Source organism: Paralichthys olivaceus, chromosome 4 (genome assembly GCF_024713975.1).
Source record: "Paralichthys olivaceus isolate ysfri-2021 chromosome 4, ASM2471397v2, whole genome shotgun sequence".
NCBI classification, from domain to species: domain Eukaryota; kingdom Metazoa; phylum Chordata; class Actinopteri; order Pleuronectiformes; family Paralichthyidae; genus Paralichthys; species Paralichthys olivaceus.
Genome location: NC_091096.1, coordinates 9029766 through 9235735, shown reverse-complemented (window position 1 = coordinate 9235735; position 205970 = coordinate 9029766). Strand labels below are relative to the sequence as shown.

General features: G+C 40.2%; 4 protein-coding genes and 1 long non-coding RNA gene across 19 annotated transcripts; all 5 read right to left on the bottom strand.

Annotated features, from left to right (window-relative positions):
- Positions 1-690: 690 nt before the first annotated feature.
- On the bottom strand, positions 691-24078 carry LOC138407411 (uncharacterized). The gene is made up of 2 exons (XR_011240818.1): positions 23887-24078; positions 691-1829 (listed from the first exon to the last, which is right to left on the bottom strand). It is a non-coding gene; the product is annotated as an uncharacterized lncRNA (long non-coding RNA).
- Positions 24079-25370: 1292 nt separating this feature from the next.
- Positions 25371-139252, bottom strand: ccser1 (coiled-coil serine-rich protein 1). Its single transcript, XM_069523615.1, has 11 exons — positions 139036-139252; positions 131002-132025; positions 129940-130378; positions 128160-128344; positions 122621-122711; positions 119354-119459; positions 104148-104322; positions 99625-99702; positions 90873-90950; positions 84890-84970; positions 25371-31075 (listed from the first exon to the last, which is right to left on the bottom strand). Exons 2-11 carry the CDS (start codon positions 131998-132000, stop codon positions 30266-30268), a joined length of 3042 nt encoding a protein of 1013 aa, XP_069379716.1. The 5' UTR covers positions 132001-132025; positions 139036-139252; the 3' UTR covers positions 25371-30265.
- Positions 139253-140695: 1443 nt separating this feature from the next.
- On the bottom strand, positions 140696-174953 carry trim36 (tripartite motif containing 36). Of its 13 annotated transcripts, none has more exons than XM_069523597.1 (15): positions 174454-174953; positions 167981-168227; positions 163347-163409; positions 160824-160904; positions 159464-159810; positions 158147-158293; positions 156025-156120; positions 154546-154683; positions 154295-154410; positions 153064-153185; positions 148512-148629; positions 147685-147890; positions 145408-145591; positions 144722-144835; positions 140696-143775 (listed from the first exon to the last, which is right to left on the bottom strand). In XM_069523597.1, exons 1-15 carry the CDS (start codon positions 174514-174516, stop codon positions 143406-143408), a joined length of 2412 nt encoding a protein of 803 aa, XP_069379698.1. In that variant the 5' UTR covers positions 174517-174953; the 3' UTR covers positions 140696-143405. The 13 variants fall into 13 exon arrangements, with proteins under 13 accessions (XP_069379698.1, XP_069379699.1, XP_069379701.1 ...); XM_069523598.1 differs by having other exon boundaries at positions 167993-168227; XM_069523600.1 differs by having other exon boundaries at positions 163380-163409; positions 174454-174952.
- Positions 174954-178467: 3514 nt separating this feature from the next.
- On the bottom strand, positions 178468-193301 carry pggt1b (protein geranylgeranyltransferase type I, beta subunit). 2 transcript variants are annotated; one of them, XM_020103490.2, is made up of 10 exons: positions 193138-193301; positions 192489-192607; positions 190224-190288; positions 189894-190045; positions 189456-189588; positions 187824-187869; positions 185207-185391; positions 184408-184516; positions 182192-182401; positions 178468-180089 (listed from the first exon to the last, which is right to left on the bottom strand). In XM_020103490.2, exons 1-9 carry the CDS (start codon positions 193263-193265, stop codon positions 182235-182237), a joined length of 1104 nt encoding a protein of 367 aa, XP_019959049.1. In that variant the 5' UTR covers positions 193266-193301; the 3' UTR covers positions 178468-180089; positions 182192-182234. The 2 variants fall into 2 exon arrangements, with proteins under 2 accessions (XP_019959049.1, XP_069379711.1); XM_069523610.1 differs by having other exon boundaries at positions 178468-182401.
- A 206-nt stretch (positions 193302-193507) lies between these two features.
- On the bottom strand, positions 193508-198389 carry LOC109639809 (coiled-coil domain-containing protein 112). 2 transcript variants are annotated; one of them, XM_069523596.1, is made up of 14 exons: positions 198264-198323; positions 197474-197598; positions 197148-197269; positions 196876-196965; positions 196688-196763; positions 196197-196323; positions 195950-196066; positions 195625-195762; positions 195303-195424; positions 195081-195207; positions 194785-194952; positions 194492-194590; positions 194259-194377; positions 193508-194096 (listed from the first exon to the last, which is right to left on the bottom strand). In XM_069523596.1, the coding sequence occupies exons 1-14, from the start codon at positions 198306-198308 to the stop codon at positions 194066-194068; spliced, it is 1506 nt and encodes a 501-aa protein (XP_069379697.1). In that variant the 5' UTR covers positions 198309-198323; the 3' UTR covers positions 193508-194065. The 2 variants fall into 2 exon arrangements, with proteins under 2 accessions (XP_069379697.1, XP_019959023.2); XM_020103464.2 differs by having other exon boundaries at positions 193509-194096; positions 197474-197595; positions 198264-198389.
- Positions 198390-205970: the final 7581 nt, after the last annotated feature.

Below are 205970 nucleotides of genomic sequence, written 5' to 3'. Positions count from 1 at the left end.
AGGGAGTTTTAATGCTTCCGAGTGTAGGAGTGCTGATATAAAATGGTTTATCAGACAGCATGTCTGAGTAACAAAGACACAAATCAGTTTCATTGTGGAACTCTTGTTTGCGGATGCTGTAGTTAATGCATGCAGCATGAGCCAAAGCAACAGTCATGTGCTGTTTGAACCGGTTTTGGCTGCAAATTGAAGATACAAGAACTACAAAGAAGTTATGGTAATTTTTTATTTTATTTTTTTTTTTAAACCAGCTAGATTTAAATAAATTGTACTTTTATGGATGCAGGATTGGTGGTAATTGTACTAGGTATTTCAAAGCCAGGATAAGAAAGTAAACATTATAATGTGGTTGCATGGATCAAAGTGCTAAAAATATAATCACTGTTTGAACTCTTTTCTGATCCGCCACAACATTTAAACCAGATGCAAGTTTTAATGTTGTGAGTGATCGTATGTTGAAATCCGCCATTTGGTCAAAGGTTTATTGTACTTGGACAACATGCTGATTAGAAGTATTGATTCAATCTGGACAGCCTGCTATTTCACCTTTCAGTGCACTCACATTGTTACTTAAATGCCACTGGTTTCTCTACATATAAACCTCAGCCAATGAAACACTAAACAAAACAAAGCTGTCTTCCTGACTCCATAGAAATACTGGGCTATAAGTCAAAACAGCACAAGGTGACTCTTTGTGAAACACTGTATTTGGTCAATAATGAAAGTCTACACATCTTCCGCGCAGACTAAAGACACATCTCTTCTGACTACACCTTGGTTAAGAAGGTGATGTCTAATAGCCATCGTCAACTCTGGTGTTTATATTAAAAAAAGGATTAAGTTTAGTTGCACTTACATGTAGCACTTGTGGTTTGGCTTTTTGAAGCTAATGTACTTACATGATTCTTGCTGTTCTGGGTTTGAACCCTCATGGTTGAATGCATTTATTTTAAGTGGCTTTGGATAAAAAGCATCAGCTAAAAGATGGAATTATGGTATTTATTGTAATAATGTAGAACTGTTAATAGTTATTCAAGTAAAGCCTTTGTGACCCCCGATAGAAAATGTAGTTATAACGTCATCATCATTCAACTAATTGTTCTATTATCCATGTCAACTGGCTTCTGAGAATCTATTGCAATATTTCATCATCCTGCATCGTTAAATGTCTCACTGGAAGGGATTTCATCTAGAACACAGCTTGAGATAAACACTAAAGACCTCATCCTGAGAAAAAACTTTACAAGCTTGCCTCTTCTTCATCACATCTCCCTTGCCATCAATTCTCTACTGATGCAATAATAAAGCCTTAAGTTCTCCAACTCAATATATATTTGATATTTAGAACTCCCTCAAACTAAAAAAATGAAATTCATCCCTATGATCACAATAAATGCTCCTCTTTAGGTAAAACCTTATTGCATTAAGAAGAAAATATTACTTTAGAAATCTGATCCATGTAAAGTAACACCAGGCGTTTGTGTTGTGACAGCAGAGATATCGTGATGTATGTAGGGAATGATGAACACAGGTTGGCTCAAACCAGGACACACAGATTGAAGCGTACTTCTCTGTCCCTGCTCCACAGCGTTGCACTCTGTTAATGGCAGGCTGCCCCAGCTTTAGGCCAGCTGCGACGGACTTCTACTTTCATGTTGCTCAGATACACAGTCCCACATCTTTGCATCTCTCGTCCATCCCTCCCCCTTTTCTCTCATCTTTCATTCGTCTTTCCCCAGCTCGCCCCATCGACTCCTTCTCCTTCTCCATTGACCAGAGAGCCATTAGTTGATCTCTGGGTGTTTATGAGACAAGGTTGGCAGAAGGAGCTACAGAAGAAGAAGAAAAAAAAAATTCACTGTATTGGAAATAGCTAATATGGCTGATATAACGATGCTACAGAGACACATGAACATAGATTTTGAACCCTGCTGCACAAATGTGAAACAGCAGACTGGAACAAATCCTCATCCTTTGCTGTCGTTGCTTTATTACAAATGGCTTGGCCTGAACTCGCTGATGTGATAGTGACCCACACAAAAGGAAATCATGCCTGTAATGACAATGTGCTGCTACACAAAACTGAACATGATATGAGATGATAAATGATTATCCTTTTATTATTACACATGTCAGGGTAGAGCAAGCTGATATTAAACTGATATCAACAGAGAAATGCAGGTTACTTTTTTGAAATACATACAAATCTCATATACACACATACACATATATATAATTTTTTTATGGGGCTAAAAATAAAGCTATATTGACTAGAGACTTTCTTATTCAATTTATACTCTTCCTGATACCTATTGCAATACCTGATTTGTATTGGCTGATACAGACCCAGTGCCAGTGATTAGTAGTAGTAACAGATTTGTTTTTTAACCGCTGTATGCTAACTAGCCCTGTAAAGTGAAGTGAAAGTAAAGTGCTATCATTGTCGAATGGCCTGGCTCAGATTAGCCCCTTTGAAAAACAATTACATACAGGGAGTAAATGTCATAGAACTTCATTAATCATCTAGTTTGACATTCATAATTAAAAAAAACACAAATAAACACATCTAGGAAAACAAAACACCCCTTGAAAGTTAAATCTAATGGATGTGTGACTGTATCTGTGGCATTTCAGAAGCTGTAATTTGTAATGGGATATTTTTTAATTTGACAAGGATAACTGTTAACAATAAGAATCAAAATACACATGATATATATACGTTAATTAAAAATGACCCATGTTCCAACCTTTTAGACTGAGGTGGAAAACAGAGGAGGAAGCAAAAACAGCTCCCTGACTCATTGTGTTCCATCACGGCTGCCAAGAAAAGAGGTGGGATGGAGGGAATAAATGATCAAAGACCCCGTATATTCACCTGCATTCACAGCACAGTTTGTTCACATTTAAATACATGAGCTGGTGGGATGGTGTTGAAATGATCTATTCTAGATTTTTCATCCAACACATTCATATAAAGTATCTTAGAGCCGATAAAAATAAGAACTGATTGTACTTACATAGATTTAGATTTACTGATTTGATTTTTATTTTTTTTATAAACTTTAATTGATTTTACAAAATCGCAAAATGTCCTAGGCTTGAAATGATGGCTGAATATCCTCCAAGACTATAGTGGTGGAACAGGTGAATACATAATATAGCCACTTTTATTTTCAAGCATTGTTGACAAACCTTCAACACATGACTATTAATTCTTGGAAGTGATTCGAAAGCAAAGCTGATGACTTCTGCACATGAGTGAATAGGATGTATTCAGACCTCTGCCCTGCATTATCTTACAAGGATTTGTTATAATCATTGGAAAATGTCCAAGGACCTGTTCTTACAAAACAAACCTGCAAGAACATGTGACTGTCTCACGACTCTGCCGTCTCTTTGTGATCGTGTCACAGCCTCCCTGTTTCTGAGAAGCTGAGGTTTCTCTCTCTGACATACAGCAGCCATCAGTCGCAGTGTTTTTTGTTTTGACCCATTTTCAAGTGAATTAAACTACTGAAAAATACGACTGATGTTTTTTTTTTTTTGCCCAGGTGTTACGTATTTGATTGGCAGTTTGAACTTTGAATTGCTCTGAACATTTTGGTTTTAGTCTCATGCTCCACCTTGTTAAAAAGGGAAACCAACATGAAGACCATAGACCGCTATGTATGGGAACAAATCCAGCCATTTTGAAGCTGACAAAAAAGGGAAAATCAATCAGAGCCAACCACAAACATTGGCCATAGCCAATACCACAATTTGAAAAGTCCAAAAAAATGAAAAGACACCACTGGTGCATTGAGCGACAAACATCGAAGAGGTCGGACAAGGACATCAGCAGCAGTTAATGACAGAGACGCTGTGAGAGCTTGGATGAAAACAGGCGCTCTGATATAAAAAGATGTGTTTTCATCATATATCCAGATATGATGTAAATATCAGGATACAAGGGCAGACACTCTTGACGACTTAAGCTTGAATGTCTTCAGGCTATAACAACAGTAAAGGAAGTGGCCTTGCAGCAGTTTGAGGTATATGCAGATATTTGTGTCAATGGTGTTGCTGCCTGTTGCTCTGTCTCAACATGCATATGTTCTGCTGTAGCCTGTAGTACATTCAGCCAACAGCAGAGGACTCTGCTCCTGCTGTGTCCCTGACTTACAGTATATCCTTGGTTCTGGTCATAAACACTATTGTAGTGTTGATGCATGCAGATGAGGAAGGGGGGGGGGCAGCTATGTAAAAATCTGTGAAGGACATTTCTTATGGCTTTCACCTCAACACAACCTGAAAATGTATTTTTCCCTTTTCTGTCTTACCTGAAGACATCTCGAAGAAAAAATATACTTTCTACATTTATTTTAAAAAAATGACAAATTACCACCTGAATACTTTTATGAAAAGGGTTTGGGGCAGAAAAAACATAACAGACCCTAACCACAGGAGTATAAATAGGCTTTGTGATATTATCTAAACCTCTGGCCTGTCTGTAAGCACTTCAGATGAATTTAGCTGACAAAAGAGGGTGCCAAATGGCGCACCCTAAGGAGAGCAGGAAGTGTTAAGCTGCTTCAAAGCCAATATAAAGCCTACATGACAGTATTGTGCCCCCCCATCCATTCTTTCTTTGGGGTTGTGAGGATTACAGACATCTAACGATTTTTTTTTTTTTTTTCTAAAGGCCAGCAAGTCTTGACTTTCAGTTTACAAGACTCGCATACAGAGTCTTATAACACAAGAATAGAGAACACCAGGAATCAAAGATAGAAATAAAACCTTTATAACAAATAAAATGCTTTATCCTGAAAGCTGTGGCGCAAACAGCAATAGCTCTGTTGTGTTAAATCTGGCACTAAAACTATTTAAATACAATATACAATGTGTTCCTTGATCATAAATCCAATATAATCAATTTATGAAGACACAGCATCACATTTCGTATCAGTGTTTCCATAACAGAACGGATATTCTGAGAATATAAAAAATGTAAGGCATCTTTGTATCGCAACCATTTTTCTTTTCAAAAAAAAATTCATGGCAATATGTGGCAGAGCTTGGCTGGAAGGCTCTTATGTATGGGCTCCAATGTCTTGGCCACAAAGGTGAAAGAAGAAAAGGTATTGACGCACTGTGATGATGTAACATAACGGTCACAGTGGAGAAATAATATCACATCTGTGCACCCTGGTTTTGTGCAATATCGCCTGTTCGAACAAACTGCTTTACATGAAGATGAGTTGGATTTAAATCGTTGTTGATACTTGCTAATATGGGATGGAATCCTGTGCTACTTTTATTTATTTTTAACTGTGCACTACATGCACACTGCTCAGAGAGAAACGAGGTCACATAATGTTTGGTTGCAGCCACACAGTGACTGTAATTACTGAATATAATTGAATTGGTCCAGTGCACCATGAGGATGTTAAGCTGAATGGAAACAATTGCACGCACGGAAAATATTCTGCAAATGTGTTGTGTCATGAACTGTATGTGAAGCTCCCTTGATTGTTTACATACCTCAGCCTAAGTAGGAAAAAAAAAAACTACAGCTGAAATTCAGTTCAAATCAATCGTGACAAAAGCAAGAAGTGCAAATTATTTTTGTTGGTCAGGAGTCCAGACATTCTGAGGATTGAAAGGCAGTTTTGAGCAGGATGGAAATGTGAGGCTGAGGCTTTTGAGAGGATGAATAAGAGAAGATGATTTGTCTTAGTGAGGTGATGTGAGCTGAATGTTTTCAACACAGATGGTTTCTTTGATAATATACAGAGATTTAGTTCAATGGGTCAATGTGAAAGTTTGATATGGGGGCAAATTCAAAAGTGATGGCTTCATTCATTCAACAGGACAATTTCAATTGTTTTTATTGAAAACACGTTTTTTGGGAGGTTAGAATTCATAACATTGTTATTGTTGAACTGAATATTTATTAAATAATTGTTTTAATTCCTGAAGATAATTATTACGTATTATTATTATTATAAACTAGTGTTGCCATCGTCAATAACATCATCCACTAGTATATTTGTTATGATAAGAACCAGTCTAAACGAGCTGACTCATTCTTTTATCTCCCCGCATTTTCCACCCAGCTCTCATCTCTCTCCCATTTCTCTCTGCTCAGCTCAGCCGGTCGAGGCAGATGGTCGCCTACTGCTGCTACATGTTTCTTCTCTCTACAGTCACCAAGTGCTTGCTAATTGAGGGAACTGTTGGATTCTTCTAATATTGTAATCCATTTTATACTGTGTGTGTGCTGTGTTTTGCACATGTTGTGCTTACACAGTGCATTGTGTTTTGTGTGTTTGTGTGTCATAAGTGCACAAAAAAGGGGCAGAAGTACACAATTGTTTAAGGAAAAGTAGTATTGACAGTTATTACATGGATTCTATCCAAAATCAATGGGAAGCAAATGCCAATTCTTCTTGACAGGAAGATATGGTAAAAAAAAAGAAAAAAAGAAATTGATGTTGCTCCACCATCTGTGCACCCCCCTCCGACCTCGTCCGGCCTACACACCAATTTCAAGGCAGGAGGCTCAGCTGTCCCATCTCCTTACTGCTGCTGAAACTGATGTCGCGTTGGAAAAGAAACTGGGTATGATATGAAATATAGGTGCAAGTGCAGGATTGGAATGGTGAGCAGCAGGTATAGTGTGAGAGATGGTCGTTATGTAATATGGGTAAGTATGGAGGGTGGTTGTTTGTGGGAGGACAGAGCGATATTTATATACTAGCTACTGTGTTGTTACTATAAGAAGCATCATTGCATTATAAGGGGAGCAATTAAACTACATAAAGTATGATGGGTGTCAGACTGTCATCATGGAAAATGTGACTGATGTTATACAACCTGTCCACCTGTCCATATTTTACCTGTCCAACCTGTCCACCTGTCCATATCTGGGATGTTTTGGCTTCATTTATGAAAGTGGACACATCCAGTACAAATCTATGGTGGGACTCAAGTAAAACAGCAAAATACACAGAGTTCTGAATATGAATGGTAAATCAACTGCATCCTGTTATTGCAGCAGTCTAGATGAGTTTAATCAAATCTGACTCATTTTAATTTCAGGAGTATTGGAATCTTACATGGGGAAAACAATCCAAACACTTTTAGAAGCTTTCACAGGATTTGGCAAAACATATGGACATCCAACTGCTTGATGACAACGGCACTGTCGTCGGCTTCTACTCTCATGTAGCAGCATAAAAAGATCATCTCTAATTAGTATGTTTGCCAAATCTTCAGAGACAGTGAAAAGATACTTTAGTAGAACATGATAAACTGTGAGGCTGGATGACAAACATTACACAGAAAGAAGATCCTTAATAAAGTCAATTAACTGATCAATAATCTATAGCATATAAACAATAAATAATGAAGCAGCTTTTGGGATAACCATGTCTTATTCAAAATGCAATCCAGTCCTTGTAATAGTTTTTCCATTTCAAAATCATTATCTTATTTCTGTTGACATACAGAGGAAGCCCTCATTAGCTAAGAGACATTTTTCACTGCTGACCTCTTCAGAAACACCTTGTATTTTACATCTGAGACTATCCAGGATGACAAAAATGAAAAGTGCAAAAGTTCAACAATGAGTTCCCCGAATGAGTTTGAAAAAAGATTAAATCTCTGCCAATATTTTCAAGTGCACATTTACTTCCTAACTTGGGTTTCTCCATTAAAATTTCCCTCCACTAATATTTAGTGCACCATTATTTCAGGGGAATACACATCTAGGATGGCTACTTACTTTGTAAGTGCTGATACATCAGGGGCTGCCTCTCAAAGGAGCTCACTTTCAGCCGGCGTGCATACAGGCAAACACACTCAATCATACTCACTAACGTAATTGTCTGACCAAGCCAGGGGAAGAAACCTACTTCCTATTTAATATGTTTCTGTGCTTTCTGTCTCTTCATTGGCTTGACATGATTAATGAGGCTTCCCTACCTCACAATCATGCAGGTGACTGTGGAATGACTGTGCGTGTGTGCGTGTTTGTGCGTGTTCGTGTGCATTTCTGTTATGTTCTTCCTCACACGGATTCTCTGCAGCATTAACAGTAGACTGAGATTTAAGAAAACTTATTAGCTACATTATTATTTAATATCAATCATCTTCCTGTCTCTTAGTCTTTCTACTCTCCCAATTCATTTCTCTTTTGTTTTTGATGAATACTATTCTTTGCCAGCTTTTCCTACTTTACATATTAAATCTCCTGAGACTCCTGAGAGTTGTACACTCTACGGGTTCATGGAAACTGAATCAAATGTATTTTCCCCCTGACATACCAAACCTGCTTTTATGCAAAAGTTTAGACAATTTACAGCCTCTTCTACTCATAACAACTCATTTTCATCGAGTTTCATGCCACGCTCATTCTCTGGTTGTTCCTCCTCCCCAGTCTTCTTCCTTACCCCCTACGTCTTTTTGCCCCAGGTCAGAGTTGGCTCGGGTATTTGGCCCACTTTATTGATTGCAGAGAGGAAATGCAAGTCAGCCAAAAACAGACCAAATCACCAGCTACTGGCAGTAGAGAAGAAATTGTGTACCCTTAATTTGCTTATGGTTTGCAAATGAAGGGCTGGATTTGCTCCTAGCTCCATTTTGCATCATCAACCCCCTGCACCACCTCCTCCCCCTTGATGCCTTTCTCCCTTTCTTCCTGTGTTATCTTTAAGAATTGTGAGGAAAGTAGGCTATTAAACATTTGGATATATTAGGCAGAGAGCGTATCAAGCTCTCATGTAAATTATCCCAATATTTGCATCTGGCTTTTACTGTTAAAAGGGTCCCCACCACTTCTGCAACCCAATTCCAATTTTCATCTAGTGGATAATTCTCAATTCAGCCAGGAGTGAAAATTCTAGCAATGCCTCTCATCAATCCTCCCTCTCACATATTCGCTAATATTCTCTCCCCCTCGTATGTTTGCCTCAGTGACTTGTTTCAGAAGAGGAGGAGGGAGGTGATACTTCTTCAGAATTTACTATTCTCACTGCTGCCCCTGATATTGTTCCCTCTCCTTACTTACTGATCAGATGAGCTTTGTTCCTCTGAGTTGATAGTTGAGGGGAGGAGAAAAAGAGAATGTGCTGGGAAATCTGTGCTGCTGCATAAATGTGTGCATTGGGTTCATAAAACAACACAGTATCAAAAGGATGTGCAGCATATTAATAAGCTACAATCAAGCTTTTCATCCCTTCCACCTCCTCTAGTTGATAAAACTGCTTAAAGCTTACAGACATACAGCTTCATCGATATAAGCCTGAAACAAATATCCCATTGTGTCTGCTGCCTCAGTCACACTGAGGATGACTTACATGCCCACACAGGTATATATAAACAGGGCTGGTACTCCTCAGGTGATAGAGCGATGGCCTAATTGTTGGTGGAGCCAGCTGACCCTGAAGGCTGAGGGGAAAGCGTGTGATGAGTGGCAGGAGATGGAGTGAGGAGAGCAGAGAGATAAATTGAAGTCAACTATCTGGAGCGGCAGGTCTCTGTCACATGGACACACTGGAATATGCAAAGGTCACAGTCCCCACCACCATCCAAGGCTGTGTCTGTTGTGGATATTGAGATTATGTGGCTGAAGGTAAAGTGGGGGGGTGAAATGGCACTTTGTGGGTTTGACAATTGTGCTACAGTATCGGGTGAAACTACAAATCGGTTCTAAAATCATTGCCCTCCACAGGAAGATTACAGTGCTGTTGCAAAAATGCAGCAGATGAAGAAGCTAAAATTAATACAGGACAAATGCTTGAGAGCTTTCTACATTTTTGTTGTTGGTGCTTGAACCTTGATATGTTGATGCCGTTACATACTGAAGAGAGATACGGACAAGGTAAACATGGTGGTTTCAAAGTAAAGGGATGGTACAGTAAACTCAAGGTACACAGCCTGGTAATGCACGTGTTACAAGTATGAACACCAACTGGCGGTAGCCATGGGATTAACATCGGGACCTTTGGCACATGATGACCAAGATGGCACCTCAAATTTAAGGAGAAAGAAATTTTACTCCTGTGTAAAACATGGATCATCTCGGGTGATGAAAGTTTGGTCTACGACTGCTACGACCAGGGGACAGAACAGCAGTCTTCATTTCCCAGTTTGACAGTCTCCAAGATCTAAGAAGGATGTCAGGTCAGGAGTGTAACCACAAGAATGCTCGTAGTTTTCCTCGACACTCACAGGTTGTGCATGATGAATTCTCGTCTTGTAGAGCAACACATCCTAGAATACAGAGCAGGTCTTCCAGGGAGGATTCCAAGCGAGGGAGGAGAACTGGGAGCAGTGCAATGCTGTGAACTACTTTGAAGACGTGGTGGCCATATTTGAAAGGTTTCTGCTCGTGGATTGTCCCCTCACTTTGTATTAATGCAGCAAAAGACCTTGTTTATTGTATATTATGTATTTATATTGTTTATTTCAGTGATTAGTTCCTTCATCTGCTTGGGTAAAAATCTTCTTGGTTTGTGGTGATATCTGAACAGATCTGGTAAAACGATAACTCTTACATATAAAGATGTTTTTAAGATTAAAAACAATGAATTAAAAGTCACAATGTGTTTTATTTAACTGTTCTAAAGAATTGTAATAAATATTTAAAATACTTATGCTTTTGTTTTGCTCTGGATTAAATAATGATAAACTGAGTCAAAGTGACTCTACACTGTATATTTACACCATATCACATTTCATCAATCAAACAATTCTTTGGTGTTCCATGAACATTAGCCCAAGCATGAATACAAACCTTGTTCCTGAACAAAATAGTAAAGTGAGGAATAAAGAATCACCGAAAGATTTGTTTGGCGGTCAATGAAAGACAACTTAAACAAAAAAAAAAGGTAATAAACCTGCAAAGTGCAAATATAGTCCATCAGCAGCAGGGCCTTTTGCACACATGCACACACAGTCACCCTCGCACACAGAGATACACACACACACACAAACACTAATTCACTCACATACATCAGAATTCTGGAGCCACAGGCTGTTAAGCCACAAGCAGCAGGAACTTAATTGAAGCAGGCAGGAACCAAAGAATGTCCTGGGTGTGTCAAATGTTTTCCTTCGCCACAGAGACTGTGACACTCACCTCTGAACCATTTGGTCATCATTATTAAATAGATACATGACTCATTTTCTCTCTCACCCTCACATACACACACACACCCTCTTAATAACCCTCTCCATCCCTCTCTCCCTTTGTTTCCCCGTTCTTTCATTATCAACGAGACACATGACTGCTCACAGCTGCAATGCATTGAGGGAGTCATATAACAGGTCAAAATAAATATTCTCCAGACGAACGCTGTCGACTCAGAACAGGAGTGAGTGAGTGAAGTGAGGGAGTACGAGTGTGAGAGAGTGAGGGAGTGAGAGAGTGTGTGCGTCTTATGCTGACAATCACTGTCAGCAGCAGGAAAGTGATGTGACGACTCACTCTGCCCAGGTGCATACAAAGCACACATCATGCACAGTGTTCACAGTGTTATCTCAGTCTACACTCATTTACTATTGTTGCTTCATAACGAAGATTCATTGTGGAATAATTACAGTAAGAGGTAACAACAGTCAGAAATACAGGTGTGTATACAAATCTTTTGGTTTTAATTATTTCATCATTGGACAATAATATTATTATTATAATATTATAACAAAGTCTGACCAACTAGGTGTGGCATGGTAGACTAAAATAAATTGTGCCGTGTGGACACTTTATTAATTTATTAAGCACTTGCATGATATTACACTGTTCTTTTGACTACTGCCACAGATCTGCAACACTGCTACTGGATAGAACTGTTGCTGTCATACTGTCATGTCAGTGAATCATTAATGTGCTGTTGTCACCAGAGTCCTCTTAATTATAACAATTATGTCTTTTGATTTGTTTGACTCACACAAGTTTCAACTTGATTCGTCAGTCCGTGTCCCAGCAGATGACGACAACACCAAACAGTTCCTTGTTTATGAACTGAGTGCTCAGTTTTAACTGAGTAAAAGCTAGACCCAGCTGAACATACTGAAATAAACTGAGGGGGAAAAAACCGAGCCAGTTTATTTCTGGATGTCAAGTGATCAGTGAACAAAACAAGTGTGGCTTTACTTTATGAATTAGTGAATGAGAACAAGTTAATAAGAAATAACAGAATGAGGTCTAATTTTCCTCACAATTCAGCCACTTTAACACACAAGTGAATCAGACTGTATTGACTGCCCCACCATTAACAAGCAGCAGATTTATGAATCATCATAAAGTAATTATGGTTACTTTAGTTTAAGCATTGGAGTGATCATAACAGAGGCAGTAGCACAGTAACATGAAGTCATCATTTGGCAGCAAGTGAGCCTTCACTCGGGGTAGGGCCAATTTCAGGTCGTTAGAAAAGTGGCAGGGTCCTTACCAGAGCTACCTTAAATTACAGAGCTGATTGCAGCCAGTGGGGTAGTTGGGTAGATGAAGCAAATGAAGGAAGGTGGGCAGTAGTAAAGAATGTGTGGCACTGTGCACATTTTTCTAACGGCTCAGCAGGGATTTTCACAGCAGCACTTCTCACAGAACTCTACTAAATCCACAAAAACACTGCTCTGTCCTCTCAGAAGTTCAAAACTCTAGAATAGCAGAAACTAGAATGGCACTCACTAAAGCATATGCCTCCACCAGACAGTCCCCTTATGAAACCAGATTTAAATCCATAAACTCTTTTTTTTTTTTTTTTTTTTTTTTTTTGGAGCTGCACCAAATTGCACACTCTGATAGATGTAAGAGTCCTAAATGTGCCTTAATTATTTCATTAAGATCCACGCATGCCTCTTTGTTCTGAACCATGCCAAAATGTAATGGGTTCTCTCTTGGCCCATGTCCCATCCTTCCACTAGGTTTAGTGGAAATTTGTTCAGTAGTTTTTGCATGACAAACAAACACATGGACAGGGGTAGTGCTGCACCTCAGCCATACAGGTTTGTTTTGATGAATTCTACAAGCTGCTCATTTTGGGGTTTTGGCCAAAGACAAGAAGCAGATACATGTCTGTAATTCAACCGTAAACTTTGTGTGGATTAAAGTGGCAGTGATTGATTTAGTCTCTTTCTCCAGGACAGTGGCTGCCTTTATCAGGGATATTTTAGAAGGAATAAATGAAAATATGAAAAGTAAATAATGAAAATCAATTTGATAACCTAAAGAAAGCAAAAAGAATATATCTAAAATCAGTGAACAAATAATGAAGGAAGAGATATAACAGACCCAATATCCTATAACTAAATTGATTTATGAGTCGGATGGTCGACAGAAAAACATATAAAATAAGTCCGGTCAGCATAACAGAAATTATTGCTGATCTAGTTTGGACAATATCCCATATACAAAATTAAAAATGTTATTTAGGTGACAAGGTGAAGCTACCGCAGTGCACAAGTTCGGTGAAGACAGAAGCGTGGGTCCTCCTGTTTATTTTTACTTTCTTATGTAACATTTTGGCTCGCAGAACCAAGCTAAGTGGGAAGGCATACATGAGACTGCACTGTATCCAGCCAATAGTGCATCTTAACAAGCCTGCGTACTACTCAGCTTAAATTTGTCTTCAGCAACTTCAGCCATGCATAGAATAAGCTGTAACGTTATTCTAATATTATCATCTCTTTTACTTGCAAACACTTCACATATTCATAAATCACATCAGTTCAGTGTGCGCACGACATTCCCGCGTTATGTTTTTCGTGCTGCAGTGAAATAGTGTGTCTGTGTGTGCCTGTGTGTAGAGGGGACTTGCTTGTATGATCTTGCCTGGAGCGCAAACATTACTGGGACCACAGCATGGAAGGTGGAACAGGTATCCTGTTTTTGTGGCAGTGTCTGCTGAGGTTTCATCGTGCTCCAGTTTTCAGAAATTCTGACTCCGACTGCAGACTCTCCCAAAAATCTACTGTATATCAGATCTGTTCAGATTCAAAATCTGTCATATTTCTTTGTATTGTGATGCTTTCAAACTTGGGTGTAATGTCACTGGCCATGTTTTATGAATACATTAAGATAGCAAACTAAGGGCGCTTTCACACCTACACTGTTTGTGTCAGACCTTCAGACTTTAAGTTTAGTCTGAACCGAAATAACAGACATGAAAGATGCCCTAGTTTGCATCATTATCTGTGTGGAAAGGTTTTCTTTGGATAGTTCGGACTTTGCAACAAGTTGACACAGCATTAAAACTATAAAGAGGAGAAAAAGATGCAGAAGCAGCTTGCAGGATAGCTTGCAGTCTGGTTTGTAATCCTCCATATCCATTTTTGGATAATGTGGACATTTATTTTAATGGTATTAATACCATAATATTACAGTGGCAAAGCACACATTAGCATTACCCTGTGCTACCCTGTGGCACTCTGGAGAAACACTGGCTCATACTCTGATCCAGATAAAGGCCCATAATCATCATCCAAAATCACACAGACATCTGAACCAATGTTACACTGTGTTGAGCAACAATTTAGCAGCTGAGCAATTGCTTCACGGGCTTGATTTCCCTTGTTGTACAGGTTTCCCTTGGTTGCCAGATCAGTTGGTTGTCACAGTGGTTACGTTTTCCAAACCAGGGGAACAGTATGACGTTACAGTGCGTTTGGATTAGTCAAACCCATTCATGTTTTCACATTTGCTTATGTTACAGCCTTATTCTTAAATGAGCACACCTCTATGATACTGAATGGGTATGATTCATTGACCCAAGTCTTATGAGCCCGGGGTTTATGACGTTAATGTGGAATTTAAGGAGAATTTTGCAATAAAACTAGGTGGTTCTAAGTTACCTTTTTAGAATTACCTTTCAATTCCTAATATTTATGGAATGATAAAATAGAATAATAGCATTAATTGTGATAGTATTCAGTTGTATAGAACTCCACATTTAAAAACATCCTGTGGAAACAGGTCATTGCATTTAAAACCTTAATGTCCATCATCTGTTGCTAATTATCTTCATGCTTTACTTTCTGATGCAAGACTGTGTGACCACATACACACATGCATGCACAGAAGAACATTCCTGTTTTTTTGCACTTGAAATCCGACACATCTTAAGCTTTGTGTGTGCGTCTGTGTGTGTGTGTGTGTGTGTGTGTGTGTGTGTGTGTGTGTGTGTGTGTGTGTGTGTAGCAGCATGTGTCAGGGACTGTCTCATCTAAGTTTTCATCTAAAGCTGGAGGCTGGTTACTCTTTTCAGCACTTAAAAAAAAAATAGAAATAAAAATGTGGGCAGTCCATCAGTTTTGGAAATATCATGGTTTATCCTCAGAGTTACAGGAATATATGAATTAATTCTAGAGCACACAAGAACAAATAATGCCTCATCATGTTATTCAAATAGAAATGGATGTGACGTGATTTGAATATATTTGATTTGGTCAAACAATGACATAAAGACAGTCTATATTATTTCTTTTTTAAAACAGCTCAATTAACACTTCAAAAGACTTTCAGTCAATTTTCTTTTTTGCATAAACTCTTGATGCATTCACAATTGTCAGATCTCCTTGACAATAAATCACAAATCTTAATTAAATGTGACACACTGTGACTTTGCATCAACACTGATCTTTCCATTCCATTAATCCATAATGAATTAAAGTAGTGGTGGTATTGATATCGTTACCCTCGACTCAAAGCACCTTATTCTGCTCAGGACCACCTCTTCACTGTATGAGCAACATTAAAAATCATGAAATAGAAATTTACAGAACATGACTCATGAAAACATTTCTTTGATCCATCCTGAACATGTTGCTCAGACAGTTGCCTCCACAGTGCTGGTCTGTTTGAACTGGTTAACATTCTCTTTCTTTGTCGTTTCCTTTGTGGCCTCAGGGTTGAACTGTCTTTGTGTTATAATGACACCATCCATCCACAAAAACACACACACACTACACAAATACAAATTCCGAACTAGCAGAAGCCATATGGCAGGTTACTGGCCTGCATAATTGGCTCAAACAAGAAACCGTGTGTGTAGTGTCTATGTGTGCGTGTCATTGTGTGTGAGGGAAAGTGTATGACTGTGTACGTAGGCGGCCTTTCCTCTCAGTCGCAACAACCCCGTCGATAATCATGCAGCAAATGAGCCTGCTGTCACTGCTGTGGTCCCGTGTCAGAACTGCTGCAGCCGCAGAGCACGCGGCACAGGCACAAACACACACACACGCACAACACAGACAGCACACACACACACACTCTTCGTCAAGGAGGAAGCTGCACTGCGGTAGACACACACCAAAAGAGACCATGCAGTACTGACAGAATCTCCTTGTGTGAGTGGATCTAATTTCTCTCAGTAACCTTTGTCGTCCAAATACAATTAATCTCTAAAGTCATTACACATAATCATTCCAATCTTACTGTTAATATCCCTCAAAGTTATTTACTGGGGTAACTACCTTGTTTTCCTTCCTGTTGTACCTTTCCTTGCTCAAATCTCCCTCCAATCCCATCCTAACATCTCTAATTATTAGGTTCAACCAAACCACCATCTCTCCGTGGTGTCTCTCCGTCTCTTTCTCTGATCATAATATCCGGTGGGAATAAACCAAAAGCCACAGTAGAAATGATTTAAGAAAGTTATTTTAAGAAAGCCCCTGCAGATTAAAACTGCCCAACCATGGGAGCAAAAGCAATTCTGGTCTCTTGCTCTCTACATTGATGGGTTCATATTTACCAACTTGAGATACGAAAGAGAGCTGAGGGGGGCTGAAGGAGGAGAGGGTGGGAAGGAAGTGATGAAAAATGAATGGTAGCAAAATTAAGCTCTTCAGTTTGCCAGATTCCTCTTATGAGCCAAAAATGGTCCATTATGTTTAATATTTTGAGTCTCAGTGGAGGAGGAAAAAGGCAGAGATGCTGAGTGGGCCGACTAAAGAGTCAATAGTGGATAACAGCATCGTCCACATAATACCCTACAATCTGCTTTCTGTAAAAGCTGAAGCTAAATTTGTCTTGTGTTGTACACATGGTAGTCCAGTGGCAAAGAGCAGAAAGACACTGAGTGGGCAACATGAGCACTGCAGAGTACGTTCACATAAAACTATGCCAACTGTTACGCCGACTGCCGGATTCAAGCACAAAAAAAACATTCTAAAAATGTCAGGCGAAATCTGTTCCCGTGTATTTGGGAGGACAGCGGTGCAGCGGAGAGTCACACAACGCCTCTGTGTTAAGGAGTCGAGCCGTATCGGGAAAATCTGTGGCTTCACACACTGGGGTATAGAGGGAGAGTGCAGGAGTGAAAAAATACACTGTGGGCTGACAGGGCCAACAAATGTGAATCACCATTATGAGGATGATGCAAACAAGCACATTGAACTGAGTGCTGAGGGTGGAGGAGGGTAGGTGAGGAAGCCACACTGCTGGAGAGCCTTTTTGAGCAAGGCATAAAACCTCCAGCAGTATCCTTTTGTGGAAGGCACTTAAATCTCTTATGCACATTTACAGTTGTAACATCAATAGCATATATGTTATTATGGTCATTAACGTGCCGCCAATATCAATAAAATATCTCTGTGGGAAGTTCAGGAGCTCAGTGGCCCAGGAGCAAAGCACTGACACAAAATGCAGACACCAGGCTCCAGCTCCCAGCAGCCTGGTCATATGTTCCAGTAAACCGAAGTGGCAGCGTCCATGAGTACAAAACCGATGAGGGATCATGTCCCTATCACTTCACTGCTGTCTCCTCCTGGTTGGTTGGGGCTTCTGTACAAATGACTATTTGATGTTTGATATTTGATGATTGCATGCACCTCAGCATGCGGCGTACCCTCAAAGTGAAGTGGCCCATTGCACGGTGAAAAGAAGCGGCTGGCGACTCTATGTGCTTCCTTCCCCAGGCCAACAGTGATGTGACTGGATAATTGGTTGTAATTAGCTATTAAAAATTAGGGGGAAGGGAGCAGAGAAACAAACATGAAACAGTTGTTATGGTTTGTGCAGTTGAGCGTTCTTACATTTGTGTGCTCATTTATACACAATGTTAGACACATGTACAGAAATATCTGTCTTTACTCTGTCGTCATTTTTTCCATATCAGAAAGCTTATGAATACAGACAAAACCAAGTGGTACCATCGGAAACTGGGAGGGCAGTGTAACCAATAGTTCACGAGAGACGATCAGAGGAATACCAGGAAGAAATTTCAACAATGGCGGAACCTTTTGACACAATCCTTTGCAATTTATTTTGAAAGTACAAGCATCTTTATGATGATACTTTATCAAGGCAAAGGGGCAAACTCATTAGATGCACATTATCATAACTTTATGTCGTGAATTCTGTTTTTTTGTTTGTCGTTTGACAGTGCACTGCCCTCTAGTGGATGTATTGCTAAAGCAAAGAACGCATGCAAGTATAGGAGCAGTGATGGTTACATCATTTGAAATGGTGTTATCTCTTTTCTTAGGCAAAGGCAGAATAAATGATTCTTTAGATTAAAGCTCCATGGATTGAGTGGGCTAGATGCTTCAGCATTCAACTGGTAAAAAAAAGAAAATCAAAGCAGACACTAAAATGTGTGTGCAGCTAACGTAGGTAGATTAGATAGTAGATAGTAAAAGGCTAAAAGTAATTTTAACAGAGTGGAGGTGGAAAGCTTTCTACTGGACTGTCTCTTCTTCAGTATCTGCAAAAGCACCTACACAGACGGCGGCTCCGCAGAGCAGGCTAGGCCAGCGGAGCTGCGTTGGTCGTATTGTGTGCTATTTCATACACGCATGAGCACTAACAAAACTCCATCTGTGCTTGACAGATGAGGAGTTGAGGAGATGAATCATAAGCTGGCCCTTTTTTTCCTCCATACTGTTCCTCTTTTTGAAAATTTTGGATATAGTTTGATTTTTGGTTCAGTTTTTATGAGTTGTTTTGTGACTTGCAACATCATCTCTGTTGTAAATTTACCACAGGTTTGCATCGTGTGGTGAATGCTCTGAGGTCGTGGTCATGTTATCCTTTGATTGTTGACAGGGGAAGGGAGCTCTTGACTTCTTGAAGAGTAAAAATGGTTTATCTTATAAATGACTTTCCACATATTCACAACACCTTGGTCTACCAGGTCTGGTCTCAGTGAGTGAGAAATTTGGTGCAGCTTTATTAAAGATTAAAATTTTGCAACTCCTCTGTATCTAATTCACTTCACTTAAAACAGAATTACTTTTACAGGATATGACATGTTAGGGCTGCGTGTCAAAGGAATATTGCAAATGAAGATGCAGACTTCATCCTTGCCCACTAAAGCTACCTCTTGCATCATCTAGCCAGCAGTGATGCATCTTTGTTGTTTAGTAATGTGTAGCGACTAATACACTGAGGCCTGCTGAGAGTTACAAAGTTATATGAGAGCAAAATACTGAACTACAAAGAAAGCCAGTGAATGATATAGTTCCTGTGAAGCCACAGGTGGTAAATTAGAAGCTTGCTACTAGCATTACTTGGTGGTCAACTCAAATACCTACTGATCAACACAATGTATCTTCATTTGACTTTGTCTCTCAATAGTTTGGTGTCTCCTCCAGAAGGAAAGTCTATTCGATGCTGGCAGAATTGGGCAAAAATGTAGTTTAGATGAATCTGATTTTCATTTCTCCTTTTAAGAACTGATTTTGTTTATTGAGCTTAGACAAGCTACTCTGTTGTTGCTTCTCGCAGTCTATTAAAAACTAATCTGCTAATGTTGTCCATATATATATATATCTCAGCAATGTAAAATAGTTTTCCTTTGAGAAATGTTACTTGGACCCATCTTATAATCAAAATGAAAAGGAGACAGTTCCAATAATCACCTTTATATTTAGATAGCTGTCTTGTGCGTATCACATGAACATAAGTGGGATCTTGGCTTAGTGTAGTACACATCCATCCTTCAAAATTGATTTACTGTTTTGGGTTCCACGTGTGAAACAGCCAAGATTACTCACGTGGTCTGCAATCATATTACAGTCAACCTAAACATGTTGTGGGAAAATTATCTTTCTTGCTTTTTCACATCTTTCAACTTGGCAAGAGCATTCAGACAGAGCTCTCTCTCTGTCAGTCACTGTTAGACCACTTCTGACAACCACGCCTCATGAAAAAAAAAAATGAAGAAGAGGAAATTACATTTGACATGTTTTGTATCTGAGACTGAAAAGAGCAGATTTCATTACAGTCCCTTTGTAAACTATTAGAATGGCAGAGCCGGTTCCTTTCTTTGTTAACTGAAGACATTCTGTTTAAAGATCACAGGAGGAACATGAGACAAGAACCAAGAACATGTATCCATTTCCTTCAATTACATCTAGATCTGTTTAACAACATATAAGCATCAGAGCTCCACATGTTCAGATGAATGAAATTAAAGTAACAGGCTGTTTTTATGTTAAATTAAATATAACATATTATTTGGTTACACAAAGTGCATCAAGTGTGTAACTAGCTGACTTGTCCTAACTGTTGCATTCTTCCTCAGGATTCTCTTCCAGCTTTGAACCTCTTTCAGTCCTTGTTTGTTTCAGGCAGTTTCTCCCTTCGGTCTCCTCCTCAGGACGTGAATTGTTGCACTCTTGGGTTGAGGTCCAGTGTTTGACTTTGTCAGTCTAAACCTTTTTGTTTGTTGCGTTGGCAGTTTAGATTGGGTCACTGTCTCGCTGCATGATGACTTTCTTCTCGATAAGATCTTAGTCCATCACACATCTGCACCTCATCTTCTCCTTCTTTAGTCTTCTTCCAACAGTGTATTGTGGTACCTTGTGGAGGTTGGTGGTGCTGATTGTTATTTTGGAGATTTCCTCTCCTGGTGTTTCTGTCAACATCTTCTGCCGTCCTGTCTGACCAGTTTGATGCTTTCTGTCTGTTACTTAGTGCATCAGTTGCTCCTTTATTGTCCAGGACCTAATCGTTATTAGGACGAATTGGCAATCCTCAATATTTGTGCAATGGCTCTCATTGATTTTCACTTCAGCTTCTCTGCTTTAAATTGGTTGAATTTTGTACCATAGACAGAACTATTTTTGCTCATTGGAAAAATGGGAGGGTTAAAACTGAAAGTGATTTGCCTTAAGTCATTTAACATATCTAGAAGCAATTACCAGAAAAAAGATAAAATTGTCCTGTCTAATATTCTTTCTGTTTTTCATTACCACAAATATCTTCAGTGTAAAACAAAAACAAAGGAATTAGCTGAACCAACAGTTAGAGGATGTACGACAGAGATCTTACCCACCAAGTCTCTAGTCCCACTGGGTTACAGCCAAGTTCACTTGATATTAACATCTGTCCTGAGAGATCTGATCCCAAGGGGACTGAGTTGAATTCACCTTTTCACATCTGCTATTAAAATGCGTCCGTAATGTGTTTCCTGTGACCACTTGAGATCTAATCTCACTTCACTTCTCTACAAGCAAATAATCATACACATCTGTGCATGCAAAAATCAAATTATGTTATTTTGACCCAGTCTGGGAGGTGTTCAATTTCATTGTTTGTGTGAGTCTGTTTGTCATGATAGAGACACGTGCAACCAGCAGAACAAATCTCACTGTGGTATAGAGAAAGATTTGATCCATTTCAGAAAAGTATCAAACATCATTATCAGTGTTGATATTGTGATGGTGCCTAAAAACAAACCAGCGTATGGCCACTGTGTGTAAAAATAATTTCTATTAATTATGAAACAGGTCAGAGGACGTCAGCTGAGTAGGTCGGCCCAGGACACATTTGCATTCAGCGAAAAGAATTTGATCCACAGCTACGACTGGGTTTGAGTGATCCGACCTCAGGACACTTTCAAGTGCATTCAGACCTGAACTTAGCACCGACCTCTTGTGACTGGATCACTCAGGACAGATGTTACAGTAACACCAGGTCTGAATGGAGTCACAGTAACCGAGCTGAACTTTGTCCAGCTACAAACCAAAACAAGCCAAGTTCCGAATGCAGATTGGATCCAGCATGATGCCCCATTCCACCTTCTCTGCAGCTCAGCCACTCTTAACTAATTATCAGTGTTTTCACATGCCAGCACATCTGCTCCAGATTCTCTCAGTGACAATATTACCAAGTCAATGACAGTCAAAATATTATCAGCTCCATCAAAAGAAAGAGCAACACTTATGCATGTTGCTTATGTTCAATGAAAGGTTTTGCTGTTGGTTCTTTTAAAAGTCCCAGAGGATGTTGAGCATCTCCATTAGCTTGACTTGTGTCTCATTTTTGATCTCTTGTTTCGGGGCTGTGAATTATACCACACACAGAAATGAGCCTGATCTCAGTGAGCTGGCAGCAAGTGTTTGTGGGTGTAATCTCAGTAACTTCAGTGGAGAGAGAATTTTGCAGCTGTGTACCAAAAGTGAGCGACTGCCTGCTGCGCTGGGTGAAAATGTGTCTGCCTTGAGCTATTTAATAGACTTTTGGTAATGCATTATAATAATAAGGTTCTCTTTGTGAGGTTGGGGGGAGAGGGCAAGGATGATTTGCTCCGAGAGAGGGGGAGGGAGGGAGTGAGAGAGAGAGAGAGAGACAATGGCAAAGAGACAGATGTGATGGGAGCAAGAGGAGAGGAGTGAGCAAGAGACAGATAAGGGATAAAGCTAAATGGATCCAACACAATCACACTGATTTACAGAGAGAGATGACTATGACACACACACACTCACACAGACACACAAACAGGCAGACACACACACACACACTTCTTTCACCTCTTCACTCAAGGCTTGCAGACATAAGGGAAGCGTGCCTGTCACAGCACACTAAGCCAACAGCCAGCAGCGACAGTCTGACTGAGTGGTCTGGTAGCACTTCAAAATCTGTTATTGATTTGTCTAGAAGTCAACTTATAGTGAGAAAAGTACAGGACTCAACTAGTTAACGTCTAACGCTACTGCTAATCCACCGTGGCCCTGTATGAACACTTGAAACATTAACATATGGAGACAAATACTAAATATACAAGGTTATTTATTTATTTGTTGAAGGCAGTGATCACGCTTCAGGGTCCAGGTCTGTCCTAAAACAATGTATCTCACAATAAATGAAATGTCGTCTTGGCCTGGACAGGTTCTACATAGAAGACAAATTATGAGTATATATAAAAAAGGAAGTTAAAGTACATTTTGTATTTCAAATTCTTCACCTTTGGGGCACAGATCTTAATGAAATCTGCCATGCTGATTTGGTCATATGAAAAGCCTATGGAAACCAAATGTAATGCGGATGCTAATTAAATGACCTCTGCATCTTTGACTGGTCACATCTCCCTTGATGTGAGCCACAGATAAATGGTTCTCATAACGTTTCGAAGCTTTTGCCAGCTCCATTTGAACCAAATGACCACCAGTGCTTTGTTGATGCAGATGCAGATACAGAGAAATGTTGAATTCAGAAAACAACCATATTAAATACATGATTTATTCCGGTTTTAGTAGATCCACACTATAGAAACATTTGCCTGTTGATTCATAAATTACGTGGCCTAACACAACCTCAGAGCAAATGAGAAGGATGAGCAACTTCCACCAAAACAACCACCAGTGACCGGTCTCAGCAGACATCTTGACTCAAACAGGAGAAGCAAGAGTAGTTCATGACAAGACGCTGGAGCTGTGGTTGTTCTAACTAAAAAGGAGCCATCATTAATCTAAATAACCACATTTATTTTCCTGCAGTGACAAGTGAATGTATCTGCAGTGTAAACAAAAAAGCTGTGAGATGACCACATTTAAAACCTGCGACACTTCAATATTAGAAACAGTAAAACACATCAACAGCGTCACAGTGACTTTATATTCAGAGTTGGTGAAGGTTTCACCTGCAGGGACACAACCACACAGGACAAGTGTTTGTCTTACCTGGAGTCCAGTGTCTTCTCACTTCTTCACACGTCCAACTTTTAAATCCTCTTTCTTCTGCCCACAGTTTTTCAGTCGCTCATTCACCGTCTGTTGTTCAGACTTCATGTGCAGCAACAGGAAACACGCATAACACGCTGTTTGAGTGGAGACACGTGGCTCGTTTCTGTGTAGTTTAATTAACGTCAAGGTAAAAAAAAAAAAACGCGCAGTCCTGAAGACGTCACTTCCTGGAGTTCATTAAGATCTGATCAACACCTGCGCTGCAAGAAGGCTGCTTTAAATGAGCCTGGGACAAAACAAACACACTAACTAACTAACCAACCAAATAAATAACTAACCGACAAAATAACTAATCAACTAACTAACTACTCAACTAACCAAATCACGAGCTGACTGACTGATTGAATTTACTTTATTTGACACATAAGCTAACTAAAGACAAACAAAAACAAGAAAATAAATAAACATTTCCAATTCATTATAATCTTATGGACAAATAACAAAAACAAAGACAAATGAAAATATGAGAATACAAATAAGAGACAAATAATAAAGGAAAATTAAAACATGCCAGGGATTTACATAAAAACAATCAGACATTACCTTTGAGGGTGTACAAAAATCTATCAAGAAATTAGCAACTACAAGTACAACAATGTGCCTGTGCATGATTAACTCACACATAAAACACAAACAAAAAAAACTTAAAAATAGCAATAATATAAATAAATAGATTTATCAATATTGACTCCAGAGCTGCACATGAGCAGATAGGTAATGGATGGATAAATATATAAATAGAAAAAAAGTCTGTCATAACATCATCAACACTAATTGAGTGAGTGTGCACAGGTCCTCCCCAAGGGGTAAACAGTCAAGTCTACATCCTTCACACACACACACACACACACACACACACACACACACTCTCACACACACACACACTCTCACACACACTCTCACACACACACACACACACACACACACACACATTTGTCCGCACTAACTCATTTGAACCTAATTGATTTTCTAAACACTTCCATACTTTATGGCCTCTGCCACATGAAAACTCACTCCAACACTGTCGGTTGGAGGCTAAATGTCAAACGAGGTGAAAATCACTTGTCTGTACTCTCTGCTGTGTACAACCTTTTAAAGTCCACTTGAATGTCGAAGCTGAACGAAAAGTTTTCTCTTTTCAAGCGATGGCTCCAAAGATTCTTTATTCTGTGCTTTATTCTAATCTTCTTTCGCTCTTTGATTCCGTTCATGCTTTTCTTTACAGATTTGTGAAGCCAAATCTACGCAGCCTGAGAGATGGAGCCAACGTTATATTCAGCATCGCAGGGTCTTTTTTAAAAAGTGACAGAAGAATCCATCTTTCTTTCTTGGCTTCAATACGTCCCAGTTATCTCATAGACACACCTTATTTAAAGATGAAAACTCTGACGTTAGTAATGGAAAGTCACAATCTCCACAAGAAATTTTCATCTATTTTATTTGTATTAAATATTAACAATAAGCAGACAGTGGACAGAAATCTTTTGATAGGACATTTCTCATGTGAACAAACAACTGTGAGTGACAAAAACTATCTCAGACAGAAACTGAAGAGAAATACTTTGGGTTAACACACACTGAAAGTCTTTTTTTGACCGTAAATAAGCCCATCAGACATTTCTTTGTTTGGGATGGATTATCCCTAATGAATGTGTGAGCTGGTTATGAGCTTATCGCTGGTCAGAGGCTCAGTATGAATCCATACCCAACAGTTTCATATACTTAGACGCAGAAGAAAAAGAACAGCTTTATAGATTATCATCAATCATCATTTTTCTGGCACAGTTCGGCAAAAGTTTGGAAAGTCAAGTCTTTCAAAGTCATAGTGCAAAGGCTGGATTTTAAGGGGGACGGGCACAGTGGGATAAAATCAGGGACTCGGAGTCAACTGGCCTTTACATGTAAATTTAGCATGGGAACTGAGGTTAACATTAGATTCCTTCAGTTTGTCACATTTGTTTTGTGATGTGTAACTACAGCCTGAGACGCTTTGGTAATACCTCAGACCTCCGACTGCATTTGACATTTATCAATGGAAAAAAAATCTTAAACATTTTTGTCAACTTTTAATCTCTTAAGTGCCAAACAAGCAACATACTGAATGTCAACCCTAATTACTCAGTGTCAACATCAACATTTTCAATAACTTATGTACAATTATACAATCATTCTTTACAGAAAAAAAAGAATCCTAGTTACAGTAAGCACATAAAAAAACTAGACAGTACAGTATCAGTGATTCATTAAAATCATAATAATATAATAATAATTTTCAATAATAGCATTTCCATCATGATTATTATCATGACAACTAGCTTCATTAGTTAGTGTCAAGATGCTTTTAGGAAACGTGTCTATGTCAAAAATATAAATAAGGCAGAAAAAATAAATAACAGTGAATGTACAACATGTGGCTAAGTAAACACAAGAAGTGAGGTTTGTTGACCCTTGTTTCCCACCAGTGAAATTCAATATCGTTCCACTGCAACGATTGCAAAGGTAAACACGTCTCAGAAAGACGACAGCTCCCACATTGGAACTGCCATTTCAGAAGTGGCCTTTTCCTCTCATGATATCTGACAGTAGCTGAAGCAAACATGGCGAAGAAATAAAGTGTGAGCGAACAGTGCAAACAGAGCCAAACGCTTCCTCATGACATTTAACCTGCGACACAGGCATCGATGAAGGATGGAAATAGATTTTCTTTAGAGGTTAGCCAGCAGAACGAGAACTGTTACCCTTCACCTGTAAACAAACCTAACAGGGGGTATTTAGTTCACATTAAAGCGGCTGCTCTGAGTTCAGGTCCTCAGGAGCCACATCGCTGCTGGCCGTCTATTCGACCAGGTAGTTCATTGCATTCAGCAGGTGTAAAATTACTCTCTAATTAGAAAACTGGAATGAGAATCAGCAGCGCTGCAGGTCCCAGCGCCCAGGACAGAGAGCTGCTCCAGCAGCATCTGTGACTGACACCGTATATGTGAGAATACAGGCTCTGGGTATAAGCAGGCTAAGCAGGAGAGAGAGGTGGAGGAAAGGAGAGACCTGGGACACAATGGAGGGGGAAGGAGGATGACAGGTTGAAAAGGAGGATAAGAACAAAAGTGAAGTGAATGCAGCAAAGAAGGATGCTGGGGAGACGGAGGGAAATAAACAGGGAGAGACTGAGGGAGAATAGAGATGGAATAAAATCGAGTGGGTGGAGAAAAAGTAAGGACAAAAAGAGAAGGGGTGATAAAAAGGGGGATAACATAGAGGAAGTATTGTGCAAATGAAGCAGACCAGATGGAGACTGGGTAGCTTTCACTAGTCGGATCAGGGCTGTCTTCCTCAGGGCTTTTCTTCACCTCTACCAGCTCCTCGCCTCATGAGATGTGCATTACAACACACACACACACACACACACACACACACACACACACACACACACACACACACACACACACACACACACACACACACACACACACACCACCACTCACAGTTCACACAACTCCCCCACAGCCAGGTACTTCTTAGAGACAGACAAGGTCAACAGCTTCTCCCAAACTTAACATTTTGTGTAGATGCTGAAAGCAGCTAACGTCCGGCCTGCACTCAGCAGCAGGGCAGGACCCCACCTCCTGTTCGAAATTATACGATTTGACCAAAATCCAGTGGGTGAAAGAACAGACTTTTTGATGGTTTTGTCAGCTCAGCAGCATATGTACACTCACCAATCACTTTATCAGAAACACCTCATGCAATTATGCAATCAGCCAATCGTGTGGCACCATAAAGTCTAATGTGTTAGATTAGGTCAGATGGAAAATATATATACTTTGACCGGGTCATGAATTGTTGGAATCAGGCGTGTTTAAGTATTTCTAAAACTGTTGAGTTAATTTGAAACAGTGTGAAGTACAGAAGTTCCTTGTTAATGCGGGGTTGGTAGAAAAAGGCCAGACTGGTCGGAGCTGGCAGGACGGCTGCAGTTCCTCAGAGAATCATCTCAGAATGAACAACATGTGAAACCTTAAGGTGGATGGGCCACAACACTATGTTGGGTTCCACTGCCCTCAGCCAAGAAATCTGCACTGGGCACCGTCTCACTAACACTGCTGAGCTGAAGACCAGAAAATGTTGCCTCTTCTGATAAATCTCAATTTCTGCCGAGCCACGCAGATGGAAGGTCAGAATTTGGCGTGAAGAGCATGAATCCGTGGACCCAGCCTGCCTCATATCAAAAGTCGGGCTGGTGGTGAGGGCAGTGCAGAAATGGTGAGGGGAATATTTTCTTGGCACACTCTGAGAATCTTAATACCAATAAATCATAGTTTGAAAGCCACAGCCTGACATCTGAGTGTTGTTGCTGACCACAAGCATTCATTTATGACCACAATATAGCCTCTTCTAATGGCTACTCCCAGCTTGTTGATGCTCCCTTTAACAAAGCAGGTTGTCTCAAACTCTTTTCACGATCCTGACAATGAGGTTCAGGTACTTTAATCACCTCAGAATCAATATGTCTGGGTTTAGCAGGACACCGTTGGGATGTGGTTAAGCAGGAGATTGGCAGCACAAATGTGCAGTTGGCAAATCTGCAGGAATGACGTGATGCAACATGAACCTGGATCTCAAAGGAAAGTTTCCGACATTTCCTGGAATCCAAGTCGTTAAAAACCTGACGGCAATATCCAACATTAGCATGGGGCTCCTTATGAAGTGATTGGTGAGTGTATAATCATTGTTCACACTGAGCACGTACTGGTGTATTTTCTCACTTATGAAATTGTGAAACGTCTAATGTGAATAAAGTTGTACGACTCAGCAGGTCATGGCAGTCACAGCGTTAATCTTACTCAAAAGATATTTGTCCCACTGTTCAAAACAAGATAACGGCTTGCCTAATTATACCAAACGCCATCTCGTTAGGTCAGTTTTTAAAAGGATAACCAACACATCTGAGATCAGGAAGATAAAAGAAGATCATACAGGGACTGGGTATCAGTGAAAAACGAAGTGCTGGTGCTTTTTTAAATGGGATATCTTATAAAATCGTGTTTGCAGTATATTTTCTTTCGAGCATTCGATCAAGTAAAAGAGTTTTCTGTCATTTTTCCTCACCAAACAGAATCCGATACTTCGCAATTAATTCCAATAATAAATTGATCGCGGAAAATCTGTGAGGTAACTATAACACCACGATTTGACACATTTGTTCCCTTTGGATTTCTAAGAATGGGTATTGACATTTAACAAAGCACCAGTATGTATCCCTGTTCAATACCCAGCCCTTAAAGAGGAGTTGAAGAGCTTCATTCCAAAACCTGATATACACGCACGCACGCACGCACGTACATTTTGGAAAAACATACACAATGCTGGTTGTTCTAAATCTGAAATAATTTTTCTCTTCACACACGTGTTCTGATCTTTTTCGCCAAGTGAATAATAATTCACTATAATGTTGATCAAATGACAATTTCTCACAATGGAACTCTTCATTTTGTATGGTCCTATTCTAACATTTCAAACACACATTGATTCTTGTATATAACGGGGGTAATATTGCAACGCTGTATTCCTATAAAAACAGTGGTCCAGTTACCCAGAGAGCGGATGTGATGTCTTAGTTATGTGGGATCGACAAGTTCTCAAAACACACATCTTCGAGGTCGTAGCATGTTCGATTCCCTTCTTGAAACACTGAGGTACTGAAACATTATCAAAAGACCCCCGCCCCCCTGTTGTTGCAGTAGAAAAGGCCCACTTGTATTTTCCTTACATTTTAAAAAGCATGCAGTAAAAGGGTAGTGGATGCAGATGTTCACCTAAACAAGTCTCCTAAGTGGACATCAAGGAATGTGGAGTGGATCTGACGTAGGGTTTTGGCAATGTGAGAATGAGTCCTTACAAGCACACTGGTAAAAATTATTAACATCAATGAATAAAAAATAAATCTCATCAACAAAGCACAAACAAATAGAAACCTCACGTCTTTGTCCTGGTGGAAAACCCTGTTATTTGTACAGATTGTGAAGCAGAGACATCAGTGGATGATGTCTCTGCCTGAGAATGTAAGTGTGTGTCTCTGTGGAAGGTTTGTGAGTCTCTGTGCTGCACTTTGTGTGTCTGTGGGCGTAAGCACATCTAAATTGTCAGCATGACACAACGTGGGAGTTCTGATAGACGGGTGAGTGCCTTTTTCATACTTGCAGCCTGTGTGCACCTGTGAATGATCGTGTGTTTAAGCGAGCAAACCTACGAACGAAATGTCAGCGAAGGGTTGGTGAGCACGGTGAAGGGGGGGGGGGGCGTTGATGTTCGCACGCTCTCAACTGTCTCGCTGTGTCAGAGCTTGCAATTCGGCAGTATGCAGGGAATGCTGGAGGAAGACATTTTTACGACTGTAGCTATGCAGGGACAGAGGACCTCGGGGTGGTTGTCCTAAACGACCTGTAAATATGGTGGATGAGGAGGAAGAAGAGGAGGCGGAGGAAGGTGTGGGGGGCGGAGGGGAGGCTTGGTCAGAGGATGAAACGCTTGGAGAGGGGCTTCCCCTGCTTGCGGGGCTGTGGAGGCTCGAGGAGGCACTGGCCCCGACCGCGCGGGGAATATGGCTGGGGGGGTAGTGCTCTCCTCCTGCTCTCCTTACTCCACCTGACAAACTACCTCCTCCTCCTCCTCCCACAGTTAATGACTCAGAAGAGGAGGACACCCCCTCTGGCTGCCTGGAGGACAGACATGGAATCACGGTGAGATTAGCGGCCGCCGAACCAGAGCCCGGGCATTGATTTGGATTGGGCCCCGGGTGTGACACTTGAAGCTGAGCTGGAGTACAAGGTGAGGCTGGGGCTGACGCAGTGGAGACAACAAGGGACAGGTTGGAGGAGCCTGTAGCCAGATTTGATGCTGGGTTACGGGCTGAAGACTGTGCCAGTGCCCCCTGGCAGTGGCGCTCTTCCCTGGCAGTGTGTCGCTCACAGGCAGGAGGGTGGCCGTGCTGAGGTGGATGGTGATGGAGGACGTGCTGGTTACAGAGGTCCCCTGCGAGTGCTGCCCCCACACCCCGCACTACCCTTCTGTCCCTTGGGGCCAGACTGCTGCTGCTGCCTAGTCCTGACCACCGGCCTGGATGATTGGTCTAAGAGGGAGAGAGAGAGAGAGAGAGAGAGAGATAAAGACAGATGTTAAAGAGACTTTGCTGTTTTCTCTGCACTTCTGCTGGTGTCTCTGTGAGTGTGTGACGTGTACCTGCTGTTTTTCAAGAATAAATCACTAAACATGTCCTGAGGGAAACACCGGGGACAGAGACAGGAGGACACAGACAGGCAGAAAGAAATAGAGAGACGGGCAGCATGAGCCCAGTTGTGTGTTCACTATAGATTGTTAATTGGGTGACATTTGGAGAATGATCCCTCTGGGCTCCTGCAGCTTGTTCTAATTGATTCTAAACCAACCGGAACCCAGCTCACTAAAGAACACACACACACACATGCACACCAATTAGGAGTCAAACAGGACAAGGTAACATCTGCATGTATGGAGGTAAGCACGATATGCAAAATCCCCCTCAAAAAGCAATAGGATCTCACTCTCTCTATCTCTTCTCTCCCTCCCACACACACACACACACACACACACACACACACACACACACACACACACACACACACACCCTATGGGGAGGATGGCACATAAAGCTCAATGGCAGAAACAAGAGCCACCTGTTCTCTTTCACACTCCACTGCACCCCCTTATGCAACATATCTCATCACTGTCCCCCTTCGCTCTCTCTCTCTCCCCATCTCCTCCTCTAACTGTCTTTCTCTCACTCACTCACACACTCATACATACACACACACACACACACACACACACACACACACACACACACACACACACACACACAAAGTCACACACACACACACACACACACACAGTCACACGTTGGGACACTAAAGTAACACAATCTCATCTGACACTGAAGAACCTCATGGGAGAAAAAGCCGAGTTGTCATTTGCCGACACAATGGCTGTGTGTTTCCCTGTGTGTGGCATGCATACGGATAAGCATGTGCGTGTGTAATTGAATGTGCACACATACCTTTTTATGTGTGCATCATTTGTGTTAATACGTTTATGTGCAAATACATGCATGCATTTATTTAGACTCCAGGGTGCTTCCGTGTATCGGGTGAATGTGATCATGTTTCCATGTGTTTTTGTGTGGAAATCAATAATACACGTAATGTAATTACTGTGTTGAGGCCATTGACGACAGTTTCATGCAAGAGGTAGAAATGTAATTAACCAGAACACAGTTGACTGAATGGATACAGTACAACAGTGCAAATGCAAATACAATGAAACTGTTTCTTTTCATGAGTGAATACTGTCAACCTGAAATCAAATTAAAGTGGGGAAGGAGAAAGTGGGGGATGACAAACTGGGAGTGAGACAGTGTGTGTTACAAATGATGCTTATTGGACAGAGAAACTTAAGATGTGTTGTATAATTAGCCTCAGGGTCAATAGCACATCAAGATATGTGGGGCTGAGGTATTGGATGATTGCCAGAATATTGCTGATCCTTTTGAATAGAAGTCAATATAACACATCAGTATTGTAAGGAGTGCATATATGGTATTTATTTTATATACTTTTATATATTATTTATATATAAGCTCATGTTTTCACATATTATTGTAAATAGGGGTCAGTTGTGTTAACGTATACCAGAAAATATATATTTTATCGTATTCTCTTTTCAAACAGTCCTATCATGGCTACTGTAATCTCACTACGTCTTCTGACTGTTTAACAAGTCTAGTGTGTGCTACGGCTGCTGATTTACATTCAAATGATGCAATGTAGCCGGTGAGTGTTGCACTTATAACACTTTTATTTTGTGGATCCTTTTTTATTGCCTCCACACTAGCAATAATAAGTATTCAGCACTGTGACTCTCAAACAGAAAGACAGATTGTGACCGTATTTCACATTTGGTTGGATATTGAATTTGTGATTCCCACCTTGAAGTTGTGGTAATTGTTATTTTTTGTAATACTGGATCATCCACATATTAGAAATTCTACAGCTTCTTTACAGCAACATCTATGTTGACTATCGTGGCTACAGGTCTTTCAGAATTAGCTTTATTGGCCAGGCATGTGAACGCATACAAATCATTTGGCTTGATTTGTGTTGCTTTTCTTTCCATGTAATAATTGGCAATTTGATTTTATATCTTTTAATTAAATTCCTTAAAGAGGCGGCTAGTTGTATTTGTAGCGTGCATTGTGGTGGACATACGCATGTACTCCGCGATTTACTGGTAATCTGGATCAATATTTATATTGTCTATAATATTTTAGTATCAGTTGTTTTTTAAGCATATGTTGGGTCAGCAGATAAAAAATCCAAACCCTTTTTGCACATTGGTCACACATTCAATAGACTATGCAGTCAGAAGTAATTATAGTACATATGGTTTTTTACCCCAAAAATGTTTTTCTTGCATTAAAAACAAAGAAGTGCTAATTATTTGATGTGGTTAGAAACTCTGTCTGGTTTGTGGAAATGTCCAGCCCCTGAACACCACCACACTTTTTATATCCTACAGTGAGGTGCTATTTATAACTTTTTTTGCATTCAAAGTATCCAGAGATTCTATGAGAATGTATCTGTCTGTGAGACTGTGCTGGGCTTTAAATGAGTCTAGTGCTACAGGGTGGGGTAAGAAACATAAATAAACAAGGTCCTGAGTGGGATAAAAACTGAAGAGGGTAGACCTTTCTCAGAACCTGTCACATGATATTTCTGATGACAGGTCTGTGAGAGCAGACACAGAGTCTGGGTTGGTAAAAAACAAAATGATGTCATCTGCATACACCAAATACTTTGACCCAAGCGATGCAAGAATGTGAACTTATTCCAATTACAAGTGGGTTAAATTATCAATGCAAGAAGGAAGAGGGGGGGAAACCAGTACACCAATCAGATCTCACTACATTGTCTAATAAAGAGTCTGGGGCCCAATTGAGGAGTGAAGGAATTTCTCAACCCAAGTAGCTGATACTAGCCACTAAGGCCAATAATTAATGGATCTTGATAAAGAAACATTCTGGTATATTTAGGGGGCTGATATCTATAAGTGTGTGAAATCAGGTGCAGCTTGATTGAATTTAAGGAGACTGTCATCTGCCTTTGTAATTATTATTGAGATTTGTCAATGGACAGTTTAGGATCCTTCCCTGATTTTAGTAAGACTTTAGTAATTACCTGCTCCAGGGATTTAGGTTAATAGTGACTTCCAATGGAATAAATGAGCATGAGCAGAAGAGGGTCTATTAAATTATCAGCAATTGTTTTAAAATTTATTAAAAAACAATCAGGCCCTGAAGCCTTTCCCAACCGCTCTGTTCTTCATACTGATCGCCATGACTAGACTTTACTGCTTTCCTTAATTGTGTGAAAATAATAATAAAGCAATACAAAAGACATTTGCAAACAAAGTCTTAATCTGTTTCCATGCTGCATGTCTCTGGTTGTGTAACCCTTCACTGACACTACACAGAAACATAGCACCAGCTTCTGACATGTTCATTTGATATGGCTTTTAAAAGATCTGGATTGTAGTCAAACAAGCCTCCACTCTAAGAGACCAGTCTTTTTGTCCTTTCATGTCCAAATGGAACAAAAAAAAGCAAAAAAGCCAAATACAACAACTCTCTGCCAACAAACAGTGTGTCGTCTTTGCAGTTTACGTAAAGAGCTGAGGGAGTGTGTCTCTGCAGTCTAATGGGCTCTAATGTGTGGATAAACACTACAAGACTTCTTGCAGATTCCTTGATCTAATTAAGAGGAGAGAGAATTTCCATTTGAGCCAAATTTTGTACATAAAGGCTCCATGAAAAAGGATGAGGAAATTACCACTGTGTGGAATATCCACTATGGAAGTGCTGGTTTATGTGGGAGGCCATAATTAGAGCTAAATTGCTAATCATACAATAAAATCAGTGATGTTTTTCCACCTTGAGATAATCGGAAAAAAAACAACAGAAGGTAAGGCGAGAACAGCAACGTACAAATTGGCTGACAAGTCTGAAAGGAAATGATTACCAGGCACAGTACAAAGAGTTGGTTGAAGAGACATATGCTCTGTTTTAAAAAGGGACAGCTTGGACCAAAGTTTTTGAAGGAACCAAAAATTAACACAGAGAATCAAATGCAACTAAAAAAAGGTCAAGCATGATGAAGGTGAGGAGTCAACAAATAGAGGAGAAGAGGTGAGAAGACAGGAGTAAATGAACGAGAGACTAGTGTGGATGTGATCAAAAAACAGAGATAAACCAAAATGACAACAACAGAAGAACAGCGGGACTGATTTACAAACTCAGGCGTCCTTTCTCAAGTACACGCTCTGCGGCAAGTGGGCTGCCTCATTGCACTGACAGAACGGCCTGTGTGTGCGAGCACTCTGGAGAGTCCCTCTCACATAGTCCTATAAATACACAGACACACACACATCTAGGTAAGTCAGAATGATTTAAGAAGGCCCTTGCCTGCAGCCATAGTTTTTATTGGGCAGTGAAGAAAACAGTAATGTGGTAATGGCCAAGTTTGCATAAAAGAGATCTTTAAAACCCTAAAACATCCTTATACAAGTTGGCTGTTTACCTGTCTCAGTCCTTCTTATACAGGAAAGAAGAAGGTGGCAGATGACGTTTGTTCCATTAAAATAAAATAATCATAGGAAACACCACCAGCCTGATGTAAAGAACTCCAACTGCCCTCATCACACAGCATGGCTCTGTATTCATGCTCATACACGAATGATTCTAATGGAGGCCATGAGGTATTGAACCCCAAAAGTGTCCTGTTTCTTCACAGTAGCAATCACAGAGGTAAAAGTTTGTAAATGTCTTTATATTTTGTGACTCCCACATAGTCCGTGAAAATCATATGGTTATTATAATTATCCTGTGAAGTGTGAAATGCTGAATTGCTAAAATGTATTTCCTGAAACTTCCTTTTCTGTTTCTAAAAACTGTAAACGCAAAGCCCAAAATTCAAGCAAGCTTTGACTTGTCTCGCAAAAATAAAATAAAAAGATATAAGACAATTTCATTTTTACTAAAAGCAAAACGCTGCTGTCATACTAAGCCAGCCCGTATATTTAATGTGAATGAGAATGGGTTTATATTTCTGTAAAATGGGGGATTCAGATTTGTGTCTAGTGTCTAACCAGATGAACAGTGATTTAAGTTTTGCCAACTGTGTGATTGATTCGATAAAACAGTTTTTCCAGTTGACAGTTTTTAGAGAATGGGGTTTAGTGTTTTGGCAATTGAGAAAAACTGTAATACAGATACAATAAGAGGAGAGTAAACCCTCCCACATGGTTCCCTAAATCCTATTTGAATGACAACTGAATACATTTTCACTCCATGATGCGTGAGCCCAAACGTCCAATATAATATATAAATATTTTTTTCTCAAAGATGGTTTCTGACATTATAGGTTTTCTTATCACACGGATTTATGAGTGAATGCTCTTTTTTCCAGGAAGTTTGGTTTTAATTAGTTATTTGCTGTTATAAAAATGTGGGGGAAACAGCATGATTGACAGCTGAGACAGTGTAAGCTTGTGTATAGGCAGGACCTCGCTGCTGCAACTCCATCCCCTGATCTCTACTGCGCAGACTCCAATCGACATCAACAACGCGAGGTGGCAGCGTACCTATCCAGGATATTTTGGCTCGATTCCTGGATAGAGGGAGGAAGTGGAGATGCATCGTCCATCTTCATATACAGTCTGCGATTTACGCCCGATGTGAAAGAAAGTTGTGACGGAGCAATAACCCACTAAAAATCTGATCTCACCTCTTCATAATACCTTCATAATTAACAAAGCTGTTTCCATGTCGACACTGAGCTCTGAGGCAGTATTGGCAATACATCATGACTGTAGATCACAGCTATACGCTGGTTTGCATTTGAAGATGTGATAAAAAGACTCAAAAACACCCAGAGAAACATGATGCTCACACTCAGAAATCTCACAAAGTTTGATCTATCGTTTCCTGTGCGCTTGCCCAGAAAGCATCATTGAATATTTACAGACGAAGTGTGCGCTGCTATGTCTCCCACGTCAACAAAAGGCACTTTGCTGGATAAATCGCCAACAAACAATCAAACAAGGGGTGAAACTGCAGTCTGGGCCTGGTGTCTCAAAAGCCATAACATACTGTATCCTGACTTGGAACTTGCTGGTTTTCATCAATACACAATCCCCTCAGGAAGTGAGTTTCTTGTACAGCCTGCAGCTACATCCTCGCTTCCCACTTTCTCTCTTCATCACTTTTGTTGTAGTCTTCCATCTTCATCTCGCCTCTCTTCCCCTGCCTCTCCTTTTCCCCACACAACTCTCCCAATTTCTAACTGCTGTCTCACTCCGCATCTCACATTCTTCCCTTGGTTTTTATGAGAACTGGAACCTACAATATATGGTACAGGAAGGACATTAAAATGCAAAAGAATACAGTTGCAGTAAATCTCATATAAATCAGGAGAGTTATTTTGCCAAAGAAAGAACAGTAGAGGACAGGAAAAGGTAAAAAAAGAAGAAAAAAAAAGGTAAACAATGTCTGAGGTGGAAATGAATACTGTGAGTTGACAGTGTAGGAAAGACCACAAAAACTTAACTGAGACATTAAACAGCATTGTGCATTGTTTACAGTAGTCATGGTGAAATACTTTCTGTGTAAAGACAGTTGTTGTTACAGTAACTGAATCATATGAGCTACTGTATATCAAGGGACAGGCAAAAAACGGGTCAGGCTTTATTTATAAAATGGGCATTGTCTTGTTTATGTAAATTCAGTTGATTTAGCCAATCTTTGAGTGCGTGTTTAGTCTTGACAATTCAGAATGTTTTACTTTTAATGCATGCTGGATAAACTGCTTTTAACTGTGAGGGTAATGGAATTTAATAGTAGGCAAGTTGAAATCTAGGCAAAAAGAGGAAAGTGTAGTCAGTGTAGTCACTAAGCTTGGTTCTCTCCTTGCATCGCACCCTCTTGACCTCCCCTCTCTCATCCCTCACCTTATCATCCACTCTGTCCTTGCTTTTGTCCCTGCCGCTCTCTTCTTTAGTTATGTAACTTGGTGCTTAAGAATGCCAGCAGCAAGCAGGGCTGAATAGACCCTGACAGCCAGAGGATTGATGGTACGCTACTGCAGTCTGGAGACCACACAAAGAGATGGAGGGGGAGAGAGAGAGAGAGGATTTTTTTTTTCTGTTTTCACTGGAGACAGTTATGGTGGGGTTGTGCCTGAGATGATGAAAATAGATGGAGATGGAAAAAGAGAAAACCACAGTTGTTACATCGCTAAAGCTGTCAATCCATGCCACACTGCAGCAAACTGCCAACCAGCTGGCTGGGTGTCACATCCCGGACCTGTTCACTGGAGGCACACGCCACCAGGCAGGACACTAATGTGATGCACTGCACAGCTAATCTGCTCACTGTGCTACCAATCTTCAGCCATGTCACTGAACTACTGGAAAATTATCTACATTAGGCCGACATTATGTTGAGTAACAGCAGCCGAACACAGTAACCTGCTGCAACCCACAAGTATTAAGTAGGGTTGTGTGCGTCTGTAGCTCTATAAATATTTAGACTTACAATATCTCAGTCAATGCATATCAATGTGGCTGAAGGCATGAATACATTACAATGTCTGAGACTGAGTCGTCTCTTGCCTTTTTCACTATAAAGAAAAGTCCCAAAAGAAAACAAACTTATTTACAGCAAACGCCTTCAGGAATAGTTGCAAACCTTAAAATCAAATTGACAGCGGATAAACCAGCACATGCTCAAAGGCACACTTGGGTTCAGCACGGAGACTCAGATCTGGTGACTACTTGAGAGACACATTGACATTAACTTGACGCCACTGTCATGTTCCAGATCTTTCTACAGCTTTGGTGTGTAAGAACAGACAAACATAATTTTTTGCCTCCTGTCCTATCTAAAGGATTCAGATTCACAGCACTTCAATAAGGTAGCTCCAACCTCTGCTAAGCACCTGTGGAGAGCACGACCAGTGTGGCAGATACTGTATAATCATAATGCAAATGAGTCCACGAAGTCCTCCATTGACTTCCAGTGACTTTCTGAGCAGCAGGTAACTACTGTTCCTCTAAGGACGACGAAAGACACTGATACCAAAGTCAACAGGGATACGCTGATATTTTTTTCTTTTCTTTTCAGCAAAGGACTGGAGGTATATAACCTTTAGTTAAATTTGTACATTTACTGTTGATGACTGTGTGAATTAAACAACAGTCTGGAGTATGTCTTATAGACTGAACAACTAATTGGCAGCTGATTACATGCTTCCTAGCAACAGCACGATGCCTTCCACTGATAAAACACCTCAGTGAGATGCGGATCACAGCTGCAGGCGACAGAAGCACCAGGTTTCACCTTAAATTTTGAGGCCTCCAATGAGATCACGTCTTCAGACAGCAGTTGCTAAATGTCTGTGTCCTTGTTGGTTCATAGGTACTACTTCTGATTGTCGATGTTGAGCAGTGAATTGCCCCGGGACTTCAAATTCTTCCCAGAGAGAAAAAAGGCAGGCTGGTAAGTATTGAAGCCATTGCCATGCTGTGGCCAGGAGGCCTAATGAGGTTTCTTGAGCAGCTCAGCTGGGCATGTATGCTGAGAGCCTGCAATGCTCATCAACCGCCATCCCCAACAGGTTTGTGTGTGCACACGTGTATGTATTTGTGTGTGTGTATGAGTGTGCACGTGTGTAATCATCGTGAAACTCATCGACCACCAGCCTGAGCCAATATGCTTGGTGAACATTGCCCAGAAGCACAAGCAAAGGGAATGGGAAGGCGGAAAAAAGCAAGACGAGTGACTGAGTAAAGAAGATGGAAAGAAATGAGAGCAACTGAAGGAGAGGAGAGTTGTGTGAAAATAGGAGAGGAGGAGAATTACAGTAGAACAAAGATGTTACAGGAGAAGAACAGATGAAAGACTAAGAGAAAAGACAAATAGCATAACAAGGAAAAAAGATTGGTTCAAAGAAAAAAGGTGAGAGAATGACCCACAGGTAACAGGAGAAGTAAAACAACAAAGAAAGAGAAGAGGGAAGGAGAGGATAGCAAGAGGGTGGAAGCATGGCTGTATGGGGACAGATTTAGTAAAAGGTGACAAAACAGACCTGAAGTTACAGCAGATGAAAGAAAGAGATAATTACACAGCTAGAGTTGAAGATATAAAGAAAGAGAGGTAGCATCAATATAAGGCAGGTGAGAAAGACACTTTGTTGGATGGTGCAGAGAAAGGGCCACATAAGCTACTGCGGGAGCCACTAATGTGCCAAGAACATCAAATTAAAGTGTTGCAGTGGCATCCAAAAGAAACAACTATGTTCCTTTCCAAAAGAGACTCTGAGCGCCCTTAGCATTGGTTATAATTTTACAGTTTCATCAGTCAGACTGAAAAAAAGGTTTGCGAGGGACCCATACAAGCTAGAAAAAATCTGCCAAAAGCTATTAAATATCTACCTTTACAATTGAACCCATCAATAACAAGAGACACATCCATACTATAGTAGTTCAATTTTAATTGGCACTATACTTTTGCAGTTAGAATATTGAATTCTGGCTTTCTTCTTTAGAGGAGTGCTGCCATGCTGATTTTGTCTAATCTGATTTCCTACCTTAAGACATGCAGGTCAGGTGAATTGGAGGTGAAACAGAGACTCTACATGGCCTGCAGGTGTGGACGTGTTTGCCTGTCAATTTGTATTAGCCCTGTGATAGACAGCTTTACAGTCCAGGTGTAACCTTCATCTAACCCTCAGTGTGCTAGGAGATGATCTCAACCCTGAACATGTGTCTCGTTAATGAATGTTTTGCCTGTTTTGCAACAAACAAACACAAATTTGTGTCCACATTGACATGTGAAACTATCTTTCTTTGTGCTTCAACTGGAACTGGAGTGACTCCTGCACATGGCTGCTCCCACAGGTGTCAACATATTCCCTGCTGGTGCTGTTTAATTATTGCAGAAGCTGTGATCTATGCTCAGCATTGCTCTCTGCCTGATGTGTTCCTATAAGCTGTCACTACCACTCATCAGCCATTCCTCTGGATTACAAAATGCTGCTCCATCAGGGCTGCATTACTCCACCACTCCCACACTGTGCTTGTCACCAAAGCTCAAACTGATACTAAATAATCTGTTTGGTACTTGACTTGTGTTGACAGAATTGCTTTACCAAGGGTTATCCTCACAATGAAAAACCGTGGCCATACCTAGGTGGACTCTTGTAAGCACCATTCCCTTGGCTTGGCATTTCTTGTCCAGATGGCAGTAGACCTTGGATCGTACCACCTTTATCAGGCTACTTCTGTTGGCTTCTCTGTCTTCCAACAGTCTCACCTTCCAAGCTGCAGGGGCAGGGAAGCTATACTGTCCAACTCTATGCACAAGGCTTTCACTGTCACCTCAGATTGCTTGCATGCATGCCCATTAATCACTAACTACTTCCCTCCTCTGCAACTTCTCTCAACTTTTAAACTCTGGCAATACCACGAGTGTCCTTCTGTGTGCACTTTGTGGTTATACTGTAAACTGGTCTTGTTTTGGCTCCCTGTCAAACCATGGTGGAGAAATCTAAAGACATTAATCTATTTAGTGCTCCACATAAGAAGCATCCAAGCACTGCAACCATATACCCTCACAACATCTTCCTGCTAGAATACTTGCCAGAGCATTCTCTTTGGATTTCTGGCAAAACTCAAAAAGAAATGTGCAACTCACCCAAAACCTGACTTTCATTTCCAATGGACACAGCACCCATCTCCTCCCCCATTCGACAAGGATACAAAAGCATGAAAGGTTTGGGATTCTATATTGTCGTACACTTCACATTAACTGAACCCCTGTGCTTTAATCCTCCATGGCTACAACCCTGTGAATTATTTAGCAAGAGTAACACTATTACAGTTTGCAAAAAACTAAATGATTTGCCCAATATAACATGTATTTTTTCTCTTGTAATATAAATTATGGATTCTAAATCAACTGTGACTTTTAACAGTGCTTGAGGTTTTGTTTAACAAGGAGTTTTTTGATTTATGTATATATTCCTTAATCCAATTTTCTAAGGACAACCATATATTAATATAGGGATAGGTTTGAGACCTGTTGTAGCTTTAAAATTCCTGATTGTGCAACAACAGGCTCATCGGGACGTAAAGCAGATTTGAAGACTGACCAGTCAGCTGTGTGAGATATTTGTAAGCGGTGTGTGTGTTTTTTTTCAGCAGTTTGTAGTATTTTTTGTGCAATAAACAACATTGTTTTATGTATGGGGTTAATGCAGATAATAATAAGTCTAAAAGACAACAATAAATTATAGGGGCTCGGCAGCTTGAGTTTGATAAGACAGCTTGACAGACTGACAGTGAGGAAAACAAAAAAGAATTGTCGCTATGACAGTATTAGCGTGATACATCATGTGGCAGGGATCAGGAAGTGTTGCAGGAGTGGTGCCTGAGTATGATGAAAACATTTTTTATGATGATGTGTACATTTACATGCAGTGGCAGCGTGTGTGTGCGCATGCATGTATGTGTGTGTCTTGTGTGTGTATGAGTATGAGAGAGACAGAGCAATCAGGCATATGACACAATTGTGAGCACTGATGAAGCAGCAGGAAGCTGATGGAAGTCAAAACTCTTTTTCGCTGTCTGGGTATGTAAAAGTCTTCCTCACCATCATCAGTGCACCGACAACAATTACACACACTCATGCAGTTATGTGCTCACACTGAAGCAAGTGCACGCACATACACATGTGCACAGGAGTATGCACCAAGCCCTATTACCAATATACAGTCTCACTAAAAAACGCACACACATCTACCCTCCTGTCAGTTTGCGCTGATGATAAGCTACTTTCCCTGGTTTCTCATCTTGTTCTGTGCATCAGCCCAGGAGAGCTAAATAAATTCAGAAGAAAAGAGAAGAGAAGAGAAGAGAAGAGAAGAGACATCTGATGGAATAAGATTGTTTCCATCAGATGTCTTGGAGGCCTGTTGGTAATGCTGCTGTTGCCACCTGTGTCATCACACTGAAAATAACCAACTGCCCTGTTGCACCTACTCCCCACTAAACAAGACTAAGAGAAAATGGGCGGGAAGAAAGTTATCCCATGATGCATCTATCAAGATAATTAACACCATCTGCTCTGATGGATCAACTCAGTGCTATGGAGATGTTGCTGAAAATGTGCACAGAATCACAGTACTTCCTTCTCATCTTTCTTCTTTTGAGCTAAATGACAGAACTGTGTTGCTGCACCTGCTGTGTTTTAGAGGTAGTGATTTTTTTAAGGCATCTCTGTGAACCCTGTTTGGTGTCACCTTCGTTTCCTTGTTCCTTTCTTTGTGTGTGCGATGACAGGAAACACTATGCCGCTGCTTTTACAGAGTGACATTAGCTGATTTGTGAGTGAGCCTGTCCAGTGGGCTCGCATTGTGCAACAGCAGGGGCCTGCACCTTGCTTCATAGAACATAACAAGCCCCATTTGGTCAGTTAGCTCCAGACAAGTGACTTTTTGCAGAGGCAATAAATACAGAGGACAATGTCAACAGTTTTAAAGGGACCATTTTACCTGGGAGACAGTAGCTTCTATTAAACCTGGTCGCTAATATCCCTGGAAATCATGTTGTAAATTTTAACATGCTGTGGGAACTCAACACAATTCCATTCACTTCCATTATAACTGAGTGGCAGCTGAAACAGAAGTCACAAAACCTTTTCAAAACCAAAACCCGGAATATCTGTGTAGATGCCAATAAAGGAAAGAGACAGGGAAATAAATGTTTTCGTGATAGACTGCAAATAAAGATGGACGACATGAAAACTCCTCACAAGCCAAACCAGCTTGATCACCACCTGGTGGCTACCTGCAGTATTGGTCATAAATTCTGTCTCATGTTGATCGATTTAACATGAGCCAAATTAAAAGGTAACAGTGAGTCAAGACATTTTTAGGAAGTTCTCAGGTAGTTCTTATCATGCAGATGTTTGTCCATGTTCATTTTTTCTCTAAATTTTTTAAAGTAATTGACATGATCCACAACTGAAACGGACTCATGGTCGGTCAACTGTGTGTATTGGCGGGACAATACCAGTTAACGTGGCTCCAATCACTGGATCGTTGTTGTGCAAACTCCAAATGACATCATCGACACAATACGGCAGTGTTCATAAGTAAGATGTCTCGGATTCATTTCTGGATAGTGGCAGAAAGTGGAGATGTGGCGTTCATCTTAATGTTTAGTAATACACTTTTAGATGAGAGAACAGGCTTTAGTTATTTGCATTTAATCATAACTAACTTTTGTCCAATACAGCCTACTGTATATTCTCACTTTGAAATTGAAATAGTTTGGTTGATAAATTCTTACCTCATCCTTTTCAGATGAGAAACGAGTATGTTTTTTATTTCTCTGCATCGATATATCTCACAGTCCTGAGCTCTCCAAACAAAGACACTGACAGTTTTACTGCGTTGCAATCAGGCAATTGCAAATATTTATTGATGCACGGCAGTGAAACACAGTATAACTGCCTGAACATACAGTTTGAAACACAATTACTTATTTAACTACTGATTGACACAGTCTATACACAGGTCTGCTCATGTGTGGATGCTTGTCAAACTATTTCCTTTAAGAAACAAAATGTTTGGGCTAATATTCCCTTCTCTGCTTCTTTGCGTGGGTGAACAAAAAATACAGTACTAAAAGTGCAGCCTCATTATTTAGGCAGTCCATCACACTATCTGTGTAACAGAATCACCACAGCAGTTACAGCAGCTGACAGGCAAACCAGCTGTGCAGCTGTCATCACTAACTGTTGTTGGTTCAGATGATGCTTGGCTGGGAGGAATGTCTCAATTTGCGAAAATAGGTGTATACACAGTTTCTCTCTCCTTAAATTGTCCTCCCATAAGTGTAAAGGGAAGGAGAAAATGAAGACGGGGGGGGGGGTTTATTACTCTGAACCTAACCCATACACACGTACCCATGTCTCAGAATATAGAGCAGCTCAACAGTGGCACACAACCAACAATCATTTCATCGAAGGAAGAAAGAGCACAGCTGCAGCATCATAAGAAGAAATTAAAACGCCACCATCTTTTAGAGCAAATATTCATGGTAGAATTTTGTGTCTATAAAAACAAACTCTGAGCTGAGGAAGTAGCTGTTGCGCTGATCCTGGAAGGAACCCAGAAAGACATAATTTTTTTCCAAATGAGACATATTTTCCAAATGAGGTTGGACACGGAAAATGAGTATGGGAAAGTTAGTTTGTTCTAATTATGTTTTAATGAACTATTTTACTTGTGAATAATTGAATCTTTTCTCACAGAAAAAAGCCACAGAGATCATTAGCCTACATTCTACATTGGTATTGTCACTGTTGCTGCACTGTGTCCTATTTTTAGCCTTGTTATCGGCAGATACATTGAAAGGCAGTATTTAAATCATTACATTGTGTAGCAGTGACCACAGACTAAGCAACCACTGAGTAGATTATCTGCGGAGAGCCACACCACAGTGAAACACATCTGAGCAAAACAAGAGTTTATTAATATTTCTCAACGTCTCAAAAACAGTTTATCCAAATGTGAAAGTAAGTGGGTAAAATCTAGACAGGATATCTGCTGTGTCCAGGCAAATGTCTGGCTCAGAAATATAACACAACTTCATTTGAGCAGAAATCAGAAGAGAGTATTTAACTAATATCTGTGATGGCATCAACTGCCCTCCTGGTAGTCCTGCCAATATGCTGCATGTGTGTTCACATGGGTTTGTGTGTGTGCGCGTGTGTGTGTGTGTGTGGGTGTGTGTTATCAGTGATTGTAAGTGCATCCACCAGAAAGTGTACTGTCTCATATCTCAGAGTACCTGAAGGCGCTTTCTGTCCGTCTGTTTCCCCCATTCCAAACATGAGGAGAAACAGCAGAGAGAACACAGGGAGAGGAAAGAGGCAGACGGACAACACAAAGAAAGAAAACAGTAAAAGAACATGAAAGAGAACAGATGTGCTTCTATGAAAGAGAAACAACCAGAAAAGGATGGAAAGACAAGTACAAAAAAAAAGATTAATTCTGTGATTCATTTTCTTCATTGTATTCTATAAAAAGTGCTGAGGAAACAGAACCGTAGCAAGCGGAGGATTACAAAAGGACCCTGATTCACATTCATTCATTCATACACATACACACACACACACACACACACACACACACACACACATACATACATACATACATACATACACAATCAAGCAAAGCCACAAAAGGTTTATGAAAGTTTGAGCAGCAGCGAATCTGAGAGTTCATTAAATTCCATGGAAGTTACGAGGACAGGGAAGGAATAACAGACGAATCACAGCCAGCATTTCTACAGAGGTCGACCGCCTCTCAGGTCACAAGGTCACTCAATATACATTGTGTGTTCAAACACTTTCACTTGGCACAGTGTGAGGTTTTTCTCTTTTTTATCTTTCATGAAAACAAATTATGCTCACATTTGATTTTAGATGAGACTGCCCTGGAGTTCATAAAAACTTTACAAATTTGGTCTGTGAAGGGAAAAAATAGCCCCTAGCACAGTAAAACAATTTCCTATACTGACAACCGTGCTCAAACAAAACACACACAAACACATAAAACGCTCAGACACACGTGCACGTTTCTCTAATAAACAGTGTGAGTGCCAGTGTATTACCAAATTAATTATGGAAAACTGTTCATCACCACGTAGGGTCACATGTCCACATGCACAAAGACACGTAAGACGGGTGCAATGGGATGGACACACAGGCGATAAGAAGAAAAGCAAAATTATTAAAGGAACAGTTCAAAACTTGGGGGAATTATGATTATTTGAATTTGATAACAAGATAGAAGAGATGTCTAATGGTTGCCTGGCAACCTAATGCATGGATGACAGCTAAAAACAACATCAATTTAAGACTTTCTATGACCTTTTTAATACTTGAAATCAAAGACCAAACCTATGACGGAAATACACACAGAAAGTGAAAATATACTTCACCGACTTGATCCCCATTGTCCCCCAAGTTTGAAGGAGACTGAACACACAGCACTGTTTGCTTCATGAGCACTTCCAGGCAACAACTTTAAACAAAATCAATTCTTGTAACTTCTAAGCCACTTATTGTTAAACTTGCTTTTGCTTTTTGTTCCAATTAAGCACGTGGCTCTGGAAGGCAGGTTTACCTTTTTATAAAGTTGAGTCCCTGTGCTAAGCTAAACTGCTGCTGGGAGTAACTTCATGGTCAGCATTAAAGTTGTATAGATCTTTGCATCTAACTCAAAGCAAGAAACAAGAGAGAGAGAGACACACACACACACACACACACACACACACATTTGAAGAGATTTATCCACACATGATAAATAGGATTCTTCATAAAAAATGTTTTCAGTTTCTGTTCCACAAGTGAGAACAAATCAAAGAAACAAACACAACCAAAGTGTATGTATGTGTGTGTATGTGTGTGTGTGTCTTGCTTGGAGGAGGAAAATGAGAGAAACCCTAACAATATCAGATTTTATGTTGTCACTAAATATTCATCTGCAATATCTGTCCATGAAATATTCCATCTCAGTGTTGGGTGTGTGCATGAGTGTGTGCGCATGCATGCATGTGTCTTACTATTTTGCCTCTAGGCCAAACCGGAATCTGCAGATTCCAAAAGAATAGCTCATCAATATTCATACAAGTTTATGCTTTCATTAATGTTGCAGCAAATTGTCTCAGATCAAACTCACAGCTTGTATCTGCGTCCACGCTGGTGTATCACTCAGACAGAGAGAGGAAGAGGAAAAGTGAGCAAGAGAGGAGAAGGAGGGAGAATTATCAGAAGAGGATAGAGAGAACAAAGGGAGGGCTAGAACTGCTACAGATGGCCCTATGTTTCCAGCAGATGAAAAGGAGACTTTGAAAAAAAAAGAAAGATGAGAAAAGATCATACAGATGAGGGGAGGAGACGAATAAAGGAGGAGGTCAAGAGACAAAAGAGAAAAGGGAGAGTGGGATAAACAGAGAGACTGAGCAGGGATGGAGAAGAGACGAGTATAGAGAGTTAAGTTCTAAAGGTATCTGTCCTACTTTGGTTTGACTAATGAACCCAAAATGTCCTGAATCTGTCCTGAATCACCGGAGGCCCAGTTAGACCACCCTCTGCTCAGTGTGTGTGTGTGTGTGTGTGTGTGTGTGTGTTTCCTCTGGCATGTGTGTTAGAGTGTTTGTACTGAAAGCGTGATTGATTTAATATGCTGTCTGTTGTATATTGAAGTTGTGTGCATGTGATCTCAATGCCCTGCAAGTGTGTCTAATGAAACCCTTCAAGACATTTAGCAGCATACCAACATGTGTTAGACAGCAACACACACACACACACACACACACACACACACACACACACACACACACACACACACACACACACACACACACACACACTTGCATGCAACATAAATAAGGAGTTAGGTTATTTTTCTTGCATAATAGTGATAATACAACCACAGCTACCAGCTTCCCATTCAAATCAGCATTTATATGTCCAAGCTCTGAATCCTCAAAATAAACCATCCCCAGTGCCTTGACATGTTTCTGTATGTGTGTGTTCATGCTTCCTAATCTCTATCCTCCTGGCACTCCAAGCATGATTAGCCATGTTCAAAGGGGATGACTATGAGTTAATGAGAGTCATGTAATTGGCCTCCATGTGCGAGATGAGGATGCGTAGCTCAGAGACAGAGGCAAGTTTTGCATCTCATTTGAAAAAAGATGCCCAACTAAGACTATGGTGGAAGAAGCTCATGTTATTGGCCTGGTTTCCACAGTTAATGCTGTGAACGAAGTCAACATAATAAACTGGTATCCTCTCTGACATGCTGTTTGCTATATTTTCTTCCAGCTCTGGTCCTTCTTTGTTGGGAAAATGGTCAATTCTGTGTGTGGTTTGTAGAAAATCAGTTTTTCTGTGCTGTGCACTGTGATGACGTTTGGCTGCAGACAAGGAAAAACTCATTAAAAGAAATCCAATAACGGAACAAGGTGTAAGCCCCTGTATGATATTTACTCTTCAAAAAAACTGTTTGTTATTTGCTGGTCTAATTAGGGAAGTGTTTTCAGAAAAAGAGTATTTAGGTTTTTCCGTAATAAGGATTAAATTACTTCTGGGAAAAAAATCCATGTGTACCAGCTCTAAAATAAATTCCAGGCCGTAATAATGGATTTCATTTTATACCCATCCGCATTTCAGCTGTACAAGGAGAGGTAGATGAGCAGACAGATAACTAATTATTTAGTATTTACTAATTTACCATTCAAATTGCTAAATATTAAATTAACTGAAGTTAATGTTTTGAAGTCTCTGAAGTTGACATACATTTCAACTTTCTATCAAGCACAATTTTTAACATTTAGGCCTTGTGTATGTTTTTTTATGTACAGTATATTTCTCCTCCATTTTTAAAGAAATCTCTGTCCACAACAAGCATCGTTTTACAAAATATCTCCATCCAGATAAGAACACAAAAACAACAAAAAACGCTCAAACGAGCATGTACAAAGTAAGCTGTGACATCATAGTTGCATCAATGCTCCGTTTAACATGTACACTCTGATACACAGAAAGATGAGTTTTTGAAAACCTGCACTTCAGTGACTCAGAACATCATTTGTGTGTGGACAAGAGGCTCGAACACCGAGGTAAAGGTTTGTTTTGCTGAGTATCCAGATTAGTGTGGACAAGACGTCGAGCATCTCTAAATGGAACCTCAGGCACCAAAATTTAACAAAGGAAAGAACTACAAACTCTATTATATCAGCCATCTAATTAACGAAGCAACATTGAGAAAGAATAATGTTTCTTTTGTCTTATTCAAATGCTGGGAGGAAAACATGCTTTAGCTGGTATTAGCAATACTAGTCAATTTGTCTCCTTCGTGTGTTCGCTCTGCTGGCATTCCACCACGTCTCTCCTCTGACTCAACACACCTGTTTTTATCAGCTCCCCTCTTGCTTTACACACAAACACACGCATACACATACAGATGTAACAGCAATTCAAAAGCACCAAGTCTGTTTTTTTTCCACTCCTCTCCTCCATTCTTCTCTCTCCAATGCTAATATGTAACTCCCATGGCCTTTTCTCCAACTCGCAAAGATGAAGCTCAAGCTAATTGCTTTTTTAATAGCTTGGAACATGGTTTATTGTGAGTGTGTCCCCTCATGTGTATTTGGTTGTATGTGTGTGCAAAATGTGAAGCTATAGACTGATATGATTACAGTGACTTGTGATAAAGGATATTGGAGTTGGATGTTTCTCATTTAGTTGTTTTTTTATTTTGTCAACATGCTATTTGATGTTGCTGTAAAGCTTCATTGATATATTTACTAGATTTATTTATTGAAATGCTTGCCACAGAGTGAAGGAGGGGGAAATATCATTTTTGTTTCCCACTTTGTTTGTAATTGTTGAATATAACTCTTGGGGATTTCTTTGTGGGAGAGCAGAATGAAGAAAATAATAATGTGAATGGTTTTTCGGGTTCTTACAACTCTTTAGGGCAATATAAAGTCAGTTAGTAGTCTTAATAGACCTGCCTACAGAAAGGGAAATAATAGGCAAACTCGAAAAACTCAAACCATAGCAAGACATTTCAGAGTAAAGCATAAAGTATTGATGTGAAAAAATATAATTTCAAGATTCAAGATAAAAATTTAAAACGACAAAAAAAATACTGGTTTGTAGCAGCATGTAGTGCAATGCAGAGCTCTGATACAGGCCTCTCTTCAAAGACAAATGGCCTTTCATCTCAGCACACTGAATCTCACAAGCACTTGTTCACATGCCTGTGCAGTGCCTATAAAAAGTATTCATCCCCCTTCTGACTTTTTTTCCCTGTTGTTCACAAAACTTAAATCACAGAAGATGTAATTAGGCCTTTTCTTTAAGACTTCTTTTACCAAATGGTGTTTTCATGCACTGAAAGCTAATACATACAAATTATTCTAATTTCAGAACTTAATAAATCAAGTCACAGAAGTAATTTCTCAATTTACCACAGTTCAAGTTGATAATGGAGCTATGCTGGAAATTCTGTGTGGCCATGACTTTTTGTCCAGGTACAAATAATGGAGGGGCTGTTTCAAAACCTAATAGGTATAACACAACTAAAAGAAGAATGTGTAATATGAATATGTGAGTTAACTTCAGTATAAACACCCACCACATCCTAATAAGCACATTTACATTTGCATAAAAAAATTGATATAACCTCAGTGTGTGGGTGCTGCGAATGTGCAACACATTCAAATATAATATATCCAGTTACAGAGACGACAACTAAATTTACTGCATCACACGACCTGATTTCTATCAGTTATTTCTGATAGTTGTTATTCCATCTGTTGCTACCTTTCCGTCACTCTATCCCAATCTTCTATGACGAGCGATCTACAACCAGACTGGCTGCTTTAATCATTTTGGAAAGTGATGACATTAAATTCAATTTTTAGCGATACACAGTAACATGACACACAGTAACACACTTATAGGCATAGATGTGCAAATGTAGACAAACATTCAACATTCAAAGCAAACGGCTACTTGAAGCAGGAGTGTCCTCATCAAGACTTTCACCATGATCTAAGTGAACATGGGTTAACTGCTGATAAAGCCTGCACAGGATTTACATTAAAATGAGAAAGCCAATTCAGATGCTTGACAGCTGAGTAGCTCAGCATTAAGAAAATGAAGCCCAGATCACGGTTTTCATTGAATAGTTTCTAGCTGCTTTCAGTTTCCTCCAGAGTCCTGTATAGTGTCCCTACTGAGAAAAGTTTTGGTTTAACTGTTGCTTAAATTGCTTTGGCCTCTCTTCAGTCGCAACATGAATAGATGTAGCACAAAATAAATGTTTGTTAGCCAACAGCAGTTCATCAGAGGCGTGGTAATGACTCAAAATCTTCAAGGTGCTGAGGAACTCAAGCTCCATAATTGTGGGTAAACGGTCATATTTGTGTGTTTGTGTTTTTCTGCCGTATTTGCAAATATGTGATACAGCCAACAGTAATCAATGAAAACATGCCTGTGCTGCCTCTGACATCATTATCGGCATGGACTGAGAGAATATTACATTTTCTGGACATGTCATTTTACAATCTTCGAACCATGAGAGGAAACCTACAAAGCACCAGAGCCAATCTTTGATAAACACATCCAATTAACACAGAATTCTTTAGGGATCTGTCAAGTAATATAATAGCACATCCCATCAGTTCTGCCACTATGTGTTTCACTGTAAACATGCACAAAAATAGCACCTTCCAGTGCCTGTTGGAGAATGTCTTTCTCTGGGCCTTCAGATTAAATGCCTCAGAGTATTTTACAAGCAGCGTGTGCTCTTACTAAAGACACTCCACTTTCCTTTCTGCTGGTGCCCATGGCAACTCTGAGATTTTCAGACTTTGTCCCAATTCTCCTGCTCTTTCTAAATACGTGTCCTAAATTCTCTTCCTTCCAGACAAACCATGTGTCCTAAATTACCTGCGTCGCACTTAGGTAATATCTAATTAGAATGACCGCCTCATTGTGTGTATGCCTTCACAAACCAGTCAAGTAAATTATGTAGTCGCAGAAATGCAACAGTTATATAGATTGATTAGTTACTTGTATTTTGGTCTAAAAAATATCAGATCACCATCATGACAAAACTAAATTAAAAAAGCTGAAAGAAGCTGAAAGAAGAGGATCTTAGGCATCACTCGCCTTAAATAACTACTCCTGGCAATTTCATGTCCATCCAATAATCAATTTATCGAGTAGTTAACGGGACGAAGCATGGCTGTTTAGCCTCAAGTCAGTATTTATGCAAATGGAATAGATTTATGCAAATAGAGATAATCATCACTTAATGCAAAATCATAAAAGCCAATTTGGTATTACACGCACACTGGACCAAAAAAGAGAAACACCTGGATGTTTAACACAACACAACAGGCTCTTGCAGATTGACAGCTCAAAGGTATGTAACCTGTCTGCGTCTCATACCCACACCTCTGTCCCTCCTCTCACCATGACCTTGCTAATAAACGCTTGCCTGTCTATCTTGTTCTCGTCTGCTCTCACTCTAATCCATCTATCATTCCCTTTAGCCTCACCCTAATTAATACCCTCTTCCTACCTGCTTCGTTTCTCGCTCTCTCTTCACCCTCATCCGTCCATCCATCACCCACGCCGGCCTGCCCAGGTCATTACCCACTGTGATGATGGTTTTGTTACTCTAATTAGCCTAATTATAGCTGCCAGTTATAACCTGCTCCTCTGCGGGGACCCTGTGATCCTACTGTGACACTACCTGACCTTGGCCATGGAGTGTGTGCACATGGGTGACCTCAACACAGCATTACGCTCACATGGTTCCTTTCTTCACTTGAGTATTACTTTATTTGTTAAGTCTTTTGTTTTTTTTCTCCCCTTAGAAACTAAACTATTCTTAACTCTCATCCTTTTCTATTCTTGTTTCTTGTTTTTTCCCATCACACCTGTCGACCTTTAAATCATCCATATGTGGGTGAAATAGTACAATTTTACTACTCGTCCACTAAGTTTGTCGTTCTTTTCACATTTTAAACGCTTTCTAGCCTAATTAGTTTCATTCTTTCCATTTCTATGACTTTAGTGGTGTGAATTATCCACTTAATATCCTTTCATTCACTTTATAAAACTCTATGAGGAAACATAACAAACCCTCTGCAGCTGCAGAAGAGGCCATTGACTTCTCAGTGACAATGGGTGTGAGCAACTTATCGAATTTTGCTTTATCGAAAAAAGTGATGTGGGTAGTTTCTATTGTTCTATTCCTGTTGTCTTTGTTGTATTTTTAGACATACTGGTAAATGTGTCAGGCTGTACTTTTTATTTAAACTGCTGGCAAGGTGAAAATAGCAATAACAATATTCAAACCTAATCTCATTCGGTAAAAACAAGACAGGTCAGTGTGTTAAACTATCATCAGATACTATTTTCATGCCTGATAAATGCTCATGGGTTTGTTTGTTTTAAAATGAAAGAAGAGGTGGGCTGTTGGTAATTTGGTGAAAATTGGGTCTTTGACTGCTAACTGCAGCTGGTCAGTTCTATGACACAAATGTGCAGCGATTATATATAAAGCTGAATGAGAGTAAATACTTTGATTAAACATTCTCTAACTAGCCACTGTAATTATATCACACTAAAGTGTAATGCAATTATCGCAGGAATGAAGGTAATTCAGTATTTTAGACTGAATGAAAGCCTCATCTTTCAGTCTAACAGCCATGGTGTAAGTAGACCAGAAATGTGAGTTGCATACACAGACTCATAATTATCTTTTGGCTGCACATGAATTTACAATATACAACACTACACTTCTCACACTTGAATATTAGTTTGTTTTGCAGGAACACTGTCATTTGCTGAGCTGTGTTATACCTCTGCATCAGTGGTTTCGGTAGCTATTTAAAATGTATTAGAGGAGTAATGTGACTGGCTGAAAGGCTAATAACTAATCAACTCAGCCTGTATTTACAGTAAATCTACGAGATGCACAAAGCACAAGGCTCTACATCAAGAAGTACACTTAGAAACACCTCCATTGTCCTTGTGCATATGACCGGGAGCTTCAGCTGTTCTTTGTGATTGAGAGCCGTGAATATATTTATCACTCAAACAGGGTTTTAAGACATGTCTATATTATACTGCCTGGATGTTTAAGCCTGTAATTCTAATTTCTGAACAGCCAGTTGAATAAAGTGGTCTTCCACGATTGTCTATTGTATCTCTATTCATTTGCCGGCTGTTTTCTCTTTAATCCTTTGTGTTATATGCTATAATTATGATTGATTAAATGTTATTACCTAACACTGGCTCAGATTTGTGAGTTTGTGAGGTAATTCTTTCTGTATTAGTATATTATGATGATATATATGTGTGATTTGTTTGTCTCACTGTATGCATGTGAGACCTGGGCCCATCTCTCCACTGTATCAGTCTTTATCAAGGAGCTCTCTTTGTAAATGTCCGTCATCTGTCCCCCTTTCACTTCAAACCGATGGTTAACACCCACAGACTCTCTGGCCCTTCTTCCTTCTTGCTCTTCGCATGTGCCTCTTAAGACTCCCCCTCCGTCCATCCCTTTCTCCCAGGCATCTTTCTGCTTTAATGAAACAGATGTCCCTTCATTAATAAAGACCTGGTCGAGCACAGTAACGGAGTAATGAACAAGCCTGCATGAGTGAGATAATATGTGATGTGTAGAGTGTGTGTGTGTGATATGAAACCAACCAGAACATATTGCACTATATCACCAATCCATCCCCCCACCTTTTCCCCCCGAAAGCAAACACACCAACATGACTAGTGAGATAGAAACAAATCGCTTCATTACCCGAATGTTCAAACTCAACTCTATTGTCTTTTAAATAAAGTGTCTGGCTTTTAGTAAATATTGTCAAAACATTTCCAAGAACCTGTAAATCAAACAGGTCGACATGGTGGTCCAGTGGTTTGCACTGGTGTCTTGCCGAAATAGGGTTCTGGGTTCAAGCCATCAGTTTGCATGTTCTGCCCATGCCAGCGTGGGTTTTCTCAGGGTACTCCAGCTCCCTCCCACAGTCCAAAGGTTAATTGGCAACTCTAAATTGCTCGAAGGTTCAAATCCAAGTGTGAATATATATCTATATAATATAAATCTATATGTCAGCCTTGAAGACTTGAGCCAACTTTGTCTTTCACATGTGAGGAATGCAGCAGGAGATTGTCTGGGTCATATTGTTTACAACAATTGGTTCCAGCCAATCCTGTGACCCTCTAAGTTAAAGCAACATAGCTAATGGATGGATGTGAGTCACACAAAAAATAAACAGGGGAATATTATAAATATATAAGTATTAAAAGGGAAATGCTGCTATGGATGTCAAATGAAATGGCTGAAAAGATTTTTTGCTGCACAGCTATACAACAATGTCCACAACTGGAGCAAGTAAACAAATAGAGCGTGTACCTGAGGCTGAAGCACGGCTTGAATCCCTTGTGCCCAGGAAAGTGTACTGTAACTAAAGGAAGTGCTTGGTTAGTTTCAAAAGAGTTTAAGTGGCTTCCTGATGTGCTCTAAAGATAATCTCATTTCTTTTCCCCTTGAGACCCCCACACGCTGAGTGCTACCAGCTGTTTTCTCACACACCAACACAAGTTCTTCTTAAGTATGGACACCAATACAAACCTGCAAAGAAAATGATAGCACAAGCACACACAATTTTAAATAACTGAGCATGAAATGATCTGCTTAGAGCTTCATGTTTCTCCACTTTTACCAATCAATATTTCTACAACAGTGACTGATCTTCATGTGGTCAGATCGAATTAATCATGCAATGATGGGGGTGGGGGTTTGGCTATGTAGACAATGTGTCTCCACTCCCTCCCTCTACCCAGAAATGAAAATATCCTTGATACACCATTTTGCGTATTTTGAGCCAAGGTCTACATAGTAAATGATCGGGGGTTGGATCCCTGGTAGCGACTTCCCATAGATACACCCGCTTGACCAACTGTGAGTCGTTCTCAGCTGTCATTTAAGGCGTATCACCCTGTTTTAAGGCATCAAATCAATAATTCACACCAACCTACATCACTGGGATAAGGAAGTATCTAAAATGACAGAAACATCTTTAAGACAGATGTATCTAACTTTATTTTGACTTTTGAACTAAACATGTAGGAGGACTTCTTCAATTTATGACTTATACTTCAGGCAGCTACCTGTTGGCAATGGAGACACTTTGGATTCACTTCTGGGTCAGCAGCAATGTTGTTATATATCGTCTATGGTTGAAGGTGGGGAATCAGAGGACTTTGGAGGCCATTGCACACTAAACTTAATAGTTTGAGCCGAGGACACCTCGGTACCTCACCTGGTGGAGCATGTGCAATGTGTCACAACTGAGTCTTGACTGCAGCAGCCTGTGTGATAATCCAGCCCAGGCCCTCTGCTGCATATCCTACAGTAAGTCTCTCTGCAGTGTCCCAATACATAATAATAAAGGCAAATCCTCAATTTTCTACTCCCACTCAAAATTCAAAAAGTGACTTACTGGCTTTGTTGTTGTCTGAACATTGACTACCATTGTCTGTGTGATCGGTGCATCCCATTGTTCTGTTGTGTTTTTTTTTTTTAGATTTGCCACATCAGTCAGCAGAACATCTTTTATCTAATCACCAGAAGTGCAAAAACGTCACATCATTAGCTGGGTGCAATTGAGGCTTTTTTTTTCTTTGTTAACATCCATCCTGCCAAACACAGTGGTGACAAACTGGGTGACATGGCCTTCCTTTAAATGGTGAAATATTTCTATCAGAGGCAGATTCATGCAGCTCCCAGCCGATTACTCTAAAAATCCCCCACACTCTCTCTTCATTAGATCCTTCGCCCGGCATTTTTCTGTGTCTTGACTGGCCAATTTAAATAAAACAAAATCAGACAATTTACTCCAATGTAGGCTAATACACAGAGAGGATTCTGTGATCTGACCAAGCTCGTTGTCAAACGCTGCCTCATTCAGCTGATAAAAATGTCATTAGATATATGGCATGTGGCAAACAGATGCTGACCTACAGTAACTGTTTAGTGAGTTGAAATTGCTACTTGAAATGCACGTCACACAATGACCTTTGCACCTCTGTTACATTCATTACAAACAGAACATCTTAAAGTGACTTCAGCCCAAACAGCAGTAAGTACAGTAGAGGGTACAACAGCTGAGTCACGCTGGAAGGGAAAACAAAGCTATCCGTGTCCACTCCTCTGGGAGCAAAACATATTTCTCTCCATTAATTCTTGTCTTAAGTTACATCTGATAAACACATTAAAGCTGCGTGACGTGTTAAGTGTACTTCAGCAACAGATTTAGATTTAGATACACTGACAAATTTGGCTTGAAATGAGATATGACACCCAGCTCTGCCAGCAGGGCAATGTAATCACAGCTATGCAAATCCGCTACCATCACTCAAAATGGCCAACCTGTGGCTTCACTCAGTATGAATCACCTGTAGACGGGAAGTTAGGGCATGCAAATCACCGCTGAGCAAAACAAATTGATTTTTATAAATCAAAAGAGAAGCATGCACAACAGACAACAAATCCTGATTAGACTTGAACAAGACATGATGAATGCTGATTATTTGGGTTATTTTGAGGACATCTATCCAAACATATTAAGATGACCAAAATTATGTTTTCATTATGAGAGACAGACGATGAAGCTGGAGTCAAAGTAAATATTTTAAGCCAGAAAAGAGCATTTTAAAATAGACATGCATTGGTATAGAGGATGGCAGACAAGAAATGAGCATCTGAAATTAAATCAGCTACTTCTTTTATTCTGTTAGGTTTGAAACCACCCACTTAAATTAATCGCTTGAGTCAATGAATACTGAAAATAGTGTCTCAATAGTCTTAAGTGGCTGTCTTGCTCTAATCCATCACTGTCTCCTTTCTTTTTCTCTTCCTTACCCATGTTGTTACACTTCGAAGATGGAATTTGATTTTCATCTTTGGGAGGGGAGGGGAGGGGAGGGGAGGAGAGGAGAGGAGAGGAGAGGAGAGGAGAGGAGAGGAGAGGAGAGGAGAGGGGAGGAGAGGAGTGGAGTGGAAAGGAGAGCTGGCAGGGATAAGAGAGCCACTTGAGAGCGCTGAGACCTACATAGAATGAGATTGCTTTGGAATGCACCCATGAGGTCACATTTACCATAATGAAGGTAAATCAAATGTTCAGCTGTCTTGATTGGAGAGAGAAACAGGCTTAGCAAAGACCGGTTAGATAAATGACAGATAGATGGCAGATGGCACATACAAACCTGGGCCAGTTGTCAGCTTATCCCTGCCTAGAGGGCAAACAGACTATTATATATTCTATGGCAGGGGTGGGGGAGGTCCAGCCTCTGGGCTGTATGCTGCACACAAGACAGTATCATCAGGGCCGCAAAGAAATTAATATATAAAAAAAATACCAATCTGAAAAAAATATTCTTATGACAGAAATTACGTTTTTCCGCGATATAACATGATGGGTGGTGCTTTCCAGCTGTCAGATCACGCCAGGCTGAACACAACACACACAAATCTGTTACATGTCAGTGTTAAAAGCATCTTGGTGACATTTATGATAAGCAAGTGTTCTTCTAATTTACAGGGAGGCACTTGTGGTGATGAAAGAGTCCAATCTGTGATCTAGTAATAATGGATCCAAAGTGGACCATACCAAAGTGTATGGCATGGTTCATGCACTTTGGACCATGTACTTAGATCATATAGCTCTGAACTTTGAGCATACAGGTTTTGTGGTGAACGAGCTAATAGCTAATAAACTGAAACCTAATTCAGGAGTTGAAGTAGGAGCTGCTGGAACTGGGAGAAGTAGTGATTTAAAGTAACTGACACAACTTGTCGTTTTTGTGCATGGAGTCACTTCAGATTTTGATATGAAAATTGTTGAATAATTCAGTGTGGACCTGGGTTCCCCTCCCCTCGTCTAAGGCTTGCCAAAGTAGATAAATCAATTAAAAAATAATGGAAAACTGAAGAAATTGAGCAAGACAATTATATGGATTTGATAGTTTCTTGTTTCTTTGATGGTTACCTTAATAATAGAGCTGATATAAAATATTGAATAAGTGGCTGGAATGCAATAACAACAAGTAGCATTGGCCGAAAGCAATTTTCCGGCCCAGGTTTGTAGTATGACCCAACCTAGGTATGGGCGTCCATACCTGTTCCACTCCTCGGTCATACCATGCTGGTTACTGCTTCCGGACAAATGGAGGTCAACATGTATGGATGGAAACAATATGAGAGAAGACACAAAAGAGATGAGTACAGTGGCGAATGGTGGAACATGAGCATGGAATACACACAAATGAATAATAACCACAATGATGAACAGAGATGAGGAGGCACACAAGGAGCATGGAGATGTGTCGGAGTGGAAAGGAAACAAAACAGGTATCTATGAACACATGCACAAAATTGAGCACCACAATATGTGCATGGACCGAAGCATGACATAAAATGAACCAATAGGACAGGAAGGAGGGGAATGTGTTTGTCAGTTAACTCTATGAGGGATGTGTAAAAGCAGAAATATGTGAGACCTAAATATGAGAAGTTGTAACAATACATTTTGATAGAAGTCATTTTAGTTAAATATTTGGTACCAGAACAAAATGACACACACACACACAGTATAAAAATAAAATCAGCTGTATACACACTACCATTTACAAACAAGCACACATAATAGACACACAAAGAAGCGATTTTTATCATTACAGCTCCACAAACTGTGGTAATTCTCGAAGGGGTGCTCAAGAGACTAAGTGTCCTTTAACTTGTTTACGATGTGTAGAGTCAACATCATGAAGAGATTGCATGTGACAGTAAGAGAGTCATTAGCGATCTGCGTGGTTGAGCTTATGTGCGTACAAGCTTATGCCCTATGTGAACAGAGATGTATAGAAAATGTCTTGTTTGAGGGAGATATGCACTGTTGTTTTTCAGTCCCAATACCAATATTGATACACAGGCTGTGGATATTGGCTGATAACAAGTCAAATACCTTAATTGATAAACTGTATGCTCATGTGGATAGGACTGAGACCATTCTTTTATATGCAATGCATAATCAGGTATAGGTTCAATGTTGCTGCTCCTTTAAATTTGCAAAATTTATGGGAAATACAATTCAAAAGTAAAGCTTTTTAGCGTCTTCCTTGATACAGTACAGTTTTGCCATTCACTCTTTCTGACACACATTCAAACGGTGTTCAGTATCTTGCCCAAGGACACTTTGGCATGCGGACAGGAGGAGCCAAAGATCAAACCACCGACCTTCTGGTTAGTGGACGAACTGCTCTATCTCCTAAACCACAGCCACGTTTGCTCACCAAGTATCAAAATCCACAGATCATACACATTAAGTGACATAGATTTGAAATGAATAGATTTGCCCCATTGTCAATAATATCTGAATAAGCAATTTTAACAGCTACGTTATCAGTGGCGGATTACATCCCTATAGTTCAAGGGCTTACATCAGATATGTGTCTGCAACAGTGTTTCAGTCTTCTTGATCATTAAAGTAAAGGTTATCTAAAAAAGGTGTTGAAGGAGAGGTAAGACAGAGAGACATAGGGAAAAAGAGAGAGCGAGTGGAGACATGGAGTCAGCACTTGGAAAAGGTTCCAATACAGTGGGGGGGTCTGGAAAAGGGACAGTGGAGAACGGAGGCAGATGAGAGGAGGATCAAAGACTGGGACAACAGGATAAGAAGAGAAGACGCCAGTTTAATTTAGACAAGATCAAGATGTCCTCAAACTCTTTCTATAGTTGATGAGACAAAGTCATTGTTTAAAACCAAGTGTGATGCTTACAAGAAATGAAGCACACAAACTACTGCATGTCTGCCTAAGTTGGTTGCCAACAACAAAAGCAAACAGATTTTTTTTTACAAAACACAGAACTCCGAGCAGAACTCTATCACCATTTGCAAGTTTTTTTGAGTTGCCCTGGGTCTCCAGGTGCAGAATATACAATTTTTCAATCCATCATTCAAGGTGAACACAAGGAGGGTTGCACAAATAGCAGCATAGTAAAAAGCAAAATGGTAATATTCAGAGTTTGAATATTCCATGTACTATTCTTTGTTATGCTTTAACCATCTGTCTGTGTCTAGACAGTTTCATCTGCAAAGCTTGGCGGTTTCCAGCAGTGAAGGAGAGCCCATGACCTTCACCCAGTGAACAGAGACTCACCTGGTAGAGAGCAAACTCTACCAGATCATCCACTATCACAGCTATTTCTTTTGTTATTTGTCTATTTTGTTTCTCATCAGCAAGTATCTTCTCTTGCATCTCCATCAAATAATTCTGCTCCTTGATTTGGTGTCGCAGAATAAACAAGCTGTGCCTGCAGAGATATGTTTTTTTTTCCCTTTATTCTCTGATAGCCCTTGCCATGAACAACTTTAATTGGCAGAATTAAGGCTGTGATATGTGCCATGTATGGATATTGTTTTATAGGTTAACTTCTTTTAAACTGTATACTTGAATTTTGAAAAGATAACACAAATAAGACACCCATAAGAAGGGGGATAATTATTATAAGGGCTGTGGCATTGGGCAAGATACGAAACCCAACATTGCCCTCTCATAGAGAAAGTTCAGTACATAGATGTTGACTGTAAAAGCATTTTCAGTGGTCATCAAGACTAGAAAAGAACATATAATCAAAGATCATGTGCCACTGAACTAAAAAAAAGAACTGGAGGAGACACAAAGACAGAGGTAATTTGAGGCCTACATATCCTCCATTTCTTGTTAAAACACATTTGTAGCCGATAATTTATAAGAGTATATCATTGTCAAAAATATATTACACAATACATTTGTACAAATAAATATTTGTATGGAAATAAATCAGAGGAAAACAAAGCAGTAAAAATTCAAATGCAAACTTCCTTTCTGAGTAAATAAACAAACGCACATGACATAAATCACAGATTTTCTAAAGCATAATGCAACCCTGGATTAGCATGCAAGTACTGACAAAGCTAATGAGCAGATATCAGAATATGCAGCAAGATTTTATAAGTACTGGAAAGAACAAGCCAAGGTTCTTGTTTTTGACACAGATGATCCTCTCTCCGTCTCTCTGTTCATTAACGGCTTAGAAACACAATCTGCTTCCACATTGAAACGTTCTGCACCTGATGTGTATTCTCTCAGCCCAGCAGGTTTGTAGAAGGAAATGAGGGAGTTTGGACTATTTACAAAACCTACGATACAAACTGTCCAAGTAATGAGTGAAGCTGGATCCAAATCAATGGCTTTTCAGGAAATTCCACATGGAGGTATTAGAGGCAGAGCCAGAGGGAGGGGACAACTCCCCTCTCTGTTTAGAGGCGTTAACCGGCTCCCACAAAGAGGGAGATGAGGAGTAATATCAGATCGAGTATACAAACAGATGTTTGACATTACTGCTTGCTATTGGGAAATTCGGCAAGAGACTGCTGGCTATTCAAGGATAAGTGTCAAAATGTATCAAACCCATCTCACGGATATGCAGTCATCTCCACAATCCTTCACTGATACTGCTTTACAAACAAACCCCATTCTTAGAGCCTCCCAACAACTGTGGATGAGAAGCTCCCTTAGCAACTGCAATTCAACCATCCAACTTTCCATGGAGAAAACAACAGAACAAGAAACAGAGGGACTCTAACAATTCCTTGACCTTTATAATTAATCTTCCACTATGTCACACATCTGCCACTCTGTGAGAATTACCACAACTAAGTAGTAGAATCACATCTTTGGTACAAACTGGAGAAATGATTGATAAAGCTGAGAGATTTAATATGGCCTTTAAATACAGGGACTGTCTATCTTGGTGGCTGTCGCTCAGCAGGTCGAGCGGGTCATCGATCAACCAAAAGGTCAAGGCAGAAGTGTTCCTGGGAAATATTCTGAGGGTGTGTAACAAAAAAAGCTCTGCATATAGTATTACTGTATGAATGTGTGTGTAAATGGATAATTGTGACTTGTATTGAAAAGCACTTTGGGTTGTCGATGAGACTAAACTACCTTAACTTAAAGTTCACATAACAGTAAACAGAACACATCACTTATTTTGAGACTTTTTTATAATAAATAGGAATCAATAAGATAGCTACCTGCCAAGCAGTAGTAGCAGCAAAGCTTTTGAGACCTGCGGATGCATAATTTACAGACATGCTGACAGATCCAGAAAAACTGAAAGAAACAGGACGGTGTTCATATGCATCACTTCCTGGGCTCCAACTCTAATGGAAAATATTTTGATGAAACTAAACCTTATGTGCACAGTAAAGACAGACTATACTGAAGTTAATGTCTTACTGGAGTCCCCTTACCAACATTTTGATATACCCCCAAATAATGAAGATCACCATAAAAGTTATATCGTTTGGTCATGTGGAAATGAGCCAACACATTTCATGATTAAAGACTTTCAGAATGATTTCAAACCACAATTTAATATAGAGGAAGTCAGTGAAGTCTAATTAAAGTCTTCTTTAGTATTAGCTTCAGTCCCTTCAGAGCTATGAACACTACATGCTAATCATGCAGGATTATTAGTTGTACCACCATATCAGTCTAGGAGTAAAACTCTGTTGTATGTTAAACAGTTGTCACGTTTTAAAGAGAAAGAGGAATCGTAGGAGTTATTGATAGTGTGGGCCAAGTCGAGAAGGGATGTCCAAGCAAGATGCGACAAGTGACCATTTTCAACTTACCTTTTTTACTCGTCTGTTTGTTGATTTGTATGTTTGTTGAGAAAGAATATGCAAAAACTACTGGATGGATAACCACAAAACCTGGTTGAAAGATTCCTTTTCTTTAAATAAGCGCTATAGGACTCTTTTTTTTTTTTTTCACTGATTTCTCGGAAAAAAATGTATGGATCTCAATGAAAAAAAAATTGCATAAAGCATATTTACGGGACTGATTACTAAGTGTTTGCAATTTGGTGCTGCTTGATTGAATTTAAGGGGGCTGCTCGGTCTTGGTGGAGGTATGCGCTCTACTGAGCACCATTCTCGTAATAATAGCCAGTATTTCTGCATGTGTTATGATGGTGCTTTTTCATGCTTCTGCCTTATGACTCTGATGTTATACCACTTGGAGGAGAAGGTTATGCCCCTAAAATGATGTTCAGATTAAATTGAAAGACAGAGTAATTAATCAGACTGTGATTAAACACATAAACAGACTCATTATGTTCACCCCTGCAGTCTGCATATACTAACGTATGGCAAACTGTTACCTCTATAGAGGGGTGAAATGTCTTCCTGTGGAAAAAAACAGCAGGGAGTAGAAATGAGAGAAGAATGAAGAAGTGAGGGAAGGGGAGGCAGAGATGCTTCCTGACGCCTGAGTTAAAATGTTAATCTGGTCTCGACCTTTTAGAGCATACTGTATCTGAAGAGGCTGAGCACCAGCAGGCACAGGCGTAGACATACACACACTCGCCTGCTGCAGTCAAACTCTGGGCCTCTAATTATGATAACCAGCTACTCAAAGAAATTAATATGTGACCACAGACATGGTGCTTGGTTCTGAAATATTGGGTGCTGGGAGGAGCAAGAGGGAGAGAGAAAGTGATAGAGGGAGAGGAAACTGAAAACAGGTGGCAGATTTAAAGATGAACAGGGGGCGAAGATAGAGAGTTTGAGAGGGAGAGGCAAGGGAGCCAAGAGGCAGAGAGGACCTCTCCTCATTCATTACCGATAAGAGCAGTTATAGGTCAGCAACATGGCAAACATTTGTGCAGGAATGCATGGAGGCACAGTTGGAAAGAAACACGTGCGTATGCACGCACACACGGTACCTCATACACCTAAAGCCTTCAAACTTTATCATTGAACCGAGTACTGCTTTCATCTGCCTTTCAGCTCAGTCACTGAACTTCCTCATCTCTCCTTCGTCATGGTTTCCTGAATTTTGACTCCCACCTCATCTTTACCCCCTCCTCTGTATTAGTGAATTTATATCCTTCACCTTGTCTCTTTTATTCTGAACTTGAGTCTCTTTCCTCCCGCTTTCTTTACCCTTTATTTTCTTTTCATACTTTCCCTTTGATCTCTTCTGGGGCTTTTTCTCACTGTAACACTGTCCAGTCCTTTAACTAAAAAAAAACCAAAGAGCTCATGTGTTTGAGGTTGTGGTTAAAACTTTGGTCCCAACTGCTATAGGGCCCAATATCTGTGGACAATTTAAAACAGCAGCTCAACATCCAAGCCTTTGTTTGGTTTTAATATTCTTTTTGTAATATCAGCAGCTGTTAATGTTTACAGGAGCTCGTAGCCCTTCACTTTATTCTCTCCACAGACTGGACTTCATTAATTCATCCTTTATTTTCTTTGTCCTTGACTGTTTCGCCAACTTTCTTAAGTTAATATTTCCTCTCACATCCCCCCCTCCCATCCTCCCATTCTGTCCCATTCCTTTACCCTCTCTGTCACTCTCTATATCCCGGCCTTCTCAAACCTTGTCCTCATCTTTCCGTTTCTCCCCCGATGCTCTCCCTTGCGGCCGCTGCCCCCCCGGTGTGATCGGTGTCATTGTTCAGATAATTATTTATTAACGTGGTTATGTCACCAATGTCTCTGTCTGTCTGTCGCTGCCATCTGTACACGGTTAGGTGCCTGCCTCCCCGTGCCGTTCTGCCCTGCCCGCGGGGGAGAGAGCCATACATGGGGGCACAGATCAGAGACTCGGACACAAACACCATACACTCTTCTTCCTCTGTTCTTCTTTCTTGGACACACAAACCCACATATGCACACACACACCGTCTGCTGACAGGCCCCCTCTCTCCCCTGCTCTGCCCCTGGGGCTAGGTGGGGTTAGCCGGGATGAGAGGCACGCAGCAGTAGCCACCACAGTCCCTTCTGTCCTGTCCTGTTTGCTTTGTTCTTTTCTGTCAGCACTACGTATGGAGGAAGGTGGTGCTAGCAGGAGTGGTGTTACCTTGGTAAAGTTACTTAGAGGACAAAATAAGTATTGGAGTAGTTAGGGCACATAAGATGGGGAATACAAATACTTCATCAAGCTTTGAGGATTGTTAAAGAAAACCTACTGCACTAAATTGTTGTTTCTGAGACTCATGTTTCCTTTTTTGAGCATTTGAAAATAGACTTTCTCTCCTCTGTGCCAAACTGATCCATTGACCTCACAGCTGTTCAAGAGAAGATGCACTGTGAAGCTGTTAATAGTTTGTAAATGCATGAACTACGTGCTAACATGAGAAGAAATGTTGTCTTCATTTAAACAAATTCAGATTTGAGCTTTAAGCAGGAAGTTATTGGCAATTAAGTAAGTGTTATTAGAAGGGATGTTTTCATTGGATAGTATTGCAACACAACATATAACATGCTAATTAAACCTGAAGCTAATCCTAAAGGAATTAAGCACTTGACTGAGTGCCATCCTCACCGTGTTGTGATATGACAGAGGGAGGGTGACGCAGTGGGAGGGCAAGCATGAGGAAAAGAAATAGAAAGATAAAGGAGGGAACAAGGAGGGTGAGGTATACAGGAAGATAGAGGCAGGCAGAGAAAACCTGTGGGACAGCAAGGGGTGTGGGTTGTTATGATCATGCGTCCTACATCCTGATAAGTAAACAAAACAATTATTCGCCATCTCCTCCCTCTCAAGAGCCACTTCAAGTCCCCTGCCATCCATTCCCTCATCGTGATCTCTATCTGTTGGCATCTTCACTTCTTGGCAGTCCGTTGCTCTCATCTCTTCCGCTCCCCACAGCAGCTTTCTTTAATCCCCTCTTTGTTATGGTTAGGCAGCTTCCACCTCCTATTCCTCCCTCTGTTGTTGCTTTTTTCTACCCTCCCGGGTGTATCTTGTTTGTCCCCAGGTTGTCTCTCTCCCTGTCTGTGTGTGTTTGTCCTGCTCGGATGTGGCAGCCTGGTTGCATCTCCCGCCAATTCACTAGCATCTCATTACCTCATCAACTCCACAAGCTGCTGTGGTATTTTGATCGTTCAGTCTCCTCCTGTGGTACAACACTGTAGCCAAACTCTTTCTTACGCTCCAGTCATTGCAGTCATTTACTACATCCAGCTACGTTCCCCTTGTGTGGCCTGTTTGGTTTTCTGTTTGCCTGCCATGTCTGGCCCTGTCTGGCCATCCTTGCCTGTCCCTCACAAGTGGCAACCCACCGAAACATCAACATTTTTTTCTTGAACTGCAGTTTTGAACCCTCAAGTTTGGCATTTTGGGCAGCACCATCATGGTATTTTGAAAGCAGGAGTTGGGGGGCCTGACAGAGAGCTCAAGCATATTGCACAGCTACCAACACCTCCAACCTGCTCATTGAACTGTAGTAGCTCTCAATCCCACAGTATCCATGCCCCAAATACATGCTGGGCTTTATTATCTATTTAACTCTAACTGGAGCCATTATTTACAAAATGAACATCTTAGTAAATTGAAGAAGACTTGGAACTAGCGATTGAGACCATAAACTCTGTATGAATATATTAATTGACATTAACATTGACATTAAGTGCAAATCTTCTATAGAAACCTTTTTATCGCTGCTGGCTACTTACAGTACATGACCCAGCCCTGGCCTTTAAGTTAAGTTGTAATAAAATACCATAACTGCTTAAAGCTTGATACTTCTACCCTTTTTTGGTCGATGTGTCTGTTCCTGCACAGTGAATGTAATTTTCATTCTCTGAGGAGAAGTCTAGGATGAAGACTGGCAGAGGAGGTGGTCCTGGTGGCCTCCATCTAGGAGTGGAGAGAAGTGTGGATACTTCCATGGGGAGAGTGCCTCATTAGTGTGAATAGTACACAAGAGAGCATGTAAAGAATGTGTGTATGAATATGTGTCTGTTTGAGTGGCTCTGACTATAATTAGGAGTCACAACAAGTAACACTTTGGATCAGAGTTGGATAAGTGCTCTGGCAGCTAGCCAGTGTTGGCGGTAGCCTCATGCACACACAGACACAGACAGACGGACACACACACACAGCTCCTACCTCTGTGGTTCCTGCAGATGGCAGGGGACAGTTGGATGTATCCAATTTTACCATGACAATATCTGTCTCTAGCTGGAGACCACAGACACACACACACCCACCCACACACCTGTACTTTCTCATCTGCCTGTCTCAGGCAGGCAACAAGAACCACAATGGCAACCCAAAATAGCGGATCAAACACATGACATGGCTACACATGCGTACACGCACACCGAAACACTCAAAGTAGGGAAATCGGTTTTGGCCTCATTCGATCCTAAAAAGGGACGACTCACACACATTAGCAAAACACACAAACACTCTCACTCACACACACGCACCTCCACCTGGGTAAAGGAAGCTTTCATCTCAGCGTGACTGCCATTGGACAGGCTTGCAAACCCATGCACACTCATGCACACTCTCTCCCTCTCTCTCCACCTGCTTCCTCTTCCCAGTAAGTCGATATCAGGGGACCGTTCCTCACCACACACAAGTACTGACTTTGCTTGTCAACCAACAAATGCAGATGTGTGTTTACAAGGTACTTAATCACAAAGAGTCAATGTATTTACAATTCAAATGAATTCATAAAACTTCAGAAGCCTCTGGTCCACCTGGAGCCTCGTCTGTCAGCACTCGAAAGGGCACTGTACAAGGCTTCCCCCTAACATAACTGTTTACGACAGATGTCCTGTCTGTGGCCATAATCCGTATCACTACAATGCCTAGACTTTAGATTTACAACACAATAGCATATTGTTGTGGGTTAGTGTGTGTTGTTTTACTTGGAAAATAAACTATATTTGCTGAAGCCTGAATTGACATTAGCTTGGGTGAAGCAGCAGAAACCACCAAAAAGATACCCTTTGGCAAACATGGCTTCAAGCACGCACCTCTTTAAGCCTAAAGATTTCTTAATGGAGCTACAATTTACAAAATTACCACTAAGATGCACATACACATTGCTATGAGAAAAAAAAATCATCAAGGTCCTTTACATTTCCATACATGTCGCTTTTCAGACATTAGCATCTAGTGGACATCATGAAAACTGCATCTTCGTGCTTCAGTCATCATGGTTGCTACTTGGTTTCACGTGGTCCAATATATGATGTTTAGCTCATCACTGTTGTTTAATCTGCAACAGGTCCAGAGGTGACAATTAATGAGTGAGAAGAATCACCAACACACACACACACACACACACACACACACACACACACACACACACACACACACACACACACACACACACACACACACACACACACACACACACAGGTGATGAGGGTTTACTTGCCGCAAATTGGGATGTTTGTATAAAAAACTCAACTGAAAGCGTGTGTAGGTGCCCTTGTGCAAATGGAGCAAACAAATTAAGCCCTAATGGTTTGTATTGTCTCTTTACGCTTTAACCTTCACAAGGTTGTTTCCCCCAAGAAGCACATATGGGAGAAAACACACACATACACACACACCAAAGAAATAGGTCCTTTGTACGTCAGGGCTAACATTGGAGGTGTCCATTTCAAGAGTGGAGTCAGTTCTTTGTGTGCATGTACTGTATGATTGCCTGTGTCTATGAATGTGAGTGGTTGAGTGGAGGGTGGAAAGGAGGTCGAGCCTGTCTGGATGAGGTCACAGGTCACACCGGTGAGTAAAAAGTTCTATAGAGTAGTGACAGGTGGGGTGACAGTTCATAGTGCAATGACAGGCAGGTTCAAAGTTGACACATTAACAGAAAGAGGAGTATGGCTGGGACACTGCATTCACACGTTGATGCTCCAACTCCTAAAGCATGCTCGACTGCAATACAGTCCAGTAGAGGGGGGGTAGGTAGGCAGGGAATGCACATGGAAAAAGTACACTTTGTTTAGTTTTCCTCCTGTAGGCGTTTTCACTTTGGGAAATTCCTAAACTCTCCTTTATTCTCGTAACATTACGACATTATTCTCAAAGTGTTAGATTTCCTTGTCTTCGTATGGCCCTAATACTCCATTGAGTATTTGAGAGTTTTCTTTTGATGCTTTATTTTTTTTTTTTTTTGGGGGGGGGGGGGGGGGGAATTGATTAATTTTCAAGAGTGAAAACAATTCAGGAAACGGAGGGTAAAATAAAGTGCACCTTTAAAACATTGGTGACCACATCTTATATCTTATACATCCATGATTGGCTGAATAGTAAGGATCCTACATACCGTTCTTCTGCTACTATCACACTGTAGATATAATGCACAATACTGGGTAAAATATATCTTTTGGTTATTTGAGCTGGGCTAAAATCTTTTTGATGTGCTCCATCTGGCTTTTGAAACACTTGAACGCCCTCTGAGCTTTGAGAATATGCAGACAGGAGAGTGTTTCACATTGTTCAGTATCTGAAACCACGTCATTTGTCAAGGTCATTGTTCTATAACAGAAATGATTTGCAACATCAAATTCCAATAGAATAGATATTATCTGTATCACTGGCTTATGCTGGAACACAGATTTTTTTCTTCCCCCCTCTGACTTACACCACAGAAAATATTAGACTGGCTTTTATATCAACTTTCCACACATAGGGCTGCTCAGTTACACAGACTTAAACTCAATAAAAGACGATGTTGGAGCCTGAGATCCTTCGGTCACCATCACATTGGGAAGGATTAGTTCAGATAGGTACAATATATAGGCAGCATTCCTGTCTACATTACAGGACAAGGCAGTGCAGGTGGCATTCCTCACACAGAAGGTCTCCATACCAGGACTTGATTTTTATTTAAAACTTCATCTTAACCCATCCATCATTAATTCACTTCACAAAACCAGCAGTGAAACTATCCATTTTGTTTTTCTCTCAATCAATGAGCCTTTTTTAAAAATGTATATTAGTATTTTCCCAAAAAAAAAACTAATCATTAATTCTTACTTAACTCAAGTGTTTAAATACAAAACATTACACTAAGGGTCTCAAAAACGTCAAAACCTTCACTTCTGATTGTAGATAACAAATGGAACGAGCTCTATATTAGCTGATTTGTGAAATAGCACTTTTGCAGATCAGGGATTTAATCAACCTGTGGAGACGTGTCCATTAATCAAGCCTCAGTACCAAGACCCCCTGTCCTCCCATCTAGTAAGGATACATCAAGGTAGACCACTACAAGACACAAGTCACGTCTACTCAGGTGATATCAGAACAGAGACACTCACTCAGTTGTCTCCTTGACGACAAAGAGGCACTCCCGTGCGCCTTGATGCCCTGGAAACAGAAGACATGTTGACACAAAGAGCGACCAATAAAAGAAGAGAGGGGGCGGAGACAAAGAGGGATTGTTATTAGAGCAGAGGAGAGAAGCAACACTTAATTCTGGTTTACTTCACAGCAATCATAAATCAGCCTCCGACACTGCTTGCCCCGCTAATAAACATTTATCAGTCATTTCTCATTACGTGTGAATAATTACAAAATGGTCTACTGAATACATTTATAGAGAGTTTAATGCTGGTTCGTTCTGCTGCCTGTGGAAACTGCCATGCTCAAAAAAATACACATTTCAGGCAACTCACTCACATGATTAGTTCATTCAGTCATTGGTAAACTAAATGTGCACTGCAGTCTTTTAAATGACCTGGCAATGTGCACTGACACACATTGCCCTTCCTCTTCAATAGCCCACTAATGGTCTGCATAGTGAGCTTTGCATCAATCTCACTGGTTTCTACAAACAGATAAAAGCTTACAACTAGTTGATGATACCACAGCAAAGTGCAAGATTTAGAAACACTGGTAATTAGGGTTTGGTACCTGATTGGCACCGGCACTCCTACACTTCCGGTTCCAACCAGACTGAAAATAAGATGCATATGCACTGAAATAGACATCACCACCCATCCCTAGTTAACATTCCATTTAACTCTAGTGGCAACACACTCACTACATGGCTCTGGCAGCATGTAACATTAGCCTACAGTTACCAATTAGCTACTTCTAATTAGGGTAGACCTGAAAATATTTAAAGGTAAAAAGTGGAAAGAGCATGAAAGGATTCTGACTCGGGTATAACTGAATACTGTAGCATGTTAATATGTTTAAAGATCCTATTTGCCTAAGTTTTTATAGTCAACCATCGCTTTGTGCTTTTGTAAAGAAAAGAATATTGATTCTGGCACAGTTTAGGCACATGCACCTTCTAACTGTGAAAACATGTCTGCACAATGCCCAACTGAAAGTATTTCTATGGGCTTTGACCCCATAGACACTTATGCTAACCATTGTAATGTAGTAGCTGGTAAATTATCTTTATGTTACACACATTTCTTTACTTTATTTACTCTGAGACAAAACTAAATGAAGAAATATTATGGAATACAGCATCATCGAGATACCAGAGAAAACAGTTTGTAAAACTTTCCATTTAGATTATCATTTGCTATCATGCTGCTGGAATAGAAATTCATTTAGAGGAACACAATAAGATGTCTGCATTTTACCCACCGTTATAAACAGACCAGCGGCATTACCTGTCCTTCTGCATCAATATGACCGACTGCCACGGAGCTGCTAAGTGGGCATCGAATAATAAATCTTATCGGACTGTAAGTGGAGGAATCTGCCTGAGTCTGTATTTTGACTCTTTCAGCGACTCCTCAACCGATCCAGTTTCAACATTCATTTAAAATACAACAGTCATGTTAAAGTGTCTCCAGCAGGAGAAAACAACACAGACTCCTTTGTATTTATGCCAATTGTTGGACTCATTGCAAACAGTGCCACTGTTTATTTCATGTATAGTTGTACATGAGGTCATTGCATAGACGAAAAGGCAACACGTAAGACAGGCTTCGTGTGTTTTGAACATTCTAACAACAATGAAGCTATAATAATTTCAGTCACTGTAATAGCGATATGATATGTTCATACAATTTCATCTTTTTTTTTTAAAGTGTATTACAATAAGAATAAGAGTGGGTCCTGTGAACAGTTGAAATTCTGAATGAACAGTACAGAAAACAATATGTGAACTATCTATATCCTTCGTATACCACACTGAGACTTATCATTTTATATTAAAAAAATTGATTATTATTCTTACATCATCACCGTTATTCAGTTCTGAGGTGGCTGGTATTAGGAGCTGTAGTCTATGTCCAAAATGTTAAATCCAGCCCAGACCAAACAAGTATAACAATATGTGTTAGCAAGGGAAAGGCCATCTATATATAAAATATACCCACTTTTCCAGGAGAGTAGTCAGATAATATGTTTGTACAACACAGCTAATGAAAAATGCATAGAAAAGTTGTAGAGCCACAGATTAACACCAGAAATGTGGAACAGCAGTGTACAACAGTAACCTCGAGAGGAAAGAACAATAAAAAAGACATGAATTACTAATGATATTAAGAAAAAATAAATAAAGTGATACAAGGCTTGTCCTTTTGACATTTGGTTTAACTTTGCAAAGACTTACATTTTGCATCTGAGCATAAATGTTTGAAGTGTTCTGTTATTTTTGTGTTATGCGCAGTAGAACACCAAGTCCAAGGTATGTCCTTCACTGGATGGGCATTGTTGAAAGACTCATGTTTTATCATTTATCTACTGTTCATGTACATATAATTTTAACAGTGTTACTTCCTGTGAAGCTAGTTTATATTATCCATAGACATGACAGCTCCCCAAAATTGAAGCCAAACATCTTCATAACCCCCTGGTGGCTGTCTGCAGTATATATCATAAACTCCACCTCCTCTGTGTTAGTGGATGGGACATGGATCAAACTAGTGCACAGACTCTCCCTGCAAATGATGTCATCCACATAAGGTGGCAGAGTTCATATATTTTGGCTTTAGATATTGAGAGGAAGTAGAGACACATTCTTTATTTTTATTTACAGTCTATAATTTTATCTGTTGAATATTATGTTTCCAATTATGTTTAATTTTGTTTTGGTTTTTTTTGCTCTAAACAGAAATCAAAAACTGCTACAGACGTGACGGCCACTGAGAGCAAACAGATCTGTAGCTCTCAGAGGAGGAAAGGAAATCCATAACCAATATACTGGTGTCCTGACTATTTCTTCATGTCCATGATCAAGATGATTAGCTTTGTTATTCAGTTTTGTTGAACTGTGGTGAAGTTTGTTAGCCGTGTGAAAACACTTTTTTGGAAAATTTCAACTTTGGGACCAATTAAAGGAAGTTGAAACAGCAAAACAGTTGAGGAAAAAGTAATGGAAGGCCAATGGTCTCTCCAGAAACGGTGTTGTCCAGGCTCACAGGACTAATTAAAGTCTTCCCCTCTGATAACATAATGTTCGAACAAAAAGGCCGTAAAATTGGCACCTTCGAACTAATGTCGATCACTGCATTTGAAGTTGGTGATGCTGGTAGTACCATAACAATATCAACATGGCAACGAAATGAACTAAATGAACCAGTTCCTAGTTCAAACGTAAAGACCACAACCCACCGAATTGACAACACCAACATCAGACGCAAACCTCCTACAAATGAATCAATGTTAAGTGAAGCTAGATGAAGCCCACGTGGGTGATTACAACAGGAAGTACATATGTCACACAAAAGTCTAAATCTAAATTGCAATGTAAAACCAAAATTAACTGAATCTAATGTAAACTATGTAACCAAGACGTGAACCTTGGTCCAAACTTTGTGGTGATAAAACGTCTTTAGTCTCCAAGTCTGCTCTCTACCCTGAACTGTTAAACATTTATTGACTAATTCAAATAGCTCTGGATGCTAACTGAACTCAAGCCACACATGTTTGATCTGACTGAGTGACAGATGTTGTGTTTAAGATCTTCATCACAATTAGTTCCTGCTTTGAACTTTGAAAGGTCTGAACTTCAGTGTTTACAAACAAACAAACTAAAAAGGGGAGAATCTTTTTTTTTGCAGATGAAAGAAATGTTCACATGTCTATGAAGCATAATTCCATTAAAAAACACAGACCCTCCTCCATTCAGATGGCTTGTTCATATCGTGAAATTTCATCACATTGGAGAACTGTAGGGAAACTGTAATAGAAGATGAGCAGTGACAGGGAGGGGCAAGGCGGGGTGAAAGAGTAACAGTAATAAAGGAGATGAGGTAGAGGAGGGAGGGAGGGAATGAGAACGGAGAGGTATACAGGTGAAAGGCCAGCCGTAAAGATGAGAGTGCAGTAAGGCAGAGTAAAAGGATATCAAGGGAAGGATGAGAATCATGTGATAGAGACAAATGATGGAAGGAAATAGGACAAAGATGGGGGGTGGGGGGTAAATGTAAGAGAAAAATAACACAAAGTCTAAAAGCAAGATAGATGAAATTGGGGGAGATGAAGATGGAGGACAGCGTAAGGGGGAAAAAAGTGGAAAGGGGCAGGGACAGAGAAAGGAGAAGCAATATGAGGATGGAGAGAGAGAGAGAGAGATCAGAGCGAAAAGGGAGATGAAGAAATCAAGGGCATTTTTATGGGAGGGCACAAAAGGGGAAGAAAGGTGGGGTTAAGAGGAGAAAGATGGAAGGACAAGAAGGACTGACAGACATAAAAAGAATAATGTATAAAATATCTAAGTAGGCCAGAAAAGTGCCTCTATGGTGCTCTTCCTCTTTCTCTCCCCAACGTTCTTTGTTATTTCTGTCCCCATCAGCACCGTTATTCAGTCAGGACTGTGGCTGTACAAAATGAACTAGTTTACAGGAATAGGCATCGGAGACCTACATAGTCTCAATCAGCACTGGGCCCTCCAACCTAATATCGGCAGATGGGAGAAGGTAGAAAGCACTGATGACGCAGGTTCACATGAGCTATGTCATCATACAAATTGATTCAGGGTTCCCCAGCACTACGAAGACACTTAAAAAAACCAACCAGTGGCATTCATTAGCGACGCTCTCTCCACAGGGGGGGTCTGCTGAGTGTGATTTATGTCAGTGCCATGCACAGCCATGGTGGGAGGACATAAATTAAAGCAGGCTAGACCAAAGCCCTCTTTTTCTCATGACCCACTGGATCAATAATTTCAGACTAAAGCTTCCCCTGGGCAAAGGCAGAGCTCAAATAATCTATGGCTGTTTGTGCTAGTTTATACAAGTGTTGGGACAAATTACTTTCCCAGGGCTGAGAGGTGACACCAGTTAGAAAGTGACATTAATGCCACTGACTGGGGAAGTTTCAACTGCAGCAGCTCAACTGAGACTGTATCCACTTTAACATCCTGAAGACACTGGCCTTAGTTCATGTACATCCCACTCAGCGCAGTTAGTGATATTTACTGATAGATACAAGATATATGACTTTCTGGTTACAGTTATGTTAAGTTTTCAAGTTAGATCTATTTCTCATGTGGACAAGCAAATAAAGACTTCACAGGTAGTTGCTGATGCACCTGACACATCTCTTACAGTTCCCAGAAAACCTTTCCACAAGGATGAAGAACTAATCAAGTCTGACCTAACCAGATAAAAAAGAACTGAGTGGAATCATCCAGAAACAACCCAGGCAATTTTTGGTACAGACTCAGATGAAAAGAAAATGATAAGCTTTGTTAAAAGTGATGTTGGGGAGAGTACATTTTAAACTGTAGGAACGTCTCTATGTGCTTGTTTCCTTTGAAACTGCATTTTCTATGAGATAATTTTAATTTGTGAACGGCAGTTTTGAAGCCTTGAGTTTGGCATTTTGTCCAGCTACACCGTATTTGGAGGAGTGGGGAGTGCTTGAGGACACTGCATACCAGAACCTACACTTTAGACCGACACCCATTGGATGGTCGTAGCTGTCCATGCCCCGATGGATACTGTGCTTTGTCATCTACTATTATTATTATCTTACTTTAGATTGGACTTTAATTTACAAAATGACCATCATGCTGTATTCGAAGACCTGAAACTAGCAACTGAGACATAAAGTCCTTGGAAAATGTTTACAGATGTTTTAAATCAAGTTAGAAGTATGGTCATTTTTTCATAGAAACTGACTTCTATTTGCAACCAGTGGAGTCGCCCTCTGCTGGTCATTAGAGAGAATACAGGTTTCAGGCACTTTAGCATAAGCTTCAATTCCTGGACCCAGGGTCTATGTCTATTTCTATATATAGTTTATGGTGTCAGCAGAGTCAAACTGTATTTGCTTAAAGTTTTCCATCTCTTCCTCATGCTTTTGTTGTGTCACAAACATATATGGACATGTATTTCTATTTTTATTGTGCTGTCTCTTTATATTCTGATTGTATTTTTTATATTTTATATTTAATCTATATTTAATAATTGTTGAATGAAGTGTACTTCTTTCAAATATTAGTAGTAACTAAATATATCAAGTGTCATATTCTTCTTTTTTCTTAAATGTTTCACTAATCTGATGTCTCATCCACTTCTTACTAATTATAATGATTATACGCATGTTATATTTTCATAATAATGGCTTGTGATGGTCAAACTTTTACAAATTATGAGGCATGTTTTCCATTGAAAGACAAATAGACTTGTTTTGTCATTCTTCATATGCAATTAATTATGTTGCCCAAAGAGATGATTCATCTGCACATTAAAAAGTAGCTCTATACCTCAGTACATTTCTCTGGAGATGAAAAAGAGAAAAACAGAGTGAAAGACAAAGGAGAGAGTTGAGGGGAAGAAGCTGCATGATCGACTTAAATGTTTCTCCATTCAAATGTAATAGCTGAGAAACAGACGATAAGCGATCCACAATATCCCTCTGCTCTTTTTATTCTTTTCAGGAGCTGCTAAGGAGAGACGGGATGAGGAGAAGGGTGGGATAAAGCAAAGGGAGGAAAACTGGGGGGCAAAAAAAAGTATCACAAATCTGTGGAGAATAGAAAAATGACAGAGGAAGAGAGTGAGAAAGACGGAGTGAGAAAAGGGAACCAGAGTCAGCTCACCATCAAGAGCTTTTGATTCTCCCCATAAAGTGTTCCTTTTAAGAATGGCCATGAAATTAGCTCGCTGAAAGAAAGCAGTCTCAATCGATTCAATCCCCTCTAAAAAAACTTTCAAACAGCAACCATACCTCCAGCTCTTAAGAGTCTCTGCGGGACATAAAATAGCATCTTGCCTTTTCCTTCTAGCCCTTCTCTTTATTCCTCTCTATCTTACTCTTTCTCAGTTTCCCTTTCACCCTGGCTGCCATCTCTGTATTGGTGCGCTGACAGAAAAAAGAGAAGTGTAGAATTGATAAATGGGGGTCGGTTCACATGTTTCAATTCCTGTTTGGCTCCCTCTCTCTCTGCACTACCACTTGTCAGCTTCAGGTAGATATCTAGGTTTTCTTCAGCAGCTCTCTCTGTACAAGGCCATTGAATATCATATGTTGCACATATTTCACAGGTCTTCTGTCTGTGACCTACACATGTACTGTGTTTACGATCCATTTCAGCAGTGATGGAGAGACACTGTATCGGCTGGTCTGAAGGACTGTAAATCTAGCTCACAAAGCTTTGTTCTGCAATCACTTACTGCCGTGGTCTGACTTTTAACCGTTTCACTAATATACTGCTAAAATCTGCCTTTACACCCAAAAATTAAAATTATATCGCCTGAACTATTAGCTACACTGCCCCCCAATGATTTCTATATATGTACCTAATGTGTCTATGTTGAGTATAAATGAGCCTTTAGACGTCATTTAATCTGAATCCAAAATGAATGAGCACAAACTTTTGAGAGCACAACTTGACTTGGCGCCCCAGAAATCCCAGAACTTTTCCTTTTTGTTGACCTTCCTAGAACTCAGCAAAACTCAAGGTAACCATGTTACAGTAAATTTAAAGAGGAACTTTTATGGAAGTCGGCCTGTAAGTTGTATTTCTGTGGGGACGGAGAGTTGGGGGCCATGAGCTGTCCCTGGGACAAAGTGTACGATAGTGGGGAAACCAGGGCAGGAGAATCCCTGATGGATACCTGGAGCCCTGGAAACCAGATAGGATAGGAGAGGAGAGGAGAGGAGAGGAGAGAAGAGGAGGAGAGTAGAGAGGAGAGCTCCTGAAAAGCTAACTTCTGTACTTTCTGCAAGAGGGAAGGGAAACAGGTGGGAGAAAGGGAGAAGTGAGGTAAATTAGGAGGATGTTCCAGAAAAGAGGGAGAGAGATGAGTAAGATGGTCGAGCTAATGAAGTGGCAGAAGCAGTAGAAATAGCTGCCCCACTTGTAGACACACTTTCTGTTGCTAGCCGACTGTCCTCAATGCACTAGGGTAGCTAACCTATTTAGGCCTGTTCCATGCCGCAGCATCTCCCAAACACACATGAATACACACTCCCCCCCCCCCCCCCCCCCCCCTCTGTGTTCTCTCTCTCCCCTCTCTCTCTAACACACACAGGCATGCAAACATGAGGGGGGGCTAAAATCAGGCCACACATGCTCTGAGCTACTGCTGAGTTAAGTCACCTGTGCTGCTAGCCTAGCTTGCTAGCGGGCAGCCAGCTGCTCTTCTCATTAAGAGCCAATCTACTCAAGGGCCCTGAGCATATGGAGGACTCAATAGCTAGGTACTGATCTTATAATAGACAGCATTGCCATACGGAGGGGCACTGGCTGGATATACAAAAGCTGGACTTACTGTATTAAGATGATAAGGTTACCGCATGTGGTCCCGACAAGACACCACACAATACATGAGTTCCGAAACACATCCCTGACAAATGCCCCAACACTCTCTAGTGACCTACTTCTTCTTAAACAGACCAGTACTGGATATATGGCAGGTCTGTGCTATAAGACCGAAATCTTAAATCCTGATATTTAAGGGGCCATTTCATATCCACGTAAGTATAAATATTGTTATTCAGGACTAATACCTTTTTTCAAATCAGTGTAAATTGGGGCCATTTCTTCTGCAGATGTAAGCTGCAGCAACGGCAGCTGTTACCTCCTTCCATCTTCGTGATTTTTTGCCATATGGTGTGCCGCAGGCCAAAGTCTGAGTTTGGACTTTGTTTTGAGCACTCAACTGTACTTTTGTGACTCCATGTACCTCGTACCTTATTGTTTGACCAGATTGTTCTGTAAAGGAGGTTGGTGGTAAAAGAAGTTAGACCAGTCTTTGGCATTACAGTGTTCTGGTCCATATCAGACTTCATTAACCTGAACCATGTCCATTGCAGCAGAAGCAGCCCCTCTTTTAGGTACAGGCCCTCGTTTTGTCATGGCTAGTCCTTTAAATGACCCTGTGGTCTGCTTTTATTTCAATGTTCATTACACAACATTCAGGTGATGGGTGGAGTCTGGGTAGAGCATGCAGGACATAAAATATTCATATGCTGCGAAAAGCCAGGTTTTTGTTTACAGCATGTGGACACCGTTGCCAATCTAATCACCAAAAGCTTTTGAATATTGTTGTTTTTCAAGTTGACATCTTTGTCGACATCTTGTACGTGTGTGGCGCCTAATTTTCCATCCTCAACGTACCATGTTGATTCATGACACAACAAAACAAACAATAGAGCATAATATAAATCAAATATTTTTTGATTGTTGCACAATTAGTAATTTGTGGTTATACCCACAGCCATATGGAATACTATCACTTTTCTGTGAGTAGATGAAACACTTAGTGGAACTACTTCAATTTAAATGATATCTGCCAATTAATCAAAGCACTTCACGTCAGAGGATATATAACCATGTGAATCTTCAGAGAAAAAATCTTTCATCATACTTTACTATAAGAAAAATGAAATAGCATCTGACTCACTAACCCCCTGGTGAGGAAAATCAAGGTGATTGACTAAATTACCTTTAATTAATTTAATTATCATTATTCAGAATGTCAGGGAAAAAAACCACCAGTACTGAGCTTATCAAACAAATTAAAATTATGTAAAGTCAGACCACCTGAATCGCCCCCTGGTGGATGGCTGCAGTATAGGTCATAAATCCTGACTCTTCCATGTTATTGGATGTCACTGATGGTTTCCTGTCATTTAAGGCTGTTCTTATAACACTTGTGTTCGTTCAGGTTATCAGTTTTTCCAATAAGTTTGGTTTTTAGTTATTTGATGTTAGAATAATGGGGTGAAACATCATGATCGAAAGCTGATTGATTGGTTAAGCAGGAGTATATGCGGGACCTTGTTGCTCTACACTGCAATAACTACTGCACAGATGATCCAAATGACATGAAAAAAGCAAGATGGCCGGACTCGTACAACTGGAGGAAGTGGAGATGCGTTGCCCATCTTAATCTGTGGTCTGGACAAAAAGTAAGTAACTGATTGACCAAAGTAGAGCTCTGTTGAGGGCATCATCACACAAATGTACAAATTATGCCATATGAGGCATGACAACACAAGCCACATAAACAGTCATATTAATAAGTGAATTATACTGTCACAGGCATAAATGCATCCAGTTTGCCTGAAGTTACTTTGACACTTTCTACAGCATTTTTATTGACTTTACTGTCCAAGGCCAGGACTAATGGCTGTTTCACAACACACACACACACACACACACACACACACACTTGCATAAGCATACACTCAGACAAAGAAAAACACATGGGCATGCATACAAATTTGCCCTGTGACACATGCACACACAAACCCACACCATGTGCTTGCTTTAGCCGGCAGCACCAACAAAATTCTGTGAGGCCATTAGGCTGCATTGAGAAATGCATTAGTCACTGATGGCAGCAAGGCACAGTCATATCTACGCTGTGTGTGTGTTTGACAGTGGAATACAAGAAAGAAACAGAGGGAGGGAAAAATAAAGAAAAAAGGTGATAAAGGAAGGATGATGACGGATATGATGAAATTATATGTCGGGGCTGTAACTTCATGTGGCCGTGGTCGACAAAGTGACATCTTTCTGAGGCGCAGAAGGGTTTTTTTCTTGCTCGCACCTGTTATAGTGACTCACTGTGCAGTGCTGAAAAAATAAATAATAACCCAACAAAACCCCAAAGTAGAGGGAGTGTCTCTAACAATGTCCATTCAGTCCATTTTCTTGCCGTCTACAGACTTAGACAGGAGTGCCAAAACTACTTCTGTATTATGTTCGTTGCAGGACACAAAATGTACACATACAATTTTAAAATGCCATACACCTACAACATGTACCTAGTGTTTTCCTTGTCTGCTACACATTTGAATAATATACACATGCACCTACTGCATGTGTGTATTATTCAATGATGAAGTATTAATAAGCAGAATGTAGGTCTATTTTGCTGTAGCAGTAAGTTGCATGACGGCCGAGCCATTCAGCCGATTAGCTCCCTTTTTATTGCTGTATCTCAGAGCAGCAGGTGTGTTTCATCTGTAGTCTCGCACTGTTAAAGTATATTAACACCAGATCCACTGTGAATAATAAGATGATCAAATAACCACAGAAACTCTTTGATATTCCACACACACAGCAAGATTATAGAGTAAAATTCATGATAGGTGGCGATGACACTGTCAAGATAAACTGGACAAGTGAAGTTCACTTAGATGGAAGAGATAATAAAACCCTCTCTTTTTTTCCTCTATGTCAGAGGACGCACCTGAGACAACTGTTCATACGCTTGTTTCCTGACCTGTGATTTAAACGTACAACATGATGTGGTGAAGCAAAAATCATTACTGGGATTATGAATAATGCCTCCTGCACACTAGAGGATAATCAGCCAGATTTTGGGTCCCATTCAGATCCAGGGAGCGTCACTGATCTGAGACAGATCGGAAACAGATTATCTGGTGGAATGGTCATGATAGTGTGAGGGGTTTACAGACATAATCTTAATGTCACAGACTGAATCAGAGCTTCCCCGATTTGGATTCATAAATATCAAACAAGTTTGTGTAGTGTGAAAGGGATAGTGATTAAGCAAGTAAGCAGAGACCCACAATAGCCATTGAGAGCGAGCTGACTGGGAAGCGTAACTGGACAATGTGTACCTGTGTTTAGAAGCTGTGTTTGTCTCTGATTACAGTGACACTAGAAAAGGAGGAAAAACTTGAGGTTTTGAGTTTTACTTTTTGTGAAAAACATTACCCAGCTGTCAATGCCGGCAGTCCGGCTCCATGTTTGTTTCTATTCTGAAATCACGTTTGATCACACTGGTTTCTGTGAGTTCCCAAGTCTCTTCCCTCGCCACTAAGAAATTAAGATTTGAAAATTCTCATGTGTGCAACAGGCATAATTGTTTTGGGTTAATCTTACAGTTATAGCATGTGAGTCCACACAGGAGTGGATCATTTTGGTGCATGGAGCACTTTGCTGCTCTTTGCACCTTAAGAGGTCCTCTGTAAGTGATGATTGGACTTAAATAATAACCCCTTAATGTAATTCTTTGCCATAATCTGTATGAAAAAATGTTTTACAAAATATAATAATGAGAGTTCTCTGTGTAGGTGTAACTAAAGTTCAGAGTAGTAAACGTTCTGCAGCATATACGTGAAAATCAAGGGAAAGTTCTATTTTTGTTATGTGCAAGTCATGCATGCATTAATTATGTAGTTCACATTGTATTGGTAAAGTCAAACATTATCTGTTGTGTGTGTATTTTCTGTGTTAGTGTGAGTGATGTGAACCCACTTGCTCACACAATGAGACATATTTCCCCCCTTCGACAATAATTCGCGCCAACTTTGAGTGCTTGAGTGGGATTAAAGATATGAAAGAAACTCTGGAGCGAAAGAGGAGATGAAAAGAAGTGTTTTGAAAGAGCGAAAAAGTGAAACAAAGAAACAGACCGCAGAACTCTGCTCCTGTTTCCGTTACAGGCAGCCATTTATAGACAGTCATCCATTAAGTCTGCTTCGCTCCCATACTGTCAGCCCCTCTGTGATGCGAAAGAGGCCATGTCAACTGAGGGTGTTCGCCAGGCAGGTAGGTAGGAAGCAGCGCAGCTCTCTCTGAGCAAGTAGTGGACGGAAATATGAATGTTACTGCAGTACACAATCTCTAGAGAGAATATGAAGGATTATTTGAGTGAGGGATGGCTGCTGCGGCTCAGCATAAAATTTATAATCACAAAGCATAAGGACAGAGAGGGAAGAAGTGAAAATCTTGAGTTAAAACGGAGCCTCATCTCGTGATATTCACTCATACAGCTTCAGACATCCTTAAATAAATATAATAATATTTTCAGTGCTTAGAAATGTAGTACACAGTTTTTTTCATGTGTTTGTGTCTGACAGAGCAAAAGAAAGTGTTTGCGTGGTCTGTGTGTTTCTCACCTCTGGCCCCATGTGCTCGGTCTGTGTTACGCGGTCAGTCATTTGGCGGTCTTTCATTTTCAGGGCAGCTTTGGCATTCTCCTGCATACGAAACAAACAAACACACACACACATCAGCTGTGTATCTTAGAAAAAAGGACATCAAACACAAAAACAAAAAAGAACAACTAAAAGCTCTCCCGGCAGACTCCTGCCTTGGCTTCCCTTGTAAGACTTTGTGTACAGTTGCCTTCCATGCTTAGCTATCCAGCCAGGAAAAAAAAAATGCAACTCTAAACAACCCCAACAACCCCAAATCAATTTTTCCCCTTTCGCCTGTCTCTCCTGGAAATCAGAGAGGTCATAAAAGGGGGCTGAATTGCAGGAGAACTTTTCTATGGCCAAATACTGAAGCAGGGGCCATCCTCAAAGTGCACCAGTAGAGAAGAATTCATAAAAAGTGACAGCTAGTGCTGGCCAGCCTCCTAGAAAGGTCCTTCTAGGAGATAATTAATAGCTTTCCTCTGGCAGATTTACAGACCGAGGTGTAGAGAGAAAAGCGGCGGCCCTTTCCCTTCAAAATACAGCACTTTTACCTTGACTTCGAAATGCCCTAGTCCTGCCTCTGTGATTATTTTGAAAAGGCAGGTTGCAGGTCCTCCGAACAAGAGGCACCCGTAGCGACCGTTTCCTCCAGGAGCAGTTTATGACGATGTCACTAATCATTCTGACGCGCTCACCCGATGCCGCTCACGGCTCAGAGGGGGGGAGAGTTGCAGTGGCTATGAAATATTGAGAAATTCATTAACCTTGATTAAAATTAATCAACCAAATTAGGGAAGGAATGAAAGTTAATTTATGATACAGCTCGAGACTCAAATATACACTGTCCTGCTCAAATCCAGCACGAGTGAGGAGACGGATCGGGTTACGGTTCTGTTTTCATTAGTCATGCCCATGACTGCACAAAAAGCAAGAGGAGGCTTTCCGCAGTTAAATGTTGCAGTTGGAGCACGCTTCTTCGACAAAATGCACCAGCAGAGAGAGGAGAGATCTCATAAAAAGTGACAGCTAGTGATGGCCGGCCAGCGAGCAGGTCCTTCTAGGAGATAATTAATAGGTTTTCACTGGCAGATTTACAGACGGAGGCAGAGCAGGAGAGCACCGGCTATGAGCTGCCCTTTCCTTCAAAGTGCTGCACTTTAACTCAGCTGCAGCAGGCAAGCTTTCCATCCTGGACTCGCACCGACAGAGACGCCTGTACACCACCAATGTTCATAAGCACAACATGCCCCCAAAATGCACATCTTCATAAATTTGACAGAATGACCTTTGTTTCAAGGACACACAGTGCAGATAAAAAATAAGGTTAGGCTGCGGCAAGGATACAGCCTTGTCTTGGACAATTTATTGATATGCACACACAAGTAGTTATATGCAGACTTTTTGCACTTAGAAGCACACACACACACACACACACACACAAAAACACAAACACACGCAGACCAGCGGTATATGTCTGGGAATCAGATGCAGCTGGCGGCAGGAACCAGAACATCCCTGTCAGAGAGATGTGACAAACAGATGAATATGCACACACACACAAACACACACACACACACACACACACACACACACACACACACACACACACACACACACACACACACACACACATTGTCAGAGCTTATCAGCATATGTGAGTGTTTGTTTATGCACAAGCAACCAATCGCCCTAAAGACTGATTGATGGAGCCACGTGTGATGTGGGAGGAAAGAGAAATAAATAAAAATGCTCAGTCAGTTGGCGGCTTTACTGCGTCACCTTACGGGAGAAATTGAGAGAGAAAGAGAGATGAAAAGAAATAGAGAGAAAGAAAGAAAATATGTGAAAGCCTTAAACACAAACTAACATTTGATATAATATCATTATTACATTATTATTTGTGAACAATCATCTGAAAGTAAGAATGAATGTGTGCCAGAGTTTTTTTGTGGAACTTTACAATGTCACAGCAAATTTGACCTTTGGCTTTTGGGTATACAATTATAATTTTAGCCTTTGAGGTATTGTATAAAACCAATAACACAAAATTTAAAAAAAATTAAAAATTGAGGTCAGTGACTTTTGAGCAGCAAATTCGTATCAGGTCATCCTTGAGTTAAATGGATGTTTGTGCCAGATATGGTGAAATACCCTCCAGACCTTCCTGATAAATCACTTTCACAAAATGTGGGGTCATCCATCACCAAAATCTGATCCGGTTATCTTGATCCAAATTTGAAGAAAGTCTCTCAATGCTCTCCTGAGATTTTGTGTTCACAATAAGACAATAAGACAATAAGACAGATGCACGGACAACAGTGGGGGCAGCAGTAGCTCAGTCCATAAGGATTTGGCTTGGGAACCGGAGGGTGGCCGGTTCAAGTCCAGCATGGACCATAACCATGGAAGGTGGACTGGTAGCTGGAGAGGTGCCAGTTCACCTCCTGGGCACTGCTGAGGTGCCCTTGAGCAAGGCACCGTACCCCCCAATTGCTCATAGGGCGCTTTTCCTGGGGGCTGCCCATCACTCTACCATCTCTCTCCAAAATATGCATGTCTTTGAGCCCTGTGTGTGTGGGGGATTGTGGGTTAATGCATGTATTAAAATGAAAAACATGAGTGTAAAAAGAATTTCCCCTTGTGGGATCAATAAAGGAAGTTTAAGTTTAAGTTTAAGTTAACCTGGAAACAAAATGCCTCCAGCTACAGTGGTAGCAGACGCAGAGGCATAAATATAAATCGCCTTTGGGGACTTTAGGGGCTCCGTAGCTCAGACATGAATTCACCTTTACAAAGGTGGTGATGTTCAGGTTTGACACTGACATAGAGGAGGTGAGTTAGTGCTGGTGTATCTGACTGCGTTATATCCATCATTCTCTGGTTAGCAAAACATGACTGTATAACACATTAGATTTTATTCACATATAATTATAATAGCTATTATAATTTAAGTGGTAAGTGAGATGAGACTCCCATTAAAAGTTATTTCATTGATGTCCATGTTAATGAATTCTCCTGATGTTTCTCCTGATGCCAGAAAGTGGTTGACAGATAGCAAGAACTTCAGTGAGTGTACATGCACACCTTGACATATTTCTGACAGTCCTCCAACTGAAACAATAAAGTATATGTATAAACACTGCAATAAAGACGTTTGCTTTAAATCAATAATTTAGTGCAACAGCTCAAGTACCTATCAAAGTCACTGACGCAGTTATGTGAAATAAATTCTGCTTGGTAACGTTCTTGATCACAACACTATAATCTGTTGACAATCGTGAGCCTTTGTCACAGCTAAAAATATATGAACTCCGGCAGCCTCCAGACAAATCAATCAACCTTAGCCTCAGACTGCCAAGATGAAAAACTATCATCCTAAAAATGCTCCAATCTCTTCTATAACTTCTAGTCTGCTCATTCTGAGTTCTTCATTTCAAGTGCTTTTTATTCCAGTGAAAAGATAATTAAATGTACAATTATTGTGTAGGGCTGTATCCAACTTTTAATAACATTAAGTCTTCTACATGTTTTCCTGCAGCTGACGATACCTAAAGGACCAGCTGATTAAAAGTCACATTATAAGTCATCAATCATGGAGATGCTAGTTTTGTTGTGAAGACTTTTTAGCCTCATTTAGATAATTATTTTCACACAGTAACACAAATATAACACAAGGTCCAGTTGTATTCCTTCACTTTTGCAACATTAACAGCACCAACATTAACAGCCATCTTTTTTTTTCTATACTTTCCAATGAGAAGCTGTCAGGTGACGTATGAAACTGTCGCACGACAAGCAATTGTGATTGTTTTTAAGTATTTGTTGCTGTTGTTTTTGACAGCTTATTTCTTTGGCAAATAACCTTGTTTACAAAAACATCTGTCATCACTTTCATAGCACCCTCAACCCACAGATAGCAGAGCCGGACAGGTGATAATTATACTTTACATATGCAAAATATGGAACATTGTCTCATGTTGGTAACGAAACAATGAAACACAACAATGGAACACTGAAGCTATTTTTAAACACCCAAGGATACTGAGGTATTTATCACTGCCATGCCTATTATGTCTTATTAGAGGCTGCTGTGTATATTAATTAAAACAAAATAGAGAAACCAGACAAAGAAGACAAGAGAGGAGAGAAAAGAGGAAGACTGAGAAAAATGAAAGTGATCAAACAAACAGATGCCAAATGAGACTCAAGTCAGTGGGTTGGACTGACATCTCCCTAACTACTGCCACTAACACTGGCACATTATCCTGCTGAGGGCTCGCACAATGTCTGCACTGCATCAATTTGATAGAACAGGTGACAAATTAAAAATGTGATGAGTTTTCTAACTATGAAAAATGCTGCCATATTGAGCGTTTTTGCAGATGATGCTATACAAGAGTTTCCAAAAGGGAGGAAATAAACACAAATTATACATCTATATATTTTATGAGTATATTTTGTTTCAAATATCCAAATATGAAAGATTATTAGAGGCAATTTTCAAAACAATAATACTTCTCTCTTGGCTGGATTTGGGTCTCAATAATGTTGCTATTATATCAAGATAGAATGAACAAGCAGTTTACATAAACAAAGATGAAAAGATAAGCTCCTTGGTGCTGCACCATCTTATATACTGTACTGTACTACAACTATAAAACTATTCTCACATTTATTTCCTCTCTTTCTTCAGTCAGGCTTTACTTTCACTACACCCTGTGCCGTATGAAGCCTCACATATCAGAAGATCACAAAGTAAAGAAAACTCACAAAGTGAAACTTTGCAGCTCTTTGGTATGTTTTTCAACCTTTCAAAAGAAGAAGACATTTCAAGGCTTGAAAGGGAATGAAAAGATTCACGCTTCAAAGGCAATTAGTCTTTAATTTATATCCATAAAACAAATAATTTAAAAACATTCAAGCTGCTTCAATTATTCATCTCAAATTTAGAAGAAAAGAGACAGAGAGAAAGAAACTGTGACAGATAAAATTAGATAAGCAGACCCTCCATTTCTCAATGTTTGCGGATATAAATTGGTTTCCTATGAGTTACAAACGCTTTGTATTATTTTGGGGAAAAATTTGGCTTAACTGTACTCCTTGAAATTTCCCATAACTTTTAAATCCTGTACACGCAAAACTGAATCATGATTATCATCTGAATGTCAATCTTCAGGCTGGTGAAACAGCCATGGGACCTACTTTCTAGTAGGAGGTCAGAAGAAAGCTGTTATTTTCTACATCTTATTTATTAATCATTATCTGATATATTTATATGTTTTCCACTTTTAGCAATCCTTCAGAATCAACAATCATTTGTTTCTGTCTAGACAACTTGGTCTTTAATGTCTTCAATGCCAGTCACTGTTTATACCTATATACTAAACATCTACATGCTAATTCCACTAACATCTGCCCTGTAAATGGAACGGTTCATTTCATTAACATCCTAATGTTATTTGGACACACAATACAATCAATATCAATAAAAGTTCAAACAGGCGACTGGTGGTCTGCAGCAGTCAGTAAGGTTCAACATCTTCTTCTAAATCATTCAAAATTACATATGAACCACACACAAGGATGGTAAAAAAGCTCATTCTGTTTCATTTTAAGGACAACATAGACCATAAAATCTTCACTGCAGATAAACCAGGTTTGATGGATGCAAAGTTTTCTAACATCACACGATAGACTGACTTTAAAAAGCTTTCCACATAACAATAAAAGAGTGACAGTATTTAGTGAAATTGTTTGAGGAGGACTCATTAATGACAGAATCATTTTGAAGAAAGTTTAACACAGGCCAGCTGACAGTTCCAAACAGAGAGGCTTAGAACGGGCACTGCAGTCATTTTAAAACCAGCCCTCACATCAGCAAGATAAACGTTTTGCACATTACGGTCACATTTGTAGACCTGCCTGTTATAGCATCATATGTGTAGTAAGAGGATCTTACCAGTTCACTCTGGAGTCGGAGAATCAGCTCGTCTTTCTCCCTCAGTTGTTGCAACAAGGCCTCCTCTCTGCCAGGATCCTAAACACAAGCAATACGCAGTGTCACGCATCAGTCAGGACACTGCAGCCAGTCGAGATTTATCACAGAGACCATCACAAGGCTGTTTGAGTGTGTATGTGATTCCCTGGATGTTTCCATAATCATTTATGTGTTTTTAAGTGTTTTATGTGCATTCATGAGTGTATATGTCACTGATCTTTCTGTGACATGTGTTTGCATGTGTGTGTGTTTGTGTGTGTGTGTGTGTGTGTGTGTGTGTGTGTGTGTGTGCGTGTGCGTGTGTGTAATGTAGTTGTTATGTGGTGCATGGTGCAGGACCGTGATCTCCTCTCCTCTCTACATCTCTGAGATAAACTTGGAGTGTCCTGTGGCAGCACCCTACAGTGCACAGCACTTTAAAATGACCTTGTGCTGTCAGGGGACATTACCGTGGCGAAGACGGAGAGGCGAAGACGGAGAGGCGAAGACGGAGAGGCGCAGCTGAGACGGAAGAAGGGAGGAGAATAATAATACTCATAAAAGTAACTTTATTCTCATTGCACCTTTCAATACAACAGTTACAAAGTGTTATAAACCTCTTCTAAAAATATCTTTCATTAAAATGTGTTAGCTGTTTATGACGAGAACTCCTAATTTGTCTGCCACATTTATCCACCGAACAAATTACGCCGAATCAGTTGACATGAATTCTGTTTATTAGTTAGTGAAGCGAAAACTGCAAACATCTTTGTCGGCCAACCTGATTTTCACTGTCAGGGTTGGTCCAAAGCCTTGTCTGCTTCAGACCTTGGCTTGACTGTGCAACAGCCAAGCTGCCACAGGATCTCTACACACTGGCTCATGCCTGGATATAATAAAAATAGCTGGGCTCCAGACCGAGCAGCTTTAATTAAAATACTCAACTTAATTCTAAATTGGACAGAGAGTGACACAGTAAGGACGAGAGAAGAAAAGAAAAGGAATAAGTGAGAGAGGAGGGAAATGACAGACATACAGATGGCCATTACCTCTTCAAGGGCATAAACGCAGTAAAGAAAGAAAAAGAGGGGCAAGATAACCAGAGAAAAGTGAGGAGGGGGGAAAATGTGAGAAAAGGGGGACAGTGATAGAGAGCAGGAGAGGACAGAGAGGGCCCGGGGCTGAGCGTGCTGGTCTGAAACTATGGGGAGCCATCGAGCTAAAAGACAGAGAGTCAGGAGGAGAACACAGACCACAGGGAACCATAAAGTTACAACACTGTCCTTTAAATGACCCATCTGATGCAAACACAGACAGCTAACTTGACACTGCCTTAACTCAACATCAAAATTAGTGTGTGCATGCGTGGAACTTGTTAGACCGTCTGACAAGCACTTCGATGGGAGCGTGCCGTAAATGCTTAAACTGTTTCTGGGCATATTTAACTGCACAATTATGGCAAACGCTTTCCAGTCAGCCACAGACGTAGTGGCCATGAGTCACAATTTCCAGAAATTATATTAAAAAAAAATTCTAAATACTAAAGATCTGCAAGAGTCACTAAAAATAAATAGATTTTGATGACATGGATAAAAGCTAAGGTAAGTGCTTCCAGGGTGATAAAACCTCGGGAAGAATGCCTTCCCCTCAGAAACAATTTACAAAAACAAAACCAAGTGGTGTTGCATGAGAGCGGACTGGCATCACCTGCATTTACAGGGAAGATATTTTTAGACAATGATATTTTTTCCCTACTGTGATAACACACACACACACACACACACACACACACACACACACACACACACACTTGTGCACAGGGAGAGAGAAAAAAATACAAACATGAGATTTGAATGAGACTGAAAATTGCTAACATGCTGTGACAATTATTACATTAGTCAGCCTCTAAAATTAATCTCACCCGAACAGGACTGAAGGCTGTTCCAAATGAGCTGGCTGGCTACAACCGGAACAGCGTGTATGCCTCTGTCCCCTGTGTGTGCGTGTGACATTGAATGTTTAACAGTAGTTGTGTTTCTAATGTTCAAAACAGGCTTATGACTAAATCCATGACCTGTGTGGTTTGTTTATGAGTATAAACAGAGAAAAAAAAGAGAAATAGAAATAGATGGGTATAAGAAAACAAGATAACATACTTCAACTCGGCCACATTCAATGCCACCCTTTTGACTTCAATGCCAAGGGAGAGGACATGCTCATATGACCGCACAATTTAAAAAAATGTGTCCTGGCTTGACTTTGTTGTTGTTTGGCTCACATACCCATTGTTGAGCAGCCCTATATTGCATTACATATTGAAGAAAGGATTTAAAACGAGGGAAACATTACCATTACCTAAAACTAAATTGAAAAACTGTATTCTGATCGCTGAAAGAAGGAGCACAATATGCATTAAGTCACCCATCAGGTGGCATTCCAACCAATTTTTCAAGGCAGAATTGAATGGAAAGGGCTGAGGAAGAAAAGTGGGGCATGTGAATTTATTTCTAATGTGATTGGAATGGCTGCGGTGGGGATAAATCTGATCAAAATCATTGGAGTGCATCTACTTTATGTGATTTTGTATGGAGGCTGAGGCCACTCTGGGCTTGCAATCAGCAGCCAGCTGAAGAGGGTATGGAGATGAATTACATTCCCCTTGTTAGCAGAAATTATTCAATTTCTGAACTTTTTTTTTTGCAAACACACATTTGACAAAATATGAGGGTTGTTTACCGCATCTGCAATTTCAATAACCCCCTCTACCCTCAGTTGGTTCAACAAATTGGCTGTTTCCTAAAATTGGGCATGGGGTGGGAAAAATAACAGCGTAATCAAAGGCATTCTTGTTATCTTAATACCAGGGTACCAAACATCTTTCCATAACTTTGCACTTCTTAAAGTACAAGTGGTTGCTACTTGAATGGGCTGAGACGAATGTGAAATGGTATAATCCCCTTAACAGCTCTGTACATTCTTGGTGTGTCCGGCATTTAGCAAAGACCACTGGACCCTATGTGGATGAAAAAGTCCCCCTCAATGGAGTGTGGCTGCGGCCCCAATTTTTTGCTCAAATCTGAGTCAAACGCAACCAATATCCTTTGTCAAAAGATCAAAAAGAAAACAATTTCTTCTTGTATAGGATTTCATAAAATCACAAATGTACAATGTACAGAACTCAACCTGATTTTGAAATTGATCATAGGAAAGCAATGATATAGGTGAGATATGAGATCTCCCATCAGACCTGGCACAAGGTGTTTGGGCTTTAGCAAACTGTATATTTATGTCATATGGACACAGATTAAAAAGTAAAAAAAAAAGATTTTACAAAAAAAAAGACCAGCATGATATAATAAATTATTTGATATCTAATGTGTTGCTGATGCAATTTTCCCAGACTGTCATAAATATCAAACATGATGATTAATGATTCAATCAGTAGCATTAAGAATATTTTTTAAACCCCCCACACTTCATTAGATAATCGACACTGAGTGACCTCAACTTGGGGACAGCCCCCTGATTGTGGTAGGGGCAAATCAGGTCCAATTCCCTTTAGTGTGCAGCAGCCATTACTACATAAGGCTTTCCTTCACATGGTTATATGCTGTCTCATTTGGCTGCTCGGACACACTGGTAAAGCACTTGATATTCATGACTTGATTAAAAAACATAGACAAGCTCAAAGACACATGCATAAACCTGTGCACGCTGACTGACAATAATTATGACTTTGATAGCATTCTATTTATGCAGACTGACAGAGGAGGTCAAGAGGAGCGGCTTCGATGTAAAAATAAAAGAGAGGAGGTGATGAAAAAAAGAGTCATCTGCACATCAAGAATGCATAATAAAAAGCCGTGACCTCTGTCACCTGTCTTTATGAGTTAACTCAGCTGTCAGGAGAATCTAAAGAGCAGGTCGCCGTTACACTCCACTGTGATTCAACAGTTTCAAAACTAAAAGTTTTCAGTGTATCTGGACACGGGCTGCACACGACAAACTAACCCTGCCATTTAAACTGAAGGACATGGCCTGCCTGGTGAACAGCAGCAGTCAAGGATGCTATAGGTGCTCAATCTGCTCCGAGGAGCTCAAAAAGGCAGTACAGCTGACAGGTCACACGGAGACAGTTAGGTAGGCTGTCAAAACTGTTCTGTAATATTTACGCTGTTTGAAACAAGCAAGGTGTCACCTGCTGAGATATCCTGAAATGTAGCAAGAGCCTGATGTCTGCAGTTAGAGACACTTCAAATATAATACAGTACAGTTAGAAAACAATAGGGCAAGTTAAATGCAATAAAATACTGTCCTTTGTACTTCACAGACATCAATGATAATGTAAGCAATGAGATATTAGTGAGACCCGAGGCTGGTCACGCAAAGACGAGCTTCAACTACAGCTCAGATCTAACAAACAGAAAAGCTTCAGACGCTTGAATTGGATTAATTGTCTGTGTTCTCTGAGAGAGTTAAGACTCTTTTGAAACTGAGCGCAGCCGATCAAGCTTTTTCTTTTTTTTTTATCTGCTCGGCTCCATTCAAACCAGCAGAAAACATCTGTCTTCTGGAAGTGCTTATAAAAGTGTTTTACTTCCAATACTCAACAATATGTGAATATCCAAAGCCGAATGTTGTGGGAGTGCAAATCAAAGAAACAGACACAAGCTGATTATAAAGGAGATAGCCTGGGGTAGAGCAGTTAACATGAAACTTTTTTGTTTTACTTTTTATAAAACAAAATGGCATATGACAAGGCGATGAAAATACAACGATAAAGTAGATAAGACTCTGTGCCCCTAAGTGAACTCACTCTCAAAGATAGTGGCGTTTCTGTAGGTTTTAACATCATTTAAGACTTTTTAGGAGCGGAAAAATGTAATTTACACGTACAACAGATATGAAGGAATATTGGGAGTCCGAGAATAACTTACACTTCCCCATATTTGAAAGCAGGTTGAAGTAGCGTTGTAGAGAATAAACCTTGAAACGCAGCGTTACCTCACAAACTACAGACAGGGACAGCAGGTATCCATCGTCTTTCCCACAGCTGAGCTGAGTGAGACTGAGATACATTCTGACCGAGGTGTTTGTAGACTCAGTTATCAGTTACGTATTGGTCTTGTTTGTGGTTTTATCTTCTTGATTTGTGTGTTTATAGTGTCTGAGCCAAGAAACATTTGTCTTGATGTGTATTCTTGCATGTGTATGTTTTTTAACCCTCTCACACTGTCGCCTTGATGTGAAACAAACAAACTATGATAACAAATTTACAGTCATTATAATTATACATTACTCATTTCTAATTATGCAGCAAATGACACCGCATGCATGTTTTTTCTTCTTCAGTCTTCAAAATACAGTAGAACACTTCAACTGGGACAAAATGTGGTAAAAATCATGTCACATGCGTTGGGTCTAAATTAAACTAGGGCGCACTGTGACTCCGCAGCCTCTCAGGTGGCTACCGTAGATTATTTTTATACCCACAGAGTCGTTTTCTGGAGTGCCAGGACAAATTCTCTTCTTCTTTTTCTCCTTGCCCCTCCCCTTCGTCTCTCTTTTTCTTCTTTCCCCCTTTCTCTTCCGCCCTCCTCATCAAACTCTTCACCTGCTTTTTGCTCTCTCACCTCCATCTCTCGCATGTCTATTGTAGTTCCTCCCTTTTTCCTGACTTATCAGACTTAATGTCATCAAACTGAATACATTCCTTCAACTCAACTTTTGCTTCAACACTTTCCCCCTTTTGCACGACCTGTCTGCATCACCCCCTCTCCCCTCAATCTATCTTAAAGTCAAGTAGAACAATGTACTATTCTCAGAGTTGCACCCACTTCCTCGTATTGAGCTTCTCCTTGTGAGGCATGCCCTCTCCATCTTGATGTTGCTTCTTTTCTGTGCCTCCAGCTCTGTCAAAAGGTTAGCCTTTGCCTCCCACCTACTTACTCATTCTCTGTTTATATATATGTACATACATACACACACACCAATCTTATTCTTCTGTTTTCATCTCCTGTCAAACCTCAATTCCTCCAGCACTTGCTGCTTCCACCCTGCCCTTTATATCTATCTCTGTGCTGCTGTCACGCCCTCAGTCTCTCCCTGCATAGTCCTGGTTAGGTGAGAGATGTTCAGGGTATTTAGGATGGGTGCTGGCTCCACGGAATTAAACAATGCTTAAGCAAAAGTTGTATTTTACAATCAGAGTATATAAACCTAGTTTGCCTGGTTTGTCTGCACATTCTGACAATAGCTGGGGTTGTTCTTTAATAAAAGTCCAGCCAACAAACTTTTAAATGATCTTGTGCATAGCTCACTTAATATTCCACGAGAAAAAAATCTAATTCTTCACATTTTCTTCCAACACAAAATTTCTCACCAAGTGAAATAAAGCTGCTTTATACACCGCATGTGCTCCCAATGTCAAAACTGCTCATTTCAAGCTAGTTTATGTAGGATCTGATTTTTAATATTTGATTAGTGGATGTATTGGATATTTCTAGTTATTTGCTTTTGTTTATTTTCACTGTTTTTAACCAATGTCAAGTGTGTTTGATTGTTGTGCAATACTTTATCACACAAAGATTGTCAATCTACATGCATTTCTGATGGATCTGTATCTGCCTATTCATAGACAAAGACATTTCAATGTTTTGCTATTTGATTATTCACTGATTATAGGTCAGGTGATTATGATTTTACTGAAAACCATTTCCCCTCTCTTTTTCTGAATGAAACTACCTCAACAAATCCCACTGTACATTGCATGAGATTGTTGTATCCACAGCCGCTGTCTTCATGCTGTGTCCCACCCTACATCTTTAATTTTTCCTTATCATCCAGCTGCTACTGGTACTCCATGTAGGTCAATAAGGAGGGCACACGTACAAACGCATGCTGCTACACAGATTTAAGTGCATGCACAAATACACTCTTAGCACAGTAGTGCACTTTGCAGGCACGGTGTGAGACAGGCAGGTCTTTGAGTTTTATTATATTGTAAGGGGATAGGGGTTAAGGTTTGACTTTTGTATGTCAACACAATATTAGTTTCAACTTTTAGTGCAACAAAGTTCAATAAATCACCCCCACAGGCAATGAGAAGTTTCACAAAGTCGTGGAGTCTTGTCCTTTCTGCTCCTCTCGCTCCTAACAGTCTAACAAGAACTCGGCTGCAGACCAACGAAATCCCAGGGAAAAGATTGACAAAAGCCTACAAGAGCTACACACACACACACACACACACACACACACACACACACACACAGCAGAAAGTAATAAATCTCATCTAGATCGCACAGCTGTGATGGACTAGGTTGGCAGAGGGGGTCTAGGGTCCGTCACTACAAGCAAAGCACTTTGGTCCCCACCTCTTTTTGCTACACTCATGTTTATATTTCATTATACTGCTCTGTCTCTTTCTCATCTGATTTGATCTCTTCATGATTCATTAGACGCTGAAGTGGAAAAAAAGGCTGGTAATTGTTCTTTATTACTAGAGGACACACACAGATCAAAAGATGAGTCCGTCTTATATTTTTGATCACAGACCAACTCCTCTGTTATTATGATTGAAGTAGGTAGCTCTGTGAGGTATCTGAGAGTTGTTTGAGTATAAGGCCCAAGGCTATTGAGCAGGTCTAGACTGTTCTCTTTGTATGGTTATTTATAGATCCAATAGAGACCATGAGCAAGCACATGGTGACAGTGGTAAGGAAAAGAAATTGAATACTGTCCATCGACAGTTCTAATGCTGTTTTATTGAAACAAGACAATACAGTGTTCTTTAGTGCAGTTTTATTATAAACAACCTGCAGTTGGAGGCCTCCGACATTTACCCAGATGTTTACCTTGAGCTTCGACTACCAAAATCCAATCACATCCTCTTTGATTCAAATGAAAACTTGTCAAAATTCGAAGGAATCCTCTAAAGCCAGACTTGAGATATCGTGTTCAAAAGACCAACAACCTTTTTTGGTGTCACTGTGACCTTGACCTTTTGACCTTTGCCTACTCATATCTATCAGTTAATCCATAAATCTAGGTTAACATTTGCACCAAATTTGATTTTTGAGATATCCTGATCACAAGGTAAGAAAATAGCTTATTGAGGTCACAGCTGCCTTGACCTTTGAGCTTTGACCACCAAAATCTATTCAATGCATTGCTGAGTGCATTTTAATATCAGTGCCAAATTTGAATAGATTTTGCCTGTAGGTGCTCTCGAGATATTATGTTCACAAAAATACAAGAGATTGATTGAGGGAAGGATGGAAAAGCTGAAAACATTATGCCACTGCGATGTAGAGGCATAAAAATGTATGTTCTGTCTGCAGCGTAGCAAAGTTCAGTTTTGTATCACAGCAGTCTGGGGACCAAAGTTTTAGCTACAATATGTAAAACCCTTCTTTTAATATCATTAAACCACACTAGTCACAGCGGTTTAAAAATCCTCAGCCATGAGGGAAAACTGAAAACCAGCAAAGCAACATTTTTGGCATGCCAGAATCTCAACTAATCCTCTGAGAGCCGGATCATTGATCGCCCAGGCAATTATTTAGCGTTATGACCTCATTAATGTGCCTGTCAAACCACGATTGATTTGGCAGAAATTAAGCTCGATTCTAAAATTAGTGACTGATTCAGTGCTAAAATGGGGCTGAACCCAAAAAGTGTCGGCCCGACTTGTGCAGTATTGTGCATTTGCATGAAGAAACGTTAAATAAGTTACCTTAAATGGAAGGGATTTTTCACTGCAAGGGCTGATGGGTAGAGACTGGAGGCTGCTGGCAGGACTCGTCTCTGCGCTCTGCAAAAAGGCATATGAAAATAACATGATTCAATTAGTTAAATACACTGTAAGTTTTAGTGTGATGTGCACAGGGTGATTCTTATTGGATGAGTCTCAGTTAAAACTTTTCTGCTTGGAACAAAATGAAGACATCAAAGTATTATTATATATTATTATTGTAATTTGTAATTCTTGCAACTTTGTTAAGCAATTCTGGCAAAATCATTTTGGCTCCACGCCTCAGCACAGGTGTCTAGTGGGCAGAGAGCAAGAGCAGAGTAAGGGGCGTTCCAAAGCACACACACACACACACACAAACAGAGAAAGAGAGAGAGACACACATTCTTGTACTTTCATCTTATTGAGGACATCAATATGCATAATGCATTACCCAGCCCCTTACACTAACCATCCAACCAAAATGTCTTCACCCCTCTATGCTCAAAATGGTCCTCCTCACAAAGATAACAGTACGCACGCACGCACGCACACACACACACACACACACACACACACACACACACACACACACACACACACAGTGCCTACAGACAGTCATGTGACACAGGGTGCAGACACCACACAGACATACACTATTCTTAAAATAAAAAGTAGAGGCTTATTTAAATGTCACCTGTGATGGCTCATAACAGGACAGAAGGAAAGCAGGGGAGGATAAAGTGCCGTCTTCATTCAGGACGGCTGATATTGATGTAATGCTTCATGGTAAGAACATGACAGCACACACAAGGAGGATATGACAAGATACATGACAAAGACTCGACATCGAGAATCAAAAGATTGTGATGTATGAACTTGTTTTTCTGTCAAGGTATACTTGTCTTCTTGCCACCATCTTGTAGATTCATATGCAGGCTAACATTTCTCTTTTTTGACCATTCTTTCAATCAAGATGTCTGAAAAGCTTCTGGCTAAACTGCTAAAATCAGGTTTTGATGTGACTGTAGCTCAGAGAAACAACATTCTTAAATATTTCTCCTCTTCACACAGCGTACACGTGATGGTTTATTCTAAAAGAAGCAGGCCTCCCTATCAGAATTATAGGTGCACAGTTGTCTTAAGACCCTGATGTGTCATCCTGGATCAACACCTTTCACTATGTAGAGAGACAGGCGCACTCACTGACACCCCCATACACTCTGGCTCTCTCCTCTTTCCAAAACATACACATTCTCGTTAAGGTCACCCCTGTCCCACAGGCTTTAACACACAACTGTCCCCACAATTAGATGTGGTTCGGGGAAAAAAAAAGCCTTTTAGATTTAAAAATGGAGAAAGCTGCCTACGAGCTCTGGGTTTAATGACTTTGCATTACCCAGAAGCTAAATGTCTAAAGATGATGAATGGCCTAAGAAAGAAAAGCAGGTTTTGTAGTTTGATACACCCCTTTAATCACATTCACACATCAGTTAAATGTAGAAATAAAAACATTCAGATAACTTCAGGTGTGCTCATGCCCACTCTCCCTCTCTCTCTCATTGACATTTGGGTTTTATATTGGAAAGCAGAACCATTAACAACACACTGACATGCCATTTAGAGTTCTCTGGCAAAAACAGGGTGAGGACTTTGTAGTGGAAATACCAACTGTGCTTGGGTATTACTGAGTTTTTAGAAGTCTGGGCCTCAGGAGGTCTTCAGTTAAACCAAAACTGTGACGGCACGCTTGTTCACCCAAACTTTCACAGATGTTGATTGCGGAGCTGTTGTGTAACATGAAAAAGTGTTGAAATTGACTGCAGAGGGGAATACCATGTCCTGAAAAGTAAAGAATAACGGTATTTTGAAAATAAAATGCATCATATCCACAGTTATCTTTGTAGCAATGGAGGAGCAGCTGCTGCCACAAGTCAAGCAGCTGCCTCAGGGTTGAGCAGAGGCACAAGCTAACAGGGTCTGGTGGTGCATGTGTAGATACTGCATGGCCATGCCCAAAAAGACTGTGACTATATGCTGTAACAAATGGGAGCATCGCGCTTTCACTCGAATCCATGGCTGACATTGACAAATGGGGTTCATTGCGTTAGGCAACATTAATGCACACATGGAGAGTGGCATTTAAGAAATGTTTCTCTGTGCAACCGACGGGCTAAACTGCAGAAAGAGAAATAAATCATGGGAAGGTAGAGTATCCATACCTGGTAAAATAATAGATTTTTTTATCTGCAATTTGATGCACAATAAATTACAAAATGTGATGTATGAGCTGGCCTGTTGGTGATAAATATGACTGCATCCATCCATTATCTATAACACTTATCCTGTGTGGGTTGCAGGAGGCGGCTGCAGAGTATCGGAGGGCCGACATATAGAGACAATCTCACACACATCTACAGGCGATTTAGAGTCTCTAACTAACATATGCTACATGTCTTTGGATTGTGGGAAGAAGCTGGAGCAAGCAAACTCCTCACAGAAAGGCCAAACCAGGATACGATCCAAATGCTTTCTGGATGTGAGTTGACACTGCCAACCAAATGTCAGTGCAACAATATACAATTAAATTCTTCTGTGATTTTTGCAGAAGTTTTGATAGTAACTGAAAAACTTGCAGAGAAGAATACGAGAGGAGAGGAAATTAGGAGTTATAAGTTAAGGTAAACAAGGCAAGAGAACAGAAGGTCAAGCAAATAAAATGCAAAGCATACAGTCAGGCCAGGTGACCCTCCCCTCGCTGCAGAATGGATTACATGTACTGATGGGAAGTAACAAAATTTGCAAGTTAATGATACAACACAGTAAGCAAAGAGGGCAAAGCATCTCCTCTTTTATATTCATGTTCTGCTGCCTGCACCTCTCCATTGTAGTCTCTCCATCACTTCTCATTTACGTCTCTCTCCACTAATTATTATTTTATCTTTCTCATGCCTTGTGTCTCTGTTTGTGTGCTCCTTGGAGGAAAAACAAGAGAGGTGAACAGGAGAGAGAGACATGAGAGAAAACATGCGGACTGTAATTCGCAGAGAGGTGTTCAAGGCCAGCTTTGATCTTAGTTTACAGGGACTAATGGTGGGATGTTAGGGAAGCTCTGGTCAGCCTTTTATACGTCTTTTTATGTATTTATATTTGTGTATTTGCAGGTGTCTGTATAATGCTGCAGTGTTTGGTGAGGGACATTTACCCGTGTATATTACAAGCTAGACATAGCTAAGAGCTGATGGTATTACTAACATCCCTCTTTGGTATGTAAATGTCTCATACACTTTCAAAATATAGTGACAAAGGGTGTTAGCTACAATACGAGCACTTTCACTCCAAAACATGGCATAAGAAAATATAGAAAGCAGCATCAATCTGTTTTCAATTAAAGCTAGAATAGCTAACAAAACTTTTGTTTATTTATGCATCAGCCATTTTCCAGAAAAGAGATTAATTACCATCCTATGTTCTGCCATTGACTGTAAAACTAAAATTTACACTCAGTCCTTGATTGTGTATTTTATTATTATGACTGAAAATCTGCCCCAAGTCGAGCTCTCAGCAAATTGCAACTACCCTAAATAAACCCTGCAAATCACATTTATAAAAATTTTATGTTCTTCAAAAAAAATCTCAATAAATGATCAAGTTTAATATGATTGCGCTCTGTTTATAATCTAGAGTTAAAGCAGTCCCACACTCACAGGGCAGCCGTCAATATGGTTCCCTGATTTTTACAGTACAACCTTGTTAAACCAGCTACTGCAACGTGTCAGTGCTTTGCTAAGTGACCATTACAGATAATCACATCTTTAATGGTGTGGATGTTTTTTCATTGGTTTCCCGCCATTTGCACTGTGATGGCCTCATAGCCTGAGGTGAAAACTTTAGCTTCCAGCATCCAAACGCACTTTAAGAGCAGAGTGATACTCTAAGATAAGAGGATCAATGTGTGGACTGAGTTGTGTGTGCATATGAAGAATATGACACTCAAAGAAGCAGCCCAGTTTCTACTCCAGATGTGGAATCTGATTAAATTAACAAAACATAATAAAAATAAAGTCGTCTATCTGTCTATCTATCTATCTATCTATAAAATAGATTACAGGGGACCTTTTAAAATGCGGACAAGCTTTCTCTTTGAGATGATTTCATGGAGCTGTAATAGGGCCGATTAAAACGGGTTGAGGAATTTGTCAGTGGAGCGCTGCACTGTTTTGGTTCCTCTTTAAATTACTTCATATTATTTGCTAACCACTTGCACTTACTGGTTTAAAACAATTTAACACATTTATACGTTGACCAAAGAAAGGTTCTGTGAGTATAGTGTAAGAGAAAGAGTTATTAATTATGCTTCTAGTTGTTTTATTCATTGTCTTTGTGATTTGTCGAATGAGAAGGGTCACTTAACAGAGAAGCGTTCTATGATGTAAACATTATCTTTCGAGTTTAAAGCCTTCTTCTGAGTACAGGCTCCTGTTAAGAGGAGCATGCGTATGTGTGTGCATATGTGTGAAACCCACCTCCTGCAGTGTCCTTCTCAGTCTTAAAAGCAAGGTTTTGACAGCCGTACAGTCCTGCTGCATCAGTCGCAGTGGAAGCGCTTCCAGCCCTGGGGGCAAAGACTCGTCTTCCCTCCCCAAACCCAGCCCCAAGCTCCAGTCAGCAGGCAGCAGGCTGGTCGGACGGCTGGGCTCCCTGGAGGAGAGGCATAGTGCAGGGGAAGAAGAGAGAAACAAAGATTTAATGTTATCGTGAGTGTGAAAACTCGATCATTGACCTGCCTTCACTGCTCTCCCTCTGCTCTCCACAGGCAACCTGCACAATCTCAACTCAGCCTTTGGTGGTAGCTAATGGTGTAGATGATGCATTACAAAACAGTGTCAAAATGTCAACTGCTTCTGGATAACCCAATACTCCAGAATCCTGGTTGATACCATATCTAAAAACATGAATTAAACCAGAGAGGGTGCCTAGCTCATTGTGGTCAGTTTTGGTGGACCTCAGTTTCGCAGGCTGTTGGATTGCCCGTAGTACGACGATTTTGGATGATTAAAAAAATATATATATATGCAAAGGAAAGAGATCTCAGAGTTGTGGACTACATAGTAGATCGAACACACTACACTCTAGACATGTCACCTTCCCATGTATTCTTGATCTCTACTAAAATCCTAAATATTCTTATACAAGTGGGGTCAACCTGTCATGAACCTATAGCAACCACGCTCTTCTGAGTAGAAGCGTTATTAGTTTGGCTATTGCAAGCTTCTCATGCTAACAAACAAAAAATGTTAATCAATGAATTTATTATCAGGCAAATTCAGAGAGAAACAAGATGGTGCCAAGGGAGGGAAAAGCAGACAAACTCAACAAATCCAACTTTTTTTGTTTAACAACCAAAGCATTAATTTTCAAGCAGAGCAAACTCGGAGCATCGTTTCCAGGTCACAAAAGAAATGTTGTGGGTTTTTCCCTGTTTCAGAGTAAAAGTGTTGACTGTGTCCTGCCAGTTTAGCTCCCACGGAAAAGAGTTGTGAAGAGGTCTAAACAGTAGCTTGGCAGTAAGATGCTGTGATCTGTCTGCGTCATAGTGGGAGAAGTTTTATTAAAGCCCCTTTTTGGTTTTCATCTTTTACAGATGAGAAATTTCTACAGAAGGGAAAACATGGTTAACCATGGTCAGGATGGTGCCCTACAAGACCCCCCCCCCCCCCCCCCAATAAGTCTGTTTTAAGCTGATTGTACTCACATGAGTAGAAACACATACACACAACTGTATTAAAAGATGAAAGAAACCAAAGCACACGGGTCCATCGTCTAATCCTGCGTCTCACCATCATTGTCAACTCAAAAGGATACTTCATTGTCAAGAGCTTTGAATCATTACAGCTCATCACAGCTGTGTGATCCTGTGTCTCTGTCCTTCGCATATTTTTTCCCCCCAAGGAGTCTTAATTTAGTATTTTGTATAACTGCATGTCCACAATTATTCTTTTGCAAAAACAACGTTGTCAGTCTGTTTATGTATGCAGCAGATTTTATGATTGTCGAAGCGTGTGTGCGCCCCTGTGTGTACGGGGGAGAGATCTTTCACTTCGAGTGCTGCATATCAAACACATTTTTAATAACAAAGCCTTCAAAGTTAAGCACAGCAGACCTCCGGGCCATTGGACAGATAGAGGAGATGGGGAACAAAACTTCAGAAGTCATTATTTAGGCCTGATAATTAACAAGCCTCTGAATCTATATGTAACCATTTTCCTCCAAACAACTGTGACACTTTGGCGGAGGTGTACAGATGGATTTCAACTCACACGATCAAAATCAGCAGGGAGAGATTGACCAAAAGCACTGTTTTAATTAACTGTCCCTTTTGAGAACACGGTCCATTAAACATTAAACAGACCTGTGGAGCTGTATATCTTTATCTGGTGCACAGCCTCTGTTCTTTGTCTTATCTCCAACACCTACATATTTAGCACAGCAGAGGACACACACACTGAGAGGTATTTTCACCAGGAGTCAGGGTCGCTCAGAGTCGCAGCATTCGTCATCTTTCTCTGCCTTCCAGCAGCAGCTATGAGACTCAATCTAAGTGCTACGAGTACTAACGCTGACCTTATCTATAAAAGCTACGTCTTCATAGTCATTCACCGCTTCAGGCCCCATATTACTTTTTTTCCAGTCGGTGTGACAGTTGAGGTTTCACCAGGAGCATATTTTACATCAAATGTTAATGATTCAAGGCGACTTTATATTCCACCAGACATGTAAACAGCCTCAAATCAAAGCTCAAACTCTCGCTCTGTTGATTCAGAAGAAGGATGTGACTGATGTTTTAATTCAGTCTGTTAAATCTCATGCACACAAAATGTCACATGAGAACCTATTCTACAGCTTACTTCATCTTTTTCTACATCCTCATTTTACGATTAACCTTGGCCCTAGGTTATTAATCATGCATGGGAACATTTAGTACTCTTTTCACACAGCAATTATTACACAAGGACTAAAGTCCAGGCTAAGTTCATGTGTTCTACTGTAAAGAAACAGTATGTATGATCAGATGCAGCTAAGACTTAAAATGCATAAGGTGTTATGACAACACTGGTAAGAGTGCAGAGAGAGATTTGAAACTCAAAAGGGTTGTAACCATGAGTTTTGTTGCTGCTGGAAACAAAGTTTAAAAAGCAGGATTAAAATTTTCCCTATACAGTAGACTATGATGAAATGCAACTGAAGTCAGCTTTTCAATCACTGACAATGTGTTGGCTGACACTAACATGGCCCCGATGAGATTTTTCAAATGTCAAAACTGGGGATGTGACAAAAGCCTGTTGAATCTTTGGCTTCAAGGCCAGTGTGCTCTGAACAAGTGAAACTATTAAAAAGAATAGATGATGTTTCTCTCTCACTTCTTTCTCTTTTCTGTCGTGTTCGTTGTTAATTGGTTGTGAGACCTTACTGCGGGTTATCTGATCAAATACCCTACTATGATATGAACTGTAGTACAAATAGAAAATATATCTTCCACATATTTCCATGTAACGCATTGCACAATATCAACATTCTATTCTTTACTCAATTTCCATATGTATTTAATTGCCTATTTTTATACTACTTTGTACTTTCACTTGCGTCATTGTCAATATTGATTTGACTATCTTTACCATCAGGTAGTCAAACCAGAAATAAAGCCAGACCGATATAGGATTGCAGATAAAATCAGCCAATGTGAGTCTTTCACAGACATCTGAATGCGAAATGCTGAAATGCATGTAATGGTCACGATGCAGAAAAGATGTGCATTTATATTTACATTTCACCAATCCATATGCCCCAGGTTCGAATACATACTGCCACAGAGAACCTGGAAAAAACAATTAAAATAACCCAACAGATAAATGAATTGATGAATTATTCAAATGTGTTTAAATCGGCTTAATTATTCCTGCCTCAACTTTCTCCTGCCAGTTTGGGACATCCTGACCGAAGTGCATAAATGGGGGACTGTGTATATCACAATCTTTGTGACATTTTGTAAAGGTGAACAAAGAAATATCAACCTCCCGCATAATCACAGAAACAAGGAGATCTTCATCACCAGGAGTCTTGTGTTCGCTCTGACTGATTTAGCCATTTAGAGGAGAGGTGAGAGGAAATTAGATGCCTTTTGTTCCATTTTCCCAGAAACATTACCAAGAAAACAGTGGCGGAGGAGCATTAAGTCCGACAGCACATTCCAGAGGAAAAATGTTCATTGAGCAAAACAAGAGCATATCACTAAAATATCGATCAACGTAAGACTTCTCACTGGAGAGCTTGTACTGAATTGCTCCCTCGTTTGCCCTCGTACTTTCTTCTTCACTGCTTCACCACCCCTCTTTCTTCAACACCCCTCCTCGCTCTGCTCATCCATCTTCACCCCCTTCTCGTACCCTTCTCTCTCTTCACGCCCTTGTCTTCTGTCTGCACCATTCTCCCCTCGCCCCTTCATCTCTTCTCTCTTCCTATCACTTTGACAACCTCTACACTAAACTGATGCACAATCAAAGCCTAAGGTTTCCCCGCTGGGATTCTGCTGAGCACATCTGACAGATGTCGATGAAGCCTGCTGTCTTTTGAGGACAGGTGAGCTCTGTCTGTCAAGCAGCAATGACTGCTTAAAAAAAAGATTTAACTGTATTTTTTGTAGCTTTTGTTCCTGCTTGGCATCTCAGGTTAGAATGAACTCTCACCGTTTATTTCTCTTTTGCACCCCACTATCTCGATGGGATGAATTTAGCATAAATAAATGACATATGATCAATCATGCCCTCTTCTCTCTGACAGCTTATGTCAAGTGGTACAGTGCAGAGCTAGAACAAGAAAGTTTTTCTCACTTAAAGTTGTTTTTTTCTTTTGTTTTCTACATCTGTGTATTTATCCGAGTCTGACACTCCAGCCCTTTCTCCAGGGTTCAGGTTAGGATTCTTCTTTTACTCGTGGTGCACAAGAAATACACAGAGCAACAAGAGGATGAGTGGGAGCAGGGTTCAAACAACGCTCACCTCCCCTGAAACAATAATCATAGAGGAGGTGGCTTATGGAAAACATTCACTGTTTCAGGGGACTGGAAGTGCAGTATTTCTGGTTCAATATTTCTGCTGTCATGTCTGCAACATTATCAGAAAATAGAAATACCACTATAACTCTCACTTCCACGGGCTTATCTGGATCAAATGTTATGCTCTCTGTAGTGGTAGACATTATAGACATTGGTAGACAGTAAGTGATTATCTGAAAAACTGCAAAAAATATACAACTATAGCCATTTTAAAACTTGAACTGAAGATAACAAGGTTCACATCCCATCTCAATCTGTATGAGAAGTTATTTTTTGCATTTGTATAATCTAAACATTTCCAACAATGACAGTTAAACAATAACTTTTGATATGATTTTGGAGAATCAGCACTGGGGGGGGGGTTTTCTACGATTTCTTTGGTTTGATATTTTGTACCACAAATCTCCCTTCAGTAGTTTCAGAATAAATTGTGCAGCATGACTGTTAAACTGAAACCTCCGTCATGAGGGAGGAACCAAAGTTAGATCTGGGTGATGCTTCTGTGACAGCAGCACTGACAAAGTCTGGCTGAGGCTGAGCTGCCATTGCTCTGTAGGCATTAAGGTAAGTAAGTGTGCGTGTGTAGGTGTGAGCACGTCAAAGCAAATATTTCTGACTGCGGTTACAGAACAGACAGTCATTTTCCAGCTAAGCACCATTCTCATCTGCTGGTAATTACTCTACATACCTGCACAAGCACACACACGCACCACACACGCACCACACACACACACACACACGCACCACACACACGCACCACACACACACACACACACACACACACACACACACACACACACACAGCACAGTTGAAGACAAGTCTGTTCAGTGATGATAGATGTTATACATGCAGGGAGGCCTTTCTTATACTCAGGGTCATCTGTCTTTTCACTGTCATGAGTCGATAGCCCGACACTCTCACTCTATTCCCTTCTTTACAGCTTGCTCGCTCTCTCCCTCTCTCCCACACACACACTAGACCTCTGAACAGGTTATATATGAGTGTGAGTGCAGAGAAAGGGAGACTGTGATAGGAGCGACAGTCAATTAGAAGATGACTCAAGTGGAAAAAGGGCTAATTTCAGTTCATTAAGATGTATTATTACACCAGCTAGTGGCCAAAACCGGTACTACACAACCATGTCAGTGAGATGCTAATTACAACTAAATACATGGATTAAAGTGTAATTAAATATTTTCACAGAGATTTTCCTTCAACAGTTCTTTCAGACTAATTACACAAAGGAAAGGAAAAATATAAAGGGGCAGAGTGTGAAAAATGCCCCCTTCCTGAACATTGATTTTCTTTTAGCTCCTTCTCTTTCTTCTCTTTCATGGCACCTATATCCCTGTTATTTGCTCTCCTTTCAAAGTGTAGTTGCTCACCTCTTTTTTTTTTTTTTCTTTCTCTCCCCTACCCTCTGCTCCACATCCTTGTGACTCACTCATCTCCTCTCAGAAGCCAATTCTCAACAGCAGCATTAGAAGTGATCCATTTCCTGCAAAATGCCAATTATCTGCCTTTTTATGACTTTCATTATTTAACCACTCATTCTGTGTGGTATTACTGGACTCTTGGCTCCCAGCAATGAGGCACACCTGCAGCACTTAGACACATGAGTATGCGCATTCACACTGGCAATAAACAATGCACATTGCAGAACTAATAACAAAGACACACACACACACACACTCCTATGTGCACACTTAGATGCCTGGGTTTACATCATGCTCAGTTCAGCCTCTGATGTGTCAAATGATGACTAGACAAATAAATGATGTGTTATTGAAGAGCATTATCTTGATCTTTTTTTATTAACGACAGCAGGGAGGAGTGGGTTGCACCCTTGTCAATCAGCGATATAAAGGCTGCATTGTCTCAGGAGGAATAATAATAATAATAATAGTTTAACACCGAGACATGATGAGAGAAAGGCAGTCAGTCCCCTATGTCAACTTTTCCCTCGTTAAATCTCTACTGACAACAACATATTCATGGGAACAATCCATTATACAGCATGTGTGTCTCTGGCTTGGTGCGCGTTTTCTGCCAGTGTCATTGCGAGTACTTGAACGCTCAGCTAAAGTGCTACAGTAAACCGCAGCTATGGGAGAATGATTGTCCCCATTTGTCACTCCTTCTTTCCACCTGACAGGCACAGTGTACTCATTTGCATTCAGCACCTGAGGCTACGAATGTTTAATGCTGCCATTAAACTCATCTACGACATAAAGTGCATCTGTGACTAAAGAGTAAGCCCAAGCCGAGCTCCAGGCAGTGAATCTAATGGTGAATTCAGGTCTTCAGACACAGAGAGGGAGAGAATATAAAACTAATGTAATATGGCAGGGGGGCAACTTTCTGATTAACCTAATTGTCCTTTCCTTTGCTCCCTGCACTCTGAATTAGTGCTTTGTTTCACAAGAATCCTATGCCTTTTCTTTAACCTTTACTCCCATCCAACCTCTCACTCCGTATCTGTTAACTTCTCAGACTCCCCACTCTCCACTTCCATGGTATCTGTGAGTATCACGATGTTATGTCATGCAGAAAGGCTGGGAACCACAGCTATAAGTGGGGGCAGAAACCACAGGGAATTACCAAAATGTATTTGCACTAATTACTATCAAAACTCCTTGTTGCAGAGATCCATTAAATTCTGGTCCCAGGTGACATATTACATTTTACAGTAACAAAGAACATTGCCAAGGGAAACTGACCAAAGTTCTGTCCTGCAAAAACCCTGAAGCAATAATAGACAAAAGTAGAACATTCTCGCTTTAAAACAGTGATATGGGTTCACAAAGTTCACAAATACATGCTACTCTTTTGGGCTTTATAAGATTTGTTCTACTGATTTTTTTTACCTCTGCCAAGGAGGTTATGTTTTTACTCCTGTCCATTTTTGTGAACAATATTACACAAATACTATTTGACGAATTGCCACGAAACTAAAGTAGAAGTATGCCAAATGGGTCAAGGAAGAACCCATTTAATTTTGTTGCGGATCCAGATCAGATGATAGATTCAATATTGCAATATTTTCTTTTATTTCTCAGAAAATAATTAATGAATCTTGATTTTACAAAAATCAGGCATGTTTAGGGGACTGACATGTATGAGTGTGTATTTTGGTGCAGTAAGGTTTTATAAGGGGACTGTCTTGGCGGAGGTATGCACTCTACTAGCATTCTAGTTGTTGTAATGAAGATAGCTCTCTAATGACTAATTTTGATATATTTATAATTGTTGCCTTATGATTTCCTTGGTTTGTTTGTTTTCTTTCTGTTTTGTTTCGTCAGATTTGCATCAAACTTTAAAGATATAGAATGCACCGAGGGAACTACGGATTATTCCCCAATGTTACAGAACAGCACAATTAAAACACAAAGCTAGTTTACAAAGGCTTTGCTAGTTTGTAATTTACAATAATGAGAACTGACAGCAGATCACAAAAACAACCACCGGTTGACTGAGGCAGACTTATGTAAAACAAATCAACAAATCCATATTAAAAGGTGCAATTTCTGAACCCAAAGGGGATTATTATATCGAGGGCACATTAAGTTTAATCTATTCTGTTCATTATTTCTGAACATGATCATTTTGTGTAATTTGTTCTAAAGCTTTATTTGAGAAATCCTCAGTTGTACTTAAATGAACCTGCAGCTCCAGGAGGCTAAAAGGGCAAAAGCTCAGGTGAGATTAGCAAAAGAAATAGTAACACCATGAAAATCTACTTTCTATAATAAGTGTAAGATAATGTGTTGTATTCTGAGCCTGAGTTGGTAACATGTATTACAGTCAGGAGTGACAAGGATTATAATGTCAATCCAACAGTGCTGTTTAACATTGTGAGCCTGACCTTGTTAAAAGATGCATTTACATGTTTGTTTTTCTGTAATAAACAGTGAAGAGAACAAACACGGGGGTGGATCTGTACTATATCTGTACTAACGCTGCAAATTCCCATTCTAGGAAATGTTTTCTGTAAGTGGACAAACACAGCATGTTGCTAATGTTTTAAAATGACATTCTGTAACAACAACGACACCAAAATAAATAAAAATGTCTCCCTCCTTTTCATCTCATTTCCTCTCGTTGCTGTCAGGCAGCATAATTTCCTTTCTCACGGACAAATATATTGTCTAAGATGAGTCATTTTCTGATTTGTTGTTATTTTGTAGTGCTGTTGTTCACATTGCCGTGACAAAGTAATAACACAGATTCCAGTTTTAGCAAGGTACAAGTGATTTACGAGGCAGTGATCCAGTGTGGGCGCCTTCGTTGAAACAAACTCTGCACTCAGGTCAGAGAGAGTTTTCAAAGTCTTTAAAACTTTATATTCCTGTTGACACTATACAAAATCAAAGTTTACAAATGTCCCCTTATTCATTCTGGAACTTTTAGACTTTGTCATTAGTCATGTTTTTTTGAGTTGATGCACTCAGACAGTACTTCTTGTTTACATCACTGCCATGAACTCTGATTTGGATTAAGTGAAATGGAAATGTGCAAAGGTGCCAGGAAAAAGCTAATCCAGGATATTAAAGGCAAGTAGGCTCCTCATCCACATTTCTTTAAAAGCTGTTTCCATGGCAATGCTGAACTGTGCTGTTTATTTATGTGCTGAGGGAAATTGGTGAGTATGATATAAATACGCAAATGGTTGCTTATTTAACATACCTGTGGGTTGTCGAATCAGGTATTATGCATATAGGAGGCCACAATTAAAGCAAGTGGAATCTTGCTTTAATAGTGCACTTCACTCGTAATGTGTTATGGCCTCGCACAGGTTAATAATAGGATCTTAAAGTATGAAGTCTGTGTTTATAAAGCAGGCAACAGTGCTGGCAAAACAGCCAACAAAGTTAAAATACAATCGGGGGGCTCACACAGCAGCTCGAATTTACGACAGTGATTTACGCATCTCACATGTAGGGAGAGCCAAAGTATAGCCGAGTTGGAATTAATCATGATAAGCCCATAACACTAACCCAGCCCTTGTATGCAGCGTTTTCATTTATAGCATGGGTTGCCAGATATGGATAATGAGAACAGGTTGTTTAGTTTTTCTCTCTGAACAGCCACAATGTTACCAAACCTTGAAACATTAATGTGACAACAACACTTCAGGATGCTGTGCACAATCTCTGCAGCCAAGCTTTGTGTTCACCCTATTGGTACATGCTCAGCTAGATAAACATTTCTCCACCTGCCCCACGGGCATGCTACACGATCATATAAGGGCTCAGACATTGAGAAGTGGCTTAATGAACCATTTTTATGTCTAACAATCTGTTATCAAAAGAGTATCCTGAATATCACAATTATTTTCATTTCATTTGACAAAAACATAATGGAGAGTAAAGTATGATTTATTAATCGTCAATGCAGTGTAGAACCCCACATTAAAAGCACAAGGGGGAAAAAAAAGGAATCTAATGCCAATTAGTCTTTCGGTGTTGAACATTCAGTAAACCTGATAGACTGAGACTTAGAACTAACAACAATTTATACTATAAAAAAAGTACCCCCTCCACAATAATGTCAGGAAAAAAGTTGAAGTTTGATTCCATTTCTTTCCAGGCTCATATAATGTAAAGAAGGATTTGTAATTTGTGTTAAAAGGTGTATTTTATCATTATTTGCATATTAAATCAGTTTTGACCTTTGACCTCTAAATTCTGATAAATTCATCCTTGACTCCAAGTTAACATTACAGCCAATTATGAAGAAATTACCTCACGATGTTTCTGAGATATCACGTTCACGAGAATGGAGACAGACGGACAACATGAAACATAATGCCTCCAGCACAGAGACATAAAAAACAGTCACAAAAAAAATCTGATTAATAGAAGATGAAAGACTGAGTTTCATGACTGCTTGTTAGATTAATAAATTTAGGACCATCACATACCAGAAAATCGAGAGAGGGAGGGGAATCGACTCTGCGCTCCTGCCAAATCCTACTATATGCTGTGTGTGTGTGTCTGAAAATCATGCTGCAGTGCATTTTATCTGTCCCCAGCTCCACTCCGAGGCTCAGCTGGATTTTTTTATGCTTGTCTATTTTTATAAATGTGCATGGGTGCGTGCAAGTGAAGGTCTGTAAGCATATGACTTACTGTAGGAGGAGATGTGCATGTTATTTTTTGCTGACTATATCAAGTCAGGTGGGATTAGAGCAACTTGGCTGATATATTTTATGAATCATATTAACATTAAACAAATGTGCTCCCCTGTGTCTGTGTGCATGAGACCAGATTCTCTATAATCATGGATTACATGTCTCTGTGGGAGATTACAGGGTGAACGGAAAGTGCATCCCTGTGCACCATATCGAGTGAGGAAGGTGTATTTTGCAAACGCAAGAGGCCCATTCAGCATTTTCTTTTTTGCCTTAATGCCAAACTGACTCAAGAAGAACTATTGTGATCATTTAATCTTTCTTCCACTTGCTGTATATTCTGGGTTCAGTTGACAAGACCGAAGTGATCCTGTTTCAGTCAATCATTTTTTCTTACACTCAAACACAAAACGAGTTACAAACAGAAAATGAAGGTAACAACGACTGACTGACTAACTGACCCTGTAGCTCGAGGCATGCGGTAGGATGTTTTGACTTGGCAGGCTGTTAAATGAGAGTTTCAACTGTGTCAAGCAGACGAGAAAAACAAACACTGTGCATTTTGGGAAAAGAAACAAAAACATAAACTCAGAAGTCATCTTTAATTAAATTGTCAGAGTGAAGAATTGAAGCCTGTCCACAAATTCTGATGAGTCTTATCAATCCGACGCAAGAGCATGCAAATGTTTTAGCCGCACGTTAATCCTCAAATCAGAAGCGCAGAAATAGGGACTGCACATTTAATGACAAGGACACCCATGAGTGTTTGCGTGTCCTCTCCTCGGACTACCTGACTTAGTAATAAACAGCAATGAAAAGGGAAGAAGGAGAAAAGGAGGGAAAGGAACAGGCACACTCAATATGTAGACTGCTGTTACCATAACAACAGGCAAGCCATATCCCTACTGTCAAAATTTAATTTCCTCTCTGGGTTCTCCTATAGGAGTGACGAGGGAGGAGTCTTCGCAGAAAACAGACATTAGAATGCAGCACATACAAATACTGAGTATTCACCGGTCTAAAATGTCCTCCAGCCACTTCATCCACCAATCAAAAGGCACAGAGGCAAAGGCAATGTTATTGTGCAGGAGTGTTGAAACTGGCAAAAGTGAAAAAAAACTTGAATAGGGCTTCATGTAACAAACACAAAATGAAATGCTCCTCATTCAACTGAGGGCACATCTACATTCTGGCCATTATGTAATTAATTAATTTTGTTAAGTTTTAAATTTAAATATGAAATTCAAACATGAGGGAACAGAAAACAAAGCTCCTGTGTTAAAAGATAATCAGAAAGACTAAAATAAATCTGACCCATAACTGACACAATCTCTATTTAAAAAAAGTTTTTGCACAGGAGGAACCTTTAAATATTTTTTGTTTCAGTGACTCAAATGTGATTATTTTTTCTGCTACTCAAATAACAGTGTTTTTGGGCTTCAGGCAGCTGGCCGGACAAAATGTAACATTTAAAAATGTCACCTTAGACAGTAACGTAAGTGTGAACGAGCCCACACACACTTCATACTGTATCTGTCAATGATAACATGAATACATTTTGTCCCTATTGATAGATACTTGTTCAACAGCAACTGTGCAGCATGTACAAGTTGATGGGGAATCATGTGACTCCAAAGATTTTGAATTAAATGCCAACCATCAACATACAAGACTCACATATTATAGTAAATTGAGGTTCTGTACCAGGGATTGGGGTCCCTCGCTGTGGTAAATGGGGCCGATGGATCTGTACAGCAGATGTTCTCTGCAGCCTGTCAGACAGCCAGCATTACCCTGCAGCTAATACTCACTTTGGACAGGCTGACTTACTGACAGGTAAACGTGTATATGTGTTTTAATGTGTTTGTGTATATCTATATGTGTGTCTGTGTGTGTGTATGTCTGGTTTAGGTATTTAATATGTTATGAGGACCTAATTCTGTTTACACAGCCACATTATGGGGACTTATTGGGTTCAGGCAAGTAGCAGTTATGGTTAATGTTATTGTAAGTCACCAGAAAATGTATGTAAGTCAATGTTATGTCCACTGAAATCATGGTGACACGACTGTATGTGTGTATGTGTCTGTTTGTTTTTCCCTGTGCGTGAATAGAAGGGAGCCTGCTTTGCCTTCAGCAAATCAATGTCCCCTTGAGGGAACGTGGAACCTGAGACAAAGAGCAAGAGAGACTGAGAGAGAAAGAAATTCAGTGAGCGAGCCCTGGGCAAACACATTTTTCTCTCTTCCCCTACTCCTTCACTCACAAACATTAGCATCGAGTGAAACCTGTGCAAAAATGTTCCTGAAAGAAGAAATCAGACACTTAGGTTATAAACCTAAACCTGGGTCCTTAAGGCAGACTGAAACATGTTTTACTGAATTACATGGCTTCTTTGCTTTTATCAAATAAGATATAATGTTCAAATTCACTTTGAAATCAAAAGAGAGAAGAGTATGAAAGCTTGACTATGCCTCAATGGTGTGATTTATCTTTGTTATTGAAGTCTATAGCTGCACTTTCCATCTGTCGTCCTGGTTACTCCACACCTCAGCTACTGTAAAAAAAAAAAAAAATTGCTCCTTTGCTGTGAGTAATTTAACTGAACACCCACTTCTCCCTAAGCCCACAATGTCATGTCACTGTCAGCAGCGCACGCAATGTCAAATCTCTGTGTGATGAGTCTACAAAATTGGAGGCTTGAGTCATTCTGGAGCACAAGGTTTAGGGTTTTAATGCAGACTAGTGGGTTCTTGTAAAGGTGGCATATATAAGAGCAGCTAATTAGGGCAACGCCATGGGAAACCCTGAGTTGAATGTGAATTTACCTCTTAGCTTTTTAGCTACACCAGCAGCATGGCTCGAGTGATGGAAATGACAGTCAGCCAAACACCAAAATATTCTATCCAAACAACTAAAACATGAAGTCCCCTTTAGTATTAATAATAAAAACATTTTATCTAGCGCCATTATCAGGTCAAAACTGGAATTTGTCCATTGCTGTGGTTCATGAACAAGTACCTGCAAGCTAATGACATTTCCAACAATCTAGGCTGTATTCTGTGTTGAGTATTCATTAGCAAATCATGGAAGTTCATAGAGCTCATAGCATTTTCTTTTTTGAGGAATGCAATTATTTCTTCAAAGGGCTGTTTGAGGGTTAAGACTTGGTTTCAGGGTTAGAATTAGGTTAAGGTTCGTATTAGGCATTTAGTTTAGATGGTTAAGGTTAGGGTAAGGGTAAGGGACCAGGGAATGTATTATGCCAATGAGTGTCCTCCATAAGATAGAAGTACAAACATGTGGGGTGTGTGTGTTTGTGGCTCCAAAGACAAGTGAAAAATAGGAACTTCAAAATAAATGAACCAATGAACTATCAGGGAAAAAAAAACTTGGATGGATTGAAAAGGTTGTCTCCAGACTTGGATGATTTACTGACACTGTCTCAACACAGGAAATGTCTCTATTCAGAAAAACGTTCAAGGAATGTTTAAAGAGTGATTTAAAAAAAAAAAGAAATCTTCAGGAAAAGGGTAAGTCAAATTCCGCAAGCGGAGACGTAAACACCTTCGACCTCTACTTCAAAACCAGTCACCCAAGTTCACCTGCATTGTGTTGTAAACAAAAAAGATGGTAGCTGGTTAATTTAGGAGGATACCTGGATAGACAGACACATTTACTCTTTAGGTGTGAGAAGTAAAAAATAAAAGGAATTCAACCAAGATGTGAAAAGAGGTGCACTGAAAGATAAAGTAATAATCATCTGCTGGCTTGTTGGACACATCACCAGACAATACCACTGATGATACAACCTCTTTATTACCCAGTGGCTCTATAAAACCATAAAAGCCGTATCCACAGGGCTGCTGCGAGTGTGTGTGCATGTCTGCGCTGATGTGCGGGTATGCATGCATCTGTATGTGTGTGTGTCTATGTGTGAAGAACCATCCTGACTCCTGAGCATGGAGAAGAAACGCAGGGCCAAATCAAATCGAATGTGTGAGTCCCTCTAGGGACAGCAGAGGGACTCACATTATTTGTTTATTTATCCTCTGTCTTTCTTGGCAAGAACCGTCTCATCTCCAAGGAAAGGAAAAAAGAACTAGAACATGTCACACTTTTACAGGAAACATTGACAATGACCATCCTCTCTCTTCTTCTCCTTGCGTCTCACGTGGCAATTGAGTGTGCCGTGCGTGGTATATAAGGGCTATATTGCTGCTATGATTTAATGAAGACATACCGTACCGGGGATAAACAACCCATGGCCAAATGGGTAAGTGCATCATACCAGATCCTTGAGCCCTGAATCCTCTTTCAGTTCAGCCAATACCAGAACATGATACAGTTTTCTTTGTTCTCTGTCCGTGGCACTGGCTTTGTCCAGACATACATATGTTTGTATATATATATATACACTATGTCTTAAAATTGCTTTATTTCAGTGCAAATACAGCATAGTAATAAAAGAAACACGTAAATATACCTCTGAATGTTTTCTTTCCCCAGGGTGCGGTCTGCTGATGGGTCCATGGGAGAGGGGAGCAGGTTGAGACAGGAGGCCAGGGACTGGCTGGAGTCTTCTCTGGACACTGTGCACACACCCAAACACACATACATTCATTATATCGAGTTTATGAAAGATGATCACACATAATTAGAGCTGTAAAGCAACAAACATTACATAGTAATAGATTTAAGATCAAATCAGCCGATATAAGCCTTTAACAGATAGATCAATATCAGTGTTTGTTTGCTGCACCAATATTAAAAGCTTTATTTCACAGAATTAACAAGCAGAAATTATGTGCAACTTTTTTACACTCCCTAATATCAAGATTAGATCTTTTTTTACTTCCTAATATTGTATCAGAATTTTTTTAACCACCTCATATCAGTATCAGAAATTTTTATACTCCCTAATATCGGTATCATAAATGTTTATACATCCCAATATCGGTATCCCCATCGGCTCTACTAATGATGGTATCATCTACTATATGAGATATATATATATCTCATATACTATGATGTGTCTCATATACTATGATGTGTCTCATATACTATGATGTGTCTACTTTTAATGGTACATTTGACATTGCAGTGTGGAAGGGTGTGGAATAAAAGGTGGAGGTGCAGCCAGGTGTGGCATCTTTTCATGTCTTTGTAAAGGTCTCCCAGTGGCTCTCTTGCCCCTGTCTGATTCCACAGGGCATGAGTCACAGTTGAAGTAGGAACACAGAGGCCTGCAGCTGAACACTTTGGCCATAAATTGCTGTGAAATTGCTTGCTTTTTAATAAAGCCTTCAACAAGCCACCTGAGAGAGGTAAAACTGAGAAGTGCCGATGAGTCTGCGGGTGTGCAGGGTTGTCGGAGAGGTGGGATTCCAGTTTTGTACAGTGACCCCCGCTCTACGTGTCTTTATATGAGTCTGCCTGAATGTGTGTGTCTTTGAATTAGTCCCTTAAATCTGAGAGTGTGGAAGAACCTTACTCTTCCATCACAGCAGCACAAGGTCTTCGTCCCTTGACTTTATGAGAACAATTCCTCAAACCTTTAATTTCATGCTACAGCATGCGAAACATTAGGTCTAATGACTAAGCACACATGCTTCTGTGTTAGCCTGTGTGTCTCCTTTAGTTCTGCATCAACCAGAGCCTTTAGAGATGTGTTAAATCTGTGTGTGTGCACGTTCAAAACTCTCCAACCCCCATAAGCAAAGGGAAATGCAGTTTTTTAGGACGAAAGCTCTTATTACATGCTTCATCCTTCAGCCTTTATTTGCCTTCATTAAACCTTAATTTGACTGCAACTGTAATATTCTGCGAGTCGATCTAAGACTTGCATGTCGCCAAGAGATAGATGAACATAGAAATATATAAGTTGAGTTAAGAGCTAAACACGCTTACACAGAATGAGAATCAAGCTGTGGGTAAATGCATCCTGTCGGGTACAGTCAAACATGTAGTCCTTATATCTGAGAAGCATGGAGCACCATCACTTATTTATGTCATGTTTACCCACTTTATTATTTCATTAACTTCATTCATACTCAGCTTCACATCAAGTGGCCAAGTCGATGTGTACATTTTGCGTCTTGGCAGTTTTATGTGCATTAATATGAAGCAAATATAAACGCAGTCCCTACTGACAGGATTTGCAAGAGCACACAGTTTTACCTAATTACCATAATGTTACTGAAATAATTTAATAAAAATAGTGCCTGTGATTTCAATCAATCAGTTCACTTCACTCCAGCTGCTCACTATAGTGAATTATAGTTAATTGCTTTTTAAGACATGAATGTGTTCAGACAGGCTTTGTTAAATGTACAAAACAAAAACAACTTTGGCCGTTAGGGGTCACTCAATCAAAACAATGACACAAGACCCAGTTTTTTTGATGTTGTGAAGCAGCGTGGGATCATGGGAGTTGTTGTCTTCGCCACTATTGCCGATGGAAATCTGAGGCAACTCGGGAGCGAATCATGTTCACAGGAGAGATAATGTATTATAGTTTTATTCATGTTACGCAGCAAACAAATAATCGTAAGTGACCAACACAAACAGTGGAAGGAAAAACAGCCGACTGGCTAACTGGCTAACACTTTTCTAGTCTTGATGATCACTCAAAGCGCTTTACAGCTTTACAGTACAGTTTTTGCCAATCACCTATTCACCCAGTGCATCAATGTGCAGCACTTGAGGCAATATTGGGGTTCAGTATCTTGCCCAAGGATACTTCGGCAAGATACTGGGGAAGACTGGGATCGAACCGCCGACCTTCTGGATGACTGCTCTACTCTTGAGCCACAGCTGACCCACATAACAGGTCTAGTCGTTTTTAGACATTTTAATGAAGAACAGTTGCATAGTCCCTTACAAATCCCTTTTGACACAATCACGTGTCAATATAACAGTGTCCTAATGTGTTATATAAAAGGAAGCTGGGGTTACTGTTTTTGGCTCTCTGCTCTGCACTGTGGCAGAGCATGAGCAATAATTCTCCTCTGTCACTTTTCAACCATGAGCAGGAGTGTGACTGAAATGCCAAAACAACAAAGGATATAAATCGCTGTAAATGAGGCAGCTACATCAAAGTCGTGGCACATGTTGAAAGAACCAGGGAGAGCACTGGTTTTATGACTTAAGGTGATGGAATAGAGGTGGTCTAATGAGGAAAAAGACAGAAGGGGAGTGAAGAGAAGCAGCAAAGAAGGGGCTGACGAGAGGAAAAGCAAAGAAGGAGGGGAAATCCGTGACAATGAGAAATGTGAGCAGACGTTCACCTGAAGAGAGGGAGGGATAGATAAAGGCGAGAGTTTGTATGTGACAGATTATCTTTTTTTTCTCTGATCTGAATGCCTGGTTTCTAAAAACTCTACAGCTTATTTACAAGGATGAGTAAATCAGGGACTTTAGGAATATCAACTTAAAAATTTGAAAAATATAGAGTTGAATACTGAATTCAACCCCCGCTCTAAGTGTCTTTATATGAGGCTGTATCCGAGTCTGCCTGAATGTGTGTGTCTTTGAATTAGTCCCTTAAATCTGAGAGTTTTAGTGTAAACACCAGGGCATGAGTATAGATGATACAGATGATGCAAAAAATCATTTAGCTTGGTACAGTTAAAAGTGAGAAGGTGAGCTGGTGTATCATCTGCATCCTCTCACGGCGTGTTGTATGCTTCACCCACAAACTTGCCACAAAGACCCCTGTGTGGAGATACAGATGTTGTGCAGTGAGAGTTACCGTGTCTATGCCGCTGATCATCAGAGAGGTCAAGATCTAACATAAGATCATCTTCATCCAGCTCTGAAGAGCCCAGGTTGTTTAATACATCCTGAAGAGATAAAAGGCAAAAACGTATTAACTTAAAATGAATAATTTACAAATTACATCTGATAAAATAAAATAATTACTATATTCTTCAAAACACAATGTATGCACTACAATATGATTAATATATGCCGTTTTCTATTCCCAACTCAAAAAAAAGCTTATGTAAAACTTCTAAACAAGTCATAATGATGAACTGTTTTAATTCCATAATAACTAAATTCATCCAGTAACTTCCATAAAACCTAAGGAGGAAAAACTAAAAACATGAATAAAAATGTGGATAAGAAATGATGATATTACAGCAAATTATCAGAATATTTTCAGAAAAGCAATCCTGATGGTGCCTAATGTTCTGATTCTCCAACCAGAAATAATACAATATCTATTGAACATTGTCAATAATAAGGTAGTTCTATCAGGACATCAGACTTTTTAACACTTTGCCTGTACTAGATGAAATATTTATTTCCTCGTCACCTTCTTTTGGTGTATTTGTAAAATAAAAAAGAAACTATACATAAAGTATAAGAATCAGGTGCAAAAATTCAGCCTGCATCACATGTAATGTAAAACAATTAGTGTAATAACCACAATAGAAATATACAAATACAACAAAAATACCGTTCAGAATTTTTGTGTAATAATAATTCAATAAAGATTAAAGACCTATGTCAGCCCCAACCCCCATCAGTCCTGGGTGCCCCTGAATTATCAACAGTATCAACACAGTGCAGTGAGTGATGCGTCATCACTTAATATTCCTTTTGGTTCAGTGGAGTTTCAAATGTCAAGGCTGCCATCTGATGGTGATAAATGGAACCTCAGAAAATAAAGTTGCTACAAGAATAAACAGCAGCAAATATATTGATGTAATATTTAGTGAGGTACTTAGTCAAGCAAAACAGAAAATATAATTACTGTAGCTATAAGTGAATAACTGTATCAAGGAACTTAATTTGTTAAAAAAAAGTTGTATGAGAATACTGGTATTTTTTATAATAAATATATAGTATATATATATATATATATATATATATATATATATATATATATAGATTATAGTATTATTATATATATATAATTGTATATGTATATATACACCCACACAAAAAGAACACACAAGCACAGGTGAGGTGGATAAGCTTCACTGTGAATATGCTCTCTCCATTAGCAGGTTTCATTTAGATAACTAGGACATGTTTTCACAATATACCATGGGGTGGGCTATGAGAGAAAAATATATAATGAGCATCACAAAGATGTGTTTTCTTGGGGGGTATTTTTTAATCTCATACACTACAGAATATTACTGATGCAGCAAATCTCAACAGTCTGATAACCCCACAAGGCCAAAAAACTAATTATTCTACTAAGAACTGGTTCTGAGGAAACTTTATACCTGAAACAACCTTTTTTTCCAAAATGAAAATAAGTGGTGCCGCTTACTACAGTCTTTTTGCAACTCAGACCTTACACTTAAAAATAAAAAACTTAAAGTGAGATATTAGGTGTGGAAAAGTACTGTGTGCCAGTTTCACGGAGAAATCCATTACTGTTGTTTGGACATAAAGACCAGCCACACTCTGTATTGATCCTCTCTGATTAGACTACAAAAGCCTCAATGCTTAATGACATGCCCACAGGATTCAACCCCACCTCTGTCCATGTATCTGTGCCTGTGTGTGTGTGTGTGTGTGTGTGTGTGTGTGTGTGTGTGTGTGTGTGTGTGTGTGTGTGTGTGTGTGTGTGTGTGTCTAACCTATGTGAAGCCACTGTACTGTGTGTATGAATATGTACCATTATGTTGTTATTACTACTTATGTGTTACTGTGCTGCCCAGTGCAGAAAACATCAAAAAAAGACCAGAATGCATTTCCGGACAGTGCAATTGAAGACCTACATGTTCGGCATTAAAGGTAATAGCTAAAAGGTATTGGAAAAGAAATGAAGACCCATACCATGTGTGATACTACTGCACACAGACTTCATTCAAATCCAAATTACCTAGTTTAATGTGCCCCTCTAACCACAGAAATGTGTTAATATGATTTTATAACCGAGAGATGTCACCCTTTTGCCTCATTTATGTGATTTAACTGAGTGTAATCCTTGAGTTAATAGAGAGAATATCAGATTTGGGTCTTATTAAATGACGGCTCCATATCTTAACTGCCGAGCAGAGAGAAATACAAGGCAGGGTTCAGAGAAAGCAAAAGGTTCTTTCTGACCATCAAAAGCCACTGCTCTCTGTTCACACCACATACTATTGAAATAACATTTATTCAGTGCTTAAGGGTGGTAAATGTATTAAGGGAGAGGGATTTGTTTTACTTCGTATTATTGCTTGGAGCAATGGGATTATATGGACTAACAAATGACTTTCATCCTGTCTGAGCAGACACTTCACAGATAGTTGTGTTTACAATGTAACCTGAGGGAATCAAGGATTGAATGTCCAGTCAAAACAAAAATCTGTTTGTTGAATTAAAAAGAATCAGATTTATCGCACAAAGGCTCAATTATATCACCTGACTATTTGCTCTTGTCACTACAGAATCATCAATCATTCCATAGCAAAGCAATTTGCTGCCGCTGCTTCTACTAGTAAAATTACCCCGAAGTGGAACAGTCGTATAGCAAAGGACAGATATGGAACATAATATTGAAAAATAATTGAAGAAAGGTATCTTTTTTTTTCTCTGGCCTGCAACAAAACAATTGACATTCTGCTTGAGAACTGGATCACTGCTGTATTTGATATGCAAACGGATGTCTTTGCAAGCCAGGCATGCATCGCAAAGGTAAGTTTTGGCTATGACTAGCATCATCATCACTACCATCGGACACTTTGCCAGAGAGAAGCAGTTCCAGACATTAGTCCCATTAGAGGTGCTCAATGATTAAGAATGGCCCACCAAGAATTTGAGAAACAGACCTTGGTAGGATAAATGTTCCCCTACCCCTCCCTAGAATAATGACAGTATTAAGTTATGACTACATATTACCAGATGACTATTAGAGTTGAGCTTGCCTGCCAGCTTTTCATTTCATAATAAGACAAAGCAAAAAGTATAACTCCATTAATGAACCAACACAGCTCAAGATATTAACCACAGTCTCTGAGCCCTTTAACCAAGGAATATAAGAAATGTCCTCATTTCTACAGCAGCAACAGTAAATTCCATTCCTGGAGAAGCTCAGCAGACACCTGTTCCTCTCTGAAAGCTAATGAGCCCCTAATTGAATCAACTCCATTACATCTAGGTACAATTACCATTTTATTAGCCTTTACATGCTGTTCACTGTTACAAAAATCAACACACTAAGAGGTGTTGGCAAAATCAACACGGAATATTGAACACAGCACTACAAGTGCTATTTATTCTACAACATTTCTGACTCATCTAGCCATGCACTGTTCCCAATAATAAATGGTTACACATAAGTCATGAGATAAATAGATGGATTTGATTTCTTGCAGGTTTTTATTATTTATCTTTTTTTATTGTTACTGCTTTTATATCACATATTTGGCCACAGTGAACAGTCAATACTCATATTTGCAAACCTCATCATTGTTTTTCATTCCAAAAACTTTCTGGCTGTGGTTATTACAAATTCTGTCTGGGAGATGAAGCAAATCCTTCTCTGCTGTATGATAAATACAAGTGTCACTTGTGATATCTGGCATTTACAAGGAAGCAATCAGACTAGAAAGTAACAAGAGCCCCCCTGCAGTACTACACTGTCTAGCAAGCAAGCTGCTATGCAACTGTTGATATGCCTAAGTAACACAGTCAGAGTAAAGTGGATTGAAGTTTAACCAATTTGCCATGTAGGTCAGTCAGACTACAAACACAGCTGCGAGTTCTCAAGTTGTTCGGCTCCTTCCTGAGATGAGAGAGAATTTGTGATGTAATTCTTTTTTCCAACAGCCAGAATTAAATGTAATCACTGTCAGCCTGCCACAGTATTATCACAGCTGTCATTGAGACACTTATGAGCAACAACACTGAATATGCTGGTAAAATAAATGTTGCACAGCTTCCCAATGGGATATTAAAATAACAACGACTGGGATGAGACAGAGAGCACGCTTCACAGAGATACGTCACAGTTTCACTCCGACAAAAGAAATGAGACTCTGCAAACCACATTTTTAATTGCTTTATGATAATTGTGTTCTGTCTGGGCTGTAATGACACTGCAACAATAAAGCTTATTCACGTAGCACACGTTTGTTATGGTGTTCTTTAGTCTGTCTCTGTTTTGCCCTGACACAAGGGCCTAGTCCTTCACACATAGACACCACAGTCAGCCGGTGTATTAACATAAGTAAGAAACAGACCATTCTGTTCCTTTTTCTTAATACCCTCAATAATTTGAGTCATTTATTTTACATTATTGATGTCATGGTTTGCATATATTGGAAGAGTACATATAGCAAAAGAGCAAACTACATGCTCAAGTGTCTCAATACTTTTTCATTAGCTACAAGCACCTTGTGTGCAGCAACAAACGTTTATGAAGCTCAAAGAACGGCGGTCCATATATATTTAAAATATAAAATATACAATCAAAGACTGCTGCATTGAATGGCCTCTGAACCCCTGAACGGCCCTTTAGGCCAGAAAAGAAGACACAATTTATGTATGGTGACGTGTACAATATGTCATGGATTATACATCGTACAGTGTATAATAATGCAGTGTATTAGCAGCTGGTTACACATTTGCTCTTTTCTTCCCCTGTACAAGCAAGGCTCTTTTTAAAGGGATAGAAGGGTAATAAAGTGATTCATTTTTCATCTTGTCCTGAATATGGAGAGTTGCAAAGTTTCCTCGTCGCCAGAGTTCCAAAGATTTGCATGTTGAGTGTGAGAAGCACCAGAGGAAGAGTTAAAAAACGTCTGTCGAGGCTACATTTATTTTAGAAGATATATTCTTCATTATTTTCACCACTGCTATGCCTCACACCTCACCTTGTAGCAGACAGTACCACAAGGACATTTTGACTGATCCTCACAAATTAAATTAGCTGTTTGAGGGTTAGGTTTAGAATTAGGTTTAGTGTTAGGCATTTAGGTGTGAAGGTTAAGGTTCGGGTGCGGGGCTAGGGGATGCATTATGTCAATAAGTATCCTCACAACTATAGAGAGACGTGCTTGTGTGTGTGTTTGTCAGGTCTAGTTATAGCAAAACATCTAAATGTAAACTATTACACACATATGTTACAACACTGTATGTTTCACACACACTGTTAGCATTTGCTAACTGTTATGATGGTAATTGAGTATGACGTGTAAACCTGTAAAAAAACAAACACATATTCACATAAACACACACACACACACACACACACACACACACACACACACACACACACACACACACACACACACACACACACACACACACACACACACACACACACACAGCTCAGCACCTACCAGACTTCCCAGCTTTGATGAGGACGAGTTGTTTCTGTGTTTGAGCAAACCACATCCCTCCATGCCTGGGGCATCCCTGTGGTTGCCTTGGATACGAGGCCCACCCGCCCCCTCAGACGAGGAGCGCAGACGCCGTTCCATCCGCATCACCTCATGATAGGGGCTGACGCTGCTGCACATAGAGGCTAGAGGATAGAGAGAAAGACGCAGAGGCTGAACGTCAGGTAGACAAAGAGAACTAATTTATTCAACAGTGATTCCACAAGCACATAATCCTATTTTTATTACATTTCCAATAAGCAGCAGACAGCCCACAAGGAATACATATATATTTATTTTCATATATCCTATTGACAAAGCAGTTCTTATTCAATCAACATCTGTAATGAAGCTCAATCTTGCTTTTATGAAGCCTTTCAGCCATATTACTTTTGGTCAAATGGTATTTATGCCTTTTTGTAACAATCAAGTTTAGTCCGAGGGCCTACATGAAGATTGCTGCGGAACAATAAAACTAAATGGAGAATGACTAACATTTCAGGGGGAATACGCTGCGTATGTGTGTGTGATTCTTGTGAAATCAGTCAATAAAATGAGCATGGATATTTGCACTTTGGGAAACTGGAATAATGCCAATATCCCTTATGAGCTGGAATGATCTCTTTCTTTTCCTCACATGAGGTGAAAAACACAGGAATAGGCTGGAGATTCACAGATGTTTTTGTGACTGGAATCGGCTTTGGCTGAATAAAAAAACTCATCTTCAATGTGTTACAGCAGCTGAAGCAGAAGTGAGGAGCAGTGCATCTTTTTCAGCATGACACAACTGGCACTGATTTATCAGATAAGTTAACTGTCTGTATGTAGAAGGCAGCAGTAAGATTTTCATAACACATTTCAAGCTGTAGAATTTCTCATAATGTTTATAATGTTTGAAGACATTTGCAACTCTTATAAACACTTTGAGCCGGTAAAGAATAGTTAAGTTAGAATAGCATTATGTTGAACATGCTTGTTCTGGAGTAGTTTTCAAATAACAAGTGGGGAAAAAAAATCAGGAAATCAATTCTGACTAAACCAGTTTGCTCCATGTCCACTTGCCAGTTTCCTGTGGGAGTCTCTTTAAAAGGCTCGGTAACAAACTCTAAGATTTTTACTGAGTATGATGTTCTCACTTGCTCACTTGTTCGGTGGAGCATGAGGAAGTAATGAAAACAAGCACAGAGGAGCAGGAGCACGGCATCGCTACAACCACCTAATAAAAGTTCAACTACAAACTCACTATGATAGAGATTATTGTGAATGAATATGGTTGCCTCCCATTTCGCTCTTTATGTGCTTGGGTTCTGACGATCTGGACACTATACTGTTCTTATTATTTGTACAATTTGTTTGTTTTGTATATGTGTATTTATGTGTCTTTCGATAGTTTATTTAATCATCATCAAATAAGTTAATACAATCCTGCAAGGACTTACAAGTGAGCTAGAAGATCTAAAGAGTGACAGGTATGAAAAGTATATAAATAGTCAAAAAAGAAACTGTATGAGTGATAATATTAAACATTAAACTGACAAAATGCCATGAAGTCAGTCCTGCTCCTGTCTTTGAGATAACAAACCTGGTCAAATGATTTCAAACAGCATAAAAAAACTTTTAAAGCCACGTTCACGTGTGTCTATGTGTCTCAGCCATCAGGATGATCAGCCTGGTTCTGTGACTCACTGTACACATGTACATGTGCATCAGTTACCTGCTGGTGTTTGGGTGAGTGTCATACCTGTATGTGGTTTCCTCAAGTGAGACGACCTGGGTTCGTGGCAGCCGCAGAAGCTTCCTCTTTCTTGTACCGAAAGCGTGTGCCTCACCCGCCTGTCCGATTGCTCTGGGTTGGAGTTGCAACCCTCACTGCGTACCACGCATGCCTCGCTCTCACTCGTGGTCTCTGTGACGTACCCCGCCTTCCTCACCTCCACCACCTCCACCACCTCCTTCTTCTTCTTCTTCCTCTCCTCTGCTGACACCTCTTTCCTCGCTTCCTTTCTCTCCTCCTCCCTCTCCTTCCTCTCTTCCAGTGATTGTTCTGGAAGAGGAAGGCAGAGGACAGCTGTCTCGGGCTCAGAGAGGGAAATGGCAGTCTCATAGTCTGTGTTGTTGGCTGTGCTGGTGTCGGGGAGTAAAGGTTTTTCAGTGCTGGACTGAGCCGGAGTGAAAAAAACCTAAAGGAGAAGAAATTTTATTGAGTATTTTTAAAAACAAAACATGCCCCTAAAGGGTGAAAAAGTTAAAAGTTTCCTAATTCATCAAGTCACTGGGTTTTTTTGTCCTCGGGCAGTAACGTGTACATGTTTAACTGGCACAGTCATACTTTATATACTCTTCATTGTCTTTTCTTTTAATTGTTTTTACTGTGTAATGGTTTCCTTTCTGGAGTTCACCCCTCTACCAGGAAATAGAAAAATGTGTCAAAGGTGAAAAATGTGGAGAGCAGTTTGCAGACATGTGTAGATTTTCTTTTTAATGCCTTAGGTATTTCCATCTAAAGGACTTTTCATGGTCAGTTCTCAATTTTTATGCTGCATTTCACAGATTACATCCTGTGATCATAAATATTCTTATTTTATTTTTGTTCTTCCCATCCAAAGGCTTGTTTGTCTGTTCCTGCAAATCCCTGTTTGTGTATGTACAAGCAAGTATGTGTTGTTTGGGTGTCTTAGTATGTTTATAGCATGACACTCATATCGAAATGATTACAAGCAACTTTTCAATATGAAACAAAATTGAATTCAAAGCACCAGGAATGATTCAGAAAGACTGAAGAGTGTAAAACGGGGGACGCTACCTGGGAGGTGGAGACAGCCATGCTGAAGCTCTCTGGAACAGCTGGCAGGTCAGGTGGAGCTGTGTCAGTAGCTGGCCCAGGCACAGACACAGGTCCGGGGGCTAAAGCAGACCCGGGGCTGGGCGCTGGCAGAGCATCCACCTCTGATACAGAATCCTCCGTGATGGGGACAAACTCTGAAGGGGTGATGGCTGTAGTTCGGTCCTCGGATATCATAGGGGACTGGAGTGAGCTCTCGCCACTGGCACCAAGCAGTTCGCCTGGCCATGACCCTGGCGTGAGCCCCTCTGCCCCCGGAGTGATGGTGGTGGTGGCGGTGGAGCTTGGAGGTTCCAGATTCACCTCCGGAGGTCTGTGGTGATTGGAGGTGCGGGAGAAGCGGTGGTGAGCGGAGAAAGATTTGGGCAGCAGCTGCTTCTTCTGGCGTGACGAGCGTTTGTTATTGCTGCCACCGCTGTAGTCATCGAGGTACCCGGAGTCGTCGCCCTCATTGGCCCCTGAGCCACTGATGCAGTTTATAAACACATTTCGATTGGCTGTGGAGGAGGATGAGGAACCTTTGTCAAAATCCTCGGTCTGAGAACGTGTGATTTTCTTCTGCTTGTGGCTGCCGAACCCAAACGAGTGGCGTGACTTGGGCCGTCCGCCGCCATCACTGAACCCTGTCGACACTGACGATGTTATCGACTGCTGGTTATTTCCATTTGCGTCAGTGCTCTGTGTCAGTGGAGGTGTGAGGTTAAGGTTGATTGGCTGTACACGGGGTTCACTGTTCCGTTTAGATGTGAAACTAAGAGATGGGGTGCGGAAAAGGCTCCGGCGTTTCCCTGTGCTGCCAGAACTGGAGTTAGTGCTGGAGGGCGAGGACGTGTGGACACCATTTCCCACTCCGCCTGAAGAGGGAGAGGAGGGGAGAGAATCCTGCCTCTTACTATTGCTGCGGCGGAAGATTGGCAGGCGGGAAACAAGCGTGGAGCGACGAGAGCCGGATTCACCCATTTAGAAGCTGAGGCAGTGGAGTACGCTGAGGGAAAAAGACAAAAATAAATTTAATGAAAATCAAAAAAGCTTCACTAAAGGTAGCCAAAAGGAAAACTTTCAATAGTTGGAGTAATAATCTTAAATTGTAAGACACCTAATATCAGTGACATTCACACCTCTGACGATGCAATATGCTCTCTCGTGTGACACATGAATAAATCTTTAAAACTCAAGGTTATGGAGTAAATAACATTCAAATGTCTTCTATCTTATGTTACATATTTATTAATCTGTTGATATCTACAATAAATAAGTTTAGTCTTTGATTTGTCAAAACACAGTAAAAATATCTCCAAGTTGTGCGAGTCCAAGGTGACTTCTTTAAGTGTCTTGTTTAATCAGGCCCGCAGCCCAAAAGAGTTTACAGAGAGGGAAAATCATGAGAATGAGCCAATTAACACATAAAAGAAGCTGCAACCTCAGGGTTATTGTATTTTCGGCTTAATTAAACTACTGAATTTTCTGTCGATTAATTATTGAATTTTTTAAGTAATTATGTAAAATCTTAAATTTCCAAATAAAAACCAGATTAATGACCAAAGTTCTAAGCAAATGCAAAACATAAACAAAACAGAAGCACTAAACATTTGCCAATAAAGTATATTTTCACCCTGCTGATGCTTCTGTTGGTGTCTTATGTAAGAGATATTTCGGGCATAAGCAATAATAACCAGTTGAAGTACAGATGGAGTTTATGCCTCAAAGATTATGTGTTCAAGTTCAGACTAATGTAAAGAAAGTCTGTTCATGCATGTGATCACTGCAGGTATAAAGGCTGTAGGGGTGACTCTTCTCTCACACGCCACATCTTACAATTAAAACTTTGTCTGACAGCTTAATCACAGAACACAGCCAGATGGAGCAAAAAAACAGTGTTGTAGGACATGCTGTGTGCTGTGTGCAGCGGTGCTCACGACTCTGGAGACTGAAGTACAGATTCTTATCTTCTCCTCTATGCTCAGAGCATTTTGTGAATTCATTGCTCAAATTGGAAACAGACAGAGAGCAAAGTGGGACCAATATTTAATGTTTGATAAACTGAAATCATTATCATTATATCAAGCCTTACATTAGGAATGTCAGCAATCTACCCTCTCACCTGCACTGTCTGAGAATAAGGCTGCTTCTTATGTTCATATCAGCTTATGTTTGTAATTATCACGATTAATGTCACATTATTGTTACTTTTGACTGAACAACTGATTTTGTTCTTCGAGAAAGACAAACACTTGATAAACAGCAAAACTAGACGTTGATCACTGATGTATTATACGTCCTCACTGTGCTTACAGAATGTATAAACATGATATCGAAACGTATTGGACTTTTCTTATATTACCATTGATAAATATTATACTGCAATAATTACTGGTATTGTTTTATCGGCCAGGCAGATCTGAGAGTAGCGGTTGACAAGCAGCAGGTCTGTGCCTCATGTTATCTGGATCAAACTCTACTGGAAAAAGCTGCAGTCAATACATTTCTAAAACTTCCAGCAAGCTTCTTCGTCATTGCAACCAGCAGGGTTAATGTCTTACTCACTGTATGAGCTTGACCAAAGTTCCACGTGTTGAGTCACAGATTAAAGGGGAGACGCTCACTGTGATAAGTCCTCACGTTGTCATTGTTTACTTCCACTAATGAGCCGAAGAGAGACTGCATGGATGTTTTAATATTGATGGAGCTGCCTCTGTGAGAGCTACTGAAGAGTTTTGGTTTTCGATCTCTATGTAATAAGCTTACGTTAACGCCGGTTAATGAAAGGGCTAATATGCGTTTCGCCTCGTTAGAGTAAATTTGATCAAGGTATAAATACACAGTGATGCAGCTGCTGTTTTCAGTGCTGCAATACATAAAACTGTGTATAAACACTGTCAAAGACATGGGCCAGTAACATTTATGGTAATGACAGTGAAAACATTACGTACATTTGCAACAACATGCTGCTACAATTTGCTCCAGCTGTCCTGGATGACTTCAAGCTGCCTGTGTGAATCTAAAACTGCAGGTTTGAACTTTAAAACACATTTGAGACTTTTCAAGTGAGTCAGCAGCAGCTTAGTAACGTTAAGTTTTCACACTGTCACTACACAGACATTTGACCAGGTCGTGGTTCTCTGACCTTGCTCACTGAGACCATACAAACCTCCTCCGCCTAATTCAACAGAGATTAAAACAGATTGAGAACGCCTCTGCTGTTTACTTTACCAATCTGGGCTCAGAGAAAACTCTTTTAAGCTATAGCTTAGAGGTGCCGGGCCTTCTGAGTGGCAAAATGAGACATTAGGAAACACGAACAATTGCAGCAATAGTATTTGTATGTGTGTGTGTGTGTGTGTGTGTGTGTGTGTGTGTGTGTGCATGTGTGCATGTGTGTGTATGTGTGTGTGTGTGTGTATGTGTGTGTGTGAGGGAGAGAGAGAGAGAAAGAGTTTGAGTGTGTGTGTGTGTGTGTGTGTGTGTGTGTGTGTGTGTGTGTGTGTGTGTGTGTGTGTGTCTGCAAATGTGAATACAGAATCTGAATATGCGTGGTCAGATTTGTAATTGTGTTAAATATCTGTGATATAATAAGTGATGACGTTTGCAGGTGTATTAAGATTTGTACATGTGTAGACAAATATGTAAATGTGTGCATAAGTCTGCGAATGTGTAGATAAACCTTTAAATGCATCTATATTAATGTTTGAAAAGAATCAAAAAGCAATAAAGTGCAGGCAATTTCCCACGAACTCTACCCAGGACATACTTAACAGAAAGAGGTAGAAGAAAAGTAGAACAGCATTAAAACAGGTGTTTACTTCCTCTCCGGTCGGTCAGAGAACAGACTGTTGTTAGAAAAGCAAAACTCCACCTCCTCAGTTACTCTTCCCTTTTTCTTTACCATGGAGTTAGTGATAGAGCTGCTGTATCGAATAATAATTTGATTTGCTCTGATTTTCATATGAATGTGGACCTAACAAGTGACAGAAACAAATAAGGCTCACTCACAGTGGACTTCACTACAATCACCAGGCTTTAAAGGCAGGTTTCTTCAGAGCTTCATTTCCTGAATATTTCAGCATTTAAATTTCCAGTCACCGACCACATTCACAGTCAGTCAACTGCTGCTAATGTCAATGGGCGACAACACAATGCCCACCGGTGCCCCTTTGGTGCTGTGGAGCATCAGAAACACCCTGACAGATTTTGGCCTGACATAGAAATTGTTGTTTGTTACTAGTTATCATTAACACGTACAAAGATATGACACAATCACAGTTCCTAAAGTACAGGGTGTGATTTCCATATTCATCTCAACAGACCAAAAGTTGATGGACTGTTTGAAAGACTTTTCTTAATCAATGGGAAAAATACTGCTGTGCCATTCCACTCTCGTCCCTTTTTCAGTTCCAAAAATAAGACATTAATGGATATTCTCGGAACATACACGAAACAAATTTGTTGGCAATGCTCTGTTTTGAAATCAATCGCTCTAGGGAGTTCTGGGGAGCCCCCTGCCATGCTCTTAATGATCGCACCATATGCCAAATAAACCAGCTTAGCTTGAAGACTTTTAGTGCTGCTATGCTGTGTAGCTTGTCTGTTATTTTATCAACACATCCCAGAGCCTGATTCTAAAATATTTACATAAATATACATGGAGGCTAGTGTGTAGGTCCAACCTCCCATCTCATTGTTACATTAAATAATAAGAGGTGTGTGTAGAGGGTGTGAACAACTGGGTGTTTCCTATAAAACAGGTTCTCAATAAGATCTGTTTTACAACAGTAACCACAAGCTACATGCAAACCATGATAATCTTCAACAGGTACTGGAAGACATATGAGGAAACACTGTAGTGTTTAGTAGGAACTCAAAACTCAACAATATTTTTTAAAAACAAATGTAACATAGTGCCACTCAATAAGCTTAGAGGTCTGTTTGAGCCTTGGATAAGGGGTGACTAGAGCCATGTCATTAAACCAAAGCATCTCGATAGTTTTGAGCAAACATCACTCTATATTGAGACATATAATTATACTATACTATATATAAAATCCATAGACTGTACAAGATGGAGACATCTCCCCAAAAGTGAAGCCAAATTGTCTTGCTAGCCCTCTGGTGGCTGGCTGCAGTATAGGTCATAATCCCTGCCTTCTTCCTGTTACTAGATGGGACATGGACCAATACAAAGGTCAAAGTATTTATATATAGTAAATATAAATATATATATAAAGTAAATTTACTTTAGTTCTTGTCACGTGTACGTCCAACTGCTTTTTCAGGTCAAAAGGTTGTGAGTGACAGCTGATAAGCAGCTACTAAGCAGACTGTGGCTCCAACTGACGTCCTCTACACATGATGTCATCCATCTTTATAAACTACGACCTAATTCACAAAATGAAAACAATGAGGAAGATAAGACCAAACAAAAACAAATATTCACTTTTTTAGAAAAAAACTGGGCATTACAGAAAATGATCAGAAGACGTGAGGAATACATGTGTTTCATAAACATCTTATCCTGTTTGTATGCATGTCTGTTCATTGGATAAAACATATAGAAAATATTTTCACTCATGGCAGTCATACTAAAACTGAAACCTTGCCTGTGCAATCCAGGGCACGTGGTCAAATCAATGCACAATCTTGAGCAAGAGGTTGCCAAACTAACCCGGGGCTCACATTACTAATGTGATCTTTCACCAATGGCCCAACAGATACATTTACAATCCTTCACACATTACAACCATCCGGTGTTGACGCACAGAAGAAACATGAACATACAAATACCTCCCATTATCATATCATATATCAACATCAGATTACATAATGGACATTGTACGTCACGAACAAGGACAACTATGGAGGCCGAGAGCTCAGTGTACTGCACCATAAGAAAGCAAATGCAAAAGCAGCGTGTTGACAGCACATGCTAATCACATGCTAGAATGAGTCACTAAGACAATGCTGGGAGGGAAAGTTGTTTTACCAAACCGAAATATGGATCAGGTCAGATACAGTGGTGATGGATGGTGAATAATCAAACACTCTTCGTCCATGTGATTCGCTCTTTCTAAGCCATTCATGCTGCCACAAGTGCAACTGGAAATTCACACGGATTTTTTATATACTTTGAGAAAAAAAACCTGAAACGAACAGAAGGAAGCAAACAGTAAAGTGCAAACTGCTTGTGTCCGTTTAGGGTTTCTTAAACATCACAACATAAGGGGGGGGGGGGGGTTAGCCTTCTAGTTTAAAATGTTGTACACTTTCACTCTCTTCTTACTTATTTGTACAAGGTTTTTTTTTGGACAGCAACAGTGTGCCACTACCAACCCTGCCTACTTTCCAAACGAACAAAAGTTCAGTGTGTGTGTGTTTAATTATCAGATGGTTATTTTCTTAATAAATCTTCCCTGAAGCCCAAGTTAACATATTTAAATTGTTCTGTTTTATCTGACCAACAGTGAAAACCATCAATATTTGAATTTACTATGACAGAATACCAGGATAAATACATTTTTGTGACTCTAGCCATTCATTTCCTGTCAAGATCCAGGAAGTTAGTCCAGATCTTGCAATTTGCTTTGCTGAAAACTAGAGGTGGTAAATATCACAATACCTCGGTTGGATCTAATAATAACTAGTAATAAGGTCCAAATCACTGATATCAATACTTTATTTTGTTAAAAACAGTGAAAGCACAATCATGTAAGGGGGAGAACTATGACATGATATATTATGTGAATGCATAATTAATATGAATTAATGAATATACTTATCATGTAATAATTTGTCAAATACACAGCCTTCTTTTGAACATCGGCTGCTAATGATTTGTCACATGCATGTTTAAATATGTATAAAAAATAAATAAATGATCTGAGGTGTGACACAACAGCCACAGAGATGCCCTGCAGCATGTGCATGTGCTCAGGATGAGAACTAACATGAGATGGATCCATAATATTTGGCATCAGAAATATTGATAAAAGTATTTCAAACACTATGAACTATAGCAGCTGGGATGCAGCTAATGAATATCTACATTATTGTTGACTAATCTTATTGTTCAGACTCTTAATTCATCTCATGTTTGTGTATTTACATCTTATTTTCCCTTAATCTTCTACCTAGCTTTTTGTGGTTATTGTATTACTTCATGTAAATTAACTGTAGCACATTCTGAGCTGTATTTCATGTATGAAAGGTACAAATAACGTATATTATTATTATTTTCTATTAAGCTAATCGATCAATGGTTTGGTCTCTAGAACATCACACCCTTGCAGAGCAAAATATGTTTTCTTTAAATGATCTGTTTCATGTAAATATTAGTTCATCTCCCACTAGGTTTTTACTTTGAAATAATCTAAACGAATAATCGATTCTCAAAATGTTTCTCTTCCAATCAACCAATCGATGGATGCACTAATTGTTCCAGCTCTAATCCCTGCTGGTTGGAGCCTGTACTTTGAGCATCGTTGACACTGATCATGTGTTTAATGCAGATACAGTGGCTTCTGGTACTGACAGTGATGTGTTTACAATCTCAAGGAAAGGGCCTTAGCATGTTGTACAGTGTTTATAAGGATGTTCAGAAGGTCTGCAGCTTTTTATTATGTGTACAATTTCCTCCTCGCTGTTTATCAGGTTATATTTTTAACATGGGATGAGATGCAGACATGCTAATGTACAGTATGTGACCACCAGCAGCAGCAGCGGGACGCCGACAACTGTCAAACCGAGCAAGCCCAGCTTAAATCCGGACTAGCTAGCTGAGTCAACAGCCTGACACCGACCCGCTGCCTGTAAACACCGGTGCTGAGATGTTACAGACGACATGTCGGTAAAAACACAAGGTTTCGCTTTCTCTCGGCGTCAGAGGTCACCGGTGTTGGGAGGAAACACGGTCCGGTGCTGGAGCTCCAGCCGGCGGGGGGGCTCGGTGGCTAACGGAGAGCAGCGGGCAAACACACTGACTTTAGTCCGATAAACGTACGTTACCTTCCGCGGATTCCCAGAGTGTCTGCCGAGGCCGCTCAGTGCGAGAAGCGGCCGAGTGTGGATCTCCGGTCTGCGGGCACGTCCGAGCTGTCAGAGGCTACATGAGGGTTCCTGTCACCGTGCTAAAGTCCCGGAGCCGCACTGAGGAAGCACCTTGTGGAGGCACTGACGACAATATCACACACCTCCGTGACGTGGAGCCTCCTCTTCCTCCTGCGTCTCTTCTTCCGCGTTGTTGCAGCGACGCCAGGCCCGAGCCTCCTCCTCCTCCTCCTCCTCTTCCTCTTCCTCCTCCTCCTCCTCCTCCTCCTCCTCACAGCTCAGCATCCTCCAGCAGGTGCATGATGGATTCAGTCTCTCTGACCGATATCATTCATATAAATTATTATTAAATAAAATATTTAAAGAAAGTTGTATGTTTTGCAATGTCTCCATTCGAGTGCCCACATCTGTAAATAAGGAGGCATCATTTCTGAGCCCGGAGCATTCTGCAGGGAGAAATGAAGACGATGAGAGCTGTGATTTCTGTCTAATGATGTTTTGCATTGTGTGGACAGGCTCTCTGTGTATACCACAGCTTTTTAAAGGGATAGTTCACCCATTATCTACGCACCACTTTGCTGATGGAGGGGTGGGTGAAGTGTTTGAGTCCACAAAACACTTTTGGAGTTTCAGGAGTGAACAAAGTTGCAGCCAAATTCAATTCAATTGAAGTAAACAGTGACCGCTACTTCAAACTTAAAGGTACAGTGTGTAGAATTTAGTGATATAGAGTGTTGAAATTTCATGTTGCAGGTGAACACCACTCACCTCACCCTCCTCTTCCAAACATGGAAGAGAACCTGTGGCAGCCTTCAGTTGTCATTAAAACTCAAAAGGTGTTTAGTTTTTCCAGTTTAGATGACTGTAATAAACCCGGCGGCCTCGTAGAGAGGACCCCCTCTCTATGTAGATATAAAGTATGTAGATATTAAGTATTTAAATATAAAGGGCCTTTTCTGGGGTTAAGAAAACTACAATTCATACAATTTAGGTTAAATGAACTAGTGAAAACATCATGAGGATTATTCTCAGGATTATTCTGGAATAGTTTACCTCAGGGAATTCAGATGTGACTTTTACATAATGGTTTTTCCCTACTACTTATGTTTGAGTCCTTTTTTTTTACCATTTTGTTTTGACTTAAAAGTATGTTGTATTATTTCCTCTACCAAGGAAGCAATATGTTTGTCTACATCCAGGTATATCCAGGAATTTTTTCTTGATTTTTCTTCACCATATCCGTCGATCAGGCATGTTCAGGGGACTATAGTGTGTGTAATTTGGTGCAGATCCAAATAAAAATGCAGATCTAGTGAATTTAAACGTGGTTTCATAGGGAGACTGTTGGGCCTTGGCACATCTATGCACCCTAGTTTCTTTGCCTGGTTCCCATCTACCAACGTTTACAGGAGGACAGCTGTAAAAGGAACATGTGCTACTGAGAGATAAAGTTGGATGTCAGAGCTGCAATGTTAATGAAGAGGATTATCTGAGAGAAACTGTACCTCATGTTACCTACAGCCTGTTGGTCATAACCCAGTCAGAAATAAGAGCCACAGCATCAAACAGCAACTGTACAACTGCACAAATGTATGAACCATATTACAGAGAGACAAGATGGATTTAAAAACACTAGTTTTATTTGATGAAGTTCCCACACAGCAAATTAAAAAGTGTAGCATTTCCAGGAATCAGACCAAAGAACAGCATTTCCACATCTTTACATACTACACATACAGAATCTCACCATTTACACACCACATCCAAATACTGTGGAGAAAAAACAAACTGACAAATGCACTAATTAAGAAGACAGAAAAATTTGAGTGAACAAAAACCAATACAGTTGTGTTCAAAATTCCATTTGTATGGAGGAAATGTCAATTCAAAATCAAGAAGTACTATAAACAATTATCAGTGCAATTTGTCTTGACAGGCTCATGTCTAACTACACTGCTCTGTTCATAATATTGCACACACACACGTATTATATAGACGCCTGCAGAGCCACACAGTTGCTGACATGCTACAGATTTTTAAAGTGCTAGCTTGGAATTAGATTGATAGCCAGCCTGCAACAATATTTGGTTCTAAATCCATGATTGAAAAGCAGTTGAGTCTTTTAACAGGTTCCTTTAACAACTTCACAACTGTGCTGTGACCCCAAGTGGAATAAACCAGTGAAAGAAAACCTACACAAAAAAAAAAGAACATTCAGCCATTTGTACTGTTATTTTTGTGAATACATTCTGTGATATAAATAAAATCTGTGAAACTGAAACAAGGATCTGTGAGCATTGGACTGAAAATAATGACAGCAAACACTTGTGAAACTAAATTGCGAGAATCTTGCATTTCATTTTGAGACGTTTTTATCCAGAAAAATGCAAGAACATAATCGATTAAGTGTTTGTAACCCAAAACAAAAAAACAATGTGTTCTATACGTCGCAACCATGAAAATTAAACCAACGCCACAAAAAAATAAGGAATAGTTTGTTAGTACCATTTGAAACACACTCCCTTCACAAAAGCAGCTGAACAGAGTAACATCTGCTTACAGTAATTTCCACCAATAGTGACACACGTCTTTAAAACACAAACTAATAAACATTAACATTTAAGAAGTACTTTATTTCACTAAAATATTAAACTCTAGATAAATATGTACATGGAAGTTAAAAAAAAATCGAAAATTTTGACATTAAAGGCGGACATGTTAAGCCAAGTGTTCTGGATGAAGCTGCAAATCAAAATAAATGTGTTTCTGCGAGGAGAAGGTAGAGTAGTTAAGGTTTTCCAGGCCTGACAGATAGAGGTAGGTAGCATCGGGCCCCAGGTCAGGGCCAGAAACCTGAGAAAACACACACACACCAGTTCCCCCAACCCTCCAGAAATCCAAAATATACATGAATGTACAAAGAAACCCATGTGCAGGCACATTTACAACATACGTCTACACAAAACCCAAGTGTTTGCCCAGCGAATAGTGTGCTCTCTTAGACTTAAATATCCCAGCTGCTTTAATTGAAGCCAAACTCACCAACAACATGCTGATATGCTACAGTTCACGAGTCTGCACTGTGAGGAAACTGTGTTAGTACTGAAGAGTGTGTTGTATGATAGCACTTGTTGAAAGAACCTGAATTTCTATGGCATTTGTTGAACTGTTTAAAGGCTGTTAAGTGTTGCACTTGAGTCGGCACCAGAAACAATAAGATTTGGATATTAAGTGACTTTGCAGCTGTCAGCGTGATATCGACTGCAAGTTCACGATATTCTGATACCTGCTGATGTTGATATAGTCACATCAAGTGCAACAGATTAGTCCAAACAGTGAGAGGCCTTTAGAAGCGAGGACTCGTTCATGTCAGTGAATGTAAACGCTTTTCACAGTGGGACATCAATGAGACGCAGACCAGGTAGTGATCGAAATGTGGTGATTGTAAAAGGTAACCAAGTGCGAGGCATCATTCATTGCATTGTGCAAAAACTGCTTAACAGAACTGTGATAAGGAGGAAACAGTAGTGTTTTCTGTGAGAAAAGACGAGAGTAAAGAAGTGAATGACAAGTCATGATGAATATTAAACGTTTTAACTTTGACACCAGTGTCCGTGATCAAACTATAGCTACAGTAAAAACTCACACATAGTATTTATGATAAGTATTTCCATTATGCTTGTGCAGTGACACCAATATATGCTTGCTAGAGCAAACTAAATGACCCATTCTCTTTAAAAAAAAAAAAGGCAGAAAGGCACTAGCTTCAAAAAGTAGCTACAAGGCTCAAGGCCTCAGGTCCACTAACATCCAAACCTACGCTGCTACGTTTAGACAAATAGTTACAGAAATGAGCCGGAGACACGAACATCACTCGATAATTAATACACGAGAAATCGGCTCTAAATATAAACCTGGCAAAAGAGGAAGTGTAAGTGTGAGCTTGAAGGCGTTTCATGTTAAAAACAAAGATTCCACCATTTAAACAGCTGATCATAGATGGCGACTAAAAGCAGATACAGAGACTTTGGTATGTAGAGAAGACCTTTCACATTTATACCAGCCTCTCAAGACCACTGGCCGCCGATATCCAGTGTCGTCGTATGTGTGGGTCATACATTATACATGCCAAGGCTAAATAGGCCAGTCTCTAGCAGAGATCCCATTTTCACAACAAGGACCAGAGGCCCTAAACATGTTTGCCTCATCGGACCTTTGAGAACAACAGGTTGGATCTTTCTCCATCATCATTAAAACCTGCTCTACCGAGAACATGCCAAAGATTAAACAGACTCAGGTCCTAATGCTTCAACATGCTCCATCCCGTCTCAGAAGGTCAGTTTCTTCGCCGTGATGAACTCCTCCAGTTGCACCTTGCTGCTGCCCATGAGGCCGAAGGCTGGATACATTGTTCCTGAACAATCCACCTGCCTCTCATAAAGGCACCTCATGGTGTCTGCGTCGTAGAAATACACCCGGCACGCGTCGTAATCTAGACATACCCCCAGGCGTTGCGGTATGGGAAGCACCCGATTGCTGGGGTCAGCAGACGAAGCGTTTGCTGAAGAAACAGAGGAGGATGAAGAGGCCTTAGGGATGAAGAGTTTGCCCATGCCCAGGGTGAGGAGGGTGAAGGGCTGCGAGAGCTCGTAGCACGTGTCCTCACTGCCGCTGTCGTGCCCGCTGTCATGGTCGTATCTGGTGAAGGGAGGGAGAGACACAGGAGTAAGATGGACACAGTTATGTTGTTTATATCCAACAAAGTCAGAATCATGTGTAAAACAGAACAGTGGAAACTGCACAGTCCCAAGTATGTGAAGAATCAGTTTTGGCCACAGTGTTCACAAGGTTCTATTGAGTCAGACGAGCTGCTCTAAAGACTGTGTAGCACGAAAAAAACTTACATTTATCACATTCAATGCTACAACTAAAGACTACTTAAGTTAAACTGGTGATTTATTCTGATGATTACTTTCTCAATTAACGGTTTTACTTATAAAATAAAGACAAAGGCCCATCACATTTTCCTAAAGCCTATAGGATCTTAAAATATTTATTTTGACCAAAGGTCACACACAAATCAATTCAAAAGGTTTGAAATGTAATTGATAATTAACTGATTGTTAACTGATATTTAATTATTTAAGTGACTGATATTTCATCTTTATAGTTATGATTTAGTCAACTACAGAGGATTGGAGAGCAATGTTACCTATTTAATACTTTAAAAAAAGAAAAACTCACATTCCTATTAAACCTTTTCCTCAATGACTTGTGATTTTTCTGGTGGTTAAATGAGTAAAATGCTGCTTGATGTTTAGCTCCTCGCCTGCATTACGTAATAACCAGAGAATTAAAACATATTTGTTTGAATAATGTTCCTTTACATACTTTTACATGAGGTCGTCTGGTGAAAAAGACAGGCTGTGTGTGTGTGTGTGTGTAAGCTCTTTAGGAGTTTACGCTGCTTCTCTTACATCACAGGATTAACTGTGACTCAAACACACTTATTGCTGTAATGGAATTGTTTACCTTTGTTTGCGTCTGTGTGTTGCATTTAAATACAAAAAAGGGACCCGGGTTTCTCAACACGTCTCCTGATTATAGACAAATGATTTTATGAATTCCATGTGTGTGTTCTCACCTCGGGCTGCTGGTATCTCTGGGATTGTGAAACCATTCAAGCAGCTTCGAGTCAGAGGCCACTCCAACTTTAACCATGTAGGAGTGTGGTTCCACCTTGAAGGCCCAATAATGTCTGCAAAAAAAACAATTCATTTGATTGCTACAGGACTAGAAAGTTAAAAGACCCATTAATTGCCTAATAAATCATTTCCTGATTTGTCCTCTGACATCCCTGCTGTCAAACTCTCCTGACTGATGAGTGAAATCTTGCTGTAAAATGACAAGTTAATGATGCAAAAATGAAGTTCTCTATTCTCTTGAATATTTTATATTCTCATTTTGTCTAATGAATAAAGCAGGCTTCCCTGTGTCTGCTCGACTTCCTAGTTTGTCACTTTTGCCAGCATTTATCTTCTTGGGGCTCGGTCACACATACATGAATGTGAAGCAAATATCGTGGATCAAAGTTCAAATCAAAGTGACCAACTCCACGCGAAGCCACATGTGTCTTCACTCGCACAGATTGAACGTGAACGGGAGTTGAAGGTTCACCACTGACACATTGGTATATGTGTGATCAAGCCCTAAATGTGCATATCTCATATCTTTCTTTCTTTGGGAGAAAATCCCTTACCTTACTAAGGTGTATATGATTATGGAGCAAATAAATCATGCTGGACAAAGAATTGTCAGCTTTTGGCATACCTTCCCTGAGAGATACCAGTGTCCCCAATTATGTAATCTAGTCCAATGTAGCTGCCCGTCTGCACCCGTTCTGCTGCGAGGAGGAAGGCCATGCCCGCCACGCTCTCCACGGTGTCCCGTCGCTTGTTTAGGATGAGCCGCTCCGTGCTGAAGCCACACTTGTCGCTGAACAAGAAACCAAAAGCTGTGTGTAGAGAGGGGAGCAAATTATGATTGACAAATGGAGAGAGGACACAGGAAAGGTGGACAAGAAAATGAGTAGACAGGCGGAAGAGAAGAAAAAACAAAAGAAAAAAGAAAAGAAAAACAGACGAGAATTAATTTTGTTGAAGGAAAGTGCTTCTAAGTGTGAAACGTGGTAAGTGGCAAAGGCTGACACATGAGGGCGCTATAACACAATCTTACAAGGTACACAAAGACACTTTTGCTTCCTCATCACCACACTATGAAGAATAACATGTTACTCAAACCTCATTTCTTTAGTGCAGCTGCCGTTCTATAAATAGTTTGTAGGCCAAAGGCCCCGATTACCATAATCCAGGCAACATAAAGGCTGACGTGATGATTCCTGTTCACTCAACCGTCTCATATAATCTGAGGTTGACGCTAGGGAAGACCGTTAATTCACATGTGTCCAGGGAAGTCCTCACACTAACTGGGGCATGATAATGAGAATAGTATAAGCTCAAGGGTAAACAGTCATTAACGCTGCAGCTGTAATGTGTGGCTGTGATACTGACAACCATCATGACAGGCTGGAGAGGAATGAAGTTTCATGTTTAACACATAAAACTGGGTTCATTTTATGGATTCATTGGCTCATGCAAGCTTCAGTAATGATGATTTCTGGACTCTGACCAGTTTTCATAAAATATGACAGACGAGACGAGCTTGATCTTGTTCGACTCGTCTTCAGAAGTGGTTCATTTTTAAATATGAAAACATCCATGTTGCAAAATTGCAGTTATTTAATTAACTGATACGCTCCTGAAGAATCATATTTTAATTTCACATGCAGTTAAGAAGTAGACCTAGATATTCATTATCTATGTATTTATTTATTATCAAAACAGTAAGTCAATGTTGACATAGCAGTACATGAACAGAAGTCTTGTACAACAAAATCTTGATATCTGCAGTTTAAGTAATCTCCACAAAACAGCCTCATACTTTTAAGCAATGTTGACAAGGAAGAAAAACTTTGTTGTCTAAAACCACAACTGCGTCCCCTCGTACTCATGCAAGAGATACATGCAAATTGTTGTGAGTGTGTTTCGCCCCAGCCTGAAATTCCACCTCATTACTGACGCACAGTGAATCCATGCGCTCAGTCTAATACGAACCAGAGAACACAGGAATGTGGAAGGTCCAATCAAAACACAAACGACAAGGACACAAATCGAAGGGTGTGTGTGTGTGTGTGTGTGTGTGTGTGTGTGTGTGCAAGGCTGATTTTGATGCAGGCCTCTGCTAATAGGGGAGAAAATGCTGATGCTGAACATTTTCTGATTTCTGGGAAGTGACACGACCACAAAATGCTTCTGCAAAACAAAGAGTCTAATGGTTGCTAGGCAGAACAAAATTATTGGGAGAATATGATATGATTTCAATTTCAGCAGATGATTGGAGATGACGGTGGTTTTTAATCAATTCCACCATGTGTTTGTCATAAAAATTAAAAAGCCATGAACAGATGCAACTGCATGTCTCTTAATCCAAAATATCACAGAGAACATGAGCCTCCACTCCCACACACTAGACTACAGCTATATTGGTTTGAGCCACGTGAAAAAAAAAAAAAAAATCCATAACCATGGTGACAAAAACAGGATTTGTGCCATTACCTCTAAAAATGCTGCTACACTACATTTTAAAAAACGTGAGGTGGAGCCTATGTGGTGTTATAATCTTAGGGACAGAGGAGCTCAGTGGTTCTCTTGGCCAACAGAGGCCAAACAACAGGGGCTGGTTCTTCAATAGTTAGAAGCTTAATCTCTTAGTTAATTAACACTTTGTGGATGAATTAATGCACCAAGTACACAGCCTGCATTGATTGAGCTTAAAAATATATATTTTTCTTAAATTATCAATATTTCGTCTTCAAGAATATCTCAGCTTCAAACTAAACACATCCCCTTCCCTCATTCCATTTTCTTTTTACTTCCAACTAAAGACTCAGAGGACCAACGGAGGACACACCCATCAAGGAAAGAGGGAATAGACATTATGCAAACCGTTCAACAATATGGAAAACTTTAAAACATCCCTGAGGCTTACCGGGTGCAGGTGGTGTGTGGAGGGTGGCCTCGGGGCTGTAGGGGCTGAACATGGAGTTCCTGCAGCTGCGGACTCTGAAGGAGTACAAGCTGTCGGCCTCCAGGTCACACACAACACTGCTGGGACCATACACCCTGTCTGTAGCCCTCCAGACCCCGCTGTCCTCACCGTCCTCTTGGGACGGGGACTGGCTCGGGCCTCCGAGTCTGGAGGAGAAGAAAATAGTCAAGCAATATAACATTTTTCCACTTCTCAAATAGCTTATTGATCTACTCAGTCCTCCACCTTTATTCCTTTATAGCTACTTATAGAAATGAACTGAACTGGGACCTTATGTGTGAGTGCAAGTTTACAAGTGAGAGCCTCCAGTCCTTCTCCTCCAGTTTCTCCTGCCAGCCTCCTAGTTAAAAGGAGTCTACAAAATGTCTGAAGGAGCTGATGTGAGAACACAGCCGGAGATCCTCCACTGGATTCACATCAAATGAGTGGGCGTATTGTTGACGTTTCTAACATGCGAAACAGACGCAAAAATGAAAAGAATACATATATCTGCGGATGAGAAAGCGGAGCCATTAACGCAGAAGATACAGAGCTTTTGGTGATAAGGACTGACGCTTGTGTTGTTGTGCTGTAAACTAAAACTTGATTAAGGAACGTGATTAATAAATACAATATACCCTGCCTCTGCCTGCTGCACTACCTGAACACTCCAGAGACTTGTGCAGAAAATGTAAATAATGTGTGAAAGGCAAAACTCCAGAAAAAGTCCCGGCCCAATTCTGTGGACATCCTCCGGTAATCACGTCTGAAAATATGTTTACACCCACCTGCGGTACTCGACCACGTGGTGATCTGTCGGTAAGTGATCATCAGACAGCCTCCAAGAGATTGAGGCCTCGTTATAGACTCTGCTATGGGACAGGTCAATCATAGGGGGGTCTGGAACTGGAGGAAAAATAAAATGCAAGAAGTTAAGAAAACCAGAGACGGAGAGACTTTCAACATAGGCCGCCAACGAAAGAGTAGTAAGTAAACAAGTAGACCTGTGTGCTTTTTCTGCGTGACAGAAGTCTAAAACGTGTGTAACATGTATATCATGTTAGATGCCAAAACTGAATAATATGCATTTTATAAAACATGTAAGGGGTTAATACTGAAGAATGAATTAGTGGTGATTAGCAGGTGTAACAGACCCTGTGCATAATTGGGAAAAACTACAACAAACAGAAGAGAATTTGAGTAAAAACTCTTGTGTCTTAATCATGCTAAGTACAATACTTCAGCTCATTAACTTGGGATTGAAGGACATAATGCACAGTAAATGTGATTAGATTTGTCAGGATCAGGACAATGGACAGGACTGTCTTGCATAATGGAGACTGTTAAGAGGTTTTCACAGACTCACTGCCAGGAAATGCACTTTGTAAAATCACCCGCAGCACCACCTCTCTCCTCTTCTGTCCCACTTTCTTTTTCTTACATTGCACTTTTTCCCAACACATTTGTCTTTTTCATCTGCAGTTGTCAGTTTTCCTATGAAGCATCAATCTGCTGAGCACTGACTTAACATCCATCAACTACACTGTCATCCATCCTCAGCCACATCCACTATCCTCTTACCGTATCATTTACTGTTCTCACAGCCTCGACTTGTTTTTCTCCAGAAACACAATCACATCACTACTGAAGACGATGAAGACATTTGCACACATCCGACACCCTCCCTGTGATAATTCCTCCCCTCATCTCCTTCCAAACAATTTCCTCTCTTCATCTTTTTATGTTCCCATTTCCTCCCATTTAATTGACTTATTTTCCTCTACTGACTCGCCCCCCCTCTCTGACCAGTGTATCCTCACTGCTGCTGATTTCCCGAGCCTTCACAGTCACTTGAATAATCTTCACTCTCCAAAGTCTGTCTCTCCAAAGAACAGCCCTCTCCTTCACGTGTCCTTTGGCAGTCATGTTGGTAACATATTATAATGTGCAGATACATTACAGAGAGTATATTATTCCATAATGCATGAAGAAAAATCATTTTTCACCTTCAAATTTCTAAACTGACCTCTTTAAAACTGCTATGTGTCAGAATAGCAGGAAAGTGTGTAACTCCAACAAGGCCTAACAGTCTTAAAATCTCTCTACGATGAGTTCTTCCCTGACCCATACTGCGTCCTTCCACCAGGTTTCATGTATATCTGTTGAGTGGTTTTTGTGTAATCCTGCTCACAAACTAAAACAAATGGCCCTGTTTGTTTCTGTTGCACAATGCACTCGTTTGTTAGGGAGCTTTTTAGCATTTTACAAGGGGAATGGATTAAGTCACCTTATGAGCCAAAACTAGCTCTGACATTTGATTTTCATCTCTTGACCATTAATAAGTCTGCTTAGCAAATAAACTACAAAATCTAATTTCCTGAGTAAAGACTTTGATTCCTTCCAACCTCATCCCTTCAACAACAGATTTAAGATCATGTCTTCTGTCTCAGAGTAAAGTCATTTACACCTGTGTCCAACAGATGGATCAAAAGCCAAGGACCAAATGGAGCAGTCAGGCCTCCAGCACCGCAGGTAGAAGCCCCTCCAAGGTTCAACAAAAACCCATCATTATTGAACACATACAGCTCCAAGCACTGCAGGGAACAGCTTCCTCTTGTGTTCATTTTCATTCCACTGCCCCATCAGGAACTGTGAGAGAACAGGACCTATATCATGTTTTGTCTTTATTATCTGCACAAACTCATTGTACCCTTTGCAAGTGGAAAACGGACAACAGAAGAGCTTTTCTCAGCGGACATTTTGGGGAACCTCCAACTTGAAAGTGAACCACAAATGGGCATTTACACTTGACAGCACAGCTTTTCAAAAAGCTCTTGAGAACAGAGTGTCGGGGTCAGATCCCGCAGTAGGGCCACAGCTGGGGGAACATGGGAGAACACAATTACAGCTTTGTCTGAGAGAGGAAGGGATTACGCACAAAAATTGAATAAAGACAGTATTATACATCAACGCATGGCTGACAATCATTGTAAAGACTTGGCGATGGGACATTATGTGATGTTTTTTCTATGACATGAGCAGAACACATGGACAACAACAGAAAGAGCTTTACAATCAGTTCAGACAGTGAACAAACCATAAATGCGTTTTCAGTTTCCTGTATAATGGTTGCATCAGGGCTTAGGGGCACTATTGGAAAACACTGTGGTGGTTCTTCACGGCTGCCAGGACTTCAATGAAATCACTGCAGTATATGAATGCCCCCACCTCTTCTCTTCTTCTCTCTCTCTCTCTCTAAACTCAGGCTAAGAGCATCATTAATTCCTGCAGGCCACTTAGATTAAAGACACACATCAGTATGGCTGCCACCCCACAAAACTGCTGCATACAGTACTTTCCCAAAAAAAAAGAGCCGCAGTGATTCACTTAGGATCATTTTTATATGAAAAACACATTTTCCCCAGGAAGGGCATTATGAGAGAATAAATATTAAGAGAAGCAAACATGGTGACTATTCAAGCCCAAGACGAGGACTGACTTGATTCATTATTGTGACTTATCTTACTTATTACAAACTTTTATTCACTTTGTTGAATATTTGATGCTTCAATGAGTGAATTTGCCTAAAAAGATTTCACATCTTCTCTAAAACCCTATTTTTTTCCCCATAATTTCTCTTCACTTTGATGATTTGTGCTCATAACTGAATCCCTTTCCTTCCATTAAGAAGTATCCATTGAACAGACACATGGAGCCAGTGAGATGAAGCTCACCGCTGATTTTAAACTAACTAACAGCGGAGCAACAAAAGGCCACAGCTCATGTTACTCTCAGCTTTGTTTGTCAACAACGGCAACAACTGTCAGTTTAGTTGCATCCACTTGGGGGACGATGGCTCTGAGCCAATGGAGACCTCAGGTTTGTCTGAGACATTTAAGCTCTCATGTTTTTAAAGGATAAAGTCTGGAAGCAAAGCTGCTGCTCAACACTCTGCATCGACACCAACCAGCTTATCACTTATACTGATAAACTGAAAACACCACTCAACTGTTATCGACTCGCTATGACTGAAAGTGTCACAACCCACTGTTGGAGCAGTATTGAATATCATTGTGTTGTCACGTTGGTATGAGCTTCACCGAAGGGATTTGAAACAAGCTGTAGCTGTATGAAGTGAATCATCACTGACAAAGCTTTTTAAAAAAAACAGGAGGTAGAGTGGATGCAATATAAAACATCATGCTCTGCTTTAACTAAGTGAAAATAAATGGATAATTAATAATCGAACATTGTTGTATTTTTGAGTAAGAATAATATAATATGTTTATAGCATAGTATGTAGAATTCTCCAGCTGTAATTTAGTTTATACATTGAATTATATAATCACTGTCTTTCACTTGACCATACATTGCAACATGTGCATCAGTCCAGCTGCTTCATGACTCACATCAAAGATCGTTTCCTGTTCTGATGTTTTCTTTGATCTTTCAGTGACGCTCTGGTTATTTACATTTATTGATACTTTTTTGCAACCTGGTCGATTATCTGCAAACCTTTGATCTTTGTTCCCGGAAGTTTTCATTGATTGATTTTTGAACATAACAAGAACTTCAGACAGATCACTGAATTTCTTTCCTCAAAACAAATACAACTTAAACGTTATGATTAAAATAATTGCAATTCCATTTATAAAAGTAAAATGAACAGTTTACAAAGGAAGGAAACTATGTTCCATCACCTGACAAACTTTTAAAATAGAATGTTAAGTTTATTTAATATTTGCAGAAGAATAACAGACATTTATGTAGTATGATGTAGCATCATTGAGCACATGAAGGTTCCTGGCCCTGAAACATCAGTTGGCTGCAAACTGCTCATCTTCGTCAAGTCTCTTAAAACTCAGAAAATCTAATATAGGGAGAGATTATTTCTGTATTTTCTTTGAATAAAATATGGTGGTGTGCCAGTTCAATCAGAAACGTGTGCATTGTGTCTTTCCTGGGAACCTTCTACCTGAGCAGTCCTTTACACATGCTTTGTAAATCAGCAGACCAGAACAAAGCTTCAGAGCTGTAAAATCCACTTTGACTATATCCAGGATTCTACCCGTTTATCCAATGTAGCTGCCGACAGATGACCTCTGACCTTTTAGCACAGCACAGTTCACACTTCACAGGGTCGTACATGTGAAAAAACTGCTTATTATAATCACATTGTCACATGCTACAGAGAAAAAAACCATTGTTAAACCTTTTGAAATGGCTGGGCTGTATGTGATACAGCCACATGCTACCATTGTCCAGAGGACATGTTAAACTTCAGAAATTCATGTTCATTTTCATCTCGCACCATTTCTCAGAAATAAAAAGAAGTCATACCTCCACCAAAGCACATCTCTTTGAGCAGAGTCTCTTCTCTGGAAGTGTCCAGCACAAACTCATCGAAGCAGGGGTCGGCTGCAGCGTGGAAGGTCCTCAGAGACTCTGTCGCCTTCTGGATCCTGAAAACACACAAGTCCGACAAAAACCTGATGAATCACTGGAAGCTGATTTTAGCATCAAGTTATTTACCAAGGACACAAAATATGACCAATATTCACTGCAGGCAGACTTTTCCTCTCAATTATATTAGTTACGTTCCAACATAATTCTAATCAGTCAACTAAATCTATATATATTTTGTCTTTCGTAAGTGAAAGAAGATTAAAAGGAGAAAAATGAACAGGCCACAGTATCATGTCCCGAGTAAAACGTTTTCTGATTATCCAAAGCTGCTAATGGAGATCAATTAGTCGGCTTGGAGCAGAAGACTCCATAACTCCATTATGCAGCACTGAGCGGACATGGAGCACCAGCCTTTCTTTAACTGTCCTCAAGTTTAGCAACGTCAGTGCAAGTGGCTTTTTATGCTCCTGAAACACTCCACTGCCTCAAACATGTAATCAGATTGACGCTCAATCCTCAAAATGACCAAATCCTAATTAATAAATCCACTGGGAAGCAGGAAGGTGTCACTAATCGTGGAGGTGAAATACACAAAATAGGTCAAAACAGACTTCGACTGTGGAGCTTGTTAAATAATAGTGTTCAGCTTCTGCAATACATTTATAATCAGGTAATTATTGTTTTAGTGCTTCAGTATTAATTTGACAGATTGGTGCCGTTTGAAGAATCTGTGAAGGACCATTACTGTGCATGACTCAGCATCAGGTTTTTAGAGTGAAGGAGTAGAGAGGCCATGTCCACCAATACCACCAATATATAATTTATACACACATATTGTTGGCACTATTGATTATATATATCACTATTGATATAGCCCTTATTTCTAATCTTTATGACACTCCATGTGTGATACAGTGAATGTAAACTGAATTGGAAAACACTCATTTCTATACCTAGTGCTGTGTCAATCAGTCATGTGTCTCATTTACACAATGCCGGGAATCTAACCATCATCCCTTCAAAAAGTGGACAACTCGCTCAATCTCCTCTGATTTAAAAAATGTCACTCATACATATTGTGATACTGTTGTTTCTAATTAATTGTCTGTAATGGACTGACTATAAAAGGTTTTCAAATTTTAAAATGATCATCACCCAGCTGTACCTGATGTGCAGCTGCTTTGCCGTCTGTACAAAGCAGGACTGGTCCGTCTCTTTCAGCACCTCCTGAGCGTAGCCCACTAGACCACTGTTCTCCAACATGCCTTGGTACTCCTCCACCTGTAGAATATTCATACAACACCTTTATATAATTCCAGTCATAACTGCATCTTGTATCCTAATTACTGCTGAGAATGAGTAATGTTGTATGAATTGAATCAATAGTAACTGAATTCAGTGCTGGTATTTTTATACCTGGGTCTTGAGATGGTTCAGGCGTCGGTTACGAGACTGTTCAATGGATCTGAGCATCTCGGATTTCCTCTCCTGCAGCGTCTCAAACAGACGCTCAAAGTGCTCATTGGCTTGTCGCTCTGCTAGCTGGCCATTGTCCTTCGAGGAAAAGGAGGAGAGAATATTGTTGTTCATTTGTGCAAAGAAAGTCAGTCTCTTCATATTTCCCTCCCTGTATGAATATACTGTATAAGGTCAGCCATATTCTGAGGGTGTCTGGTGTGAACTGCTCTGAGATCATTCCACAGCATCTCTATGTGTTGAAGTCTGTGCTCTGTCTGGGTCATTTCACATATGGATTTTCTTTGTTATTCTTTTGTAGATCCACTTCAATGTTCAGGGTCATTTTTCTGCTCCATCACTGAGCTTCTACTTGTAAACCACTTCAGCTGGGAATCCATTTTTTCTCTCTCGAGGTATCAAGGTCTAGAGCAGCCACAATCATAACGCTCCGTCCACTCCACGCTACTTCACCTTTGAGGTGTTTTGATGTTGCTATACAGTGATCTTCTAAAACCATATCTAGTAGCCTTAGCCTTTTCAACAGTCCACAGAATATCATCGCAGCAGTATAGCGGACCTTCAAGGTGCTCCTTATAAAAATTCAGACATTTTTGCGTAGCAGAGCCATGGACAGAGATGTCAACCAGCAACAGTTATTCATTTAAGCTGTGACTTAATAATCATGTCAACTTAGCTGAGTGCCCACTTTAACAGGATAACCACAGACCTAAATCGTCTCCTTCTATAGGACAGTTTGCCTAACTGTGAACTGATGAAAGGCTGAACTCTGAGATGACAGTAACACCATCCAGGTTTGTGCAGTTTAGAGGTTCTGGATCACAAGTGTTCTGAGATCTAAGCCTTTAGGATGATTATACCATTGGACAAACTGTGTTTAGATAATGTAAAAGGCGTCTACCCTTGGCTGGACAAGTTAATGTGACAATTATTGTCCTGTGTGAGGGAAACTAGTGAGCCAATCCTGTGTTCTTTCGTTTTGCATAGTGTTTGTTTAATGCCCTTCCTTATTCGCACACACAGACAGACTGGTTTTTAGAAAGCTATGTTAATATTTGCATCCTGTAACAAGTGATCACAGTACAAAGGATTAACACATGCTTCTTCTGCTTTAAACAACTTACAACTGTATGTGATTTAGCCTTTTTCACAAGGTTGGGGAATACTTTGAGAAATATTAATAGAAGAAGTGAGAAATGTCCTTAACAAGGAACAATAGAGACCTGAAAAGGTGGAATCTAAAATTGGAAAATGAAGAAGAAAGATTCCTTTTACGTGTAAAATGAATGAGTTATATATTGGATTGAATACAAGGAGTGTAAATATGAAAACAAAAGCAACTCTAAACTCATACTTTAAAACAGGGATTTAGAGAGATAAGGATGTCGGAGTGTCAGCAGCATGACTCAGCTCGCTCACCTCGGTCTGACTGATGAGCAGCTCAAGATCAGTAATCTGAGTCCTGACCTGGTCCTCTTTGCTGATGAGGTAATGGATACTCTTGGCCAGCTTCTCCTGGTGAGAGAAGAGATCAGCAGCAATGAGAGAGCAGTTGTTTTCACAAGGTCTTAATGTCTGAAACACGAGCACATCTACACAGCACTGATATGACTAATAATGTGACTATTGTGCACGATCGTGACTGAAGGGACATCTGTTAATACTGCATACATAAAAACACCTTTAAAATATGTGGGAGTGTGATGAACAGAGAGGGATTTAACTGATCTGACTGACTTATGTGATCACATTGTGCAAACATCTGCTCCTACATGAGTTAGAGACGTTCTGACACCATTTTCCCTTCCCAATGCCAGGATTTTGGATCTGCTAATACAAAGTATCCAATCTGATACAAGTGCAGAAAAATGCCTTAGAACATCTTTGATTATCTAGTGTGATGCTCAAAATGGAAAAAGAAAATAAATAAATCAAACATAATAGCTCGAAACTGAAGACGGTTTGACTTGTGGGACTTTCCAGAAAATATCCACCAAATATCACTTAGTCTTCACGACTCTTAAAGGAATACTCGCCAGTGGTGGTATGACACAACGGCTGTTTTGGAAGAAGTGATTTCCAGGGAGAGAAATTTGCAGTTTAATTTGGGTGTAACTCAGATACTTTAGACACGTGGCATCAGATCGGTACATCAATTTAAGGACTTCCAAATGCATGACACAGCATTTTCAGCAGCACTGAAGGGATCTGAAGATGTCTAACATCAGTCATGTGTTTATAAGAGTTCATATTGGTTCATTTCTCTCTTTAACTGATTTGTGTGCTTGTTCATTTGAAAAAGAAAACTCTGTTATGACAATAACATATTACAATATTAACAACCGCAGCTGCAACCTGCAGCATTCCCTGACTGACGTGAACTTCTGGGCAGATGCAGAGTCTCATATATGAACCCACATAAGAGCCTGTGACAGTGCATTTCTGATCAGAGCAACTGAAACCAAACTACATCCTGAGTGACAAAGGTTTTCAGGACAGTTCGGGACATCTGATACGTCCTCCAACAATTTGAAGATACGATGCTCACAAAATCAAGGGGAACAAATGGTCTCATTAAATATTAGGCAGCATAGTGTTTGGGTCAACGCAGACCAGCAGCTTGAATTTCAAACACTCGCTGAACCACCTTACATCAAGTCCACGGAGCTGGAACACAGTCCTACAACTCCTCGCGTTTTTGTCACATACACTAAAGACTCAATCTGATTGAAATCAATTCCACTGATTGGTTTATAACCGCTAACCACATGCAAGGCCAATCACTTTTAACCCAGTCATCCAGCCTGGGTGTCGGTTTGCAACAAAGACAGACTGATCCAGTCTTAGTGTGTGTCAGCACAGGTACAGGCCAGGCATTAATATTACAGCGAGAGATGAGAGATTCAGGGACCAGTCAGTGGGCGGTACAGCACAACTAATCCCCCGCTCTTAAAGGTGTTGTTAAATAGATTAAATATGACGCAACACTAATCCCACTGAAGATAGATATATAATCATCTCAAAGATGTTTACTCACTTTCAGATTATTCAATGCACTGTAAACCTTTTAACGACTGAACTTCAGAGGACCAGTCCGTCTTGAAGAATTCCTTATGTTAACTACAGATATTACTTATATAAATATAAAAATAACAGTATTTTGTTCTATTTAAAACTTACCAAGTAAAACAAATAAGTTCTTGTTGGCTGTTTTACAAAGGTTGATTTGGCCACAACTCTATGTCAGGCCTTAGTTAACATTGTGTTCAAGCTCAGTTTAATCCTTGTTATTATAAGCCTGTATTGTGTTCGTCATCACAGATAACAAAACAAAGTCCAGTGTATTCAACCGACACCCCCAACACACGCACGCACGCACGCGCACGCGCACACACACACACACACACACACACACACACACACACACACACACACACACACACACACACACACACACACACACACACACACACACACACACACACACACACAGTATCCAAACTATCTGTTCTCAGAGTGGAACAGTGTCTGATTGTTGCACCTTGAGGATCTTGTAGGCGCTGCTCATGGAGGTGACCTTGTGGTTGGCGTGGGATCCTCCCAGCTTGCAGAGGTGGCACACGGGTCGTCTGCAGACCTCGCAGTACATGTTCACCTTCTCCATCTCGTGCTCCGGACACATGAGCACCTGGGATATACGCAAACAGAACGTGAGAGTTCAAATTAGACCAGTAAATGTATATGCACATCTGCTTGACTGCAATATTTGACAGCACAGATCTACTGCATGTTGCTGAACACTTCAGTGGTCCAAAAGCAGCTGAAACAGGAAGGTGGTCAGTACTTTATCCAGACAGTTCTCTGTGAGCTATTTCCTCATGTGTCTAAAAATAGAATTTAAATCAGCACTTTTTTTTTACTGCTGGAGTTGAGATGGCTGTTTGATCAACAAAGGAAATGAAACAGGAACACGAAAGAAAAGCAAGCAGCTTAAGTTTTCAACAAAACTTCTGGAAGTGGCTGAATGAATCAGATTGCTGCGTGATCACTTGGACAGACAGAAGCAACATATAATGGTTTTTTTCTTTAACATTGCAAGATAGGATGTTTTTCAATATTTCATAAGGGGACCTATTTACTCTATTGAGTACCATTCTAGTTAGATTATGTAAGGTGGGAACATTTGCCTTAATATGTCCACTGTATGAGTTCAGCTATTAATCTGACAAATTAAATATCAACTTCTATTAATGATCAAATAGAATTACTGCCATGTGGTTGTATTCCTTTACCAACAAGTCACAATCTCTCCCCTCTGTTCCTGAGTTATTATGTTAAATGAGGGCTAAAATTGTTTCTGTAAAACATTGTGATGTCACAGTAAATTGAAATATCATGGCTTCATCATTTTATCATACAAGATATGTTAATTTATGTCAAAAATAGTTTATGAATTTATGAGCCACATAGGCCTATGTGTTTTCAGAAGTGACAGAGACCTTTGACCACTAAATTCTAGTTGTAATAAAAAAAACTCCAGACCTTCTGAGATATCTCATTTATGAGAATAAGACGCACAACCCGTAAACGTCACGCCTCCGGCCACGCCCATAACTGGCACAGGAGCCATGATAAAGGGTGTGACAGATTTACAGCTGCTTACACTCATTTTCAACAACCAAGTTAATGTTTAACTTTTCAGTCCATTCCTCCTTTTAAAGACAAAGCTTAATGTTACAACCCTATCCCTGGAGAATGTTCACAATCCAATTGAATGAACATTATCAGTTTTTGTGTTGTTGGGTTTTCAGGAAATTACAGATAAACACTGAAAAAGATGTTCAGTGAGGATACTTGCCTTGGGCCTAAAGTTTGTCGTGGGGCCGACATACTCATGCTGAGCTTTGGGTGTTCCCCAGGGGTGGTGCAGCTTGAAGCACTCGTTACAGTAGCTAGCCTTGCAGTCCATGCAGCTCTTTGTCGCCTCCTGCACCTGCGGAGGCTTGCAGATGTTGCACATAATCGCCACTGCGGCGCGGGCGGCCTGGCGGTAGCGCTCAACGATGCTCTCCAGGGTGAAATTACGGAACAGCATGCTGATGCCGCGCTCGCCAAGCTCGATGTCATGCTGGCAGCCCGGGCATGGGATGGCGGTGACCCGAGGAGTCACAGACCCTCTGCGCCACCCTGGGGATGAGATAGAGCCTGGAGAAGAGTGATAGTGGAAGAAGTGAGAAAAAGAGCATGTGCAATATTTCATAGCCTTGAGTCACCCCGTTTCTAATCTTGCCTGAGGCTCTATTGTGACACGTGAACAACAATGTTCTTTGACTTCAAATTACAGTGAAGGAAAGGTTACTGAGAATTGAATATGGGTAGTGGAAAATATGTCCAACACATTCTAGGCCGAGTTTCACATAAGCAGCATTACATCATCGGCACTCACTTGCCAATTATGAACTTTAGGGAATAAAAAGCCTTTGATAGCCCGTATGAAAATGTCACGATTTCACCAATAGAGCCTCAGCATGTCTCCCTTTGTGCTTTATTTCCATAATGACCACTACTCAATAAGAGACGTGGATGTATGGAGCAAAACACAAGTACAGGCAACATATCGAGCAGTCGCCATTCAGGGATCCAGGAAGAGAGACAATCCAAGTACTGGGGAAGAATGAGGAGTGATGAGATACAGGGGTAGTCATGGGGAGGATAGCATCCTTGGAGCTAATAGGGATTTATGGACAAATCCATTTTACACTTCAAGTCATTCAATGTTTTAGACAAATAGTACTTTAAGTGCTCACAATGATCTGGACAAAGGAAATGAGTCTAGCTTAAAAAAATGGATGATAAGAAAATAAAAATATGACATACAAGCATTTTTAAATCAAGCAACATGAATTAACTTGAAGTAGAACTGAAAAAAAAAATGATTCAACTACTATCTCATGTCCAGGTCAATGCACCAACACTTATTTTCACAAGACAACACAACTCCTCTTAAAGCAACGCTGCTTTCAAGAGTTTAACACATTTTTGTGCTTGTTACTGATGCAGCAGCATCATAACAAGGCAACAACATGGGGATATGAGGTGGTTACACAAGGTCATATCACAGACGCAAGCAGGGTCCGTAAAACACTGTGATCACACACGTAAAGCCAGCAAACTCAAGTCAGCACACGCAGGAAAAATAAAATAAAAGAAGGCTTCACGTTTTTGGGGGACAGGGGAACCGAGGAGTGCTGGATTTATCTCAGTTTTCAAGCCAGTATTTCCACTCCGTTTCCGAGGACCTGAAAATTAAATCAAACACTCCTCAGGTAAGCGAAGATACGTTACAGCTACTGTACTTCAAAACACCACTTGGCAAAAAAGGTGCAGCAGAAGGGAAAAGCAGTGGCAGAACAGCAAACATATAAATTGCGTGATGTGAGAAACCATGTGCATGCCGTGTGATGTGAGCTGAACTGAAGATTGTGACAGTGCACGGACAGTTTACGACCTGGAGGAAGAATCCGTCAGATCTGAGAATAAACGGAACTACTGAGATTTGTTTGCTCTTCCTGTCTGAAGGTGAATTCAAAATTCAAGAGTAAGGTTATGATGAACTTAATCTGATGATGGTGATGAAGGTGACACGGTCTTGTTAAGACAAGTGAAGTCACTGGATGAGAAGCGACGCCTCAGTACGTAAACCAGTGAATGATGCAGAAGGCCAGTTTCTAACCTGGTGAAGATGGTAAGTACGAGTCTTAACTCATGTGCGTGTCGTGTTGGGACTCAGCACAGTGACTCAGACTCTCTGGTCAGGACGGCAGGTGTGAGCGAACAGGAAGCAGACAGATGCCTGCAGCAAAACGTGTACGTGGGCATTTGTGTGTCGATTTTGCGGAGCTGCAGAGGGAGGCAGAGTCAAAGGCAGAAACTGACGAGTCATTGCAGAGCTGCTGCACTCCGCCTGTGTAAAAAGGGCTTGGCCTCTCTGCTGCACACGTCTATAAAGACAGTGTGATGCTTCACCTGATGCAGCATTTATGTTTCAGTCACGAGAGACACAGACACTACATTTACATGGACACCAATATTCTGAATAAGACATTACTTTGATTAGGATGTTTACAAGGGCTGCTAACAGAATACTCCATTTATCTTCCTGTTCAGATTAGTTACAGAGCATGGTCTGTGATTATGACTCAACATTACTTCCACTACGTCAATCAAACTAAGGACATGTGTCCTCAAGCAGTTGGTCACTGCCGGCATGCGGATGTTGCAAAATGCTGTGAAAAGTCAAATAGGAGGTTAGAGTTGAATTAAGATGTATACACGTCTACATAATGAAACTAACAAATACCCATGTCTTAATTTGAATATTTCTTATTCTGAGATTGACCTTATTAATCAGAACTTTGTGTACATGGTACTGTCATAATCTGATTAATATCAGAATATTGGTGTTAACGTAAACACGTCTAATAAAGTTCCACCATAAATGTGATCAGATGTCTGCACAATTGACTGAACATGTTTATAAAAACCTAAACTGAATATTTAAAAGACTCACTTGAAATCGTATTTATCATCTATTTTTATTTCTAAAGCATAAATAAAAATCTGTGGCAAAATGTTTCCATAGATAATAGGTAGATCCTACAACTGTCAATTATTTCAGATTTGATACAGAGACGCTCCTTTGTGCTTTAAACATAGAAGATAATAAATGTCTTAAAAACATCCACTGAGCATGTCAGACACAAGTTGGTCTATTCAGAGCAAAAAGAAGAAAATGTCCTCGGTATTGTTTTACTTGGACAGCGGTCTGACACCTCAAACTCAATTCATCATGTGCAAAATGATTAGAGACGCTGAAACAGGTCTGAGCTCTTATAAACTGTTTCTCAAACAGCGATGATTGTTAAGTGAAGTACAAACAGCAGCCTGAAGCCACAAAGATACCAATCAGACAAAGCCATTTAAGAATCTTAGCAAGTCCAAACATATTGTAGGTTTTCCCTCAGAGTGTGTACGTGTGTGAGTGTAAGTCTGAAACAGAGACCTTTAGTTCTCCATTGCAATAAAACGGCTTTAGTTTCCTTCATGTTTTACAAAATGAATGCAAAGCTTAGCTATAGTGTTTGTACACATACCACTTCAACTCCATGGAAACATCCTCTTTGAAAAAGAGTCCTTTCCCTTGTTCCCAGTCGAGGACTCTAACGCCCATTAACTCTTGCTCGTCCTACTTTTCTCCATCCAGCTCTTGTTGGCCTCCACATATGCTGAGTCACCATCGCTTTAAGGTTTTTACCATTCCTCTCTCTTTTTCTTTTACTCCTTTTATTAACCATCTTGAACGCCACAGTTTTGCCAAGAAAATGGCAGCTGAGAATTACCTGAAGCATTTAGCCTTTTTTCCCACCATCTTTAGGAATCTGGGTTTCTATCTTTTTAATAAATCACTCAACTTTTATGCTCAGAGGATGTTTTTTGAAGGTGGCACATGCCATTCTGCTATAATTACCTAGAATTAAGTGTCTTACAAAAGCTTAATCTTCTTCAACATTAGATCCAGTAAAAAAATAATAACGCTCGTAAAAAAATAGAAGTAATTGTTTTATACCCAACAGGTGGTGTGAGTTTGTATGGTCGTGTCGACAGGGCTAAAGTAGACTACGTAGAGAAAAGGGTAGAACCAAACTAGGGTTTCACAGGGGTTCTGGTAATACTGTACTCACTACAGCTACTCAAAACACGGAGCCCGCGTCTACCTCGACTTCCAAACGACCTTCGCACTGTGGCTGCAAGCAATGAACAGAGAAGTGAAGTGAGTCCAACAAGAACAATGAAACAATGCATAATGTGAAGTGATGTGTGAAACCATTTTTAAACACATCTTGACACTGGAGCAAAAAACAACTGAAAAGTAAAATAAGAAAAAGTTCCAGGTGAAATACACAACAGTGTGTTTAAAACACACATACAGTGATGAGTACAATTAACCCTTGATTTGTGCATTAACACAGTCGACGTTTGAGTACAAAGCCTCGAAACCCAAAAACTGAATTTAACAGGTTTTAGAAATTAAAACTGGTTTGGAAGAATTACTGCAAAATAAATGTACTCGTCAGACATTGACACTGCACTTTGCAATAAAGGAATAGTTTGGCATTTTCGGAAACCCACTCTGATGTCTGTAAACTACTGGAGCTAGAGCCAGGAGACATGAGCTTAGTTCTGAATCAGCATCCAGACTGGAAACAGCTCATTTGGCTCAGTCTGAAGGTGAAAACATCCCAGCAGCACTGCTGCCTGGCTTTCACAGTTCAGTGTTTGTTTCACTGAAGCAAACCTCTTGAACATGCAGCTTGAGGCTCAGGCTTTAATCATGATAATGCAGGTGTGGTCATCAAGTGCAAATATAAGAAAAAGTCAGTTATATAAAGCTTTTTAAATGTGCAGAGTTACAGGTGATAAAAAAAGTTTGGACTTCTGATTGAAATTTGGTTGGTTTTGATAACAGCTACATTCATGCTCATAGATTTTTATTTTAAAACTTAAACGATCACCATCCAGACGAGGGTTTTAGCTCCGCAGTTAGTCATGTGACCATTCACTTACACTGGGCATGTGCGTGCAGGTGTTAACAGGAAGTGGGTTGTCTAGTCTGCAGAAAAAAACTCAAAACGAGAATCAGAAATGGTAAAACCTAAAAGGATGGATTGCTTTTCATGGACAGATGACCAGATGGAACCATTACTGACAGTAAGTATTAGCAATGTTTTGCCGCTGGTAGTCGAGTTGTGATAAATAAAAGCCAATCAGGAAGTGAATGCGAGTGACTGAAGTTACATTTCCTAAAATGCCAAAATGTTCCTTAATGAGAACTTTCACCAAATTAAAACGGGTCAAGGGTTAGCTGTACGTAAATGCACCATGCTCCGTTTGAGCCCCGGTAACATAAAAGATGGAGTTAATGGAGTTTTAGTGTGCTTCCCCTGCCCAAGCACAGCAAGGCTTGTCCAAGCTGCACACTGATAAATATAGCCTTAAGTCTTTTCTGTCTCTCTCCTCACCTAATCCCTCATTCATTCCCAACAGTCAGGTTGTGTCACCATGACTACCAGTGATCCGATCTCCCAGTGTTGAGGGCGGTTGGCAGAATAGCTTGGGCGTTCCGTTTTTCTGAGATAAGGCTCATAACGTCCTTCAAAAGCACCTTAAATATTCTTATATTTTATAATCTGCTCAGTAAATGGATTTAACACAGGAACACATTTGCTGAATAATCCCAAAAGGAAATTCCAACTGTACATGATCCATTATTAGTTCATGTTAAAGGACTGAGCTTTGAGAGACTACTAAATGAAATGTAAATTACAAAAAGAAATGGTGCATCAATTTACATCTAGCCCGAGTACAAGAGTTGCCCTTGTGCACAAACTGGCGGGAGATTTGTTTACTCAAAAGCAGGATTTGATTATTTCCTGAGTCAACAGACGCAGTCCTGCCAGTGAAGAATGAACTCATTCAGGTTGAAGGGGGGTGAGTCTGAATGAGAGAAGCTGTGTTTGAGAGCCCAGTCTCTGTGGTTCTGAACCGTGGCTGAATAGCTCCCAAAAAGCTGTTCACTGCGTCACTGTACTCTGGGGATCTTTTCAGCCCCGCTCCTCTGGTTCACATTCTCAGTGTCGCTCCAAGGTTACTTGGCGTTCCAAGTGAAATGATACCAGGTAGCACCAAATCACTTGCTGTGTCCCAAATCCATACTAAACAGTAGAGTATGAGCTATATACTAGTTTGAAGTAATGAGATAAGATTTTTACTGACAAGAAAATACAATACTTGTTTCAGTGATGTATTGCTGAGAGTATATATTGGCACTTACAGTCAAAATATGCTAATAGTAAGTGTAGTATGGATGTGAGACTCAGCTAATGAATACATTTTAGCACAGAACCTAAAAATGAGAAAAAGTTTTAAAGCACAAGTAAAACATTTTAAGGCAGTGATATAGCAGTTATTTGTGTCCACTCTGCCATGTCCTGAGTTGTGTCCCACTTCCATTCGACAGAATAATTATATACAGCAAATACAAGACTAAATACTACTATTGCCTCTGCACCAAGACCAAAATGGTTTTTATAAAAAGTGCACATCACCACCATTAAATGACCGAAAGAGCTTTTGTGCATTGCAGTGCAGACTAACAGTAAACTCCAAATCATGTTTTTAGTATGCACACTGTACATTATACTTATTTTTTCACTTTCCAGTAAACATAATCTTCTTAGGATTAGTATGTGGTATGGAAGTTGGACACAGCTCTGGCGCCTCATGTACAGTTTAATCTCTGCATGTACACAAAGTTTGGATCTCACAAAAGAAACAGGAGAATGTGTGCACCTGTAAAGAAACCCTGACTGATGACGGGGGAATTAAGCGACGCAGTCAGGTGGTGAAGCCAGATTGTGGAAATGAAATATGAGAAGTATAGTTATACATATAACCTCTTGTTTCATATTAAACATTACTCGTTTGAGTGTTCGTGATGAAGTGGATCTATAAGTAGTGTGATTTGTTATTTCAATTCTTTAGTACGTGACCAAAATCTCATATCAGATTCCATGCTACACATTGGTCAGTTGTGGGGTGAACCACAGCTGTTCATTGTTTGAACGAATCTGCAGAGATGTCCAAAAACCTTAAAGAATTGCAGGACTGAACAACTGTATCATGCACATACACTGCATTGGAGACACTGTGGAGGCTGAAACAGACACTCCCGGATCGTCACTACCTTCACATATGGATTGTGTCAATAAGCAAGTCTTTAAGTAAATCCAGTCACATCTCCAGCACAATCACAAAACCTCCATTTTTGTTTTGAGAAATATGAATTGTCTTGCATTTCCTCTCGGTTGTTGCCACGATTCACCACAAAGAATCATTGATCGGCCAACTCGTTTCTGTCTCGACATTCAAAACGTGCTTTGCATCGACTATCTATCCTTGAACGTGGGCGTGAAGCAGGCAGAATGAGAGGCTAATCCATGGCGCACATTTCCAGGAGGGCTGTGATTTACTACACTTTTAGAATTGATCCCATGCGCCATTTTATAAAGGCCCCTTGTGAAGAAGAGTGGACGAAAGAACGGATTAAACAACATCTTTAAGGAAACGTCCTGTAACCCCAAGCTCTCAGACCAGCAGCACTGTACCTCCATAAGGAGCACACATTAACTACTGAAGCTCGACTGCAGCACATGTTTTGGGGGAGAATTTTAAAATAGTGTGACGAGTTCATTTAGCAACCTGCACCCCACCCACTGTCCATCGAACCACAGCTTTCTCTCGCTCCAGCTCAGCTTGGTCTAAACACATCTACATAATATCTGATTTAAGATCAAGTAGAAATGATAGCTCTGTTCTCAAAACATTTTCCAATGAATACATAAGCCACTGCATGATTGAGGGGGATATTTGATGCCTCTGAGCCACAAGAGACAGACAAAGGAGACAATCAGGCTTTGAGAGAGCTTGTCAATATGTCTTTTCTCCTGGTAGACAAAAGTACAGCCTGTCAAGTTTCTCTGCTGTCTCATTAATAAAGCCTGTAAAAACAGACGGGATTAAAGAAGTTGCATGCCTGAGAGGTAAAGTTATCAAATCATCTAATGTGTGCTCGAGTTGATCTAGGACAGGAGGGAGGAGGGGGTGTCTGCACTGCACTAAAACCCAGACATCATACAATAAGGCTTTTTATGTCTTGCTCCATTTCCATTAGCCTATTCATGGGTATCCTTAAATTTGCATTAGTTATAGTGTTGCTAATTGGATCATGAAATTCTAATTTATACACTGGCAATACTGATTTTATTTGTGAGGGAACTGAGTATGATCTTCAGTTCTTACAACATATTTTCTTATATGACAACATTTGTAAAGCTCCTTCTCTATAAAAGGATCCAGGATCAAGCCACTGAAACCTGTTGAGTGCAGCAGCTGAGATGACATCAGAGCTAAAACCTGAAGCTGCTGGGAATTGAGAGGAAGACAATGAAACAGGAACCTGACATTACTGACTATAAAACAATTTCTGCCTTTGTTGGAAGCTATCGCTAATGGCTACAGAACCGTTTGATAGTTGCACTTTCTGTGCCACAATAGCCTGATTATTAGCTTCCATCAAGTCACAACTCACTCAAGATAGTCGGGCTGACCGCCCACAGATCCTGCTAATGCCTCAACACGCTATTGTTAAATGCTTTTAACCTTGGAGAATCCCGTTCCCTGCACTATTGTGTTCACAATAAATTCCTGCCCACAAAGAACACAGTTTCAGAGTGAATAAATGTTCTTGTTTTCTTACCCCGAGACCCACCTGATCTCACAAGCCTGTCTAGCCTCTCCATGGAGGGGGAGGGTACCCTGGACCTGGGGCTGCCCGGCATGGAGCACTCGGAGCCGGCATCGAAAGAGTCGTCATAGTTCAGCTGCAGCAGCTCTCTGACACACTTGTGGCAGACGCTGTGCTGACAGGGCAGGATCAACGGGTGGGTGAAGAGCTCCTTGCAGATCGGGCAGATCAGCTCCCTCTCGATGTTTTTGATCGGCACCTGGTGATGGAGGTATGGTTACTGAAATATGTTGTATACTCCCAGGTAGGTCTGGGCAATAAAGCAACGTGAACTCAAATTCAATCAAGCTGCACCACATTGCAAACACTCAGATATCAGTCCCCTAAAATGTCTGATCCCCAGCCCATCAAGATTCATGAACATCTCCGTGGGAAATCTATGAAAATGTCAACGTACTATCTCACAATGTTAAAGAAAGTGATTAAAACAATTCTGGATCTACACCAAATTCAAAGGGTTCTTTGCTGACTCATGCTGCATCCCTCCCTCCACCAAGTTTCAAGGTAATAAGAGTAGTTTTTTCATTATCTTGCTTGCAAACATACATAGAAACAGACAGGGGTGAAAACATAACCTCAAAGGTTCATTATATCAATATATTGCTTATGCATTGTGAAACACAGAGGAGGAGGAACATGTTCTGCTTTTTATCAAGTGTTTGTCAATGCAGGTTTAAAACCACAACCTTTACTCAGACGATCAGTCAACAGAAATAATGTGACATTTATCCTGAGGATTATTGATGTGCACTGATGTGAAGTTTTTCCCCCCCGATATTTTTTACATTTAGGATTTCGCCAAACCCATCAAAAAAAACAAACTCAAAAGAACAGAAGGTGAACACAGGTTTCAGTGTTCGGAGGAAGGACAGAGCTTTCTTTGATCGTAAGAACAACAAGCTATTATTAAAAGATCTTTAGATGAAGCTAAAACAGAGCTTTTGTCTTCGCTTCAAGCTGTGACAACAACATTTTGCTGTGTCAGAGGAGGAAAGAACGGGCCTATAAAAAAAAGATAGGTACATCCAGGTGCCACTTTTATTCTTTATGCCTTCAATTATACTGAGAACAAACCACTGGTCTTTATATACAGTCTATGGTCTTTACCATGTTTCTAATACATTACATAAGAGCGGATTATGTTCAGCTAAATATAGACTTAAACAGTGAAACAGGAGATCACGTTTGGAAAACGTTTCTCTCCAAAGCTCCAGGAACACAACCAGTGGTTCCATATTGAAGGTGTCCATTCACCTCAGGTGTGAATCCTGCAGCTTTTAAAACCAGGTTTAAAACTTGTTTATTGTATTTAAGAGCCTTTAACAGGATCACACCATCATTGTATTTTATTTGCACAACTTATTTTTTAATTGAAATGTTGTATTTACTTTTGCCTCTTACTTTTACCACGTCTTTTATTCCACCGTTTTGATTCTGCTTATTTGACTTGTTACTTTTAACTCAGTTTTCTTTCAACTTGGTCTCTGCTTCTTCTACTCGTGTCTGTCTCATGTCTCTCACAGCACCTTGTCTCCACCTGTGTGTGACAGCTGCTTTACACACAACAACGTGAGTCATTAATGTGAGAGAAGCGGCTGCACACGTGTTAAAGGACAATAAAGCATCGAGTTGGAGGAAGTTAAACCAGAATGAGGCTCAAACAATGAGGAGGAGACACAACCTCACAGCTCCACTGAACACAGAGGCACGTTCACAATGTCCGCACGCAGCTGTGACACAACAATGACGAAACCTAAAGACAAACGATTTTTTAAATCATCTTCCCGACGAGCTCCACGAATCCTGCCCGGCTCCCGCTTCACTTACCGCCGCTGTGCCGCCGATGCTACGCCGCTTCTCTGCAGACATGCTGGGGGACAAAGTCAAACCCTCCGTGCTTTAAATGAAATGATCCGACAAGCTCTGGTGTTTAGTTTTGTCCAGAAAACTCAAGCGCAACTTCTGCAGGAGCGAAGCCGGAGATGCCGATAGGACGGCGGAGTGATTTTAAATAGAGAGACGCAGCTGCTGGGAGAGAGAGGGGGAGAGAGAGCGAGCGAGAGAGAGAGAGAAGGAGAGAGAGAGAGAGCTGTGGTGAATCAGCAGCCCATTCAACACACACACACACACACACACACACACACACACACACACACACTCACTCACTCACTCACACAGGGGGGTGGGGAGACAACAGGGGGGGAGTGTGAGAAAGACAGAGAGAGTAGGGGAGGGGAGGGGATGGGGGGGGTGGTCTCCATAGGAACTGCTGCTGCTTTCAAGTGCTCCACGTAAACTTAATCTACGTCCTTCATCCCACTGTTTGTGTCCATCAGACACAGGTTTCAATGATGTTTCAAGAGGCATCGGTGTGTAAGAAGAGATCAAAGCCAAGAGTTCATGTAAAGATGGATGACATCATGGTGTTTGCTGCACTAAAGTGGAGCCAAGGCGTCTGTATTGCCCCCTAGTGGCTGTCTGCAGTATGAGTCTATAGATCCTGCCTCACTCATCAGGAACACACACACACACACACACACACACACACACACATCAGTGTGACAACAGGCTACTTCCTCATACAACAGAGACCATATTTGAGAAAAAGTCGTTTGATATGTACATTAACTTGTATGTCCCATCCACAAACATGGAGGAGATTAAACCATACATTATATGTAAACACAGGTGACACAGCATTTTCTCCCCTGAAGTGAAGCCAAAGCGTCTGGATCGCCCCCTAGTGGCTGGCTGCAGTATGGGTCATAAATCCACACCCACACATTTTTCTCAAAAATGGTTTCTGTGAGATTAGGTCGTTGCCTTTTGGTCAAATTCATGTACGTTTACGTGTTCACGTTTCAGGACAGTTTGGTTTTAATTAGTGGCGTATCTAGGATTTATATAAAACAAGGGCCATAGAGGGGCCACACTTCACACAGAGGGGACAATTATGTGTCCAGATTTCAATTCTGGGTTCAATAAGGTGTATATTCGGTCAAAGGCACACATCATTAAATATATTTTGATAATTGCTCCTTGTTCAAACACGTTGTGTACTTAAAACATCTTTCTAACAAACTGTTTGCATTGCTACTAAGTGACTCATTAGTTTTTTTTAAAGACTACTGACAGGACAGGGACACTTCAGGGGCTACTCAGATTTCAGCTGAGGATAGTGCCCCCTGGACAAGCAGGTATATCAGCGGGACTTTGCCTCCGGGGCTCCAGCCCTTGATCGTGCGACTCCACAGACACAAGATGGCAACATTCACATTTGATAGCTTGGCTTCATTTCTGGATAAAAGAGCTGCGTCGTCCATCTTTATATCCAGTCTGTGGATCAACCAGCTCATATTGTTCTTTATTGTTTGAGTTTAAGCGAAATGTTCACTTGCTAACATGCAGATCGTTAGCATGTTAATGAGAAATCTCCCCTCTACTATGAAGAAACATCCAGCAGAACCAGACTGAGTGTATGCGAACATCTGCCTCGACCAGTTGGCTTGAAAAGACAGAGATGGTGGAGAGAGGAGAGGTGGGTGGAAAGAAGGAGGGGACAGGAATAGATGTGTAACTGTTGTTTTTGGTATGTTCACTGTTTTGGGTTAGTGGTAGCATGCTAACATTGCTAATCACCGTAGTCTGCCTATAGAGAGCCTGTTCAGTGCCTGTTAAAGTGAAATTGGCTGTAATTCACGTAGAGGGCAGTGGTTTAAAGTTATTCATTGGTACCTCTATGTAAGTAAAAGGTGGAATTCTTGAACCATGAGGTTTCTACAGATAACAAAAGAGGCCCGTGAAAGCTACGACTTACGTTCACACTTCTATTAATGTCCGATCCATTATTTCAAGAGATTTATTATCAGCTAGTTGCTTGCCCCGTGGCCATTTTAAGGTCTGCACTTCATTAAATTGCACACTGGGCCCCCCATCAGGTCAACCTGACAATGTTTGGGTTAAAGAACAGAATGGACCATGAAACGTCCTTTGGGGAATTTTGGAAGGGAGCTGCAATTAATTTACTTTGTGCAGTAGCTTATTGCGCATAATGATCCGAGTGAAGTGTCTGAACTATAATTTACCGGCCCAGACGTCACTGAGGGCACTGCAGACATCTTTCTGTTGAGTCATTTGTTGGCTGCAAACAAATGAAACAACAGAGGTCCCAGCATGCACTTCTAGATTTCTATCTAATATCTACTTTCTGCAACTGTTTTTCAACAATGAATTATTTTATTCGTTAACACATCCTTATTGCTCAGAAAACCTTTAAGTGTCTGAGCAAAAGGTTTCTTACATTTCCTCATCTGCATTTTCTGGACATCCAACAAAGCATTACAAAGAAGCACTGACTGTTAATCAGACAAATCAAACGTTAATACTCAACTTCATAGTTTGTGTTGCATTTCCACAGACGATGTAACACAATTCCAAATGTAGTCACACACTATATTGATTATTTGTGTTGTAAATACACAGTGTCACTGAAAAAAACATAAGTTTACATGCTGGGCTGCCATTTTGATACTCTAGCCTACAGAAAGTGACCCTACAATGAATCTCTCACAATAAGGCCCCTGTGTATTTTAAATTAACACTACAGAGAAAAGAGTGAACCTCGTTGCTGACTGTGCAAGAGAGGCCTAATTCTAATTTTAATATTACTCTAATTCGAAATATTACTGAATTCAGCAACTGTGGCCAGTCACTGAATCAATCGTGTGCACACAGTCTGCTCTATTTTTTCATGACACACATTAAACACACACACACAGCTCATACATGCTTGGATGAATGTCAGAGCTTGTGTGAGCAGGGGGTCTGCATTTCAACACGTTATGTCAGACTGAAGTAGGTGAAAAGGGTAAAGACCCCCCCCCCCCCCCCCCCCCCCCCCCCCCCCCCCCGTGCAGACACATACACACCTCCTTGGTAACCGAGTGCCCTGCCTCAACCACGCAGCTGCTGCCAAGTGTCCCACATACTGACAAGAGTCTGTGATCCAGCCTGCAGCGCTATCGAACTACCAACTCACGCAGCAACCGAGGCCTCTAATTAAAGTCTTTATGTTCACGTTTTCTCCTCTGCTAAGAATAGAAGAGAAGCTTATGCCTCAAAGCCATAAAGCCCTGACACAAAATAGAATGGAGAATGGATGAGTCTGTGTAAACCTAACAGAAAAAACCCCTCAGATCCTCTTACCACATCAGAATACAGTTAAAGGGATAAGTACTTAATAATATCATGTTAAACAACATAAAGATATGAGATTACATCAATGCTTTTGAACTGTTGAAGCATAGTGTTGGCATTAATAGAGACCCACAGCTGACAATAGAACAGAACAGAAAAGAATATCACAGAACAATATTGCTATAGTATTATAGTATCACTTCATATTACAATGGCCTATAATGTATTGGCTAAATTGATATAATTGAAATCAGACTAGTTTATTTATACAATTGAAATAATCTCATAGCATAGAAAAGAATAGAATATGTTTTTTTAAGGCACATTATGGGGTATATTTTTAATTTATATTACAATATAAGATAATGTCAAATACAGGCTGATTAAAATAGATTTTGTATTGATATAATTACACTGGCAGAGGCATACATTTAACTGTTGGTCTTAATATCTTTATAGAATAGAATAGATAGAATAGAATAATATAGAATAGAGGTGTGGATATAGACTCATGGTCATTCAACTGAAACAACTTCAGTCACATGATTTTTTAATATCAGAATATATGTATTAAAAATGCATGTATTAATTTAAGAAGAGTAGAACAGAACAGAATAGATTAATAGCCTATTATGAGCGTATATTGTAATTTGAAGCTTAATTAGGTGTTGTATTAGAAGAGGCATGTACCTAAAATTGTGAGACACGTCACTCAACAGAAAACTCCCTCACTCAGATCAGGTTAGATTACAATATCCGAATATTAGTAAATAATATTTAAACAATAGAATAGAATCGTGTTTTGACATGATGATATTGTAAATTCTGAATATAAGATAATGCTTTGTAAAGGATAAATAGAGCTTCATTTGACTGAATAGGTTTCAACGGCATTTACCTAAAATAGAATAGAATAGAAAGGTGTGGATCTGACTACAGACACATGTTCATTCAACAGAAAACACCCTCAGTCAGATCATGTGACAATATCAGAATATATGTAGTACACATACAGTCTATGTAGTACATGATGTTTAAAGAACAGAACAGAATAGAATAGAAAGACAGAGGTGTGGGTTTGTCTCCTCTCCTCTCCTCTCCGGCCCCTGACAGCTCTGCAGGCCGGCTCGGCGCTGCTGATGTCGGGCACATGTTGACAGACAGCCCGCTGCTGTCAGGAGAACCGTAAATCATCCTCTGATGTGTGTGTGCGGGGGGGACTCACTCACCTCGCCTCGCTCGATCCGCTCCACGATGCTGGCGAACTCCGTCATGTCCTCGGAGTCCGACATGGTTACAGATGCTGCTGCTGCCGATGAAGGAGATGATGAAGGTGAAGATGAAGGTGATGATGGAGGTGATGAAGATGATGCAGATATTAAAATGTGGAGGAACACACGCGGGCAGCTTGGATCACAGCTTCACACAGGGAGGTGAGGTAACGTGAACAGAGAGAAGCTGCTCCTCAGACCACATCCCCATCCTCTCTCCTCTCTCCCCTCCCTCTCGTGTGTGCGTGTGCGCCTGTGTGTGTGTGTGTGTGTGTGTGTGTGTGTGTGTGTGTGTGTGTGTGTGTGTGTGTGTGGAGTCGACGGTACATGCGCCGGCGACCAATTTTGTTTTAGTTGGCCTCATCTTGGAGCGAAAACTCCGCCCTCGTCTCCTCCGCGCACTCTCCCATCTCCCTCCTCGTCCCTCCGCGGTGATGTCTCCGCGCACACAGCTCTTTGTATCCCCGTCATCTGTCATCCATCAGTCCGCGTACAGAGAGAATGGATCCTGGTTTTACCCATCAGTCTCTGCAGGAACAATCATAACCACGTCAGTCTGAAGACGGGGGGGGGGGGTCTTAAATCTATTAGTGCTGCGTCCAGTTAAGTTTCCTCGCACACACACACAAACGTGGCCTGTTTACGCATGGCTGGAGGCGCAACTCACGTGCGCATATGTTGTATCCATCCATCCATCCATCCATCTATCTGTCTATCTACCCATCCATCTATCTATCTACCCATCCATCTATCTACCCATCCATCCATCCATCCATCTATCTATCTACCCATCCATCCATCCATCTATCTATGTATCTATTCGTCTGTCTGTCATCCACCCATCATTCTATCTATCTTTCCATCTCTGTCTGTCTGTCAGTCTATCTATCAGTGATTTTGTCCCCTGCTGTTGTTGTGTGTTGTTTTATCAGTTGTCCTTGGTGTTGTACTGTTTGTTAGTTTTATTTGCTGCTGTTGTTGTTGTTGTGGTTGTTGGGGGAGGAGGTTTGGGAACAGTTGCCTCATGAATGTGACAGATTCAGATGGACTTTTTTCAGGGCTGAGCCGGAATGTGAGGCGCGGCATGTGTGAGGCCGGATTAGGTTCCCTGTTTTTTAATTTTTTTCTGGCAATGCCACTTGTTCCGCGTCACCAGATGGCCTCATGGCTTCATGCGGACATATTCCACCCCATTGAGCACATGGAGGGGCGGGAGGAGGAGGAGGGGGACGCACTGGCAGACTGACAAAACTAACTCATCTCAGCAGCTGAGCAATGTTTCCAAAAGCTACCAAACACTGAGATTATCATCACTGTTAACTGGCCTCAGTGGAAACACATGGCTTCATTTGGGAAAAGCTGTCACCACTAAAATTTAAACTCCAGGGCGAACAGTAACAATAATTGCTACAATATCATTTTCATCAATGACATCATCACATAACTACATTTCAGTTTTTCTCTCAGGATCACCAGTCAAGTCACAATCTATAGGATTCATCATCTGGGAACCATGAATGTCTGATCCACATTTAATTCTGGCTGGTGTTAATTGTCCTGTGTCATCAAGGAGACAAAGTCATCCTAGATAATAAATGTTAGTCAATAATAAAAAAGGAGTTTTACAATAATCTACTACGTCTTGAAATGTTAAGTTATAGAACAATAGTTGTGCTCTTCATGGAAACCTTAAAACCTGTTTCTCATGGATCTATAACCAGAACGATTGAACTATAAAAGCATTATAGTAAGAATTTAGAAATAAAGAGACTCTGGCTCTTCTGTAGCTGCAGAATGTAAAATGTAAAAAAAAATCCAACATATCACAATCATTTAAATATCCTCTTGGGTCAAAGATGAGCCAAGAGCTGCAATGTAATATCTCCAATGACACTTGACTGCCCCATAAAAAAGCCACAGCAGTGGGTCTCAGTTCCCCCCACTTGACTGAATAATCAATAACATGCACTGATTAGTGAGTTTAAATAGAATTGATTCAAGTTAAATAAGAACAGCTCTAGAATAAGCACATTCAAGTTCATCCAATAACCTGTGGATCTTTAAAAAAGGAGTAATTCATGCCACATGATGCAATTTGGTGTAAACACTGTATTTGTAGACTTGTGTGGTGAAAGCAGCTCCATCCAAGAAACATTAAAACAAAGGAGGATGGAAACACAGAGGTCTGTGTCGTCTGGGTTTGCGTGTGTTTGACAAACACTGGAACTTGACAACAATCTCTTTTTCAGAAAATGGGAGTCATCATTGTGTTTGTCTGGGTTTTCTGCAACTCGGCCTCTTCGGGTCGGTGGCAGTGTAGGAGGACGTGTCTCTGGTGCCACACTGGTGGAACCTGTCTGTCGAACAGGAGACTGTCACCACACCCAGAGTACAGTGGCAGCCTGCTGTTGAGGGAGCATCTCCAGACAATCTGGGTTTGGTTCTATTCACAGGGGATGAAATTACATTCTGAAACCTTAGTTATACAGTATTACAGCAGGATTGTGCAAAAACTACTCACCTGATTTCCATGAAGTGTTGTGGAAGGGTGCGGCATGACATGAAGGAAGAAGCCATAAAAATTTGGTTCCAGATAATTGGGTGGATCCAGGAACATTTCTTCACCGTCTTTAACATGTTGAGATAGGGCGTTAGCCTTAGTGGAGGTCTGCCAACGAGGTTATGATTGGCATTGGTTTCTTATTTAGCAAAAAAATAGTGGACAGATCACAGTGAAACTTGGATGGATCCAATTCCAGGTCAGTGGGTGGATTCAGATTTTTTTTTTACTTTCTTTAACATTGCAAGATGTTCTTTTATGGCATTTTTTACAGATTTCCCATGAAATAATTCTGGGATCTTGATGAAGAGTATCATTCTATTTCAAATGAATCTCTATATTTGAAAAATAATGAAAACTGTGATCATGTGCTGTTTGACTTTATATCACCTCTACACCCAGACTGGATTTCTGAGTGTTACTGCTCCACATTTGTCAGGATCACATTTCCTAATCAGCGCCAACAGTGAAGTCTGTGCTCTGCTGTAACTCCCAGGTGACACTCTGTGTGTTTGGATGTGAGCTCTGCAGCCAGTGGACCCCCCCCCTTCCCCCAGGGCTTTAAATTATGTGTTAGTCACTGACCTAACAAAGAACAGGAAAAAAAATGAGTTTCAATAAAGTGCAATTCATCCACGCTGCAGAAAAATGAAGGGCTGCTGCTGCAAATTAGGGAAAATGGTGACCAGTTGTTATGTGCAAAGTTAAAAATAGATCCTTTTTGAGTCATACAGCTTCACAGAGCCGAAAACATGAGAGCAAATAAGGACTTGAGTCGTTTACAGATATTCAGTTGGCAAGGGAGATAACACATTAACCAAATTAGTGATGACACATTTTCTTTTCTCCCTTAAGCAAAGATGCTGCAACTGCATGTAGAAAACAAACAAAGACCCAATCTCAGCCTGAAAGAATTTAGAGCATGTTGCAGGACGCTCATGTTAGAGATGGATCTTTTGCATTTTTGTCATATCCAATTTCTAATAAGATGCGGTCACGATGCCTCCACATCATTTTTATTTAACTTTAATAATAAAATAATAAATAATTTCATCAAGTCATTACTGTCACTGAAGATCAATGGCTGAAGGACATAGTGCCCAGTGTGTGTTTAATCATGACTCAGATCCAATAAGTCAACAAAATAAAAGTTTTTACAGGGATATATTTATAGGGATCCAATTAAATGTGTTGAAAAGCTGTGGAATACAAACTATTGTAGATCTGTTGTTTTTGTTAATTAGACCAAATTAACTTTACCTACTCCACATGTTCTAATTACATTATTGCATATTTCTTCTGTGATAAATCAACCTTAATCCAACTTAAAGTCTTGATACCAGACGCAAATGTGAGATCTCAATGCACAAAATGTGTAAGTGACACACAAACAAACCCAGAGAAACTAAAACTACTGTAAAAGTTAGTCTGTGTTTTTATTCACCATAAATACATTATACACTGCCAAGCTAGAATCAACATTACCCTCCTCAAATTCAAAGCTGAAGAACTTTCATTCATCACATACAAACGTTTGCATATCCAATTCCAAAAACCACCTCACTGATTTCACTGTAAACATTTTCTTTTTCACCTTGAGCACTTGCACAATAAAAGACACATATTTATACATTTACACGCTTATCTACACTGAAGATTTCTACAAAGCATAGAAAAAATAAACTTCGTTACATTTCTTCTTACATCATTTCTTCTTACATTATGTATATTAGTTGGTGAAGGAACAATGTTCGGCCGCATGTGGCGTTTTAGCTGCATTTCAAAAGACTCATACCATCCTCTCTGGACAGCTACACTGCAGCCTCATGTAAAGCGTGAAGCGTCAGTCCACGTTTTCATGCTGTGGGGCCAGGAGCATCGACTGCAGCATGACACAGCTAAAAAAGACGTAATGCAACAACTGCTGAGATGCAGCCTTCCTCTGCGGTAAGTGGCAGATCCGTCCATCCAATCTTTTATCCTTTTTAAAATGGACTCAGCATTTATGGGTTCTGCCACAATGAATTCTTTCCGCCTTCTGGAAACACATTATCGATCAGACATGTGAGAGATAGAGTGAGATTCTGGTAAAAACAACTTCTACCAGTCAGCTTTCAGTACATCTGTCTGGGTAAGTGAAGGTGGCACTTTACAGAGCAGGCGTTCCACTTCCTGAAGGTTTACAGTCTCCCTCCCCCTAACCTAAAGAGAATATGTATTTTCAGGACTTATCTTGATAAAAGCAACCTAGTTATGCTCAATTTAAGTATGTTTGAGATGCACATGGCCAGAAATCAGAAGTTAGAGGGCATTCAGAGAGCAGAGACCCAACACAATGATACATGAGGCACATTTTAGAACCAGTGGTCGTGCAGCATGATTTGGCCGAGGACAGAACTCCGCAGAAGGAGATTGTACACTTTGTAAAAGTCACTTCAGAAGATGCATGAGAGACATGCTCACTCAATTTCAATAGATCTGGCTCCACAGTGGCTGAAGCAGAAGCAGCCGCTGTTTTTCAGTGCATTTGTTCATTCAGCACCACTCGACAGATTTTATCTCACAAAGTATAAAAAAAACAAAAAAACAACAGAATATTAAACCATGAATAATTAAACAGCAAATCTTGTTGAACTTGTGTGTCAGAGGCTCAGATCGGCAGCAGCACTGAAAGACATCCTACCTACACCAAGGGGTAACGGGTCATTTTGTGGTAAATAAAATGTCTGTAAAGAATTAAAGCTGCAGAGAAGTTGGCTAAATCCCCACAAGTAACTGCAGCAAAGCCTATTGTCTCAGCAAAAAGCCAAACTTAAAATAAAACACTGATACAAGATGCAACTGGGTAAAAACACATCTGTTTCTGCACAAAACTGGGGGCTATTTTACACTGGAGCTTTGTTTGGGGGTTCATAGAGGAGATTCCAGCCTCCGACGGTTTACTCTCAATAATAGATGGATCAAATTATTTATTTATTCACTTCTCCTCCTCTCTTCTCTGCTTTCCTCGGTCCGCCCGGTCTGGTTTCTAATTCTTAGAAAAAAAAAAAAAGAGGGCAAGTTGGCGGGAAATGAGAAGAAGCCAGGTGCAGCTTTATTTTAGGCGGTGGAAAGAAAGGCACCAAGGATATATTATTTTTATTCCAGCCCCACAAGGTAACATGCTTCAGACGGGCCGCTGTATTTCTGAGCTGCTGTGATATCGTCTTGTCAGGGAGCAGGTGTTCGCTCTGTCTTATAATGAAAGAGGGTGGTTTCACAGGGGGCTGGAGAAATCTGTGTAGCTTAATAATAAGTGGAACTGGTTGAGCTCAGCTTAGAATTTCAATAATCTAATTAAGATTCAAAAGTTATATATGTATAGATATGATATTCATTGATGGAAGATGTCGCACTGTAGCAGCAACATCTTGGTTTGAAACAACAATCTCGTCGGCCATGATGTATACAGTCTGTGGGGGCTGTGAAGCCCAATCAAACACAACCGCAAGTAAAAACTGACTTAAGTTGCTCTGTGAGATAAGAAAAAGAATCCATCATTGAATCTACTGGTTGGTGCTCCTGTAAATGTTGTGGGAGAACCTGAACACAGCAGATCCTTAATGACAGCTAGTACACACAACATACACAGAGGGCGTGTGACTTCTCTGCTAAGGACGCCTTTACTCCTCGATATCTTTACATAGAAAATAGTTGTTGGCTGCTATGTTAGTGTTTAAAATATTATGTAACCTTTAAAAAATGTGTTATGTGGATCAGCTCAAAGGCTTGTATGAACTTCAAGTTGGTTTTAAATCTGATAAGCATCTGTGGAAAGAATGGGTGGAGCTTCGGAGAGGAGAGTCCTGGACCTTGGTCAACAATTTAAGGACTAAGAAGAGGTGACCAGCAATGTGACCAATCAGTTGTCCCGACTCTTGGTGGCACATTCTGCTCATGTACATCGTTCTCTGCTTTTGTTTGAATCCTTGTTGTTCTGAAAATAAACTGACTGAATCCCCAGTGCTGTTCAAAAGAACACACTCCCCCAAGTTACAACACCACTGCCTCATCTTTTCTACTATTGATTGCAGGCCAGCTCGTGCCTCGAGTATGGAAGCTGTTGAAGGAGGATAGATCAGATCTGGAGTCAGGGGGATGTTGGGGTAGGATCTGCTGCTAAAACTGACAGCTACCAGCTTGTAGAAGAGAAGGGATTTTTCCTTTCTTAACTAATTCCCTTAAGGCCAAATCCATTTTTGTATTGACTTCAGGAAAAATTTGAACAATAAATTAGACTTCCTTGCCTTGTAGCTAAATATATTTTAATCTTATTTTGAAGGGGTTTAGATTTGTCTCCCCTACCAACAGACATAGATTTGACCTCAGAGGAGATGTGTTATCATTTAAATCTCTTTTAATCGCTGAGCAGAGCCTGCAGTGATGAAACTGGAGGATGCTGAAGAGAGAAACTCCTTTGGGAGTGAAGAGCTTGAGGGTTTTGAGAATTCAAGAGCAATGTAAGGATGGAGATGTTACAAGGGCAGGTGAAGACAAAAAAAACACTGTATAAACCGCCTGGAGGACTGTGCCATTGTGTTTTGTATGAGAATGTATGACTTTTAGAAATTATTCACTCCGGAATTACCACTGGGGCTTTACTGGTTTGTGAGGAAAAACTAATTTTTCATGTAGAAGACAAGTTCCTAATTTATTAACAATCTATCTAGTGCGTAGTCACATCAAATCAGAGCAGCCTGAATCACTAAAAAGATAATTTAGATGTTTCCTCATGGGAAATAAACTGACTGCCAGGATCCATGTGAAGTGAATCAGTTGTTAGTGGAAAGTTAACAGTAGTTTGTGTTATTGACTATGATGGTGAGGATTAGGATCAGGAGACACTATAATCTAAAGATTTAGCAAAAATTGAGGCATCTGGAATTTTCTTCAAGTCTCCAGTGACTCTTATTGACTCCTCTGGCACATATTTTTATTCCCACAAACCACAATGAACATTATCATTAACTACTGTCTACTAATAAAAAGGCAGCAAAAAAGTGTGGCATAGATTGTGTAACAGAAATGTTTCTCCGCGAAGTTACAGCTGTGTAACTTAAGTGTCACGCAGAAAACCTCCAGTTGCCTTTGACTGACCGCTCTTAGCTGTTCCTGACTGAAGCTGCGGAGCGTCCTGCTGTCAGTTCTGTCTGCTGAAGCTGCCTGTGCTGTCCCTCCATGTCTGCTGCAGCTGCTGGAGGTGCTGAAAGGCTCTCTGGGTGATGTTAAGAGCTGGATGGACCTTCCTCAGGCTGGGCTCTCCAATCAGAGACAGGCCACACAACCCTAAGTAGGCATGGAGGGGGTCTGGTGGACCGGAAATGGAGAGAAAGAGGTAGAGGGGAAGGAACGGGGAGCATAGGGAGGGATGAAAGAAAGAAAGGAGGGTAAAAGGGAGAAACTAGGTCAGAGATCTTAAAATGTATCAGAGCAGAAACACCTGCATGTGACAGGTCTGTTGCATCCAGGATGATCAGTTATTACACAAACATGACACGTCACCTTACTTTCCATTAATGAATCAATAAAACAATAACCTCATTTCACATAATAAGAACACCGCTATGCAGAGGCACTGTTTTTGTGGTACGGCTCCTTTAAGTAGATTATAAATAATGCACATTTGTTGGCCCCTTCCCTCCCCAGGGACCTGCGTAAAAGCTGTACAGGCCAGTAAATGGAGCAGTAATTGAATTATAATGAAATGACAGATGATTGGACACAGATTTCAAAATCAATCAAAGAGCCATTAGCTCCATCAATCAGGGTCCATAAGGATTTACACTCAAGGTTGAACATGTGTGGATTAGTCTTAAATTAAATGTGAGATTTAATCCATGAGGATATTCAGGATGTATGGCAATTATAAACAAAATGGCCGGAAAAAGTCCCATTCAATTTTTAAGACAGAAATTCACGATCAAGATATAATTTCGCTGAAAACCTGTGAGCAATGAAGTTGAATTACCAACACCAGCAGGCCCAAGTTCTGGCTGTTCTCACTATGAGGATGCTAGCAGTGTTTCCACTGTCATTTCATTCACCGTCATATAGAAATATTGATATTAGCCACTTTAAGATGGTTAATTTCAATTTGATGTGATATCCGCCATCGTAGAAGCATTTCACTGTGAAAACTAAGCTACATAATTTTGGTCATGATGACTGAACTGTGACAGTTGTTAATTACACAGTTTGATCAGGGAATGAATTTTCAACAAAGAAAATTGCCAAACTAATAATTTATCAATACTCTTAAACAATAATGGCAAATACAAGTTCTAATTATGTTTGGATTAGTGGTTCATCACTTGGAAATCTTATGTATCAAGATAGTGAAGCTATGAAGTCATGGAAATGGCAAAATCTGTGAATCTGATTTTAATGCTTGCATTCATTCGGGCTGAAATCGAATCTATTGTGTCTACACTATGACAACTGTTCTTTTCAAAGTACATTTGAGTATTTTTGGTCTAGATCTGCTTGACGAATACAAAGCACCATCTTTTGTTCTGTGGTATTGTTACCTTTCTATCTCCCTAGACCAGTTCCAGTGCATGACTCAGCTGTTTGAGTACAGACAAGTCCAATGTTATCTGTACCCATACTGTAGCAGCGCTCCTTTATTTCCTTAACATCTTGTTGTGCATTTACAAGGCTTTGTCAATGCAGCATCTGCTTCGCCTCATTGTTTCCTCTCGCCTATCTTCCCTGTCCTGTTCCTGTAACGTGAGGAGCTCGATCTCCTGTGTCCTCAGGCTGCCAATCCACAATAACCTCATCAATTACACATCACACTAACACACACACACACACAAGCATGGGCACCATTGAAGTTTAGGGTTACTAGAGGTTTTCCATTCAAAGTGAAATTTCAACAAAACTCCACCCTGACCTCTCTGCACCTGTGGAGGGCAGGGTGAAAACCGCTCATCTGACATAGGGAAACAGACAAAGACACTGAAACTGCTCAGTTCAGACATCGTTTGTGCTTGATTCAAGTTCTTTGAAGCTACTGAAAAATAAACAGCAGCAATATGTTCAACAACAACCTCTACATGGTCTATTTGTGCTGTTTGTTTCCACCAGGTGGTCTTTACAGCACATGTTCATAAGATAAGTGTCACTCTTACTTTGACAGAGAATCCCCTACAGGTACAATAACAGCAATACATCCACAAAAGGATACGCATGGCGGTGTTCTGTAATTGTCTTTCTGATAGTGTCTTCTTATTTGGACTCTATCTAATGACTGTGAGCATTTACTGCAAGATGTTCCAGAAACATTCACATCTGCAAGTCAAATCATTTACCTGGATGGCTGTCCGGCCATTTGGCGAATCCTCCCACAAGCCGATCCTGCGTGGACAGGATGAAGCTCCTGTTCTTGTCAAAGTTTGTGTACTGGAACACATCTAACAGCTGGGACCACAGTGTGCGAGAGAAAAGGAAGGAAAAGAGAGAGAGAATGTAAATCTGAGTGGTTAATTACTTTGAATCAATTGTTTCAACAAATTAAAATACATTTAACTATAAAGATGCAGAGCATGTTGATTAAGGGGGGAGACATCATTGGATTCAATTTCAAAAGTGTGCTGCTGTTATCCATGATCTTCATATTCTGCATCTAAACAGATACTAAAGTGACGTTAACCTAAACGTTTGATATACTGCTCTTTTGCAGGAAACATATATTTTGTTTTAGTGTGTGCATTTGTCCTTCTGGCACAATTTTGACCCAATAATTCACTGTTCCTGTACGCACGAGTGTGTGTGTAACCCTGGCTTACTCATAGCTGCTTAGCTCAGTTTTCTGGATCGTGTGTGCATGGATGTACCCCTGGCATAGTTATGACCCACATGCTGAAAAGTTTGTTCACAGGTTTATTGGGGTGTATGCACGGTGGTTTAGGCATTGTAAAAATATTTCTCTCATCAAAAATGCTGCTTAATATTCAATGCTCGTCAGCAGTTTTCTAAACCTCTCCCTCCTCCCATGAGATTATTGTACTAAGGTGCAGAAAATCAGGGCTAAAAACCTTAAATGAACTAAACAAGTAAACACATGCAAGAGTGATTCTGTGAATATGTCTGTCTGTTCCACCACTTTACCTCTAGCGTAGCTCCCACCCAAAAGGAGTAGCATGTGTCTACAGGCTTGTTGGGACGCCCGTGGAAGCCGCTCTGCTGCCTCATGATGCACCAGCGCCGGATCCTGTCCAGCTCCCGCTGACTCAGCGCCTCCTCCAAACGACCCATCAGACACAGAGTGGCTATGGCACAGTATGTCCAGCCACCTGGGCACACAAGGAAGCAGGTGTATCGCAGGTGTAACACACACACACACACACAGTAGATGTGGATCATGCACAACACAAATTAATCCAATAAAATGGAGCTGCTGATTTATGACAATGTATCAAAGTTGGAAAGCGGCTCTAGTGGTTCACCCTGACATGTTTAGATGCCAGACAACTAGAAGATTACAGGGCACTGCAGTAAAGAGGCAGGGTGTGTCGGCATGTAGGCCCTTTGACTGCCAACAACTTGATCGCATGCTGCTACTTATGTACCACCTTTCCTGAGGACCAATGATCTTAAGCTTCATAGAAATACACAGAAACGTGGATTAGGAGGAAAACGTCGGCTTTGGCTGCAAAATAACTGAGAGGTGTCTGTTGACATTTTATTTGGGTTAATGTCATGGATTGAATCACCAGAATTTCAAAGCAACATTTAGGCAACTTTTACTTTAAAATAGCAGCTTCAACATTATTTTGATGTTACATTGACTTGGCAATGAACATCGGTTCTTGCTCTATGTAACTTTGGTGAGTGGGTATGAGTAATTTAAAACCAGAGTTTATTGCCAATATTCACTGAGGAAACTTTTAAAATATCAAGGATCATGGGTAATATCCACTGTTAACTGCTGACCCAGTTGTGCTTCAATTCAGTGAGAGGGACTATGCAGTCAGAGCTCACCAAGAGATTGATAGGCATTGTTTTTTTCTACATGAAAAACACCTAATCGCGTGGACACAGAGTCCAAACGAATGACTAACCACATATGGTTGCAGTGGACGCTGTTGCTCAGTAAATGTACATAGTGTAGCTTTAAATTTAAAGGTCAGGAACTGAAAGCAGCACATCCTCAAAGTGAACGACACACAAACATGAATGTGTTTGTTGATTGATGACAACCTGTTATCAGTACAGGCACAAGAAGCATCTGTCCATCATCTGCTACAACCCAAGCTTTCAATATCACCATACCTTTATACCAAACCCTCCCCTTAACATTTCCACTATGCCTGGCTGCTTATCTGCATGTGTCCATGTGTGAGGGATGGAAACAGCCAAGGAGGGGTGAAGATTGTGGGTCAGGGGTGTAAATCTGCTGACATGTTACCGTCCCCTTCAATCAACCGTGTCTTGTTTACTGTCTGTCTGCTTGAGGCAGAGGCAGAGACTGAGTAAATGTAAATCTGAATCAGACCAAAATTTGCGAAATCCAAAACTATTTATTTAAATGTACATTTATACCATTTTATATGATTTAAAACAAAATAAAACACATTGAGATGTATAAAAAGAACAGATAGTGAGGAGCTAAAGAGCCCTTTTACACCCTTAACTGCAATTTGACAAATGTCAGTTCCTGGTTGTAATTACCTGTAATTGCCATGGAGGCTACGTTTTCACCCATGTCTGTTTGTTTATTTGTTGGTTGTTTTTTTGTTTGTCAGTAGAATTTAACAAAAACTGCTCAACAGATTTTTTACCAAACCTGGTGAAAGGATGGGACATGGGCCAAGAAAGAACTCATTAAAATTTTGGCAAGGATCTGGACAAAGGGACGGATCCAGGATTTTGCGAGATGGGGTGTCTTTTGGACATTTTCACCAATTTCCCAGGGAATATTGCATGGATCTAGATAAAAAACAAACTCAGGCACATTTATGGGATTGATATCTGTGAATTTGAGCAATTTGGTGCAACTTGAATGAATTTTGCTGAAGACTTTCCTCTTCTGCCCGTTATTAAAATAAGTATTACTGTCACTGTTTTATTTCCAATTTTCTTATTCTCTGTGTAACTTATTTAATGTTTCTCTTTGTATCTGGTATCTTCTCTATATCTCTACTGATATGTAATCAGCCCTCAGACTATAAGTTTGCTTACAGTAAAGAGCTGTAGTTGAATTTATCACAAAGGGGGAAATCACCAGCTGCACTAGGATCAGCTCAACAGTGGTTTGAATTTCATAGATTTCATTTATGCACTCACAGTCTAACAGGAAATGCTACCTTTACTGCCTCAAACAGGTGACAGCGGACATGCTCCAAGTAGTGCTTTTAAATACATGAGCGTATGTGAGATGGAGACTTTTGTGTCAGAATAATACGGTTTAATTTGAGCGGATAGGGATTAAAGAGGACAAAGCATCTACAGAGATGGATTTTAATGGCTAATCCTTTAAACCAGTTACTTCCCATCAGCCACTTTCATGCCCTCCACCATGACACTACCGACGCAGCGTCAAACCTTTTGATCTGATATTAACCTTTTAAATTAAAAACTAAATCACTATTTATACACAAGACTTTTAAATCTCTGCTGCCAGATGTGTTATTTTTTTATTCCTGCTAATGTGCAGCAAGATTTCACATTCTTATCTCTGTCAGCTGCAACCACGTATAAACAATTAGAAACTGATCAGACTCACCGTGAGACTCTCTCCCGGCTCCCTGGCCAAACCCATTGTCGTAAGACTGTGGAGAGAACAAAGGAAAACATCTAGTTGGAAGAAAAGTCAAATTCAAGTCGCAATTGGATACGTCATCGACTAGCATGGTGACTTGATAGATTTTATATTTCACTGGCTTTAACAAAAAAAAAAAAAAAAAAAAGTCACATAACCTCATCCTGGGTAACGAAGCTCTAAGGAGCCAGCAGACTTCTGCTTTAAAATGATGGGTAAGATGGTTTGAACTGAAGCCACAGGTTCAGTTCAGAGTCGTCCCTTTGCTGCGTGTCTTTCCGATTATTCACTTAAGTTTTATTTGTAGTCCGTCCTGGGAGAGGGATGTGGCTCTTCCTGAGGTTTCTACTTTTTTCTTTTCCCGTTAAAAAGAATGTTACACCTTGTTTTTTTTTTTTTCATTTGACTGATTTATTATATGTTACTACAATACACTCTTAGTTTAAACTCACCTCATTAGATATCTGCAACCACTGAGCGCCACTTTCATTAGACTACAAAATGTGAAATGTGAAATGAGTGGTAATGGCTCCAGAAAGATTTTACTTGTACATCAGTTTAAACCAGGAGGAGGGAGCTCTAAAAATGTATTTTGGTCTACACATGGGAACCTGGTTATTACTGTTCAAAGAAAGAAGATGACTAAAGATTTCATGAACTTGCAAAAGTCAAAAACTTAAATTAGAAAAACCATTTTTTCCTGGACACTATGACAGGTTTGTAAGTAATTTCATGAGCACTGGTTCCTACAAAAATACACAAGCTTCACAATGGATGGCAGTCACTTGGGAAAAACTTAAGCTCTCTTCTGTCTGTGTGTCAGGTCTGATCAGACTATAACAAAAAGGGTCAGTAAATGGACACATGGCTCCATGCAAGCGTGGCTCAAACTTTCCTACTGTGCAAAGCCTACAAATGAATTCTGTATACTTACATTCACCAGCAACTAACCCACTTTACCAAAGACATTTTGAAATCCACCCACTAGTATGTGGCTGATGGATAAAAATTGTTTTCAGTTATGACTTACAGTTATATGCTAATTAATTAACAGATCTCTCTCTCTTTGTTTCTTAGTGTATGTGTGAAAACAGACAGAGGGTATGTTGCATACACACCCAAGCAAACACCCAAGGAACTATGTAATGAAACACTCTTGTGTTAAATGAAAATCTTAAAATAAGATCAGGTTTAGTTAGTAAATGGGACCGAGTCTCTGAGGAGCTGGGTTGTGTAAGGTACTGAGATGATGAGCAGGAAGACAATCCCAGCTTTCATGTGTCGAACCCACGTCTGATAGAAAAACAAACACTGAGGCTTAAGTATGGGTTGAGTTAGACATCATTCAACAATCTGACAAAAATATCACTCGAGTGCCACATCATAATCCTGCGGCTTGTTTTGGTTTCCTGGTGGGGTGGATAAACCTCTGCTGCAGCTTTAAGATCATGATGCACTGCTCAGTATTTCTAGGCACTGTGCCACCTCCTGACGGTGGGTGGCCCATTGTCCCACTGCGGTTGTGGTTGTTTTCTAACAGGGGGGGGGGGGACAAGCACTTTGTCCGCCTGAAATATCATTTTAAAATCTACTCACCAAACTTCCTCTAATGTACTCAATGGCTTTCTGAATGTCCATGCCTGACCAGTCATCCAGCATGTAACAGATACTGGCTGCACAGTAGATAAAGCGTATGTCATTTTCACTTCCCTCTGGCACTGCGTAGAAACTGGAAGCAAGAAGACACAAGACAGATTGTCAGACAGATTACTACCAGAGGAGAGACAGATAAACACAATAGTAACAAAAACATCAGGCAACCACCTGACTGTTTATATTCAGGACTGAAGTTGCATCAAATATATTGTGTTTTCAACCAGACATGATTTACACTATGCCCACAATTCACACAACTACTGATGAAGAACCTAAAGTGAGTTAATGTCAATCTAAATTAAGACAGTCAGTGTTCATATTACCTTGGTTATAACTGATTCAGAGTGTGAGAGGAAATTTGTGTGCGTGTGTACCGACCTGCCGTCCTCCAGCTGCAGTGCTCTGAGACCAGCCAGACAGGCCTGTTTGTTAACACGGCTCAGGTCGTCTCCCAGTATTAGCAATGAGCACAGCCCAGTGTAGGTCATAGCTACATGGCCACTGTCATATGGATGGAGGACACCTGGACCCTAAAAATTTTATATTATTAAGAGGAAAAACAAAACTTGACCCAAAACAAAAGAACTTCCTAATTTGTACTGTTGTAACATTCACAACTCTCTGAGTAATATTAGCTGAAACTCAAAATATGAACAATATATTCACACAACATCACTGTGGCTAATATTACAGCTGTTGGGATGGTACCTTAGTGCTGTAAGGAATTCCAATATGTGATGATCCTCGAAACCCACAACGACTGAGGTTTGATTCTAGAAAGACAATAACAGGAAAGGGGTAATCACGAGAAACTGGAACATAATCTACTGTCTCACAAACTAGGTCTCAAGCTGTTTACTGACCTTCAGCAGAGGTGGTACAAAGACATAGAACTTAATTATCTACTAGCTGTGAATTAAGTCTGCTGCTGCCACCATGTGGCTGAAATAGGAACAACACAAAAAGCAGGATGCAATGTGCAAAATTAGCACAAAAAACCAGGCAGACAAACTCAATTCAATTTCAACACATGACAAAGCTTTGTAAGGTCAATATTGTGGTGTCAAGTTAAGTATTGCAGACTATAAGAGCTTCATTTGTGCAATGTACTACAAACTGTTGTTAACGCTTTTTGTGTTGTTCACCTAGAACCAGAAAATTCCAAAATTTCATCTAAGTTTTCATTAAAGTAAATATGTAAATAATAGTGACTGTTTATTTCATTTAAAAAAAAAAACACCACTCAGGGACAATACAATTGAATAGTTCTGTAAATAAGGGATTTTAGTTTTATATTTTTAATTTACTTTTTTTGACTTTATCTTATTTAGTAATTATGAGTTATTGGCTGTAGACCACAGATTTGTTCATTTAAAAAAACAAAATATCACAATTAAGTTTGCAAAAAGTCAATGTGACAGCATCAACAAATGTTAAAAGTCTCAACCTCAACAAATAAAACCTCACACACAGAGAAACGTCAGGTGCCTCTGAAGCTGAGTTCTCACATCTGAGACAAGAAACCAGCCCGGCTACAAACATATGGCAGCAGCAAAAATGAGACCCATGAAGCGTGACTATCCCAACATGATTTCTGTTGATGTCTTGAATAATTAACTAACTGGGCATCCAAACAGATGGCACAGAGTGGCTTGTTAGGAGAAAGGAAAAATATATGAATTAAATATTTAGAGTCCAACTTTCCCTGATGAGAAGAGGCCCAGTTGGAACAGGTTTGGTGGAGAGGACACCTGGAGCCTTATGTCTGCTTCCAAATCCAACTTTATGATAATGAATGCTTGGAGAAAATCTCATGTTGGCAGTAACCTAATTGCCTTCCATCCATCTCTACCCCCTACTGTTTCAGCTTCTGTTTTATTTACACACAAACACTTTAAAGTTTAGGTTTTTTTGTACACACCTTGGACAACATAGAAACCACATCCACGAAAAATAAACAACACCCTACGCCCAAAACAAACCTGAGCCTTAACACATGCACTCACTCATGCATCGGCCTCTACAATCGTGGAGGGAGACAAAACTAACCACATGTCAAGTCATAGATTGACATGCACACATATTAGTGAAATTAAATCCATCAAGAACAATGGCACACATGAGCCAAAATCCAGAACACAGCACACATACATACATACAAAGCTGTCAAATCTGCTCTTAAACACTTCTTCTCATTCCCTTCTTCTTGGCATGTTAAGGTGTTGAATTGCAGATTCTTCATTTGGCTAAAAGACACAAGCTCAAGCAACCACTTTCTAAAGCACAGTGGATTTAGTGTCTCTGAATATATGAAGGGAGAGTTAAAGACTCATCTGTTAGGGTTCTCTTGATTTCACACACCACTCACCCAATTAAGCTTCCTCCCCAGGAAATAAACTGTGTATCTCAGAGTGTGTGCACGCAGCGTGACCATTAGAGCAGCATCCATTAACTAGCTTCAATACTGCCAGCCTCAATTTCTCAAAAATGTATTATGACAGTGATTCTTTCTTCTTCTTCAGTCTTTCTTAAAAAAACAATACTAGGATTTCCTTTCCATACACAGTGTCAGAAAAATCCAAAATCCTTTTGAAAAAGACAAAACCATGATAATTGTATTGATGCAGCTTCCTCGCAGTCTAACAGCGCTCGTTTTTGCAGCAGGGGAATTGTTATTAAAGTCTGGATCTAGGGAATTCGAAATTGGGTTTCAATCATAATGGGCCTTGGCTGAGGTACACACTCTCCGACAGCCCTTCTGGTCACAACTGTTTCTTTAAAACCTGTGTGTCTAAGATTCTTGCATTCAACTTACTCATGATTTAGTTTGCAGCTTCCAACCTTTTACTGCTTCATGTTAATGTCATTCTTATCTGCAATGAATACTTGTGGTGCAAACCTCCACATAGGTTAATGTTAAACTCAGCTTATTTAACTGTCAGGTTTGGAAAAGTGAGACGCTCACAAACTTACGATCCTCTGCGGGTAAAACCTGTAGAGAGTAGATCCATTCAATCATGACCTTTCTGTCGATCACATCGAGGGCATCCAGCACATCCAGACCAGACAGGGCAAAGAATATAATGGTTAACCTGGAAAGAAGACAGAAAGCAATCATATACTTATTACTTATTTAATAATGATGGAGCTGTAGTGAATATGGCTGCAGTGTCAGACAGAATGATGATGATGATGATGAGGAATGATTAGGGTTAAATCAACCTGAGTAACTAAGTGTTAGCTGTCAGTTGTGGTCAGTGGGTGGAGGCAGCTGCGCTAACAGGAGTTAGCTTAAGTTTACAGATGAAGAACTTCACCAACCGAACCGTCCATTTCACTTTGAGCTCAATATCAAACAAGGCTTTTTTCTTTTTAATATAAAACAATGGTTGCTTATCGTCACAGGACGTCGTGGACCCGCTGAACACCAGAGTTTCCTGTTTTTCTCCAGTCGCTCTGTAGTAACTTCACCACCCTGGCTGCTGTTAGCTAGCACGCTAAGCTAAAGTAGCACTAGCCTCCATCCATTCAAAGGAGAGCCGCAGCTAGCTCGGATGCTAATCAAGTTCCCCAACAACACATATGGAAACCAGAGCCGCGTTCATCATTCCAGTCAACTCGCCTGGTTGTTTCCAGCGAGGCGTATCTCTCCGGTAACACCTGCAGGGTCCTCTGGAAGAACCGGACATGTCGGTCCCGTAAAAAGTCTATTTGCTCAAATTCTTCACACCGACTCTCCTCCTCCGCCATCTTTGTATCCGCACCTATGAGGAACCTGTTCCGGTACGTTTGCTTTTCAAATTAAAATGTGACAGTAACGATCAGAGGTTCCTAATGAAAACATTATAATTCATTATTTAGAGAAGTTCTGATGCCAAACTGTTTAAACAACAATTACAAGTAGAGCTCCAGCTTAATAACTTAATACACATGTAAACGTAACAATAACAAAAATGTGCTTCAAAGTTTGAGTTATAATCATTTATTTATTATATCATATATTATAATATGGATTATTTGATTGATGGGTTTGTAGCAATAAAAAAATGAATACTGATATATACCCTTTCAAATACTCAGTACCTCAAGACACCTTAAATTCAATGGGTCAAAAAGGTATTATATATAAATAATCCACATTTTAGCACTTTAGTATTTTTGCAGTACTTGTAAATAGTTTGTTTAGGTGGTTTTATTTTTCTCAAGGCATCATTGTTTATAAGCTTCAATAAAGTAACTAGAAATAAATTTCGTCAAATAAATATGGCGGAGTAAGTATTACAATATTACACAAAATATAAAAGTACTAAAAAAAGACATTGCTCAAGTAATGTACATGTATCTCAAAATTTCACTTTAATACAGTACATACTTGATTTAATTAGGTCATATGTTGTGGAATTTACATAAGCTTTTATCTAAAATACTTAGTAAGAATAACAATTTAAAATAAAATCAATACACTGCATGAGAGTTCAAACAGCAGCACACAGTAAATTCAAATAAAGATAAAAGGCTTGGAGGTTGACACCGGTGGCTTCGGTTTGTCTTCACAGGCCTTGTCTCCAAGTGGGAACAGCTCTGCAAAAAAATGACAGAGGATTTCAGTAATTCAGCAAAAGATTTATTTCTTTACATATATATATATATTTGCCTCTTTCCTACATATATATATATATATATATATATTCATTTATTTATTTTAGTACACACAACCCAGTAAAAACACAGAGTGGATCAGACCTGTGAAACACCTGCAGCAGTGGCCCTTCTCCTGAAGGTCCAACGTGTTTCATTCGCTCCTCCCATCCCTTAGTGGGACGTGTGAGCCTGGAGGGGTCTCTGCTGACGTGACAATCAACCTAAGGAAGAAATAAACAACCATTTCTTTAATTGACAACGACAACAATTTTATAATTAATCTCATTGTGAGATCTTCCTGGATGGGGCTGACTTGTTCACTGTATAACCGTTACCTTTTCCTTCAACTTAACAGTGATTCTCCTCTGTCTCTCCTCTTCCTCTTTTTCCCTCAGTTGTTTCTCTTGAAGTTTTTCCTCTAACTTGTGGAGATCCTGCAGAAAATGACCAAAGCAGAGATAAACTTTATATTTCACACAACAACTGACACACCACTAAACTTTGTAGTAAAACCCCACATCCCTAAAATACATCATATCACAACCTCCCAACACATAATCTCAGTGTGACAACTGCACCCATGTAAACAGCAGGCGTGTGGGTGGATGTCTCCTCCCAGACTTCTTACCCTTTCATTAAAGCGTTTGATCCCCTTTGCCGCCTCCCTTCTCCTCTCATCAATCTCCCTCTGTTCCTCCTCTCTCTTCCTCCTCCCCTGCTCCTCCTCTTCCTCTCTCCTCAGTCGCAGCTGCTCCTCAACTGTCAGCTTCACTTCCAGCTGCCGGCGACGTTCCTCCTAATAAACAGAAATCGATTGGTAAAGATACAGCTGTTTGCATCAAGTCTGTATTTGAACTGATTTCCATGTAGAACACTGAAGATCACACAATACTTCAAAACACAAAGGCACACAATTAAAAGCACCTTTTCCCGTCTCCTCTTTTGTATCTCCTCAACCAGTCTCTGCTCCTCCTCCTGCTCCTCTTTCCTTCTCTTCTTCTCCCTCCACACCTCCAACTGTCGCGCTGCCTCCCTCTTTTCCTCCTCAGTCCTAAAACAGAGGAGAATGAAACATGAGCAAATGAAGCCCACAAGATCATCGATGTAAGTTCTACCTCCTCTTTCAGTCTTTCATTTCCAGCTCACCTGTTTTGCTGGGCCTGGCTCTTGACCACCTTCTCCCTCCTCTTTGCCTCCTCTGCCTCCTCCTGACTCTGTATCCGGCTCTGACGTTCCCGATGCTTGCTAGCTTTCCACCGCTGAATAGCCTGAGCACAGCAAGGCAGTATACCACGTATAAGAAACAATGGTGTGGGATAGATAAAGTGCTACCTATAGATGTATGTGAAATGAATGTGTGTTAGTGGGTGAGTGTGACTTTAACATTACTATTTCACCATGTAACTCTCCAAGTGAGCTCTGCTTCCCTATTGAAACAACAAACTGTCTGTTCATTCAGCTTCTCTACCTCTCTCTTTCTGTCCTGCAGATTGATCAGCTCCTGGTGCCAGTCCTCGTGTTGCTTTATCTCCTCCAGTGTTTTACCAGGCAGGTAAAGTTTTGCCTCTTTCCTGTAGCCTGGATGACCACTGTGCTTTGTCCAAACCTGTGAATCCAACAGATGAGTAATTCAGTCAAGAATCTTGCAGGAGTTGAACTTTGGCTCAGCATCTGTTGTAGCTGCCTGAGGCCAAACATGGAGCACTGTGAGCTGAAAGATTGGTGACAGGAGAAATAAGAATGTCCATTATTACAACACACGTTATCGGGTAGGAATGACAGCAGTGTCTTACTTTGAGGAAAGCTTGGTGGTCATATTGGTCCCAGCCTCCATGAGGGCCACCCGTCTTTTGCAGGAAAGACTCCAGTGCTCTGACCTCTGCAGGGACATCACTGTCTGGAGGTTTGGTCTTATAGAAAACATAAAGTGATGAATGATCAAGAGACAGGAACAAAAAAAAAAAGATCCCACAGATTATACCATCTTCTTTTCATTGATATGAAAATACAGAAAGGAGGGAAAAGGGAGGAGAGACTGACTTTAACAGAGGGAGTTGTGGGTAGTTTGGGTTCTGATTTAAGAGCCAGGCTCCAGTTTTCCATCTTCTTCTCATAAGCAGTGATCTCCTGTCTGCACGTCCTCTCCTCCTTCAGAAGCTCCTCAATGCTGAGAGAAGCAGAGAAACATAATCATATATAATATTTGTATATAATTCTTCCTGATATAAACACCAGTGTGGTCTACGTATCCTTGTACTTTTTATTTACTTTTACCTTTTAGTTTATTCGGTGTCAGAACATTATTTGATTTCTTTCTTATTGATGAAGGACAAAATATTACAACCAATCAGCATTGAGTCGACACCTCTTTGACATGATCTCAACAGATATCAAATAAAAGATACTAAAGTTAAACACACTATTTTTGCGAAGGGCTGTTGTGTTTAAGATCATAACGTCATATCTTTGTCTGTTTATCCCTGATGATTAAGTTCAGGCTGATCCTTATTTGTCTCAGTGTTTCCTGTTACCATGAGCGCTGCTCCTCTTTAAGGGCGTTGATGGAGATTTCCACCTCTGACATTATTTCTTTCAGTCTTTCAATCACTATAACACAAGCAGAAATGCAGTTTTACAGGACATCCAATTGCAATAGCACCTGGACCACATGAATAGAGCAGAATAGTAAAAACACAAATAACAGAGTGGCTCAACTTACACTCAGGAGTTGGTTTCACATCTATGAGCTGTCTCTGAAACTTCCTCACACCGTTATGAATCTTCACCAGTTGCTTTTGAAGATTCATCTCTGAGGGAAGACAAAAATCAAGATTATGACTTGATGCATGTTTGACAATGCATCTTAACATACTTTGTTATTAGGTAAATAAAGGATGTGAAAAACGTTTTGAGTATGTTCTGAATGTTTTGAAACCTCCCTCTTAACTGTAAAGGGGAAACTATGCTTCTCTAAGACAACCAAACACATACTGTCTGCACGTCTCTCGTCCTCCAGCACTTTCTCGTACTCTTCAAGTTCTCCACACACATCTGTCCAGCCGTTCTTTCTGCATTGGACACTCAGTGATATCTCTTTCTCCAACTTTTCAATCCTGTGAAGAGGAAGCAGCGAAGCTAAATGTGTCTGTTACATCACTGAGGACACATTGATTTTAATGTTCCAAGTCTTGGCAGAGTTCAATGATATTTGATATGTTACACTGAATACAGCATAAATTACTTGTTTTGCTGTCATTTTGTCCACCCTCTGTATTTCAGCGTTGAAAAAATGAAATGTAAATAGAGGTATAACTCACAGTCTCCTGTTCTTCTCAGCTTCCCGGAGGAACTGAGCAGTTTTCTGTCTGTGACCCACCCCGTCACTTCTGAGGGTCTCTGTGCAGGGCAGCGGGGCACTGCTGGAGCCTCTGGTATCCCCCTGCTCACATTCAAACAGTGAAACTGTTACTGGACCTGTTTATGCTAATTGAATAAGGCCCCTCAGTTATTTATTGTTTCTATTTATCTTAATTTTGCTTGACTGTTGTTAGTTTTTTTTCTTTTCTCTCTCTACTGTTTCAACACTGATGTCCACTTTGATACTTGATAAGCTTTAAGGTTTGTATTTATTTTTCAATAAAAAGACATACATTTAAAATGTGTGAGAAACACAGAGGTTCAGCACATCTTCTTAAAGATGCTGATGTAAATGATCAAACGTATAAACATGTAAATAACAACAGCATGAACATAGATGTGTTTGGATTGTAAACCTTACACAAGAAGAACGCAAGGCACCCATTATCGGACAGGGTAAAAGTACACCCCTGAGCAGAACTCTGACAAAACACCAGAAGAACATTATTAAACAGTGACAGTGAAATAATCCTGAATTACATTATTGCAGCAGCAGAGTGTGAATACGAGCTGCTCACTCCTACAGCTCTGAGCATTAGCTAACCGACGTTAGCTCGTCTGTCGTCAAACAAACTTCAAACTTTACAAACTGGAGACAATGAAAATGTCGTCGACTGACTAACATTTGACTGTATTATTGTGATAACGACACGTGTCGGGTTCAGAACAGAAGCAGTAAAAGATCGTTACCGAGAGATGTTTGTCAGCGCGTCGTGCGGTTGCTAGGGAGGCCATGTTTACTAACAAACCAAACTTTATTGAAAAAAAGGAAAAAGACATTGAGAAATGCTGCAGTTCACGCCTGCCACCAGCAGCGGTCGCTGTGCACCATGAACCAGTTCAATGAGACAACCTGAGAGACTGAGTCTGGATCCTGAACTGAAGCTGAGGATGGAGGACAAACCTCACAGGGGGGTTGGGGGGGCACATGGGCCCCCCATCATACAGGGCCCCAGAGACCAACCTGTAGTCAAGAGCTGATATGACCTGAAGTTTAATACTATTTGATTTTCATGAACATTAATTTCTTCTGCTGTGCTTATGATTTTATGGCCGTGCTGTTTTATGTCGCTGCCCTCGTGAAGCTCTTTGTAGCGGAGGTTTTGAAAAGTTATTATTATCAGTGGTAAATGTCAAACGGTCTTCTTCTATGGCTCTACTCTACTCTTCTTGATTATCACTTCACGGGACAGTTTTGCCATTCACACATGTACAGGTTTTTTATTTGGGGTTCAGTGTATTTCCAAAGGGAATGGAGGAAAATAAAGGAGGGGATCAAACCTTTGATCCTCTGGTTAGTGGACGACCCACTTGTGCAACTGATCAAGTGGCAGATATACTGATACTGGAAATAGTGGTTGGTTGCAGCCTTACAGATCTCCTATGAGGGAATAATACATTCCCTTGTGTGTTTTTTATGTTTCTTTTATGTTTTTCTTTAGGAAAAAAGCTCAATATCAACATTAACTGTTACGGTCTTGAAAGAACAAGAAGACAGAACATTGATGATATCAGACTTGAAACTGTAAAGAAATTCTAATTATATTGACCCAATTATATGTGTGAAATTCACTTTCTGTGAATTTCACACATTGGTAATCCAACCCCAGACAAACCTAATGTAAGTGTGTCAACGTGCTTAACCTTAACTAAATGTTTTTTTTTTTGTTTTGCATGAGATAAAAATACTGGAATCATCCCATAAAATCCCCAGAATGCATTTACACAAGAATACAAGTTATTATATGTCAACTGTTATCTTGCTCCAAATTGATTAACTCCCACATTTCCTTTAAAAAAAACTTCCAACTGACTGTAGTAAACATGTGTGTTTTCAGATGTTCCTAAACGACACGTGATATACTTTGTGCGGCTGAGGCACAGAAACATCTGACTGCGACTTGCGTCAACTCGGTGGTTAGAGTTACCTACGCATCTCACTCTCACATAACTGCCTATCTTCTCTGCAGAGGCATTGGTTATTTCTGTAGCAGCCTTTTTTCTTATGAAGAGCAGCGGCTATAATTATTATGAGAGCTGGCCAAGTGACAGTCAGAGAGGAAAAAAGGAGCGAGACAGAGAGGGAGTAAGAGGGAAGTATAAATAGAAAGCCGAGTCCATTATTGAGAGCAGATATTGGGGATGGTCTCTCTCGTGGGTGCCGAGGCAGAGTTGTGGCGACACAAATAGCAGCCGCTCTCCCTAATGAAGAGTGTTACAATTTCTGCCCTCAGCCAAAGGACTCACTTAATTTGATAAATGAGACGAGCAGATGAGACACCGACCGGTTGGCAAAACAGAGCTGACAAACATGCTGCTGCACAGAACATCATTTCCACACCAGCCGGGGAATATATGGATACAAAAATGTACTTCCACTTTTTTTTTTTTGTATTAAAATGAAAGTATTAAAAATACAATATATAATGATTTATTAAATATACATGAAAAAGATATATGATTACAAATACCATTAAATTGAAGGCCTGGTTTCATTTGTATCTCCTGTGTCATTTTCATTGAGTACATGAACATGACTCAAGTTCAAGCTCCACAATGACAACAGAGCAAACTCTACCCGATGAAGCTTCAAAGATACAAGATAAAGTTCTGGAAATACTGTACCAAGAAAATAAAAGGTTGATTTTCAAACTCTGCGTAAAATTAATAATTGATTTGGTTCTTTTTGACATCTCTCACAAGAGTTTCCTTCATAAAGAAAAGAGAAAAATCTTTTCTTTCACTGAGAAGAGACGTCTGTTTCAGAACTGGATTTAAACGTGACGTTACAGTTTGTAAATTATGAGCTCTCATGCTTTTATTAAAGAGTTAAAACCGTACATCCTTGATCCGATGAGTCTGATGGCTGTTAGCTTAAACTAGCTCGTGACCTTTGACCTCATCCTAGCAGCTATTTGGAAATGTTATGAGACATGATCCTGGTAATCTGAGAGGTCAGGTTTGCATTCATGGACAGTGGAAGTCTGAGCTTCCCTCCTGCCAGTTCTGTGAATTAGACATGATGATTTATGACACCTGCCATTTATATTTGTCTGTGTGTGTGTGTGTGTGTATGTGTGTGTGTGCGTATGCGTGTGCGTGTGTTTTCAGTGCACCAGTAGTGCTCCTACTGTCACACCACAGGGAGTGTGTTTATGTGTGTACACCTCCTGTCCTCGTGGCCGTTAATAAATGGGAATGTTTTCAGTAAACGTGTCTGCTGTAACGAGGGTTAACAACACACACACACACACAAACACACACACACACACACAAACACACACACACACACACACACACACACACACACACACACACACACACACACACACTGACTTGTGCTGTAATTGTAGATGGCATAAAAAAGCAACAGGATCTGGCTACGTTCTGCACATGTTGTGCACGTTAGACGTTAGACACATGCATATGCACGTGTGTGTGTGTGTGAGCGTGCAGAGGCAGGGGGAAAGTGATCACTTTAATTGGTCTTCCTGCTGTGCCTCAGAGAGACTTCTCTCTCTGTTTGTCTCTGTGTGACGTCAACACATCAACATTTCTCTGAACACAAGTTTTGGTCTGAATGTGTCTCGTGCAACTCATGCTTTGAGTTGAATATTGTGGTCGCTGATTTTAGTGCCATGAGACAAAGATGTTTCTGTTTCACTTGGTTTCCTTGTCGGGAAAAAAACTGAAATACAAGGAAATAACTGTGACGTTTGACCAGACTGCTTTCATTATTAGGCAGAGAGACTTTAATGGTGAGAGTTTGAATCCCAATTTGACGTCTTCTGTGAGACTCTGACCTTTCATCACACACACGCACACACACACACACACACACACACAGAGTTGTGTCGCCATGAGGGCACTGCATTGGACAAACCCTAACCCTTACCATAAACCTTCACCTAACCTTTACCAAACCCTAAACCTAAACCTAAACCTAAACCTTAACCTAATCTTGTTACTATCTTGATTTTGTGGCTTTTTTATGTTGTAGCCATGGAAACCTCTTAGCAATTTCAGTTTCAGTTTTTAAAACAGGTCCAAGCATCATATTGGAAAAAGAAGAGATGTTGGATCTTTCTGAACAATCATTCACATATTACAACATAATTATGTCAAAATAATCCACATATAATTGAACATGTGATAAATCCACAATCTCAGCCTTGATACCTCTCATCTTTCTCATTAAAACTAAATACAAAATGTTTATAGAGGATTATACATCTATATAATGTAACACTTTGAGGATGTTAAAGCTGAATGAGTAGAAGCCTGAAAGGTTTAATGCCCCCTAACCCTGAATGTCACTGTTGCAGTGAGTGAGCTAATCTGAGTGAATCACATCTCCAGTCATATGATGTGCATTTGGTTGATTTGAGCAGGAAGGCTATACATTCAGCTAATCATGAGAAACACTATAAATCTGCCATCAGCTCGGCAGCTCTTCCTCTTCCTGTCGTATCATTTATATTTTCTGTCTTTATCTGATGCTCTCAACTGGAGTGCCTGTCATCTACATGATGATCTGAACTGCTCTCCTCGTACGACTTCACGTAATAATCCACAGAATCACTCGGCAAAGATCAACTGTTTACTTCTCACATAAGAAATGATCTGTTTCCAAAGATAATGAAGAAGAAAAAGAGAAGTAGAGAGAGAGACAGAGAGAGAGAGAGAGAGAGAGACAGAGAGAGAGACAGAGAGAGAGAGAGAGAGAGAGAGACAGAGAGAGAGAGAGAGAGAGAGAGAGAGAGAGAGACAGAGAGAGAGACAGAGAGAGAGACAGACAGAGAGAGACAGAGAGACAGAGAGAGAGAGAGAGAGAGAGAGAGAGTCAAACTCAAAGGTTTTTTTACTACTTAGAACTTTCTTTACTGGAACTATTTCTGTCCGTACAGTTGCATGAATAACTACATTGTGTTGATAACTCACCAAGTGTGTCATGTGAAATTGTTTGTCTGGCTGTGTGTGTGTGTGTGTGTGTGTGTGTGTGTGTGTTTTCCACAAGTTGATAAAGCATCAACAAGAGGAAAATGAATGAAAGCTCACACAGAGCTTGCAGGTTGTTTCAGGGTTTTTTGCCGAGCAGCTCAATCACTGCCCACAGTTACATGTGCTTTATTTTTGTCAGTGCGTGTGTGTTAAAGAGAGAGAGAGAGAGAGAAAGTGATAAAGTTACAGAAATGACCTGTGGGGGTTAAGTGAGGAGTCGACTGCAGACGTGACTCTCACTCTGATGTTATAACATTACAGTTGGAGCAAGAGCCTTAGAGATGCCCAAGTTCACGCACATCTTCAAGGCAACTCTACAAATGAGAGAAGGGAGAGAATAAGACTACAACAACTTTTATGTTGTTTATGTCCTCCTCCTTCTCTTACACCTCAAGGATTTTCTGACACATCAGCTGCAGAGAGAAGAGGTTTAACAGAAAAAAAAAATCATTGTGAGGTGCTTTGACTGTCGGGAGCTTTGATCATCAAACTGGGATTTCTGCTTTCTGACCTGCAAGCAAATTAGCTCTTGTTTATTCCCCTCCCTCTGCCAAGTCAGTGACTTTCCCTCTGTCTTTCTGTGTCCCGTGAGAAAAGGGACAGAGAGCTAACCTTTCATCAATACTGCAATTTAGTGACCCACCCTTGATTATTGTGAATGTGGTTATTATTGTGGTGATGATGGACTAGTCATTACTTTTGAATATACTTTAAGTATTAAAAGTAAAAGTAAAAGTACTTGCTTGGTGAACCAAATGCATCGGTTCAATAACTTTTTGTCTTTTGGGTTTTTTTGATCCAAAGAAATATTAATTTATTCCAATCATTCTTTGATCTTGATAAAAAAACTGGGGCCTACTGTAACTGTACAACTCCTAGAAAGACTTTACATGACTTTAAAAAAAATATCTAATCCATTCTAAAACCTGAAAACTTTGAGGTGTATGCAGGTAAAATACAGAAAAAAGTACAAAAGGATAATGAATAAAGAATAAGGCCAGACTAAGAAAAAAGAGAGGGAGGACAAAATCCTAACGTGAGGTTTGGTCTGTGTGAGTGGGATCATGTTTAATGATGGACACCAGCAGGTTTTAATATCAGTTTATCCTCTGGACTCTGGATCTGTCTCTGGCAGCTCAGAACCACAAACACTGTCGTCGGTCTTTGTGTAAATTATCTGCCGCTGACGGTGTGTGTGTGTGTGTGTGTGTGTGTGTGTGTGTGTGTGTGTGTGTGTGTGTGTGTGTGTGTGTGTGTGTGTGTGTGTGTGTGTGTGTGTGTGTGTGTGACATAATCAAATTTAAGGAAGAGAGGAGAAGAGAAGAGAAGAGGAGAGAAGAAGAGAGAGAAGGAGACTATATCAATATGCTTTGACAGAAATTCTGCATTATATGTTTACTCATGTGTTTCAATGCTGCAGTTTAGGTCTGACTGCTCTTTTATCTGCACTAACACTTTGCGCCCACACACTCAGGTCTGTGTTTGATTCAGCGCTGCAGAGCCACAGTGAGATACAGTGGAAGGTGCAGTGCACGATGATGAGACAGAGAAGGAGGCACCTTGTGGAAATCATGGATTCTCAACAGAGCGCAGGCGGGCCTGATGAGTCAGTGCTGCTTTGTGGCAGATGGTTTGGCATTGGCAGCAAATGTGGGCACAGCCAAACATTCACAGTGATCAAGAGGAATTGTTGTTGTACCAGGCACATTCTGAGTTTGAAACAAGTCGAATACAATGGTGTTTTTATCCTGGTTGAGAATCAAATGCGTTCTACTTGACCTGAAAGAATTTCATGGGAGAGAAAAAGGAAAAGAAATGCAGAATATTACAAGGTGCAGCTAAAAGTCACTGTGATGAGGCAGCTCAAACATATTTTGATATCTATTTGATTTATTCTGCTATTTATTTGATGTTTGCTGATTTATTCCTCATAGCTAGCAGTTATGTGCAATACATGGTCATAAAGCTGCTTCTTATGAGGAGTGTTTATAAGTGTCTGCAACCTTGACCTGTGTCCACAGAGAGTAAATGTAGAATAACATGCACAAACAAAATCACGATTTAAAAGATGCTGTAAAATCATGTTGTATTTATTCAGAAAAAAATGAGGAAAAAAAGTTCAACAATTTATGTTGGATCACAATATTCAATATACAAATGAAGACTACGATTGAAGTGATTGAAGAAATCAGTATGTATTCTGTTCACAAAACTTATCACTATAACAAATGATTACGCTTTGGCCTTTTACACTTTGACATTTCTGGCCTGAACATGATTCTGGTTTCACTATCTCAGGGGGGATTTCTATTTGTTTTTCAGTTTCCTTTCTCGTTGCTAAGTGCCTTGAATTATGATAATTTATGCTTTAAAGTGGTGCATGTTCAAACAGTACAGCAGTGGGTACAGGAAGTTTGTTGTGTGGTTGGTTATTTTGTGAATTGTGACATTGTGAAATTTAAAGGAACTTTGAAAGGAAGAAAACTTAACCCTACATACAAACTGAATTGTGGGATATGTAGGTGAGATGGAGATGTAGGTTGAAGTGTGTCTTATGCAAACTCTCATTGAGATTGTGAAATAGAAGACAAGCGGCGTTTCCCTTTAAATGTGTCAGTGAAACCACAAGTTCAGATAAATCCAGGAATCTGATGACACAAAACTTCTGCTTTCACAGCCACGGTTAAACGCTAACAAGTGTGTGAGATACAAAACAGCCAAATGCACTGACATGGCTGATAAAGCTCCTTGTAGATAATATAAACTCTTTCAATTTCAAACTGAAATTCGGAGCTTCACACACTGTAAATGAGCAGCACCTGTTTTCTGGATCGTAAAGTAAGATTCCTGATTAATCCGGGTGTGAAACGGCCACCGTGGCTGCTGCCAACAGAGCAGGAGGCCGCCTCAGTCACAGGACGGCCACCTCGGTGTGAGTTCGTGTCTGGACTGCGATCACGCACCAGCTGCCCAGGTTACCCCGAATGCCCCTGGTGGCTACAGAGCAGAAGAAGAAGAAGAGCCATCCTCGTTTATTATCGCCTGAGCTGACTGAGGTATCTTTAGTAGAGAGGTGGTGACACCCTGTTGATTTGCATTCATCAGTATGAAAACTATCCACGGCTCATAGGAGATCAAATCAGGTTGCAGAGGTGTTAACGGTTGATCAGTCCTTACAGTTACTTATTAATACTGAGAAATTCAACTTTTATTATAACATTGATTGTGGCTTGATAAAGAGAAATGTCCTAATGGACACATTGCACGATAATACAACTTTGATCACAATCTCTATATTGGACATTTTAAAAAAACACAGCCTTGTATATCATTTTCTACTTTATTGTTTATAATATTTCCATTTTCACTCATTGTTGTACCTCATTTTCTCCATGC

Excerpts from the sequence above, each read along its gene's own strand:
- LOC109639809 (XM_020103464.2), bottom strand. The coding sequence starts at position 198,353 with ATGTCTTTTTCCTTTTTTTCAATAAAGTTTGGTTTGTTAGTAAACATG. Across the intron at positions 197,596-198,263 it reads GCGCTGACAAACATCTCTCG|GGGGATACCAGAGGCTCCAG; the intron begins GTAACGATCTTT and ends GAATGTGAGCAG. Across the intron at positions 194,953-195,080 it reads AAAAGAGGAGACGGGAAAAG|GAGGAACGTCGCCGGCAGCT; the intron begins GTGCTTTTAATT and ends TCTGTTTATTAG.
- pggt1b (XM_069523610.1), bottom strand. The coding sequence starts at position 193,265 with ATGGCGGAGGAGGAGAGTCGGTGTGAAGAATTTGAGCAAATAGACTTT. Across the intron at positions 192,608-193,137 it reads GCCTCGCTGGAAACAACCAG|GTTAACCATTATATTCTTTG; the intron begins GCGAGTTGACTG and ends TCTTCTTTCCAG. Across the intron at positions 187,870-189,455 it reads AGTACATTAGAGGAAGTTTG|TCTTACGACAATGGGTTTGG; the intron begins GTGAGTAGATTT and ends TTCTCTCCACAG.
- trim36 (XM_069523597.1), bottom strand. The coding sequence starts at position 174,516 with ATGTCGGACTCCGAGGACATGACGGAGTTCGCCAGCATCGTGGAGCGG. Across the intron at positions 159,811-160,823 it reads TTCCCCTGTCCCCCAAAAAC|GCTCTATCTCATCCCCAGGG; the intron begins GTGAAGCCTTCT and ends ACTCTTCTCCAG. Across the intron at positions 156,121-158,146 it reads GCGCCTACAAGATCCTCAAG|GAGAAGCTGGCCAAGAGTAT; the intron begins GTGCAACAATCA and ends TTCTCTCACCAG.
- ccser1 (XM_069523615.1), bottom strand. The coding sequence starts at position 132,000 with ATGGGTGAATCCGGCTCTCGTCGCTCCACGCTTGTTTCCCGCCTGCCA. Across the intron at positions 84,971-90,872 it reads TCCGACTCCAGAGTGAACTG|GAGAATGCCAAAGCTGCCCT; the intron begins GTAAGATCCTCT and ends TTTCGTATGCAG. Across the intron at positions 31,076-84,889 it reads CCGAGCACATGGGGCCAGAG|ACCAATCATCCAGGCCGGTG; the intron begins GTGAGAAACACA and ends TCTCCCTCTTAG.